This window comes from Castor canadensis, chromosome 2 (genome assembly GCF_047511655.1).
Source record: "Castor canadensis chromosome 2, mCasCan1.hap1v2, whole genome shotgun sequence".
Classification (NCBI taxonomy): Eukaryota; Metazoa; Chordata; class Mammalia; order Rodentia; family Castoridae; genus Castor; species Castor canadensis.
Window position 1 is genome coordinate 86,502,229 of NC_133387.1, and position 243,793 is coordinate 86,746,021.

At 38.7% G+C, this 243,793-nt stretch overlaps 1 protein-coding gene and 1 long non-coding RNA gene across 3 annotated transcripts; both read right to left on the reverse strand.

The window, feature by feature from the left end:
* Window positions 1-65,880: 65,880 nt before the first annotated feature.
* LOC141417368 (uncharacterized) lies at window positions 65,881-107,680 on the reverse strand. The gene is made up of 3 exons (XR_012441911.1): window positions 107,497-107,680; window positions 69,007-69,096; window positions 65,881-68,329 (listed from the first exon to the last, which is right to left on the reverse strand). It is a non-coding gene; the product is annotated as an uncharacterized lncRNA (long non-coding RNA).
* Window positions 107,681-124,638: 16,958 nt separating this feature from the next.
* Window positions 124,639-241,081, reverse strand: Hibadh (3-hydroxyisobutyrate dehydrogenase). Of its 2 annotated transcripts, XM_020180034.2 has the most exons (8): window positions 240,813-241,081; window positions 214,755-214,915; window positions 203,895-204,004; window positions 201,030-201,151; window positions 136,917-137,050; window positions 134,768-134,844; window positions 127,403-127,559; window positions 124,639-125,519 (listed from the first exon to the last, which is right to left on the reverse strand). In XM_020180034.2, exons 1-8 carry the CDS (start codon window positions 240,901-240,903, stop codon window positions 125,361-125,363), a joined length of 1,011 nt encoding a protein of 336 aa, XP_020035623.1. In that variant the 5' UTR covers window positions 240,904-241,081; the 3' UTR covers window positions 124,639-125,360. The 2 variants fall into 2 exon arrangements, with proteins under 2 accessions (XP_020035623.1, XP_073921290.1); XM_074065189.1 differs by lacking the exon at window positions 214,755-214,915 and having other exon boundaries at window positions 240,813-240,945.
* Window positions 241,082-243,793: the final 2,712 nt, after the last annotated feature.

Consider the following 243,793-nt stretch of genomic DNA (forward strand, 5'->3'; position numbering starts at 1 on the left):
AACTCCCTGTATAGCTATCCTTATCTCAACCAGCAAAAACCCTTGTTCCTTCCTATTATTGCTTATACTCTCTCTACAACAAAATTAGAGATAAGGGCAAAATAGTTTCTGCTGGGTATTGAGGGGGTGAGGGCAGGGGGGAGAAATGAACCAAGCCTTGTATGCACATATGAATAATAAAAGAAAAATAAATAAATAAATAAATAAAATAAAAACAATGATGTAAATGTGAAAAGAAATGGTAACATAAAAACAACATTTTTGGTGACTTTTTCTCAAAGGCCTAAAAGTCATTAGTCATTTCTTGCGTTTGTTTTCATATGTACAACTGTGGGATTTACTAATCTCAGAGCTATAATGCTTTTTATAAGTGTAAGTGGAAGCTGTTCCTACGTTTGATTTGTTAGTCTTCTCTTTTGTTGTTAATTTATTAGTTTGTCCTCTTTATTTTATAAAATCCAAATCTTGAAAAACAACCTTGACAATCTAGATCCATGTACACTTTGAAACTTAAGAAATGGTTAAATGTGTTTCATTTGTATTTTTATTATGCATTTGACTTACAAAGTGTACAAGCATGGAAATTGCCTGTCAGTTTTACTACTGAAAGCTCCAGCTTCTCCTATTAAAGATTTTTTTTTATCGTCCCTCACTTTCTTCCAAGAAAAGAGGGGAGGGAGGTCTTCAGTAGAAAAGGACTCTTCGTGGACTTCCAACCCTTTAATCTGGATTATAGTCGGATGTGAAGTCAGGAAATAATATATCAGAACAGGAATCAGTTGTGCTCCCTCCCAAGTCTATTTTCAAGCACTTTCCATTTTAAATATAGCAATAAAATATCAGCCTCAAAATGTCTGATAAGGATAAAAGCAATAGATCCAAATCCAATCTAAATCTGACACTGCCAAGGCAGGAATTCACATTGGTGAGTCAGGGCTCATTTATGGGGCCATAAATGGGTGGGCCAGCTATAATTTGGGCATTAAACTTGTAAAATATATTGATGATATGGAAGAGCCAAATAAATAATTTACTACAAGAAAATTGGAAATCTTTACGTGGTACTTAATTGACCAGTTGGTCTCCCGAATTCTCGAAGGTCCTCGTTTTGCATTTGTATTTTACACAGGCTGGATTTTTCTTCTCCTAACTTGAGTTTAATTTCCCTCTGCAGTGAGTGATCACAAGTGAGTGCTTTTCTGAAAACACACACAGTTTCTGTTTAAAATTCTGCCGATCTATTACATGCTTTTGACAATTTCATTTACCTTTTAGGAGGATAAATACACCCTACTCTCTGTTTCAGGATTAGTCAATTTTCTTCTCAGTCCCCAAAAGCTTTTTAAGTATCACAGGACACAAAATGGGAGAGGCATCAATGAGATGTTTTTAGAAAATTACTTAATCCTTTTGTCTGGTATATTGTGAATGTGCTGAATAGGAAGAAAAATTATATTAGAAAATTCTAGATGCCTGCCACCCATCTATGAGATACTAGGTATGGTTGGGAAGAGAAAGAGAAGGAACACAGAGATACTTAAGCCAAGGCAGTGTGAGTCATATACCCAGGAAAACTAGCAGATTGCTTGGACAGATTTTAGATGTATTTACTCTAAGAGTAATAGCATTTCATGTGTATAGCAATTTTGTCTCAAAGGTTTTCATGTCTTTTATCTTTTCAACCTTTTGATAGTCCCCACAGTAAATAGGACAGGTATTACAATGGCCAGCTTTACTAGCTGAAAAAACTGGGAAGTTGGGACTTGCTCAAAGTCATTTAAAACATTAAGTAGGCTGGAGCTTGGAGACCAGACCTTCAGAATCTAATGTGAAGGGTCACTCCGTGGTCACTCAATAGAAAGGCAGGATCAAGCAAGCTACAACAATAGAGTGACATTGGCTTGTGTAGTGGAAACCTAGAGGGGATGGGCTTCAGACTTGGTTCCATCTAGGTTTTAATTCCATTTCTCTCTGGTTCTTTCTGCTCTATGCTCTTCTAGAAGCTGACTTTGGTTTCAGGCCCCCTTTCTTCATGAGGGCAAAATGTTGGTCAGAGCAACTGAGGCAGGCATGTTCCCTGGTAAGCTCCCATAGGTGGGAGAATCTTATTTCCCTATTGTTATTTCTTTAAAAACAAGGTAAAACTTTTTCTAGAAACTTCCAGCAACTTTTCCTTTCTCCAGAGTTGGGGCACATGACATCCTCAGTGAATGACTCACGAGGACCATGGCTAATCAAAGCTAACTCTGAGTCACATGGGATATTTAGAGGAGCATATACCAGAAGAAAAGTCACAAATAGGTGATGTGAGGACAAGTAACAGAATCCTCTATAGTTACTTGTATAATTTTGGTAGGCAACAAGTTTGAGAAAACCCACATGGCACGGAATAAGGTGGCAAAAAGAAACTTTTAAGGTTTGATCAGAGGAACTTTCTAAACAACTAAATTCTGGTTGTTCCTCTCATACGCATTTTCTTATCCTATTTCCTCAGAAACATCTCTGCTCTCCCTCATGGCTGCAGTTTAATCATGTCTAGACCCTGGAGTTCTTACAGGCACGATGGCTTGACGCACCTTTAGGAAACCCAGGGGTTCAGCAGAAGCACTCACTTCCTCAGAGACGCCCAACTTCATTCTATCCTAGACTCCATTTCTAAAGGGAGAGAGGTTAGTCATATAGAATCCTACGCAATTGTAAGAGGCAACTGCATTGTTTTCTCAAAAGCAAGGTTTGGCAGTCCACAATATTTGCAAATGTAAAGGTTAGTTTACCAGCAATGTGTTTTTCTTATATCAAACTACTGTCCCAGCTACTTCCTCACCGAAAAGAGTAGGACTAGGTTTACATAGCTAACACAATTCTGTTTTCTGTTTGACCTTATCAAACAGTAATACTAGGAAGCCTTTAGATTTTTGTCTGGAGCATCTCTGGTGTTCTAAATACGCAAAGCCTTCTTGGTAGCAGGTGCATGTTGGCTGCTAAACTTGACCTGACAGTACACAGTGGGGCCTGATGAACTAGACCCCACGATACAGGGACTGTGCCCTTAGAGGCAGTGGTAAAATAGTGCTCACTGGAGATGCCCAGGATGGGGAGATACTTTTAATAACATGATGTGGTTTTTTGTTTGTTTGTTTGTTTGTTTTTGTAGTACCAGTGCTTGAACTCAGGGCCTATACCTTGAGCCCTTTTTGTGTTATGTATTTTTGAGATAGGGTCTCATGAACTATTTGCCTGGGCTGGCTTTGAACTGCAATCCTTCTGATCGCTGCCTCCTGAGTAGTTAGGATTAGAGGTGTGAGCCACCAGTGCCCAGGTACACGACGTGTTTTTAAGCAGAATATTCATTTAGGCAATGGCATCAAGCCTAGGTAGGTTAAAAAAAAAAAGCAAGGAGCACAACTCCAAACCCCAAACACTGTGGCTTTTTAAATGAGATTTATGACTTAGTAATTCACCTATGCCTAGCAGGTCTGGTGACATAATTTGCAGTCCTGTGCAAAATGAAAATGTGAACTCCTTCTTGGAAAATTACTAAGAATTTTAAGACAGTGACAGCAGAACACTAAATCACAAACAGAGCCCTTTAAAGTAGGGGGCCCTGTGCAAGGGCTTAGGCCTCACACTCAAGAAGCCAAATTTGATGAGCTATTTCTTAGCTCTAAACAGTGGCTTTCTCTCAAAGAGCTCAGAATATTTAACACTAAGTTGTTTGATATTCATTTAGGGAGAAATGGCCCAAACAATGTATGTACATATGAATAAATGAATAAAGAAAAAAAGAATTCATTTAATTAAAGGGGCAGAGCCTAAAGCCAGATTTAAGAGAGGCTGAAATTACATAAATAAAATGCTTTAATAGTTTTCTGCTCTGGAGTCAGCCTGGCTTGACTGTGATTTAATCTCCAAATAGCCTTAGGTGAGTCACTGAAGCCTCAGGCATCGTCTTGTTTTCCATAAAGTGACAATAATTCTGGTGCCTACCTTATTGGGCTGCTGTAGGGATGAAATGCAGCATTGAGTACACGGTGCTAAGCATAATGCCTGGCTCATAGTAATTGCTCAATAAAAATTAGCAATTAGCCTAGTAATTATTAACAGTTCCCAGAAAGAAGGGTTGGCTGAGGACTGAGAATTCTCCAAGGATATGTTGAGGTTAAGGATGTGTTAAGGATATCAAGTCTTTTCCTACCAGGATAGCACTAGAAAATTTTAAATGCTTTTTTTTTTCTGATAGATGTTTTTTTTTTCTCTGATAATATTCTCTCTCTCTCTCTCTCTCTCTCTCTCTCTCGATAACTATCACCATTATAGTCATGTGAGGTAAGCTGCTTATCTTCCTTACAAATTACAGCAGTCTTAGAAAACATGATTTTGGGAAGCCACAGGCCATCATGAAATGTTAACAGTAATTTTTTTCTATATGGTGGGGCAACAGGTGACTTTTATTTTATTACTTGTACTTTCCAAAATTTCTGTCCTGACCACATATTACCTTTTATTATCTCTTTTATAGCAAAAGTAAACAATAAAAACAAATCCAAAGATGTAGTAATAAATAGAATAAGCCTGTAATATTTTGGTCCATATGATTTACTAGAACCGAAGTTACATGTTGAACTAATTGTTTGACAGGCTGCAAATGAGCTCCTTAGGCCTATTACCTTCTTAGTCTTTCTATAATCAGGTTCACAGTTGGCTGGTAGTGAAGCACTGTAGTGCAGGGTGGAACAGAGTGGCTCCACAAAACTTTGGGTCTGTGAGGCCTGCAGTCAAGTCCACATGGCCTGATTGGCCTGTGACTCTGAACATTCACAGCTTTGTCCCTCCATGTGGTATCTTTAAATGGGAAAAGTAATGTCTTCCTAAATAGGTGTCACGAGAAATAGAGTAATTAGAGTAATTAGCAGAGCCACAGGCACACAGTAAGTGTTCAACAAATGCACACCATTGTTGCTAGAAAGTCCAGCTTAATAACTCCATTTCCTTCAGTGACAGCACTGAGTGTGAAGACCACAAGGGCCTTATTTCATCCTCTTCTACACTCCCCCTGAGAAAGTGATATCAAGGGAAAAGGTTCACTGTGGCCACATGTCATTGGGTCTCATGGAGGCTGGGATGGGACAGACCACTTCTCAGAGAAGAGGCCCTGTATAACTGGGTGTGTGCACTTCTCTCTCTCCATCCCTAAGTCTGTCCATGATCTACCTGTTCTCTGTCTCTCTCATATACCATACAGTCTCCTATCTCAAGCATGTGTAGGAGAGGAAAAATAGCTTTTCCTTCTACCCATCTTATGTGCATTGAGTGGAGTTTCTGTAACAAAAGACAAATTCAATAGAAAAACATGTAAATTTTACATCACATAGCACCAATTATTATGAAATAAAAACCCCAAGTAGGGATTAACTCTGGTGTTTTCACATTATCTTTGATAAAGAGTAGGGAGTGATGGGGAAATATGGCAGGACAAAGAGACTTTGAGCTACATGTAAGAAACTGGTAGGAACTTAGCAAGGCCTGCTCTTCAGAGGTCTCTTAGCAACCCTGTGTCTTCAGAGGAGAGGAAGCTCCTTTCCCCTGGTACAGGGAGGCCATCTTTCCCATGAGAGCACCTTTTCCACTAGGATCTGTTTCAGGGGAAGGTCAGAAAGCCCTTCCTGAACATATTGTTTTTCAAACTTCTACTCCAAATATGTCGGGGTGCCATTTTGGGGTCAGCGTGAGCTGAACTCCATCATGTGCAGGATGGAGGGTATACACTAGTTGATTAGTCTCAACTCATTTTTACTTTACAATTCATGGTTGTCACCACAGATATGTTTAAAACAAGTAACTGAAAGAAGATTGGTGGCAATTAATTAAATTAAATTAAATAAGAATCTGTATTAAATGCAAACCTATTACTTTTAAACACATTTATGATTGGAATTAAGCATTAGAAAACAGAGGTCCTGCCAAGCCTGCTGGAATCAACAGACTAATCAACAGTAATGGGCTAGGACTTAGCTCAGTGGCAGAGCTCTTAACTAGTATGTATAAGGCTCTGGGTTCAATCACCAACACTGCAAAAAACTAACAAACGAACAACAACCGTGAATAAGGCAGAGATCCAGGGCTGCTGCACCAGGAAGCCAGAATCCGCAAAGCAGCTTTTCTGTCATGTAGATGGGCTGCCCCTACCAATCTTAAACTCAACGCTGCCCACCAAATTGGCAAAAAATTGTCAACTCTAATGCTAAGAAGGGGAAACAGACATTCTCCTCATCTCCTAGTACAGGGTGAGTAAACTATTATGATGATTAATCTTGATTTCAACTTGATTGGACTGAGCAATCAAAAGGCTGGAAAAAGAATGTCCCTTTTTGTGTCCCTATTGAAGAGGTATAAAACTTTCCAGAAGCCCCCTGGTCTTCTCTACTCTAAAATTTTTCCTCATGTGGCGCATTGCCTAAATCATATCATGTGCCTATTTCAAACTCTATGATTAGTAGGGAGAATGGATTTACACAGTTGGCTTGGGGCTTGGGAGAGACTTGGCTTCCTCTGAAGCATAGGCCTTCCCAATATCAGATGTGAGTTCAAATAACAAGGGAGTTTTTTTTTTTTTTTTAATTTTTGCTGTCTTAACTGCCAATAGAATCTGTCATTCTCTTTAAGGCTAGGCTTTCCAACGTTTTCCTTAGCACAGCATGCATGGAAAAGTCTAATATTTGCATGGCACCCTCAGGTAAATTAGAGGGGTTGGGGAGTTGCAATATAGTGCATGCTGAAAATATGCACTACTTTTTCTTTATGTTATCTATTTCTGGCAAGAAAAAATAAAATACAAAGTACTAAAAGTATATTAAGCATTGAATTTGTATAAAATCTACAAATAAAGCCATTTCAAGTTTTAAGATGAGAAACCTGATCTGGCTTCTATCAACTTGCACTTTTCTACTTCAGGTGTTATGTTTGGAACAGCTATGCTAACTCCTGATCAAGACTTTTCTTTTAATGATGATCTCCTCAAATTCCTCCTAGTCACAAGAGAAAAACTTTATTCTTAATGTAGATGATAAAAATGATTTAGACCATTTTTTACAACCATTAAACATTTTCTACACTTGCAAATCTGTGAAGAAATTAATGGATCTTCCTTTTCTTTCACTGGAAATTTGTTTTATTAATGAAATTGGATTTTGGACTCATTTGAAGTTTTATATAGCAAATGCGTTGCTTTTATACACTTCTCCAGGTCTTCACCTAGTATCTCTTTGTCTCTCTGTCTCTCTCTCAGCTTTAGTAAACATAATCAGGAATTCAGGAGCCTGTTCTTTTACTCCTGGGTCATTACTTCCACTAAGGCAAAGCTGTTAGATGGAACTGGGGCTCAAACCTCCTCAGAAAGTTTGTCTAGGTCCTATTTCTGCAAGGCTAGCAGGAATCTCCCCTCCTACTCCCTCCAGGTAGCCCCCTTTCATTCCAAATTTCCCATTAAGTAAAGACTCAGCCCATCATTATTCTTGAGGTTGCTATAAAATTTCCCACTGTAATCAGCACACCATTTTGAATCATTTTCAGGTTAATTTACATGGATTAATCAAAATAAAGTCAAAACAATCAACTGAACCTCTCGCAAGCTTTTTCACAAGCTCTTGTCCTCCTGACCTAACTGGGGGCAACTGGAGATGCAGAAAGGACAAAAGGTAGACAAACATGCATAAAGTTGGGGTCAGGTATGCCGGGCACTTGGATGGAGATGCACAACAGCCTCATTACTTCTTTTCTCTTTTATTCTTTTCTTTTACTTTGCTTCTTTTCTTCTCTATTCTCTAAGGCCTTACTTCTTTACTATTCTTTAAAACCTTGCTTCTTTTCTATTCTTTAAAGTCTCTTTCCTTAGACCCGCACTGTCCCATGTTCCCTTTAATCTCTCTTAAAGTCTTGGCCCTCAGACTTGCACTGTCCCATGTTCTCTCTTAAAGTCTCAGTCCTTAGACTTGCAGACACACAACAGCCAGCAGCAGCAGCAGCAGCAGCCTCATTCTCACAAGCAGCCCACCAATCCAAACCCATCAATCCAATCTCATCAATCCCCCTCAATCAATCCTCAGGAAGGAGGTGGAGCATCAGTTCTCAGGAAGGGGTGTGACATTATAACTAGAGAAACCTGCCTTCCTACTTCTTTCTCTGAACGTAAACAACTTAGGAAAAGTAGCTGTGCTGCATTTTGCCTTCTCCCCCTTCTGCAGCTGGGGCCACCCCAAACTCAGCCTGTAGATTGTTGAGTACAACTTTGCTTATGTCAACTTCTCATAGGCTTGTCATAATCTGCTCCCCACATGAACCTGTTGCAAAAGTTGGAATTTAGGGGCCCTAAAAAGAATAGAATTAAGACCAGGTTATAAAGTTAAGAAAAAGTCAGCAAGGCACTGGTAGCTCATGCCTGTAATCCTAGCTACTCAGGCAGAGCAGGAGGATTGCAGTTCAAAACTGGCCTGGGCAAGTAGTTCTCAAGACCCTATCTCGAAAATACCCTTCACAAAAATAGGGCTGGTGGAGTGGCTCAAGGTGTAGGCCCTGAGTTCAAGCCCTAGTACAGCAAAAAAATAAAAATAAAAAAAAAGCCTTTATCTTTACTCCTAAAATCTAAAATCCCGAGTAGCTCTAAACAGAGACAGGGAAGGCCCCATCAAACAGGACACCTACCATCCCTTGATCTGAAAGTTCTTCCCTCGTTAATATTCTTCCTTTTTGCTCTGAATAGCCTCTGGCTATTATCCTATTCAGATTTCTACTTGGACATCTTCTTTTTTGAGGAGTTGTGTTAGTTGGATTTTTTTTGTCACTGTGACAAATGCATGAGAGAAACAATTTAAAGGAGGGCAGGTTTATTTTGGCTCACAGTTTCAGAGGTTTTAAGCCAAGGCTGATTGGATTCATAGCTTTAGGCCTGAAATCAGGTAGAATATCATGATAGTAGTAGCATGTAGCAGAAGCTGCTTACCTCATGGTAGCCAGGAAGCTGAGATAGTAACAGGAAGAGACCAGAGTCAAGACATGCCCTTAAAAAGCACACCCATAGAGACCACTTCCTCTGATTAGGCCCCACCATCAGCAGTTCTATCACCCTCCAAGATCCTATTCAAATTTTGAATCCACCAAGGGATTAAACCATTCATTAGGTGACAGCCTTCATGATCTAATCATCTCTGGAAAATCTACTCACAGACACCCAGAGGTGTGCTTTACTAATCTCCTAGACATCTCTCAATCCAACCAAGTAACCATCACAGGAGGCTTTCCTGATTCCCACTCCTCCCAAATTGGGTTGACTGTCCCCCTGCTCAGCTCTCTGGGGTTATTCTGTACTTGCACATTCAACCTGGTCTCCATCCTCCCCCGGACTGCAGGTCTTGCAGGCAGTGACCTTGCCTCATCCTTCATTGGCTCCTAGGCCTCCCTAGCAAAGGGACAGATCACTGATGCTGGATAAATATTTAGTGAGTGAATGAACAGGACCCTATTAATGTAGATACTACTTTTTTGGTTTGTGTACTTTTTCATCTCTATAAAAGAGATAACCTGACTTTCTCAAGTTGGTGAACATAATTAGAGCATTTTCCCCCTGACTTCTCCTCTTTAAATAGGTGGAACCGTGAAAAAAAAAAAAAAAAACACAAAATACTTCAAAAAATGATCTGGTCTAGAGCATCCCTCCGTATTATTAGCAACTCCCAAGAATTCTATGAGGTGCTTCCTACAGAGCTCCCCTTCCCTCACTGATGTTTCCCCAAGTCTACTGGCCCAGAAAGGAAAAGAAAATCTAAGAGGGAAAAAAAAGGTGTGTTGCCTGGCTGGCTTTTCTACCCCAGGTTCCTGCCAGGCCTTTGCTTCTACAATTTCCCAGAGATCAAGCCAGTGGTGGCTTCCTGCCCCCTGCTAAGTTGGGCCTGGAGGTTGATGGTTTTACTGTTCTCCAGTAAGCATGCAGATTAGCAGCTGCCTGTTCAGTAGCTTGAGGCCTCCCCTAAATTGAGAGAGTTGGGGCTGCACATTCCACAAGCTGTTGGAAATGTCTCTGTCTTTGGTTCATTATTCTGAGAAGGTTATTGTGACTCTGGGCTAGACAACAAATACAGCAATGGTTTGGATGTCTTTTGTTTCATGCAGACCATAAAAAGCAGCCTGGCTTCCCTGCCCACACTTGGTTTGAGCAAATGGACCCTCCACTCTGCAGCCCAACTCTAGCTCTTGCCTGCCCTCATTAAGTTACCTACAATGGGGAATCTTGTCTATCATGTTTCATTTTATAGCACCATGGAGCACCCTCAGCTGTGCTTCCCACCCACTCGCCTGGAGACCCTGACTCAGGAAGCTCACGGGTTGGTGATTCTTAGACACAGTTTAATGCAGCATCCTGGCCTCTATTAAATAGCTGTAACTGAATTTTGTGGGAGCCTTTTCTTTTCCACCTTTGTTCGAGGTAATTTTAGGGAACATGAGGGAGTCTACATCTCCCGCTGGGTATAAGCAAGAGCTGGGTACCAGAGACAGAGCAGTTGATGGGGTAGCTGAGTCTTTTTTCATTCTGATTAAGCCTCTGGGGACTCATAGTCCAAACATGGACAACTGGATTACAAATGAGTTCTCAGGATCCAAAAACTCTGCCTGCAAGTGCAATGAGGTTAATGGTCTTGGAGTCATTTTTACTTGCATCTCACTTTTACAGCTGTGAATCCTTACATAAACTTATATACAAGCTCCTGGTTGGCCAGGGATGCTAGGGAACCATGCAGGGATAGCAAAGCATTATCAGGAAAGACAGTGACCTGCAGAAAGACTATCAGGCTGTCTTGACTTCTCTCAACTAGCACAGGTTGCCATGGGGAGGAAGACCAGGCATTTCAGCCCCATCTCAGCCAGTTAAAGTGCCTGGGCAGTGCGAGGGGTATGGCTCATGTGGTAGAACATCTGCTTAGCAAGAGCTAGGCCCTGAGTTCAAACCCCAGCATCCAGACCACCAGGGTAGGTGTTACACCTCTTCTCTTTCTCTTCTGACGTACCACCAGCAGGCACAGCTCTGTTGCTTAAAAAAATAAAAATTCTAAACAGTGGACATTTATTTAGTGAGGGAAAGGCCCTTTTACAGATTTTGTACACAATTATTCATTCAATTCCACCCAAATGGTGAAAGTCAATATAAACCAACATATACTAACAGCTAAGCATAAGGGATATATGACTTCCCTAATAGTACCAAAGAAAGTGATAAAATGCCAGACATTTGATTAAAAGAAATTCAGATAAGGAAGACCTGTTGCTGTTTTTAGTGGTAGTGGGTTTTGATGGCATGTGTTTTATTTCTCTAGTGAAAAGGAGGTGTGTTCCAGTGGTCTAAAAGAGCCCTCTGAGCACATTTCACACTCTGCACATGGCAGCTGGGGATTCATATGCGAAGAGTTCATTTGCTCAGGTTGGAAAGGTAGGAGGTAATTGTATTAAATGAAGGCCACAGGTAGCTGTTGCCCTCTGGGCCAGGAGGCAGCAGTGGGCTACAGAGTAGTGTTGAGTTGGTAGGGGTCAGGAAACAATACCGTTTATGAAGTCAAAGAGGACTATGTGGAAATGTTCACCACCCAGCAAGGAGCCTGTATCTAGGCCCTGGAGGATTGAGGAGCCTTGATAGAGACAGGGAATGAGGTAGGCCTTTTGAAGCCAAAGTACTGGAAACTATCTGGGCAAAGTTGCTGAGGGCTGACGATTCACAAACCAGCTGGTCAGTGGGTAAGCTGGAGGCAGTCAGCCCCTATGGGGGCCCCCTGCCTTGGAATATGGTAGTATGGGATAAGATGTCCAGTTGCCCCTGCTGTGCATGTAATACCAGATGGAGATTGTGTGGGTCAGTCCCTTCTGCATGAATATCAGCTGGCATGTGCTCAGGTCAGGGTTTATCAGTGGCATCAGTGGTGGGGGATGAGGAAAGGGTCTTTCTCGTATATACGTTTTGCTTATTATACTCCCTTGGCTGTTTCTACATGGAGTGACACAGGAATCGGGAACATGCTATTGGATCCTGGGCAATTTCTGTAGTCTCTCTGAGCTCCAGCTTGCTCACGGCTGAGGAAGGAGGGTGAATGCCTCCTACAGATTGGACTTCACGTTGAAGGCCTGGACCCTTGGTTGCTGACTATCCCAATCCACAACCTCCCAGTGTGATTTCTTATCCTTGCACTCCTTCTCAGATACCACCACTCTTCCTATCACTGGCTTTCTTATGAAACTGGAATATCTGTCCCATTTAAAAGGTGATCAATTGCAAAACAAAGGTATGCATTAGGGAGTCAGGCCCACAAAGCAGTCCCCAAAGTTGTTGGAGTTTTCACATTGGAAAATGAGCATTTGATCCCTTTCAGTGAAAGAAAAAAACCACATTAAACCTTGTGACCAAGAACACTTATGATCCATTTGATCTCAACACTCAAAACCCATTGAAGTGACATTTAATTTCCACAGCACCCTGAGGTTTTGCTAACACCAGTGGGGGACATAGTTCAGAGACTGTGTCTCATCTTTACCTGAGCTTTTTTTTTTCAGTTTGTTGATAAATGAGTTTTCATTTCCCTTCTTCCTTTGTCTATTGACTGTAACCTTGAAATTTGATTTGCTAGCAACCAAGCAACCTGATTTTCAACTCCACTAGAAAAGATGTGAAGGGGGCTGCAGCCTCAAAATAAGCCAGCTTCTCACCCTAGGGCAGAGGGGAGATCTCCAGGCAGCTGCTGCAGGTGCAACGCAAAGTGAGCGGGTGGTGGGCGGGGTCTCCAGTCCCTAACTGGGATTATCCTGCTGTTCTTTGGGCAAATTCCCAATGCAAAAAGGTGATATCTGCTCTGCAGAGCTGTGGTGTTCTGCGCGCAGGACTCTGTGGCAGCAGTGTTGAGTCGTTTGGTGAAAAAGCTGGACAGAGTGGTGCTCAGTGCTTCCAGGAAGAACACAAGCCAGCTCTCTGCACACTTCAGTGGTGAGCTAATAGAAAAGCCTTTGAAGAGGCAAGTAAGGTACTTATTAACTTTTCATAGAGGATGGATTTTTTGTCTTAGTGCTAAAAAGCATATTGTATTTTCTATTGTCATTTCTATTTTTCTATAATAATTATCAGCTCCTTCCCCATCATTTCTTCTTTCTTGTATTCCTATCTATAGTTCTTCCATCTGGAAATCCTTTGACAAAATCCTTAGGCAAAGCTTGCCCTGATACCCTGTTTGTGTTGCTCTTCATCTCTCTGCCCCCACTTCCTGTACCTCAATGACTAGCTTCTCGATAAGGGAGCACGGTCCTAGAGTGAACTTGAATTTCTGTCATTTACCATAAAGTCATCAAATCTTTCTATGCCTCAGAGATAATAACCTTTACTTGATGGAAAGGGTGTTTAAGTGGCAAATTACCGAACATTCAGGGGACATTGATCCCAGCAATAAAGCATATGTGCAGACACCTAGACACAGGGATCTAGCAGTATGGTAGGGTTAGCCTTGCTGAGGCTTTGGCTTCTTCTCCCAGCACCATTTTGCCCTTCGTCCTGAGCCAACTACATCTTTGGGGTGGCCAGGAAATGGAGATAGTGACTTGAAAACTGACTTAGGGTCTGGCTTCTGTGATCTCAGTTAAGGTGGCTTTCATTCTACTAAGAGGTTTTCACCCATGAAAGTTCTAGTCTTTCATGGTGAGATAGATTTAGTGTTCTGCACTGGCTGGCATGGATTTTGGATGCTAGGTACACATCCAATAGCTAGAGATCATGGCTTGCATGAGAACATAGGGCCAACTTTACTTCCCTTGACATTCTGGGATATATCATACCAGGTAGAGGAGCTGGGATGTCATCATCAGACATCCCAGAGCTGAAGCTCTGAGGCTGAAATTTTAAAACTTGTCCAGAGAGGTCCAGTTATGTCACCTTGGGTTCCCTTGTAGGGAAGATTGCAGAGGTCAGCCAGGACTCACTCTTGTTGGGGAGCTTCTTCCAGAAACTTAAAGCAGTAATTCACAAACTTGTGCACTCTGGAGTCCCTTTGGGAGCTTACTAGAGTGCAGACTGCAGGCCACAGCCCATCACATTTTTGCAGGGAACCTGAGTTTTTGCACTGCTGACAAGTGTCCAGGTGATGCAGACACTTCTAGTCTAGGGATCACACTTTGAGAACCACTGAACTAGGAGATGAATGATGGGATGTACTCTGCAGCAGAGAGAAACGGGTAACAACCTAGACTTGGTGGCTTCCTCCCTATACTTGAAGGGAGTTCACGCTCAACCTGTCCGTGTCTGGGGTCAGTCATCCATGCAAAGAACCCCATTTTCCCTGTAGGTTGGAGCTCTCTGTGGATTGTGGTTGGATTTGTAGTTTATCAACTTAGGAAGTGCTCAAGATTTTTCTCTGATGACTGTTTATAATGTGCAGGTGAAGACACAAGCTCCCAGAGGCTTCCTCTCTACATTGGGGTGTTTAACGGTGGAGCACAAGGAAGTCCCAAACACAGTGTGGAGCCTACAGTGGCTCTGGAGAACTTTTACCTCATGGGCACTTGTAAATCTAACAGGATTTCCTACTGGTGTGAATGCCCTGGGTAAATGCTCATTAAACTGTCAGCCAGCAGAAAGGTGTTGCTCCTGGGTAGAGGGTCACAACATCCTCGGCAGTAGGAAACCTCCTTAGGCCACCAGGCTCCTCTCCTGCTCCAATTCCCCCACTCCCAACCTCACTCTCCCCAGATTCAAACCCTCTTTCCAAAGTCCTTCAAAGAATTTTACCACTCTCCTCCAACTCCACCAGGAAATTATTCTTTTTCTCTAATCCAAAATATATGTTCATTTAAAACCTACTATTTCCTCCTGTTGGAGAAGATTTTTTTCTATGGAATTTGAGCCTGGTTAGCCTCTGTCCATGGTAGAACAGATCTACATATATTATACTTCAGGTTGTATATAATATCACTCCTGAGTTATTTTTTTCTTTTTGTTTCCACATTTAAAAAAATGAACACTTAGGAGGCTGGGGATATATAGCTCAGTGATAGAGTGCTTGCCTAATATGTGCAAGACCCTGGGTTTGTTCCCCAGGACCACTGCAAGAAAAAGAAAGGAAGGAAGGAAGGAAGGAAGAAAGGAAAGAAGGAAGAAAGGAAGGGAGGGAGGGAGGGAGGAAGGGAGGGAGGAAGAAACATTTTGTTTTACTCCATTAACGCTTGCAACTAGCTCAGTGACACACACGCTTTAAAAAAAACTTAATGACATCTGGAGTCTCTTCACATTAATATTAACACAACATTTATAAAGATATACCATAAATTAATCCATTCTCTTTTTATAATCTCTTGACTGTGTCCAGGTCTATATTTCTGGACAGTGTTGTGAGTACATCTTTGATTATATTGCCAAATACAGTACTTCCTAAAAGTGGAGTTGCTGGGCAAAAGATTTGGGGGGTTTTGTTTTATTGTTTTGCAGTACTATAGATTGACTCTAGAGTCTCGTGTATGTTAAGTGAGCACTCTACCACTGAACCACTTTTAAAATTTCGAGACGGGGTCTCGTCCAGGCTGGCCTTAAACTTGCTGTTCTTCCATCTCAGCTTCCCACGTAGCTGGGATTACAGATGTGGCCACCATGCTTGGCTAGATTTGGGGGGGGTGTGTTTGTGGTATTGGGGATTCTACTCAAGGCCTCACACTTGAGCCATGCTCCCAGTCCTTTTGCTTTCTCAGTTTGTTTTTTAGGTGGGGCCTCACACTTTGCTTGGGCTGGCCTCAGACCAAGAAGCTCCTACTTCTGCCTCTGAAATAGTTGGGATCTTAGGACTATACCATCCTGCCTAGCTTATTTTTGTGACAGGGTCTCACTAATTTTTCCCAGGCTTGCCTCAAACTGCAATCCTCCTTATCTCTGCCTCCCAAGTAGCTGGGATTACGCACTTGTGCCACCAAACCTGGATAAAATTGTATTTTTAACTTTGGCAGGTTATGTTGTAGAGGTTGTACCGATTTTCATTGCTTTCAACAATGTTTAAGAGTGCCAGTGTTTTCCTATATGCCAATCTCTATTAGTGTCTTTTTTTGGGGGGGATAGGAAGGTAACAGCAGTTTGAAATCAGGGCTTTGAGTTTGCAAGGCAGGTGCTCTAACACTTGAACCACACCTCCAGCCTTTATTGCTCTGGTTATTTTGGAGACAGAGTCTTACTTTTTACCCAGGCTGGCTGGAACAACCATTCTCCTATTTTAGGCTTCCCTCCATTGATGACAGGGACGCACCACCATGAGATGGGGTCTCATGAACTTTTCTTGCTCAGGCTGGCCTGGAACTGCAATCCTCCCCATCTCAGCCTCCCAAATAGCGTGGAATGCACACCACTGTGTCCAACTATTGATTGAGATGGACACTTTTGCAAGCTTTTTGTTCAGGCTGGCCTGAGCTTCCAGATTTCAGGCTTCCAAGTAGCTAGGATTATAGGTGTGAGCCACTGGCACCTGGCTTAATATATATATATAAAATTAAAAGTTCTTCCTTATTTTTTATAGAACTTTTGTGGTTTATAGTTTTGTGGTATCTTTTTAATATTCAGTTAGGTGTAAGGAAAGTGGTACACACTTGTAATCCCAGCACTCAGGAGGCTGAGACAGGAGAATCACAAGTTCAGGGCCAGCCTAAGCAATGTAGTAAAACCCTGTCTTTTAAAAAAGAATCACTAAATTATACTTTTGTCCTTATACATGTTCATCTTTGTTTTAGATACTGTCTGTCTTGAATTTTGCTTTAACTGATATCAGTGTCATGATTCCTGCTCTTTTGCTTGCATTTAATTTCCATGTCCTTGTGGGTTCTACCTGCAACTTTTGTAAGTAATTTTATAATTTTGGTATAGATGTATTTCTTAATGTATTACATGGAAGACTTACCATTTTTATCCAATTCAAGTCTTTGTCTTTTAAATAAGAGAGTTTTCTCATTTACATTTACTGATAAACTATTTTATTATTCATTCTATCTTATTTTCTGATTTGTATTTTATTCTATTTTTACCTTTTGCTACATAGCTTAGGTTCTCTCACTTATGTTTTATGCTGGGTGAAGGTACTTGCCTTCTAATTTTTAGGATTGACATTCTGGTTTTGTTATTCTAATAATACCCCCCAACAACTTTTTATCATATATTGAAAATTCTTCTGATTTCCCAACTTCAAACCATGTATTTCAGCACTCTTCTGTGAAAATGAGGTAAATTAGCAAAACTTCTCCCCTCCACTACCCTTCCTACCCTTCCTATCCCCCCACCCTGGTTAATACTCCATCACAACCATTAGTTCTGGTCTTCATGGTGCTTATTGTAATGTGTAATCATGCGATTTATATACTGACTTACTTGCTTGTTCTTCTGTTTCTTGCTGGATTATAAAAGACCTGAGGCCGTTGGTATGCTTTTGTGTGATCAGGAAGAGGTGACAACCACAGAATAAGAGCAACAGTTACAGAAAACCTTTCAGATCATCTCTCACTTAATGCTCTCACTTTGCAAGTGAAGAAACAAACTCCAGAGGCAGAAGCACTGACTCTGCATCATAGAGCTAGGGAGTGATGGGTGCTGGGCCAGGACTTGGACCACTTCACCCAACTTTGTTCTGAGATTTTAGGGACCCACAAAAGACATCACACCAAATTTACAACACCAAGGGAGGGTTCACACTTGCCAGGAATCACTATGGACAATATTTTTTAGAGAATTCTATTGCTAATCCTAAGTATATTTTAAATAGCATGGTATTTGAAAATAGCTTCGGTAAAATGTGCAATTTAAAAGAATCATCATTTCATATGTCTATAACATTTTGCAGATATATTCTGAATTCCTTGACCTTGATGGAGGAAACCCGAGAAGGAGAAAACTCCCCACTGTAAGTTGGGAACCAAGATTTCAATAAGTGACATATTGAGTCACTTAGAATGGCAAACATTGATTCCAGAAAAGAATTTCTGTTTCCTGGCAACCAGCTCAGTACTCCCTGAAGGGCACTTTGAAGGAAAGTTCAATCAATGGAAGGGTCAAATGTTTTCTTTTTCAAACGTCCATTTTGCATGTAATGACTTCTCGGTGCCGCCTTTACTAGGTGTTCTACTATTGTTCGGTCCTTCAGTGGAAACGCGTGTGCTGAGGTTGAGAAATTACTTCAACTGAGTGTATTGGCATTTCTTAGAGCATATGAGTTCAAAGAAAATTATTACAGGTAAAAGTTCCATCCGTTAAAACACCAGTGTATGGATTACATAGTGATATATATGATTAGAGACATCCAAGAAAAGCTCAGTACAGATCGTTCCAATCCCAAGGCCAGCCTCTACAATGGGTTGGTAAATCTTTCTCCTGACCCCAGAGCCACCTGCTTGGCCCTAATTATATTTTCTATCTGACTGAATTCTCTCCAGTAGAAATAAATGGGGTAGTGAGAGGGTGCTGGAGTCAGTGAAGCTTGCTTTGAACCTGGGCTTCTATATAACTTTGAGAAAGGTACACAATATGGCCAGACCTTGATTCCTTTGGATGTAGACAAAGTGCAACAATATTATTTTAGAACTTGGATGTGATATTTCAGTAGGATTACATGCAGACATCTGCATGTACTTAAGTTTTTGCCTGATCACAACACATTACTAGTTGTCAAAGTCTGGCATGGAAACCTAGACCAGAATACTAACCAATGCTGTATCTTCATTTGTGTTCAGTTAGAAACTTAGTTTATTTTCTGTGTCAGCTTTCAAAACTATATTGAGCACATATAACTCAGAAAAAAAATGGAGTCATCCATATGCAAGGCGATAAATCTCAAGTTCTATGAGTTGCTGATCAGCTCTGTGCATGAGTGGCTCCCACGAGGGGCACTGCGCTACCCTGGGTAGGGGAGAGGGAAGGTACATGGAGTCTTGGTACTCTGGAGGACTCTCTGATATGAGATGTTTCCTTAAATTCCCAGTTGTTATACTGCAGATAAGCATTTCCTACCCATGCTCATTATTGCTTTTTGTAGTAAAGTAATGAGTTAGAGGGTATAGGTAGTCTTTTGTAAGACAGGCCAATGAGGAGTCACCCCAAGTAAAAGCAGTGAGCTGCCATGTCTCCCTCCCTTCTTCAACAAATATGCTATTGATTACTTATAGTGTACTAAACTATGTGAGTGCCACATGGTAGACATACCATTGGTGAGTCAGATCCATCCTGTTCAGTGGGAGAGCTGAAAATAAGTAGGAAAGACTGTGAAGCTAAGCCAAGTTAACCTGGCCTCCATTTCCTCATGTAGAAAAAGGGAGGTCTGGGCCAGGTGATTACCCAAGAGCCCTTTTACTTCTCGGATTCATATTTATAAGCTCCTAAAGAAAGAAAAGATGAAGAGATATGATAGGAAACATAAGCTTTTAAATGATTTTACATCCTAATTTTCTCTCTAAAAAGATTTAGGTTGGGCCAAGAACGATGGCTTCATGCAAGAAGCCAATTTTAGTTCAATGATTAGGAGTCATTGTGGAAGTAGCTCAAGATCTTCTATTTGTTCCTTCTTTCCCCCTTTGTTCCTTCTGGCTGCTGTAGACTTTTCCCTTCTCTGTGGCCACTGGTCCCTCCATGTTTACTTCCTTTGTCAACCACTTTTGTTTGATCCTTAGCATTGTCCATCACGTTCTCACGTGTCCATTGGTCTGTCATTGTTTCAGTAGGAGCTCCACAGCTTCAATCAATCTATTGCTATTTCTTCTTCCTTCCTCATATGACTCTAGCCATAAATGGGTGGTATTAGCATTGAGAGGTTTTCCCCATCCACCTCGAACTCCCCACCCTAAAAAACAATTTCAGTTTTGAAAGCTGAACAAGATAGTGCAGGAAACACTGTTGTGCTAAATAAGAAAACTAGGATTTTGCTTATTAAAGAAATGAGGGCCCAGAGTGGTGGGGTTTGTGTGTAATCCCACATAGCTCATGGTCTATGGTTTATATTGTTATAATTAGCAGGTAACACAAAGACTGTAAAACATGCGGAAGAGAAAATTCAACTGGCAATGTGTTAAGCTCTAAACCTTCCAATATATATTTTTTAATCAGCATTTTGTAATTAAAAGCATAAGGTAAGGAACTATGGTTGAGGAAACAGAGAAGTAAATTTCCAGAGTGACAATGAAGGGAAGTCCCAGTTTGACAGTTAACAGGTCTAAGAAGCAACCAGCCTAGATGGTAGAAAGAGGACAAAAGAGTCCAATGTTGATGTCTTAAGAAAAAGATATTAGCAGCTGATAGGCAATCTAGTATATTTGAACATACTGAGAGGAAATTTTATAGTTCTGTCAAATGATTTAGGGTTCAATTACTTATACAAATGAGAAAACAAAGCAATAATCATCTCCAGGAAAAAACAAAAAATTATACAGAAAAGGAAATGGAATTTTGTCTCCTACAATGGCTTAACTATGAAGAAATTTACTTATTTATCATAATACTGTATTGCGAGACTGAGCAGGAGGTCAAGTGTTCGATGTGGATGGGGAGGGGAAGAATAGAAGAAAATATAACCACTATCTTCCACAATTGGGAATCAATAAATACTATTTAAAACTGAAAAGTTAAAAAAAAAAGCAGTAGAAATATATTGCTTAGAACTCTGGGGGTAAAACCAAAAAGAAATACCTACAAGTTGAAAGCTTTTGAAAAGCAGGATTAAGAGTGGGGAAGAGTAGGGCAGGGACTGTAGCTTTAGGTTATAAGTTGTATAAACCTTGACTTTTTAAGCTATGTGTGCATTATATTTTGATACAGGTGAAAATAAAATCAACAAGAGGAATTTATACTTTCATTATGAACCTCAAAGGAAGGATCTTGAAGTAAAATGTGTTTATCTTTTAATCTGTGTACAGAGGAATATTTGATAAAGGATGAATGACTGAGAGCTGTTATGAACTTTAGAGCTCAGAATATATCACTGACAGCTGATGGAGTAATGAGAAGTCCTACATCAGAAAAATGAGTTCAGGAAGCCCAGAAAAGATATGCAATTGTGTACCCTACTACAATGGAGCTCTGGGGTTTCTGCTCAGTTTAACCTATTACACAGAGTAAGGCTGGCAAAATTGCTCATTTCCATAGAGCTGACTCCACAGATTTAAAAAGTCGTGAATGGGAAATAAATATGCTGCTCTTAATAAATGTCTAGTTAAGGTATAGTTAATATAGTTAAATGTGAAAGTGTATAAATGATATATTTTAATAGCATTCAGAGCACATTTCAGGATTGAGATAAATGCAAACTTTAAAAAAAGCATAACATCCTCTAAACACATTGCCTTATCATAGTAAATGATAAATTACTAAAGAAAAATGTTATTCTGCTATGCTTTGAAGATTAAGTAGAATATGAGTGAAATTAACATTGTGTGTAAGTGAAGCTGTGACTATATCATGTCAGAGTGGTAATAAAATTGCAAAGGGGAGAGAATGAGAGTTTTTTATTTCACAGAAATGGAAGTAGTTTTCATTTTAATTGTTTTTCTTTAAATGGATTGTTTCTGTAATATACTATATCCTTTCCAGTTCACAGATGTTCAGGAGGGATAAAAGAGTTATAAAATATTCTAATGTGAGCTTTTAAAATAGCTTTTCTGGAACAGAAAAAAGAACAGCCTAAAGAATTCAGAATTTTTAGAGTACAATAAAGTGCTCATATTGCAATTTAGTGATTCGCATTTCGTGATATGGAAAAACAAATGGCCTTTTAACATTTATGCCTCTGCTGGCCTTTTCGTCAAATAAATCAGTTTCATTTATGATTTTCTTTTTTTAGAGAAAGTAAGTATCTTTATAATTCATTTTCTTTCTCTTTCTCCTTTGTCTCTTCTTCCCTAGCAGTTCTTCATCCCTGACATTAGAAAAGTCCACCTTTTCTCCGTTATGTAAATATGGCTCTGGACCTTGCTTGAGCTGACCTGGATGGATGGACTTGTGTTGTGGCACAAGGTACCAGGCCCCCCAGCTGTGCCTCTGTCACTGGCCAGAGTTCCTGTCCCCTAAGTTCTCCATCCAGGAGTTACTCAGAAACTCAGCTGCCAGCGACAGAACCAGGGCTGCTTCACAATCCATGCATGCTATACTTGTGATTCTTGACTCCTCCCCTTCTTCATCATTTTCTCCAGAAAGCTATGCTTCCAGAAGCTTTCTAAAGCTCCTTGTATCTTTTGTGCTATGTGTACAAATGCTACTGTTTATCCCCATGGCCTGCTTTGGGGGGGCTTTTTATTTTCACCATTATAATTGTTTTTTCCTTCCTGGGTATATGGTGTCGGGGCCTAATAGATACACCCTGAGGGCTCTGAGGCAGGAACAACTGCCTATGTGAGGTAGAATTCTGTTGGAGGCTAGCATTGGAATTAAATGCCACTTTACTTACTTATTTATTCAACAACAACAAAGCAACAAGTATTTACTGAGCTCCTACTATGTGGTAGGTACTATGCTTGGTTTATAACATTGAACAAGAGAGACAGGGCAAGTTCAAACTTGCAATTTGGTGAGCAAAATATACTTGAAACAAAACCACTGGGATAAGTTCATTTCTGAATCTATTAACTTGAAGTATCCTAAGCACTAGGAGAAAGAAGTTTACAGGTATACATGTGAATAGAACTGGGGCTTCTGTGCTAAGGTTCTTTGGGTTTTTTTGGGTTTTATTTTTTTTTGTGGTACTGGGGCTTGAACTCAGGGCCTTCACCTTGAGTCACTCCATCAGCCCTATTGTTGTGAAGGGTTTTTTAAGACAGGGTCTCACAGAACTGTTTCCCCGGGCTGGCTTCGAACAGTGATCCTCCTGATCTCTGCCTCCTGGGTAGCTAGGATTACAGGCGTGAGCCACTGCTGCCCTGCCTAGTTTTTTGTTTTTGTTGTTGTTATTGCTGTTACAAATACTTGAGAGAAACAGTTTAAAGGAAGAAGGATTTATTTTGGTTCACGGTTTCAGAGGTTTTGGTCCTTGGTTAGCTGATTCCACTGGTTTGGGATAAGGCAAAATATCATGGTCACAGGAACATGTGGTAGTCAGGAAGCAGAAAGACAGTCAGGAAGGGGCCAGGACAAGCTGTATCTTCCAAGACATGTCCCCATGACCAACTGCCTCCAATCAGACTTTGCCTAAAATGGCCCATTCACTATGAACACATCAGTGGATTAGTGCATTGATGAGGTTAGCCCCTTCATGATCCAATTATCTCGCAATGATTGGACTAGCTGGGAACCAAGCTTCCAACACATGAACCTTTTGGGGGACACTTTGTATACAAATCACACAGCATCTTACCTAATTGTGGGGGCTAGGGAAAGTCTCCTTGAGGAAGTTACATTTAAATGTAGAGGTAAAGAGTAAGAGTCAGCCATTGGAAGAGCAGAACATTCCCCACAGAAGCAGCTTCAGGAGGGGAGGCTCTGGGGAAGGCGAGAGTAGAGCATTTGAGAAACTGAGAGCAGGGGGATGAGGCAGGAACACAGACAAGGAGAAGTTTCAAGGATGATGCTGCCACTGGGAGAAAGGACCTGATAATGTAGGACTGGCACATGAAAGGCACAGGGGCTAAATGGAAACATGGTGGCACTGGATTTGCACATTGACAAGACTGATGTTGGTTAGAATGGACTGGGGGGGCTCTACTCCAATTTTCTCCATATCTGAGGTAAGATGGCACTCCAGGGGGCATCAAGTGTATCCTGTGGCTTCCTGTGGCCCTGCACTCAGTCTTTTTTTTTTTTTTTTTCATTTTTCTTTTATTATTCATATGTGCATACAAGGCTTGGTTCATTTCTCCCCCCTGCCCCCACCCCCTCCCTTACCACCCACTCCACCTCCTCCCGCTCCCCCCCTCAATACCCAGCAGAAACTATTTTGCCCTTATCTCTAATTTTGTTGTAGAGAGAGTATAAGCAATAATAGGAAGGAACAAGGGGTTTTGCTGGTTGAGATAAGGATAGCTATACAGGGCATTGACTCACGTTGATTTCCTGTGCGTGGGTGTTGCACTCAGTCTTGATGAAGTGTACTCACCTCACAGGAATACAGCTCTTAGAAGGCGCTCTAGATTTTTCTTTGGCCATGTCTCTCATTCTTCAATATTCAGTCCATACCTGTTTCTTTCCTTCTTCTTTTTTTTTTTTTAATGGTGGCATTGGGATTTGAACTCAGGACTTCACACTTGCTAGGCAAGCACTCTTACTGCTTGAGCCACCCCACCAGCCCCTCCATGTCTGTTTCAATTTCACTTCTGCTTTCCTAAAGAGCCTGACCCTCCAACACCTCTGGTGGTGGAAGAGGAAACACTGAAGTAGAAAGACACCGAAGAGCTTATCCTTGCTAAGTGTGAGGGTCTATCATCAAAAAAGTAAAGCAACATTTGAGGTAGGGGAATGTGTGTAATTTTGAGTGGAAAATCCAGTTATTAACTACATTTAAAATATTATCAACAAGAAAAAGACCAATGCTAGAATGGGCCATTAACGGAAAACACAAATCCCAGAGTTTCCATTTTCCCCCACTGGAAAATTGTATTTTCTTTGGTTTTGAAATTCCATCAGTCAAGCAAGGTTAGGATGACCCTGTTCTCCTATCCTCCCTTCTACAACCAAATAAAAACATACTCTCTGGGGGAGACAACATCATTTGGTGATATTTTATATTGGCTATTTAGAGAAATAAGGTATGTACAGTTTTCAGCCTCAGAATATTTTCTAACTTTTTCCTTGTAACTCAGCCTGTGGTTTCACTGGACAAAAATGCTTTATTGAGAGTAAGCAAATTCTTTCCTCATTCCCTCCTTTCCTTCCTTCGTTCCTTCCTTTTTCTATACACTTTCCTCTTATCCTCCTTCCATCAAAAAATTTTGTTGACGACATTCAAAGCTCTAACTTTACCTTAAAGTTAAATTGGTGTGGGATAAAGAATTTTGAGCATAATCCTAGCATTGTTGTGCTTATGGGTCCCTATTTACAGGTAACCCAATTCTGCCTGGCCAAGTCAGATAGAATCTTGGACACAAATCCTGTCTAGCACACTTATTTTGATTCACCTGGGTCTTCCCTATATGTGTACTTTCTTTGTCAATGTATGAGGAAAGGTCAAGTGTTTGAGGGGGGTCTCTATTCTTCCCTGAAAAAAGAAAAGGTGACAATACAGCTGTACATGTAGACCTCAAGGAAAACCTATGCACCCCACTGGAGCTGAACAACACCACAGAGTGGAGCTACAGAGAATGAGGCATGTACCCACACGTAAATGACAAAAGGACACTTGCTGGAGAGAAGGTGGGAGGCAGCAGGACCTTGAAGAAATTCAATTACCTGACCCTTGACAGTGTTGGACCAGGGCAATGGTGCCTCCCTCACCAGAGAAGTAGAGGGACCCAAGACATCGTGTACCTCCCTCTAGCTCTGTGCATTAGCACATCTGGCCACCCATTATGTACTCAGCAAACATTTACTGAGCACCTGTTCAGACATGACATTTTGATGATCTCACATCGCTTCATTCCTCAAGGAGCGTAAAGTCTAGTGGGAAGGAAATAAATAGACCTCCAAATCCAACTCATGACAGGTATATAAAGAAGATTCACTGACAGAGGGGCATCTGGAGACATGGGGAGAGAAAAAAGAATGAATTCTGGTTGACTTTGAGATTCAAATAGGAGAACTCTATCTATGCCTAGTCACGTGATGAGATCATGAAGTATGAGACATTTGAGGTGTCTCATAGCCATGTAAAGGAAACAATGTTTATGAAATTTAATCTCAAAAATCAGGTGGGACTGTTACATTATAAATAGTTACTTTAGCTGGATTCAGTGGCAAATGCCCATATCCTCAGCTACTTAAGAGGCTGGGGAAAGAGGATTGCAAGTTCAAGGCCAGCCTGGGCTACATAGCAAGTTTGCGACTAGCCTGGAGAACTTAGCAAGACCCTGTCTCAAAATAAAATTTTAAAAAGAGCTGGGGGTATAGCTCAGTGTTAGAGTACTTGCCTAATATGCATGGGGCCCTGGCTTCAATCCCCCGTAGTGCAAAAAAGACTAAACAAGTGCTTTATAAAAAGATTCTTAAAGTAACAAAGTGTGTCTTATGCTAATATAGCAATAAAATAGAAGATGGAGACTTTTCGAAACATTAATGTATCAGTGTGAAAATGATTCAACTTACAACCATGTCATTGTACATTAATTCAAAAACATTTCTGCTGCATAAGCCAGAATGTATCTGTAATTATGATCATAAATGCAAACTTGTTCACTTGAATGTACCCAACAAACTGAGAACAGGTAGAAGTGCAGGAAGTGGAGCATGCATTCATTGGCCAAGAGGAACCCACTGCAGGATTCTTGGTGCAAGGCCATTGGCATGGTTTCTGAACAAGTTCTCACCTGGCTGCATGTTAAGATCATACGGGAGCTTTTCAATGATCCCAGAGCCTGAGCCACACCATCTGAATCCCTAAGCGTAAGAGTCAGGCCCAGGGTGTTTTAATGCTCCTTAGATTATTCAGATATGAGGCCAAGACTGAGCAACGAGTGCTCTGGAGCAATGCTTCTCAAGCTTTAATGTGCGTGGTACCCCACAGGTCTTGTTTAATGCTGATTCTGATTCAATAGGTAGCCTGAGACTCTTCATTTCTAATAGGCTCCCCAGGTGGGGTTGAAGTAGATGGTCCACAGACCACAGGTAGAAATGACATCTGGGGAAACCTCTAATTTGGAGTCTGGACTTGGTTTCCCCAGAACTCCCCATCCTGGAGTACACTAGAGTTACGTAATAGTGGAAACTCCAATGCCATTGGTCCTGTTTAAGTCAGTTTTCCCAGGTGACAGCACCTCTACTCTACCATGAAAAGAGACCTAATAAATGTCAAAAAAAGAACTATGTCCGGTAGTCTTTTGAAAGTTCTTAGGTGTGTCTCCCATGGACTCACATTTGCAGTTAACCACCACATTACCATTTTTCCCTTTTCTTTTGATAAGCTTTTGTTAGTTTTATTGACACCCCCGCCCTTTGCCCCAAGTCTAGGTAAGACACCATCCTGTCTTTACAGTCATTGTCCCAACAATTCTGCGTGACTCCAAGTGTTGGATATTGACTTCTCTAACAAGTTCTTTTTCAGAAGGGTTCCCATTTCCACAGTAAAACGGCATCCAGAGGGACCCCCTTCCCCAGGATGACAGCCCTGTCTAAATTGCTGCTCATTTTCAAGTAGGAACCATAGCATGGCAAGCTTTGTTTTCTTGCTAGAAAGAGCAGGACAGGTCTGAGAGAAAAAAGAGCATGTGGAGACAGGAGGAAGAATTCTCTGAAGGAGTCAGTGCAAGGAACACTGAGTCATGGCCTCCACCAATGGGAATGTTGCCTGTGAGCCCTGACTGGTGAGCCATCTAGGCAGGGAGAGCTGGACTCCCCAGCAGTGTGTTGGTGGAGAGACTGATGACCTTCCAAGGTGGCCTTCACAGATTGGGCATCTGTCCTTCAACAGGCCTGCTGTGACTGTGTGATGGTGGGGTATGATGGGGATGAGGCTTGTCAGCAGAGCTCTCTGGCTAGGAAGCACCAATCTCACTGTGATCCCTTCCCATCATTTTTCAAGATCTGTTTTTTTCCGTCTGTATTCACTTCATTCCCATCATATGTGTGCCTGATGCATACAGCGATGTGACATTTGTCTACACCCTATGCTACTGTTAAGCACATAATTATCTTTCTTCTGGCAAATGTACATTTATTGTTGTTGTGTCATTTGAGGAGTTACTAGGCAGCCAAAATGGTCCTCATAAAGATTTTAAATGTTCTTCAAGAAATTCTGGCACAGTGTCTATCAACTTACTACAGTACAAAATAGTAAGTTCCAGGGAAATTTAAATGAGGCCAAGATTTCCAAACCATTCTGCTGATATCTATACCAGATGAACCTATAACATTGTATATTTCACTCTTGTATGTGCGTTTCTACTGTTTTATAAGCACAACGCTCTTGAATAAATATCTTCTGCTTTCTGGGAGGAATGGAGAAGCCATGTTGTTCACACCCTCAGAAGTTTGTCTATGGAGACAAGGAGATTAAGCAACACCACATCCAATTATATAAACAGTTAGGATCAAAAAAGCAGAGAAGTGCCTTATTGCAAATCACAACCTCCACACTGTTAATGTGTGAAAACTCTAACTTCCCAAACATACAAATGAAGTTAATGGTGGGCCCTTCCATTTATAAAGCTTTTATTAAATAATGGATTCCTATAATGCGTTCACGTAAAGGCAGTGTTCAGAACTTAATCTGCTACACAACACAAAGCCTCTCATTTTGCAGGAAACGTTCCAATTATTTTTAATCATAAAGTCTGGATTTAATTGCTTTTCAAGGAGAAAAAAAACCCATGTTTTTATATTTGCAATCAAAGTATATAGAGTAAAGCCCCAAATCATCTTTGGAGCCAAAATAATTGAGTCTTGGAGAGCAAACACAGTGCACAAGCCCTTGGCAGAGCTGCAGAGGCAAGAACTGCAAAGACCATGGTTTAGGTCACAGCCAGGAGCCATCTTGAGCACACAGGCCCACCATTGCTGAGGCTTCCTGTACAATGACTAGAGAGTCCTGGTCCACTCTGTGCAACATCTATTGTTCTCAGACCTGGTAGATTCATCCCACAGGCCTAACTGGGTTATGAAGAAAGCATTTCTGGACTGGAAGGCTCTTGGAAGCCCATATAGATCAACCCTTTCATTTATTCTGAATGAAAAGACAAATGATCATAACACAAAGACAGGTTAGAGCTGAGACTAGAGTCTAGTGCTCTTGGCTTCTCGTTCAAAACTCTTTCTGTGCATGTTACCATAATTTTTCAGTCCTTTAGCACTCTATGTAGTTCACCCTCCAATTAGTCTGTTCGTTGCTAAAGGATGACTGTTGTCAAACTCGGAGCATGAGCTTCTATAGCCAGAGCTGGCCTCCATCTGCCGGTCGACATACACACTCCAGGCTTCTACATGCTCAGCTATCCCAAGCCCAGCTCCCCACTTTCAAAAGCCTCACTCCTAGCAGGGTCCCAACCTGCTCTAGTTCTCTCCTGTTAGAAACCTTAAGACCCATCCTCTTTGGCTCCTCAAACCCAGTCACAGTGGGGCATTCATGCTGTCTTGATTTTCTCCAAAAAATGAACAATAGCTTGGCTCCCCATGGCTCCCAATCACAGCCGTGATCCAAGAACTGCCAGCTCCCTCAGTGAAATTGGGAACTTTGTGGACCCCACGAGAGACCTAATTTATTACCTCTCCCAGAGAAAGCAGACTGGGGCAATAATCGTCAAAGTAATATTTACCCCTTAATAACTGCCTATTTTTATACCGGTGTTAGAGGATAATAGCAGTGTTATTTACTCCTCTGCCAAAAAGAACTGAAGGATGTGAAATGTAGCAGTCAATAAAGCTGAGCAGTCAGATAAATAACATTCACATTATTTCCTGACAAATCCTTCTGCAACCCAGGGATATAAATAACCCTAAGAATGCAGTTCCTGAATTACAAGTTTACCGATGTGTAAAATGTAATTTTAAAAAGGTCTTCGAGCCCTAGAAGCATTGTATTATATAACTATATACCCGGACAGGACAGGCAGCCCCCATGACTGTGCACACACACATGCATGTGAGCCATCTGGGACGCACGTTCACTCTCAGACAGACTTAGTACCATGTGTGCACGTTGATGGGTGCATTTCTTCACTCCTCCTCTAAGCTCATTGCTCTTTCTCGGTCTCCTCCTCTTATGCTCGTGTTGGAGTTCATTGAAGGCTCCATTCCAGAGCCATGCTCTCTGCTCTGGCACCTTCTTCTGAGATTCCACCCATTCCCATGGCTGACTCTCAATATCTCTCCACCCTCCATCTCTCCTGAGCGTCACCGTCCATAGCAACATGTTTGACAGTCCCTCCTGGATGTATAATAGTCATCTCAGTCACAATTCGGCCACAATATTATAGCTCTATGCCTCTCCCAACCTGCTTCCCACTCCCCTATCCCTGCCATCTTCCCCAAATCAGCAATGCTACCACCTTCCATGTAATCATTCAGTGAAAATGCCTAGCTTCTTTTTAGTCCCTCTCTGATATTAACCTCCCCCTATCCTACATCTAAGCCACAAGTCGGTCCTGCAAACCCCTCCTTGGAAACATGGAAGGAGTTTATCCATCCATCTTTCTATCTCTACCTTAGTTAATACCAGGACATAAAGACCCTATAAAAACGTTGCTATTATCAGTTCCATTTTCCAGACAGGGAAACTGAGACAAGAGAAATCAAGTGACTTGCTTGAGGTCACAGGTTAGAAGTGGTTGAGAATGTTTGATTCTGCACTGGTGTCCTATACTACCACCTTACCCTGCAACCCCCGTAGTCATAGTGGCTGGATGCAGGAAAAGTGTTCCTAGCCTGCAGTATACAATGTGTGCAGACAGTGGAGGCAGGAACATGTACGACGTTGGTCACACCTCAAGATCCTTTTAAAAATTTATTTGAAGCAAAATATATTCAAGAACATCTGTACAATAGCATCAGAACAATAGAGTTAATTAGAAAATAGGAGGAAGAAAAGGAAAAAGAAACATGCAAATCACAAGGGACAAAGGTTGAACACCAGCTTTGACTCAGAGCTTCCCTGGACCTTTCATTGAGAAGAAAGTCCACAATTCCTTAGAAGACAAACAGTCCCAAAACTAAGTTCTACATACGCATCTCACATGTGAGATGTCTGTAATATGGACCACTACATGACCAAATGGAGAGTGCCCTGGACAAACATCCTGAACTTTTCTGAAAGTGTCCACATTATTTTTTCTTTCCCTCTTTTTTTCTTTCTTTCTACTTTGCTCCTTCTCAGTTAGCCAGTACATTTTGGCTTAGCCCCAGCAATCCCTCAAAGTTCTTGCTGACTTTTCACCTTCCTTCCAATTAGGTTGAAGAGCGTGGCTGGTCCTCTGAGGTCACTGTGTCCATCTCTCCAGCAGAAAGCCCTGGGGCCATTTACCCTGGTGTTGAAACCCTAACCACTGAGAAAGAAGCTTGCATTTCACAGAGAAGACTTGATATAGGCAAGGTAGCCAACTCATTGGGTTTTTAACATTTGTGTGGTAATAGAGAGTTTGGAAGGCCAGAGAGATTAGCTTCTCTTTTAAAAATCACTTACCCAAACAAATAACCCAGACTCTCCAGCACAGGGCCTGACAGATGGTGGCACTCAGGAAGTATTAGTTATTACATTAGTGGCTTAAGAGTAGTATTCAGAATTCCTTGTGGGGAATTCTCATAAGGTGTTCTCCTTAGTAGTTTTAATAGTTTGGACACAGATTAGGTGTTTATTGAATTGTGGAAATTCTGTAAAAGACAAATTGGAAGAACATTTCCAGGAGACAATTTTTTTTTTGGTATGTGTGGGTAGTCTAATAACGGTCCTAAGCCCCAGTGTAAGTATTTGTGATTTTTCTCTGAAGCAGTGAGAAATATGCAAAAATTTCATGAACAAAGATATTGTTTACAGAATGAACTTATTACTGAAAATAAGAAGTAGAGGTTGAATTTACAGAATGAAGGATCAAAGATGGAAAAACTCTGAATAATGCCATGTTGATTGCTCCTCAGCTTGTTTTCTTTGTGTTCTCATGTACCTTATCTTGTCAGTGTCCATAACAACACCTATAGGTATACCATGCGTCTATTTTTCCCTCCTTACTCAACTGTTTATTTTTTTTATTTTTTAGGCAGCACTAGGATTTGAACTCAGCGTTTGCTAGGCAGGTGCTCTACCACTTGAGCCCAGATACTTACATTTTTATGTCAGAAATCCTTGTTCTGATGACAGCTACTTTTGACTTCTTGGAAGCCTTCAGAGAAGTCAGGGAAAGGTATGTATGTGTGTGTCTGTCTGTCTGACTGAGACAGAAAGCCAAGCAGACAGGAGTGAGTTAGGTAGTTACGGACATATGATGATTATTCCCATCTCCACCTGGAGTTCATAAAAATCATGGCAGGTAGAATGGAAAGAAAGGCCTTACAGTGAGCAGTTTGGGAAAAGCAAGGAAGGAAACAGAAAGATGCTGTAAGAAAACAATGTGACCCAGCTGACTTGTAGGTTGAGCTAGTAAAATTTGGAACTCTACTAGTTATAAATATCTTAGTCTTTTAAAAATCCAAATACTGCTGAAATAGTCTTAATATAGCACAAATATTCTGGAAACTTCAGGCAGTTGCAGTCTGTATCACTTGGCACTTTATCCGGTCTCTTCTGCAAATTTCTGAGAATAAAAAGAACTGGTTGGAAAAATCCTAACCTCTCCATCGGTTTGTAATCAGTGATATAGTAAGTGCAGGGAGTAGGTGGTTGTGGGCAGAGAACATTATTTTATACATCTTGTGGGAGAGTTGAGAGGATCCTGTTTAAAAAGGCTGCCTCAATAAATGATTTACCAGGGCAGCCAGAGATCAAAGAAATTGCTCAGAAATTGCATCTCAGGGCACCTAAAATTCAACATTTATGGAAGTCCCCAGAACCCCAAACCTTTTATGACTTTTATATTAGCTAACCACTAAATTTTCAAAGCAGTGTGACTGCCATGGGTTTTAATAAGAGCTGCATGGCTCAGTCCCTTTAATAAACATGAGGGTGATGCTGCTGAGAGACATTTTGAAAATATGGCACATGTCAAGGAAGATATAATGCAGTGGTATGTTTAAATTCTGATGAGAAAACAATTGTCACAAAACAAACTCCACATATCTTGTAACAAAATGATAGGAATTCTGCCTTGGACGTAGCACCTTAGCTGGAGTCTACAAGTCGGAGCACAGGCAAGAGGTTAAACTGCTCCAGAGACTGGAAACTGAACTTAGAGCCTCTACAGTGGGCTGGGCACTGGATTTATCCTGATCACTAGTTGCCAAGTGTAAAAGTTCCCCAGCGCCTCTAGGGTTTTAGAGTTTCCCTTGAATGAGTTGGTGTCCCTCTTTCCAGACAAGCCCAGTCTGAAAATGGAGAACAAGAAACACGTAAGATAATGTTTCTTAAAGTGTGTTCCAGAAACCCTTTGAGGGTTGGTTTGAGAGTTGGTCTCTGAGTCCTGTTCACGTCGTATGTCAAAACTGTTTTCACGGGCTGGGGTGTGCCTCAATGGCAGAGAAGTTCCTAGCAAGTGCAAGGTCATGAGTTCAATCCTCAACAACTATTTTCATAATAATATCAAGATTTTTTTTTCATTCTTATTCTCATGTGACCTACCACCAAGACCTCCCTGTTGAACACAGCTCAGATTTCAGAATCATGAGTGAATAAAAATAACTGTTGTCTCAAGTCCTTGAGTTTTGGGGTGGTTTGACTCACAGCATAGATAATTGGAGTAGGCATGTCTGAGACATGTTGGTGCTGGTGGCATTGGTGATCTTGCTTGGGATTCCTCTAATTTTCCTCAGCCATCTGGAGTCTGGGTATGGATGTCAGAAGGGAGAATAGGTGAAGGACAACTGAGGGACAGAAGTCAGAATGCTGATTTCTTGACATACTGATAGCTTGAATCAGAACATGTCTTGTTTGTCCATTGTATAATATGTAGCTAATTGGTAGCAGGACTCACTCAAAGGAATAATGATTCCTGAGGCTTGCGGAAACTGAAAAACATTTCATGATCAGGGTAGGGTGTGAATCATCTAGACTTCTGGCTGCAGGGAGATGTCCACTGGCCTGGGAACACCCATGAACCACCTCATAAGCCACCATCCATCAGCTTTCCAGAAAGAAAGACTGACACGGGATTCCCCCTTTTTGTTCAATGAGCCAGCTTTTTGAATAGTCACTTTCTCTGCCTTATCACCTTGACTCTTGACTTAGTTGGCCAGTCTTGGGGTGAGCACCCAGACCCTAATTTTCAGTAACACAGTAACTTAGAGAAAATTCATGATGATGATGGTGATAAAGATGCTAACAATTGCATGGTGAGGATGGAGCTTCCACAGGGACTTCTGAGACCTGACCCAAGAGAAACGACTGTTGGGAGAGCGGGTTGTAATGGCGTCAGAAGACCTGGTCTAAGTCCTGACTTCATAAATCTTGGAGAGGTCATATGTTTCTCCTGAAGTTCTTTCTTAACTGCTAATTGGGGTGATTATACTTCCTGCTCATCCCCCTTGCAGAATTTTCATGACAGTCAAGTGACAGGATGGGAAAGTGCTATGTAAAGGGGCAGAGTATAAAAATATATGAGATTGTTGTTAGAAAGAAGTTACAAGGAAAAACCAGAGTAAGTGATTCAACTTTTTTGCAGATTTTTGTGTTGGCTTGTAGGAGTTGCAGATCTTACTATATGTGCCACACCAGCTGGAGATGGGCTGTGGCTCAGCAAATGCATGTAGGCTCTGTTTCCTGATGTTGGGAGGGTGTGACTTTTTCTATTCTGTTTACCACCACCATGTATAAACCAGCTTGTATTTCCTAGATGCTCAATACTGTGCTAAGAATTGGGGATGTAGCTGAAGAGAAACAACCTCTTCCTTTTTATCTGTCTATTGTAAGCAGAAGAATGCCCTGACTCCAAGGTGAACAACCCCTAATCCCTGGACTCTGTGAGTATATTGGGCTATGTGGCAAAGGGGAGTTAAGTTTGCAGGTGGAATTATGGTTGCTGTCAGCTGACCTTGAGACGGGGAAATCATCCTGGCTATCTGGGTGGGCCCAGTGTATTTACAAACATCCTAAAATCAGAAGAGGGAGTGCTGGCTTTGAAGATGGAGGAAGGGGTCACAGCAATTTGTTATGACAGGAATAGAAAATTAAAATATTACCTGAGATCCTAGATAAGCTACCTTCATGGGAAGACTGGGCCAAGGAATAGGAAGGTTTGACCTATGATGTCAATCGAATTCTGTGATTTGTCCCTCAAAGACAACCAGCAGGCAACCAGTAAGGCCTAAAATTTTCCCATGGTGAAGCCGCATTTGTTTACACAAGAAGAAGTATCAGTGCCAATGGTAACCTGTGTACAACTTTCCATCGACTTATTTGGTCTATGCTTGTCTTCTCAGTAGAATATGAGCTTTGTCAGGTTCACAGCTAGAGCTTCAATGCTTAGAATAATTTCTGCATCCAAGTAAGTAAGTGCTCAATAAGTTTTTAATTAACAAATTAACTTATTCACAATTTTTTTCCAGTAACACTGGAAAATAAGTTAATGGCGAACAGATATTTTATCTCCTTTGCTAGCTGCAATATTTCTGTGCATACAAAAGTACTTGGCACTCAATAAACACATATTGAATGGACAAATGAATGAGTCAAAGTATGAAACACAAAACCCTGGCTCTTGAGAAGTTAGTTGTCCAGTGGACTTGGGTCTTCAGACTTGTCAACCTTATACCCAACCTGAACTGGCTTCCCCTCTCCTTACATTTTCCATGAGGGGCAATGGTTTGTCAAGTCAGTGTATTACAGGGAACATGAAGGAGATACATGGAGAAGGGCTGGGTAAGTAACATAGGGTTCCTAAGTTGATGACATTTTTTTTGAGGTGATCTAAGGATTCATCTCTACCAATTTGCTTCTAGTTTTATTATTTTCTTGTACATACATGTATTTGTAATTTGACTACATTCCCTGCTCACTGTCACTGTCAAGAAGGAAGCAATCAGTCCCCCTCACCCCTCGGCTCTGCTCCAGCCCCGCTCAGACATAGCCACTGTTAATAGTTTGGTCCACATTCCCCTTCAACTATCTGAATAGATGCCTCATCTTCAGAACTGCTTAAACAAAATAGGCCTAGACTTTGATATGATCCAAAATTGCTAAAAGAACAGTTTAAAAACACACACTAAAAATACTAGGAAAGACAACAGAAATTTCTAGATGGGAAAATTATTTTTAAAATTGTTATGATTTATACAGTAGTTGCTTTTCTCATACCCTATGTTTTTATTCATTTATATTTTTCATATCTTGAAATTACTAGGGGCCCCAAGTCTACTTGCCTGGAAATTAAGAAATGTCTTTTTTTTTTTTTTGTCATATGTGCATACAATGTTTGGGTCATTTCTCTCCCCTTCCCCCGTCCCCTCCCTCTCCTCCCCATCCCCTCGATACTCGACAGAAATTATTTTGCCCTTATCTCTAATTTTGTTGAAGAGAGAGTATAAGCAATAATAGGAAGGAACAAGGGTTTTTGCTGGTTGAGATAAGGATAGCTATACAGGGAGTTGACTCGCATTGATTTCCTGTGCGTGGGTGTTACCTTCTAGGTTAATTCTTTTTGATCTAACCTTTTCTCTAGTTCCTGGTCCCCTTCTCCTATTTGCCTCAGTTGCTTTAAAGTATCTGCTTTAGTTTCTCTGTGTGAGGGCAACAAATGCTAGCTAGTTTTTTAGGTGTCTTACCTATCCTCACCCCTCCCTTGTGTGCTCTCGCTTTTATCATGTGCTCAAAGTCCAATCCCCTTGTTGTGTTTGCCCTTGATCTAATGTCCACATATGAGGGAGAACATACGATTTTTGGTCTTTTGGGCCAGGCTAACCTCACTCAGAATGATGTTCTCCAATTCTATCCATTTACCAGCGAATGATAACATTCATTCTTCTTCATGGCTGCATAAAATTCCATTGTGTATAGATACCACATTTTCTTAATCCATTTGTCAGTGGTGGGGCATCTTGGCTGTTTCCATAACTTGGCTATTGTGAATAGTGCCACAATAAACATGGGTGTGCAGGTGCCTCTGGAGTAACCTGTGTCACAGTCTTTTGGGTATATCCCCAAGAGTGGTATTGCTGGATCAAATGGTAGATCAATGTCTACCTTTTTAAGTAGCCTCCAAATTTTTTTCCAGAGTGGTTGTACTAGTCTACATTCCCACCAACAGTGTAAGAGGGTTCCTTTTTCCCCGCATCCTCGCCAACACCTGTTGTTGGTGGTGTTGCTGATGATGGCTATTCTAACAGGGGTGAGGTGGAATCTTAGCGTGGTTTTAATTTGCATTTCCTTTATTGCTAGAGATGGTGAGCATTTTTTCATATGTTTTTTTGCCATTTGAATTTCAAGAAATGTCTTTATTATCATCAACAATGATAAACAACAATAAAAAATAATCTTTTCTACATTGATATTTTTTCGAAAAGTTGAATAAAGTACTTTGGAAAGCTTTGTGTTGGTAATGCTGTAAGATGGTTAAATCACTATCATCCTAAAAATTCTCACTCATGATTGACATTGGACCTTTCTGGAAGGAAGAGGTCATCAAATCAGGGCTGAAACCCAGTCTCTGATCTGATGGCTGTCTTTGAACATCTCTCACTCTTCTATTCCCTCCTAATCTTTTGTTGCCCAACATCTAAAGGCTAGGTTTATACTATAATGATATTTAATGTTTGTATATCTCTTTATAGTTTACAAAGCAATGTCCTACTTATATTATTTTATTTGGTCTTTGAACTTCCTAAGAAATGTGTGCTATTGCTATTGTGGTGACTATTTGCTCCAGTTTCTCAGGTGTTCGTATGGCCAATATAAGGTGTTAAAATGGGCCTCTGAATTGTCACCTAAGATGGGGAATGGGCTTTCCTGAGTGGGGGTTGCACGTGAGCATCTATCATCTCTATTGCACTCTACTACAAGTTCTAGTTGGACTCAGAGATTCACGTGACTCTAAGGGCAGAACTCTTATTTTGCCTAACAGGATGCAGAAGACCCCACATCATGTTCACCATCTCTCTCTTCCCCTGGCCTGCCGTCTCACTGCCCATGCCACCCTTGATGCAGGCCATAAAGGTAGAGTATAGGAACTGACACTCCGGGACCTGCCAAGACTATGTGGCATTTAACAGAAGGTCTGGAAAACTGGGAATCCTAAAAGTGGGTCCTCTCTGCTCTTCTGGAAGGTGAGTCAGACCTTGGGGGTCTGACCCATTAGATCCATTTATGTGTTTGGAAGCAGTCTTGTGTGGAAAGCCCTTCCATGAATAAATACAAGAAGGAGGGAGGAAGGGGGAGCTGAGTACGAATCCCACCTCTGCTACCTAATAGATAGAAGTCACCTACCTTCTGAGACTCTGTCGTCATGCAGGTCAAATGGAGGTAGCAGTATCACACAATGTAGAAAAGGTTGTGAAAGCACTTTAGAAACCATACAGCACCAAGAACATCTGTTCAGTTGTTGTTGTAGCTGGCTTGTTTTCCAGATGGAAATCTCTGCCCATAAAAATCTTTTACAGTAAAGGGACCTTGGTACAAACACACATGGCTCATCTCCACTATTTCATCATTCATGTGCTGATTAAATCACTCATCAGTGAATTCTTCTCTTCTCCTTTTCTCTCTGCTCACTTGATTCCTTTCCTGGATGATGTATCTTAATACTGAGCTTTAGTCCACTCTCCCAAGTAGCCCAGTCTGAGGAGAAATTCAGAGAGACCCATTTAATGGATAAGAAAGTAGCTATAGGATGAAAATGAAGGATCCCTTTCTATTCCTCCCAACAGATAAGTTGGAGTTTATCAAAATTAAAAATATTTGGGCATCAAGGGACATTATTAAGGAAATGAAAAGATAACATATATAAATATTTTAAAAACTTGGAAATCACATATAAGATAAGAATCTAGTATCCAGATTATACAAAGAACTTTTAAAAAATCAACAACAAGAAGACAAACAACACTATAAAAAGTAGACAAAGAACTTGAATAGACATTTCTTCAAAGAAGAGACACAAGTGGACAAGAAGTGCATGCAAGGTGCTCAGTGGGGTAGTCATTAAGTAAATGCAAATCAAAACCACAAGAGGTTACTTCATACTCACTTGGATGGCTATTTAAGAAAGAAAAAGGAAAGTAGCACTTGTTGAGTAGGGTGTGCAGAAGTCGGGATCCTTACACACTGATGGTGAGAATGTAAATGAGTCAGATAATATGGAAAAGAATCGCCACATGACCCAGCAATTTTACCCCTGGATGCATCCTCAAAAGAATCTAAATAAACACATGTACACACATTTTCATGATGGCACTATTCACAATAGACACAAGGTGTGAATGATGAAAATGTCCATTTGAGATAAACGAATGAAGACGCGGTGGTATACGCATACAAAAGAGAATTATTTTTTCATGTGTTTTTTGGCCATTTGAATTTCTCCTTTTGAGAAAGTTCTGTTTAGTTCACTTGCCCATTTCTTTATTGGTTCATTAGTTTTGGGAGAATTTAGTTTTTTAAGTTCCCTATATATTCTGGTTATCAGTCCTTTGTCTGATGTATAGTTGGCAAATATTTTCTCCCACTCTGTAGGTGTTCTCTTCAGTTTAGAGACCACCATCTCTAGCAATAAAGGAAATGCAAATTAAAACCACGCTAAGATTCCACCTCACCCCTGTTAGAACAGCCATCATTAGCAACACCACCAACAACAGGTGTTAGCGAGGATGCGGGGAAAAAGGAACCCTCTTACACTGTTGGTGGGAATGTAAACTAGTACAACCACTCTGGAAAAAAATTTGGAGGCTACTTAAAAAGCTAGACATCGATCTACCATTTGATCCAGCAATACCACTCTTGGGGATATACCCAAAAGACTGTGACACAGATTACTCCTGCACACCCATGTTTATTGCGGCACTATTCACAATAGCCAAGTTATGGAAACAGCCAAGATGCCCCACCACTGACAAATGGATTAAGAAAATGTGGTATCTATACACAATGGAATTTTATGCAGCCATGAAGAAGAATGAAATGTTATCATTCGCTGGTAAATGGATGGAATTGGAGAACATCATTCTGAGTGAGGTTAGCCTGGCCCAAAAGACCAAAAATCATATGTTCTCCCTCATATGTGGACATTAGATCAAGGGCAAACACAACAAGGGGATTGGACTTTGAGCACATGATAAAAGCGAGAGCACACAAGGGAGGGGTGAGGATAGGTAAGACACCTAAAAAATTAGCTAGCATTTGTTGCCCTTAACGCAGAGAAACTAACGCAGATACCTTAAAAGCAACTGAGGCCAATAGGAAAAGGGGAACAGGTGCTAGAGAAAAGGTGAGATCAAAAAGAATTAACCTAGAAGGTAACACCCACGCACAGGAAATCAATGTGAGTCAATGCCCTGTATAGCTATCCTTATCTCAACCAGCAAAAACCCTTGTTCCTTCCTATTATTGCTTATACTCTCTCTACAACAAAATTAGAAATAAGGGCAAAATAGTTTCTGCTGGGTATTGAGGGGGTGGGGGGAAGAGGGAGGGGGTGGAGTGGGTGGTAAGGGAGGGGGTGGGGGCAGGGGGGAGAAATGACCCAAGCCTTGTATGCACATATGAATAATAAAATAAATAAATAAATAAATAAATAAAAATTATTTTAGGCAACTCTTAAAAAAAAAAAAAGAATTATTCAGCGATAAAAAGGAGCGAAGTACTGACACGTTACAACCCAGATGAAGCTTGAAAACATTGCACTAAGTGAGAGGGGTCGGCCACTAACAGCTCCCATACTGTATGATTCCATTCAGTGCTATCCTATGGATAAATCCAGAACAGAAAGTAGATTGCTGGTTGCTAGGGGATAGAGGGAGAGGGGAGTGGAAATGACCATGACTGGTTTCAGGTTTACTTTTGGGATGAAGAAAATGTTTTAGAACTAGAGAAGTGGTGTGTGTACATTTTGAATGTACTGAATGGTTCACTTTAATATAAACATGGTTGTTTTTATGTTATGCGAATTTCACTTCAGCTGAAACACACACACAGCCATACCCCAAAGTGACAATAGAATTGTGTCTTTCCAGAAAGACACCCAGCAGTGGAGGGGTCTGCTTGAAATAAACCTGAGCCATCCAGGCAACTAGGCTGCTAATGAGCACCTCTTCTCCCTGGGAGCCATGTTCCTCCTCCCCTCCATTCATTAGGCTGCAACCTGCTACTTGTCAGGCAGCATTAGTTGTGCGGATATCCAGGGGACTGGCACCCTCGCTCTTCCTGATTCCTTATTTATTATGTTAATGAGAACATGACCAACAATCTGAGGCAGAAACTCCAAGATGGATGGATATTTGGGCTGTGTTCCATGGCAGGTGGTCTGCACAGGGTGCTGTAGGCAGACCCCCTACCAAGAGGTCCGGTTTCAAATCCACTTTGGCCACACACTTGCTCTGAATTCTTGAGAAAGTCACTTATTCTGAAACTGAGTTTCCTCATCATAAAATGGAACTAAATGACATTTTCCTTAATTAATTTCCACCTCCAGAAACCAACTGCTTTGTAACACCTCACTTCCAACCACACAGTTGGAGCCCTGCCATCTCTCCCTTGGTAAAAGCAGTGGCCTCCTCACTGGTCTCCCTGCCCAACCTGTTGTCACACTGCCCCACTTAAGTCATACTGGGTCATCCCTCTGTTCAGACCCTCCAGAAGTCTTATCTTACTCAGGATAAAAGCCCTCCCTGACCTTGAAGAGAACTCATCTCTTACCACCTGCCTGCTCTCGGTCCAATGGTCTTCTGCCTCAGGGCCTTTGTACTTGCTATGCTTTCAAAAGGTAACAAAACTTACAATTTTCACTATGAAGAAAACTGCCATGAGCCCCAAAGGACAGATGTGATATGGCCTCATTCCATCAACTGTAACAGAACAGCTCTTCCAGTGAGCAGGTCCCCAATGGGTGTGAGTTGAAGGAGCTGGGGTATTTCACAGCTGGTATGAGATTTTGTGGACATATCAGACTGACTTTATTTGCTACCACAAAATGAAATTAGGAATGGAAGTAATTTGGTTCAATGAAAATTATTTTTAAAAAATGTTTAAACACAAAGTCAGAGGGAAAAAAAGGCCAAATCCCACAGAGGTCAGGATTGTAGGAAGGTTCTTCTTAAAGCCTTATAAATAGAAGGTAATTTCTAAAATGTCAAGGGTTTCTCGGCTCAATTAAAATTATTTGTAGCACAAGTGGTTGAGACCAGGGGGTGCTTTAAGCCAGGGAAATGCAGTAACAAGAGTAATGAGCAAAGGTTAGTGTTGTTCCAGAGAAGTCTTATTTAAATGCTGGGGACTTTCCATCATGTCAGACGCCAGAAAAGGCCAGTAATAAAGGCAGTAGAGCTGCCGTCCTTCAGATTCCTTTCCTCCTGCCTCCTTTTAGAAATATGAAACAGCCACAAGCCATCTTGCAATAGAAACAACTTCATTTCTCAAACCCATTTAGAAGAATGAACCATAACTCAGAGAATCCAAACTTAGGACAGGTTGGAGAATGGCTGGGGTTGCTGCAGCCCTGAGCTAAGCACATATCACTTCTTTCTAAATGTGTTTTGGACTCTGTGGCTGTCATCTACTAAAGGATAAATTTTGCAAATATTATGAACTTACCCATTTGGGAAGCAAAAACAAATATCTGATAGACACAGCTTTTGTCATAGACAAATAGATCTTTACATAGCGAGCCCAGCAGTGTTCAGGCACAACCTCGCCCTGTCCAATGAGGTGTCAGTTTAAGCTACAGGCGTTATCATTTACTGTCAACATAGACTGTCATCACTTACGGCTATAATCAGAAAAATTACTGATGATTGATACTGATGGCAATAATGATTACTCTTGCAATAAGCTTAATTAAAATAATGAACTGCTATTGTATGTGACGTACTTGTGGCTGGGGTGGCTGGAGCAAGATAATGTACTTGCCCCATAAGGAAGTCAGCAGTCAGTATGGTGTTCATATTTCATGCCTGACACAACTGGGGAGCTCCAGAGGTACTGTCTGTAATTCCTGAGGGCCTCTCCTTCTCTCTCAGGCCCACACTTTCTCATTCCTCGTACATATGAAATTGCTAGACTGATGACAGAGGTCTGTGTGTTACTGGGCTTGCTGCAAATGTGGCCCAGTGGATAACGGGGATATCTCTTCCTGGTCCACCTTCCTAAAATCTGTGGGGATGGCAATTTCAGCTAGGTACTCTCCCCACTTTTTCCAGATCAGAGGCAAGGAGAACACTAGAGAGAAACACCTCTGAGCTCCTGGCACACCAGCTCAGAAATTTGACTCTACCTTGCCCTATAATGCCAGATCATTTTCTTCCCCAGAGCTTCTTGCTGCTTTTCCTCTGTCTCTTCAGCACCTGGGGTGTATGGGAGACAGGAGGGGAGAGAATAAAAACCTCTGAGGGATTTTAGAACCACCCAGAAGGCCAGCTTCCAACCCAGTCCTACGTCCAGTTCACATAATTGGTGAGGGCCTTAAAAACACAAACAGCCCTCTTCCACCCGGGAAGATCAAAGGAACATTTACCCACTCACTTAACTCAGAAAAATAAAACACCCAGCGCAAATTGTGGGCTTTTAACTATCTTATGGGACCAAAAACCTAATCAGAGTGCAGAGGACTATAAACATCTAGGAAGGAAAGCAGACAGTCATTAAAATTTGATTATGAGCCTGGCAGCTCTGATCGGGCCTTATGGGCTCATAGAAGAAAAGCTGAGGACTGGCAGGCCACCTTCCCTGCAGAGGGGGCTGGGGAGAGGGAGCAGAATGAGCATATTTAAGCGTATGGAACCCTGCAGGCCACTCCGAGTCACCCTTTCTAGATCGGCCTCAGCAAGTATAAAACATTCATCCTCTGCCAGTCACAGGGAAATGCACGCTCCTGTGGCACATCATAGCAGTGTCTCTGGCTACTGAAAACTGAATTGTTTTCATTCCGTCACTCATTCCTTGAACAGATATTTATTGAGCATTTGCTTTGTGCCATGTTCTGTTTTGAGTGCTGAGGACAAGGCTGAGAACAGATGGAGAGCCTCATCTCAGTAGGGCTCATATTCTAGGAGATAGAGGCACGGGGCACACACAGGAGCATGGCAGTGGTGAACGTTAGAGAAAAACCCAGGTGGAGAGGAAGACAGGATGCCCAGAAGGGACCTCACTGAGAAGGGAATACTGGAGTGAAGAACTAAGGAAGTGCTTCTTAGAAAAACTAGGATTGAAATCAGGGGGAAATTTCAGGACAAGATTTTTTTTACCAAAGGAAAAGGGGCTGGGCTGGCTTTCCTGGAGTGCCACTCTGTGACAGGCACAATGTGGCTGTTTTTCCTGTGTTGGCTTCTTAATAGTGCCTTCTGTGAAATGTCACCAGATTGCAACAAGGTCTTATTTATCCAGGCCTGTGTTTTAGGGTGTCTGTCACTCCAACACTAAAGTCCTCTCCAGAGTCTAAATGACTCAAAAAAACTCAGTCTTAGATAAAGGTCTTTCTCCCCCCAGTACTTGGGTTTGAACCTAGGGCCTCCTGCATGCTGGGCAAATGCTCTACCACTGAACTACTCCCAGCCTTTTTATTTTTTATTCTGAGATAAGATCTCAGTATATACTCCAGGCTGGCCTCAAACTCGCAATTCTCCTACCTCAGTCTCCTGAGTGCTGGGATTGTAGTTGTAAGCCACCATATCTGGCCAGATTAAGGTCTTTCCCATAGTAAAACAGAAACATGTTTCCTGGGCCCATCTCTAGTCGGTTGGTCATTCTGTTAAGTGCATTACCTCTGACACTATCAGCAGTTTGGAACTTCACGGTTTCTATGAAGAGATCTGATGCTTTCTTTAGAAAGCCTTCCGCAACCTTGCAGGAGAATTCTGATACCCATCATAACATCACAGGCCTCAAGTCACCTGCTTAGGCCCATCTCCTGTGCTGCATTGCCTCAAACCAAATGGTCCAGACCCCTCTCCATTCTGTGTGTCTATTCCAAACAGGATCTGCCCTCTTACCCTGCCTGTACTCTCCTCCTAGTCTCTGCTCCTCACTTTTAAGAAGCAAAGTTTTGCTTATCCTTTAGGGCTCAGCTCCAATACCTTCTCTTTAACTAAATCTTTCCCAGCATTCCTCTCAACCGCTTCAAAACAGGCTTCAGGAAGTACATTCTCACAGCTTCTGGATTACACTTCTGCCTTGAACCTCAGCTCACGCATCCATCCACAACCATTTTTTGAGCATTTACTGTGTTCCAGGCATTCCTCTAGACCTTGGGAGGGAGATGGGAACCAATTTGGCAAAAGCTCTGCCTTTGCTGAGCTTACATTCTAGATAGAAAGTAGAAAATCAAATAAATCACCCAGTATCTGTCAGATGGTCGTGGCGTCAGGCTGTACACCAGGATATGGGAATCGGGATGAGCTAGGCTGGATCTCTGCTTTCAAGGACCTTTTGGTCATGGAAGGTGGGGGAATGGGGAAGCATGATTTGGGTGGGGGAAAACAGGAAGAAAGGGCACTCACATACCATGCCTAAGTGGAGAAGTCACAGAGAAGTCAGTGAGAAGGCTTGGGGAAGATTGCGGTTTTGAAACTTCTGAGCTAAGCTTCAGGAGAAGCTTTTGAGAGAGTCAGGACTTTCGCAAAGTACAGGCATTTGAGGGAGGCCCAGTCTCAGAGAAAAGACCTAGATGGTTTCTGGAACTGCTTAGATGAACTCTCCTTCCCAGTTTACCTCATGTCAGAATAATCTTCTTTGCTTCAGTGTCACTTGACAGACAGTGGGGAAGACAGGACTGGAAGCACCAAGGTGACATCTTGCCTGATTCATGTTTTGCTACTTCCTGAATTCCTGTGCTCCTCAGATGGGACTTCCTTTTGAAGTTGGAGCTAAGGAAACACCTCCAAACTTAGTAGGATTGCCTCAGCTGCATAGAAAGACAAATTTCCATAATCCCACAAATTACTGGCTGAATATTTGTTTTCCTACAAAATATCCTGTGTTGAAACCTAACCCCCAATGTGGTGATATTAAGAGGGAGGGCTTTGAGGAGATGATTAGGTCAGGAGGATAGAGCTGTCATGAATGGAATTAGTGTCCTTATGAGGGGCTGAAGAGACCATATGACAACACAAGAAGAGGCCACTTAGGAGCCAGTAAGCAAGCCCAAAATCTGCTTTGATCATGGACATCCCTCCAAAACTGTGAGAAATAACTTTCTGGTGTTAGCCAGTCCATTTATGGTATTTTATTATGGCAGCTCCAATAGACTAACACCACCCTTGAGGAACCATCCAGTCTAACTCCCGAAGCAAGAGGTAAGCCAGAATATATGTAAAATAAAAAGCCAAAAATCACTCCAAGAACTCAACATTAAATTGACATAAAGATCCTGTGGGTCCACACTTGCCATCTGTTTTCCGTGGCTGGTGTGAGCTCTCACACGCCTCCCTGACGCAGCAGAGCAGTGTATTGACTTTCATTTCCTTGAAAGAGTTAATCTTTGCAAACGAGGTTCCAGATGGGAGGTTTAAACTGGGGATCTTCTCAGTCTCATCTTTGAAATATGGATTTGCCAGGAGAACAGGAGCTAAGCATTTCTGTGTAATGTTGTTTCATTGATCCTGCAGGCCAACGGGACGTGGCTTCAGACGATACCTAAAAATTAGTTTTAAAACTTTCCCATCTTTTAATATTTTATAACCTGTCAGAAGATCAATGATGGACTCTGCCCCCTTTCAAAGCTTGGTTTCACAGGAGCTGATGCTTAAACCAAAGCGAGATTCTTTGCTCTCCTTTACAAAAAGCACCAGGCAAGTTCAGAGTGAATGATGACTTCAGGGAAATTCTTGGATTTGTGAAAATTTAGAGATGAGTTGAATAGTTTTGACCTGCCAAGTCCACAGCCTGGGTTTCTCTCTCTCCCCTACAACAGCCAGAGAATGGCTTCCCTAAACCCTGGGAAAGATGAGAGGTCCAGAGGTCAGGACTGTGGGAACCAAGTCATAATGTGAATTTGTCAGATATCTTGATACATTTCTTCAAGCTCAGTAAATCACAGCTTTCTCCAAATTCTGTTCTATACCCAAGCATATGTAGTACAATCTTTCAGGTTTAAAAAACTTTTTTTTGCTTTTTTTTTTTTCATAGTAGAGGAGGATTTAAAAGGAAAAGGGAAAGATTAAGAAATATGCCAAAGTAATTTTTATTTTCTTCTTTGTCTTTTCTGTATTTTGTAAAATTCCTCTTATGAACATGTGCTGACTAAGAAAACTAAAGATTTTTAAAAAATAAGAACTTACATATAAGTCACAAACAATATTAAGACTCTATAGTGAAATAAAATAGAATTATTAATTGCAGTGCTAATTTAACAATAAAAATTCCAACTGCCATAGCTGCATGAACCAATAACTTTTTTTTTTCCTGCAGTACCAGGGCTTGAACTCAGGGCCTCATGCTTGCCAGGTAGGCACTCTATCATTTGAGCCATTCCACCAGCCCAACTAATTATTTCTGAGTGACCACATTCATCTCAGTGAACTACAGTCTCTTCTATGAAAATAGGCATATTAGCCATTCATATTCAAGAAGTGGGGGGAAAGAGAAAGAGAGAAGAGTGGAGAGGAGAAAAGGATAAACCCTAGGTCAGGAAAAAAGGGGATAAGAAGAGAGGGAGATGAACAGTCAGAAAATGTAAGTGGATTGAGCCAGATGACTGGTGACCTGATAAAGTGTTGGGCTTCACGCTGGGACATTCCAGCTTGCCTCACACCCATGTTTATTGCAGTGAGCACAGCACCTCTCACCCTGGTAATATCTATGGCATAACTGCACAGTATTCTTTAAATGGAAGTAAAACACTCACTATCTTTATTATGCTAACATTTAATAACCTCAAGAGGCTGAGGAAAGATACCAACAAGTGAGTACCTGTGGTATGTTGGCTGCAGCTCCCAGAACAGGACTACCAATTACCTGCCTTCCACTGTGCTTTCTAACAAACTGTAGCCTGGAAACCAACATCCTGCAGTCCAGTCACCCGCTGGGCTCCCCAGATCTCACAGCGGCTAAAAAGCTAGGGGTGTGTTTAGCCTGGAGCCAAGGGAAAGGAAAGTACTCAGCAGGAGTCACCTTGAACTTGAATTTACCTAACAGATTAACAAAGAACACCTCAGTTTTTGTTTCCTTACTATCTGCCTGGCAGGTTTTGAGAACTCAAGTTATTTCTTCCTTATTGCATTCGCCAGACTTGCCAAGTGCTTGAAATGCATCACTAGACAAATTAACCCAGTTGTTGGTTTGGTTTTTTTTCCCACCAAATGGAAGGAACTATATGACATTTTACTTTGGATAGTGAGAAAGCGCTAACAGAGATGCCATAATGTAGTCTTTAATCTCAAATATACTTCTCACACTGTGAGACCTTGGACAGTTAACTTAGTTCTCAGTATCTTAGTTTCCTAACCTCTAAAATACAAGAGATAAGAGTAATACCTCCCTCGGAGTGGTGCAAGAATTCCCCATAGCAATGAATGGAAAGTGTTTAGAACAGTGGTTTAGAGCAATGCCGGGCATGTGTTGAGCACACTTTGTTCATTATGGTTACTTTAATCATCTACACATATTTCTGAGTTCCTATTTGGTACCAAGAAATATGCTGAGCTTCAGAGATAGAAAAGGGAGGATGTCTTTGGAGCTTATATTCCGTGGAATAATAAAATCATAACAAAGTACCAACAAGAATGGTAGGTAATATTTCTTGGGAGTGTGATATACATAGTCTTATTTGATCTTCACAATACTAAAAGGTGGGTAGAAGTATTATTTGGACAGAGAGAAGTCCATAGTCTCAAAGGGATTAAACAACCTGCTCACACAACACAGCTGGTAAGTGGCACTGCCAGGGCTGGAATAAGCCAACATGGCTCCCAAGTTCTCAGTCTTAACTATGTCCTTAGTGGAATTTTCAAATGACAACAGTGGTTTCAGGGTATCCACCTTGTCTTTCCACATTATTCTTAAATAATCATTGCCTGTCTTCCATCATTTCCTTTATGTCAGGTACTGAGTTTTTTGATAGTCGCTCATTCAATGTGATAAAATTCTGTCACCCAGTGTAACATATTTTAACTTCTGGTTAGAGGAACTACTCAGCATCGGAAAGAAACACTTAACATTGCACATGGCCTTCATGCTGGGAGACAAGCACACATTTCCAGGCCTACCCTGAGCCAATCACTGGCAAATGGTTTAATTGGTTAATCATATAAATTACAATCACTTAATCATTTTAAGCACCACCAGCCAATTAGCTCAGAGTTATGAGCTCTGAAGTAACAGTTATGCAAATGTTTGTTCCACTGCAGGCTATTAACAGCCATATTTTCTCTATCAAGATGACAGAGACTGATGGGTGGGGGAAGAAAAGGAAAGTGAGCATTTGTTTAGTTTAAACTTCTTTCCTGTTGGGTTATATGAAGCATTCAGTGGAGAGAAGCACCACACATGGTGATTTCTTTATCTTACTCAGTGCGAGGGGATCAAAGGCCCCCGAGGGAAATACAAGAAGAACCACTAAGAAACTACCGCTTCAAGATTGTGCAGAATAATGAGCTGGGCATGGTGGTAATCCTAGCTAGTTGAGGCGAGATCAGGAGAATCACAATTCAAGACCAGCCTGGGCAAAAAAGTTCATGAGACCACCATCTCAACCAATATCAGGACATGGTGGCACATACCTGTCATCCCAGCTATTCAGGAAGCACAAATAGGAAGAACTCAGCCCAGGATGCCTAGCAAACATAGGTCCTGAGTTCAAATCCCAGCATCACCACAAAAAAAAGAGACCGAGCAGGATCTGAATGGAGGGTTCTGGCCTCGCTGACTACCTGGTGGACTCAGTCATGTTGCAGATGAGAAAACTGAGGACAAAAATGGGGCAGGACTTCTGCTGCTGCCTTTTCTCTACTATGCAATAGAGTATCTACCTGTCATGCAGGAGAAATGGATTGAATTCAGACGGAGCAACACCATCCATGCTAATAATTACTCCATAACAACAATGAAAACTGTAGAGCAGCTCTTGAACACAGGGTAAGGCGTCAGCAGGGATCCAGAAACCCTGAAGAATACATGAACCATTGGTAACATTCTCCGTCTATCCAGGCCTGCATGAAATAGCTGTTCAGCAAACACTTGTGAATGAACGAAAGGTTAGTGACCACCGTGAACCTAAGAACCAGGGTCATAAAAGAGCCCTAATCTGTTTAATACAGTTGAGCTCTGCAAACACACACATGCTGGCAGGCATAAGGCAACTGGCCCCTGGAGTGCAGCCTCTGCCTGCCTGCATCAACCATGGCTCCTGGGGTGGTAGAACTTTCTGTTGGATGTTCAGCAGAGGAGACTGGCTCATTTACTAGCAGTCACTTAGGATGTTTGCTAGTGCTGTGTTGGGGAGGAACATGCAGAATTTCAAAGATAGAATTAATTTTGTCAGGAATGTGATTCCCAGTCACTTCGTGACTATGGCATTGCAGTCTTTCTTCAAGGATCCACCTTGGCTGGGTAGTTTAATGTAGGTTTGGGGTTGGAATAACCTTCTCCCTGTTTCCCAAATGGAAACATGTCCACACAGCAAATTGGTCACGGATTTTCATCCATCTATTTCATAATACATGTTGGGCTTTATTTATGTGCCAGATGTCATGCAAGGAACTGGGAGAACAGCACTGACCAGTGTAAAACTTGTCATAGCGTGACCCCAGTGTCTTGGAATGCAGAGAGGAGAGAGAGATCCTTGCAGTCCCGAGGAACTTCCCAAAGGAGGTAGAGTTTGATCTAATGACAAAATAGACAAGAGATGAAGTTAGAGAATTTCAAGGAGAAAATCTATGTGACGCCACATATACAGCATATCTTAATAATCCATATCGTTAGTAGAGTTGTTTTTTTTTTTTTAAGGCTTGCTATTTTCCAATTTGGGAGTTTTTATTGCTTCATGGAAGTAGCTAGTCTTGTGCTATCTTGTTTAAATATGGCTTGAGGTGCCTTGCCTACAGGCTGGGGGCAGAAAAGGTTTCACTGAGCTAATGACCTTGCCTGTCTCCTGTGCTCTAGCTTTTACTTCTTCAAGCAGGGAAAATGACATTGACCTAATCTACTACTGTTGTAAGAAAAAACTGATTTTAAAAAAAAAGAGAGAGAGAGAGAAATACACAGCAAAATATTTCAGAGAGTGTGGAACTGCAAGGAGCAAATTAAAAAAAAAAAAAGCCTAACAATGAGTATGAGACACAAAACAAGGGGTAGAAATAGAAAATCGGAACAAAATCATATAAAGAGGTTTAAAGATTTTTCTTCCTTCTGCATTTACAACACTGATATTGACTTTAGATTTTTTTTTTCTTGCACTTAATTACTCAAAAGCCAGCCCTACACTCTCTAAAATCATTTTACAGGTCAGACAGTAGCCAGAGTCCACGTTCCGAAGGACAAAACAGCTGACCACTCCCTGTTTGATGACTTCAGTTATCACACTTACTCAGCTTGTGCTTTATTTATTTGCCTTCATACATTGGAAATCATTCTCCTTATCTCTGGGGATTCCCCCTACCTTCCTTCCAAAATAGGTTCCTAACTTCCTGTGGGGGCTGGCAGGACTTCTTGGGAGACAAGGCTCTTAAGAGATCTTATGATGTTAAAACAGCAAGTGCGAGACTGAGTCAGACCCTACCTAGCACCCACTTCCTCCTGTCATTTGTGACTTAGGGTTTTCCCTGTGATGCACTCTAAGTCCAGTTGGATTTACGTAACAGAACAGTTTGTACCTTAGTTTGAGTTTCCCTGGAACTAGACCCAGAAGCAAGGATTTAAGTGGAAATAATTATTTTGTGAAGAGCAGGGAACACCAGCAGGGAAGAGGAAGTGAGACTGGAAGACAGCCAATGAAAGGCACAGAGTCAGCCAGCTGCCACAGTGGGCCACCAGAGAGGAATCTGGGACCTGGTGGTAGGACATGCTTCCTAATTAGTTCACCAGTGGGGCAAGTGAAATGGGGTGTTTAGATACCAACTCTTGTCAGTCTTTGGTTGAAGGCTGCTGGTTGTTAATTCCAGGCAGAGAGCTCTCTGTAGTTCCAAAAAGGGGTCCTTGGGCTCAGAGACAGTGGTACTGGCCATCAGAAGTCATCCATGGTCTTGGGAGCACACTACAATGTGTGTCCCAGAGAGATGGGTGGGAGAGGCAAGGCTCTGCTACAGTTTGCATGGTGATAACTGTAATTTCTTGCCCAAGTGTACAAGTGGGAAGGTGCTTCAGGGACACAGAAGTGGGCTCTGACCGAGACTGCCTCTTTCCTCTAGCAGCTATAACAGGGTCAAGGTCATTTGGACTCACTGTTGGAAATGTGTCTCTGAGCACTGCCATGTCATGGCTTAAGAATCTGAAAGGGCCCAGGACTGCAGATTTATTTTAATATAATTATAAGCTTATTAAAGCCTGACCATGAATGTACGCCCTAGGATCAGAAGATGGTACCGAACAGCCCTTATTTCTTCCCTGCAATCGTTTACCAGAGGAAGCTGGCCTCTCCTTGGTGGTTTCAGTCCTTTTTGCTGATGATAGTATAGACTTGACCATGTGTCTTAGTCCTGACCAATACTACCTGAGGGAGAGTAAGGGGTGGGGAATCTGGAAAAGGTTTTCTTGCTTATAAATAGATACCTTGATGAGAATGTCCCTCTTCTTTTGTTAGACATCTTAGTGTCTGCCTCCAAAGTTTAGGACTTCTGTACCTACTTTCCCATCATGTGGGGCAATCACCAAACCCTTGGGCTCTGAGCCTGTGATTTACCAATCCAGGTAGTAGTCCACCCTCAGACTTCTCATTCTTTCAGTTCAAGACACTTGTGTTCCTTGTGCCTAAATATACAATGGTGACTAACCCAACTGATTGGTAGAGAGAAACTCTATTTTCTGTTAGAGCAGTTGAGGGTGAGTGAGCGTGCGTGGATAAAGTAAGTCTGGAGGGCTAGTCCCAAATCTTGTGTTTTAACAGTCTCAGTCCACCGGTGCTGTCATAACAGGATATCACAGACTAGGTGTCTTAAACAACGAATTTGTTTTGTCACTGTTCTGGAGGCTGGGAGTTCAAATCAAGGTGTCAGCAGAATTGGTTTCTGGTATGAACTGGCCAGAAACCTGCAAGGCCTTCCCTCTGTGCATATGAAAAGCATGTCCTTCTTGCATGAGGAAGTTGTCATGAGGAAAGCACTTGTGTGATTGAGGAGAATGGAGATATAGTATTTTTAATACTATACAACAAAATGATAAACTTGTGCTTTCCAAATGGCCAATGTGTGAAGTTTCAAAATTATGTGTGGATAAATGATTTCATCAAGGTGAAAGAATTATCAGTACATTTTAATGGAACAGAGCATGAAAAGTTAGCTCATTGCAACTAACAATTTAAAAGTGTTACTTGTCATATTTTGTTGTAGTATCAAAGATGAATATCTATTATTATTTTAGAAGCTATTAATATTTGTGTGAGACCAGATTTTCTTTATAGCCTTCAACCAAAACAACATATTGCAACAAATTCAATGTAGAAGAAAACAGGAAAAATGAGCTGGACTTCTGTTTATTCAGACATCAGAAACTTGCAAAAATAAAAATTAATGTTATGTCTATTATTAAGTTTTTGTTGAAGGAATTATTGTGATTTCTCATAAAAATATTTATGTTTGAAGTATAATAGGTTTATTATTTATATGAATTACTAAATGAATATTTATTTTTTCAATTTTAAGATATAATATAGAAAATATTGATAAATGTAACCTACATAAAAATTTTGTCATTCTCATAGCTTTTAAGCAATCAAAGAAAGCTTGAAACCAAAAAATTTGAGAACGACTTGACAGAAATTAAGCAAAACTACCTGAATAAATAGCTGTGTTGGGTTCTCAGGTGCAAACATCAGAAAGCCCTCTAGTTAGCCAGAGTCAGTAGAAAAGTAATTCAATTAAGGGGATGAGGGAGCTCCCCTAAACTAGATGTCTTCTCCAGCACTGTTGTGAAAAAATGTTTCAGCCTTCTTACCAAGCTTGCTTCCAAATCAGAGCTGCCTCTGATTTGCATAGGGCTCACAGCTGCAGCTGCAGGGAAGACGCAAATCAAGTTGTCATGGGTACCCCTTTGTTTTTGACAAAGCCACCAAAAACATACGATGGAGTAAAGACAGTCTCTTCAACAAATGTTGCTGGGAAAAATGATTACTTGCCTGCAAAAAAACCTGAAACTAGGTCCATGTTTATCACCCTGTACTAGTATCAACTCAAAATGGATCAAGGACCTTAATATCAGACACAAAACTCTGAAATTAGTATAGGAAAGAGCAGGGAATACTCTGGAAGCAATAAGTATAGGCAAGGACTTCCCCAATAGAGCCCCAGCAGCTCAGCAACTAAGAGAAAGGATGGATAAATGGGACTACATAAGACTAAAAAGCTTCTGCACAACAAAAGAAATGGTCTCTAAACTGAAGAGACCACCCTCAGAGTGGGAGAAATATTTGCCAGCTACACATCAGACAAAGGACTGATAACCAGAATACACAGGGAACTTAAGAAACTAAACTCTCCTCAAATCAATAAACCAATAAAGAAATGGGCAACTGAACCAAACAGAACTTTTTCAAAAGAAGAAATTCAAATGGCAAAAAAACACATGAAAAAATGCTCACCATCTCTGGCCATAAAGGAAATGCAAATCAAAACCACACTAAGATTCTACCTCACCCCTGTTAGAATAGCTACCATCAAAAACACCACCAACAACAGGTGTTGGCGAGGATGTGGGGAAAAAAGGAACCCTCATACACTGCTGGTGGGAATGCAAGCTGGTGCAACCACTCTGGAAAACAATATGGAGGCTTCTTAAAAATCTAAACATAGATCTACCATACAATCCAGCAATCCCACTCCTGGGGATATACCTGAAGGAATGCAACACAGATTACTCCAGAGGCACCTACACACCCATGTTTATTGCCAAGTTACGGAAACAGCCAAGATGTCCCACTACTGACGAATGGTTTAAGAAAATGTGGTACTTACAACAATGGAGTTTTACTCAGCCATGAAGAAGAATGAAATCTTATCATTCTCAAGTAAATGGATGGAACTCGAGAACATCATTCTGAGTGAGGTTGGCCAGGCTCAGAAGACCAAAACTCATATATTCTCCCTCATATGCAGACTTTAGGTCTACAGCAATGTTGTTGGACTTGGGTCACATGCTAAGAGGAGAGCACACACGGGAGGAATAAGGAAAGGTAGGAAACCCAAAACTTGAAAGTATTTGATGTCCCCACTGCAGAGGAGCTAATACAGTAACTTTAAAGTGACAGAGGTCAATATGGGAAGGTGACCAGGAAGTAGTGAAGAGGTCTGGTAGAAATGAATCAATTCGGGTTGTAATACACTTGTGCATGGAAGCAACGCAAGGAATGTCTCTGTACAGCTATCCTTATCTCAACCAGCAAAAACGCTATGTCTTTCTTACTATTGCTTATGTCTTCTCTTCAACAAAATTGGAGAAAAGGACAGAACAGGTTCTGCCTGGAAGCAAGGGAGGTAGGGGAGGAAAGGGAAGGGATGGGGGGCAGGGGGAAGAGATGGCCCAAATAATGTATGCACATATGAATAAATGAATAAAGAAAAAGAAGTTGTGATGGGCACCTTGAGAAGGTGGGACTCAATGCTTTACACTTCTCAAATACTAGGAAGGTCATGGAAAAGATGCTGAGTGACCACAAACATCCACTATGGTAATTATGAACTCTCATTTTCTTCAGGTCAAAACCAAGGGTGAGGTCAGAGTTATACGTGAAGGAGCCATAATTCTAATCTGATGCTAGATTCCACTTGGCAACAAACACATGTGAGATGATTTATCTTGCCTGTCAACTTGACTGGACTGAGAGACACCTAGAAAATTGGTAAAGCACACTTCTAGGTGTGTCTGTGGGGATTTGTCCAGAGAATACTGGAGTGTGGGTCAGTGAACTGAGTGGAGAAAACCTTCCCTGAATGTAGGCAGCACCATCCAGTAGGCTGAGGGCCCGGATGGAATAAAAAGCAGAAGGGGAACTCACATGTGCACATGCTCAACTCTTCTTGAGCAGGTGTATTTTGCAGCTGCTATCGCCTGTGGACACCAGATTCCTTTGAACGTGGACTTGCACCAACAATTCTGCAGAAGACTTCAGGCCTTCAGCCTCAGACTAGGGCTGTATTGGTCCCCTTGTGCTGAGGCTCCAACTTCTTGGACTGAGCAGTTACTGGCTTCTCCGGGCTGTAGATGGCCATTGTGGGACTATTCAACCTCCGATGGAATAAGTCAACCTAGTAAGTCCCTTCTCACACACATTCTACTGGTTCTGCTCCTCTGGAGAGCCCTAATACTACTTGGATTGGGAAGCTGAAGCAGAAGGATCATTGAGTTCAAGCCCAGCCTGAGCTATACAGTAAGACTCTGTCTTTAAGAAAAAATATTATGTGGAATCCAGAAATGTCTTTCAGCTCCAAGACATTTTCACCATGGTTTGTCTCACAAAGGTCTCAGGGATCCCAGGACTCAAGAACAATTAAGAATATTAAAAAAAAATAGACTTGTTATTGTTTTCCTGTGATAACAGAGAACACATTCATTAGAGAAGATTTGAAAGCTCTGGAAAAGCACAAAATTAAAATAACCTCCCATTACCCATCATGCAGTGGAACTTGCCATTCACATTTTGATATATTTTCCCCATGTGATATTAAAGTCCCTTTTTTAAGCAAAAATGAGCTTGTGCTATACATGGTATTTTTTTTTAACATTTGAAGCACATGTATTAGGATCATTTTATATGTTATTAGATAGCAATTTTTAATATTTAACATTCTTAACTTAGAGGCTATGTAATATTCCACTGGAGGAAAGTAATTTATGATACATGATACATTGCTCTAAAAATGTATCCTGTAATACCTCCACTTCAATGACCCTCAGCTCCTAAAACTAAAGATGCTGTCTTTAGTTTTAGATGCTGACTTTGCTAAGTCAGTTTTAAATAAAAAGTGTTATTTATTTTCTTAAATAAATACTGTTATATAATAATGTTTGGTGTATTTATTTTAGTACTTAAGGTTATCGTCAGATTCCAAAGTCTGAAATATAATTGTTATAGGAAAGATTTTAAGAATTATTATTGTACTGGAGGTACATTGTGACATTTATAAAAGTTCTTACAATATATAATAGCTGAATTCACCCCCTCCATTATTCTCCTTTATCCCCTCTCATTCCATTACTAGAATAGTTTCAACAGGTCTCATTTTTCTATTTGCATATATGTGTACACAGTATTTTCACGAAACTCACCCTCCCACACCCTTTCCTCACATCCTCTCTTCTCCCTCAAAGTCAGTTTTTATACCTTGTTGCTTTTTTTTTTCTTTTCTTTTCCCTCTTCTTTTCTTTTTCAAGACAAGGTCTCACTATGCAGCCAAGGCTGGCCTTGAACTCACTATGTAGTCCAGGCTGGCCTCAACCTGAAAATTCTCCATCAGCCTTCAAAGTGCTGGTATTACCTGTGTATGCCACCACACACAACTTACCTTTGTTTTTTGGGGTTTTTTTTAATAAAGCTAACCCCTTCTTTATTATATTGACAGTGCCTAGCATGTAAAGATAATAAAAAGAAACCTTGATAAGTGATGTACTTTCAACACAAAAAATGTACATGTTATACTCATGTGTCATGTTTCAGAGTCCCAGGATGCAGAAGGTAATATGAAAAAAGGAAAGGCCATTTTAAAGACAATTTCTCCTGTCTTGTGACTGTCAGCAGTTACAGAAGGAACACCCTGAGATGGTACAACTGAGATCGGTCACCTGTGTATTCTGCAGGACACAAAGAGAAACAGGCAGTGAATCTTAATCAGAGCTATAAAACTAAGAAATGTTAAAAGTGTGAAAGAGCCATTATAAACTCCTGATTTAGACTTTTACACAATTGAAATGTGGCATTGCTCCCAAAAAGGATAGTGACTGAAACTCAGGTCTTTGTTCATTCTTACAGGTGGGATGGACAGAGGAAAAGAAGACAAATGAGGAAGGACAAATGAACAGAAAAATGTGATCTTTTAATTTTTAGCAAAAAGGAGTTAAATTTCTGGCACCTGTGAGTGAAAACATGTTACCGTTGGTTCAAAGAGAAATTGTTACTGCTTGTTTATGATGGACCTATAACACACCTGTCTTGGATTCTAATATTCCTCTAGTGCCTACAATACTTGACACATGGTAGGCTCTCAATGAATGAATGAAAGAGACTTCCTTGTCTTTCTCGGATACCCTAACCACTCTGCATTCTTGGACAGCCCCAATACTGTACTAAATTTGTGCCTCTGCCTATAAACCACTCTGTTCAAGGCAACTAAGTTAGCTCCCACTCACTGTAACGGGGACGGGAGGGTCAGGGTCAGATGGCACAGAACCTGCCCTGGAGGAACTCTTGCCAGACCAGTGTATGGTGCTAGTGCTTCTCAGATTCCGCTTCAGTGGGTCTGGGCCAGGGCCTGAGACTGCATTACTTTTTCTCTTCCTTCTCCTTCGCCTCCTCATTATTCTTCACATAAAGTCTTGCACTTTTGCCTGGAGCTGACATCGGACCCATGATCCTCCTACCTCTGCCTAGGTCCTAGCTGGATTACAGGCATGAACCACCATATCGAGCCCTGAGATTATGCATTTCTAACAAGTTTCCTATCATGCCGAGGCTGCAGGCCGGAAGTACTTGGTGGAACAAAGCGTTGTGGTCCTTCGGATGGCTCTACCAACAAATCATAGGCAGATTCCCTTACCAGACATGGACAGCTGTGGTCTTATTATCCCCAGAGGTGTTTGACGCTCAAAGTACACACTTCCTAGTACAGGTGACCTGAGGGCAGTCAGGGCTACTCAAAAGCTCTGAGAAGTGTGGGAGAGACATAGAGGGAGATGCTGCTGGAAGGGAGACATTTATGAACCTTATATACCTGCACTGTAATGGAGCCAGGGCCTCTTGGCTGCAGGCAGTTGGGCACATTCTCATTGTCACATCTAGTTGAGATATTTCATACATCTGCAGGGCAATCATTTAAAATTTAAGTTCTTTTCCGCTAAAAACTATTCAAAGAGGATGTGAAACTTGACAAAATGCTAAGGCTTTTCTTTTTCCTTTCACATCACAAATGTGCTTCCTCAGCAACCAACAACTTTAAAATGATCTGTCAGACTTTGCATAATTAAATCTGTCTCCACGACAGCGAATCATTGCAGGAACAGTTAGACAGCACTAATAGAACATAGATTATGCAAGGGAGAATTTCTTGGTTGTAAATTTCTGTTATATCAGCTAAATACACCAGCGAATAAAAGTGGAGGGAAATAAAGTCTCAATTTAGACTCACTAAAAGAACATTTCCAGGGCTCCAACTGGGGTGACCCTTGCTCACAAGGAGCTTATAGTCTTATGAAGACCAAAAGATCCAACAACATAAACAGAATTCACCAGTGGTATTTCCAGAGAATCATCCATATAATGATAAGATATTACAGATTGACTATAATAAAGGTATTTTCAGGGAGTCATGTTTTAAAAAAAAGCTTTTCAAGTCCTTTGGTTTTGTTTTGTTTTGGTTTGGTTTTGCAGTGTTGGGGGGCATCAAACACAGGGCTCCATGCATGTTTCATAAGCACTTTTATTATTGAGCTCTGCCCCTCCAAGTCCTCTTTCTTAATACTCACTCAGTCACCCACCAGCACAGATTCTTTAGGTTTTTTTGTTTGTTTGATTAATTGATTTTGTTTTGTTTTGTTTTTGGTGGCACTGGAGTTTGAACTCTGGGCCTCACTGCTTGCTAGGCAGGCGCTCTACTACTTGAGTCATACCAGCAGCCCTTTGTTATGATAGGTTTCTTTCCAGATAGGGTCTCAAGAACTGTTTGTGCCCTGGCTGTCTTCAAACCTCAATCCTCCTGATCTCTGCTTCCTGAGTGGCTAGGATTACAGGCATGAGCCACTGGTGCTTGGCTACCCTTGGAACTGTTCTCCCTCTAAAGACTCCAAACTCAGATATAACTCCCCATCATATCCCTATTACCCCTAATTCCCCAGATGCCACTCTCATGAAACATCACCAGGACCTACTATCTTTTTACACTAATGTGGCAATTCAGAATTCAGAGGAACACAGACTCTGAAGCTTGACTGACTTCACACAACCTTGGTCAAGTCACCTAATTACAGTATGCCTCAGTTTCCTCACCTAAAATATGGAGATCATAATGGGACTGGTCCATGAGGTTGTTCCTCAGATTAAATGGTCAGGTAAAGAATGAAATGCACTGGCAACAGGGGCTGGCTCCTAGGTACCATCAGGTGTTTGCTGTCATGGTGATCCCTGCTCCTTATTCTCACAGCTCATTTCAGCATTATGGTTCCCCTTGCCTCCTGACTGATGACCAATGGCTGTCTCTCAACCACACCTGCCTTCACAATGCACAGCCTTGGACAGCTCCACCCTCACTGCCAGGATGCCAAGAGTTATCAGAGACAGAGGGACCTTTCTTGGAGTGTTGGTCAGGCTACTATGAGCCCATTCTTGGGAACCATCCTTAACGTACAGAGACAGGCTGCCAGCCCTTATGAGCCCTTCTCTTCTGGTTGTTGCTGACTGGCTAGAAGTAGACCCTGGTCCATCTTTCTTTCTCCCAGGAATTTGACCTATGGAACAGCAATTTTGACTTAAGCCTTGTTAGTGGCAGAATGTTAGAGACATGCTCTCTGGCCTCTTAATGTGGGTCGTTGGCACTGATCAGTCTCCCTCTCTTCTTTGGGCTTCTGTTGAGATACCCCCATGTATTTCCAACAAATTCCTCCTTTCTCACCTCCTGGCCAGAGTGTGTTTCTGCCTTCACAAATAAAAGGAACCCCACCAGAGACTGTCGAGAAACAGCCACGATGAGGTCTTCCACTAAGCAGTCCATGTAGACTCAGATGGCCCATCATGGCAGCTTGTCAACTCATCTTGTCTGGGTTCTCCAAGAAGCAACAGGTTTTGATGCACTTCCTCCTTCCTTCCCGGCTTAGAGGGTGATGTGTACCTGCCTTTTGACAGGGCTGAGGCCTCTGTGGTGAAAGAGGCCAATTCCAACCTAATTTCAATGACTCCACTGCTTCCTGCTGCCCCAGCACTCAGTGGCTCCCTTCCTGCTGTTCCTCGAGTCATACTCCTCAAAGGAGAAAAGAATATACTTCCTGGGTACCACATGACTCAAATATTGCAGTCAAGACTTTTGGAGGTTTTCTGGTAGTCCTGGGGTTTGAACTCAGTGCCTTAAACTTGCTAGACAGATGCTCTACCACTTGAGCTACATTCCAACCTTTGTTTGCTTTAGTTATTTTTTGGATACAATCTCTAGTTTCTGCCTGGGGCCTCCAGAGTAGCTGAGATTACAGGCATGAGCCACCACAAACAGCAAGAATTTTTAATGAGTGAAAACTACAAGTACTATAATAGTACACATTATTGGAGCATTGAAAATATGCCAGGCACTGTCCTGTGCACTTTTCATATATGTCTCATCTGACTCTCACACCTCCCCTGTGAACCACAGTCTACTGTTGCCAATCTACAGATGAAGAGATTAAACTATGGCAAGACTAAGGAATTTTCCCTAGGAGTTATGATGGACCTGAGATCCATAGAGATTAAGCTCTTCATAACAGGGTATTGGATTTTATTTAAGAAACATACATACATGTTTTGATTTAACTTAAATAGTTCTTTACATATGGCTAATAATGAGTTTGATTTTTTTTAGTGGAAGTATGGCCAGAATTTTTAAATGAAGACAAAAATTAAACAGCTGCTGTCCCTTGGCTTACAATCATTTATTTCTATAGTAATAGCCTTTAAGGAAAAAAAAAGCGGGACTGTGGGAGGGTAATTGACAGCATTTTATGATCTGCATGAAGGCCAACAATTGTCTAATCTAGCCATGACATATGCTAATATTGATTAAATTTAACGTTCAGATTTTTCAGTAAATGAAAAAACTTCCATCTATTCAAATCAGTGTAAGAGGGACCATTTATGGAATTCTCACTGTTTGTAATTGACTGTGGGTAGAGCAGACACTGTGTAATGCAGTTACCCTCTGTGATGATTTTCTGCTTTCCTAAATGAATTACAAGTTACAGTGGTGCTCCCAGGAGCACTCTCTCCCACCCCAGTCTGTATGGTGGATGGCAGAACTACCAGGTGAGCACCAGCCAAGCCAAGATGGGGCCGGCTGTGCCCCTACTGCCATAACCACCTTGGCTACAGAAAGAAATTGACTGTGCTCAATTAAGCCAAAATGAGACTGTCACTCACTGGGGTGGAGACTGAGAATTGCCTTATCTAGTCCTCAATAGCAATTTGGGTTTTGGGAAGTTATTTTACAGTTGTAATTACAAAGGGAAATGAAGTCTGCTTTTGCCATGTTACCAGGTGTTCTTCCTTCCATTACAACCCTGATGAAGAGTCCCCTAGAGCAAATGCACTGGCTGCTCTGCTAACTGGTTTTATTACACAAATATAGGGCTGAAATAAACACAATTTAATTGAGGCAGCATCTTAAGAATTGGGGAGGTGGCCGCCTGTCTCTATGTCCCTACATAAACATTTTGGTGAGTGACATAAACTACGTTTATTAAGTCAACAAAATCCTTTCAAGCTAAGTACATCACATTTCTAATCTAGACATTTAATTTTAAAATTGTATTTTGTGAAATAGGATAAACACATTACATGAGCCAGTCTCTTCTCGGGACTTGTTTCAAGTCCCACAGAATCACTGGGGACAACTGATGACAAACTCCAGGTCCTGAGCTGGCATGGGTAAGCAGAATTTTCCATAGGCTCTGCTTCAAATCTAGGGCTGGACCTCAGGATACATCCCTTGGCTGCACTTCACTCTTCCCTTCTGATAAATAGTGTTTTCTTTCATTTGTAGTGAGGGGTGTTGGGAGAGCTGCCCTAGAAAACCAGAGCAGAGTCTTGGATTCCTAGAATGTTGAACGGGACTTGACTAGTCATCCTGTCTAGCCCCCTCTTTGACAGTGGAGGGAATCAAGAGCCAGGGATGAAGAGTGACTGTCCAGAGCCACACAGTCACTTTGTTGCAGGACTAGAGAGGGAAGTAGGACTCCGAATCACAGGCCAGGAGTCTCTCCAGGACAATCTTAATGTTGAGTGGAATCCAATACAAAAATCACAACCTCTTCCTTAAATTTATCACATAGTGAGTCACATACATTTAGTCTCTAGCTCAGGCAAGTGTTCATTGATGATCAAGTGATCAGGTCATTTCCTCTTGAAATGGGCACCATTGCCAGGTCCATGTTAAATAGGACACACCAATGGTATGACAGTTATTAAGCATGTGCCATCTGTCAAGTGCTGCCCCAATCAGCTACTTAACAAATGCAATTCCCATTCTCCCCAAATAAATGAGAGGAGTGGGATCCTTTCATACCTTTCTGCCTCAAACATTTCCTCTAAAGTTCAGACACAACAATGAAGCTAACCAATGAATCTCTGTCTCCCAAATAGTTTAGAAACTCTGCACCTCTGGTGGCCTGAGTAGGAAACCACTTGCAGGGAGTTGGGTTGGTGCGCTGAGAGCTAACCTTCTGACCCTTGCCATAAACAAATAGTAAAGTTGTCTTTTGCTAGTCAGTATTAAACTCCCTCTTGCTGCTCTAAAAACCATTTGGAATTGGTCCAACTTACATATCTGTAGGCTGTTTAAGAAACAGATTAAGAGGTCAACAGAGAAAATGAGACATCTCCAGATGGTTGTCTAAATGGACAATGGTAAGAAGAAAGGAGTGGGGGAAAGTTAGTAGTGGTGAAACAAAAAGGAGCAAAATCAAGATCACAGTGCCAGAAAAGCCTAGAGTCACCAGAGGAGGGAGCCTGGGATAATAAGGACTTATTAAATGGAGAGTTGCAGAAAACCCAAGTCCATGAGATTAAACTATATTAGACAGTGTTTCTTCAACTTTCAAGAGCACCTTAATTAGCTGGGGATCTTATCCAAATGCAGATTAAGTCTATGATGGGACCTGAGTTGTTTTTCTGGCAAGCTTTCAGGTAATGCTGGTGTCTCCTTGGGCCACATTTATCAGTGTATTACTAAGGTTTAAAGGTGGTTTGAGTTGGTCCTCCAAGAGTTCATGTGTTGGAAACTTCATCCTTGGTGTGGCAGTGTTGAGAGGGGGTAGAACCTTTAAGAGGTGGGGTTTAGAACAAGGTAATTAGGTCATGGGGGCACTGCCCTTGGAAAGAATTGATGCTGGTCTTGTGAAGTGAGTTGGTTGTTATCAAGAGAGTGAGTTATTTAAAAGAGCAAGTCTTACTCCCAAATCTCTCTCTAGCTGCTTATCCTGCCATGTAATTTCTTCCACACACATAACCACCAGGACACCATCCACCATGACACCATCCACCATGAAGATCCCACCAGAAGCTGTCACCATGGTCTTAGATCTTCAAAACTGGGAGCTACATAAACCACTTCTCTGTTTTTTAAGTGCTCAGCTTCAGGTCTTTTGTTACAGCAATGAAGAACAGAATAATACACGTATTTACTAGTTCATGGGAACAGCAAGACAACTGTAAGCATGGATTTCAGGATCCAGAAGCTCAACTTCATTCTCTTGGACCCAATTTCTTTCCACTTTTCTGCACTGCTGGCTACAGCTGAAAGATGCTTCAGCCAGTGCTCATAAAACAGCTTCTAGTTGCAATAAACATAACTTACCTCTTCATTCTCCTCTAGAACATGAGAGCAGGCCAAGCAAAGCTCAGGAAATGTACTCACATTTGACCAGCTGAAGTTGCAGGCCTACCCATGAACTGGTCACTGGTCAGGGGAATGGAATAGGAGAAATATGCTTAAGGCCATCAGGTCCACTCCTGGAGGTGGTCAAGGGAAGAGGCTGCCCAGAAGAATAAGGGCTTGAAAGGCAGTAAGTGGCTCCCAGATATAAAACTAGGTAGTGTAGGGGAAAAGGGCACACAGGAGAATGGACTCGGGGTAGAAATCAACCTCTGGTTACAGAGTTGGTGAAGGGTGTGGGTTCCATATTCTTCGTCAGTCTTGGGTCCTTCCATGCCTTGAAGCTTTTACCCTCTGTTGGCAAGGTCATATCAAGAACTTCAAACTCTAGAAGGTGCGTGCCAAGGTTACTTTCCACCCCACCCTCACCCCACTTAGAAACTACTCATTCAAAAAGGGGAGACAGAGATAGGGTCATTGTGTTCTTGAACAAAGTCTGCTTTCCAGTCTCCTACTTCTATGCAATGGACTTCTTTCCTCACCTCTACCATTTCCACTGTACTGCTATAAGACCCCATGTGTTCTTTGGGAAACCCAGTCAAATGTTCCTATCCTGTGTTTCCATTTCTAAGGTCACATCTACCTACTGTGATAAAATTTGATATGTGTGCCCAACAGTGAAAGGTGTGCCTTTTCCCAGAGGGACCATGCTTATATATTTTTTTACAACTCTCCTCTTGGGTCTCAGTGTTAGATCAAAGAACTGAGCCCAGTAGTGGGATTTTTAGGGATCATGTCCCACCTCTGTGGGACATGGAGGGAAAGCCCCTCAGGCCACAGCATGCTGGTAGTCAGGTATCCTCAACCAGAGGATCTAGCCCAAGACTGGAGAGAAAGTGAACTTCCAGTTTAAGGGCCATTTCCCACAGGAGTATTCTCTAATTGCAGCACAAACACTCCATAATATAAAAAAGCATGCTGCTTACACACCTACTTAGAACTTATTTCACTTCACCTTGCTGCCATTTGTGTCACTCTCCAATGTACATGATGACAACCATGGCACAGTGCGGGTATTGAATAAACGTGTATAGGGTGAGGAGCTGAGCCCACCACGGGGAGGTTGGATAATTTGATGAGAAAGAAGAGATTCTTGGGCAAACTAAAAACTTCATTTGGGGACCAAACACCTTAACAAGTAACCCCTTGCACCTCGAGTCACACTATCCTTGATAAGTATGGATTTTTTCCCACAAAATTGTGCTGGGTTACATTATTGACACATGAACTGAGATGAATATGAAGAGGTTTGCTTAATAACATACTGTAGTGGAAATCTGAAAAGCCGCAGCAGATTTAAATTCTAACTCTTGTTCTAACTTTTTTTTAAATTTTATTTTGGGGGGGTTGGGGCTTGAACGCAAGGCTTCACACTTGCAAATCGATATTCTACTGCTTGAGCCACATTCCCAGTCCATTTTGCTCTGGTTATTTTGGAATCTCACAATTCCAAATAATCTCACAATTATTTTGGGGTCTCACGAAGTATTTGCCTGGACCGACCTCAAACCACGATCCTCCCAATCTCAGCCTCTCAAGTAGCAAGGCTTATAAGTGTAAGTGACTGGTGCCTAACTTGTTCTAACTTTTTATGAAATTATCAAAACGCACATGAATCAAGTTTTTATGCACTGTATGATGGGTGGATGAGGCTGTCCATTCTACCATTTCTTCCTTTGCATTCTCAGGCATGGTTTGATAGTATAAGAACTCTGTAACATTAACACATTCAATAAAAAGTAAGTATAAAGGGGGAAAAAAGAGGAACTGAGTGGTTAGGATGGGCACAGGCCCCGAACCAAAATTCTTGCAATTCAGAATTTGACTTGAGTTTAATCTTTAACTGAATGTCTATTGAGGTATTGAGAGTCTTTCCCCTATTTTCTGTCTAGAGATTTGACAATTCTGGACCTTCCATATAAATCATAAAAACATGTGGTCTTTTGTGGACTAGTTTCTTTCATATGTCATGATATTTTTCAAGATTCATATATTTTGTAGCATTTTCTATTGCTGAATAATACTTCATTGCATGGATACATCACAGTATATTTGTTCATCAGTTGGGGGACATTTGAGTTCTTTCTAATTTTGGCTTTTATAAACAATGCTGTTATGAAATTCATTTCAGCCCTGTAAGTAGACTAACATTTTCATTTTTCTCAGATACATGTTAGGAGAGGAATTGTTAGAGCATATAGCAACTCTGTCTAATCATTTCTAGAACTTCCAGACTGTTTTCCAAAGTAGGTGCACCATTTTGTATTCCCACCAGTGTGCAGAAGAGTTCTGATTTCTCCACTCCACCACTAACCAGTATCTGTTTTTGATACTAACAATCCTTTGAGTATAATTCATTGTGGTTTACCTTTGTATTTCCCTAACAGTTAATGACATTGAGCATGTTTTCATATGTTTGTCAGTCATTTGTATACCTTCTTAGGAGAAATGAATATTCAAGCCCATTGTTTGAATATTAAGCTTTCTTATTATGGGATTGTAATAAATCCCTTATCAGAGGTATGATTTGTCAAATTTTCTCTTCACTTTCTTGATGGCCTTTTGAAGCACAGTAGTTTTTCATTTGGATGATGTCCAGTTTATCTACTTTTCCTTTTGTCAAGTGTGCTTTGATGTCACATGAAAGAAACTTGTGCCTAATCCACAGTCACAAAGATTTACCCCTATGTTTTCTTTTAAGGATCTTGTCATTTTTCTCTTACATTTAGTTCTTTGATCCATTTTGAATTAAGTTTTGCATATGCTGTGAGGTAGGGGGTCCAGCTACATGGGACATCCATTTGTCCCAGCACCATTTGTTGAAGAGACTATTCTTTTCCCCATGAAATTGTTTTGGCACATTTGCCAAAACTCAGCTGGCCATAGATGCAAGGGAATATTTCTGGTTCCATGATTTTGCTCACTGTTCTATATTTCTGTCCTTATGAAAATACCCCACTGTCTTGATTACTATAGCTTTGTAGTAAGTTTTGAAATTGAGATGCATGGGTCTTCCAACTTTGTTCTTCATTTTCAAAAAAAAAAATGTTTGGTTATTCTGGGCTCCTTGCATTTGTATACAGATTTGAGAATCTGCTTATCAATTTATGCAAAAAAAGTCAGGTGAGACTTTGAAAAAGATTGTGTTGAATCTGCAGATCAATTTGGTATATGGCCTTGTTAACAACATTGTATCTTTCAAGCCATGAGTATATGATGTCTTTCCCTTTATTTAGGTCTCCTTCAATTTCTTTCAGCATTGTTTTGTAGTTCTCAGAGTATGAGTTTTATACCTATTTTGTTAAATTTATTCCCATTTTATTATTTTTACTGAAGACAATTGTTTTCGTAACATTATTTTTGTTTGTTCTTTGCTACCATACAGAAACACAATTGATTTTTGTGTATTGATCTTGTATTCTGCCACCTTGGTGAATGCATTTATTATTTCTAGTAGTTTCATGACTCAATTTCTTAGATTTCCCATACAGAAGATCATGTCACCTGCAAATAGAGATAGCTTTAAGTCTTCATCACCAATACACATACCTTTTATTTCATTTTCCTGTCAAATTCCTCCAGACAGACCCTTCAGTACAATGTTGAATAGAAGTGACAAGTGTAGGTGTCCTTGGCTTGTTCCTGATTTTAAGGGGAAAACACTCAGTCTTTTTCACCATTAGTAATCATGTTTATCATGAGTTTTTCATAGATTATTTTTTTAAATCAGATTGAGAATGTTACCTTCTGTTTCTAATTTGTTGAGTGTTTTGTCATGAAGGGATGCTGAATTTTGTCAAAACCTTTTTCCCATATCTGTTGAGATGATCTTGTGACTTTTGTCCTTAGTGTATGCATATCATATATTATTCTAGTTGATTTTTGGATGTTAAACCATCCCGGAATTCCCAGGATAACTCCCACTTAAGCATAGAGCATATTCATTTTTCTATATTGCTAAAACTTTGTCAAGGATTTTTATGTCCATGTTCAAAGAGGTATTGGTCTGTAGCTTTTTTTTCTTTTCTTCTGATATCTTTTTTTTTTTAGTATTCTTGTTTACTGAATGAATTATAGCACATTCATACAATGGACTACTTTATTGGAATCAGAAATGAAGTATTGCTGTATACAATTATGTGGATAAACTCACAGACATAATGTTGAGCAAAAGAACTCACCAAAAGCAGTATGTCCTAGGGGCTGGGGAAGTAGCTCAGTGGTTAAGTGTTTGCTTAGCATGCACAAGGCTCTGGGTTCGATCCCTGGTACTGAAAAAAGAAAGGGTATGTACTGTATGATTCTATTGGCGTCAAATTCAAAAACAGGCAAGATCGATTGACATGTAAACATTAGGAGAGTGGTCTCTTTATGATATTGGGTACTTATAGCGAGTATATGAGGACCTCTGGGAACTTGGTAACATTCTTTTTATCCAATGGTAAAGGGCTACACAGGCGAGTTTACTTTATGAAAATCCACTGAGTTGCCACATTGCAGTGTGTGCCCTTTTTTGAATGTTATACCTGAACAAACTGTTAAAATGAAAGATTTTGAGGAAATATATCAATGATCAAATAGTGGATAGCAGGTTTATGTACATGATATACGTCTCAATGTAATACAGTGGCTTTTTCTTTGCATTAAATATATTCCTTGTTTTCTTTATATTGCAAGAATAAAAATTTCATTAATAGGGTAATAGCACAGTTTAACTTTTTCTTCGCTCTGGACTGTAGATACCATGGCAAATAATACCGTCTGAGTTCCCAAGGGCTATAAGATTTAAAAATCTGCCCTTCCCCCATCAGCCCTATAACACAGAATGCAATGCTCATACAATGAAATGCCACAAGTCCTCTCAGGAATTCATTGTAAAAGGGGCTCACTGTACTTTGCAAAGCAATTTGGAATCCCTCATGATGAAAGGCTCTATATAAAGAAGGTAATATAATGGACTTGGCTTTCAACTTCTTTCATTTAAGCTGTAACAGAAACATGAATCTACTATATTAGCACCATAAACCACTAGGTGCTATATAAATGCTAAATAGAAATATTCTGGGTGAAGTAAATTGCAAATGTAGCCGCGTATTAGCTAAGTGCTTTACAAGTATTATGCAAATGTTGATTAATAAAGCATTTATAATCAATTAAAATAATAATAATAATAATGCCATAGTCTTCTATATTTTTCCAGGTCTCTAGGCACCACTATGTCAGTTATTTGGGGGTGAGTCTGCCACCTGACTTCCAAACCTAAATGCAAACTTACAGAAGGAGATGTGTATTTGGAAGGAAACAGTCTTCTCTCTTGGTTGATACCAAACAAAAACTCCAAAGAAAATGAACTCAGATCCTCCTGCTTGTTAGGCAGGTGCTCTAACACTTGAACCCTACACCCCTATTAGTTTGTTTTTCAGATAGGGTCTTGCTAACTATTTTTGTCTAGGCTGGTCTCTAGTTTCTATAGAAGCTATCATCAAAACCTTTTTAAAATATATCCTTGAGTCCAGATTTACAGAGAAATATATTTATGGAGAAGTATATTAAATGTATTTGCTTTGCATGTATGTCAGCTGAAGTACTCAACTTGATGGGTGAAAAATGGCATTTCAGTTCTAGCCTTTCATTTATGGTGCCTCACATAGCCTTACTGAGGTGGGACAGACCACAGGGTTCTTGCTAGAAGTCAATTTTCTTATGCAAAATAATGTAAATCACAAATCCTGTTGCAGAAAGGCATAGATTTCACTCTGGTTTGGTACACATTTGAAAATTGGGGGAAGAGAGGCCACCAGCCTAGACAGGATGCTAAAGAGAAGACAGTGACAGCTGCTTACTGTCCCACTAAAGGTGGGGCCATGCCTACCTGAAATAGGAAGGGTGTAGTTCTATGCACCTGAAAGGACCTCCAGTGAAATGTGCAGGCTCTGCACCTCATGGTAAACACAAGAGGAATCCTAGTCTTTTCTCTCTTCCTATTGGTTGCAACATCACAGATCTATTGCAAGAAATAGCATATTCTGTGCAAGAAGATTACTGTCTTAAGAGAAGTCCACCGGGTTACAATGCTCTTGCCTCTTTGGAACACTTGGGTCAAGGAGACCTTAATATGAAACTCCAGATAGAAAAGAAATAAAAGCCCCAGGACCCTCTCCAGCTCTCTTCTTATTCCCCTCTGCCCTCCAATGGAGGCCCTCCCAGCCTGCTATCACTGTTCTACTCTAGTGGAATGAAGGTCCATGAGATGAGGTCATTGTTAGACCCACAGAATCTTCAGTGAAGCTTCATGAAAAAGATGGGACATGAACCCATCTTTTACTTGTTTGGTAGGCTTTGTATAGGAGATGTATCTCCCAGGGTTCTGTGCAGGAAAGGTGTGGGGGAGAAACACTCCTGGCACATCAAGCAGAAACGGATGAAAGACAGGGCATTGGGTATCTACACAAAACCATCGAAGAGGCCAGAGGAATAAGTCAGTCTCTAGGATGAGTAATTGGCTTCAAGGTCACACTTCAACAATACAGAAACTGAGTTGCTACCCCACTGGCTGCACTCCACACCCAGCTGCTGCAAGCATCCTTACTTGTTAGCACTTGCTTGCTGGGCAGCACCATTGCAGGAAGATGGCTTTGCTTCCCTTTCCCTTTGGATCTGCAGGCAAGGGCATCTCACTGCAGAACCTAAACCACATCCAGAACCATAAGCCATCAAACCTTCCAGCTCCTTCCATATAGCTTTGAGCCTTCCAGAAAGATCTGATTGGATCTGACATAGAGAATTGGGGGAGAGACAACATTTGGGAACACTCTGAGCAAAGTTGAAACTAATGCAAATTAGAGAATGACTTCTGAAAGTGGAAAGAGACAGTCCAGCTGCAGAGTTGGCCTTGAATGCACAAATGCTGGGCATGTAATCAAGTCTCCTAAGAGTGCAGTGGTCTTTCTTGGGGTGGTTTGAGATGCAACCCTTTATTTCTTTCCTATTTTTGTAGCTAAGAAACATATGTTGATTAGAAAACTATGAGAAAAGTCACATTAAATCAAAAAGAAGAAGAAAATTCACCTATAATTCCACCATCCAGAGATAAGCATGTTAGTGAATCTCCTTCCATACTTTCTAGGAGTGTGTGTGTGTGTGTGTGTGTGTGTGTGTGTGTGTGTGTGTGTGTTTATGATATCATCATTTTAAACTTTTTTCTTTACTGATGAGCAACTTTCCACATGAATAAATGCCAATACAGTGCCATTATCAATGGTGATAGTCACATTCTTGATGGCACTCTATAATAGAGGTATCTCATACTTTACTTAAATTATTTAAAGTCTTCCTTTTGTTGAGCATGCCAGTATTTTAGATAATATCAGTGGAGTGAATTTAAAACACCATATTGCAGGTAGTTTAAGGACAACTGTTGGTGAGATGGGAGGCTGCAGCAAAATTCAGTGTGTTAGAGCTGGAAGGCACTCGGAGGTCACTGGTTCCCCTTACTCACTTAACAGATGGGACAGTCAAAGCCATGGTGCACTCCCTTTATCCCAATCTATCCAGTCCATATTTCTTTATCCTGTCCTAAGCCACTTGTACAACTTTATTAAGTCTTATCTAAACAGCAACTCTTAGAAAATATGAGTTAGAGAACAAGGACAACAAAAATCTGAGTTGTAACAATTCAATCCACTCCATTCCATTTCATCCCATCCCATTCCATTTCCCCTGGCATTTATTGAGAGACTTCTCTGTAGCTAATACAGTGCTACGGAAGAGGGAGTTACAATAGCCTGGTACAGACAGACTCTGCCCTCAATGCAATAACTATCTTATGAAGTTGTTGAGAAGAAACCTTTCAGTCACTTTGAAGTAACTGCTTATCCTTCAGGTGGGAGTGACCCTGGGTCCCAGACAATTTCTCCTGCAATTTCTCACCTCCTAGGTTTTGGTTGTGAAAAAAGCAGAAAATAGAGAAAGAACTTCATATAGTTTTATATCTTCTAGTACAAGAACATTTAAAACATGATCTCTAATATTTTGGTCTAGACATCACCATCTTTTCATTTTTTAATAAAGCAAAAGGCAGTTATCCCTTGTGGTTTGTAGTGAGAGTTCATTATCAGAGGAGCACTTGGCTTTTAAATGGTATAAACACTGAAATCCTCTTCTCTTGTCATTTCCTAGTTAAGATTTCCTCATCTTACCCTCTCTCCACTTATCAATCACACATTGCATGCTTCAAAGTGTTCACTTAATAATTCCACTTTTTCCAAGAAAGTAGCTAGGTCTTAATATGCCACAGATTTCCTATTATAATTCCATTGCTTTAAAAATATCTTGACAGAGTATTATCTGCCAATAAAGAAACCATGCAGGCCAAAAGCCCTTGCACAAAACTCTCCCAAATGGAGCTGGACTGCAATCCAGGAAGCTACATCCACACACTTCCTGGGACTCCAAAACCCAGATATCAATGGGTCCAGCTCAAAAGCAAACAAGACCTCAGCCTGCACTCCCTCCACACTTGGCTCAGACCTTCTAAGATCCCAGCTGCCTGTGCTGGGAGCTGTTTGGGGATTGTGAATTCCAAGCATGGTTTCAGATCTGGTCACTTTGCTCTTGTTGTTCTTGTAGTTCTTCTGCTTGATCATTTGTATCTTTAATTTTGGGGAGGGCAGGGTAATAACTCCTCAGCAGATGGTTGCAATTGGCCCCCAGGGGTGAGCCTGGGAGGGAAGTTGAAGACTCCCCAAAGTTCTAGGACTCTGTGACTCACCCTTCTTGACCCCAGGCCAGCAGTGAGGGGGCTAATTGCTTCCAACCTGTTCTTTGGTGAGTAATAAATGTCAGTTGATCTTTCCTCACATGGAATGGATGATATCCATATAGGAGAACATGAAAAATAGTATGTGTTGAAAATGTATTCACGGGAGCCAAGTTCATGTGTGCTTAGAATTAAGTTGTGGCTTCCAGTCCATTTGTCATTTTTTTTATGTTCAAGTTTTAGCAACAGGATGTTTTCAAATAGTTTACATTTCTCTTGGGACATCTTCCCTAACCAAATGTCATACTAGCATTAGTTGGGAGTTATTTGGACTTGCTCAACTCTTCTTGTGTCCAATAACAAGATTCAGCCATTTCTGCAAGCGGAATCCCGTATTAAAGATAATGGACTTTCCTTGCCTGTCCATAAGGAGAAAATTATTCGATCAGTGGGAATTTTACAGAGTACATTACTAAATCTTTGGACGCTAAACACTTCGGTTACTTGGAATGCACACATGTTAGAAGCAAACTGCAACTGACATTCAAATGCATATTTGATGAAAATGTTAAGACTGATACTTATTTTTCATATTAATATCTTTTTATGTAATGTCTAGTGTTCTGTAAGGCAATTATATTTTATTAGGCCTTCTTATGGTACTCCAAAATACCTTTCTTTTCTATGACAGGAAAGTAGATCTTCATTGTAGAAAATTTGGAAAATACAGAAAAGCAAGGAAAAATGTAAAGTACCTAAGAAACTTCAAAACTGGGATTCTTCATTTTTTCAAAAAGGTAGTCAACAATGAAGATTATTTAAAATCTTGTGAAATTTTACATTTTTTCATAAGTTAAATATTTCCAGTATAAACCCTGACTTCATTTTTCTGACAGGAACCTGCTCTAGATTCAGATTCTTGATGCCACACTCAAGTAAAGCTTAGTTCTAGATAATACCTTTTCAGTTAAGTGGACAAGGAGATATGGGCAAGAGAAGTTTAGTCTGGTTCATCTCAGTAGAGTCATGGATAAGCCACTATTTCCTTGGTAATGTCATAGTCTGTGATTAAAATGAAGGTTAGAGTCAGGCATGGAGTTGAAGGGATCTCCAGCAGTAGTCAGAGGATATATTCAACAAGTTAGAGAATGAATGAGCAAACCTGCCTACAAGGGGGTCTGAGGAGTAAGAAGTTTGAGTTTGCTGCTTCCAGCAAAATGCTGTTTCTGAAATGAAGGGCTACAGGGGAGCAAATAGTCAGGAGGCAGCTAGTGATGGCCGCCAGGGAGAGACAATCCAAGACCACCAGAACAAATGTGGGAACTAACCCAGAGCCTGTGACCTGGCATCCCAAGAACTTGGAACTACAGAAGAGTTACTATGCCTACTTTTTCATATAAACCTGAAACTGAGTCAACAAGACAGTGTGTCTTAAAATTGTCCAACACAAGTAATGAAGGATAAAGTAATTTTCAAAGAGGGTCCATGGAATTTTTATTGAACCAAATCATGTAATTTATTTGTGGCAAATTTACCTCCTATCTCCAGCAGACTTTTGAGAGCCAAGTCTTCTGGAAGGAAATTCTTTCCAGATGCAACCCTCCTAAGATCCAAGAAATGTTTGTTCTAGAACCAGGCAAATTGCTTAACTGAAAAATCCACCCAGGCTAACAAACATCAGGGAGGGAAAAACCTATATATTCAGTTCAACAGATGTTTCATTGGCGTAACTTAGTTCTGTAGACTTGTGTATACATATGACTTTAATCTACCACGGCATCATTCATTTAATACATCTTGAAGCTAAAATTCTAATACAAAATTTCTTCTTAAGCTTAAATATTTCCATTCCAGTGTGGAAGTAAAGATGTTCTTCAGCTAATATGTATAATCTTGAACCAACTCTAAGCTGAGAATTTACTAATTCCTAACCACCTTCTCATACTTCACCTGTTCCTCCTATTTGTCACCTCTGGTCCTTCACTCTAGCCTGTAGATTGCATGAAGTTTAGAAGCATAAAGGAAATATTCTTTGGAACAACAGCTGTCACAACAAGGTTTTGTTTTACTGCAGCCTTGCCCTTCCTTGCTCTTTTCTGCAAGAGAGTGGCTAATTGCCCAGAGTTCCTAAGGTCTGGGTTTAAAACTCCACTAACTCTATGCTGTGCCTGTTATTGGATGTGAGAACTCCACTTGGCAGAGGGGCAGAAGGTTGTTTTGATGGCAGGACACATTAATTTGAAACCAATGCTGCACAGAATGAAGGAAATGCAACTTCTGTCCTCGTGGGAGAAGCCACTTAGGCAAGAAAATACGTAAGAGGATTGTGATCATATTCAGAACTCTGAGGTTTGTGTCTAGGGATCCTTCTTCTTTAACTCTTGTAGTTTCATGTTTACACAAAAATTCTAACGGAAGAAAAAAAAGGATCATGGTTCTCTGTACAAGCGTTTTACATTTTTTAAATGTACCCATGTCCTACTGGGGGAATGCAAGCCACAATTTGAACTTGTTCAATATTTAATCTTATTTTATGAAATAATGGTGTCTAGCACATGGCAGGTCACCTAGAAATGTCCTATTTCATTCCCTCCTCCCTCTTTTGCTTGTATCTGTTGCTCCTGGTTCTTGGTAGGAGTCATTCTGAAAAGAATTCAGAATGACAGCATGTCTGCCCTAGAGTCTGTCAGAGCTAGGTGAATTCTCCCAGTTCCCACCATTTTCTGTGTGCATCATGTCTCTTAGTTGTGGTGCAAAGAACCCATGTTCAAGCCATTTGCTCTTTCCTCATCTGCCACAACTAATTCAGCAAACAGAGCATCAGTCTTATTGGAGGAGAGGACACAAGAATAACTTTAATAATAATACCATGTACCAGGGACTGGAATGGTAATAGTAAAATAATAATAATAACCATTGCTGGTATAGCTAATAGTTATGGAGCACTTATGAGAAACACTGTGCTAAATGTTTTCACCTACTGTATGTGATTATGAACTGAATGAGCACAAGAAAGTCAGCTTTAACCTAGAAACATCTTTTCACCATCAAGCAGTCTGTCAGAAATTGGAAAATATCAGATAGCTATCTGTCTGGGTCATTTTCAATAATTCAAACAGTCCTAATTTCAGGTCTGCTAAAGTCTAATCCAGACTAAAACAAAACCTCAGGCTTTTTAAACTATTTAAACTTTTTAAACTATTCAGGTTGTTTAAATCTATCTGAATCCCCAATGGCTTCCCAGCCACCATCTGTAATCCCCATGAAGACCAGCTATAGTCTCCCTTTCTTTGAGCTGACAACCTTTCAACTAACCTTCGCTGACTAGAAGAAGATGGGCTATAATTTGTCTTGGTAGAGCTTTGGAGAAATAAGACACTTTGGTGGCTGCAGCGTCCACAGTTGCCACCACCCAGTTGCTCTGGCAGTCATCAGTTGTTCTTTCCACCTTTATCCCTTGAAGAGCTCATGTGCTGTGGTCTTGTGATCTTTAACTAGCATCTTTATTTGTGTGAAGCAGGGTTATGGCTGATGTTTCAAGTAGGCACCAAGAGAATGGGAAGGGACTTTTTCAGGAGGGTACTTTGTGGAGCCCTCATCCTCCATTGTAAGAGAGGTTTCTGCCTTCTCACATCCCGTGAGATGGGGCTACTTAATAAATTTGGTAAGAGTTCAGTGAATCTCTTGCTTTCTGGTGCATAGTCTGATGGGTCATGACTATGGGATCTCTTAGGCTTCTCTATGCAAATGCTGAGGGATGTGTCTTGTTCCAATCTTTCAAATGTGGGGTTCTTTCCCCCCTCTGTTTCCTTTGGGAGGTTCAGTCAAATAGTGAGGCAGCATGGTGAGTCTATTGGATTGAGTCCCCACAACAGCCTTTGAGAGAGATACCAGGGTTACTGCCTTACTCATGAGGAAGTATGATAGCATTACATAGTTAGTAATGCTATCACAGGATTGATACCCAGACTGGGGGCTGGGGGTACAGCTTGGTGGTAGAGCACTTGCTTAGAATGCACAAGGCCCTGGGTTCCATCCCCAGCACCAAAACCAAAACCAAACAAAACCCCAGGTTGGTGTGATTTCCACCACACCCAAACAGAAAAAACAGCAAAACTGTCACAGCATCTGCAGAGCTGAGGGGTGTCCCTGCCTCTGATGGCTGGGCTCCCAGCTGCCTGGAGTGGGAGATGGTGGGAATGGGTCCAAGGAGTAGGATCAGGCTAGACCATGGAGGGTCTTGAATGCAGGACATGCAAGTAAAATGGAGGACATGCATGTAAAAATGGTAGGGAAGAGCTGGACACCAGTGGCTCACACCTGTAATTCCAGTTACTCAGGAGACATACATCAGGAGGATCGTGGTTTAAAGCAGATGGGGCAAATAGTTCGGAGACCCTATCTTGAAAATAACCATCAAAAAAAGGGCTAGTGGAGTGGCTCAAGTGGTAGAGCACTTGCCTAGCAAGAGTGAGGCCCTAAGTTCAAACCCCAGAATCACCAAAAAGAAAAAAGAAAGAAAAAAAGAAATGGTAAGGAAGGCCAGGCACCTGTAATCCTAGCAGCTTGAGAGACTGAGATTGGGAGGAATACAGTTCGAGGCCAGCCTGGGCAAACAGTTTGCAATACTCCATCTCCAAAATACCCAGCGCAAAATGCACTGGAGGTGTGGCTTAAGTGGTAAGCACCTGTGTTCAAATCCCAGTCCCATCAAAAAAAAAAAAAATTGGTGGGGAAGGATGGACTCTGCCAGAGATAACTGGGAGTTAGTCAAATTTTCAGTAGGTCAGCGACTCCCTCGAATCTGCTTCAAAGATTGTCCAGGTGGTAGGGTGGAGGTGGGTGAGAGGGGAGCAGGGTTGCAGGTTAGAGGCATTGTGTGAGTGGAGGTGGTGAGTTTGCCTAGGCAGCCAGGCAATGCTGTGGAAATGGGGGGAGAAGAGGGTCCAGGAGAAAAATTAGTGACTGCAATACCCACTATTCTCTACACACATGGGGTAAATGAGACAGGGACAGGTAACAAGTGTGGGTGCTGACATTGTGGGTGCTATCCACAGTGGCCTGGGTTAAAGCAGACCTAAAGGTCTCCCCAAGTCCAGTCCAGCCGGCACACATGACGAGAGAGGTGCTGAGCTTGCAAAAGCAGGCTATGTGCTCAGCAAAACTCATTCCTGCAGTGGCCAGCACTGGACATGTGTTTTTAATGGATTCCCAGGCTGCTAACAGTTAACGTTGTTAATGACCTGTAGAAAGCCCAGATCCCTGGATAAGGGCTACCTGCAAATCTAGGTTATTATTTTAAAGTACACAAAGAAAGCCTCAGCAGTTCTTTTCTTGTTGTTTAAAAATGTAGATTCTGGGGTCTTAATATGTGTGTGTGTGTGTGTGTGTGTGTGTGTGTGTGTGTGTGTGTGTGTGTTAGGTAATGCCTCCATATAGGACAGACCAGTTTCCCTGCCTGAGTCAGGTGACCTTGCTGAGGTTAGGGAACTTCTCGTCAAAGCTAAAGTTTTGCACTGTAAGTCAAATTTTACCTCTAAATTAGTTCCACTAAACAGCATCCACTAATCAACACCCTGTTCAGTCATGGCTGGGATAAGGTGACACGCAAAGGTCTGACTTGGGCTCCCAGACCAATCCCTTAAGATCCTTCACGCCTGCCCCCTTTTTGCCCTTTCAGCCTCATCCCTGACTACTCCAGGCCTTCTGGATTGCAGTTCACCCTACAGCTGTCTTCATATCCTGGGACCATGAAACATTTCCTTCAAGTGCAACCCCAAGTGCACTCCCCTTCCTCACCTGACCCAGGCTTGCCCTTGGTGCTCAGCGCAGGTGACACCACTTCCTGGAATTCCTCTCTCACTTGCTGTTCCGTCTTTCCCTCTGCACTCACAAAGCCATGTCACAGCCTTTCACATTGCATTTTAAAGACATTTTCTCTTTGCGTATAAAAGTCACTATCACTTGTACAAAATTTAGAGAAAGTCTTAAAGACTCGGTGGTATAAGCACTGTTAACATTTTGATAACTTTCTCCACAGCATTTTTCCACACATCTATTTGTACACTTTTATATAAGAAAAAAATAAATGCTGCAAAAAAAGACAAGGAGAAATATTGACTGAGAAAAACTCAAGGCACTTACAATTTCTAGGTGACTGGTAACTTTAAAAAACAACTTAGTGTTTACAAATCAAATTTCATAGCAAAACGATGTCCTGGAAATGAGTGCTTAAATAACTCTGTTTAAATGGCATGTATTCTTACTGTTTTATCATGTCCTAAAAGTTCTTTGGAAATGCACTTTTACTTCTTAATCCTGTTTTATGACTCTCATTACACCGCAATCCCTGCTTACTTTTTGGTGCCCCTACCAGACTGCAAGCTCAGTTCAGGCAGGGCCTGTGATTTTATCATTTTATGCTCAATGCCCAACACAGCCTGAGTGGTGAGTGTATAATAAACTGACTGAATGAAAGATTACCTCACTCCTCCAGAATTTTTTACTCAATCAACTGCTGACTCTTCGTTATCTACTGTTGAGGTATCCAGGACTACTCCAGAGCCCACAGACCTAGGATGCTGGCTGCACCATCCAGAGGTCCCTCAAGAATGAAGGGCCACTTTTAGCCATGGGGACTGCTGTGGCAGAAAGCCCTTGGAGATTATGTCACCTAGAGGGAGCTGCTTTGGCTAAGATCACCTCCTTCCCTGGTGGCCTGCATCCCTTGGCTGGTCCAAGAGGTGTAAAGGCCTGATGAGCTGATGGGGGAACAACTCTGAAAAATCCTGCTTCAGAACTCCCCTTAGCATCTCCTTTGGTTGCCACAGAGATCACATCCCACGTGAACCTCTGCTCTGCCAGTCCTGCTCCCTTCTCCCTTTTTCAGGTGTCATCTTAAGAGCATGCCCCAATAATGCTTCTGCAACTTCATCTTTGCCTCAGAACCAGCTTCCTGAGGAGTCCGACCTACAGCAATGGGGGTCCAGATGATGCTCTGACACAACACTAACTGGCAGTACTGTGTGCACTTCCAGGTTGCAGATTGTGAGCACCTTCAACAGTGACCACTTCACACACTCTTCATCGTGCTGGGCCTCACTACAGTCCCTAGAGGCTGGAACTCCCCAAGCATGTCCCTCAATGAGAGGACAATAAGAATGGGGAGGGACAATGAGACAAATTCTAAGGAACCTCAGCTGTGTTCCTGATAGCTACTGGGATGATAAATACCTGGGTTCTGAGTTTCAAGCCCTTGACACTGAGAGAAGGAAATGCTGCAGGTGGGGCAGGGAGATAATTTTATGGAAAACTGGTTTGATGTCAGAATGGGCTAGAGTGCTACATTTGAGGGATCAGAATCTTCAAGGAGAAATGTCCTATAGACAGCAGATGAGGTCGAGCCAGGTCTGTGTACAGAAAGGTTTGGAAATATACACTGAGGCACTATGGATTCATATGGGGGTAATGGGAGAAGCTGGGAGGAAAAGGAGAGTCTCAGAGATTTTTTTTCTTTTTAAATTTAGACATAGAAGAATAGAGAATCCACCAAAAGATGGCCAGACTTGAACAGCAATATCAGCTCTTCTCTGCGTCTCTAGTTTCCCAGCTAACCTTGCAAATTTTTGGATTTGCCAGCCTTCATGAGCCAATTCCTTAAGATCTCCTGATAGACAGAAAGATGGATGATGATGATGATGGACAGATAGACAGATGACAGATATTGCTGACTCTCTATACTCACCAATAGAATGTATGGGAATACGCATCTATATATGCACACACATACCACATACTATGTATGTTCTATTTCTCTGGAGAACCCTGACTAATACACATTTTTATTAAAATCTGATTACTACATATACTTGATTAGAGAAAGAAAAAAGAGATGTTAAAAAGGAAAGAGAAGTCAAATGTGTCACAAAAGACTCAGTAAGATGCAGTGTCTCCAGAGGTAAAAAGAAGAAAGTTTTGATAGTAATGTCCTTCTGTGGGCTTTGTTCTGGCTCTACGTTGACTTTCTTTCTTTCCTTCCTTCCTTCTTTCTTTCTTTCCTCCCTCTTTCTTTCTCTCTTCTCTTTTTCTGTTTTTCTCTTTCTATCTCCCTTCCTTCCTTCCCTCCTTCCTTCCTTTCTCTCTCTCTCTTTCCCTCCCTCCCTCCCTCCTTCCTGCCTTCCTTCCTGCCTTCCATCCTCTCTTCCTCCTCCTCCTCCTTCTTCTCTCTCTCTCTCTCTCCGTCTCTCTGTCTGTCTCTCTCTCCCCCTCCCCCGGGGTAATTTGTTCATCAAGCCACATTTGTGTAGACATACAGTGCATACTTCAAACCACACTTTATACAGACGTCTTCCCCCACCACAAGGAAATCACAAAGTGCTTGCTGATTAAGTCAGGAACGTGGTCAGTTCCATGAGTGAGATAAGTCATTGTTCCTGTAGAATGGCTCTGTTTAATAGTAGAACGCTATTATCATTCACAGGATATGTTCTTCTATAATACATAGTCTTTTCAAAATTTACACTCAGCATACTTATAAGTTACTTGTAACACTAATCTGTAGTCCACACCTTTCCCATAGGAAATACAAATACTTGACTCAAGTGGTGCAACTCTTGTATGACCAAAGAGGGCTGATAAACAGGCAATAAGAATGGATAAGTAACAAGGTGACAGGCCATTGGTGGGGCTTTATGGAAAAGTTTTCTACATTTTCTATCCCTTGATACAGGTCCTACAGAGGAAACAAAAGCCATGTAAGCAGCATAGAAAACTTCAAGGAACAGTGATTGATATATTCAGGGAATAAGAAAAATAAAATACTAGAAAAAAGAAATATCCAGATAATAAGACAACATTCCTGGAAATTAAATACATGATAACAGACATTTTAAATGTAATAGAGGAATTAGAAGGTAATTAACTCTCTCAGAAAATAGAATAAGTAGGCAAAGAAATAGAGAAAAAAAGTAGAAAATAAATTCAGGAGATCTAATTTTTTTAAGATAAGACAGAAAAAATGGAGTAGGGAATTATCAAAGAAATCATGAAAAAAAATTTACTGAAGAAAGTGAGTTCTCAGATTGAATGACCTTAAAGGCTCATCATAATGAATGGAAATGAATAATAGCAAAGCATAGTCATCATATTTCAGAGTTGTGAGAATACAGAAAAGATCTAAATGGAGAAAGAGAGAGAGGAGAGAGAGAGAGTGAGCGACAGAGAGAGAGAGAACAAGTTCAGTATGGTATCAGACCTGTCCATAGCAATACCAGTCAGATGACAATGAACTAATGCCTTTGAGGTCCTAAGGGAAAGTACAGTCCTAACTAGAATGTTTTTTTGGGTTTTTTTTTTTTTTTTTTTTTTGCAGTACTGGGGCTTGAACTCGGGGCCTATACCTTAAGCCACTCCAGCAGCCCTTTTTTGTGAAGGGTTTATTCGAGATAAGGTCATGCAAACTATTCGCCCAGGCTGGCTTCAAATTGTGATCCTCCTGATTTCTGCTTCCTGAGTCGCTAAGCTTACAGGTGTGAGCCACCTGGCTCCCAGCCCAAACTAGAATCTTATACCCAGCTGAGCATTCATCCAAGTATGATGGTGGGGTGAGGGAGGGGAGTCTCAAACTATACCTTTTATGTATCATTTTTCAAGAAGTTACTAGAGGTTATGCTCCACCCAAACAGGTTTGTTATTAAAGACAGGAAAGACATGAGATTAACAACAAAGAAACAAAACCCAGAGGATTTTACAGAGAAAAGAGGGGAAAGAATTCCAAGGCTGATGGGGTGGAGGAATATGAGAGAGCTGTATTTTGATCTTTTGTAGCAGGAAGTTGGTGGGTAATGTTTATAACTGAAAAATTAAGAAGTAGCAGTATACTGTTATTTAGAAATATGAAGGTAAGTTACAGGAGGAACAACTAAAGAGGTGAAAGGAATTTCCTTTGGGAAGCAGGAATTGGGGCAGGCGATTAAGTGGGAAAAAGATTGCTGTTTTTCTTTATAAGTCTTGTAGCAGTATTTGACTTTTAAACTAAACACATTTATTGCCTTTATATAAATTAAATTTAAATAGGCAAAAAATCTATTAATATGCCAGAAATAATTTGTAAATTGTGGGTAAAAACAGTCCCTTTACCCAGACAATTAGAAGGGATCTTTCTGGAGAAAGTGCATGTCCCTCTGGTTTGTCCTTTTCCCTCTGCAAATGGGTTTTAAGCAAATTCTTGGGAGTCCATCAATCTGCCAATTAGAAGAAAATGCAGAAGGAACAGCAGGAAATCAGGACTGCAAGGAAACAGTTACCATCCCATAAAATTATTGCCTTTACCAAATTAGAATAAACCTGTCAAGACAATGTTTAACTATCTTTATGTAAAAATCAAAATGGTCTGACTTCATCTGTCAAACAGATTCTTCTAAGCTTGTCTGTAACAAAGTGTTCCCGGAGCACGAACTCATATATTTCAAGCTGCATTTGCAGTCGGGGCAAATGGAGTCCCCAGCCCATGAAACCAGAGCACCTGCCTCTTCCAGGGTGGCCTCCAGCATGGTATAGAATAACTTCTTATTTAGCTGGCCTGGCAGTTGGAGTAAGCAGGATGGCTTTTTCTCCCACAGGGAAACCATGAGGTAACATATCATTGTGCCTACATTACTGATCAGTAACATGAATTATAAAATCCAGCTCCTCCATTCGGATGGAAGGCAATTTTCTGTGGCTTCTCACATTTGCTAGAACTTTACAAATATGGGTCCCCCAAACCACCAGATGAGAAAAATTGGTACAATACTAATTATTCTTATGTGCTACCTCGTCCTTTAGACCAAGCATCTGAGATCACTTTAAAGTGAGAGAGCAGAATGGAAAGTGTGATTTATAGAGTCAAAGGGACCAACGCTAAAGCTGTAGGAAGTAGGGAATGGTCACTAAGGATTCTGGGAAGAGAAGGTAGGCTGAGTCAGATGCAGAGGACACTTGCAGCCCCTGGCAGGGATAGGGGAAAAAAGCACCCACATGTCACAACTTCACTGTTGTAGTTCAGGAGTTCATCACAAAGGGAACATCAGAACTGAAGAGAGGCAAACACTAACAAAAGTCAAAGGGCTTGGAAATCCCTCTGCTTGACCATTTCTGAAAACAGCTTATTGAGGTATAATCACATAGTATACAACTCACCCACTTAAAGTGTAAAATTCAAAGGTTTTCAGTCTAGAGTTGTACAATCACCACCACAACCAATTTTAGAACATTTTCATCACTCTCCCTAAAACTCCACACCCCTTAGCAAACAATCCCCAAACCCCTTTTCTCTTACACACACAATGCGCCCCCCCACACACACACATACGCAGACCCCTTAACAAAGCTGAGGACCTGATTCAGTGGGCATATAAAGGGAGTTTAATTCTGAGTTTAGTCCATAGCACAGTTGCATTGAAGGTGATTGGAGAGCTTGACAGGCTGAAAAAAGGCTGACCTTTCCAAGCACTTCCCCTAACTGGCCTGAAATGCTCACTGAATCAGGTGCTCAGTTTGCTAAGGGGGCTTCCTTAATAATTTCTCTTCAACTTTGTTTCTATGCTTCATAATACATGGTTAACAACTGTTTTATTTAAATTCCAAAATATAAAGAAAAGGATCAACAGAGAACTCTTGAACGTCAGTGTTCACAGATCCCAATAGTTGGAGTTGAATAAAAGCAGGTTAGATTACTCAAAGGACTAAGTGATCAAGCTAAGAGACCCTGAAGACACATGTCCACTCTAGAGGTGTAACCTCTAAACAGATGTGAGGATGAGTATTGGCAAATACTCACAAAACAGTGGGAAATTCTCTGACAAATTCTTTTTTTTTAATTATTGTGCTGGAGGTACATTGTGACATTTACAAAAGTTTTTCAGTATATCATACTTGTACTGAGTGCTGGCGGCTCACACCTGTAATCCCAGTTGCTCAGGAGGCAGACATCAGGAGGATCTCAGCTCAAAGCCAGCCTGGGCAAATAGTTCACAAAACCCTATCTCAAAAAAATCTATCACAAAAAAGGCCTGGTGGAGTGACTCAAGGTATAGACCCTGATTTTTAATCCCAGTACTGCAAAAAAAAAAAATCATCATTGAATTCACCCCCTCCATCATTCTCCTTCCCCCCCCCCCCGCCCCTCCATTCCTGGAATAATTTCAATAGGTCTCATTTTTCCATTTACATACACATATACACAATATTAGCACCATATTCACCCTCCTCCACTCTCTCCCCCACATCCTCCTTCCTCCTACTGGTACCAACATCCCAGGCAGGACCTATTCTGCCCTCCTGTTCTCCTTTTGACAAATTCTTTACTCTATTCCAAAACAGTGAATTGGTCAATACAGCATCTACTGTTAGACAGGTTTAGAGCCCAACATCTAACAGGTACTCAACAAATAAATGGATATACAAGGGAATGAAGCTTCCAGATCATCTGCATTTGCTCCCCACTTAGGTAAGACTCTGAAGTCATCCTCATCTTAGGAATCAGTTACACATTATTCCTTAGGATGGGTTATCTCCTGGGATGATTACCAAAAAGTTATTCTTTAGATTGCTATTCAGTCATTCATCTAACACACATTTCCTGAGGGCCTACTATATACAAGGTCCAATAGTAGATATGATGGGGGATTTTAAAAATATCACATGTATAAACATACAAAGAAAAAGACATATCAAAATAAAGGATAAAAAAGCAGATGACTTCAAATAATAAATCTACTTTGCAAAAAAAATTAAAATAAAAAAAGAACAAAATCCATACCAAAATGTTAGCAGTAGCAAGACCATTCACCCTATTTTTTCCTTCTCTCTGCTTATTTGCATTTTATAGTGTCCATGTCTTGCATCCATTTGAAATGGTTTTAAAAACCTTCATGATGAATCTTGCCCTTGGGGAGCATGGAGGACAGCAGGAAGGGAAGGAAAGGGAAGCGAAGGGAAGGGAAGGGAAGGGAAGGGAAGGGGACAAGACAACCCAAAGAATGACAACTCTGATACAAATGTAGACTGTGATCATTTCCCTATCAGGTTTAAATATTGTCAGGGTTGAGAGGAAATGGAGATGACCCTGTGCTCAGGAACCATGTCACAGAGGTGCCATCTTTGAAGGACAGGAGAATTTTTCCAGGTAGCAGGGTGCTGGGATTTAAATGTGTCCCCCAAGCTCATGTGTTGGAAATTTTATCCCCAATTCGACCATATTGGGAGTTGGGACCTTTAAGAGGTGATCAGGTCATAAGGACTTGGATTAACATGGTTGTCATGGGAGGGGGTTTATTGTAAAGTGAGTTCAGCCCTCTCTTGCTCTCTCTCACCATGTGACATGCTCTGCCATGTTATGACACAGCAAGATGGCGCTCAGTAGATATGGCCTCTCCATCCTGGACTTCCAGCCTCCAAAACTGTGAAGCAACTGAATTACTATTTGTTATATATTACTCAGTCTGTGGTATTCTGTTATAACAGCATATTGTGGACAAAGACACAGAGTCTCAGGGATGGGGAAGCCTGGAGGCTCATACTCCAGAAGCACAATGCAGGGGGCCAAGAAGGACGGGAAGGGCATCCCATGATGTCATCATACCATAGGCAAGAGAACAGAGAAAAGAGCTGGAAGGCCCAGTGCTCAGATAGACCACAGAGGACTGGAGACTAAAGGGAGGGAGGGTACCTGGGCACATACCTGGAACAGCCTCATCAGCTGTCACTGGCTTTCCAAGTCACCTGTCATTTACATGTCTAAAGCAGTTTTGAATCATTTATCAGTTTCTCAAATGTGTCACCTATTCTTATATGTGTTGTTTTTCATATGAATTGTCTCCTGAAACATCCCTCCGACTCACACACCACATTGTCAAGTATTATCAAGACAGTGTCTCTTGGTTAAAAAACCTTTGTCTTGTCATCACTTTTTTTTTTAATTGTTGTGCTGGGGATACATTATGGCATTTAGAAAATTTCTTACAATATATCAAATATATCATACTTGAATTCACCCCTTCCATCATTCTCCTTTATCCCCCTTGTCATCATTTCTTATAAGCAGGTGCCTAAAATGCTGTCCTCTATCTAGCCTCAACTGCCTTGGCCAGCTACTGTGCTGTCCTTCCCCTGGCATTGGCAATGAATGAATGAGTGAGTGAATGAATGGATTTATGAGAAAATGAAACGCCAGAACAAATTTGGTGTTTAGAAAAATATTGCCAGGGGTAATGTCATGTTTAGGAGTTAATCTCCAGTGACGATCAGAATAATTAGCAAATTGGATTTATGTTCACATCTCTGTTCTTAAGAGAAACTACTTAAGTACGCCTGCCTACTTTGGTTGGAGCTCTTTTTATAAATTAGAGTTTACAAAATATGTAATATTGTTCAACCAAACATGTAATAATGATAAAATAGAAATGCAAATTTTAAATGCTTTTATTTACCAGTAGTCATCAATAGCAGTGAGCTAGAAATGCAAACAGAAGCATAGTTCCTGAACCTACTTCTTTTCCATAGTAGGAAGAGCCCTTAAGGGGCAGTGGCAGGCTTTCAAAGGTGATTTTCCAAGAGGTGTAGATGTAGTACATCTACAAAACAATTGGGCAATGTCAGTGATATGTTTTGTGGTACATTGTGTCCTCAGAAGGGCATTGTTCTCTACAGTGAAAAATGTCCCAAGTGAACTAAAAATAGCTGCAAATTTTTTGCCACTCCTCTCATGGAGAGGTGGAATCTACTTCCTTTCACTTGAATCTGAACTGGTCCTATGACTTGTTTAATAAAATATAGCAGAGGTGACACTGTGTAACTGCTAAGGCTGAGTCTTGTAGTATCTTCAGTTTCTTGTTTCATGGGCTGGAAACACCTGGTTTTGGAATCCAGCCCACTGAACTGCTCTAGTCAACACTCCAGTTCAGTTTCCAGACAATAGCTGGCACCAAATGCCAGTCATGTTGTTAAGCCATACAAGTGGGGCCTCCAGCCCACTGCAGCTCCAGCCAGCATCACATGGAGCAGAAGAACCATTTGGATGAGCCCAGCCAACCCATAGGATTGTGAGATATAACAAATGGCTATTGTTATTTTAAGTCACTATTTTTTGGGGTGGTTTATTATGTAGCAATAGATAATTGAAACAGTCCCTGATTCAAAATTCTTCATACCTCTAGTCACAGAAAGTGAGACCAATTCAAAATTCTTCATACCTCTAGTCACAGAAAGTGGGACAGCAAAAAGCCTTTCTGCTTCTCAAGCAATTCCCAAAAGAAGCAGCTTATTTGGTGGTGGAAGAATTAATAAGAACAATTCAGTAAAATAAGTGAGACAAACTGTGCTAAGTCAGCAGCATCAATGGCTAAGTGTACAAAACCTTGTCATGCCATTAAGGTAAGCAATTCAATTACTACAAGAAGTACAAAGTGAAATAATAAACCTGCAGTGTGATGAGAGGCATATAAAATCAGTGGCTGTAAAGAGCATGGGGGAATCAATAAAGTTTATGAAAATGAAATCAGTTGAGCATGAATATAGGTAACAAATGTGTGACATGTTCTGTATCTAAGAAATTAGATGAGGTCTGAGACCACATTCAGACTAGAGAGTTAAAAATTCCCACCTAGGCCTGGGGGGGTGTAGCTCAGTGGTAGAGTGCATGCTTAGCTTGTGTGAGACCCTTGGTTTGATCCCCAGCATCACAAAAACAAATAAATAAAAAACATACATTGCTTAATTTCTTTTAGTTATATCCAGGACTGTTGGGTTTATTCTGATTTTTTTTAGGTTCTACTTTTGCCTATGTGTCTGTCACCTACCCCTCTGCCTTCTACCCAGTAGATTCCTAATAAATCAAGGTCCTGCTACCATCACTGATGAGAAGCCTTCCTTTGTTTTTCCTCACTATCTTCTAAAGACACATTTTAATAAGTTGTTATAATAACACTTCACCATTTTTCAGTTCTGTCTACCTGAGATAATTGGGGTAAGAACTAAATTTATTCGGTTTGCCTTGCCCCCTGAAGGGTAAGATATGGTTGCGGGCAGGTAGAAAAGGGTACACAGTGGGCGTTCAAAGTATTTGGATGGATAAATGAATGAACAAATGGATGGGTGGATGAAAAGAAGAGTCAATGGGTGTGTGTGTGTACGTCACTTAAACCATGACCCATAGACTATCCTAAGACCTGGAAAAATAGGAGGGGAAGAGGTAAGTGGAGGCTTGAGTACTCCACTGGAGAAAGGATTAAACATGGTAATACTGTTGGAAGGAGAGGTCAGAAAACCTGCCTTGAGGATTTCATGTTTATTTGGGGTGGATTTAGAGCCACTGTTCTAGACTATAGAAAGGCTAAAACTGCTCCTTAGTATAGCCAATGGAAAAGTTACTTGCAAAATCAAGTTTGATTGGCTCTCCAGTGCTTACTGGTTGGTTGTTGGCGGCAATATCTAATGTCCCCAAAAGAGGTAATTGGGACTGAGAATAAAATAATGGGGTTTGAAGCTCTACCACTGGGGCAACAGCAGGAAAGCATCATGGTGACAGACAGCACCAGACACAGAGGCTGGAAGACAGTGTTTCTCCACCCTGTGCTCCATTCCTTAGTGACTAGGATCTGATTGATTTGAGGAGAGATTCCTTGGTAGGTTCTAAAATCATCCTAGATGAGTCTAATGGACAGTCAGGATTAGAAGCCATGCATTGCTCTAAAAGCTTAAATTGTGATCCAGACACAATGACAAGGACCACAATGTGTACAGGACACACTGACAACAGAATAAAAACATTGTCTGCCTATGAAGAGAGCCACATTGTATGTACATTAATTGAGCTGACATTTATGGAGTGCCTATGATGTGCCAGGCCCCACGCCTGGGCCTGAGATACAGTGATGTGCAGCTCTCAAACAGTTTATAAGTCTACTTTAGGGTATTAGACATTAAATAATAAACACACGTATAATAACAAATTATTGTAAGTGCTGTGGAGGGAAGGCCAAGATGCCGTGATCCAGAAAACATCCAGTTTGCATGGAGCAGTGGCAGAAAGAGAAAGCAGGAAACAAATACTATTCAGGTTGAGAGCTAAGAATAGAATTCAATGGTACATGCACTTGAGGAACTGGAGTTAATATTTAATCACATGAAGTTTGCTGATATTTTACATTCAAAACAGCAGTTTGTATGGGTTAAGCTAACCTAAGTGTGTATTCCAGGCAGAAGCAGGGACAGAAGGTATTAGGGTGTCTACTTCATCAGAGCAGGGATGGATGGCCGCAAGATTCAGAACAACTACAGCAAAGGGAAGAAAACTTGCAACCCCATGATATAAAAGTAGCACTGGAATTTTAGCAGTATCCTTTTGATGATGATGATTATTATTATTATTGGTGACTCTGGGGATTGAACTGAATGCCTCACTTGCTACCACTTGAGCCATTCCCCCAGCTCATCCTTTTGATTTTAAATGCCAATGCTTGTTCTCAACTCACTGACTGGATGATTGAAGCCAACCCTGAACTTTTATTCTCTTCCTTCCCTCTAAAATAAGAGGTGGAAAAGAGGATGCTGTGTGAGTTTGGGTTTTGGATGTTGTATGGTCTTAAAGAGAATCAGTGAGTACTGCCACCATGTGACTGCACAGCATTGGGTGTGAAGTGTGCTCATGGTCTAGCTACTAGGACAGCAAAACAAGCCATCCCAAATGAAGGGGTGTAGAACAGCAACCACTTGTGCTCATGGATTCCAGAGGTCAAGTACTGGAAAGGGCACATGCAGATTATTTTCTGTGGTTCTACTATGTCTGGGGCCTCATCTGGGAGGATCTAGACTGAGAGGGGCTGGGATGGTTGGAACTGGAGGACTCGCCTCCCAGATGGGTTCCTCGTTCAATATCTATTGCCTAGGTTGGGATATATAGAAAGCTGATTCAACGGGGACCAGGGCCTGAAGCACCACACATGGCCTGAGCCTCTGATGGCCTGGACACTCATTTCTGAGAGGAATGGCCCCAAGAAGGTAACTGTGCAGAGTGAGTGTTCTGAGACCACCCAAAATTGCATGGCCTTTTCTGACCTAATTTCAGAAGTCACATCCCATCCCTTCTGCTCTACAGGTAGAAGCACTCTCCAGCTTGCTCAGACCCAGAGGGATGTGTGGGACAAACACATCTCAATGAGAAGACTGTTAAGGTGGGATGGAAGAATAATTACATCCATCTTTGAAATGATTGGAGAAAGACTAACTTCCATGAGGCAGCCAGGTAAGTTTTGCACAGGATGGTTGTGTGTCTATACAAAGTAAAGTTGGGGAAGAGGGCACCCCTGTCACTAGAAGGCAGTGACTCCAGAAAAAGATATATTCCAAACCCAACCCTTCTCTTGTCAGAGTGTGCAGCAAAATGCTGGGTGTCCCTGAGAGGACGGACACACATACTAAGTTTAGAGACAGAGGTCATCTGTGGGCAGAATTAGAATTTTGAAGAGCATATTAAAAGAAAACAGTCTTCCAAAGACACCAAAAGACTGTTCTCAGAGCACTTGCATAAGCAGTATCTGAGACGTGGTGGCCTGAGCACATGTCCAGACTGAGACGTTGTAGACTGGAGACGGCAGCCCAGAGGGAGGGAAACAGTAGGACAAATGCCTTAATCTTTCACAACTCCTGACATTCAGTCTCCTGCCAGTGCCTCCCGTTGGCCAAACCAAATCAGAGTCATTGGGTGGGAAGTCAGCGATGTGTTCCTTAGAGGCCAGCCTCTAGAGGCACAAAGCAGGGTGAAGGAGGTGGAGGGTGACTCTGAAACACAGCCCCATCTGAAAGAGCCCAGGACCTGCAGATTCCTAGACCAGGCACGCGTGACCCAAGGACTGCAGTCACGATTCTGTGGCCACAATGAGCAAAATTGAGGCCTGCCTTTTTTTCTATTTTGCATCACTGAGGCTTATTTCTGTTTGTGCACACTAAAGTTACAGTGGCACTCTGAAGATATTCTAATTGGTGGACAAGTCTAGCAATTAAAGTTTCTTCTTCTTTTTGTTAGTTTGCATTTTGGTACATTGTGACATGTACCAAAGTTCTTACAATGTATCATTGTTGACATAGGAGAGGGAGAGGATAAAAGAAGGAAGTAAGAAGGTGAATAAAGGGGTAAGGGAGAGTAATAGAAAGGGTTGGACAGAAGTAAAGCACACCCACAGTGGGCATACATGGAGACACCCCTGTGAACATCAACTTAAATGTTAATAATGAAAAACAGGACTGTAAAATAAGTACAGTTGTGGGGGGAATGCCAGTGAGAGGGGGGAGGGTGAAGGAAAGAGATTAAGGTGACAGTATATGGTAAATGGACTTCATATACCTATATGAAACAGAATTAAGAAACCTTTTGCATTGTTTTAAGTGGGGTGGGGAGGGGGCTTAGGGGGAGAGACGATGGGGGTAATGTAAGTAATGTACAATATAAGTCTAATCAGAATTGTCACTATGACTCCCCCCATATAATTAATATATCCTAATAAAATTATATTAAAAAGAAGGTAAATATGGTTGATGTACTCTCTATGCAAAAATGAATACAGAATTTTTAAACCTATTGAAACCATCATAAGAAGGGGACTAAGATAGAAGAAAAATTGAGATGAACCAAATTGGGTTATAATACATATATACATGGAAATATCAAAAGAAAACTCCCTGTGTAGTTATCTTAAACAAACAAAAATGTCATTTTTTTTTTCTTTTACAAAATAGGAGAACAGGAGGGCAGAACAGGTCCTGCCTGGAGGGGCTGGTACCAATGGGAGTGGGGAGAGGGCAGGGAAGGGTTGTGGGAGGGTGAATATGGTGCAAATACTGTGTACACATTTGTGAAAAGGGAAAAATGATACCTGCTGAAATTATTCCAGGAATAGGGGGAGGGGAAGATAAAGGAGAATGGTGGAGGGGGTGAATTCAAGTATGGTATATTTGATATATTGTAAGAACTTTTGTAAATGCCACGATGTACCCCCACCCAGTACAATAATAAAAAAGAGTTGGAAAAAATATATCATAATTGAAATCACTCCCTCCATCATTCTCCTTTATCCCCCCTCTCCCCATTCTTGCAATAGTTTCAACAGGTCTTATTTTTTCTACACATCCACTCTCCTACACCCTATCCCTACATTCTCCCCCCTCCCACTGGAACCCCCAGACAGGAACTGTTTTACCTTCCTGCTCTCCGTTTTTGAAAAAAAGACATTTTTGTTTGTATAAGATAGCTATACAGGGAGTTTTCCTTGTGACATTTCTATGTATATACATATACACACATATTAAATATGTATATATATTCATATAATGTCTATCTACCTAGGTAGATAGACATTATAACACAAATTGGTTCACCTCCTCAATTTTTCTCCTGCAATTTGAGTTTCTGTGTCCTGTGTCCCTCATGTGGGCAGAGCAGCATGGGGTTGAAATGGAGGCTCTGGAATCAGTCTAGGTTCAGTCCTGGTTCTGTCGTGTGTTAGTCTTGTGGCCATAGTTGAGCTATTTAACTTCTCTGCACTTTTGGTTCCCTCATTCAGAGATCAGAGATGATGATTCTGCCCTGAGGCTGAAAAAGATCGGGGATGTGCAGCGAGGGTCTGATAAATGCTGTTACTGGGTAGGTACGACAGGAGCTTTTAGAGGGTGGTTTATATGTGGAAAGCTCTAGATTTCCTCATTACAGTGGGAAGTTGCTTAAAACATACTTTTAAATGCTATTTTAATACCACGCCTCTTAGTCATGCTTTTTCTGCCCAGTACTCTTCAGATGAACAAAAACTTTAATAGTCAAAATTCAAAACATGTATGTTCTTTGACTCAGCAACTCTAATACTAGGGTTTGTTTAAAAAAAAAAAAAAGTAACTTTTTTTTCTTTTGGCGGTACTGGGGTTTGAATTCAGGGCCTCACACTTGCAGGTACTCTACAACTTGGGTCACTCCACCAGCCCTTTTTTTGTGTTGAGTATTTTTGAGATGGAGTCTCGCAAACTATTTTACCCAAATGGCCTCAAACCGTGACCCTCCTGATCTCTACCTCCTGAGAAGCTAGGCTTACAGGCATGAGCCACCAGCACCTGACTTTAAGAGCTGTTTTAGATTCCCAGGAAAGCCCCCCACAGGGGGGCATAGCTCCCCCATTACTGACATATTCCTTACAATCGATGAACCTATGTTGACACACCATTATCACCCAAAGCACATAGTCTGTCAGGTCTCACTCTTGGTGTTGTACATTGTATAGGTTTGGGCACAGGTATAACATGTATCCAACATCACAGTATCACACAGAATCCTTCACACTGTCTCACAAAGCCTCTGCACTCCAGCTTTTCTTCCTCCCCCACCCCAGAAACACATTCCTGGCAACCTCTGATTTTTTCACTGTCTCCATAGTTTTGTCAGTCCCAGAAAGTCATGTAGTGTGGAGCCTTTTCAGATTGGCTCCTTTCACTTGGTAATAGGCATTTAAGTTTCCTCCATGTCTTTCTTTAGCTTGACAGAACTCTTCCTTTTCCATAGCCTGGATGTACTACAGTTTATTTATCAACTGGCCTTCTGAAGAAAGCTGGGTTGTTCCCAAGTTTTGGCAATTATGAATGAAACTGCTGTAAACATCTGCGTGCAGACTTTTGCATGGACATAAATTTTCAGCTCCTTTGAAAATAACCAAGGGGCACGTTTACTACGTTGTATGGTAAGAGTAAGTTTAGTAGTATGATAGCACACACCTGTAATACCAGCACTCAGGAGGCTGAGGCAGGAAGATAACGAGTTCAAGGCCAGCCTGGGCTACATAGTGAGACCCTGTCTCAAAAACAAAAAGTACATTTAGTTTTCTAAAAGGCTGCCAAACTGTCTTTTTAAGTGGCTGTGCCGTTTTTCATTTCTACCAGTAATGAACGAGTGCTCCTATTGCTCTGCATCCTTGCCAGCATTTGGTGCTGTCAGTGTTCTGGGTTTTGGACACTCCAATAGGTGAATAGTGCCATCTCGTTGTAATTTGAATCTCCCTGGTGACAGTTAGTGTTGAGCATCTTTGCCTGTGCTGAGCTGCCCTCTGTTTGTCATCTTTAGTGAGGTGTCTGTTAAGGTCTTTGACCCACTTTTTGGTCAGGTTGTTCATTTTTGTACTGTTGAGTTTTAGGGTTCTCTGTGCATTTTGGATTAACAGTCCTTTATCAGATAGGCCTTTTGCAAATATTTTCTCTTGGTTTGTGGCTTGTCTTTAATTCTCTTGACACTGTCTTTTGCAGAGTGGAAACTCAATGAAATCCATTAAAATGCTTTCTTTCGTGGATCATGCCTTTGGTGTTTTACCTAAAAAGTCATCGCTAGACCCAAGGCCATCTAGGTTTTCTCCTGTTATCCTTCAGAAGTCTTATGACCTCGGGTTTTATAATGCTGTGAGGTTAACACACAGATGAGCATGATGTACTCAAGGAAGTATGCACAAGGATATTCTCTGCAGTGTGTTTATAATTTCAAAAGATAAGGAACAACTCAATTGCCCATCAATAGGGGACAGGTAAAATTATGGCATAAAGAATGAAGCAGATTGATACACGCTTTCCGTGGCTTAAACAGCAACAAAGCCAAAGTTAAAAATCCAAGACTCCATTTCTTGACCCCCAAAGTCCTGCTTTTTAATATAGTGACATGTTCCACAGTCTAACCAATGCCAGGTAATGGATAAAAATCTACTTACAATGCCAGTGTGAGAGCAGGGACCACTGCCCCTCACTGTTCCTTTGCTCTTCCCCTGGAGTAGAGCTGTGGTCCGGGGTGACCACCCTCAAGTGAGATGCAGCCCCGCCTCAACAGACTGGCAGTCAACAAACTGACAGGGAACTGTGAAGGTGATCGAACCTGCTCCTAGAGGTGGCAATGACTGCCAATCAGACCTTGTATCCTCCCTGACCCAGGGACACCATGCTCCTCCCTGGGCAGGTCCAACATGGGTACTATCCTTGTATACAACTCTGCTCAGGCTTCTCCCAGCAGGGAGACCACCTGCCTTCAGCAATCTCTAATGAGATTTACCAAGATGAAACCACTGCCCCCAGGATGCCTGGAGTCTTCACAAATCTTTGCTTTGAAATCCCTGGAGAGAAAGGAAAGCGGCCTCAAATTCTTCCTTGCTCACCTTTGCAGGGCTTCCCCTCCAGTCTCTGCTCCCCCCCAAGCCCACCCAGAGGAAAGGCATGATTTATAGTCCCTCTAATTAACAGTTTGTTTTTATTTTCAATATTTGGTGGTTGATTTAGCTTAAGGTCCCTGGGGAACTTAAAGTGCCTGGATTGAATAAGAGCAACTGGAAGGTGGAGGAAGTTTCAACAGAGTTTCTTCTCTCTCTCTCTCTCTCTCTCTCTCTCTCTCTCTCTCTCCCTTTAATTGGTAGCAGCACATGCTGTAACAAGGTGAGTCTAATTCCATTCTGCTGCGAGAGGAGGACAGTTTATCTTTATTATCCTTCCAAGACTATCTAGCAAATTGGCAGGGTTGTTTTATTTGAAGATCATGAAAAGCAGAAAAGTCCCAGTTTCTTCCCAATTTTGAAGAATCGTCAAGTCAGGTAAGGACACAGATGTGACCCTTTCACCAACACTTTGCCTTGTTCCTGAGCGCACCTTGGCTACCGGTGCACACTTCATCCAGTCCAGCATGGTCTGGTCATCCTGTCCCCAGCAACCTCTACTCACCCTGGCTCAGCTCTGGGCAGCAGCACCTGCCTCCTTCTCCCATCTGGTCACTCACTCTGGGCCCACACGTGCTAGGCCAGGTGGACAGGGGTCTGCTTCACATCAGCTGGACCTTCATCCCTGGACCAGTCCACTGCCCACCTTCAAGGGCTTCCTCAAGCCCTTCTGAATACTACCATCCTACACTGCTGACCTAATTCTCCAGATATGACCACAGCAGCATGGATGGTGAGCTTTAGGTTGTCACAGGCACAAGATGATTCACTAGATATCCCCAGTACTTTTTTTTTTTTTTTTTTGGCTGTACTGGGGCTTCAACTCAGCTTGGTAGCACTTTAGCACTTAAGCCACTCTGCCAGCGACTCCAGTACTCTTCATGTGGCCAATCAAAAAGCAACTAGATACAGCCTTAATGGAGGGCAACTTGGTAACATGAATCCAAAAACCTTAATATTTTGTGGGTCCTCTGACCCAGCAATCATATTTCTAGGCAAGGATCCTCAGGAAAAATCATGTAGGCGGGCATATTCATTAGGTCATTAGGAGTTTTTATTACCCCCCAAAATTGGAAATAATCCAAATGCCCAACAATAAGAAAATGGCTAAATAAATTATAGATCAGCTATTCTACAGTCATTAAAATGTTATAGAATAATATTGGACAACAGAGAAGGATATTCAGGTTACATTGTTAAGTTAAAAAAAAAAAGACTTCAAATTAATGGCAAATTTTACTTTTAATCATCTATCTCCAGCTCAGAAAAGCTAAAAAAAAGAAACAGACAAGTCCTAAAATTAGAAGGCAGGGCTCTTTTGATGATAATAGTCCCTTTTCAACACATTAGATGGAAAAAATTTAAATATGCAAAGGAAAGGAGAGCTTGGCCAGATGTAACCACACTGAACATTTTGATGGGTTCTTCCTATGACTTTCCTATGTGCCACGTGTGCATGGTGTGAGAGCACATATGAAGTGTTGTACATGCCTTTGGCTTTTCCTAGTCATTGCCCTAGAGACTGCAGCTTACATTCTTGAATTAGTAAGCCTAATTTATATTGTACTTTCACTCTCTTACAATAACGTGTTAGGACACTAATTTATTTAATTCGCCTCCTTCCCCCTATTCTGACCTTATGTGATGTTGGTGCTACACATTTAATTCTATAGATACTAAAAACTCCACAAAGCACTATCACACTTTATACTTATTTATATTCGGACATACTTATACTTTCTATTGTTCTTCAATCCCTTCCATAGCTCCAATTTCTGTCTTTAATCATTCTCCTTCTATGTGAAGAACATGTTTTAGTATTTCCTTTAGTGCAGATCTCCTGGTAATGAATTCATACAGTTTTGCCTAAAAATGTGCTTATTTCACCTTCATTCTTGTGTGTGTGTGTGTGTGTGTGTGTGTGTGTGTGTGTGGTACTGGGATTTGGACTCAGGGCTTCACACTTGCTAGGCAGGTGTTCTACTAGTTCAGCCATGCCTCCAGCCCTTTTTGCTTATTTTTAAGGTAGAGTCTTGCTTTTTTGCCCAGGCCAGCCTGGACTGATATCCTCCTATTTTACACCTCTCTCTGTAGCTAGGATGACAGGAGCATACCACCATATCCAGCTCTTTCCCTTAAGATGGAGTCTTGTGAACTTTTTCCCAGCTGGCCTCCTGATCTCAGCCTCCCATGTAGCTTGAGATGACATGCATATGCCACTGGCACCTGGCTTCACCTTCATTCTTGTAGGGTATTTTCATTGAGTAGAGAATTCTAAGTAAGCAATGATTTTCTCTCAGCTCTTTGAAAATGCTTTGAGTAGTTGTGCTCTGCTATGGTAGGTCTGGTTTTTCTTTTATTAGTCCTTCTTGAAAATTGTAGTGCTTCTTGAGTCTGTGGCTCAAGGCCTTTCATCAATTTTTGAAAATTCTCACCTCTTATCACTTCAAATAGTTTCTGCCCACTCTTTCTCTTTATTTTGGGGCTACAATTACACATTATGTGAGGCCTCCTCTGACTTTTCCTTCATTGAAAATATCATCTCAGTCAGGTCAATGGCTTAAACTAGCTACTTGGGATGCAGAAATGGGAGAAATGGAGGTTCATGTTCAGCTCGGGAGAAAAATTAGCGAGACCCCATCTTAACCAACAAAAATTGCTAGGGATGGCAGCATGTGCCTAGCTACGGGAAAAGTGTAACTAGGAGGATCATGATTCAGATGGCCCAGGAATAAACTCGAGCCCCTCTATGAAAAACAGCTAAAGCATAAAGGGTTGGGGGCATGGCTCAAGCAGTAGAGTGTCTGCCTAGCAAGTCCAAGGCCCTGAGTTCAAAGTCCACTATTGCAAAAAGAAACATATGTATAATGAAAGATATATATTTCTATAGTGTTTTTCCATGACCTGTCTTGCAGTTCATTAATTTTCTATTCAGCTGTCTAATCTTCTATTAAACCCACTCAATGAGTTTTTATTTTTCTTAACAGAAATTTTCAAGTCTATGGGTTTTTGGGGGTTTTTTTGGTGGTAGTGGGGTTTGAACTCGGGGCCTTGGGCTTATTAGGCAAGTACTCTACCCCTTGAGCTACATTTGATTTTTCTCTACCAAAAGTCTTAGTGGTATCTTTTATACCTTTGGGTATATCAGGCATGGTTATTTTATTAGAGTCTGTGTTAAAAATTTCCACTGTCTGGTCCCCTGGGGCTCTATTGTTTCTGTTGGTTTTTATTTGTGGTCGTTTGGGGTTTTTACCTTTTGTCTGGAAAAAAATTGATTGGATCAAGTACCAAGTATGAATAGTAGTAAAAATAATTGAAGCTTAGGCTGATGTTACTATTTCTTCAGAAAGGATTGATCTTTGCTTCTGGATGACAGCTAGGAACATTCTCATGCTGTATAGTTCAGGCTGCCCTCGAACTCTTGATCCTCCTGCCTTGGCCTCTCTGGTCCTGGGATTACAAACATGCACCACGATATGTGACTTCTGCCATCTCTTCTAAACTGGCAGAAGTGGTCCTAAATGTACCGGGTTTCCATTGCCCTGGGTTCTACCTTCTTCCAAATCTGACATTCTTGTCTGATTTATTAGATTTCTAATGCCATCAAGAAGTTTCTTAAAAACTATTTTGTAAGATTTTGTCCAGATTTTCCAATTGTCCTCAACAGGTAGGATGTCCAAATTTCCTAGTCTGTCACTACTGAAAGCGGAAATCTGTCATCTATTCTGAAATTCAGGGCTTTGTTTTGTTTTTGTCTGTTCCCTGTTTGTTTTGTGGTACTGGGGTTTGAATTCAGTGCTTCCCTGGGAAGCACACTATCACTTGAGCCACTCTTGTCATTGAAAATCAGTTTTTAAAGGGTTCCTATCATTTTTTTGTTACCCTTGTTATTAAATAATTGCCTCTGTTTCTTATCATTGAGCTAGTTGTTCTGAATCAAAAGAATTACCAAACTGCAGAAAATTTTGTCTGCAGGATGGTTTTAGCTCGAGGATTCTTTCTCCAATGGTTCACTCACTTTACTGGTCAGGAACTGACATATGGCATGCCTAGAAAATTGGGGACCCAAAAGAGAGCGACTCCCGATGTCTCCCTGAGTGCAGACTACCCACTGTCTTCCTCCCTGAAGGCTAATGCTGTCCAAGGGATGGAAGCCCGAGGTGGGCCAGGTCTGTTGTCCTAATTCTAGTGCACTGGGTCTGTGAGGAAGGAAAATGTGGTCTACAAGTCCAAAGCCCTGGGAAGCAAAGCTATTAATAATTAATATCAGTATTTATTAATCACTTAATAATTTTAGTAAAGCTATTACTATCTAATGTGGATAATTAAAATGGATATTTCATCTGCCTTTTGTCCTCATCTCTTTTGTATTGGTGAAAGCTATAGCTATGGGCCCCTTTTCTGTCAGTGACTCATGTAATTTTGTTGCTAGCACCGAATCTCTCAGCTACCAGGAAGAGGATTTAATGTTTCTTTTTCAAAGGTCAAGCCCATCACAGTTATTATTTTCCTGTTTGAGCTGATTTTAAGAACAACCTTTGGAAGGAGAAAAGTGGAAGACGGCATTGTGTAAAGGTGCTTCTCTCTGCAGAGCTCTGATGAATGGAAGTGGATGATATGACGGGCAGCCATATCAATACTTCTGTGTCCTGCTCCTTGGGGGATGCAGCTTGGCGGGATCTGGTTTTTAAGGAAGCATTAAAGGCAAAGGGTTTTAAGGCACTATAACGCCTATGTGAGTTAGTGACATTTGGACACCTGGTTGACATGAGTGCCACAGAACTTTTAGAGTGCTGAAGTTTCTAAGTCTGACCAGAGGACTCCATCCTAGCCCTGTCACATGCCCTCCCTCTTTCTGGCTCCATCCCTTACAGGTTGGCTAGGTGGCCTAATTTCTAGGAAGGCCCAGGGATTGGGTTAGACAGGGACCATACCCAAACTCTTGTGGCAGGGTCCAGCAACTTGTTTTACAAGCCCTCCGGTGGTAATGATACACACCCAAACACAGTACCATTGCCTTAGAATGCCTTGCTCTGGCTTTTTTCATCCCTGGAAGAAATTATTTTGCCTCACAGCCTGAACTCACCTACCAGAACCCCAAGGTGTCAGGGTTTCCAGTGAACTAGCACACCTTTTGGGTGAATTACTCTTTCAATGTGACTTTGACCCCATCCAATGACATTCTCTAAGCCCCCAAACTAAAGGATCAAGAAACATGTCTCATGCCTCCCATGAGAAGACAGGAAATTCACACTTGAATATTTGTGCAAACCCCTCTTTAGGTACACATGTTTTCCTGACCTGAAATCTCATGACCAAACTTCTCCTGCATGTTTTTATGAGAAATAGCCTGTAACCCTTGAGTAAATACTAAGACTTCAAGTTTTTCTTTAAATTTTTGAATTATAAATACCCTGACTTAAACAAATCAATATAATAGTACTTTTTAGAAGAAAAATTATTTAAAGGCTTCTGCTCCTGGGCTATCGACATGTGCCACAAGATACCCTCCTAGGGTAACAGGGCCACTACAGCACATCTAAGGCTCTGTTGGCATCAAGCCCAGTTCATGGTTTTTCTAGAGTGTTCTGTGCCCTCTTCTTCGGCCCCTTCTGGTGTGCCTCCTTAAGAGAGCATGAGCACACTTCATTTCCTCCCCACCAAGAACCTCTGATTTAATGTCAGTGGAACAACAGCAGAGTAAAGACGTATGGACCACGTATTGTGGACTGTCACTTGAAATTGTGCTCAATTTTTATTGGAACTATCTTAATTTGATATGCCATTATTTGTGCGGTGTAGGTCTGTGAACACAGAGAATGGAAATTCTTGAAGTGCTAAGGACCCATGGCCTCAGTTGACTGCACAACAACTTTTCAAGGGCAGCAGCAGGTGACTGTCAAGTGCATCTGGATTTGAGCCACTGATTTCTCTGCCTCGGGACGGGGTTTGTTGTCAAAGACAGCTAAGGAACACTGGGGCTCACCAGCCTGTCCTTTGAGGCCTCCTTCTCCTCCAAATGGCACCACAGATAGTAAGGGGAGGCTCCTGCCTTCTCCACAAGCAGTATGATGTCATTGGCTTCCTGGGTATCTGAGAAGCAACTGGCAGTCCTGGGCCTGCCCCTCCTGGGCCTGTCTGCTCTGGCCACTGCCTAGAATGGAAGACTTTAGTCAGTCTCCTGCTGGTGGCACTCTCAAATTGCCACTTGCCAGGAATATATCTGTCAAGAAGGTGATTAGAAAAATAGAACCTTCTCAAGAGAAAGAGCAGTTATTAACACAGCCACAGTAGAGGCCTGATGCTTATTTATACAGCCACAGAGAGGGGCACGACTCAGGCTTCTTTCCAAAGCTCATCCAGAATGAGCTTCACCACTCTGGACCCTGCACAGACCCTGTTCTCTTGGTGCCAACTGGGGCCAGTGCTGGGCTCTAGTGCCTGTTCCCTGCCACCCTACACACCCACTTCTTCCAGAGCTGATGACTAGCCAAAGCTGGCCACCTTTTGGTCATTTTGCTGCTCATTAGCACCTCCTCCTAAAGGGGACCGGTTAGGAGGAAGAGGTGAAAGTCAAACCCAGTCATTTTCTTGACATTAGCAGCTCTTATAAAAGTCTTGATGGACAAAGAAGTTAATGCAGTGGCTAAGCCTGGAGCCTCTAGTGTCCCTGTCCAGTGGTGGCACAGGATCTGCCACCTACTGAGCACCTACTGAAAGTACCAGAGCAGAGACTAAGGATTAGGGGGGTGCTTATGAGGTCATGCGCACTTCAGAGACATGGGTACAGTTGCGCTTCTAAATAAGTCCCTTGTTTTCTTATTTTACAAATACAGGAGCTGAGGCTGGATGAGGCAGGTGATGTCACACAAACCACAGCTGATCAGCCCACCAGGATTGTGATTCTGACAGAAACCCAGAAATCCAGAGACTCTGACAGAGTCCAGGTTCTATATGCCTTGCTATATCCCCCTCTACTCTTCTACTATGCCACGCTCAATGTGAGGTTTTCAAGTCCCACTGTCATGTGACTTACAAACAGTAGGGGAGAAATGGTGTGTGAATCACAGTTACTGTGAGGAGGATGAGACCCATTCTATCAGGGGGGATGAGGAGGGGTCTTGAAGGAGGCAAGATCAGAGATGTGCTCAGAAAGGGGGCGTGTTTGGGTAGATAGAAATCAGAGAAGACTCTAGGCAGGATGGGAAAACATGGGCAGTGAGCAGAAGGAGTGACAGGGCCAGTGCTCCTGGGCAAAGAAGCTGTTAGGAATGACAGGAGAGTGTAGTATGGGGTAAGGGATTATGGAAGACATGACCACCCATAGTGCAGTCTGAACACAAATGCCAGGCTGGAGAACATGTGTTTCTGTCACAGCCTCAGTGGGATAGGTCAGAGGGGACACAGTGGATGTAGATAGATAAGCAGGAGGGAAAAACTGGGAGGAAAAGAAGGACGAGCACAGAGACAGTGTGCAAAGCACATCATCCTCACTTAGGGCAGTATAGTGAGCTCTAGGAAGTGCCTGGAAAGCCAGGCTGTAGGCTTCCATGATGGTATCTTGTTGTAGCATCAAAGGCTTAGTCATTGGTCCCCAAATGGCTGATATATCAGTACTGGGAGGTATAATTTTTCTAGAAATACTCAAATCCCTGGAAATCTTAAGATTTCAAATCTTTCAGTAATAATATTTAAAGGTGATATTTTTCTCTAACAATTTCTTTCAGTCTCCATAAACTCAGCTATGTCATTAGGCTCTTTGAAGGATGCTCTGTCTTCTAAGACTAACCCAGAATATTTTAGCTAATTAGACTTTCTCTCCCAGGCTCCCACATACATAGTTTTGTTTCTCACTACAAGTCCCTAAAATTAACTAACCCGTGAAATATTTTTTAAAATCAATATTTAAAGGTGGCCTATGGTAGTGAATGCATGTATGCTAAGTATTCAGGAGGCTGAGGCAGGAGAATTGTGAGTTCAAGGCCAGCCTGGGCTATGTGGCAAGGCCCTATCTCACAAAAACAAAGATGAGAGATAGATAGATAGGTAGGTAGATAGATTATAGATAGAGATATCGTTGTTCAGTTCACCTTTCCCTCTTTCTTGTCCTTGAAGAGATCTGGCAGTAAATGAACTTAGATACCTTTCAATTTCTTTGCCTCAAACTGCCACATGTTGAACAGGTAAGAGCTTTTTGCCAAGTGACATTCGGGATTTTATGCTGTAGTTCCTACAAGCTGTGATTAGATTTATGGGTGGTCGGAAGCCCACCTCACACCATTTCTCAGCCTCCTCCCTACTGAGGAGTGGCCTTCATGAAGAACACTTGCATGTATCCCCTAGCTGATCCAACAGTCTACTTCTGGGCTGGCCAGTCTACTGGGTGGAAGAGAGAAAATCCTGGAATAGGACCAATCAGATTCCAGTTCTTAAGAATTTGGTATGGGAAACAAGGAAGAAATCAATGTGAGCTGAAGCCAAAAGGAGCTGATGATGGAAACAGCTGTTGGAGGGGCCTTTATGGGGCATGTGGAAGCCAGCACTATGAGACAGCAGAATCCCTGAGGGGTGATCAGGGGAGAGAATGGAGCAGGTCTAGGGGACAGAGTTGGCATAAGGGAGCCAGACCCTAGTGCCACCTTGGGTCTGGCTTCAGGACTCCAGTGCAGGTCCTTGTACGTCCTTTCAGCAAATCTCTATGTCTCTAAGTCACTTCTTGTCATTGTTATGTTTTTTTTCCAAAGGATTTCCCTCCAAACCAAAAACCTGCCAAGGACCCTAAAACACTGGTTTCTCCTAACAGCACTAGCTAAGTGAGCTCAGAACTGAGCATGAAAGGGAACCAAGCAGGGATCGCATTATACTGCAGAGTCTGGGCCTGCAGGTCTAGGCCAAGATTCTGCATCTCTATGAAGCCCCCAGATGGCACTCTGCTTGTCCCCAGACCACAAAAGCAAGAGGGTAAGTGTCACATGAGCATATCTATGGTTCAACTAGGGAAAAGAAAAAAGACCCAAGCCACAAAAACAAAGTTTACAACCTGTCCAAAAGACAGGCAGTAAAGAAAAGAAACAAATCATACTTCCAAGCTCTTCTTTCCACAGCATTCAGAAAGAGAATGGATGGAGATGCTCAAACTGACCTCACCCAGGGCCTCTGAAGTTTTAAGACCCTGTGATATCTTGTTTGTTATGGGTTTTTTAATAAATGTGTTCTCTTATATCAATAAATTTACCCAGAGAGGTTTTTGGTGTTATTGTTCATTGGTTTGTTTGTTTTTTTTCCTAAACAGATTGGTTTTGAATAATTTCTGTATCTCTAACAAGAAACTTATATTGCACTAGCTGGCAATATGACGGAAGCAGGCTTCTTAACATGAAGCTTCCACACATACACTTCCCATCGCTGCTGATATGTGTGGGTGGTTTCTGATGCATATTTTGCTATTAAAATGAGAAGGCAGACTCTTGACTAGGGGCAAGTATTAATGTCATTTTCCTTGCATATATTTTCCCAGTCTAACTGCAAGATAGACCAAACTGCACACCCTCTTCAAACACTGGGAAAACTCCTGTGGACTAGAAATAACAGTGAGATGGGGAATAAAGGAAAGACAAAGGGCACGTACTACTGAAACACAAAAACCAATTTCATTTAATGAAATCAAAAGTATAATATAATAATGTAAGCTCTAAAAAACATCCAGTAGATCAAATACCAGTGATCTTAAAGTAAAAAAAAAATATATATATATATATATATACGCTTTGCTTCAGTTGTATCTTCTAGGGCAAACTTCTCTTGGGCAATGGCTCTTTGAGTACAGTATATAATTCGCTAGCATTTACTGCCTGTGATAAATTAGGAGTACTCACCAAGCACTTTACTGCCTCAGCCAGGGTGAGCACAGCTTTCCTAACTGTAAATTACTTTAGCAACTACTTGGGACAGAAGGAAGTGAAACCAAAGATCCAAGCTTACAGGACCATTTCTTATTCTTCCTCTCCCTGGTGCTTATCTGTAGGGGACACTTGGTTAAATGCAAAATTTATCACATCCTCCCATCCCTCTTTTGGGTACACTTCAAAGCCAGATGCGGGTATGAAAAAGATGTGAATACAACTCACCATGATGTTAAAACCCAAGTGCTTATTAGAGGGTGAAACACCATATTTTATGTAATCTCTTTTTTGTTTTCCTTGGAGTGCTTAGGTTCAAACCTAGGGCCTTGCACATGTTAGGCAACCACTCTACCACTGAACTACATCCTAGCCCTTGGTTTTTTGACACAGGATTTTTACTATATAGCTCAGGCTGGCCTTGGAACTTGTAATCTTGCTGCCTCTGCCTCTGTAATAAGTTATTCAAATACCTCCCTTGGTCTTAACAATCTACTTCTTCCCTATTCAACCAACTTCTTGATCAGTCATGAACAGAATCTTTAAGGGAAAATACTTTAAAATTTAAAAAACCTTTAAACTCCAGTAAGATAATGAAAACTATGCCAACTATGTAAACCAAGTCATTTACATCTGGAACATAAAATAGTTTTAGAGATGTCACATTGGTCATACTTTCTGAATCTGAAATCGATACACATTATGCAAAACCCAGGCTTCTTCAGGGGACAACAGGATATGACATTTTAAAATGGAACTCACTTTGAGCACGTATGTCCATGCCTCCAGTGCTTTACATATACCCTTTCATTTCATTTCATTTTGCCAACAGGTCTGTGAATCACTTGAGAAAACCAAGCTTCAAAGCCAGTCATGCCTGTATTCCCATCACCTGGAGCCGAGGCAGGAAGATGAGAGTTCAAGGGCAGCCTGAGCTGCACAGAGAGACTCTGTCAAAGAAAAGAGGGAAGGGAAGAGAAAGAATTGGGAGGGGAGGGGAAGAAAAGAAAGGAGAGGGGAGGGGAGAGGGGAGGGGAGGAGAGGAGAAGGAGAAAGCCAGCTTCAGAACTTTTGCTATTTATTGGCAATGCTGGTATTCAAACATAAATCTGCTATATTTCAAAGCCCCTATTCTTTCCTTGTCTCTCTCTCTAATCATTTCTCCTTCCCCTCTCTCTCCTCATCTCCTCCTGGCTTCACAAAGTAGTTCTATTTGACTTCCTATGTCTTTATTATTCTAGGACAATGTTTGGTTGCCAATACAAAACCATTCATATTCCCATCTAGTAAACAGGAGAGCAATAGATGGCTACAAGTGAGGATAGGTAGATACTTTTCACAGCTGAGCCATGCCACCGCTGTCAATTTAAACAGATACAGAGAACATGCCAGAATCCCTGGAGTCCTGTGGTGTTCTGTGGAGGCTCTTCCCATCTCACTGCCACCTCTAGAACCAAACTTGTTCACCAGCTGCCTGTAGGCCTGATAGCTAGAAAGACCCTGATAAGGAGACCAAGCCTGGAAAAGTCACTGTCAACATTATGTTTTTTGTTTTTTGGTCTTTTTTTTTTTTGGTAGTACTTCAATTTAAACTCAGGACCTCATGCTTGCTAGGCAGGCATTCTACCACTTGAGCCATTCCACGAGTCCTACTGCCAACACTATTAAACAAGCTAAAATGAGGAACACACTAGGAAGTATTTCTATGTTTAATGATAAACAAATGTTTATTTCTTTAATCAACTGGCAAATTGCCCTCCAGAAAGGTTTTTGTCAATCTACCTTCCCATCAGCAGTGTACCAACTGTGTCCTTAGTTGCAAGCATTTGTCAAGCAATCTCCAACTTGCTTTAGAGTAAGGTCTATTTGGCAGTTCCAGAATTTCTAAACGTAAAGACTCAGGGGAAACAATCTCATTGGGTTAAGGTAGAATGTGCTTTGAAACCACATTTTCATAGTTCTTCACATAAGATTGAGAAAAATATCCATTTTCCTCATCAAAGAATGGGGGATGTGTTCAGGAGACAGGACTTAAGGGTACTATTTGCCTCCCTGGGCTGACTACTCACACCCTAGTTGTGAGGTTGTGAGGCAGAATAGCTAGGGTAAGGTGACAGGGAAATTAGAAAACATACCAAAAGGTCAGTAGGTTTAGGAACTGAGAAAGAAACAATAAGGCTGAAAATTCACTAGAACAGAGAGAATTCAAATCAACTGCTCAAGAATATATAGATCCTCATTCCTTCCATTACCCTCCCTTCTCTGTTAAGAGTTAAATGAGATACAATGCTCTGAAATGAATAATTAGGTTTTTTGGTAAATGTGTCACCAGGAAGAATAACTAAAAAAGGGCCATGAAGAGCAAATGCCAATGTCAGGAGACACTTTGATTGTAAGGGCAACCTAGACCCTTTGTCTCCAGGCTTGAGTTGTAACATCAAAGTGAAACTAGAGTTTTGGGTCCAAACTCCTGAGATTCCACATGTCAGGTCCTTCCACTTGTCCCTATAGGGCAGATAAAGAGCCATGGTGAAGGCAGAGCAAGGAGATCTATTACACAATACAGGACATACCATGGAAAGAGGCAGAGTGAACACTTCAGCCCATCTTCAGCTATCTTTGAGGTGCAGATATGAGCTTCAGCTTTAAGTAGACAAAGAACTAGGGGCAGAAGTCAAAAGGTATGCATAGTTAAACAGTCCCAGTCCCAGGTGTGTTCCAGTGGTTGAGTGGGGCCTGCTTGACCATTATCTCAGTCCTTGTTCTTTGAGGGTTCCAGAGAAGCTGTTCTCGCTGTCACACTTGAGGGAAGCAATCTAGTTCCCAAGACATGATTACTCCTGCTCCGGAGTTCAGCCTCATTGTCATACACAATTGTTCTCATTTGGAGGAGTGATCTGTCCTGCAAGGCTCTGCTATTCCTTAGGGATAGTTTCAGTCACTTGTCATAAAGATGTTATTAGTCATTCCTGTCCTTCCTTGATTCCAAGGTGGCTGAAGGGCAAAGGAAGACAGGTACAAAATGGAAACAGAGATGCCATACCTCCCTCCTGCTTTTAGTTATCATGGGGCCTAGTACGGAGTCAGTATATTTCAGCAAATACAGATTAAGCATCTCTTACAAAAGCAGGATAATTAGGACATTGTGAGGTGACCATTGCTGTCACAGAATATAAATAGCCCTGGAATGAAGACCACCCATTGAGCCCCCTGCTCCCACCTTCTGACATCCTTGTCAGAAAGAACTGCTCACGTATGGCTCCTTCCTTGCACCTTGCTTTGTCTTCCTAAGCTAAATAAATCTCTGTTGGCCTGCTACCTTGTGTGCCTCCTTCATAGATGACTTCAAAATTCATTTTGTCGTTGTTCAAAGTTCCTGGGGTGGGGTCCTGGTAGGCTTGGAAAATCAAGTAGAAAATTCCCTTCTTCTGTTGGGGATATCTCCTCTTTTCCAAATACTCTCTCAGTGACACTGGATTCCATTCAGCGAGATGGATCTTCCAAGATCTCACCTCACACCTTTTCCGGGGATTCCTCTTCTGTCAAGTTTGGGAGAGCTAGGCTTCTCCTTGTCACTAGCTCTACCACATCCAACAGCCCTGGAGAAGAAAAATCTCCCAGACTCCGAGACCCTCTTGCTAAGTGACCAGAAATTCTGTGAGGCCGAAGATGGCTGACTGAAGTCTGTTTTTACCAAATTTGCTTTTCATCAACTGGCTTCTTAGTTAATAGCTCATAATAAGCATCATTTGTTTAGTGAGCATCACTATGTGGAAGATACATGCATATAGTACACTGCACATAGCCTTTTAACTACCCCATGGGTACCTCTTATTATCACTACTATTTTCAGATGAGAAAACTGATACTGAGAGAAACTAAGTCACTTGCCTGAGGTCCACACTAGGAAATAATACATAGTACATAGCTGGGGTTAAAACTCAGGCCTGACCTCTTCACTGCTCAACTTTTATTTACTTATCTATTTATTTGTTTTGATGCTGGGAATGAACCCAGTACTTCACATGTGCTCCACTCTGTACCTAGCCTGACCTTTTTTTTTTGTGCTAGAGATTGAACTCAGGGCCTTGCACAAGTGCTCAACCACTTGACCCAAGTCCCCACCCAGTCCTTTGGTTTTAGTTGGTTTTTCAGATAGGGTCTCACACTTTTGTCTCAGGCAGCCTCTGGCCAAAAATCTCCTGGTTCTGCTTCCTGAGTAGCTGATACCATAGGCATGCACTGCCACACTGGCGCCTGGCCTGACTTTTAATTCTGCCTCGATGTTTCCACATTGAAAAAGGTGAGAGGTGAGTAGGGTAACCAAGGATGAGTTTCAGCATTATTTTTAGGAGTCTCATGGCAAGTCTGGAAAATAAAGGAGGGTTTGTTTTAAAACATAATTCACACATATATATTAATCCAGGAAAACAAGACCTAAAGCAAAGCCTTTCTCTTGCTGCAGTGGTCTCTGCATCTTCTGAGTCTGCTTAGCACAGTGAATTTTAACAGGCTGCAACTCCAGGCAATGAGTCTACCTGCCAGCATTCAGATGCAGTCCCTTCGACAGTAGGAACATTTATTGAGCATCTGCTATAGGTGAGACTGTGCTAGTGGTAGATGGATGTTTAGAGGGACTTTGATGCTCAGAATTGGCTATGGGCCCCTAACATGAGAGGCATATCTCTAACTTAAGGACAGCTTCCAAACACTAGGACCAGGCTTCCTAAGAATGGGCAATGCTGCCTTATCTCCTTTCTCAGTCCCCTTTCTCTCCCATCCTTCCTCTCCAGAGCTGCTGAACCTGAGTAACGGGAGCTTTGTCATTGGCTGTGTTTCTGCAAGTGAATTACTAATAAAACTGGGAATGTTTATGCAGGAAAACTGGGATCTCATTCATTTGTTTATTCATTCATTCATTCATTCATTCATTCATCCAACAAACGCAGTAGTTAGCAAGTCCACAACTGTATATCAGGCCCTGTACTATATAGATGCTCCTGACACTTCAGTGGCAAAACCATGGCCTGTGCCCTCAGAGAGCTCACATCTGGATGCCTGCTCAGGCAGTGGCCTTGCTGCTCTGCCTCACGCCATTCTCTGGTAATATGCAGGGGCTGCCTTGAGCCAAGACAACTCTTGAGAAGGTAGATAGGCTGGAGCCTTTAGTAAGTGCCCCTCCAGAGGGCAGCTCCCAGGCAAGGGGCCCATAAGGAAGTTGAGACAGATGGGGAAAGATGAGATCTCCCCATTAGGAATTCATGGCATAGGGACTGCAAGCCCAACCCCATCAAGGCCTCATCCTCGTGCTCCCTTGAGGGATAGAGTGTTGTCAACACCCTTTCTTCCTAGAGATGGGCTGTGGTGGTGCCTGGTTCTCAAATGGACTTTACAAAAAAGCTCTCTGTAGCAGTCTTCACAGGCAGGCAACCTGAAAGGCCTCCTCTTCCTCCTAATCGAATCCATCTGAAGAAGCGGAGAGCACAGCCTCCCTTTACACCCCCATCCATCTGAATTACCTGGACAGGACTTGAGTCCTGCTCAGGTCAGTGTGACATTGTCCCCAGCCTATCTTCTAACACTTCCCAGAGCTGTGTTGGTTTCTGCACAGTGGAAAGTATCCAAGGTGACATTTATAGGAGTGTGCTGATTGGATTCACTTCTAGGAAGCAGGGTCAAGCTGAGGTCCTTGGCCTTGAAAAGACAGGGTACAAAAGCCAAAAGTTGTTATTGAACCCCCAGTTCTAACTGAGCACGTTAGTATGACTAGCATTTACAGTACTGGCAACATCTTGCATCAGGAGGGTGCGCGGCTGCAAACTGGGCAAGGCAGCAAGGCATGGTCCTCCAGCACCTTGCTGCACTTTTGGCAGATCAGAGTCCAACACTTCAGCTAGCGTTTCATTTTATGTACAAATTGTTTTTTCCCAAAGTTACTCTTTGGCTCTGCTGAGCTCCTCTGGTGTTTTCTATTTAGTGATCAGAATAAGCAAGGGTTTTCTTTTCTCCAAAATTTAAGGAGAGGAGATTTTCTCATTACTGACAAGAAGATTAAATTATTCTGAAAATCAAAAAAATTAAAGTGCAGCTGGGCACCATTGGTGGCTCACACTTGTAATCCTAGCTATATGTGAGGCTGAGATCAGGAAGGTTGAGGTTTAAGGCCAGCTCTGGCAAATAGTTCTCAAGACCTCATCTCCAAAAATAACCAAAGCAAAATGGTTTGGAGGTGTGGCTCTAGCAGTAGAGTGCCTGCTTTGCAAGTGTGAAGCCCTGAGTTCAAACCCCAGTACCACCAAAATAATTTAAAAAATAAAAAAATTAATCTCACTGTTCCCTCTGGAAATACTGATCTTGCTATCTCTCAGGCAAAGTGCTGCTACCTGACAGAGATTTCATGAACCCACTAAACTGGCCAAACTCCTTTTTCTGCCATTCCCATGTCTCTTTGCCTTAGGTTCTGGAAGGTAGGGTCTGTGAGGGCAGAGGCTGTCTGCTCTGTGCACCACAGGACCCTGGACTAGAGCACAGTGTGGCTCCAAGGATAAACACCTATGGATAAATATTGGTGGTCTGTTCAAATTCAGATGAATCCTCCTTTAGTTTTTGAACACTGGAGAATGGAAGGAAAACCTTGTTTATAATTTTATCATAACCTACTTCCTTCACCATTTAGTGACAGCAAAGCAAGTCTGAGGACATCATTTTCCCATTAGCAAGGACAGCAAAGGTTTATTTTATATATAATATTCTTTCACTATCCTACAAAGCAATTACCTAAGATTTCTAGCTAAAGAAAAAATAAAAAATAATGATATTCTTTTCCACCACAGAATCAGCATTGCTCATTAAGTTTGAAAAAGTGACTGGGGCATGCTGATTCCTATGCAAATCAGTCCTGATGAGCCCTTAACTAATCTGTTTACAAACCAGACCTGCTAGACAGGCCTCAGTGATTTTTCTATCAAAGCAAAGCACTGCTCTTTCTGGGCATCTGGCTGTCCCTGAATGGGTAGTTTAAACATAGACTCCTTCCTTCAAAGTAAGATCAAAGGCTGTAGTACTCCCAAATGAGCGCATTATTCCCACTTACTACCTTCTTGTTTGCAATTTGTGTTTATTAACAGCACTGTCTCAATTTTACTTTGTGAATTACTAGTTTCTGAAAACAGTATGGCAGTTTTATAGACCACAGTATACATTTGTGGAGATTATGTAGCATATAATACACAGAATGGCCCATCAGATAGGACATTAGGCAAAGAAAATTCTCCGCAAAGATGACAATACCTGACCATGCAGAATTCATTTATGATTTTTTTTTTTTTTTAAAGGAAACCATCTGGTGTAACAGGGCTAACACAAGAAAACATTCCTCAACTCTGAAGAGCTGGAGATTTGATAACGTTTTGCCTGCCTTGGGAAGAATTTTCTTTGAAGTTTTCGTTTTGTTTTTTTCTGACAAGGGTTAAGTATGTAAAGCTGTACTACAGATGAGTACATCCATCTAGTTCTAGAAGCACAACCAGGTATTTTCAGACAAAACAAGCCGATGGTTTAAAAAGACCAAAATTCCACTGTGTGACTAACGTCACTCACTTCATCCTTCTCTCATGGTCCCTCAGCAATGGCTTCTCTGTGTTTGGACATAGGTCTCTTCCCTTCCTGGTCCTAATACTGAGATTAGAACCCTGTCCTTCACTCCCACCTTCCAATTTGTCTGAGCAGTATGAAGCTGCCAAGAAAATTGCATCTTTTAAGATTTGTGGTGACACAGGATACAAGCTTCAGGGTGTCACTGACCTATAAAAGAAGCTAGATGAAACTGCTATGAGTAGAGTGTGATGTAGGGAACACCTAGCCTCGGAAGGGGCAGCTCTTAACGTCACTAAAATGGTCCAGCTAGAAATTAAATGGGATGGCCAGGAAAGGCTATAATCAGAGATCAAGTCACTGTTCAAAGTCCCATCAGTTTTTATAGTTTTTTTGATACTGAAGCAAGTGTAAATTCATGAGGATAAAAACACATTTGTCAGACCCTGTGGTCAGACTCCTACCAATCCAAAGTGAATGGGACAAAAGTGGGAGGCTGGACAACAGGGAAAGCAAACCCATTGTAAATCTTCTCTTTAACGTTTCTTCCTGCTTATCACCTTCTAAGTGTCCTTGATGGCTCAGTTCTGCTGTGGCAACTTTGGGGAAAAAAAAAAAAACACTATGTATTAAATCCAAGTTAAAAAAAGAAAAAAGTGTTCCTGCCTGTATAAACAGACTCAGAAAGTATGCTCCAGAAGCTGGAGAACTGAGATTTAGACTATAGAGTCACAAACTCAAGCATTTTAACTTGGAGATGGGATGACTCCTAGAACTCACAGGAGGAAAATGGTCTGAGCAGGAGCGCGTTAGGCCATAACCGTGGAGAGACATGGTGTGCGTGAGCATTTACGCTCCATCTGGAAGACAGCAGCTGCACAGAGTATACACATGGTCTCTCCTTCCCTGCCAGTTTGCTTTATCTTTCATTCTAGGGTAGTAGCCTATCTCCTGACTCTCTTATTTACCTGAACTGTGTGCATGTCTTCCGCTAAAATATGGACTTTTTTTCCTCTGAGACAAAGGGTCATTTCTAGGCAAAAGGAAAAAGCCAAATAAATGAGTTAGGAATTAACTCGTAGAGCATACTTACATTAGCACAAATAAGCTCTCAGGTCTCCCTGGCCATCTTGGCTCATTAAAGGAACTAAACTAAACCAAGCAAGGAGAATGAATCATGTTTGGCACTTATAGAGAGCAGGCCTGGGGTCAGGGTTAAGGTCATTAAGAGGAGTCAGAGAGAGAGACAGGGAGAGACAGAGAGAGATGGGGCAGATAGATTAAAGCTTCATTTGTTTGCTCTTTGGATCTCTGAGATTGGAGCTCTAAGGTGAAATTTCTGGAAAAGGTCTCAAATAGTCTAAAATTACCAAAGAATACTTCAAATTCTATCCATAAATAGGTTAGAAATGAAATTCAAGAGGCACAAAACAAATGTAAAAGAATAGTGAGTTGCTATCATCTGAACTCTGCTCACAGGGCTGAGAAGCCCCATCTGGAAGGGAATTAACTCTTTCAGGGCACAAGGCTATCTCTTAATGAAGTTGGGAGGGGGTATTTCACTTCTAAAAAGCCCTGACCATTCATTTTTACAAGGAAAGTGAGCCACAATCAAATCCAATTTCATATGACTGAAAGGGAAATTGTGAAAGATTTTTAATTTTCTGACTTGACAACTTCATCTTGAAGTTTTCGACTCTGAAATACTGCTTAGTATTGAAACAATATTTGTTCTAACCTCCAATAATCCAGACTCTAAAGCATTTTAGGCATTTATCATTTTTAATGACTATGGCAAATGCCAAATTTTGTCCTTTTGAAGATGAAATGCTACACTCAAAAAGTCATAGGATTTGCATATACAGCCAAGGCTGAGCAACACACCCCAAACCTGCCCTTTGATTTTATGAGTGTAGCTGTGAGGAAGGTTTCCATGGCCTCCCCCTCTGCCAATGTCATTATTTCACAGAGAAGCCTGCCAAAATGCAGCTCTAGCTGAGCTTATGTGTCAGGTTTATTCAAGTGGTTGATGCTAGAGCGCTCTCTTGCTTTCTCTTTACCAGGCATGACGGACTATCATTAATAAAAATGTATTGATCTCTGAATCTATTCCTGGCTATTAAAAAAAAAACTCTAATAAATGAGATGGCTATATGAGTCATAAATAATACCTAACAAGACAGAGTTCAAAAATTGTCAGGAAAACATGTCTCACGTTTTCTTAAAGCCTTAACTAAGGAGAATCAGAATTTTAGAGCTAAAACAAACCTTTGAGATCGGTGCAATGCTCTCATTGTGAAGACAGGGAAATGCACGCACAATATTGCATTGCTCAGCACTGACCCAGGGCTAGAACTCAAGTCTCAGGTCCCCCAGCATGGGGACAGCTCTTACAAAAGCACTCCTTGCAGGCTGGTTGCAAGTGCTTCTGTTTTACGATCTTTTCCAAAAGAGTCTAATTCTGCTCTCAGTGAAGAAGTCTTCATCCTTTTTGGTATTCCTGAATTATTAAATGATGAATATAATGAAATAGTAAAAGGATGTCTTCAATCTGCCGCCAACAAGAGACGATTCTACGTGTACGTGGTTCGACAGACATGCTAGTTTATGGGTCTGACACCTTGCATGGAACGTTACAAATCCCTATGATGTCCTTAAACTCTCTCTTCAATTGAACTGAAAGATGGCGAAAAACCCCACTCGGGCGGATGACTCCCCATTGGCTGGCCATTTGAGAATGCTCAGGGGTGCAGTTACTGCAGCTGAGGCTGGTAGTAACTAGAGCTGTTTTCCTCTGCAGCAGCATTCTGACAGTAGCCTGGGTAGGATTTATGCACATGGATAAATTTGCCTCATTCTCAGCTCAGATTCGCCTTTTCCCCCCATACAATGTAGGCAGACCATGCACATTTCTGATTATTAGAAAACCAGTCAAAATCAAAATCTAGGAGGACCAGTCCATTTGGTATTCACTTAAATTTGGACTCAGATTATAATGGTGTCAGATAGCAAAGGGTCTCTCCAACCCTTGAGTAAGTCAACCCTGTGCTATTGTGAGATTCGCCTTATGCCTAAAGGTCTCCATAGCATGTGTTAAAGGATTACATTAGGAGCCAGGTGTAGTGGTTGACATCTGTAATCCTGACTACTTGGGAGACAGAGATTGGGAGGATTGAAGTTCCAGGCCAGCCCAGGCAAAGAGTTGGAGAGACCCCATCTCAATAGCTAGGCATGGTGGTACATGCCTGCCACCCAGCTATGTGGGAAGCATAAATAGGAGAATTGTGATCTGGGCTGGCCCAGGCAAAATTGTGAGATCCTATGTGAAATATAACTACAGCAAAAAGGGCAAGGGACAGAGCTCCTGCCAAGCAAGAGCAAAGCCCTAAGTTCAAACCCCAGTTATTCCCTGCCCCCCAAAAAAAGATTACATTAGGAATTACTGTGTTCCATGAGGCAACTAGGTACAGGCTTTGAGTGCATGCAAGTTGATAATTAAAGTACACAAAAGTTGGACTAAGCTTGCTAACCAAAAGTGCATAAAAGCATATTTTTCCCCTAGAACTTTTTTTTTTTTTTTTGGTGGTACTAGGGATTGAATTTAGGCTCTTAAGTTTGCTAGGCAAAGGCTCTATACTTGAGCCAAACCCAGTCTTTTATGTTTTTAGTTTATTTTTCAGATAAAGTCTCACATTTTTGCCTGGGGCTGGCCTCAGACAGGAAGCCTCCTACCTCTGCCTCCCAAATAACTGGGATAACAGCATGGATGGGCCACCATGCTCAGCCTTCCCCCAGAAGTTCAGTTTATTATTATTATTATTATTATAAATTTTTATTATGATATATTCATTATGGGGGGGACTCATAGTGACAATTCCAATTAGACTTATATTATACATTATCTACATTGCCTCCACCATGCCACCCCCTCAGCCCCCTCCACCCCACTTAAGGTTCAGTTTTAACAGCATAAGCTGTTAAAGAAAACTTTGTAAGAGATCCACATTCAGCAAGACTTTTTGAGCAGCTGTAACAAACTGCAAAGCAAAGTGAACTTAACTTGCTAAGCAAAAGTCATTAGACAAAGTTCATGCAGCTAGTAAGACAAGTGCAGTGCTGCAGCTTTTATGCATTCAAACATTCAGACATTGAGCTCTTCCTCAATGCAAGTGTATTCAAAGCTGATCCATATGACACATCGTGTGCCCTCAAAGAGCTCACATCCTTGTTTGAAAGATGAACAAAAAGCAGCAAGTACAATGCACTGGGCATGTTCTACATTGAGAGAGATCAACCAGGAGCTATGAACACAGGGGAAATGGTTCAGCCTCAAGTAGCTAAGGAAAGTTTTTTAGAAGGTATGGTGCCTGAGCCAATTGGCCAGGAGGGGAGGTGAAGAGCATCTCAGGTTTGGGAAATGGCAAGTACTGTGGATGAAAACAGGAGGCAGAGAGAGCATGAAGGAAGTGGATGGAGCACCTGTGCTTAAGAGTTTAGATTGCATCTGAGGCTAAAAGATTTTAAGTAGGAAATGACTGGATGAGATTTCTATCTTAGAAATACCTCTAGAAGCAAAGGGAAGATGAGTTGGGGAAGAATCAGATTGGTAGTCAAGAAGCAGCTATGAATCTAAAGACAGAAAAGTTAGTGATTACCTATTTCTAGAGGGGTTGGGGGGTGAGAGAGAGAGAAGGAGTGATTGCAAATGGGCCCAAGGGATTTTATGGGGGTGATGGAAATATTCTAAAACTGGTGTTAGTGGTATAACTCTAAATTTACTAAAGCCACTTGATTGTGTAAAAGTAGAAAATTTTATTGTATGCTAATTATACTCCAATAAAGCTACTCAGCCATAAAGAAGAATGAAATTATATTGTTTGCAGGTAAATGGATGGAACTGGAGATCATCATGTTTAGTGAAGGAAGCCAGGCTCAAAAGGACAAAGGTTGCATGTTTTCCCTTATATGTGGAAGCTAGACTATAAGACAGATGCATACATAAATACTATACGATCTTACACACACATTTTTTCTGTTTCTCTTAGACAGTGGCTCTGTCTAAGGGGACTACAGCAAGGTGAGAGAGGAAAAGAGAACAAGAGAGTAATATTGAAACACAATGCATCTGGGTATAGACAGTATAACAAAATGCACTGCACTGAAAGCTGTTGAATAATAGGGAAGCAGGGCAATAAAGAGTAAAGAATAGAGGAGGTTAATCTGATTAAAGTGTGATATATACATGTATAGAATACCAAGGCCAAACCCCCTTGAACAATGAATATGCACTTTAAAAAATGAAGAACAGGAAGGTAAAACAGGTCCTGTCCGGAGGAGGGTACCAGTGTATGTGTGTAGGTAAACAGAGAGGGTGAAGGAGAGCGAATATGGTCAATGTACTTTGTATACACGTATGAAAATTGACAATGAAGCCTGTTGGGGAGGGAGAATGAGGAAGAATAAGATACATGTAAGCACATATGTAAATGAAACCTCCCTGTAAAACTAGTATTACTAATAAATAAAAATATTAATTTCCAGTCCAGTTTCGATAGGAGCCAGCAAGGCCCTATAGTAGGCATTTGTTTTAGAATTGGCTGTGGAGAGTGGGTAGAGGAGAGGGGAAGTTAAGAAGTGGTTCCTGGGACACTCAGTGGAACAGGGACCAGGAGAAGTAGATCTGTTAGGGAAGATGGGGACCTTGGGTTTTGATCTGTAGGTATGAGGTCCCTATAAGACCCTGGAGTGAAGTTTCCTGAATTCTGCATTATCAACATTTTGGGCAGGATAAGTCATGTGTGGGTACTGTCTTTTATTACAGAATGTTTAGCAGTTTCCTGGGTTTCTATCTATTAAATTCTAAGAGTCTGACAACCAAAAATGTCTCAACATCACTGTAGTTTCCTGGGATCAAAACTTGGCCCTAGTGGTAGAATGCCTGCTTTGCAAGCACAAAGCCCTGAGTTCAAACCCCAGTCCCACAAAAAACAAAACAAAAAACACAACTTGTCCCAGTTGAGAACTATTTATCAAGAAAAAAAGATTATAATGTGATTTTTCCCTAGTTTAAAAAACATACACACACTTATTACTTAAAATTGTACAGTCCAGTGGTTTTACAATATATCCAACCAAGCTATCCAATCATTACTACTAATTCCAGAACATTTTAAATACCCCAAAAGAAACTCCATACCTACCAGCGGTTACTCTCCATTTCCCTTCCTCTTTTCTGGGCAACTACTCTACCACAAACTCTATAGATTTGCCTTTTCTGACATTTCATGAGTAAAATCATAGACTATGAGGCCTTTTGTGTCTAGCATCTTTCAGTTGGCATGTTGTCAAGATTCTTCCACATTGTAGCATGCTTCAGTACTTGGTTCATTTTTATGGTCAAATAATCTCCCACTCTGTGGATTTATCAGTTTGCTTATCTACACATCAGTTAAGGGATATATGGATTGTTTCCATTGTCCCCCACTACGAATAATGCTCTGAACATTTCTGTACAAGTTGTGTGGACATACATTTTAAATTTTGGGGGAAGTATAAGGAGTAGTATTGCTGGATTATGTGCTAACTCCAGATTTAACCACTGGAGGAACTGCCAAACTATTTTTCCAAGTAGTGGCACCATTTTATACTCCCAGCAGCAATGTCTGAAGGTTCTAATATCCCCAGTGCTCACCATCACTTGATTGTCCTAAACCCGTATCTTTTGACTCAAGTTTCCAAGCAAGCATTTAATATTAGCCTACACTGTTTATGACAACTTCATGGACAAGAAAACTACTGGTGGGAGGACGACTTTCACAAGGTCATACTTAGAGGTCAATAATAGTCCTTTTCAGATCCAATATTTATTATTCTGTTGATAAACTGTAAAATGATAATTCTATTTTGTATTTCATGTAAGCAGCTAGCAGTCTGACATGTTATCTGTTTTTGCTGGCTTTTTAGTTTTTAGAGATCCACCCATGTGTATACTCTTCCTCTTTCAACTACTCAAGGTATCACTTAGCAAGTGTCTTCTCTCTGTATCATTACTTTTCTCTTTATTAGATTGTTCCATTCCCATTGTACAATCTTACAGTATTTCCAATCTTAAGGATAGTCAGCAAAACTGACCATCCTATATAGTCCTTGCCAGTGTCTATCCTATTTGTCTATTTTCTTTTGGAGCAGACTCCTGAAGAGTTGTTTCAGTACTCCTCACTTCTAACTCTTCTCCTCCCACCCTTCCATTCTTAAATCACCCTATCATTCCCAACTCTTCAAAAAGTCACTAACGACTATTAATTTGCCAGAATCCAGATAATTTTCAGTCCTTATACTACTCAACTTACAAGTAGCTTTTGACTTTTTATTGCTGTTCAATATCTTTGCTTGTTATAGATCTATTTAGGTGATCTATATCCTCTTGGTTCAGTTTTGGTTAGTGATGTATCTAGAAATTTACCCATTTCTTGTAGATTTTCTGATTTGTTTGCATATAAGTTTTCAAAGTAATCCCCAATGATTGCCTGGATTTCCTTGGTATTTGTTATGAACTTCCCTTTTACATTTCTAATTTTATTAATTTGGGCCTTTTTCCCTTCTCATTTTAGTCAGATTTGCTAGGCACTCATCAATCTTATTTCTTTTCAAAGAACCAACTTTTTGCTTTGATGCTTTTTTTTCTGTCTCTGTATTGTTGATTTTGTTCCTTGTTTTTATTCTGTCTCTCCTGCTGGTTTTGGGTTTAGCTTGTTCTTGTTTCTCTAGGAGTCTGAAATGCAGCTTTGAGACAATACGTGCATTTTTAAATTTGAGACAATATATGCATTTATTATATACTTTCCCCTTAGCACTGCCTTTGCTGTGTTCCATAGATTCTGCTTTTTCATTAAATTCCAGGAACTTTTTGATTTCCTCTCATTTCTTTGATGACCCATTAATCATGGAGCAATGTATTGTTCAGTCTCCAAGTGCTTGAGTATTTTCTGCTTTCTTTTGTTGTTGAGTTCTAGTTTTATTCTGTTATGGTCAGACAGTATGCAGGGGGTTATTTCAATTTTCTTAAATTTGTTAAGACTTGCTTTGTGTCCTAAAATATGATCATTTTGGAGAAAGTTCCATGGGCTGCTGAGAAGAATATATATTCAGGTTATAACATATATGTGTGTATGTGTGTGTGTGTGAATATATATGTATGTGTGTGTATATATACGTCATAATGAAACTCCCTGTATAGCTATCTTAAACAAAAATGTCTTTTTTCAGAGGACAGGAAGGTACCAGTGGGAGGGGGTAGGATTTAAGGAAAGGGTGTAGAAGGGTGAATATGGTGGAACTATTAATTACTCATGTATGAAAAATTGAAAAATGGTATCTAAGAATGATGGAGGGGGTGAACTTAACTAAGATATATTGTAAGCACTTTTGTAAATGTCACAGTGTACCCCCAGTATAATAATATAATAAAAAATAAAAATTAAAGAGACTGCTCTGAAATAAATGATTTATGAATTTATAGATGTAAAAAAATGTAAGTAGCTTTTGAAACACTTTTTGTTTGACTTCCAGGACCCTGCTTCCCCAACACCACGATACTGGTCACTCCTCGGTCTCATCTGCTTGTTCTGTCTCATTTTCCCACCACTAAAAGTCAGAGCAACACAGGGCTTGGTCTTTGGGCCCTAATTCTTCTCTACTTAGATGTCTACCAAATACCTCTAATAAACTCCTGGTTTTTTCCTCTTAAATCTTCCAATATTCCCCAAATCCCTAGTAAGTAGCAATCCCTGTCTTCTACTTTCTCAGGCTACTAACCTTGGAGTCATACTCCATTCTTCCTTTTCTTTCTGACCTCATTAGTGTTTTTTTTTAATGTTCAGAATCTGACCACTTCTCACCTCCCCATTCTGGACAACCACCACCTTTCATCTGGATGATAATTGCTTCTCAACTGGAACTCGTCTCTGCTCCCCCATCCCCATGCCCCTACAGGCTATTCTCCATGCAGCAGTGTGATCCCTTTAAAAAGTAGCTGGTATCACATTCCCCTGAACAAATCCTTCAGACTGACTGTAATAGATTGTCTACAGAATGGCCACCATAATGCCTCTCTGTGTCCATATTCTTGTGTAGCGCCTTTCTATACTGACTCTGGACTTGGCTGCGTGGTTTGATTTGGCCAACAGGGCAATATAAATATGAAGCAAGCAGAAGACTGGAAAGTGCTGTTCACTATGGCTGGTCATATGTTGCAGCAGGGAACACTTCTGCCACGTGAACAGACTCAGTCTAGCCTCCTGGACAATAAATGACCACATGGAAAGAAGCCTCAACTATTTCAGCTGAGTGACACATCTTCTAGCTCAAGATGCATCAGCCCAGTCCAGAAAAATAAGACAGTCAACCTAGAGATCTTGAAAAATAATAACTTTGTTATTTTAAACCACTAAATATTGGGGTGGTTTGTTACCCAGCAAAAGAGAACTGGTAGACTACTCATTTCATTCAGAATAAAAGCCCTATCCCTCCTACCTACAAAGCCTCACAAAATCAGGTTCCCCTTGTCCTATTCCACTTCACTTATAGCCTATTACTCTCATATCCAGCACTATCCTACCTTGGAGCTTCTGTATTTTGTTCTCTATGCCTGAAATGCTCCTTCCTCAGATATCTGCATGGCTTCTTCCCTGACTTCTTTCTTATCTCTGCTCAAATATCACCTTATTCAAGAGAACTTGTCTTATTGCCCTAACAAATATCCCTGGCACTTCCTACCCATGCCCCTTACCCTGCTTTATATTTTTTTGTCCTTACTGTCACTGGACATATACATTAACCACTTATCTCTTATTTGTAACCCTTCCCCACACACTCACAAGATACCAGTTTATGCTCCAAAAGAGCAGGAACTCTTTGTTGTTCATCACTGTATCTCTGGCACAAGAATAGTGCCTGGAATTTTTTTTTTTTCTATCACCAGGAAAATGCTAAAATAGCGCTCTTGCCAATTTGGTGTCTAGGTCTATCATCTGAACTGTTTCTTGGGGGTTGAGGGGGAAAAGTGGCAACTGTGTTCCATATTAGGGCATGTTACACTTAATGTAGGCTGAATTCCTATAGCACCTATGACCTAGGAAACACTCCCACAAACATCTCCTAAGTATTCAGATGGGGCAGTAAGATGTTGGCTTGGTGCTGGCCAGCTCCAAATTCTGTTCCTTTTGACCTCTTGCCCTGCCCCTTTCTTCTCATCCTTTCCCCATTAGTCTGTAATACCAGTTTATTTACAAAGAAACAAAAACTCCAAGAAAATATTATCAGCATAAAAATTTATTTGAATTCAAAATAATGTGGTTATATTTAGAATAATGTAATAATTATCTAAAGGAAATATCATCATTGGCTCTGAAAGTCTAAAGATGTTATACTTTTGAAGTCAGAAAATAGGTAGCAATAATGTACAAGGAAGCAAAAAGTATAGGAACAAGTCTGCTAAATACCGAGACACTGTAACAGAGTTCAAACTATAAAACATGCAAAAACAAGCTCCATCAGCTCCCCAGAAAATAAGTCCGTGGACTTAAGAACACAAATATACCACCACTTTGTTAACTGAACAAACTTTCTGCAGGATACCAGTAGTAATTTACTATACTTCTCTAGTTCCTCTCCATATCCAATTTCTTTTCTTTAACATGGGTTTCCTTCTGTTGACAAAATATTTGGTTTATTTGCAAAGTGATTACACTCCTGATTGAAGTATTCAAGGATTTAGTTGAAGATGCTCAGGGATCAAACTTTTTAAAAAGGTCAACTCAGCTAGTTAGCAGAAACCATCAGTGGCTTGCAGGGAAAAAAAAAATTCAGGTAATAAGTTTGCTAAAAAGATGAGAAGAAGCAGTTAAAAATGGGTGAAAAATCATAGGGATTACTGTAATGTAGATAATCAAAAACAGCCAAATGACCTTTGATTAAACTCATTTAAGTTCCAAGACAGAGTTTGGTTCCTAACAGTGTCCATAGCCAAAGGGCACTCAGAAGGTCTCCTCCTCTCGAAGAAACTGGAACACCGCTGAGAAGTCTTTCTTTGAGTAGCCCTTTGCACACATCATCCTGTAGATCTGATGGGCCAGGCTGCCCAGAAGGACTGGGCTCTTTGTGCTGGTAGCAGAGTCTTGTGCCAATCCCAGATCCTAAAGCAAATAAGGGCAGGAGGAAACACATTGAGACTGGCCCACTTTACAACTGTGCTTCCTAATGCTATACATATACAAAGAAGGACAGCGAAGAGAGAGGGAGAGATTTTTTTTTTGTCCTTTTGATGCTAGGGATCAAACTGCAGGCTTTGAGCATGTGAAAATGCTATCACTGAGCCTCACAGCCTTTATATATTGTTATAAGTGCTTTCATATAGCTGCAAAACTGTTCTAAACAAGCCTTGGTTTCTGGGTGCCTCCTCTACTTTCCCATCCTCTATAAGACCTATGTGTTTTGGTTTTGGATAGGAATTATTACAAAGGGAAATGTATTGTCAATCTGTGGAAATCTGTAAGATTGCCATCAAGTACAAAGTAATTTCTAATGTGAAGGGAAATAAAACTTCAAAACAGGAAACACAGTTTCAAATATTACACCATCCAATAATATTTGAAGTGTGCTGAAGATGAATACAACGATGAATAAGAATGCCACAGCCCACACAAACTCTTGTCTACTGAGGAGGAAAGACAATGAACAAGCATATTTATACAATTTGATAGAAATGCCATCATGGGAATCAATGAAGCACAGTCCCGGGTACTCAGTAGAGCTTTGCAGAGGAAGAGATGACTAACCACAGGTCTAAAAGACGATTAGTTGTCAGCTAGGTAAAAGTGCGGCTGGGGAGGTGGCGGGCAAGGAAGAATGATCCTGGCAGAGGGAAAAGCAAATGGGGAAGTTTACAAGAGAGAAGAGGCAGAAATGAGTTTAAAATGGCTGAAGCAGAGAGAGGTGTGGGAAAGCAAAAATGAGTCTGGTGATGTAAGCAAAGGCTAGATCATCAAAGGCCCTGTTAGGTTGCAGAGATGGACTTTAATCTATAAGTAACTGGAAACCATTAAAGGAACTCAATAGGAAAAGTGACATGATCAGGTTTTTACATTTTGCTATGGTGTGGGAAATGGACTAGAAATCAGGATGAAAGCAAGGCAACCAGCTAAGGAGTCTGGTGGTATCTAAATAATGTGCAGCCAATGCACTGGTAGATGAAGAAAAGGGAACTGGATGAATTCAAGGCATACTCAAGAGGTAGAATGGACAAGTACTATGGGAAATGAGAGAGAGTAAACCAACTATGGAGTCCAGATATGTGTGTTATTACCTTTGTAATCTGAAAAAGTCAACTAGGAGGAATGAGCTCTATACAGAAATCTTAAAGTCTGCTGGTCTAGAAAGTATTTTCTAAGGTTGACTTACAAAAGAAATGAAGCCAATGATTTGCTTTTCAAATGACTTAATTTACACAATAGTCCATATATACACTTAAAGCAGGAAGATGTATTTGGAAATCATGGCAAAAATCCCCTTTTCTTGTGGGTGTATATATGCAACCCTAATGTATTATTAATACTCTGGTAACTACTACTGCTTACCAACTCTAAGGAGTTGGTAAATTAACATAAATTTGTGATGAAGAACAAATTTTACCAGTTTATATTATAAGCAATTCCAAACCCAAAATAAAAATCCTGGCCCATTCTTTTAATTCAAAAGCCCAGGAATAAAATAAACAAGATAAAGATTTTTATCTATGTTTTTACTCATTTCTAGTGGGAAAGGGAAAGTGAGTCACTATTCTAGTAATTTTGCCTTCTAGAATAGACATCTGCTTTGTCTATGACTACAAGGGAGGGGAAAAAGGAAAAGGAGAGAGAGAGAAAGAGAGAGAGAGAGAGAAAGAGAAAGAGAGAGAGAGAGAGAGAGAGAGAGAGAGAGAGAGAGAGAGAGAGAGAGAGAGAGAAGGGAGGGAGAGACTGAGAAATTAGAGCACTGATCATTTTCCCCCTCCCTTGGTTAGGTTCTGCACTGACCATACCTTAGCCATGAGTGTTGCTCCAAATCCTCCCTCATAGTTATTAGCTGAAGGAACTCCATCCATCACTCCTGGTACAGGATTATAAGTATCACTTGACCAACACCGTCCTGAGCTCATATTTAGGATTTTAGCCAATAGTTTTGGGTCAAGCCCTAGCCTGTCAAAGGTTAAAGAAAAGAAGTGTTAAATGTCAAAATGTACAAGTCACACATGACTTATTTACATATGAGGATATTCCATCTTCTCTCATTTATTATAGCGTTCTAAAATCAAAGCAAATTGATGTAAGAGTGAAGAATCTAATTTTGAATTATAGGGCATTAAAAGCTACTAATGAATCATTTCTGAGCCAGGACATTGTGCATTTACAGAAAATTTTCTGAACTATTCTACTTTTAAGAAGAAATAATATATAATTGCATAAGCATATGGTTGGTTTGTCACACTCACAGGTTTTGCAGTCTTTTAGCCATTACTGCTTTTATGTGTCACTTATGAACTCTAAACCAAGAGGATAACCTAAATTCTAATTCTTTACACACAAATGATATATTTCGGAAAGAAATACTGACAGGTAAACAATACATCATGGGAGGCTGTGTGGATGCATTTATATGTATGTTTATTCCTTTGGCTTTTATTGGCTTTTATGAGAATAAATGCAAGAGATGAACCATGAGCAGTAAAATGTGTTTAAGAGAAGTTATCATTATAAAAGACATTTCTGGCTGCAAACTTTTCCTTATTTATTAAATCTTCACTAGACAACCTTGCTTATGAAGAAAGTCTGCCCAGAGTGACATATGCTATCTATTCAGAGACATACATTATAGTTCTGGGTCAACTGCTGATAAGGTTACTGATCCTGATAAAACAAAGCTTGCCCAAGCAGAAACATCATTTGTTCTATCACTAGGCTGATGGCATAAACGACTGTACAATGTGGACCCTACAAAAAAGAGCATCAAAATGCTCTGTTACTTTGTAATGATCTTAACAAAGTTTGGGAAGCAAAGTTTTACTAAGTATCACTGAATCAAGTTTCAAATAAAACTTTATATTCAGCAATTTACTAGTTTCTCTCATGCAAAGGGTCATTATTAAAAACAACTGTCATAAAAACTCTCAGCTTTGTCTTAAAACAAATCTCTTCTAGAAAATAAAAAAAGATTTAAGAGACACTTTTGTAAATTTAAACACATTGCATTTTGGCTTGCTTAAGTTGATGTTTACATTGTGTGTCTGAAATTTTTGTCTGTACATCTCAAAATCTGAATTTGAAGACCACTGCTAGCATTTTTCTGATGGCAGAGTGGGGGCAAAAAAGCTAACAGCCAGATACGTATGAAATTACCATACTATACAACTGATATGTAATCAGGCTCTCAATGGGTAGCAGTGATTCATGGAATGCTATGTGGCATACCTCATATCTGAATTCATATCATTGCCCATGTTATAATGATGGGTTTTTACTAAGGATTAAAACAGACATAGAAGATCCCATCTAACTCAGCTATCATACATTCTGGTCAATCACAGATTGCCAGAGAGAAACCCAACAATTTCATTCATTCCTTTATAAAGATCCAAGTCTGTTTTATGTGAAGTTTTGGATGCTTCACATGGATACTTTCTCCTTTTACATAAAATCAACTTTTAAGTATAATGTTGTAGCATGTGACTTAAGAAACAGCAAAGCCAATGTGTTCCCAGAATAACTGTGAAGAGTAAAATCACAAGTTAACAGTTACCTAATTGCTGTATCTGCAAATATATATTCTTTAAGCACAAATGTTTGAGAACATACATGTCTAATATGCTCCATAAAGATAGATTTACTTTTTTTTTTTTTTAAGGGACTGGGGTTTGAATTCAGTGCTTCATACTGGTAAAGCAGGTGCTCTACCATTTGAGCAGCCCTCCAGTCCATTTTACTTTGGTTATTTTAGAGATGGGTCTCACAAACTATTTGCTGGGGCTGGCCTTGAACCACAATCTTCCTGGTCTCAAGTCTTGGAAGTAATTATGATTATAGGCACTGGCGCCTGGCCAAGAGAGAATACTTTTTAAAGACATTATTAAACATTTTTAATAATGTTTTTATTTTTAAAAACATTGCCTTTCCTGTCTATTTGAAATATACTTTAAGGTTTCCTAACTTAGGTTTTCTCTTAAAATTATTTACCACATTTAAAGCATCAGCATTATTCCCCTCTTAATAATCTACCAGGCTGTACTGGGCAGTACATCACAAGATTCTTCACTGCTAAGGAAATCTGTACTCTGTAATACCCACCAAAATGACAAGAAGCTTAGTTTCCTAACTTTCTAAAACCCTCCATTTTTCTTGACCATTCAAGGGAAAATACTGGCACTGATTCATGGATACCTATTTCAGTGCACATATTCCTATTTATAAAGAAGTATCCTAAGGGACACACACACACACACACACACAGAGTCAGGTGGCAGTTGTTCCCTGTTTGCTTTTCAAACCTGACGCTTTCCACTGGTGCAGATCAGGAGATGGCTACTCCCTCCCACTTCTCCTCCCTGCCCCCAACTCTGCAGCAAAGTGTATCATTAAAAAGAGCAAGTAAGAAGTGTTTTGCATTTCATCTTTTTGAGGATTCTTTCCCTGGCACATACATAACTGACAGTTAAAATTAGACATGATATTAAAATCAGTTACTGAAGTCCTCTGTCTTCCACTGTGCCCAAGGCTTGTAATGGTCTGAAACTAGCTAGAATACACAGTAATTGTCATTCAGAGTCTATCCTAGAACGTCATGCTTCACTGGAGAAGACTGAGTTTCCATTTGAAATCAACAAATTAATCCAAGACAGGTATCTGAAAGGGCAAGTTTAATAGGAAGCAGCTACTGGGCTCTCAACCATGATAAAATGTTATTGCTGTTTCCCTGTAAATTGGCTGGGAACATATGATACTTTCTGCATAAGAGCCCCATTGCTGTTCAGGAGATATACAGCTCAACCCATCAAAAGGATGACAGTCTGTCAGTCCCCATAATAACTTGCCACTGGATGTGGTTCGAGAGTGTGCACTTACATGCAATGTGGCTTTACAATTGCTGGAATGTTCTCTGATATAAACAGAGAATTAATTCATTTCTCTGACCGAATATAAAACGCAACTCAAATAAACATCACTATGTCAAATCTACTCACCTCTAAAACACAAGAATGTTAAATGACTTTTGGGAGAAGTAAAAAAAGGTAAACTTTCAAAAAAAAATAAAAAGAATCAAAACTCTTACCTTCACTGTAACCAAGATATTACTAAAGGGCCAAAAAAGTTTGCTTGTTTTACATTATCTGTGAGTATCTACATTGTTTGGTTTTATGTAAGACCAACAACAAAAATTATGATACCAAACTAGGATGTTTGTATCATAAAAACAGATCTGGAAAGAAAAATAAAGCTGGGTCAATCTTAATCATCCACTTATTCACCAATGATTACTTGCATCTGCTATGCGCAACTGCTATTCAGGAGCCAAAGGGACAACAAAAAGGAGGCTGTGCCTGCCTATCAGGAGAGGGTGAGTTAAGACACATACCTACGTAACATGTGACTAGGCAGAAGGGTTGCATCCTATCCACTCACGCATCCCCTCCCTCATTTAGTCAAGTCTGCATTGAGAGCCTGCTATCTGCCAGGTATGTTCTTAAGATTCAGTCATGAGTAACAGAGCCATTCCCCCTCCTGGAGCTTACTTTCTAGATGGGAAGATAAGCAATCAGTGCGTGTGAGTTTACACATATAAACATATGGCAGCTAGTGAGAAGTGTTAAGAAAGAAAGAATGTTCAAATGCAAATCAATTCAAAGATCACCACAGCGACAGATATCAATAACTACCACACAATGAATACCTATTGCGACAGATATCAATAACTACCACACAATGAATACCTATTATGTGCCAGGAACTGTTTTAAAACATTTACATAGACTAACTCAATCTTCACAACAATCCAGTGAATAGATACTATAATCATTTACAGGAGTTTAAACTCAGGGCCCTGTGCTTGTTATGCAGACACTCTATCTCTTGAGTCACACCCCACAACCCTTTTTGCTTTAGGTTATTTTTCAGGTAAGGTCTGGAGTTTTTGCCTAGGATCAGCCTCAGACCATTGATCCTCCTACTCATGCCCTCCACACAGCTGAGATTATAGCCTGGAACACCATGGCCAGCTTGTTTCTTGAGATGAGTTCTTGTTAATTTTTTGCCTAGGCTGACCTTTAATAGCAATCCTTTCCATCTCCACCTCCCAAACAGCTGGGATTACAGGTGTGCTATTATCATCCTATATATGTGAAAAACAGAAGCCTCTGCACAACTGGGATGCAGGACTAGGAAGACACCCACACTAACCAGCTTGAGTCTCATAGGGTCATGTGGAAGATGACATGACAATAAGCCAGTATGATGGCATTTTATCAGTTTATTAAGAAAACTGGTCAAAATTTTATTACAAACCTTTCAACATTTGTTTTATTTACTAGGGTATACAAATAAGGAATTTCAGTCACCACATAAAAGAAAAGGCAATATTTAGGTGCAATGACCAAGAAATTAAAATTATGCTTGTAGGGAAATTCTTATCATGAACAGTTCAACTGCTTTAGGCTTCTTTTGATGTAAGAAGACAATATGGTGGTTACTGGAAGGGTTTGAGATCTACACGACAGTGCAAATAAATTTGTTAAACCACCAATATTTAAAAAAAAAAAAAAAACTCCCAGTGAAGCAAAAATAAAACAACAAAACTCACATTAACAATGTTCTTTCTCTGTGATGCACAGGAACAAAACCTGTGTAATACAAGTAGGGCACTTTCATGGCCATAAAACAACTTCGGAGACCTAACTAAGAGCCCAATTAGAAAGTAGAAATGTCTAATAAAAAAAGAACCTCAAAATGTATAGTATGCCAATATTTTTTAGTCTTTACTTTTTTTTTTTTTACAACATTTTAAAATTTCACTAACATTCATAAAGACTCACTGTAAAAGAGCATAGGGTCAATACAAATTTTAAACTGTAAGGTTTTATTCTTCTATTAAAAAAAGAGAAAAACCCACTAATTTATGAGAATGAAATTAATCAGAAATGATCACTTCATAGGATCAGGTAACTCAATTTGTAAATGTTGACATTAATACACTAAAAAAAATTCACTTCAGAGTGAACAGAATATAAATGTGGCTGAACCACTTTGATGCTACACTGTTTTGTGGGAATTTACTACTTGGGAATTTATGCTTGCTGGTGCCAATTTTCTCTTTCACCTTGCAAAGCTCAATAAATCGTGGCCACTCTCTATACTCTATTAGAGAGCAATCCTATCACTTTACACCATGTCTGTAAACCATAGAGAAAAGACAATAGCAGAAGCACTCAGTTTTGGGGCTTTCAAAACCCTGAGAATCTTTATAAGATAAAATGGTAAAGCCCTAATGTTATGAAACTAAGTAATTTATTAGTACATCTGAAACTCTAGAAACTTATAAATTATTTTGACAGTTAAATGAGTTTCTGCCTTGTGTTCAGATACTATTTATATATGTATGTATGTATATATATATATATAGAGAGAGAGAGAGAGAGAGAGAGATATCAATATATGTGAAAACATATTTATAATATGTATATATAAGTACATATTTAGAGTTCTGGAAAAATTAACAATTAAAAGTTTCATATCAAGTATTTTTGTCATGGTGGATCACGGCCAAAAATAAGGGAAACTGTTGCTGCTTCTGTTCTTAATGTCTCTATTTGGAATTGTATCACTTTTCATTTTCTCATTTTCTCCTTAAAAACAAGCCCACTGTAGTAGCCAATAGTCTTCATTTCATTATGTGTATTTTATTCAATTGACATTCCTACTATTCTTTATTATCTGGTGTTTGGAGAACTTCCATAAGCACTTACCCTAGACAAAGCTTCATTTTAGAAGAGCAAATGATCATCTAATCAGAGCTCTGACAGGAAAATTATTCAAGGAATGCCAGAAGATGCATCACTGTGCCTAAGGAGCATCTTGATCCAATGATGCTCAAGGAGTAAAGAATAAACTGGCGAAGATAAGGGGGAAATTTTAGTATAGGATAATCTAGGTTCACCTAGGCTTTTACTTTTTATGAAAATGAAAACAAAATTATAAAGATGCACACTAATCCTGTTGTCAACACCAATTAACTTTATATATAATTTGGTTTGCAGAAATTTACATTTTCCTCTACCATGCAATTAATCTACAGAATGGATATGAAAACAAGTTATAGTAACAAGTTTTCTAATTACGACAAGTGACCCAGAGCCTAAAACTGGTCACAATATAGATACTCTGTATATACTAAACTCCCTATACACTATCGGTTTTATTAAGGCTTAGTATAGATATGCCTTACCATCTTATAGACATTCAAGTTTAAAATGTAAATGGTAAAGGATATTGATAAACCAATTAGCGCTGATGCAAAGCAAATTCCTCTTTTATCTCAATTACAACATGACAACTTAATAGGTCAAGATAGTTTAACATCTGAGACAAGGGCAATTCAATAAAACAACAGCATCTTGATATGGTAATTAAGAGGAAATGTGAATCCATTTACTATGTTTTTAAAAATATCTTAAGTACTTCAGCATTTTTTATTGCTTTTATCAAAAGTTGTGATATGAACCACTACTCTGCTTTGTGATATATTTGATAAGCAGTTTGGGAATGTGAAGAAGACATTGGAGCAAAGCAATCTTGTTCATTAAGCAATTTCTAAAATAAGAAATGTATACGTATTATATTCATGAAATAAAAAAACACTCAAAATTAATTAAGTGATTAATTACATGTAGTATTCTCAACCCAAAAGATTAAAGGCTAAAATTAAGACTAACTTTAAACATTCTAAAGGATGATCATTTGTAGGAAAAACGTAACTCCTGATTCACTTTAAAGAAAAGAATGAATGAGGTTTTATTTTAAAGGTATATCCTAATGTAAAGTAACCAAACCACAGGCAAGTTAAGTGTTTCTTGCATTTCAACATATTAGAAGAAATAGGACTTCCATATAAAAAGGTTAATATAACTTCAAATGCATTGTGCAATACATTTTATGGCTATGGCAAAGAGTATTCATATTCTCCAGGGTCCTACTGCTTGTCCAATAAACAAAGACTATTAAAGTTCAATAATGAAGTACTTTTTTCCAAAAAGTCTGTGGATCAACTCATTTATCTCTCAGGAACATCGTTTTTTAGCATCAGAAAATAAAGTAGGAAAGCCAATAAAAATTGTTAGCATATGAAAATATACTATTCGACAAACCTGATTCCAAGATTCATAGCTTCTGCGGTCCCAATCATACTAATAGCTAACAGCATGTTGTTGCAGATCTTTGCAGCCTAAAAACAAATTAAGTACATATTAAATGCTTTTCTTTTCAAGTTATAACTCATAGGAAATTTTTCTTCACTCAATTTCATAGGCTTCTTTCTAAAAGAAAGTAAGGAAGAAAATGTGGTACCACATACCTTCCTCTGAGCTGAATACACTGTCCACAGTGGACTGGGGGTGGAGGGGTCTCTGACACTGGGTAATAAACCTGTTATGACCAAGCTCCTACTATGACCACTATAGGAATACTGATCCATACAGCATAACTACTCTTTAGGGGATGGTACTTACATTCTACTGAGAAATAGGAATAATATGCTACATAAAAATCAACAAATGAACAAACAAAAACAATGAAGGGGTTAAAATGTATGGTAGAGAGGGCAGAAGTTCACAGAAACAAGACCACTAAAGATGGGAATACAGAAGAGGTAGAACTGGAAATCATCTCTCAAGGCCAAGAAAGAGAAAGGAGGAGAAAAGGGTAAAAGGTAAAATATACAAGACAGATTAAACATGTAACAGCATAGAATGGTCCTGGGATTAGTCAAAAAAAAATTACTTAAATGCATTTTTTAAATTTAATTTAATTGTTTTTACATTTACTTATAGGTGTATTCATTATTTGGGCCACCCCCAACTCCCACCTCTGGGCAGAACCTGTTCCACCCTCTTGTTCTTTGATTTTGTAGAAGAAAAAACATAAAAAATAATAAGAAAAACATGGCGCTTTTGCTAGTTTGAGATAAAGATAGCTACAAGGAAGATTCCTTGTGTTGTTTCCATGCCTATGTGTATTGCAACCCACATTGGTTTATCTCTACCAGACCTCTTCGCTACTTCCTAGTCTTCTTCCCATAGTGGCTTCTGCCAGTTTAAGATTACTATATTCTTTCCTATACAGTAAGCATATCAACCACATTCAACTTTTTGGTTTTCTTCCCTTTCCCTATCCCTCCCATGCACAGTCCCCCCTTAGTGTGCAACCCATGTCCAATAATATTACTGCATTTGTTTTAGGTCTATAATCCACATATGAGGGAGAACGTGCGATTTTTGGCCTTCTGAGCCTGGCTAACTTGGCTTAAGATGATGTTCTCCAGTTCCATCCATTTATCTATGAATGACAAAATTTCATTCTTCTTTGTGGCTGAATAAAATTCCATTGTTTATAAGTACCACATTTTCTTAATCCACTCATCAGTAGTGGGGCATCCTGGCTGTTTCCATAGCTTGGCTATTGTGAATAGTGTTGCAATAAACATGCGTGTACAGGTGCCTTTGTAGTAACCTGAGTCACAGTCCTGCAGGCATATCCCTAGGAGTGGTATTGCTGGATCATATGGCAGATCTATTTTTAGTTTTGTAGGAAACCTCCATATTGTTTTCCATAGTGGTTGTACTAGCTTACATTCCCACCAGCAGTGTATGAAGGTTCCTTTTTCCTTCCTGTTTTTCTAACAGGACTGAGGTGGAAGCTTAAGTGAGGTTTTGATTTGCATTTCCTTTATGGCCAGGGATGGTGAGCATTTTTTCATGTGTTTTTTAGCCATTTGGACTTCTTCCTTTAAAAATGCATTGGTTTTAAGGAGTGTTGAGAAATTTGATAGCTAAGGCTGTGTGAAGTGGGACAGAGTTAAAATGTGACATTGTAAAAAATATGGAAGTACCATGATAATACAAACAAGTTGATGAGGTTAGCTTAGGTTATAGTATTGGGCAGTGATAAATTTAGCATCTAGAAACCCATTAGGTCCTCTGAGCAATAAACTAGGTATTAAATAATGAACAATTAGACCATGTAGTATATAAAACGGACAAAATGGTCAACAATGGGAGTCACTGACGCAAAACTCAAAAGAGCTTGAAGAATGACTAAACAAGAGTACTTTTCAAGTACGCTGACGGATATCAGCTTAAGCCCACAGGAAGGATGGAAAACCAATTTATTCCAAATTATTTTAAGAAAATCTAACAAAGAACCCATGGATTAAAAGAGGAGTTAGTATGTGGTTAGGAAAGAGAAAGGAACATTAGAAAATCTTATATCAAGTCAAGGTTATTAATGGGACAATGTTACCTGCCCAGTCCCAACAGCTCCACAATACACCACATTGGCGCCCATGCATCCCAGCAACTCTTGGGCAGCAGCAAATTCATCTTCGACTCCTCCCACCATAAATGTGAGGTTCCCAGACCGAGCAGCTCCTACACCTGAATCATTTGAAAGTAAAGAGATAGAAGCAAAAGGATGTGTTTCTTAAAATGTTAAATACCAAAATGAGAGAAAATCTCAAAATCAAATGAAAACTCTTGCCTCCAAAATGTACCTATGGCAGGCATGTAAAAGATACTCTAAATCATCATAGGAATATTTTGATAATGAAATATCATGCAGCAAGTTAATCACAAACCAAAAAGGACATATAGATATAGTCATACTCTCATTCTCAAGTCATCTTGTACATTTTGCACAACCGTGGCATAATATACAAGGGAATTTGAAGTATGAATTTTATCCTGATTGATCTGTTCTAAGAAATTTTTTCTGTAATAAGACATATAAGAAAAAGGTTTACCCGGGTCCTGATTAGCACAGCAGCTGCCAAGTCTGGATTTGTGGTCTGTGGCCTCCTTGCTCCCTCTCCCAATCCTATCAATAGGGGAGAGCTGCAAGGAAAGAGAACTGGCTCCTTGACCCACAAACAAGTAGGCATTTCAGGTGGTAAAATTCTTTTCTAAGGGAAAAAACCTTTTGCTTATTTAGACTGATTATTCTCATGTGCACTTTCCAATATTATTTGATATTTCTTTTCCTTCCTGCTATACATCTTTTGGGCAATTCATTCCTAGTGATATGAGCAGGAAAAAGAATTAAACTTTAACACTGGTTTGACTCCTTCTCAGTAGCTTTTAACAAAGGCTTAATACATCTTCACTGATTGAAATGAACAGAAACATCTAACACAGAAAACTTGGCCTAGGCTTGTCTTAAAAGGGGGCCTCATTTGTTTAAATTTTAATAACTATAAAATAGAGTAAATATTATTGTTGTTTTTAATACTGAGAGAAATCTTAAACCATAATTTTCAAGTTAAGTTTTATTGTTCAAAAATAGGAAAGTATATGGATAAACTATACTTTCCCTTTATAACTTAATTTACAGTACACAAAAAAAAAAAAAAAAAGAAAAAGAAACTAATTGTACTAAGTATCCATCCTGGCCACTAGACTATATACATCTACAAGTAACTGCCTGGTTTTGAATCAAATTTATTCAAAGAATAAATATTAAGATTTTTTTTTTACACATTAAAAATAGTACCAAGTGAAGGGTTTTCCTATTTCATGCAAATTTTGAGTATTTGGCTACTGCCAAATCAAGTAGCTTTTTTTTTTTTAACCAATTACTAAAGCCAAAGAATCAGCATTATTTTAGTCAAACAATCTTAGAAGACTGAGTGCCACATATTATGAAAGCCTAAAGTGCTCACACATGTAATTAAATTACATTATTTCACAGTATCTTCAGACTGATTTTGGAGTGGATTATGAACAAAAACCCAATTGTAAAAAAATGTTTCCAATTAGCCAACCTCTGTTATTTGAATATTCTGATAATGTAGACATTTAAGTGACTGTCATTTTGCTAGTTTCTAGTTTACTTCACCCAAGATAGTGAACGATTAAAGTTTTACAATTACTTTGCTCAAATTCTTTAGCCATTTTTATTCAAACCACATAAATACCCTTTCTCCTAATCCTGTTGATCTGACCTAGAGAAATTAAGTAGACAATTTAAGTCAAAGCTTACAAACAAATCCAGTACAATCCATCATAGGTCAATAGCTTTGTATCTAGATTACAAACTGCTAAATAGCTTCAGAGAGTCATTTATTAAAGGAAAATTAATGCTGACAATGGTTCTCAGCTGGTTAATCTTTTGACAGGTGCACTTTCTCACTTGTTCAAATACGTATTTCAAGAGGAAGAAATAAGTTACTTAAGCAAGAGAAGACCTCAAAAGAAAGAATAATTTGTCTTTATTTATTTACTTATTCATTCATTCATGCATTTAGCAGTACTGGGGTTTGAACTCAGGACTTCATGTTTGCTAGGCAGGCCTTCTATCACTTGAGCACTCCACCAGCCCAATCATTGGTCTTTAAATTTAGAAATCCATGGTAGTTCCACTCTTTCCTCCTCTCAATGTGTTGTTGTAATTATTTCCAACTTTATCATATCCTACCTTCCAATGTAAAGGTCTGACAAACTGAGTAATTCTAAAGCTTTCGGCATTCTTGGGACTAAATCCTTATCTTCCCATCAACACTATCAAGCTAGTCCCAAGTGCACAAACAGAACTAAGACCTAAGTAATCCTAAAAGAAATGTAGCCATTTTGAACTTAGGAAAGACTATCTAAAAAACCATGTAACACACCCTATATATTCCAGAAGACACTGGATAGGCTTTTATATCTAGCAATAATAAACAATAATTACCTTGCCATGCTACTTTAATTCAAGTCCATTTCCAAAATAGGGAAACATGGAATGTACACTCAGGTAGCTTCTAAAATACTAGGAGAATTTACAGGTGGAGCATTCCTAACCCCAAAAGTCTAAAATCTGAAATGTTCTAAAGTCCAAAACTTTTTGAACATCAACATGACATTACAAATAGAAAACTCCCTATCTGTCTCATGTGACAGGAAGCATACAGGTGTACTAAAAATCCTATATAAAGTTACTTTCAGGTATATACAAGGCACATGTAAAACATAAAGGAATTCTGTGTTTAGACTTAGGCCTCAACCCAAGATATCTCATTACATACATGCAAATACTCAAAAAAAAAAAAAATCCCAAATCTCAAACACTGGTCTCAAGTATTTCAGATAAGGGACACTCACCTATATTTTAGTTTATATTGTAATGGTTTTATATACAAAACCAAAATATACTGGCTTAATTCCATTATAGTATTTATCACACTTTATTAAAATCTTTGATTTTTTTTCTCATCTGATTCCTCCTACAAGGTCAGCATTGGGACCTTGTTTATGTCACAATCCCCATTACCTGGCACAGTGGATGATCTATTCAATAGATGATTGTCTGGAAAATAAATTAATAAGCATGGTACAAAGAGTAAAGGATCTGAAGATATAGTGTCTGGTTTTTCAGAGTGTTACTTGTTGGCTGTGTGGTTATAAACAAATTACTTAAATTCTAGTCTCTGTGTATAAAATGGGAAAAGCATTAAAAACTTATTCATAGAGTGGTTGTAAATATGTGAACATACATATAAGAATAAAATGCCATTTAAATATAAGGGTTTTCTATTTGATGACTTGGGTTCATGCAGTGGGAGTGTCCTACTTGGTAATCTAAGCCACTTGTTTGTCTCCTAGGATAATTTTAGCCTTGTTTGATAATATTAGCTGGTTTGGGCTGAATCCATAAGCAACAGAAGCTGGCTGGCCTAGGTGAAGAAGAACTACAGAGAGGTTCACAGTTAGTGATGCTAAAATTACATCGCTGTGAAGACCTCTTGCAAAATCTCTCAAGGACGGTGGTATGCAGGAGAGAAAAGAAACCTGCATTTATTTATCCATTCAACACAATTAACTGGGCAACTACTAATTATCAGGCTCTGTGGTTAGTTATCCTATGGAGGCTGAATCACATGTGCCCCTATCCCTAAGAAATTATACAGTGTGATATGGCCACTTTTCTCCTTGTCCATTGCTACCACACCGGTCTGAGCCACTGCCACCTCTCACCTGGACTACTACAATAGCCTACTATTGTAGGCTACTTGACCTCCTTTCACTCTTGCATCTACAGTCTATCCTGCATATAGCAGTCTCTTAAAACAAATCTGCTTCAGGTTTCTCCTCTACTCACAACCTTCCAAAGGCTTCCCACCACTCAGAATAAAATCCAAAGTCTTATAAAGCCTGAAAGGGCAATTTCACATGGCCTGTGACTTTCTTTCCTCTTGTTTTAGACCATTCTTTCCATCATCCACTGTTTTTCAGCTATCTTGGCCTAACCCTGTTCCCAAAATAGGTCAAGCATATCCCATCTCCAAGCCTTGGACTTGCTAGGCCTTTTGCCTGGAATGTTCTTCACTCAGTTATTTATGACTTTTATCTTTCATTTAGGATTCTGTTCAAAATTCACCTCTTCAGAAAGGCCTTCCCAAGACTACTCCATCCAACAGTTCAGAATAGCACCTTATTGTACTGTGTGTGGTGGCACCTATAATCCCAGCACTTAGGAGGCTAAAGCAGGAGGACTGATATTTGAGGCCAGCCTGGACTTCACAAATACCAAAAAAGAAAAAAAAAAAGTCCTCTATCATTCTCCATCTTTTCCTTGCTTTACTTGTAGCATTTACTACCCTCTATTATTTTAATACTCTTATTTATTTCTGGTCTGCATTCTCCCTATGCACATTATTAGCTCCATGAAGGCAGAGAGAGCTGGCTCATTAACCCCATACCCACACATTCTGATACATAAGAGATGCTCAGTAAATTGACTATTTGTTCAAAGAGAGAGAGAGTGGGAGGTGCTATGATTTGACTGTGTCCTCCAAAGGCAAGTTGGAAACTTCATCCCAAAGATAATAGTGTTGAATAGTGGGGCTTTCTGAGAGGTGATGAGAACACAAGTGCTCTGCCATCATGAACAGACTAATGCCACTGTCAAGGAAGTGGAATCCTACTAAGAGCGCAAGTTTAGCCTGTTCCATGCACTCTCGCACTCACACTCTTTTCATTTCTCTCTCAGCCTCTTTCCCCTTCCGTCATTCAATGCAACAAGAAGCTGGCCTCTCCGCCTTAACTTCCCAACTTTGAGAGCCATTAAAAAGAAATCTCTGCTCTTTATAAATTATCCAGTGTCAGACATTCCATCAGCAGCACAAAATGGCCTAAGACAAGAGGCAGAAAATGGTAGAAAGATCAAGGAAATGAACAACTGCAGCACTGAGTGACAAGTGCTCTCAGAGTTATGCACAAGATGCCAAGAATTCCAATGCACTTCCATCATTCTAGCAAGTCATTAAATGCCAGTTACCCTAAGTTTTTTCCATCTATGAAGTGAAGTGGTTAGACATAATAATCACTGAATTACTTTTAAGCTTTCGAAATTCTATGATACTCTGGAGTTTTCAAATTCACATGTCTATATTCAAACACTCAAAACCAAAGTATGAGCAAATAATACATACATAGCTCTAAATTAGAAGAAAAAGGGAATTACAAATGACTACATTATATTTAACAAACCATTTAGGTTTAACTCACGGTTGCCTTTAATTTTAATGTTTTATGTAATACTTTTTGATGCTGTCTAGAGATTCTTTTCCATGATCCTAGAATCAGAAAACTTGAACTCTATTTGTACAAACAAATGAAAAGGCACATGCCCACATAATTCAAAATGGGCAGGTTTTCAAAACGAGAGACAACTATCCCTAGTCTTAGTAGTATGTTTTGATTTCAATCAACCTTATTGTGGAGAAGGATTTTGTGTGTGTGTGTGTGTGTGTGTGTGTGTGTGTGTGTGTGTGTGTGTGTGTGTGTGTGTGTGTGTGTGTGTGTGTGTGTGTTTGCAATACTGGGGATTGAACTCAGGGCCTCCAGAAATCACTCTACCACTTAAAGCCATTGTTTTTGCCCAGAGTGGCCTCAGATCGTAATCTTCCTACCTTCACCTCCCAAGTCTATGGAATATCCAAAATATAAAGTCATGTAGATATAAAACACTGTCTTTGCCACCCAAAGTTCTAAATTTTAATTAAGGAAGAGATGTATAGACAGAAGTGCCAAAAGCATATACCAACTATTCAATAAATGAGGGCAATCACCATCAAATCTGATTCTTTCTTTCCTTTCCATTTTCCAATCTCCATTACTGAAAGAACAGTTAAAAGAATAATGAATTCTCCAAAAGAAAAAGGGTGAAAAAGGAAACAAGAAATTGTTCTTAGAGAGTAATAGTCTTGCTACAACTGTAGGTAAGCTTGTGAAAACTTTGTTAAGAATACAGGTATTATGAATCCACTTGGAAACCTAGTTCAGAGCAGTATGAACAAACATGAACTGAGCGAGTTATCTGGTATGTTTTGTACATGGACACTGTATTCTGCCTGATTTCTAAAGGTACACAGTGTCCTGCCTCTCTTCACAAGAGATCTGAGTTTGCTCATTAGAACAAAACAACTAGAAAAGAGAAAATCAAGAATAAGGAAAAGTTCAAGGGACCTACTGCATAATATGATGACTACAATTAATAACAATATATTGTATTTCTGCAAATTGCTAGGTTTTAAGTGGTTTCATCATTGAAAACATGTATGTGAGGAAACACATGTTCATTTGATTCAGCCATTCCACAAAATATACGTTATTTCAGAATACCATGTTGTACATGATAAATACATATAATTTTATTTGTCATTAAAAACATTAAAAATAAACTTGAAAAAAGAAAAGCAGAAAATGGGAACTAAAAACAAGTACAAAAATGAAACCATCAGATTTCACAATAAAATTCAAAAGTATCTTCAAAATAACAGCAAATCCTATTTGGGAGAGGAATAAAGTGCCTTTAAGAAAATATTGTTCCTTGAACTAGGTTACGTATTGCTAAAGTTTACATATTTTTAAAATATTCATTTAGTACTTTGTGCAGGAGATACTAAGGAGTAATGTTCTTTACATTTTCACATTAAAAAATGTGATTTTTTTTTCAAAGTGAATTGAGTTAAAACTTAGTTCTTATCTTTTTCTGATTGATCTTAGTCTCACAATTATAATAAAGATCCACATAAATCACCTCATTCTAATATTTATACTGATCTGTCTCCCCAAATTTGGGCAATTTTAGCTAAGAACCAAAATAGACTGAAGTGTCATATGAACATAACCAGGAGGTGAAGACACCATTCATTATTACTCAACATTCCTTATAGTCACAGCCCCACATATTTTATCCCATTAAATTACTTTCTGAAGAACTTGAAATGTTTATGTTTCAACAAGATAACTACAAAACTCACTATATCTTCCCTTTTGTCTTGAGTTGTAGGAAGCAATGAACTTTCTCTTCTCCTTAAATAATTTGATTTTTTCATCTTTATTTTTCTTGTCAATGAAAATTATTTCTCTGGTTTCTTTGTTTACTCCCTGCAACAGAAATTGCCTTGCTATGTATTCTAAAAACTACTTGCAGTGGCTAGCATATACAATGATTTTTCATACATCTATGCCTTTCTTGGCTGTTCCCTTATATGTAATTCCCTTCCCTTCTTTGCTTGGCTAACTCCTGTTTATCTTTCAAGACTCTACTCACATCAACTCTGTGTTTTAAGATCCTCGTAAGCATGAGCTGTTTGAATCTTAGTATCCAACCTACAGCGTATGTCTGACAAATGTTAATTTTCTTCTTAGAAGATGGGCAGAGTTGAAATCAAGGATTAATAAAATGACCAATAATACTAATAAAGATTAATGAAGACTTAATGCTTTCTAGCTTATCAAAAAAGCTCAACTTTTTTGAAAACTAATGACAGGAAATATCAGAATTCTCACCACAAAAAACTAAGAATGTGCCAGGCACTGATGGATCATGCCTATAATCCTAGCTAATCAGGAGGCAGAGATCAGGAGAATTACAGTTCAAAGCCAGCTTGGGCAAATAGTTCTCGAGACCCTATCTCAAAAAAAAACTCTCACAAAAAAGAGCTGGTGGACTGGCTCAAGGTGTAGGCCCTGAGTTCAAACCCCAGTACCACAAAAAATGTGAGGTAATGCATATGCTAATTAGCTCCATCTAGCTAACCACAATATATACGTATTCCAAAACAACATGTTGTACGTAACAAATACCTACCATTTTTATTTGTCAATTATATCTAAAAATAAAATGTCAATTTGAGTTGCATGTAGTATTAGCTAACACCACGTGTCTATTAACATTTTCATTTATTGTTGCATAAACAAGCATGAGCATAGGTGCACATGTATGGGGGCATTATTATAAAGAGTTAAAAAAAAAGTGAGATTTAAATCAAGACCAGAGCTGAAATCACCGTTCAAGGCAACACCACTTAGACAAGTCTTAATACTTTTAATCTTGATTTCTCTTCCTGAAAGGGGATAAAAGCACTTGTCATATGCTGAAGTTCCAGTCAAAGAATACTTCAAAAAGATATTTATATAGTTATTGTATAAATATTATAAAATTTAAAATGTAACAATAAGTCAATCTACTCAGTCTAAATATGTCAATGTCTTTAGACTAACAATAGCAAAGAGCTGAAATTTGGAATTTAGCCTTATTGAAAAGCTGAACCAAAGGATTTTGATAGAAAATCAATGGTGCAAGTACTGATAATCTAGACTAGCCACTTGCAAATCACAAATAAGACCATTTTTGATAATATGCCTATTAGAAAGAAGACTTCAAATTCAGAGTGGGGAGAGATAGAAGGCTAAAACATACAATCAAATTCTATTTGGCTTCAATATTGTAAAAAAAAAAAAACCTTGCTGTCAAAGCACTCTCATTGATATATGGCAAAACATAGTAAATCACTTAATTTACTCAAAAGAACTTAAATGTTTTAACCAGTCTGCCATCAAAAGAGATCAAGAAGAGGACCAATGGGACTTGGGCTGCAATGTGAGCCGTCTTTAAAATGCAATTGTTCTAATCATTTTCTACAGATGCAGCCTCACAAGGGGCTGCTGTCACAGGGACCATTTACGACTTGTTATGGTGTCTCTATTGTTTACCAGCGACATTCGCTGAAAAAAGGCGACAGCTGGGACAGAAAGCTGCTACTCAAGGAACAATATAATCCCGTGAAAGTAATCAACAAATTTAAGGGTGTTAATTAACTTTACACTTTATCATGTTCAATTAGTTGTCCTTTCTAGAAAAGATTGCCGTGCACAATCAGTTTAGAGCGTGCCATGTTTGATTTGTAAGTGATCACTGTTTCTGTTTCAGAGTCCATGTCAGATGTTCTCTTGGGTTTTGGTGACACAGATGAATGGCTCTGCACATGTTAGGGGTGATCTGGTTTAACATAAGCCAGCATAACATAACCCCTTGTTAACACTTACTTCTGGCACTATCCAAGCTAGAAAAAGAAAAGCAAAAACATTGAGAGTACTATTCTGAAGTCAGATAAATAAAGTTTGGTTTTGTTTTCCTGAAATAATAAACACAAATACATGGAGAATTAAGCAATTTTTCATCATTATTTTTCAAAGTAAGACTTCTGTTTCAGGGGCATGTTTGGGATCATTTCCTCCCAGCAAGACCTTGAAGCTCTGCTGCTTATGCACAAAGCACCACTGTATCCCCAGACTTTCCATAACGCAGATAGCCTTTTCCATAGCAGTTGAATAAATGCTAGGGATGTTAAGTACTTGCTCATATTAAATTCTAGAATGTGGCTTTTTAAGTTCAGAAACTATATTTTATAAATGCAGGAAATGTGCAAGGAAGTGTACTAATCTATGAATGCAATTTGCTCTCTCTCTTACCTTTAATGCACCTGTTCCCAACTTAGTACTAGGACAAGGAAAAGCTCATGATGGAGCAACAATATATTTAATGTTGCATTTTAATGAAAGTCACTGCAGTTCCTCTGAATTAATAAATAGAACAATGTATCAAAAATATTTCAAAGGCATTGATGAAGTGAACAAAACCCAAAACTGAGGTTTGGCAGGGGGTATGTATCTTTAAGAAAACAAAAGCAATGGACATGCATCTATCTCTTTTAAAAAGTCTACATAGGATTTTAAAACATCTTCATAAGCTATATACCTTGCTGTTCTAGATGAGCTATTTTCTGCACAATAAACAAATTAAATGCATATAAATAAGTACAACTGGTTAGCTGGTTATAGCATGCACAAGGACAAAGCTAAACTTCTTCAGAACAGAAAAGTTGTTAACTCTGAAAGCTAATAATGTCCTAAGTTAAATATTAAAGAAGGAAATTATAGGCTATATGTGAAACAGCTGAAACCACAATACATGCAGCAGAAAACATTTGTTTTCTGCAGAAGATCTGCAGGGAGAAGAGAAGCGGTCGATAGATCCTTAAATTGGAAGCAATAGCCGTTCTTCTATCCCAAGTTGGCAGCTGCTACATTTGCAGACCTGGTTCATTATTTACCCATAATGACCATCAAGCTGCAGTCAAAGTCAGATCACAACAACTGTCAGCAGCTCTTTTAATTAGCCTTGTTTGAATTCAGATAAATATCACAATAGCCTTGCTTATGCTGAAAGAGCAACAGAATGCTCTGCATGGAGCTAGGCTGGCTTGAGAAGGACCAGTGCAGTACAGAAGCTCAGACAGAAATGCAGAGTGGGACTTAAAGGATGGGATAAATCATGAAATGGTTTGCTTTCATTTTGGAAATCATTTTAAAAAACAAATCGCTGACATTTGCCCACATCAAGATGGTGCCCAATACTGGATTGCAATGAAACTCTAGGTTTTGAAAGCCAAGAATCTGGAGCCGAAGGAGAATTAAAAATGCCTTCGGAGAATATGATTTTTAAAACTATCTTGGGGGCAAGGGGAATAGCTCAGAGGAGTAGAGCTCTTGTCTAGCACCACAAAAATGAAATTCCATCTTATTGTTAATATAGTTTTCAGATTTAAAAATCATTTTTAAAAGTCAAATAAGTCTTTTATTAAGTAGTTTGCAACCTCAATATACTTCTTTTTCACCTTCAGGAGTTGCATAATTTGGGACATTTTCTGTGATAGGTGATGGATATTTTCCTATAAAGTTTATATACATCATACACATTCTTTTCAGCATTAACAATTGCAAAGCAAAAATGGCTAATAACCAAAATTTGAATGATCCAATTACTGCATATTCCATATCCTTCCTCAGCTTGCTAAGAAAAATAAGCACCTGCCCTCTATTTTATAGAAAACGGATTGTTTGAATGAGCTCTGTTATAACTTTGAAGGTAGGGGAAAAGAAGTAACCACTGACAAACAAAAGAAGGTAGAGTAAGAAGGAATTAGCAAAAGGTAAGATGATAGCCTAAAAGCAATAGGAAGAACTAGGGATAGCAAGAAACTAAAGACTAAGAGAATGCTGAGCTAATAAGATAGATTTAGCTACCCAGGAACTACCATGTCCGAATCTACACGGAAATCCCTTGAGAACGTGAACTCCACATTTTGGGGTGGAAGGCATGTAAGTTGTTTGTAGTTCACTCTGACATTCTTGCTAGCCCTTCAGCCATCGTATCTCTTTTTGCAATCATTTCTGATAGTGCCTGACATAATCTTAAAGAAGGGTGGCCAACCAGATTTGCAAGAGATAGTGGTTTCTTTATTGAGCAGAAAAACATTCCTATGGCAAGGAATAAAAAATTACTGTATTTTTGTCAACTTCAAATGCTAAAACCCTGGAATGAAACTTTTATAGAATGCTGTGGAACCATGTATGTGATGAAGGCAACTATTTACTGAACCCTTCATCTGGCTTTGTGAGGATTAATCATAGCAGAAAGGTATATTTCTTGTCTTTTCTTAAAAAGTAAAGAGGAATCTCTACTCCCATTTCCTGTGTGGGGAACAGGAAATCCTTCTTTCTCTCACCCCCCTGCCCCGTTCTTCTCCTAATAAACTTTACTGTTACTTTTACTAAAAAAAAAAAAAAAAAAAAACGGTAAAGAATAAGCCATATGTATCAACTTATCACAGATGATAGCCTTTCCCCTCCTCACCTATTAATGCAAACTTCCTCTTAACCACACACACACACAACCAATAGCTACAACTTGTTTGGTACACTAAGTGCAAAGAATTGTCAGTCTGTCACTTCCAAGTCTACAGTCAAAATTTTACTATCTATTGGCTGTTTTCTTACCACTGGCCCTCAGAAGCACAATAAATTCAGAGTGTTCTAAAACATTTTGTCCTCCATCCTCAAACACACCCCAAATTGGTTCTTCAGGCATGCCCACTCTGTTTAGACATCACCACTACCCATGTATACTAGAAGTTCTATGGCAGCATTTCCCAAGGTTAGTACCTCAGATTGCTAGTTCCACAGGAATTGATGGGTATTTACACTGATGTAAATCTGCAGCTATGTTTTGTTTCTGACCTGTAAGATTTCCCATCCTCCTCCTCCTAATAGCAAATCTTGCCCCTCTAGCTAAAGGGTTGTACTCACAGGCAGTAAGAGTACCTACTCGATCTTCACTGCAACAGTGTCTAGTCCTTAGGCACCAAGACAGTCCAACAAACCCAACAGAATTCTGTCCTGGATAGCTAAACTAAGGTCGCTGAAGGTTCACAGGAAGGGTATGCAGTAAAAGATAATGGGGTTGAAATGCAAAATGCAGCAGAAACAGTACCAAGACCTCAATTCTAGTTCCTGAAGCCTTGTTTTCATTCTGTGAGCTATTCCAGTAACTTCCTAACACACACACACACACACACACACACACACACACACACGTGCATGCACGCGTTCTTCAAATTAATTAAAGGTCTTTGATCAAATATATCCTGGATTAAACAAAAAGATATGTAAGAATTTAAGGGCTTACTTTAATATGCAAATATACACCCTGAATAATTCCAAGGGGAGATGGAGGATGCACTCTCTCTCTTAGTTTTCACTAAGTTTCTTTTTCAAGGCATCTCCTTAGAATATGCTTTCTCAGGGGCTATGCTTTGTGAAATGCTTCTTTAGGGTCATTTGCCTTCTTTCTCACCTTTCCATATCCAAATACTAATTTTTATTGATTCTGGTATGAAATTTTACTTTTAGTTAATATTTTCTCAATGGATCATTTTCTGTCCCTTTATGTTTAAACTTTTGGCACTGTGTTTTTTCTTTTTTAGATGTGTAGGTCTATCCCTCATAAGGAACAGAAAGTGGTATTTTTAAAATGCAATCTGACGAAAAATCAATTTCATTTTATACTGTGATTAGACTTATTCCTAACACATTATTTTGTATTTACTATTCACTGTCACTTTTTTTTGAACTTTTTTTTTCCTTCTCTGCTGCCTTCTGTTGGATTGATAAAAGTTTTCTAAGTTCTTTCCCCTCCCCCCGTGGGGCTTTAGAAGTCATAGGTTACTATTCTATTATTCTAATAATCCTTAAAAATTTAAAACTTGTAGAGCTGAAGGAGTGGCTCAAGCGGTAAGAGCACTTGCCTAGCAAACATGAGGCCTTGAGTTCAAACCCCAGCTCTGCCCAAAATAAAACTTAAAACTTATATAGTTAACTCTATGTGTTTTTAATAATTTCTGAAGTTTTCTTGATATTTCTATTTACTTCAACATGATGGAAACTGTAGCATGCTTTAGGCCAGGGAATACCTTTTTAACTCTTACCCCCATATACACATGTAAGTCAAATCTTCCTGTCCAGAATTTTGGTTTTTATCTTATTTTTTAAACATACACAAAACAGGTTTTTTAAATAGCTGGAAAAATGTATGACTTTTTCTTAAATTCTATTTTGCTTCCTGGAATAACTTTTCTTCTAACTGAAATATATGATTTAGTTAATTTGTTAGGTCAGGTTATTTTGCTGATCATTTTTCTTTTTTTATGAGCTCAGAATTTTGGTTTTCAGGCTCATTTTGAATGGAGTTGCTTTTTGCTTAATTCCCATTTTCTATCCCCCATTCTGGCCACCTGTACTCACATGGAGTACCTTTACTTCCTTCTTATCCAGGAATAGAACTCTCAGCCAATTCTGCCCTGTTCTGGACCAGAGCTCAGCTACCTGATGGTGTTAGTGTCACTTAATCCACTGTATTTCCACTCTGTTTCTGACCCATGGAGACATTTATCTCATAGCACATTGTTCTTGTTTTCTCATATTCTATTACTTTTATGTACTTAGAACAGAGTACATATAACAAAACATGAATTTACCATCTTGGTGAATTTTATTTTTCTCCAATTTCTACCTTTACCGATCTGGTTTGGTTCTGCTCATCTTTCACCTAAAATAATGCAGTAACTTACCTGGTCTTCCTGTGCCTACATACTTCCTTGAACCCAATGCTCAGCAATGCCAGAAAGACTACTGAACTTTCTTCTCTCCCTGAAATTTCCCTTATCTCTACTTTATATTTAGAGATTCCTTAGAAGGGCATATAAGGTCCTTCAAGGCCTGGTCTCACCTCACCTTTCTAGACTCATTTCATGGCCTCTGACACCCAACACTTGACATGTTGACCAAACTAGATTGTTCCTTCTTTACCCCATCTGTCTTCTCTTCATATATGCTGCATCTATCTCAGGCTCTGCTCTGGCACCCATCTCAGGCTCTGCTTAGCTGGCAAAATTCCACTCATTCTTTAAAGTTCTGCTTAAGTGTCATTTTCAGCTGCCCTCTCCACAACCCCTCCAAAAACTTTAGTAAGCTCATTTGTACCCCATTCTCACATACTTTATTTATATTTCCTTTATGGATCCCATCACATTCTATTATAGTTGTTTCCCTCATCGCTTTCCCTGGACCATGAGCTCTTTGCTTAATAACCATTTAATAAATTGATAGTAAGAAACTGTCAGATAAAAGAGAGGTGGAAGAGAATATAGAAAATGATAACTCAGAGAGATAATGAACAGCATTTTATAAAAATATTTTTCTTGGTTTGTTATATAAAGAACTGAAGAGCCACAGAAATCTGTATGATCCTATTTATAAAATGCTAATAGGACTTCAGGTCACTGTAATGGCAGAAAGCCATTATAGTACTTTAAAAGATAAAATAGAGGTCAAAAGGCTAATCCTAGGATTAAAAGGAATAAATCTTGGTGACAAAAAAAAAAAAACCTTTTACCTACAAAAATTTAAAATGTATACATATATATGTGTGTATATATATGTATTTTATATATACACATAAATAAAATACTTTTATCAAAGAAAAATGATAAGGTAAACCATATTTCATAAAACAATGAATTGGATTCTGACAGACTCCCTGTTAGGTTTCAACCCCTCCCCCCTAAAAAAAACCCTGAATCAATTACCATGCCAGGAAGTTCAGACATATGGGCTGGGGGCATATCTAAAGTGGTTCAGTGCCTGCCTAGCAAATTTGAGGCCCTGAGTTCAAACCCCAGTACCTCCAAAAAAAAAAAAAAAAGTTCAGACATGTAAGAAAAGTATCCAATAAGGCAAAATCTTGACACATGACTTATGCAGTATTTGCCAAAGTAAAATATAAATGCACCCTTATAAAAATCATGTCTATCTACTCAAGTAAATATATACATATGTATGCGTGTGAATGTGTCTTCAAAGCTTAACCTGGTAGAGAGGGTCACATGTTCAAGGGTAGTAAACTATAATTCTTTTCTTGCCCCTTTTTAAAGTGGCTGTACTAAATTAACATCTTCAAATGTATTCTGAAAATGGAGCTTAAACATAATCATGAATTAGAGAATGTAGAGAGGGTTTAATTTATTAGAAAAAACATTCCACTATTTCCATAAGCTGTAATATTTTGGAGGGAAAAAAAGCCCATTGATAAATTACTAATCCTAAAACTTGGTTTTCTCACTTGTTAAATGAGTTCAATGATAACTACTTCACCAGACTGTGAAAGATTAAATAAGCAATGCTTGATACACAATAGTCATTCTCTGTCCTCTAGCAAAGTTGAGCACATCTTCATAGAGGCCACTGTATTTGTTCTTCCATAAATGGCTATATTTCTCTATTTTTCTCCTGGTTTCTTTGGGTTGTCTTCTTGTTCATTTACAATTGTTTTTATGCTTAGTTTCTGTTACACATCTTGAAAATTTTTCCGTCTATTGTCTTTTAACTTTGCATCTTGTCACACAAAATGAGTATGTATGTTTTAAATTACTGGATTTTTTTCTTTATAACTTTTGATTCTATTTCTTGCTGCAGAAGGTTTTCTTCAGCTAAGATTATGAAATGTTTTATAATATTTTTCTCTGGTCTTTTTAAAGATTTGTTTTGTTAATACAGTTCTTTAATATATCTGCTATTTACTTTTGTGCATAGTGTTAAGTAGTGATTATCCCCTCCCCCCCATGCCGAACTACTTGAATGGTCAACTGTCCTAACACATTTCATTAAATAAATCACCATTTCACCACTGATCTGATGGCCTTACTCAGATACTAAGTCCCCACACATCATGGGTCTGTTTGGGATTCAATTCTGACCCTCAATCTAGTGTGTGCTTTTCAGCAAATACTATGCTGGTTTGTTTTGTTTTTGTTATGTGTGTGGTACTGGGGCTTGAACTCTTGAACTCAGGGCCTACACCTTGAGACACTCCACCAACCCTTTTTTTTTTTTTTGTGAAGGGGTTTTTTCGAGATAGGGTCTCTGGAACTACTTGTCTGGGCTGGCTTCGAACCTCAATCCTCCTGATCTGTGCCTCCTCAGTAGCTAGGATTACAGACAGGCGTGAGTCACCAGTGTCCCTGGCACCATGCTATTCTCATCACTGTAATTTTACACCATGGTCTGCTAGCTAGAGTCCTCACTGCCTTATTAAACACAATGTTTTGGTGATTTTCATTGATTTATTCTTCCAGATAAGCTTAAGGGTTTTTTTTTTTTCCTTCTTCATGCTTTTTGTTGTTTTTTGTTTTTGTTTATTTTTAAGTAGGCATTTATATATTTTCTCAAGAGAATGGACTTTTTTGTTTTGAGACAGGAACTTGCTTTGTAGCCCAGGCTGGGCTTGAACTCTTGATCCTTTGCCTTGGCCTCCTAAGTGCTGGAATTATAGACATGCGTGACCATGCCTAGCCACAAATGGATTTTTATATGCTTTCTCAAGCAGCTAAATGGTATCTCTCCATTTATCCAGCTCTTACTTCACCTCCATAAAGTTCTATTATCTTCCTCATAAGTCTTGCAAATATTCACTAATATTATCTTAGAGCACAGAATTTGGAATAATAATTTTTAGGTGTTATATATTTGTGTATTGTCTTAGTTCATTTTGTGCTGCTCTAACAGAATACCAGACTGGGGAATTTATAAAGGACAGAAATTTATTTTTTCACAGCTCTAGAGTCTGGGAAGTCTAAGATCAAGGCACCAGCAAGTTCACTGGTCTGGTGAGGGTTTCACATTGTTACTGCATCTCTTCCAGAGGGGAAGAATACTGTCTTCACATGCCAAAAGGCAGAGAGGGACAAACTTTCTCCATCTAGTCCTTTTATAAGGTCACTAATTCAAAAGGGGAGGATACCTCGTTACCCAATCACCTGTTAAAGGCACCATCTCTCATTACCAATGCTTTGACCATTAAGGTTCAACACCTGAATTGTGAATGGAGCACATTCAATCCATAGCACCTATAAATAAGAATTCTATTATTATTTGAAGTTCACATAAACACAAAGTTTGCCTCTTAATACTTTTTTTAAAGTGCTGGTATTGAACTCAGGGCCTGTGCCTGGTAAGCACACATTCACCATTTGTTCCTTTGCTCTTCGTTTTGATTAGTATTCATGTAGTATGCATTTTTCAATTTTTAATCTACTAACATTTAAAGTGGGTTTCTTACAAACCCACTTTAAACTCTTGGAACTCTTTTTAAAAGTCCAATCTGATAGTAATTTGCCTTTTAATTGGTGTGTTTCGGCCACTTAATATAAATAGCTATAGTCTTAGATTTTAGCATTTTATTTCTTCTTCTATTTGGCCACTCTATTTTTAGACTGTTTGTCCTCTCCTGCACTGTAGTATTCCTTTCTTTTGTATTTGAATATTAATTTTCCATTTTAATTTACCCATTGATCTTTATTCAGTTTTTCTCTCTTATGTGTAGTATTACTATATATAAACTTAACCTTTTGCTATCTGTTTAGAATTAATACTTACCATTTCAGTAGAATGTAGAAAAAATTACAACTACTTTATATCACTAGTTTTATGGTGTAGTTGTCATCTGTATTACATTTATATACATAGAAAATTCCACCAATGTTTTATTTTTTTAATCATAAAATGATCATATTTATCCAGCTGTTTGCCATCTCTTTTTCTTCTTCTTCTTTTCTCTTTTTTGAGACAGGGCTTTGCTAGGTAGCCCAGGCCAGCCTCAAAGTCATAATCCTTCTGCCTCAGCATCCCAAGTGCTAGAACTACAGGCATGAACCACCATGTCCACCTTAGATGTTTACAATTTCTGTTGTTCTTTCTTCATTCCTAAAGTTGCACAGTTCTGCAATATCATTACCATTTTTTGCTGAAACAGGACAGTTGCTAATGAATTTTCTGTTTCAATTTAGCCACGAATATCTCTACTTTGACTTCATTCCTGAAGAAAGTTTTTGCCATATATAAATTTTGGTTTCAGTACTTCAAAAATGCTTCACTGCCTTTTGATCCCCATGTTTTCTCTGGTCATTCCAATCACTGTTCCTCTGTAAAGCATTACTTTTCTCTGGCTGATATTCTCATTTTCTCTTATTCTCTCTCTCCCTGTCTCTATCTCTCTAAGACATGGTCTCACTACATATAGCCCAGGCTGGCCTGAAACTTGTGATCCTCCTGCCTCAACCTGTCGAGTGCTGGGATTACAGTTGTGCATGACCACATTTGGCTTTTTTTTTTTTAAACATCTTTCTTTCCTCTCTCTTGTTCAGACTAGGTAATTTTTTCCTATGTAATTTCTATCTTCAGATTCACTGACTCTTTCCTTTGTCTTATCTATTCTACTTTTGAACACAGGACAGTGATTTTCTTCAAATTTCTAATTGTACTTTTCAGCTATAAAATTTTCATTTCATTCTTTTTAAAAGGTTTTCTTTCTCAATACTAGCCCTTCTTTCTTACTTTTTGGAGCATGGTTCTAATAGCTGTCCTAAAGCACTGCCTGAGGGGGGGGAGAGAGAGGGGGAGGAGTGGGTGGTAAGGGAGGGGGTGGGGGCAGGGGGGAGAAATGAACCAAGCCTTGTATGCACATATGAATAATAAAAGAAAAATGAAAAAAAAAATAAAGCACTGCCTGATATGAAACATCTGGACAATCTTGGGATTGGTGTCCTGATTGTCTTTTCCCTAAGAATTTATCAGACTTTCTTCTTTCTTTTTGTGTCAAGTCAGTTTTTATAGTATCATGGACATATGGAATATAATACACTATGATTCTGTGAAGAATACTGTGTCTTGGTATATGTGTATATGTCTTATCAAACAATCTACCACATTAGAGTCAGGCTGCACATTTCAACCTGTTTTCATAGGCTGTAATTTCAGTATAGGTTCAGTATTCAAAACCTTTGCAAGGCTATCTGACTCTGTTCCACAAATGGTCAGTCAGAAGCCAGTCTGATATTCGAGAGATGGCATTATTTCATAGCTAAGTTTGCAGAACTGTTTAGGGTCAGATTCGTACTGACTCAGGGATAGACCCAGAAGTTCACATACAACATTTCTTGGAAGTCCTTCTTATCTGTTTACTATCTCCTACCTTCTAACACCCTAGTATCACACCTCCAGTCCCCCTTTGATCCTATGACTAGGAAGTCCTGTTTTTCCTGCAACTGTGTCTGTCCTCAGACCAAGCAACAGGAAAATAAAGAGCGAAAACTGCAACATGGATTCATTTGTTCAGATTATAGTCCTCTGCTGCAAGAGAAGGACTCCTCCCTCAGAGTTTAAGTATCTGGTCAGCCACCATGGCCACCAGAAAACTGCAGCTTCAAGAGTGAGGCTCTCATCACAGGGATGGGGAGGGAGAATTTCCCCCTTTGTCGTCTCAGAACCTATTCCTGCACTTGAGCTAGAAATTTTCCCTCTCCTGGAATTCTTTTTGTTTGTATCCCGTGGGCAGCCCCAGGATTCCTGCTGCCTTTGAGTCCAGGCTGGGAAATACAAAAGATGGTGGTGGTTTAAAAGGACTCAGGGAACTTGTTGCCAGAGCTTTTGCACTTGAAGGTCTGTTTTTCTAGTCTAATCTATTTGCTGACATTTACTTTTCAGAGTCTTCAATAGCTCCTCTGTGCATTCTGTCCAAGATTTTTAGTCATGTTCAATAAGAAATGGCAGAGTGTACTTACTCCATCTCAACCAGAACTAGAACCTAGCATTTTTTTTGAAGGGCAGGGTAGTACTGGGCTTTGAACTCATGGCCTTATGCTTGCTACGCAGGAGCTCTAGTAATTGAGCCATGACCACAGCCCTTTTTGCTTACTTATTTGAATAGGGTCTCACATTTTTGCCCACGCTGGCCATCCTCTTATTTTTGCCTCCCTTGTAACTGAGATGCTAGGTATGTATCACCACACCCAATTAATCAGTTGAGATGGGGCCTTACTAACTTTTTGCCTGGGCTAGCCTCAAACCAAACTGCAATACTCCCTATCTTTGCCTCCAGAGTAGTTGAGATTCTAGCCATTATTCTTGAAGGAAAGTTTTGGTGTTTGTGAATTCTAGGTTGACAGTTACCTGTCCGTATTTTGACAATATTGTTCCTCTCTCTTCTGTCTTAAATTATTTTTTTTGTTAGTTGTTATCATTGTTGTTTGTGAAGTCTGTTATTTATATAAAATACCATGTATTGTGTGAACCCTAGATGAATATTTACATGGTATTTATAAAACATTTTCTATGGTATTCCAGAAAGGCAATACTATAGTAAAAGAAAATAAATCAGTATTTACTTAGGGCTGGGGAAGGAGCCAGCTACAAAGAAGCCAAAGGGAACCAGCTACAAAGAAGCCAAAGGGAACTTCCTGTGGGACAGAAATATTTTATATCTTAACTGTGATGATAATTATATACTATAAATTGTCTGAATCCATCAATCTCCACATTTAAAAATGGGTACGTTTTACTATATGCTACAATAATGCTGGGAGTGGGGCAGAGACGCTGGTACTAGTCTGTTGTTCTTGTTGCAGGTGCTTTAAACATACTTCTCTGTTTTCTTTTTACAATTTTACTACCATATACTTGGTAAGATTTCTTTTTAGCTTCTACTTAATATATATTGTGCTTCCTGTTTCTGTGGATTTACTTCAATTCTGGAAAATTCTCAAACACCATGTTGACCACGGCACATTTCATATGAAACTGCAACTAGGTACATGTTTAACTTTTTCTTTCTAGTCATGTATCCATGCCTCTTATTCTTTCTTTCCTATTTTCTGTCTCTAATTCTTTCTGTATTGCACTTAGATTATTTCTTTAGTCTCTCTTCCTATTAACTATCTCTTTAGCTCATCAATTTAATTCATCTATTGAGTTTATTTTTAATTTCAATATTTTTTCTAAATATGGCCAGTCATTTGATGTTTTCTAGTCCCTTATTCATCATTTTCAATTCTACTGTTTATTTCTGTAAATGTTTCATTTATAGTCATTTCAGGATCTGTATCAGGAATTTCAGTATCTATAGCTAACAGGGATTGAACCTCTTCCTATTGGCTTATCTGGTGCCTTGTCTTCTTATATCTCTGGAAATTTGTTTTTAACTTGAGCTTATTTTTACTATACTTAATATTGTGAATTTTGAAAGTCCTAAATTGAGGATTATTTTCTTCAGAAAGGATTTTTATTCCTTCTGTGAGTGACAAGCCCTACTAACCCTACTTAGAAGCCCTTAAATTTAATTCATTGGGTTGGATATTTTCCCAATCGGGTGAGTAATTTAAATTTGAACTCTATATCCACAAGTTCAGAGCTACTGTTACAAAGACGGGGTGTTTTGGCCTTTTTACAGAAGGTGGGGCAGGAAATGACTTCCTCACTTTGTGTGAGTACATGGCCCAGGTTCCTCATGATTTTTTACCCATGAATATTAATTCCCAAAGACTGATTTCCAGAATCAAAATTTGCCTCCAGGGCAGCCAGAGCTTCTGGGTTTATCTCTCATTCTTATTTCAAGTTACTACTCAATTGGTTGGGCACTGAAAATTTCCCTTATCTTCTGAGAAATCTGAAACACATTAAAAGTATGTTTAGGGCTAGGGCACAGCTCAACGGTACAGCACACACCTAGCTTGCGTGAGGCCCTGGGTTTGACTCTCAGCACCACAAAAAAAAAAAAGTTTATGGTAATTTATCCAGTACATGATTGTTTTATGGCAGCAGGGTATTTTAATATATCCAGTTTAACATACTTCCAGAAGCAGTACATGGTTATGTGAAGAAACAAAATCAAAATTCCCTAGAGTATCAAAAGATTGATTTTCCTCTTTATGCTAGTATACTTTAAATTTTTCTGATAATAAAACAGGTTTTAACTTTACCACTAGCACTGTATTAGTCTAGAAATTTACAAAAGGATATTGCTTTTATGCCATGTACTTTTACAAGTAAAATCAAGAAATTTTACCCAATTAGATATAGTAGTCAATCAAGTTAATGAAGACCTTCTGTGAAAGTAATCTAAAAAACAACATAAGGTACTTGTGATCTCTAGATCAATTTTATGCCTTACTTTTTGTTGTTTTAAAATCTCATAAAAATATTTATCTACAATCAAGTATGTATCTTCTATATACATGGAACATACTCTTGATTCTTCAGATTATAAAAAAATAACTAAAGCCCAATTCTTGCTCAAATTATGTTTTGTGATCCAGACAAGAGTTACTGTACTATAAAATGAATTTGTATACAATGAAAATTAATTACCATTAAAACATAAAAGGTCCAAAATTCAAATGAAAGAAACATCACATTTGGGGCAAGAAACTATAAGAGTAGACACATCAATAAAAAAGATCAGATTGGGCTGGGGTATGGCTCAAGTGGTAAAGCACCTGCCTTAGCAGAGGTGAGGCCCTGAGTTCAAACCCCAGTTTCATGTTCCTCTCCTCAAAAAAATAAGATTATGGGCTGGGGATGTACCTCAGTGGTAGAGCACTTTCCTTGGATTTGCAAGCCCAGAGTTCCATTCCCAACACAAGAAAATAATAAACAAAAACAAAAAAAATCAGATTCAAGTGGGCCATGAAAGATAAAGTATTATGAAGTGCTGCCAGGGAATGACTTGGGGCAGAGAAAGAAATTACCAGTAAACTTGAAACAAAACTCTAGTAACACTTTCAATCCTCTTCAAATATCATATACCCTTTTCCAACTCCAAACCTTGAAAACTCTTCTGGCAATGTCGTCACCCAAACCCACAATACCTAGTAAACATTTACCAATTCTTCAGGAAAGCAACTGGTCTGGAAGCCAGAAATGTTAAATGTGACCCTAACTTATCAACTTGTCATGGGACTTTTTATACTCAATTATGCTCATTATCAATCCATACTATAATTCAGCATTCTTTTCCACACCCATCTCACTAACTGAAATGTCAGTTCTTGAGAGCAAGGACTATGACTTATCCTAGCAAAGTTCCTGATATTCACATTATTCTAAAAACAGGAGTGGAAATAAGTACCGAGAAAGAGAAAAACCTATAAATTTCCTTGGATGCACTGAAGGAACTTTGGCACACAATGAAGAACCATGTTATGTCACTGGCTGATGGGAGAGGAATACAGCATACTCTAAGGCCTCCAAGGCACTACATTGTCCAATACAATAGCTGGCTGTTGAAATATGTGATTCTTAAAAATAAGGCTAGTTCAAGTTCAGATGTGCTTCATGTGTACACACCAGATTTCATAGTATAAAAGAAAGGCTATAAAACATTCCAGTAATTTTCAAATTCATCACATTTTAGAATAACATTTAGATATGCCAGATTAAATAAACTATATTATTAAAATTATGTTTGTGTTTCTTAGTTTTTATGACTACCACAAAATAAAAAATTATTTATGTGGCTTGCATTATACTTCTATTGAGAAGTACTACTCTCAGAATTTGAACCAAAAAAAATTAGTAAGACACTACAAATAAGAAAGCAAAAGGAAGGACCAGTTTTATAGAGAAGATGAGAATGACTTTAAAAATGAGTTTGATTTAAGGGGCCAATAGAAGTATAAGTCTGAAAATCAGAAAAGTCTGTGATAGAAATGCAGATAGAAATACAGAGACAAGCCAGTTGAAATTTCGAAAGTATAGGTAAATTCCCCACAGGAAAATTTAAATCCCACAGCTTAGAAAAAGGAAGTAAACACATTTCCTCAAAGGATAGGAAGGACTGGCTTCCTGGCTGACCTCTCCTGCTGGATCTTAAAATTCTTGTTATACAAAAACATGATACTAATAGTGTGATTTAGGGATATTAGGGGTTGAATATATTTGGGGTCAAAATGTACTAGAAAATATTGTTTCCAATAAAAAGTATATCCCAAGTTTCAAAGAGGTAACTGTTTGATTTCAAAAAGCCTGCAACTTAGTTTCTATCATAACAAAGCGTGTGTGTGTATGTGTAAGTTACAGACATACAAAACTTTTAAAAAATTACTGTTTTTCTAGGAAAGAAAAGAATTGGTTATGCATGCTTCCTTTTCTAGTAATATAGAAATAGCATTAGAAAAAAGGTTGAAAACTAAAGTTTGAATTCAATCCTCTACTTTCTTTTTCTTTTTTACTAAGACATAAGAAACTTGGAGCTGTTACAAGCAAAAGTTATTTTAACTAAACTCTCAATTTCCTCAAAATAAAGCTATGTAAATTTCAAAGTATAAAACATATTTTCCTCTCATGAGACAGAACAGAGAAGTATTTGTGTTCCCAGTGCTTTTAGAAAGCAGTAATAGAGACGGGCAAGTTGACTACTATTCTCATGTGATCAGAAAGAAACCAATTTATAAGACAAAGGTCTATAAGACCTTTTTATGGAAAAAGAGTTCCAAGGAAATATATCCTACAACATTCCCTAATATCACAAACCTTAGCATTATAAAATTATTTAAATTTTCCCAGAATGAAATTATAAAACCAGAAACCCTGCCAAATAGGTTTTTGTATTGAAAATTGTAGCACTTGTATTTTCCAAGAATCTCTGTACTTGAAGGATTTACAATCCATTTTCCCGTACTAAGAAGAAAACACTGGGGCCAAGTAACTATTGGGTGGGTGGAATGGCAAATGCCCTACATGTCATGCTTGTTAACAGAAAGGGTCACCTCCACCCACAGAGGCTTTCACAGGAAGTGACATCTATGGTAAGCTTGCAAGTCTTACTGATAAAAAAAAAATGAGGAAAAGATTCAAATCCTAATAAAAGAAAGCATAAATGAGAACCAAAGACTTGAGTAAAGGAGGTACATTTTAAGAAATCAGTATTAAAAAAAAAAAGAAATCAGTGGTCCAGTTAAGGCATGTGGAGGCACAAACAGAAATGTGAGGTGGATCCAGGCCGAAAGGCCTTGAATAGCAGGCTGAGAAGACTGGACTGGATTGTGTAAGCATGAGGAACCAGAGGTCTTTGAACAATATACTGGACGTGTAACTTGGGCAGACTGAGGCCAACCTTAGAACAGTGAGATATCAGATAGAGCAGCAAAGCGACCGCGTAACCACAGGGGTGGTGAAGGCAGTAAGAAGCAGAGGAAGTCTGCACAGCAATGTGCTGATGTGCCTGCTTTCTAAGCAAGAATGCACAGGGCTGGTTTTCAAGAAAGGGAAACACACATGCTTATGTTCAGCTTTTTTCCCTGTGATTAGGAGGCCTCCTCTTGGGCAGCCAGCCCAGACTTTAAAGAAGAAAACATTCATTTTTTTTTTTTTTTATCACAGGAGTAGGGAAATCTGCCTTTTCCTGAACAGATTCTGGGCTGGACAAGCTGAAGAGAGCCATCTGCTCTCAACAACAATAGCAGCAGCACCCTTGCTTACAGCATACCATCTTCCCTTTGCTGGTTGGCTCAGTCCAAGTTGCCCAGCCTGGGATTCCTTTAACACATGCAGTAAATGTCACATTCTCCTACTCACTGAATCAAGGCTAGAATGCTTGAGGAAAAAAAATCTAGTCACTGACTAAATAAAGTCTGACTTACATTAAATTGGGAGAGGAATTCAAAGGAGGGAGGAAAGAAAGCAGGTGAGACTGAACAGAGAACAGGAATGAGCAAGAGAAACCAAGAATGAAGCATGAAGACTCAAGGGGAAGAAAAAGGAACTGATCAGCAATTACAACTATGTTCACTCAAGTGTAACTTGTACTTACAATGAAACTTCACTTTTAAAGAACTTTTGGCCCATGAAAGGGTGGAGGTGGTAACAAAGTTAATTACATCTCATAATTAGTAACTAAGATCAGATAACAAATCCTTTGGCAATATAATATTCTAATGATGGAGGACCAACATCTGAGAAGTATAAGTTTATTAGCATAACCACATATGCAAAGTACATAGAACCATTTCCACAGCTAACTTGTCATTGAATGATTAAATATGAATTCATAATTAGAAAAATCCACACTGTAATTTATTGGCTTTCCTGACTGTTCTGGTTCATTAAAAGTTGATTACTAAACAGTGACCTCTAGTGGCCCATAATTTTCTAGTGCTGTATTATTTCTCAAGGAGACAGCATAGATTTGAAGAACCTATTTACCCAAAATAAGGCAATAACTTTTCCCTGTACAGAGAAGTATTCTTTTCCCTATATTTCCCTCCTTAAAATATAATTTAAGTAACAATATAAAGTGCTAAAAAGCTCTCCTGTTTCTGCCCAAGTATCACACATTCATTAACAAATCCCGAAGGAGCACCTCCCCATGAGACCCTGGGCTGAGTGTTTAAGGTACTTTATGAGTACTTAGAAACTGACTTCACGAATTCTTTACTAACTAATCAAAAATTAAACCAACCTTAATACAATTATATTCACTGCCTAATACATGAAACATAATAAAAAACATTCTTTAAAACTCAAGAGATACAAGTAATTTCTGATTCAGTGCTTACTGATCAGTAACTGTGAAAACAACAAAAACAAAAAAAAACCTCTGGAGCCTGGGGGCGGGGTGTACTTAGTGGTACAGCAAATGAACATACAACATGCACAAGACCCTGGTTCAATCCCCAGCAGTCAAATAAAAAGGCCTGCTTGTGTCTTAATTTTTTTTTAAAGAAGAGGGTTTTTTGTTTGTTTGTTTGTTTGTTTTTAATAACAATGACCCTTCTGAAGAGATCTACTTCTAGCTCACACCTATAATCCTAACTACTTGGGAGGCTAAGATCAGGAGGATTGCAGTTTGAGGCCAGCACAGACAAACAGTTCTGGAGACCACATCTTCAAAATAACCAGAGCAAAATGGACTGGAGGTATGGCTCATGCAATAGAGCGCCTGCTTTGCAAGCGCAAAACCCTGAGTTCAAACTCCAGTTCTACTAAAACAAAAAAAGAAAAGAAACCTACTTCTACTTCTATATTACACAGGAGAACCTTCCATCTCTCCCATTTCTTTTCATCATATCTCCCTTAAAATGAATACCTATCTTTTATAAGTATTCATATACTTAACTCAGACCAAAATTAAACCCAATTACAAATCTCTCAGCACATCTGCTTTTATGATTTTCAACCCATTATTAAAATAAGGTTACAAAAACTTTAACAACATGAAGAAAAGACTTTGAGGATGTTACGAAAAGAACACATTATCCTCTCACCCTCTTAAACCAGTCCAGCTATTGAATCTAGTTCCTAAAAGTAATGGCAATACTGCAGCATCCTTTGAGAATGTGACTAATCAAATGTAAGATAAAAACAAAAGAAACATTATATACTTCCCTCTTGTGCCACTGCTGCAGAACACAAAGGCGTGCTGCAGTGCCAGTTGTTTTCCACGATGATTTAATATAGTAGCTGGATAACGAGTTGTATCTTCTGAAACAACTGAATCACCATTTAATGCTATTATCAACAGTTCATGACCCACCAGCAAGAAATGTCAACCTGATTAATCTAAATACTGCTGACCTCAAAAAACCCTGAAACACCTTACTCCCCACAACAGAATATTGTTAGTAACATCTACTGTTCTTTAGTATGAAGATATATAAACCAAATCACTGAATTTAAAAACAGTATTTTAGAGTTCAATATGCTAATCTTGCTAAGTGAGAGTTAGCAGAGTTCTCTATAAAGGGCTGATGACATTAAACATAAACATATGTTACAACTAAGAGAAACATTTTTGAAGGTGCATGATTTTGTAAGTCCATATATCATTTAAAATATTTTCTTAGCATTGTAAATTAGCATTATGATAAGATATCATTTTGGTTATAAGGTCCAATATTAAACTCTTCTTATGCATAAGTTTCAAAAATAACCAGATTAGATCAGAAAGGTCTAAAAACACAGATTTTGGGATTTCCTATTTTCTTCCATGACAACAGGTGTAAAAGAGTACTGATAGGAAATATGTCATTTTCTTACTGCTATTGGAGTCCATCCTCTTGCAGTTCAGCTTGCTTTTGTTTTACACAATGAACCATTTTTGATGGGATGTGAATCTGAAAGCCTGGTATTTCAGAACAGATCATTTAATGCTGCCATTTTAAGACTCCTATGAGGTCATAGAAAAGCACACATCCTACCATTAGGTTTCAGAAAAGCCAGTTAGAGTACAAATTGGACTGCTGATTTTTACTGAAAACAGAAACAAATTTTCTCACTACAATAAACTAGATTTCAGTTTCTGTAAAGAGCAAACTCAACTTCGACTTCCTTGCACCTCACTTAAAGAGGTTGGGACTCTTAAGAAAAGCATCCCAGCCAGGCGCTGGTTACTCACAACTGTAAACCTACCTACTTGGGAGGATCACGGTTCAAGGCCAGTCTGGGCAAATAGCTCTTGAGACCCTATCTCGAAAAAACCCAACACAAAAAAGGGCTGGTGGCATAGCTCAAGTGATAGAGTACCTGCCTAGCAAGCATGAGCCCCTAAGTTCAAACCCCAGTACCAACAATTGAATGCCAAACTATTTTTGTTTAAATCAGGCTCTACATGGGTACTAAAAAAAGATTTAACCTGAAACTACTAATAAGGAAACTGGACAAATCCAGAATGAGGAATATTCTTTAAGATAACTGATCTAGAATCCAAAAATGTCATTATCATAGTTTTTAAAGGGAAGGTAAAATAACTGCCGTAGATGAAATATGGGTGAAGAAATATGACAACTGAAGGTAATGCATGAACCTTTATTAGATACTGGACCAAAGAAAATTTAAAAAGCCCAGTTACCTGGGGGTACAAATGAGAAAATTTGAATATAAGCTATATAGTAGATGCTACTGCATGAATGTCAAAAATTTCTTGGGTGTGTTAGTAGCCTTAGAGTTATAAAGAAGCATGTTCCTCTTCTTAGAAAATATATACTCAAAGTATTTAGGGGTAAACAGTTCTGCTAAAAAGCAAAAACTATGTATGTGTAGAGACAAAGGGGAAAGAGCACATAAACTGAAATTAAAAATAGAACAAATACTTAGATAGCAGAGCACTGATCTACACTTGTAAAGTCTATATGTGCAATATTCAGAAATGTTTCCCAAATTCTATTTTTACTGTGTCTTCTAAAAGAACAGGAAGTAAGGGAGGAAAAATTCAGACCCAAAGATCAATGGAAGTTAAGCAGTTATCTCTTGACTTACAAATTAAAATACTTTCTTGAAACATCTGAGTTGAATTCCTCTCTCTCTCTCTCTCTCTCTCTCTCTTTCTTTCATGGACACAGGTTCTGGCTATATAGCCCAGCCTGGCTTCAAACTCTTGTCCTACTGCCTCAGACTGTGGAGTACTGGGATTACAGTCATGTGTAAAATGGAAAGTCAGTCTCTAAGGGGAGTTTGGTTGGGTTTTTGTTGTTGTTTCTTTCTTTCTTTTAGCAATGCTTGGTATTAAATCCAGTACCTCTTACATACTAGGCAAATGCTATCTATCTTCTCTGGGTCAAATTTCTATGAGTAGAATAATTATTCATTAATTTATATTCTTACTTTGCTTAGTTAACATGTATCTCCACTTTACCAACCAGATTTGCATACATGTTTTCTAGTAGTTCTGAATATGCCCTGCTAATCACTTCCTAACCGAATGACCTACCACAGTAATGGTGTTTGTTCTAGGGTACCTACCAGAGCATTATACATAGAAATGACCTAGCTGAGTTCCCTTTTAGGGTACTCTTACAAAGAAAAACTCAACTATCATAAAAGAAGCTAGATATCTTCATCATAATAAAATTTGACTCATATTAGTAAGAAAAGCAGAATTCACAGACTGGCTCTATAATATACTGCTATGCAAATTCATAATGCTTACTCCCATACTAAAACCGTACTGCATATATATTTCACATACGTTTTCAAGCTACAAACGAATCTGCTGGAATAACCATATTCCTACAAGTTAGGATATATGGAAAAGAGATGTAGGACCAAATTTAAATGTCAAGAAAACAAACATGCTTTCCTGATATACATATGTACATATATACACATATGTATATATTTGAGTCAGGATTTCACTATGTAACCCAGGATGGCCTCAAACTCACAATCCTTCTGCCTCAGCTTCAAGAGCTAGGATTACAGGCATGGCCCACCACATCCAGCTTCCCCTGATTTTAATTAAAGAAATGCAACCAATTACAGCAAGACCATAATAGACATTGCTCATTACGCCCTGTCTCATTTCATAGATGAGAAAAAGTACACAGTATATAGTTGAACCCAAATATTTTAAGCATCAGTAATGAGTAAAAAGAACAGAAGCTTGGCTTTCTACGGATCCACTCCACTTTTGAAACAAAGCTTAGCCACTTAGAAATTAGGAAAAAAATCCCAATTCCCAGTAAACAAAAATTATTCAGATAACTAGGATTGTCTATATAAAGTTTCTAAGAAAATTTTTCTAATGATGACATCTATAATAATTAGGTAGTGAGCTCTTCAAAATAAGACTTAGTTTCTAATATGATCATAAAACACAGGAAATGATGACTTATTAGGTATGTTTTGTGCTCTTTTTCTTTTTTGTGGGGGAGTGGTTGCTGGATTTTGAGCTCGGGGTTTTGTGCTTGCTAGGCAGGCACTTTACCACTTGGGTTATGCCTCCAGCCCTGTCATTTTTTCTAAAAAAATTCATTCACTCATCTATCTATTCCATCCAAGTCAGGGTACAGGCATGAGAATACAGCAATCAGCAAAACCAAACAAATTCTGGCTCTAGTGGAGCTTACTATTCTAGTAGAGGGGGCATCCATCCCAACTCCGTATTAGGAAATATGGTACTCAATTTTAATCCCCAACTTTATGTTAAATAAAGTACATTGATTTGAGAGAAGAGGTGCTTGTTTTCTCTCCTTGGATATAATTATCAGCATTTTAGAACAGGGACCCAAAAACCCTAATTGCTTTAACTTAGGATTTCAGAATCTCTTTTAAAGAGAGTTATCTTTTGACTATCTCAGTTGGTAAGGTAACTGTTGTTTCTTTATTCCCCTTGAATCAACATTGTATGCTTTTCCAAGTCCATAATCCTTTCCTACAACTTGGTTATACAATAAGCTCTAACAAGCAACAATTTTTTTTTCTTTATAATTTGGCAGTAAAACTACTTGAACTGATGTGACACTCTATCATCTTCCTTTATTCTGTTTAGAATCTTCATAGATTTCACTGAAGAAATAATCGACTGCTCTAGATTCTGCTAGGAACGGTACATAATATATAGTAAATACACATACTTTCTATAATTTCAAAACAAAACTCATGACTCCATAGAGTTTCAAGGGATTTGGACCTATGGGATTTTTTTTTTTTCCCAGTTTATGAACAGGAACCTAATTTTAGTATTAGAATTATTATAATAATTTCCTTCCAATTACTGAATGCTTATGATATGCCAGGTGCTGGGGTTTGTATACATTATTTTCATTTAATTGAGCACTGGGGAATGAATCTTTAAGGCCCAGATATCTTAAAGTATGTGAACCTTAATCTAGGCTGTTCCCACCTCAAATCCACTCAGTTTCCCAGAGTGAGGAGTTGGAGCAGCTGCTCCCTGGATCCATCTATGGCTTTTCACTTCTCCTTAGCCAGAGGTAGCATATACATGTGTGTCAAAACATAAACTGCAGAGTCAACCACACGTTTCTTTAAATTAGCTCCTCCTCCACAAATGACTACAAGAAGTCCCTTAACATTATGAGTCCATTTCTGCCTCAGTTAAATGGTGATAATAGGACATAACTCAGAGTAGTGATGAGGACTAAATAAAAACAATGTCTGTAAACCCCAGCAATTTTGTAGAAGTGCCTAGCTTAGGATTTATTATGTAATTGCAATTTATTAAATGTTAGTTTCTTTAATCTGTATTTACAGAAGGCATGCAATGACATTTACTTCCTATATTACAGCTTTTATTTCACAAAACTTTTTTCACAGAAATATGATAATAGTCACATGATACAAGGTTTTCAAAGGAACCTCATTTTGACTTAAAGGGATGCTTTATCAGCTACTGAATGTCACAGATACACTATTTTCATACAGAATTTTAGAGCTGAGAGATTAAAGGGAACTAAATATATTGACCAGTTATTGCAGGCCAGGTGTATTTACCTCACTAAATCCTTTCAATGAGCCTGAGGGGTAGTTACTGTTGTCCTGATTTTTAAAGTATAGGAAAAAAACTCAGGTTAAATAACTTGGCTAGTGTCACAAAACTAGTACAGAATCAGGTATCTTCATCAAAAGCCAGGAGGAAACACTCATAATGCAGCCTAATACTCTTACAACACATAAACAAACATTTTCTACCTTCCTTCTCCAGAGAAAACAGCTTAATACCTTACTATTATAGAATAACATTATAATAAGCGTATTATGTATTTAAATTTTTTAACATAATTGAATATCATAGTTTTATAACCTGCTTTTACAACTTAATAAAAACATTGCAAAATCTTTTCATGTCAAGTATTTATCTACATCACTTTGATTCATATCATGTAATTTAATCAGTTCCCTCTTATTGGACATTTGGTTTATTTCTAAGTTACTACTATTTTAAAGCAATGGTTTTAAAACTTTTTATACGCTCAAATTATCATTGAAGACCTCAAGCTTTTGCTTATGCAGATTATAACTGATCTGATATTTGTAATATTAGAAATTAAAACAAATTTTAGAATATTTAATTTTAAATGACAATTATCAACCCATTATGTTAACATTTTTACTACAAAAATAAGAAGAGTTAAAGCTAACAAAAAAAGAAAAAGAGAAAAGAAAAACTTAGTGAAAAGAGTAGCATAGTTTTACAACTGCAAATCTCTTTAGTTCTGTCTTCATGGAAAACAGCTGGCTATTCCTAGCAGATTAAATGCAGAAGCAGATATATGTTGTTATTGGTTGAGGTATACTTTGTATCTTAATTCAGATATAATTCTGTAACATCATATAATGTTTATTAGGAAAATATTAGGTAAGTTGAGTTATATAGAGCTCCCAAATTCCAAATACACAATCTGAGAATCTCACGTTTGCTAGCACCACCAATCCAAGCTCAGTTAAGATGTTAAGTATTTCATAGGCCTAATTTTTACTTAAAATAACCACTTCTGTGGTTGGCAACAAATACTGTCAACTTTTTTTCTTTGCAGTAAAAGACTCATCTTGTTCTTTTCTATAAAATGTTTTGTCAGCATTCTTTCAAATAAAAACAATGTTCCCCCAAAAGAACCAGACAGTTTAGCTGGCAATTCAATCATGTATGTACTTTTTCTGCAACCACAGAATCAACTGTAGCAGGAAAGCTTTATGTATACTTTTTATTTCATCAAATAGAATTTTAAAAAGAAATGTACTCAAAATCAAGACTTAATAAAAATTAATGATTTTTATTACTTCATCAAGGACATTCTCTTTCTTTGGGGTGGGGGGACACTAGGGTTTGAACTGAGAAATTCACAGTTGCAAAGCAGTTGCTCTGCCATTTGAGCCACACCTCCAGTCCATTTTGCTCTGGTTATTTTGGAAATGGGGGTCTCGTGAACTATTTGCCTTCACTGGTCTTGAACCACAACCCTCCTGATTTTAGCCTCCCAAATGGCTAAGATTATAGGTTTGAGATGCCAGCGCTCAGCGAGGACATTCTTTTTTTTTTTTAATTCATTTATTCACATGTGCATACATTGTTTGGCTCTTTTCTTAAGTGAAATTGTATATGTATAGCTGTTAAGAACACAATGTAGCCTTCCTGATTCATGCTAAGAAGCAACAGTTTACTCACTGTTCTTTTTGCACCATGAATATTACTATATTATCAGGAAAATAATTTTGACTTCCCTCTAGACAGCAACAGATAGCACATCTATCCAGTGTTCTAAGCCAGGTATGATGGCTCGCACCTGTAATCCCTGCTACTTGGGAGGCAGAGTCAGGAGGATCCAGATTCAAGGCCAGCCTGAGCAAAAAGTTAGTAAGACTGTATATCAAAAATCAAGCTGGGAATGATGGTACATACCTGTAATCTCTGCTACTCAAGAGGTGGAAGTAGGAGGATCGAGGTCTAGGCTGAATTGCGTAAAAGTGGGAGACCCTATCTGGAAAACTAAAACAAAAAAAGCCAGTTGTGTAGCTCAAGAGGAGCACAGTACTGCAAAAAGAAAGAAAGAAAGAAAGAAAAAACAACCAGTCTTCTTAATGCTAAAAGTGTATTTTCATAGCTAACTCTTTAAACACATTGTTGATTTGTGGAGATAAATTTTTAGAAGTATAATTACTAAGTAAATTAGATCTATATTATTTTTTAGGCTTTTGATACATGCTGCCAAATGTTTTTCTGAATTGTTTGAAACAATTTATATCCCCAAAGCTGTCTGGGGGGGCTAAAAATATCCCTGTACCTTTGCTAAGAAAAGACTTTTGTACCTTTACTAATGTGGCTAGGCATGGCGGAAGTGGAGACAGGAGAACTGCAGTTTGAGGCCATCCCAGTTGAAAAGTTACTGAGATTCTATGTCAAAGAATAAGCCAGGCATGATAGTGCACACTCCATGGAAAGCACAGGTACAAGGACTGTGGTGTGAGGCCAGCCTGGGAAATGGGAGGGTGGGAAGACACAGGATGGGACAGGGACAGAAGACCCTATCTAAAAGATAATGAAAGCAAAAAGGGCCAGAGGCATGGCTCAAGAGGTATAGCACCTACCTAGCAAGCATGAAGCCCTTAGTTCAACTTCAGTACCACCAAAAAAGAAAAGAAAAATCTATTTACGCAGTTTCCTCCCTTAGAAATAAAAGTCACATTATCTAGTTACCTGATTTTTTTAGAAGAGAAATGTGTAATATGGCAAAATTCTCAAATTCAAGAACACAGACGTAAAATTTATTAATAGCAAGCCCAAGACTGACCTTATTCTATGCTTATTCTAATCTGAGAAGATAGGTGGTTTAATTCTTTTACATAAATGCAGTGAACCTAGACATGGGGACAGGGGTGGTGACCTGAACAAACAGACTTCATTCATATTGGTTCATTCACTTTGCAATTTACTCTTTAAACATGTTTTCTCCTATGAACAATAAATCCAAGATAAATTATTAAATTATCACTATTTCCTATTGCAAACATTAAAAGAAATATTCATTTCCCTCCAACCAATGGTCCTCATGGGCTCCCAGGAAGGCTGGCAACTTGGTTTCAATGTTTTAAGAATCTTTCAAAAGCCCAGAATGACTGCAATCTACAGCAAATATGGGGGTGGGGATGGGGAACTGTGTTCTTTGAAAAGGAGGGGAATCGCTCTGGGGGGTATTAGCTTTGTGGCTGTAATAGTGACCACCTCTACTTCCCTGGGACAGATTTCTCCAGCTTAACAACTCTCACTGGTGACTTGTGACATTTTCCTGCTAGTCCCTGCAGGTCCAGTACCCTGACAGGCCATTATGAAAAGCCTCTCTAACAGGACCACTGGCTGTCAGAAGCCACCAGCTGGCCTGCCACAGCCCTGCAGTCGCCAGGGTCCAGCTGCCAGTCTGGGCGGTGCTGTCCATGCTGAGCAACGTGCCACCCAGCTGCTGTGTGGTCACGTCCATCTGGAGCTCTCTAGCTAGACAAATCTCTATGCCTGTCAGATCTCTTCAGCAAGCCTTGTTATGCAAATTCAATTACTCAAGTGTGCCCTATTACCGCTGGCTAACTGCTTCTAGAACTGATCTCACACTGACAGTCAGTTCACATTTTTTGCTCACCAAAAAGTACCTCATTTATTCTTGCTTCGCTATCCCCTTGTATCATTAAAGCTGAACAGCGAAAAGTCCATGGTATTCTAACCTCTCTGCAGTGGGCTCCTGTTCTCCACAAAGGGCTCAGAGGAAAATTAATTACAAAGAAAACACATGAAATGGTGTTCAAGCTGCAGATTCCCTATACTTGGCAGAGATGATTTTACTACCAGAAATATGAAACTTAAATCTTAATGACTGAAAAGAAAATCTGGTATAACAAGTTATCTTGGTCAAAAAAGTGAATTATTAGGAGAAAAATGCTGTAATATTACTTTTACTAATACTCAGTTTTACATATAAAAGGAAAGAGAAGATAGGAAATTTCACCAGGTAAAGTTCATGTTGATGGCTCATTGCCTTGTCTAAATTTCCCCCACCTCTTGCCTTCTCCTAAGTCAGGACACCCACACTCAAACATTTACACCCCCACATACACTACCTGCATCCTCTTCCCTTCTCCCTACAATTAGGTTTCTTTATCTTTCAATTATTTACTTTTACCAACCAGTGATTTGAAGACTATTTGGGATATAAATATTTAAAGGCATTAAATATTTCTAATCCATTCAAAAGATAACTGAGAAAAGATTCCACCATGGTGAAGCTTTAAAGAGTCTCACCCAAGAAATGTCCTTATAAAATCAGACATTTTAATCAACTGAGAAGGTAAGAGAAAAAGATGACTGTATCAGTAGCTGTACTTTCAAATTAGCAATGATATAGATGCCAACAGCAATTTAGCTAAAATAGGTGTTAGAGAGCAACACACAGGTATTTAGATCCCAATCCCCAAGGAATGTTGCTAGTACAGGAATGTTTAAGATCTTTACTCTGAAAATAACAACTCACTGTTGATTGCAAAACTGAAAGAATAAAAACATTGCTGGCCAGGCATAAGTCAAATTTAAGCATATTTCAGATTTAAAGCCTAGGGACAAGGGCAGTTGGTGGGGGGTTTTTTGTTGGTTTTGATTGGTTGGTTTGCTTCATTTTCTAAGTGAACTTGGAAAATGGGTAAGGAAAGAGGGCCAGCATAAACACATCACAAGAAATTTTTGGTAAGACAGTATTACAGACTCAGGCCTGTAATTCTAGCTACTTAGAAGACTGAGATCAGGAAGATTCCAATTCTAGGCCAGTGTGGGCAAATAGAGACCCATCTCCAAAAATAACCGTAGCAAAATGGACTGGAGGCATGGCTTAAGCAGTAGAGACCTTGCTTTGCAAGCTTGAAGCCCTGAGTTCAAACCCCAGTCCCATCAGACGGAAAAAAAAAAAAAAGTAGAAATGGCAATCAGGTGATGTAAGTATATCGAAAAGGTATAGTTTTATCTAATAAACTGATGTTATCAGCATGCTGTTTCTACTTATAAATTCACATTAACATGGGCTGGTGGAGTGGTTCAAGTGGTAGAGTGCTTGCCTAGCAAACTTGACACCGTGAATCAACCACCAAACAAACAAACAAAAAAATTCAGATTAACAAAACAGGGTAAGTAAAGTATATTTCTGTTAATTTAAAAATCACAAAAATGCATATACCTTGATTGAGAGAAACTTAGTATTTTTTAAATTGTTTTAATTTCTATGATGAGTAAGTCTTTTCTCCCAACTCTTTACAAAGAGGAAAATAACTAGGATTCATTCTTAAACTATTCTATTTTCTCAAATTCTTATTGACTTAAATAAGAACTTCATTCTTACCCTTAATAATTCCAATGCTTTTAATAAAAATAGGAGTGATTAACACTGTTGAGCACACACTGCAGATTAGGCACCTTTCTCATAAGAACAATCCTAATTGTAGGTGTTATTATAATGTCCACTTTACAGATGAAAAAACAGGGGCAGAGATGTTAAGCAACTTGCTCAAGATCAAATGTTTAGCATTCAGTAGAGAAACTGACTAATCACCACTGCCTCCAAAATATTGTAGAAGGAGAAAACCAAAAATCAACCACTTGGTATAAGATAACCACTAAAAACACAATCTAGAAAAATACTCCTCTGCCTATAAAATGAAGATGTAGGTTCTTTGAGCAATTTTTCTCTGTGGTAAGGAAACGTGTATATGGCCCAAGTCATAAAACTACTAAGCAACCTGAACTTAAATCCTAATCCAAATCCTATGATATACCAAACTGCCTCTTCTCAAAACTCTAGAAGTCTTGTTTTGTGAACTATGGCTACAGTTCTGATTTGTGTTACAATATTCCCAAAAAATATAGTAGTAATGTGTGCCTTTCCCTGTAGACATTTAGGTAAAGTCAATCTTAAAGTTAAGGTTTTGGTGAGAAAAAAGGGAAGGACAAAAATTTCATTTGATTTTTACAAAAAACACAGGCCTTAAAAATGGCATTACAGAAAAGAATATGCTCTCTTACAGAGATTTGATTATTATATTTTTATAATATAGTTAAATTATAAATTAAATCATTAAGAGTTTTCATCTTATCAATTATTTTACTTAAGCCTCAAAATAATCCATGCATGCAGGCTCAGTGCTAACATTCCTATCACTTTTATTTAAACTCAGGAAAGTTGTCCAGAAGTCACACAATAGGTAGTGAAAACAAGGGAACTAGGATCTGTCTCCAGATTCTTAATATAGGTAATCATTTCACTGTATCCAATTCACTTCTTCACTGTCATTAAATACTTTGCTGCCCATTTTTAAATCAGAATTTACTGCCTATATAAAATCTGTCCACTTGGCAAAGCAAAAATAGCAGTCTCCTAATTTCCAAACCATCTGAATAGTTTCTGCTTGATTCTTTCAGAAGCAGTCAAAACCATAAAGGTTTCCCATATGGAACTAAATCAGCAAAAAATAAGCATTGTACTCAATAGACCTCTGGTTTGCAGATTTTAAAAGCAACATCTGCTATTACTTAACCACCACCCATCTGATCCCATTACAGCTTTGCCTTCATCTACACCTCAATTGTATAACATTCTGAAGGTATCTGTTCCTCCCTTCATAGCCCCAGATAAGACCTCACTTAATACTGTAAACCAGAAATATCATTTTCTTCAAAGTGGAGTCATAATAATTAGCAACTGGTATTAGAAAAGCAATCACATTTAAGATGATACAACAGATATGGTTAAGTAAGACTACATGTCCTGCCTTTCAATAAGGCACTGTTAGCTTCAATCCTTGAATGTCTCCCTCAAAGAAGAGAGAAATTTAACATTTTTCAGGAAAAATGTTAACCTGCAAGAGAATAATCTTTAATTTTTCTTTTTATAAGGAACTAATACCTTCATATTTTGGTATCAAATGGTCTAACTGAAGTCTTAAAATTTTAAATTTAAGCTTAGCTTTCAGCTTTTCTAAATGGAAGTAATATGCAAAATCAATCAACTAAGTTAGTGCAATCAAAATTATCATTTTAAAACTCACAAATCCCAAGTCTCTCCTTGGAAGTAAAAGAGCAGGTGGGGAAGACCTGAGTCCCCTTGGCTCACTTTGATAATCACCAAATCCATTTCAAGTTAAGACTACCGCAGCTAGAGACACAGGCACCTTCATTATTTAGTTTTCCATCTGTAAGCATTCTAACACACATAACAGAAGATGGTATTTTCTAAAAACACAACTAAATCTGTTCTCTTGAAACTGAGTATAACAATTTATTTGTTAACCTAAGTAAGAAAGGCATCTGCCTCACCTACTACATTAGGACACCCTGAGGCCCTTAAAAGTCCATTCACCTCTCCCCAGCACCCAGGAGAGTACATGATAAACCAGAGGTGCGTGGCCTAGATATGGTTTGTGTATGTCCTCCAGGGTTCACATATTGAAACTTAAACTTAATTCAACTATGGTTACTAGAAGTGGTGCTTTGGGGAGGTGATTAGGACTGAAGGTCATCAGGTTACAGCCCTCATTAAATCTGGCAACTTTATAAGAGGGAAAGAAAACAGAAGACATATGCATCCTTGCTGTGTCTTGCCATATGACGTCCCACACCACCTTGGAACTCTGTCAGCAAAAAGGTCATCACCAGACATGGACCTCCAATCTTGGACCGCCAGAACCGTGAATCAAAATAAACCTCTTTTCTTTATAAACTTACCCAGCCTCATATATTTCTAAAATAACAGAAAACAGACTAATACAGTACTTGAGAAATGTCTGCTGGGTGGAAAGATATTTAAGAATAAAGAATAGAAATCTGATGAGAAGAGGCTAATTTTCAGGTCAAGAAACAAAAAAAATAAAGATGTGAAGAAGTGGAGGTCAGGATAAAAACAATAAAACAAAATACTGAGACCAACTTGGATATTTTTAATCCAAAATGCAGCACTTCCATTCAACCTAAGAGTTGTTCTTGAATTTTTATAGACTGACATCTTGTAATACCAAAATCTAAGGTACTTGCAAGAAAACAAACAAAAAAATCATACAACCCCTTCAAAACTCCTATATTTCAAAAAGTTCCATAAGCAAATTCAATAATGGACAAACTGGCAGAAAATAATTTCAACATTTATATTTTCTCACTCATTAAAATGTAACTTCCATCAGGTGCATGTGTGTGTGCAGGCACTTCTGTTCAATGCTGTGTTCCCAGGCCTACAATGCTTCATACATGGTAGATACTCAATAAATATTTGTTGAGTGAATGAATAAGCACCTGACTCTCAAACACATCAATTAAAAAAAGTCAATGCTAGCACACCACCTGACACACTATAAGTACAGAACAAATACCTGTAGATAAATTAACCTAATAAAAACATAAACAAAGGAAGAGAAATAAGTAATCACTCAAATAAATTTAAAAAGCAGCAATAGCCAAGCACAGAAGCTCAAGCCTATAATCTTAGCTATTCGGAAGGTGGAGACCAAGAGGATCACAATTCAAGGCGGAGTGGGGTTGTGTGTGAGATCCCATCTCAACCAATAGCTGGGCAGGATGGTGTGTGCCTGTCACCTCAGCTACACGGGAAGTATAAATAGGGGATCACAGTCCAGGCAGGACCAAGCATAAAGCAAGACCATTCCTTAAAAAAAACAAATGCAAAAAGGGCTGGCAAAGTGGCTCAAGGGATAGAGTGCCTACCTAGAAAGTATGAGTCCCTAAGTTCAACCCCAGTACAGCACCTCCCCCACAAAAAGGGCAGCAATAATTATTCTTAAAATATTCAACTGAACTTACAATTTGAAAAAAAAAAACCAAGATGAAAATCATACCACACAATTTTTTACCTATCAAACCACAAGAAAATGTAAAAATAGAGTTTAGTTTATACTGCTACAACAAATTAAATGAGACTGTGTCATTTATAAAGAATGAAACTTTATTTCTCATCCAGGTATGGTGGTGCACACTTGTAAGCCCAGTTACACTGGGAGACAAAGATAGGAGGATCTTGGTTCCAAGGCCAGGCAGGCAAAAAGTTAGCAAGACCCCATGTTAACCAAAAGCCAGGCTGGTATAATCCCAGCTCTGTGGAAGGCATAGGTAGGAGGAACTCAGTCTGAGGCCTGCCTGGGGCTAAAAACATGAGAACATATCTCAAAAATAACAAAACCACAAAAGGGCTGGGGGCATGCTTCAAGTGGTACAATACCTACTGACAAGAACAAGGCCTTCAGTTCAAACTCCGTACTACAATGAAAAAAAGCAACAACAACAACAAAAATACCTTATTTCTCAGAGTACTAGAGGCTGGGAAGTTCAAGATCAAGACACTAGCAGGTCTTTCCTCTCCTGAGTCTGATCTCTGCTTCCAAGATGGTACCTTTAACACTGTGTCTTCCAGAGGAGGACATGTGTTCTGAACATGGCAGAAAGGAGAAAAGCAAAAAGAGACCAAAGGACCAAACTCCCTGGGCCAAGCACTTTTATACCTGTATCAACCAATTTACTAGGGTAGAACCCTTATGACCTAAATATACTCCAAAAGGGCCCATCACTCAACTCTGTTGCATTGGGTATTAAATTCCTAACACATAAATTTTGAACACATTCAGGCCTTATCACTCTCCTATACTGTTGGTTAATATATAAACTCTAGTGAAAAAACTAGCAACATCTAACAAAATTGAAAATAAGCATTTTTTTTTCTAAAGGCAGGGTCTTGCTCCATAGCCCAAACTTGCTATGCACCCAAGGCTGGCCTTGAATTTTCAATAGTCCTGCCTCAGCCTCCTGAGTGCTGGGATAACAAAGATTTGCATGGCCCAAACACACATGCTATCTGACTTAGCAATTCCATTTCTTAGAATTTCCCTACTGGTAAGTTTCCACATACACAAAAAGATCTCTGCTCAAGAATATTCAAAGTAACCTCTTTGTAACTATAAAAGTCTGTCCATATAATAAAATACTTTGTAGTAACTGAAAGCATAAAGCAAATCTACTATATACTAAAAGATATATTAAATGGAATGCATACTTTTTAAAGAAAGTACACAAATGCCTACACATGCAATAAAATATTTTTTAAATATTAAGACGATCTTTAATTACGGTACACAAAAGCTTTAACAATAGGGAGGTAAGGAGCCTTCATTTCAAGAGAAGGAAAAAATAAAAATATTTTATATAAATAAAGGCAAAAAATAAAAATAAAGTCAAGAATAAAAGAAGGAAATTTAAATGAAAAATACTAAGAAAATCTGATGGCTAGGAGTCCATATTTATAATTTACGTCTCTATTTCCAAAAAGGATTTTGAAATACGTATTATAAAAATACCTGGACTATAAGCATGAAGAGGAAAGAACACAGGTCTCTCATGTTTACCATTAGATTCCCAGGGCCTGATTAATAGTAAGAACTAAATAAACATTTTAAAAGTAAAAATACAAGTGAAGTGGAAATGATATAGAAAAAGGAAAGGCCAGGAAAAATGATAATTATCACTGTATTACAAAAATGCACCCTGGCCTTCTAATGGCCCCAGTAAAAAGACAAACTTGATGCCAGGAGTCAAGAATCTTCCTTCAGGTGCAGGGGTAACAGCACTGTGGGAGGTACTGCCAGAATCTTCCAAACTGAACTCTCCTCATCTACATTTCAAGTGTTGTAACCACAGTCAAATACATGAGTGAACTCCAGACACCAGAGAGTACCTACGAGGACTTTGATCAAAGGTTACCACTTACCTTCAACACAAGTAAAAAGAGGAGTTTAAGACTAGAAGCTGTTACTACTCTTCCTTATGTCACTCTTAACTATTGAAGATAGGGATACATAAAAGGTAGTACATAAAATATAAAGGAACTTGTAGAGGAAGTTTCAGATTCAAGAACAACCATCAATTTCTGATTACCTATATTAAGGTGAGGAAATATTAATGCAAATAACTGAAATGTGAGGATAGTAATTTGCAAATCACCCCTACAAACTTGATTCAGGCTATATATTTGCTCTCAATTGTATCAGAGAATATCTAAATGTGAATAACCCAAGAAGGAAGAAAATTCTGTCTTCAAATGAAAGGTAATTTGATTAAGAGTCTCTTCCCTAGTTTTAGCAATAAGTTCGTTGGGAAAATTCAATCAAGCAGAAATTTATTTCAATCCAATAAGCTAGGTAGTGGCTACCATCTTTCAGCACCAGAGTAGATAAACCACAGATTGCATAAAAGCTATTAGAAGTACACAATTGTCTAAAAATTTTAGTCACATGAACCAGAATTAAACTAACAAGCACATGACCAAAAAGGGAAATACCACCTAGAAAATAAGAAATATACACAAAGAAATATCTTTTAGGAATAAAACAAATAGCTATACTATGAGTAGAAGACATGAAAGATTTGCTGCTAGACTAATCTTTCTGTAACCGAAGAGAATTGTGTAACTTCTCTGCTTCATTCTTCTTTTATAAAAAAAGACAATTCATTATCTACACATTTCTTCCTAGAAGCTCTGAAGAAAACATTTGACTATTTCTACCACTGATATTATTTTAGACCAAACTGACCATCATTTGATTTTTTTTCCTAAGTCATCTTTTTTAAGAGAGGAAAAAAAAATCACATGCATCAATGAGGACACATTATCATTATTACTATTATTATTAATAATAACATTATTATTATTAATGAGACGTACACGTCAATGAAAGTGATCTGATGGGTTGGTTTGTTTAATAATTTAAATACTGTGATTACATTTTTAGGAAACTGAAGGAAACAGTAATCTTTCCAGATCAAACTTCCAACAAGCCCAGTTTTAGTACATTTATCATACCTAGCAAAAACCACCAGAGGACAATTCCATCTGCTACAACAAAACAGAGAAAAAGATAAAGGTCTCCAAACACTTAATAGCACTTTCCCAAAAAAGGGCCATAAACCTAACACCACTAAAAGAGAAATGCAATCTGCACTTTGCAGACCTAGACAGGAATTGCTTCAATACTATCTTTTTCCCTCTTCCTCACCATAAAAACTATCCACCCCTTGTTGTGATGTATAGATCTACATCCCAAGATTCTTAGGAGATTAGGAACCTACAAATACTAACAAAGACAGGAAACAAGGACTTCTTTCCCACAGAAGCTTTACCACCATTTCACTTCAATAATTATGTATTGAGTGGACACTGAAAAGAAAGTAAAAAGCATGACCCCCAACCCAGCACAACCAAGATAAAGTGGTTACATCTCAAACCAGACATAGTAACATAATCATCTCTGTCAAACAAAGGTTAAAAGCTGAACACCTTAAAGAGGACATGTGATTGATTCCATTCATCCTTGGTGATCATCACTCAAAGGGAATAACTGAAGAGCCCTTCAGAAAGCAAACCCTGTATCAAAGAGGTGTACACATAGGAGGTATTTACCAACAATAGTCTACCAGAGATGTCTTGGGTCCAAACAAAAAAGTTTGTTAATTAATTAGACACAATTTCTTTGTGTCTAATTTGAAGAAAAATTAAAAGGGAAGAACACTGATTTAAGAAATTTCACTAGAAAACAGAAAAAAGTAAATACAATTAGATAAAATTTCATTCTAAACTTTACTTTGAATACTTTATATTTAAATTTTCATTAATTAAAAAAAACACAAATAAAATTAAATTGCAGTTCCTCAATAGATTTGTTCATTTTTAAGGAAAGCTTTATCTTTCTCTCCAAAAAGATGTGCATGGGAAATTCGAAATAGGAAATTCTAAGTTTCTTCTATGCTAAAATTTTGTTTTGATGGTTGGGAAGAAGACCAAATGAAGATGAACTTAAAGTCACAAGACAGCTCATTTCTATAATACTTTTTGCAACACTCATTCCCAAGTTGTAACCCTTGTTATAACCACATGACATATACCACAGATTAAAATAATTGTCAACAGTTCTTTAGGAGTTTATTTTGATGTTCAACTGTATTGCAAAGATACTTAGGGGTGCTCAGATCCAACATCGAAATTACAATTTTCAGCAGTTGTTTTTTTTTTTAAACTTCTCATCCACATGATTAATAATGCATACAAATTCCGTCCTTTAAATAAAAACAGAATTATTTTAGGTTCCTTGTTTTTCTTCACCCTTATTACTATAGTGCCTATATTATCAGTCCTTCATGAAAACACTATCTTATGTTCACATTAGCCTATTTTCAAGGGTATCACAATTCACCCTTTGAAAGGTGTAACCACTATCTTCAGACAACACATAACTTAAAACTGATGCATAGAAAAGATCAACAATTGCTTTTTCTTTTTTTAACTGATGAAGATTACCTTTATATTGTGTATTCTGGTTAGAAAAGATAACATCACTGAAGCCAGGCAAAACTAAACTTAACCTTAGTCCTTCCATAATCAGATGATTTAAGGGTCTAATCCAACCAACAGGAAAAAAGTAAACAAAAATAAGATGTGGCTGAACCCTACTTCTCACCATTATCTATTGGAATCTTACCTGAGTAAAGGTTGTTTTTTTTTTTTTTTAAGTTATTACTCATCTTTTCCTTTCACAGTAATCCATCTAACAAGAATTTTGGAAAATCAGTATATAACAAGAAGGAAATCTTTGGAATAAGGAAGAGTTGAAAGGAGCTGCATATATTATATCCAGAACAACTTGGAGAATAGAGCTAGAAATCTGAGTCATGAAACCAGAACATATCAGGCTATCTAAATACTTGCAATCCTTACTCTTAGAATATGCAGAATAGGAGTTGGGCATAGTTGAGTTTGTTTTCTAAATAGCACTAGTAATTTGCAGTTCTAGCACATTTGATCATCCCAAAATTCAGAGAAATATGGGCAAAGCAGTATGTCATAAACATCATACTTTCTTATAGCCTTCAATGAAATCTGTTGTATAGTTAAGACATGAGAAGTAGAGTTGGATGGTTGGTTTTAATATAAACTGAGTTAAGTTAGAAAGTATCTTTCACTGCATTCTCTGCAAAATAAAACTATTAAAACACATACCTCACATACTCTGAAAGGTCCTCTGTTAAAAACTGTTGGTATAGATTTCTTTTAATAATACTACTGAAGGATTGCAAGATAGGTTAAAAATATTGATGAGATGAAAATCATCAAATTCCTAATATTATAAGTCTTTCAGTAAAATATAAAATGATAGTGGCCCTGCAAATTAGAACTGAATGGTATGCTTTAGTCATAAGTCTTAAAGATGAACATTGTCAGCTTTTAAAAAAATTGGTAGTACAAGAATTTGAACTAAGGGCTTCTTCACACTTGCTAGGCAGGCGTTCTACCACATGAGCCAAGTCTCCAGCCCATCATAAACATTTTTAAAAGTGTATCACTGACCAGGTACATACACTGAAATTCTCACTGATATTTTGTAAAGGCCAGTTTTTTTGTAGCTAAAAAGTTATTAGCATAAGTAAGTAATTTGGAAAATAAAAGTTTAAAAGTGAAAGTTAAGGTAGAAAACATGTGAATCATAGTCATATACTATATATGTCATATACACAGGTAAATAAGATACTCTGGTTTAATACTCTAGTTCCTAAAAGACCTACAAAAACATTATTTGAGAAGTTTAAAATTTATTTTTACTTTTAGTTCTACCTCTTTTTCCCCCACTTATTCCTCTAGTTGACTAGATTCAACCACTTAAAACCAAAAATAAAACTGCTTTAAATTATCTAATTGGACTTTTTAAAGTTAGCTAATAATTCTTTTCAATTTTGACAGGATCAATATTGGGGGGAGTGTCATTGAATGTGATATCAATGGAACATGAAAAAGTTGAATTTGTTTTTAAATAGAATAACCCAAAGACTTTCCTTATTCTAACAACCAAAAGAAATTCCAAAGTTAAAAGCACTAGTCTTACCTTAATATTTGGAAATCCTTTACTTCTGCCTGCAAAATCAGGCAAATTCTTACAGTAATTGCACTGTCATGTCATTCCTTCCAAAGCAAACCTCAACTTCCTCACTAAAAACTGAAGAGAATCTGTATTTCATGGTGATGTATGGAAGATTAAATGTTTTAAAATACATAATAAACTATCCAGCGTGACAGACAGCCTAAGACACAAACAGTAAATATTAGAATTGCTATCTTCTACAAAATTCTGTATCAAGAAACTTTTTAAGGTGATTAAAATAAAGATATTTTTTCAATATGACTGCTGATAGAGTTATATGCATCTTTTGTTTTGTATTTTCCCTCCAAGGGAGGAGCAGTGGGTAAAAACTAAAAGAGAAAAACAATCCAACATTGTTGCTTTTACTTTCATTCTCTTATTTTTTAAAAAATAAATGACTTTTTGTTACCTTTTTTCAAGAAATGCAAATTTTTCCTTTAGTCTTTAAAGCTATGTCTAGAATTAAGCACATATACAATATCAAAAGTACATTTAAAAGTGGCTGTCTTTGTTGCTGAACATATTACAGTTAAAGGTCGAAGTCTCTTAAAAAATCATTACCACCAGCAATTCTCTTAACAATTATGAATTCTCTTAACAATTCTCATAACAATTATGAATTATTTTACACCACTGAATGGTTTCATTTGGTCAATTTTATTTGCAAACATACTTTATCATTATTTACTCTCATTCCTACTATGTTTTTCATTGGGAAAAACCCACTGAAGTTTCTACATTCCAATCACTTCTCCAGGATCCATTCCAACACCCACCCACCCAAAGAGATACCCAGCATTGTTTATTTGGAGTTGAAAACAATACACTTCCCACAGTCAGTTAATTTACATCTACATCAGATACAGCTAGGTCTGAGAAGCAGTGTATGTCTCTTTAACCCCTCTTTCATCTCCAGAGCAAACACCATCACCCCTTTTAATTTAAATTACTCTTTTTAATTTAAAAATTCCTGGATGTTTTATTACTTTGGCAGCTTTACTTTTTCTCTGGACTGACTAAAAAGGTAAGTTTAAACAGTTTTTGTCAGGTTAATGTCTTCTTTTTTTTTTACACGTTATCTGACAACCAGAATCCACAGTGATACAACTGCAACTATTATGTTGCTTTTTACCACACTAACTCATATTGGCACAATGTCATTGTTTTGGGTAAATTAAATATAGAAAAAACAGAAGTGTTACTTTGCATACTGTTAAACTGGTTGATTTCTAATCATAGTTATCAGCAGTTAGTTAGTAACTATGTACTCCAAAAAGATATAAAATGATTTAATGCTTGGTTTATTGTTTTCATTCCTTAAAAAAAAAATCGTATATTACATATGCAGATACAGTAAGTCATTAATTCTTTGCCTGAATATTTTTAGAAAATTACTGAAAATAATTAGCTATAAAAATCTAATATTAAGAATTCTATAAAGTCTCAATGCCATCTTTTTTAGAGAACTACATTAACCCTTTGCTTTTATTTTAAATTTCAGATATCTGAAAAAGAATTTAATAAAATTTGTAATTAAAGCCATCTCAAAGCCCAACAGTCTAACTTGTGAACCAACAAATTTCAGAGTTAAATGTCTTTATCTAAAATCAAATTAAGTTAAACATATTCCATATATGCTAACTGACAAAATGAAAAGATATTTCAAATTTTAAAACACTACCATGAGACTCCAAAAGTATTAGTAAATAGTTTTAATTCTTTTTTTTTTCTTTATTCATATGTGCATACAATAATTGGGTCATTACTCCCCCCTTCCCCCTGCTCCCTCCTTTCCCCCCAACCCCTTCCCTCTCACCCCCATCCCCTCGCTTCCAAGCAGATACTGTTTTGTCCTTATCTCCAATTTTGTTGAAGAGAGAGTATAAACGTTAATAAGGAGGACCAGGGGATTTTGCTAGTTGAGGTAAGGATAGTTATATAGGGAGATTCCTAGTTTTGCTTCCATGTACATATGTGTTACTTTCTAAATTGATTCTTCTCAAACTAACCTTTTCTCTAGTTTCTAGTCCCCTCCTATTAGCCTCTGTTGCTTTAAAGTATCTGCATTGGTTTTTAACTCTTAACATTTACTTTTTGTATTACCTTCTCTCACCTTCGCATCTTAACTAACCATCATTACCAGCACCCACAACACATATGTACAATAGATCATTTAGGCCAGGGGTGTTTTAGTACATCATCCCCCCTCCTCCACTTAGACAGCCTTGCCTTTTATATCTGTGTGAGGGTTTCTATGGCAACACTCACTCACACCAATACTATTTCCAACTGAAATGAGAGCAGCCAAAATCTAAACACTTCATTACTAACTAGCACATACCCTTCCTAATGACTATTATTTTTTAATGAAAAAAGTAGATTTCTGGAATTTCAGCAAAAATATAGTCACCGTACATTACAGAAATAATGAGAAGAATATAGTCATTGTAGGCAATTATACATATGCATATCATTACATGAAATTTGCATTTGTTTACTCTTACTACCTAAAACCCGTAAGCTGAGCCAAGAACCTCATGAATACTAAATATAATTTTTGCTTATCCAGTTTACTGTATCAAATTTGATTTTTTAAAAATGTTAGCTACGCAGCTCACAAAACTCTGGTGAGAAATTCTAATACAAGCCAAGAAGCAATTCATGGACAGCAGGAGGCAATTCCAGAACACAGGCATGATCTATAAAGAGAAACACTACAGCTTTTTGATGTTAAATAAGCAGAAATATTAGCATACAACAAAGCTGGGAAGCAGCCCCTTGTATCAAGTTTAAAAGTAAAATATTGAGGGTCAAATATCATGACTACCTTTGTCTAGACTACTTTCAAATGTAAAATCGTAATTTTTAAAATAAAAAGGTCTTGTGATACCGAAGGATCTGTATATTTAGTTTTAGTACAATACACATTCCTATCAAGTTATTCAAAATAAGAGAGAAAAGAGGGTTTTTGTTTTGTTGTTATTAAATAGGAACATCAAGGTGGGAGGTCAAACATTTACTTTGAAAACATATACATTTCTTAAATAGGTTGTGCACATTAAGAAGCCTCAGAGAAGAGGCAAGAGGTTACAATGAGTAACATTTCAGAAAGCTTTTTTGATAAATGATCAAAGCTAAACATTAAACATCTCTCTGCATGGTAAATGCACTTTTTAAAAAAAAAAAAAAGTCAAAAGAATGTTCAGTGAACCTTAATTTATTCCAACAACATATCATAGCACCGGGATAGCTGTATTAATTTAATTTCTGCTAGTTTACTAACTTATATTTATAGGCTCATAAAAATAGAACATGGATACCAATTTTAATGAAAAATATCTCACTTTTTATAAAACAGCTCCTTTTTTGCCTTTACATTATCACTTTTTAAAAACAAGCTGATTCCAAAAACTATAGTCTCTCCTAAAAGCCAGTACAGGAAACTCAACAATTTGCTTTCCCAAAAACAGCTTTTAAGACACGAACATGAACTGCCTGATGAGAGTGAGGCTGTGAAAAGGACCCACTTGCACCTTTCAGTCTCTCCTTCTTTTTAAAATTTCCCACACAGTGAAACCTGCTAACAGCATTTTTTTTTTTTTTACAAGAGCCGGGGCGGGGGTGAATGTGTGCACATGGGTGGGTGGATATGTGTGTAATTTGCAGCACTGGGGGATTGTGAAATATTTGTGAGGATTTTTATATGCAGGATTCTCTCACTACCGTTTAAATAAGTAAAGTAAAAAACAAACAAAAACTTCAATGTTCATTTTATTAAAAAAAAAAAAAAAAAAGCAATCCCTGCAAATGTTTCGTTTTAATTTACTTTAGTTTCAACATCAACAAACTAAATACAAATATTTGCAGAATTCAGAAATCTGTGGAGACAGGTAATCGACCTTGCTATGAGATATATTTTTAATCCAACTTCAAAAGCAAAAATCTTCAGAGAAAGTATACATCCTCACAAAGAAAAAAATAATGTATTTTAAACTGCTTTTATTGCAAGCAGGTTTGGATGCAATGCCACCTGGTGGCACAGATAAGCTCTTAACTGGAGTTAGGTTTTTAGAAACTGAGTTATTCCGTGAAATGCCAACCATCTACCTTATTCTATCCTCCTCCCAAACAGGTTATTCATCCAATAGTTGAAAAATATTTTTTATTTAAAATTTTTAGGATTTTAAGCAATTAACTGCACATATGCACATGACAATTTTCTGAGTGTTTAAATATCATCAAAGCAAAAATTTTTCACAAACCAAAATTATACCAAAGCTTTAATTTTTAAAACACAAAATGTTTTGGGGGGGAGAGGATAAGAATGGAATAACCAAATTGCTTTGTAAAATTACACTGTATAATTAATTCCATGGTAAGAATGTTTTTATGGTGTGTTTTGGTGACCTTTTATTACCATCAAGTTCACAATGCTGGTGGGCTGCCTTTTAATCCCTCCGCAGACAAAGGCCCTAAATAAACACAGATCCCTTCCTGGGAAAAAGTCCACTCTGGTTAAATGGTAAGGAAATGAGTAAATCATTAGTAATCTTTAAAGCCAAAGCTATAAACTCAAGTTACCTTAAGTTGAAATGAAAGTGTCCTGCAAGAGTTTCAAAGTTCTGTCACAGATAGAAATCTCAGCTCTTGACTCCAGACTAGGCGCCAGCTGATAAACAAACAATTTAAGTCAAGAGCTGGAGTATTCCCAGCTTTTTCATTTAATGGCTTTGGCCAAGAGTATTTATTGCCTCCAGTTTTATTCTCACTTAGCTCTAAGAGGAAATTTAAACTCATCATTATCTTAAAGCCCCATATGAGTAGCAGTCAGCTTACCTGATGCAGCTCCTTTTATTTTGTTCTACTTTGAGTCTCTAGGAGAAGTGATACAGTAATATGAACTAATTAACTATAGTTTTATGTTGACTTTTTAACAGGCTAAATAAATTTTGTTCACTATACTTTATATTCCCACTTGGGGTAGTAACAATTCCAAAAAGTTTAACTTTACAGTTCTCAGTACAAACCAGCAGTTAAAATGGAAAAGGACAAAGTCATCTCTCTGCCTCAGCACACGCTCAGGCTCCTCTCGCACCCTGTTCACTAGCAGTTGAATATCACATAAGTAACTTTTCTGTATCAAATGTAGACTCTTCCTGCTAACTTCAGTGTATGCAGTGTTGATGGTGTATTTCCAGTGGAGTGCAAGGTTTAAGATGTAAATGAAACCCTGTTGAGTTTGTGTACTAGGAAGAATATAAAAGCTCAGCCCAATTAAAGGCCATAAGATATCATCAAATATTGCTAAATATTGTTTTTAAAAATTTGCTATTAAACATTACAGATCTCAAAATCAGAATTATGTGATTGTTCTTATTTCTTTCTCAAAATTATCACTTTTTAGAAAAATCTCTTTACCCAATATTTTATATCAAAATAATTCTTTAATCGCCTGACCATCTGCAGACATTTAACAATTACAGTAAATAAACTTTTTCCTTCAGAGGCTTATCTAAAGAAAGAATACTGCAAGAAAAATTTATAGCCTAAGGTAAAGGGTTAATGAAATGTCATTACTGCAAAGAAAAATTCTTTTCCTCCCATTTCTTAATTTTTCAGAAAGTTTTACAAACCTGTCTTGGCTAGAAAAGCCAATTAATTATTTCAGTGTCTGCCAAGACCTTTTCTATTCTTTTAATATGTGGACGTAGCATATTAAAAATGCTGGCCACTTGAGAACATGTATTACTTTCACACATAAGAAGAATTAAGACGTTAATTCTTAATGAATTAATTAATGATGTTAATTAACCACAAAATTACTTATATGCCTGGACTCATAGTAAGTTTTATTTTGAAAAACTCCCCTAAGAATAATGTTCCCTTAGCGATTACAATGGATAAACAATTATGGTAACTTCAGCTAGCAGCTTATAACACAATAAAAAAAGAAGTCAGGTACTACTCTTCTAATTCGTACTCTTCTTAAGGAAAAAAAAAAAAACTCCATCTCTCATATGCCTGTGGGAACTTGAGATAAATACAAAACAACACCTTTAGGTCAGGTTAAAATCCCTTCAATGTAAGAAAAAGAGGGTGTCTGGGCCATACCTGCCTTGGCCCTGAAGGAAGGGTAACTGTCATGAAATTTGCATGTAAATTTTAAAATGCTTACAACTAGCACAGACTGTGTGAAGTATGCCTGTAATCCCAGCACTAGAGAGGCTGAGGTAGTTGGAGGCCAATATGGACTACATATCCGGGCTAGCCTGAGCTACATAGCAAGAGCCGATATACCAAAAAAAAAAAAAAAAAAAAAAAAAGAGTTCACAACTAGAACACTCAAAGGAATGCAAAACAAAACAGAATTGTATGGTAAATATACTTTAAAAAGTCAGACATCCAGAAAACTGCAAATAAGTCTGATAATGATTTGCGTTTGACCATGATAACAAGACCCTTGTCAAATTCTCAATTCCATCTCTTTCTCCCACATCACCCCTAATGCTATTCAGGGATCACGAGTTAAACAAACTAAAGACATATAGTATATAAAGTATAATGGAACTACACACTGCTTCAGACTCAATAATGTTAAAGAAAAGTAACAGTATCATATTTATGTGTTAAATTTGCTTTGCCTTTATATAAATATGGCCAGGCAGTCCTAAGTCATGTGACCAGACCCAATGTGTCTGATCCAACTTACATTCTGAATGGCAATTAAAGGATTACTCCAGGCAGGACCCCTGACTTATGTCATTTTCAGCAGCGCCATGTGAAGAGAACATAGGTAGTGTCCCTCTATCATAGGGCAGAGCCTGGAAAGAGCAACATTTGCAATGGGAACTTGACTGGAAATTACAAAGCAGTTAAAATTTGACCTTCAGATTTGGAGATGAAGGAACTGCAAATTGAGATAGTAAACCTGTAGGAAAATAAAGTAAGTTGTTGTAGTAATAATAACTTTTTTTTTTTTTTGGCAGTACTGGGGTTTGAACTAGGGCCTCACACTTGCAAGGTAGGCACACTACCACTTCAGCCACTCCAGCAACACTGTTTTGCATTGGGCATTTTCAAGATAGGGTCCTGCAAACTCTTGGCCCACACTGGCTTTGAACCACAGTTCTCCTGTTTACAACCTCCCATGTAGCTAGGATTACAGGCATTGAGCTATCAGTGCCCAGCTGGTAATAATAACTATTACTAACAGTAAATAATGAAAGCAGTAATGAAAATACTAAGTAAAGAAATCACTTGTACCTTGTCTAATTCTTCTATCATTTTCTTAGGAGACAAACTATTATAGCTGCCTGAACTATGCTATCCTGAGCAATGAATCCGCATTTTTTCATTGTGTTCAGAACTTAGTAACTACTTACACAGGCATGCCTGTCTGTGGACAACTGGTGATGGAGTATTAGCACGCCAATGATTATAAAAAGAAATTTTTATGGGCAGCTCTTCTTCAGGACTAGTATCAAGTAAAACCATGAACTTTATTTACCAGACATTTCTGAACTATCTGTGCAGAAAAAAATTTTAAGCAAAAGATAACCTCCATACACAAGAAGGATACTTAATATAGGCTTTTAAGTAAAGTTACGGAGAAATACAAATAGCTAACATAATTGATTCAATTTTGTATACTGATACTAATGACTCTTAAGGACATTGATTTGGCCACCAAAGTTAAGGCATATTTTAACTATGTGAGTTATTAAAACCTTAATACCAAATTAGACCATGGAGAATCTTCATCCTTAAATTTATTGATTGATTGATTGATTGTAAGAATGAGGTTTGAATTCAAGGTTTAGCGCTTGCAAAGTAGGTGCTCTACTGCTTGAGCACATTTCTGGTCCATTTTGCTCTGGTATTTTGGAGATGAGAACCTCCCAGGTAGCTAAGATAACTGACTTAGGCCACCAGTGCCCAGCTATACTTAGTATTTCTGAAGACAGAGTAACTCAAGTCTTTTGTGCAAAAGTCAATGCTACAAAGTATTTTATATTTTATAATAAATAACAGGAGTTGCCAATTAAAAGTAACTTTAAAAAGCATCATAACAGTAACATAACTCTTGAAAGGGAGGGACCCATGGACCAATTTATTTAAAAATAATAAGATATTATTTTAACAGCTTTATTTGTTGAAGTATAATTGATATATCAAAACCCACACATATTTAATTTATAAAATCTGATGAGTTTGAAAACAGACCTACAACTATGAAATACCACCACAGTCAAGGTAATAAACATTCCATTGCTTCAAAAGTTTCTTAATCCTCCTGCTTGGTTGTTTTGCAGAAAGAATGCTGAATACAAGATCTACCCTCTTAACAAGTTTTTGTTTTTTGTGTTTTGAAACAGGATCTCACTGTGTAGCCCACACTGACCTCAAACTGAAGATCCTCCTGCCTCAGCCTCTAGGTTCCCTTAATAGGGTTTTAAGTACAGAAGCACTAAGGGTTTAACAAAAGGTATCTAAAACTCATTCATCTTGCAAAACAAAAATAAATTCTTACTGAAGAATAAACATCACATACAACACTACTGGGCAATCACACAGCTTGTGAAAACATCAAAAAAGAACTGTTGTGACAGTCCTTCCCTCTCAACACATTATAAACCAAGGCAAATTCAGTTCTATGAAAGTTGATGAAAGAATTTGCTTTGGGACAGAAATAGCAATGGTTCAGCCCAAAGCCAAGTAAAACTGCCACATTATAAACTTCTCTAAGAAGACGTTTCAATAGACATACCAACAGACCCTTAATTGTAATAGTGTTAGGTTGCCAAGATAGAAATAATTTCTGTTTTTTGTGGTTCTTTTTACCATAAATTAGATACAGATCTAGTGGAAAACAGTAGGTATTCAGTTCAGTGAGCAGTAAAAGCCAAGACTACACACTTAATTTTAAAAACAATAATGGAGTCTATATGAAACTTTCATTGAGATTTAGCAAGCAAGCCTAGCACTTTAAAGGAAGCTCCTTAATAGGTTTTCTGTTTACTACTCAAAGTCTAAGAATACCTACCTCAAATTACAAAAACAGAACACAGCCAAGTAAAGTATAAAATTTGGTTTCTGGTAGGGGAACTGTTATACACACATACTAAGTTTAATTATTTAATTTTGACATTAATTCCTAACTGGAACAATACAATTTAGTGAATCAATGAGGCTTGCCAGCACAGAAAGCCTGAGGCAAACTACAAGTGCCACTTCAGAGTCACTTCAACTTAAGCTCTCTGTGCAAACCTAGACATATTAGGCAACCAGTGAGCTTATCTGCAATTATTCAAGCACAGTTAAGTGCTATAATGATACCCTTGGAACACACAGAACAGAACAGGCACTTGGTCATTAGTAACAAACAATAGTGTTAAATTTGCTTTCATTATAGACAAGATGATCAAACTGGAACCAACTCTAGCAGCATATCTGTTTCCCACACACAAAGAAGTACATATATACAAAGTGGCATTTGACATTAAATGAGGATTACAAATTTCATGAAGATGTTGTTTGCATAAAATAAGAAGTTAGGCATCACACTTAAAGGAGACCAATCTCACTGGCTAATAGACATAAAGTCCAGTTAGCTTTACTTTGATAACTAAAGTGTTAAGTAAAGGCTAGTGTGAGACATATGGGGGAGTCCACAAAGGTTTTTCAATTAAAAACCTCCAAGTAAAATTACCACCTAAATCCTGGAGATAGATACAGCAATAAAAGTTCCACAAACCAGCTTGCTCATGCCTCAGCTCATACAGAGTAGCTCCTTCACTGACACTATTCCCCAGACCTTTATATTCACATTCTGCATAAATGTCATTTCCCCAGAAAGGGCATCCATCCACCATATGTAAAAAGCCCTCTTATCATTTGTCTCCATCTCCTTAACTACTTCTCTGCCTTTTTTCTAAGGCACTAATTACTAAAATTATTTTTGTTTACTCTCTGTATTCCTACTAAACATAAGTGCCAAGAGGTAATGCCCTAACTCCAGTGCCTAGAGCACAGCTAGGAATATGAAAGTATTCAGTGTTTATTATATGAAACGGAGAATGAGACATGTCCTTTGTAGTCAAGGTGCTGTCAACACAATAGAGAGTAAGAGTGTGTAAACAGAAAATAGCATATAATCTTGCAAAAATTAAATAAATACATAAACTTTAGGTGCAAGAATGTTTCATCAAAGAAAGAAATGTAGACTTGATTTTTAGACTTACCTTTTCTTTCTAAAAGCTCCGGGCTTTCTCTAACATCCAAGAGGACTTCTTTTAATTTCATTAATAAAAATATAAGAAAAAAAATAAAAATAAAAGTGGTAAAAGATTTACAGAACCTACCACTTCCCTTACTTCTTTGTTTAAAGAATATTTACAGGAGACTGAGGCAGGAAGTTCACGAGTTCCAGACCAGCCTGGTTTCATAGCGAGTTCAAGGCCCCAGCTACATAGTGAGACCCTTTCTCAAAAATAAATAAAAATAAAGAATTTTACTAAAAAACTCTCAAATTCAAGTTCAAATTCCACTGGTTCCCCTGGATATTACAAGAATCATCTATGAGGTTTCCAGTTGATCTTTAACACACACCTTCTATTTCCAGCCCTAAATCTCCTGTTGCTAGAGAATCAGCTGTATGTTAAAACCATTGTTACTCTCTCTTTAAGTATCCATAAAACGGATTATAAGATAAAAACCAAAACAAGTACTAACAGCCAACTCAGATAGGATGAAGAGAATATTTCTCGATATTGGTAACAATACTGCTATAGACCAATCTGTTAATGAGGAGTTCCCTTTCTGGCTATTAAAAATACTGGGAATACTACTGTTGTATTGCATTATTGTGCATTTTGCAACCATTTACAAATTATTAGTATGTTTCCCTAAATTCTAAGCTTTTCATGTGGGGACCTCCTCTCTAAGCTATTCTGAATACTACACAGTTTACGAGTAACGAGTAACTGTAGAAAGGCCCAAAGTATTTAGCATTAATCTTGAATTTTAAAAATAGAAAAAGGGCTGAGGGTATGGCTCAGTGGTAGAGAGTTTGTTTAGCATGGACCAGACCCTGGGTTTGATTGCCAGCACAGCAAAAAATAAAGTAGAAAAAAATTTTGATTCTATAAGCCATATTTTATTAAATGCCCACTAGGAGTATACTAGAGATTTAAAATGATATAAAGTTGAATAAAACATAGTGTTTGTGCTCTTCAGCATCTAGTAGACAAAACAGGCACAAACATAATGCAGTGATCCCTGAAATAGCATAAATACTGTACTATGGGAACACAGAAGAAGGGCATGGAAAACAGCCTCACTGTTGCTACACAAAACAATCTTTTCATCCCTCTGCATTCAGGTATAATCCTTATCAACTCCAAAGTGCTTACCTCTCATAACAGAGCCTATGCCAGTTAAATGTGGTGGGGATTTGTCAAGATGGCATTTACTTTTTCTTCCTCTGAAGGTTTATTTTTTTAAAAAACATCAGCCAGGCAATCTCAAACCACTCAAAACTGGGTCTATATCAATCTACCTCCAAAACAAACTCCTCCTATAGCCAGTTAATAGGACTAGTCTGATCTCTTCTGAGTTCTCCAGATTCTACAATAATGTTTTCTCTACCATTTCTTCCCAAGTCTTCCCAAGTGACTCTAGAACAGAAATGTTAAGCCTCTTTCAAGTTAGAAACTAACTTCTGAGGGCTGGAAAATACTGCAATGCCCCTATGGTCTCACTACATGCAAGTGCCTATCAGCTAGCAAAATAGTAGATGAGAAAAGCCTCCAAGAGTAGATGAAATCATTGCAAATGGAGTTATCAGAAGGTGAATGATTGCTATGGAAAAGAGAGGAAGCTACCATAACATGAAAGTGAAGGTCTGTTAGAGTGTGGGAAGAGCCTGAGACTGAGTTGGAAAAACAAGATTCTAGTTAACCCTCTTTCAACCTCAGTTTTTCCATCTATAAAATAAGACTCAAACTAAATTACTGTGAAGGTCCCTTTCTAACAATAGAACTCAACTGTAAGAGCACAAGAGATACTTAAAAGCTAAACTTAGTACTTAACGTCAGCAATCCATGAAAAAACTGCAACAACTTTTACCTATATTTCACAAACTACTTTTCTAGATCTTATTAAACATGGGTATCTCCTACTAGCTTGCTAAGGAGCTACTTACGTAACATATGGTTAAACATGCTTCTTGGTAATCAGAAATAAAGAGACACAAATCAAAGAACTGTTTTCAGCAAACAACTCTATTCTGAATACAACTCTCCAGATTGTTAGCAAATCTTAGACTAGAATCCTAATGTTCCAACTAAACTGGGCATGTCTATCACTATATAACACTCACCCCAAAACTTGATTTGCCCACAATCTTGTAGGTAAGCAATTTAGACTGGGGCTAGTTGGCCAGTTCATTATTGGTCAGGTCTGAAGTCACCAAAACAGCTGCAGTCACCTGGCAGCTTGATGGAAATAATTCAAATGTACATCACAGAAGAAAGAATAAAGTGTGATATATTTATGTAGGAGAATGCCACAGAGCCATTAAAATTAATGAACTACATGTAATAATCATGGAATGGCAAGACATTAATGTACTGCACACAGACATCCAGCCAAAGGGGTGAGTACAAGCTAACATTCAACCTACATTCAGTTTACCAAACCATAAACCCTAATGGGCTACAAATAGCTAGAAAAAGGAGTGCCTTTTCTTTGTATAAAGATGCCTTCAGAGCTGGGCATGGTGGTACACTCCTATAATCCCAGCACTTGGGAGGAGGCAGGAAGATCGTAAGTTCAAGGTCAGCCGTGGCTACACAAGTAAGACTCTGTCTCAAAAGAAAAGAAAAATTGTGCCTTCGACCCAACTGGGGTGTTGGGAATTGTTTCAGTGCAGAAGGGATTTGCTCTAATTCTCACAGAAGTACTGAGTAAACATCTATCAACACCACGTAGGATGAAATTCAGGAACAGAGCATGAAGTAAAAAAGCAAGTCACAGAATACGCTCATGATTTCACTTTCAGATGTTCCAACTCATGGAAAATAAACTACTGTTTGAAGATTAAAGGCATATGGAGCTAAACTATAAAAAAAACATGAGACTTGAAATGAAAATTCAGAATACTGGTTACCTCTAATCAGGAAGAAAACAGGACCAGGGGAAGCAACATGCCTGAGGTGACAGACAGGACAGACATGATACTCTGAGACATCATCATACAGCCAACACATGCATTTAAATGTCACACTGTACCCATAAATATGTACGATTCCTATGTGACAATTAAAAATAATATGCTTAAAATACACATTTATACTCTATACACACACACACACACACACATAAATAAAATTCGAAATAATCTCCCTATATAATATAGTTCTTGCTGGCTTCAAATTCACAAATCTCCTGCCACAGTCTCTCAACTGCTGGGATTATTATAGGCACATACTACCACCTCCAGCAAAATATGCATTCTTTTAAAAGAACTTTAAGAGTAATAAATAGTAAGTCTCTGTTTCTTAAACTGAATGATACATATCAGCTCAATATAAACTTATACTTCATGCCTTTTATATACCTTATAAATATTTGTATGTATATTCAGAATTTAATAAAAATAACTGGGAAAAAACTTACACTTGAGAGGGAGAAGAGAATTAATGGTTATAAATATAATGTAATATGGGCTTCGATAAAGATGTGTACAGTTTGGCAGCTTCAAAAAGAAGCACCAAAAAAGGTTAAAGTATGCCAAAATACTTTATAAAGTAACATCTATAACATACACTGACAACTGTACAAGTATAAAATAGTTTATTCACAAACTTCTCTTTAAAATGCTAGCCACAGTAAGTATACTTTAGCCCCATTCCTATTTGTATAATATTACTGTATTTATATGTGAAGTCTGAAATAAGAAATAAAAGGGCTGTGCAAAAACAAATAAAAAGGAAGAAAAATTTTAAGATTTTGTTCAAATGATCCCAAATATTCCTTATCTCAAGACTGATGAATATAGAACTTTTATAGCTGTGGGTCCATATTGGATACTGAAGCTATTCTTTTCCCATATCCCTCTTAATTTTTTTGATTGAAATATATGATTTTTAAACAAACCTATTTAACATATGGGAATTTTTTTGTGGTACGAGAACTTGAACTCAGGGCCTCGCTTGCTAGGCAGACATTCTACTACTTGACCTATGCTTCCCCGTCCTGTTTGCTTTGGTTATTTTTGAGATAGGGTCTCACTTTATGAGTATTTACTGTGGCTAGCATTTTAAAGAGAAGACAAAAGAGAACAACTGTTGGCAAGGATATGGAGAAAGGGAAACCCTACACGCCACTGCTGGGAACAAAGTCAGCAAAGCTATTATGGAAAACAGAATAGAAAAATAGAATGACCATATGATCCAGAAACCACACTAATGCATATATATTCAAAGGAAGTGAGATAAGTCTCTTGAAAAAACATTTTCAGTATTTACTGCAGTACTATTTGCAACAGCCAACAAACAGAAACAACCTAAGTGTCCATCAACTAATGAATGAATTTTTAAAAAGTGGGACATATGCACAATGGAATACTAATTAGCCATTAAAAGGACGAAATCTTGTCATTCATGACAATATGGAATTATGTTAAGTGAAATAAGTCAGGCATGAAAAGACAAATGCTGTATGATCTCTTAATTCAAAAAAGTTGGTCTCATAGAATTTGAAAGAAAAAGCTGGGCAAGTAAGGGCAAGATAGGGAGGGCAAAAGGTTGGACAATAGGTATTAAGTCATAATTAATAGGAAAGTTCTGGTGTTCTACTGTACAGTAGGGTGACTACAAATAATAATAATGTATCATACATTTCAAAAAAGCTAGAAAAAAGGATTTGAATATTTTTATCTCAAACAAATAATAAACGTTTGAGAAGATAGATATGTTTACCCAGATTTGGACATTACATGGTACCCCACAAATGTCTAACTTTCATGTGTTAATTTTAAAGTTTTTAAATTTTAAAACATCTACAATAAGATCATATGTACCATAGCAGTTTTTAATTCAAGTGCAGATTCAAAGAAAGAATTGCTCAGTTTATTAAGTCCATCTTATTAAAAGCCCACCAACACCAAGCTTACTAGTATTTTGTAATTAAAGTGCTTAAGCTACATTTCACGTCTTTATAACTAAAGCTTATTTAACCAATTCAATATAATAAGAACTAACAATTATTTATTCCTTTACCCATATTCAAAAATGGTCTGAATTTCTTATTTAAAAATAAGATCACTAAGTTCTTTGTGAGAAAAAATAGGAACTGATTTAAATTATTCTATCTTACTTTTTAATTCTAACAGTCACAATCAAGTTTAATACAATGGGAATGAAATCCTTATTCTGTTGTATACTGCTACATATATATGTATATATGTGTATGTGTATATATATATATATGTAGAGAGACAGAGAGAGAGAGAGAGAGAGAGAGAGAGAAAGAGAGAAAGAGAGAGGGAGGGAGAGGGAAGTTTTGATTATATAGTAATTTGGGGAAATTTGGAAATTACAGAAAATCATATCTGTAACCCTACCATTCCCAAATACCTAGACCCTGTTATTATTTGACAGAATAAAAAGTTTTAGAATTTCATTAGTGGGTCTCCTCATCTTTCCTATGGCTTGTAACTACATTAAGTAGTGAATTACATTTATAGATTTTTCTAATATTAGGCCACCTCTGTATATACGGGATAAACCAAAGTTGGTTTGCACCATTTGATCTCTCTTATGCATGGTTGGATTTGGTTTGCGAATATACTTTTTAAAAAGTTTCTACTACTATATTCATGCCTGAAAATATACAACATATAATTTCTCTCCTATTATTTCTTTCTGGTTTCAGTAATCAGTTACAGGTTTTGTACAATAAACTGGGAAGTATTTCTCATTTTCTATTGTCTGGAAAAGCACATATGAACTCTTGATGATTTTTTTTTTTTTTTGTGGAACTGGAGATTGAACTCAGGGCATTGCGGTGCTCTACCACTTGAACCACACCTCCAGTCCATTTTGCTCTGGCTATTTTTGGAGCTGGGTCTCATAAACTATTTGCCTGGGCTGGCCTCAAACCTCGATCCTTCCAATTCCAGCCTCCCACGTAGGTAGGATTACAAGCGTGAGCCACTGGCCATCGGCTTAATGCTCTTCTTGAATTTTGCTAGCAATTGTAGAACTATCTGGGCCTAATGTTTCCCTGTGGAATGATTTTTTTTTTTAATCACTTCTTCAGTTTCTTTAAGTTACAGGATCAGTCAAGCTAATTATTTTTCTTGAATTAGTTCTTAAAAGCAAATGTCTAGAACCTGATCTTTCTCTATCACAATAGTTGGACCAAAAATTCATAGCTTTTCAAAGCTGTAACATCCTTTCACATGAATTTAGAACCAGCCATGTATCTTGACAGAGTACTAAATATCATGCCAATTTTGGTTTGTTTTTATTTTTAATGAGAAATTAAAAATCCTTTAACAGGTCTAAAAATAACTAATAGCATAAAACCATGGTTACTTGCGACAAACATTATTAAGTGTGTATATATTTTAGCTACCACTTACCACCAGAAACAGGGGCATCCATGAAAACCGCTCCCATTTTCTCAACTTCTTTTGACAATTCTTTTGAAACTGCAGGATCAATAGTACTGGAATCTATTAATAATGAGCCTTTCTTCACTTTTCTAGGTAAATAAAAATATTTAAAGTTTATAACTTTGAATAAACGTTTCATATAACTACCTACAGAACATACAGAATCAGCTAAAAGTTGCGAGACATCAAGGAGGTCACTGGTTTAGTACTAAATACATTATTAGTTAGAACTGGTTCAAAAATCTCATGTTTACTTCCAGATCAATTATATTTCAAAGTAAACCCATATTCTTCCAAACAGATCAAAAAAATCTAATACACTCCATCATATAAATTCTGGTTACATGTAAAGTACACACTAACCAGACTAATACAGGTAAAGCTACAATGTAAGCAACTTAAAACACCTATTAACTTTAAAGGGGTATTTTATTTAATAGAATTTAAATTTTGGTATGTAAAGTCACTGAATCTTAAAAAATTTATCCTTAACAAGTTATACTGCAAATTTCACATATCTACATCATTTCCACTATATAGAATAAACATAAGCAACTGAAATCTAGCCATTGCTTCAGGATAGTATATCTTTTTATAATTGAAAACTTTTTAAAACACAAAATAAAATATCAAACAGGTAGAAAGAAAAATACAGGAATGAATCTGGAAATTTCACAAAGTTTTTATTCTTTGTGGTAAATTAAAATACATATTTGGAGAAAAGGGGCATGCAGTCTTTCTAAGTATCATATTTTACATAAATATTTAAATGGCAGTGAGGAATACGTACTTACATACTTTCTTTATTATCTGTTAGGTAATGCCTACTTTGAAAGGTTAAGAACTCTGACCTAAATTATAATTTATGAAAAGAACAATGGCAGGCTGGTGGAATGGTGTAAGTGGTAGAGAGCCTGCCTAGCAAATGCAAGGCCCTGAGTTCAAACCGCAGTACTAACCCACAGGACACAGAATCATGACTGGAGAATCAGAACTCAATAAATATTAAAGGAGAGTATAGAAAAAAAAATCATTGATAAAACTCCTAAAAAAGAAAAATAGGAGGTGTGACTTAAATGGTAAAGCATCTGTTTTGCAAGCAAGAAGCCCTGAGTTCAAACCCCAGTCCCATCAAGTAAGTAAATAAATATGAAAAAAAAGTAAAATATTCCTACAGGAAAAAAATAGCACAAAAATGATTTAAGCAACAATTCTAAACATATGAATTATTCAGTTCAAATGCAATGCTTGGGTATATTCCATGGAAGAAACACAGCAAACTACTACATCATATTATCTCAGTATGTAGCTTTCACTTTAACCTAAAAAATAAGAAGTTTTTCAGTCTTCCATGATTTGGGAGGATTTGTTTGTTCAGGGAGGAACTGGGGGTTTTTTAACTCAGGACTTCAAGCTTGCTAAGCAGGTCTCTATCTCTTAGGCCACACCTCCAGTCCATTTTTCTATGATTACTTTGAAGATGGGGGTCTCTTGAACTGTTTGCCTGGATTGGCCTTGAATGGGATCCTCCCAATCTCAGCCTCCCAAGTAGCTAGGATTATAGGCGTGAGCAAATCAGCACCTAGAGATTTTGGTATTTTTTTAAGATTTTAAATTTTAAAACAAACGGGAAATCTCCTTAATAATTTCATACACACTGGGTGTGGGGAAATGATCCTGACCCAGAAGAAAATAAAGAATTATCCAAGAGAGACAAATTATGTTTCAACATAACGTCAAACTCCTTCAAAGCATTCTGGACAAAATTGGTCTGGTAGTTGGCCACCATCCTCCAAAGTAAAGGATATTAATAAATGTAGGGTGTGTCTCCACACAAGTTTTCAGTAACTTTTCCTTGAGAGGTAAAGCAGGGCCATGACAAAAATAGACTAGGTAATGAGTCAGCCAGGATACCTCAGGACCACACGCACTGTGGGCCTGCCAGCTCTATCCAAAATGGATGCCTTTCAACCATCCTAGAAATCTAAACATTTACCTTATCAGTTTTCTGCCTAATGTCCAAGTGTCTTTTGCTTCCAACTTAGTTTTCCAAAGCAATTCAATTTAAAAAAAAAAGGACTTTCATATGTAACAGTTTCCTGAAATTAAACTTTTCTTTTTGCCCTTTATGTGTCTATAGGGCCTACTAGTTTGTACTAGCTCTTTGCTAAAATTCAGTAAATAAGGTAGGAATAGGAACTATAAGACCAGAAGAGGGAAATCAACCCTATCATCCTAACATAGCCAGGAGGATTTGGCAGTAAGCAGTAATTAACCAAAAGGGTCAGAGTCAGGAAAGATAGGCAGTGGCTAAGAACCTCTGAACTAAATTATATTTTATTTAAAGAGCTACTGCTAACCTTTAATTCCAACTTCCCAGAGTTCTTACTACAGATGTACTAACCCAGAGGACACACAATAACTTTTCATTATATAATAAAATGTTAAATAACAAGTGCTCTTTCCAACATTTGGTTTTATTTTTCATAGAAAGTTTTTTCTAAATTTCTATAAGCTATAAGAAAATTACACTTTTAATAGTGATACAGTTTAACATGCAAGCTTTAAAATTCTCTTAAACATATTACCAATGAAAGGGTAAGTTAAATGAAAGAGTTAAAGGAAAGAAGCAAAGAAACACCCTTATTCCCAAAAGTCACATACTTGACTTCTGTGAAAAAATAAACCCTTTACAATGAGAAAGAAATCACACTGTTCACCTTATGAAATAGGAAAACAGTGTAGAAAGGTTTAGCAAACACAATTGTAATTTCCTAATAGTTCTAACAAAGTATCATAACAAGAAAATATCTATAGTTCAGAAATACATACTTCAGAATTCCATTTGCTCCCGAATAAACTTCTACTGTATTGATACTGGTGGGCAGCATTGTAATAATTCTGTCAGCCTTTTCGGCTACATCTGCTGGGGAAGATACTACCTTTAAAAAAAAAATTGCAAAGGCACATTATTTAAATGAAAATGTAAGTAGTTTCCAGAGCATAAGTAGGAACCACTTTTTAAATGCATACTTATAACAGCGACACTACATAAAAACCAATCTGTGTTTACAAATGACAAAAAAAGTAAAAAAGCTTACTATCTAAAACAGAGTCTATTTCTTGTACACAAACAGTTTCTGTGGAATCAAATCTACTGTTTATATACAAAAGTGTGAAGGGAATTGATGGGTTAAGGGCAAAACCCAACAGTCTTGGGAATAGATGCATTGCTCGGGGGTTCTTCTAAACAGGATTCTTAAACAGTAGACAGTAATCTCACTTTATTCACAGATTTATTACACAGAGCTTTGATCAAGCACAACCCAAACTAATAAATTCTAAAAATCAAAAGAAATTTCAAAATAATTTTTAATTCCCATATATGTATTATGAAGCTCAGCTGACACAGAGAAGCAGTCAGTCAGTCCTGCATTATTGTCTATAGTGTTTAAATCCTGTGTGATCTGCTAAGTGTTTCCCTGCCCTTAATTTTGTGAAAATATGCCTAACAAGCAAATGATGCCCCAAAGCAAGGTAAAAGTGAATATGCTTAATTGAAGTGATAAAGTGAAAATCTGACATTTATTGAAAAGTGGTGTGTTTTTAGCGAAGTTGGGTGGCGTTAAGGAAAAAAATGAACCAAGCTTCCACAGTACAGCACCTAACTCTGCATCCTGAGCACTGAGGGTTTTTCCTGGGTATCTGGGAACTGTCTCCTTGGAACCATGTTCCTGTAGATACATACCAAGGTTCTACTCTATATGCTTTGACAAGAAAAATATACTAATACAACAGAGCTAAGCCCAACTATAGGATTCACTAGTGACTCAATGAATAACAAAATCCCTAGCAAAATCTCATGCCAATCACCACCATCCTCCAGTTTCTGTTTTCGGGCCAAAGGAAAAAAAATATATCACACAGTTTCATGAAAAAGGTCAAGAAAAGGACATGAGCACTTACTGCCATGACTGAGAGTTGACCACCAGGAACACTGGCAGAGTTACCCAAACTCATGTGGAAACTATATACACAAGACAGACACATAAATAGGTGTCAAGGCACCCTCTCAACCCTCATTTCTGCTTTAAAATGACCACAAACATACTGTAAAGTTGCTCTGCCATTCTCTGTTACGTGTGGGTGCACACATGCATACATGCACTCTTCCTCACCTTCTCCCCACGCCCTCAGCTCACACTTTCCCTCAAACATACATGTTGATACACCTGGCCAGCTAGATGGCAACCAAAGAGGTAAGAAGAGATCAGGAGCTCACTCTGACTCAAATTCTCCTTCAGTAGAAGGAATCAACATCCCTGCTTCCCAAGTTTCTCTAATGCCTTTTCTCTATTTAAAAAAAAGACAAAGGACTATCTGATAGGTATCTGAAGACCTCTCTCCAGAAAGATTTACATATACAAAAATCCTACATACATTATATTTGTGGAAACTGACATATTTCTTTCTAGAAAACATGAAATGATGAGTAGGCCTCTTAGAAATGGGAATGTCTTTTGCTTTTCATGTGGTGGAAGTTTACAGAACATTTTCTTTTTTATCTTTTATGTGTGTCTGATGTGTGTGTGAAAGAATGGAAAACCAAACATAGTGTATAATCTAAATATTATGAGCTAGAAGTAATTACATTTCAAACTTCCATTAGAGATTATCAGCTTTGGGCTGGTAAAGTGGCTCAAGTGGTACAGCACCTGCCAAACAAGAGTGAGACCCTGAGTTCAAACCTAGGTAAAACCAAAAAAGCAAAAAAAGAAAGAGATTATCAGCTTCTAAATCAAACTTAATAAAACATTTTTGCAAATAATTCTCTAAAATTTCATACAATTTGGGCTGGGGATGTAGCTCAAGTAGTAGAGCACCTGCCTAACAAGCACAAAGCCCTGAATTCAAACCCAGAATTGACAAAAAAGAAAAAATTATGAATTAAAATTTCATAAATCAAGTATCCTAGAACTTTGTGTATTAATAGAATAGGGAATATATTAAATATCTCAGCCCCTAGAACAAAAAATATCCTCTTTTCCAGTATCTCAATCTAAAGATTTGCCACAAATAATTCCAAAAATGTAAAATCCCTCAAGTCACAAATATTTAAACTACATTAAAACTTTTCCTAAACACAAATAAATACTGAGATTTAAAAAGAAGCAACAATTTCCTGGTAACAGTTCAAGTTTACTTAAGAGAAACCCAGCTCAAGGTTGGATGTAGTTATGTTCATCTGTAATCCCAGCACTGAAGAGACTGAGGTAGGAGGATCATGGGTTTGAAGCTAGCCTGGGCTGCACAGCAAATTGCCAGTGTAGGCTACACAGTAAGACCCAGTCTCTGGGGCGGAGGGAGGGAAGACAAGAAGAGAGGGACAGAGAGGGAGGGAGAGAGGGAGGAAGCAGGGAAGGAGAAAGCACAGCTCAGTCAGTTCAGTACAATGAAGAGATAAGAAGGTTGTAAGAGTCATAACTCTCTATTACATGACTATCTCAAGAACATAGGTTCCTGTGCCCCATTTGTTCACCACACGTAAATGAAGTAAATACAATACAAAATGATATCACACATTTCAATGACCTTTCTTTCTACAGTAGTTCCATCTCTAGATTTCCCAGGGATATCAGTAAGCCTTAAAGTTTGAGTCAATTTCAAGCTTCCTTTTAAGAATTGGGAGTTCTCTTCCACTGAAAGAAATTCAGTTTCATATAGATAACCTCTGAGAGATCCCCTGAAGGGTACCAACAATTAGCTCACAGATCTAAGAGTGCTTCACACTTCCAAGTGTCTCATGCCTATGAACAGGCAGTACCAATTCATCCAACTGCCAAATACATGGGGTGGTCCACCAACCCCCTGCATCCCTAGCATCTGCTTCTTAGGATGCTTGGTTTGCCAGAGTACTGCTAACCCCTCAATTATACAGTAAAGTACTGTCAAAGCTCACAGCCCCAGAAAAAACACACACTGATAGTGATAGATGGAATGTCGCCACTACCTTGGCCACAACTACTCTCTATCTAGTGACTACATATATTTGGTACAGTATAGTAAATCTCTAATTTGTACCACAAACGCATGTTTTCTAAACAAATAAAGACATTTAAATAATCTCACCATCAATGTAATGACTTCAAAAACTCTGAAATAACTAACCAACAAAATTTGGCCACAACTCAAAATCAACCTCACTGCCAATCTGACTACAGCCACAAAAGCCTTTAGCAGCCAAACTAATTAGAGTCCCTTTAATTACATATGCTAATTGAGTGAATAAGCAAAGACAGCATGGATCAAAAAAAGGAACACTAATTTGAGGAAGTCAGAGACCCAGGCTTACTTGCAGCTTAGCCACAAAATCATATGTGATTTTGTGCAAATCACTTAACCTCTCTGATAATAACTTCCCAGTATTTGGTATAATAGTGATTTGGAGCCAGGCATCAGTGGCTCATGCCTGTAATCCTAGCTATTTGGAAAGCTGAGATCAGGAGGATCACGGTTCAAGGCCAGCCCAAGTAAATAGTTCATAAGACCCCACTTCCAAAATAACCAGATCAAAATAGACTAGAGGTGTGGCTCAAGAGATAGAATGCCCACTTCGTGAGTGCCTGCTTTGCAAGAGTGAAGTCCTGAATTCCTGAATTCAAACCCCAGTCCCACCAAAATAAAAAAGTAGTGATTTAAATTATCATTAAGGGTTTCTATTTCCAAAGTAGGAAGGAAGCTTAGAAATATTTTTAATATTTAGTAACCTTAAATTGTAGGTAGGTTAGTCCCCTGTGAAAAGGAGCTGATGGTACTAGAAGCATCTGCAGTGACTCCGTACAAAAGCACAGACTTCCAGGATTCACATTAGGCAGGCCTTCCACCTCTACAACTATGTACAGTCACTGGCCAGGCTGATTGGATCTTAACTCTGCTCTGACTGCTGAGGCTGTCCAGACATATCTCCTTCTAATTCTATCTGTGCCATTCTTATAATACTATGAATTAAAATGACTCTACTTTTCTATTATCTCAACTTTGACTACAGGAGATTGGTTCCCACGTTTAAGCCAGTTTCTCTAGATTTAACTTGGATTCATCCATATGCTAGTGTACATCATCAGCAAGTGTGTAATTGAAAGAGTAGGGGACTGGAAACGGTTAAGGCAAAATCTGCTATGCTGGAGGGCGAAAGACAAGAAGGGCCAAAAGTAATCTGAAGGAACTATACCTTGTTTTTACATATCCATTAGAAAGAGACAACTGTTGCCTAGGAACTTTCTTTTTTTTTTTTTTTTTATGTGATGTGTATTTCTTTTTTTTTTTCATTTTTCTTTTATTATTCATATGTGCATACAAGGCTTGGTTCATTTCTCCCCCCTGCCCCCACCCCCTCCCTTACCACCCACTCCACCCCCTCCCGCTCCCCCCCCCCCTCAATACCCAGCAGAAACTATTTTGCCCTTATCTCTAATTTTGTTGTAGAGAGAGTATAAGCAATAATAGGAAGGAACAAGGGGTTTTGCTGGTTGAGATAAGGATAGCTATACAGGGCATTGACTCACATTGATTTCCTGTGCGTGGGTGTTACCTTCTAGGTTAATTCTTTTTGATCTAACCTTTTCTCTAGTTCCTGGTCCCCTTTTCCTTTCTATGAAGAGAAAAATCTTGCTATCTCTTCTAGACAAAAGTCACTGAAGTCAAGTTCAGCACTGTTTCCAAGTAAACCAGGTAGGTAAGAGAAACTTGCAAAAAAAAAAAGACCTTGTTAAACTTGACACGCTTATGTTTTTAATCATTCAAAGTAGAAAAGCACACTATTACTTGAAAATTACACTGTACATGAAAAACTGACAAAAACAGTTTATGCCTACATCTTGAAACATTTGGTCAACAGTGATGGGGACCACTCAGCAAGAGGCTTTTAAAGTCCTCATTTAACAAGACCTGAGTGGATACCAGAATAGATCCTAACAGATTTACTTAACTAAACATGCTCAGTCTTTCAAACCAGGAACAACAAAATGGTTTCAAGTTTTCAGAGAGAAAACGAAAGAAGATTTAATTAAGCCTAGTTCAACTAGAAATGATACATAGGTCCCAGGATCTTTGGCACAGATCAGAACATCTTCAAAGAAAATCCTAGACAAGGAAAATGAAGCACAGGTTACAAAGAGAAACAGTATCTTCCATAAAATAAAAATGGGAGAGAAATAAAACCTTAAGCAGGGTTACTGTCAAGTCACCTTTATCTCCTAGTTTGGTTTTAATTTTTATCACCATTCTTTCATTTAAAAATACGTCAACAATTCTCTTTCAAAGCACTTTGGACTCATTGACTCAGCCATGACAGCAGTGTGTTTATACATGCAGTGTTGGGGAAAACTTGAGTGTAAAAAAATTTGGTATAGATACAGCCACCACCACCATGGTACTAGTAGGAACAGCAACAGTAGTACTATTTTCTCCCTTGCAAGTACTAACCAAGCCCAACCCTGCTTAGCTTCCAAGATCAGATGAGATCGAGGGTGTTTGAGGTGGGATGGCTGCAGACAGTAATAGTACTTTCTATGTGCCAGGGTTTCTGGGACTAAGAGAGGGGTATTATTATTATCTATACGTTATAAGATGAGAAAATTTAAAAAGAAGTTAAGTAATCTGTTTGAAGACAAACAGCTAAGCATGTGGCAGAATTGAAATCTGGGCCTAGGCAGTCTGGTTCCAGAGTTTATGTTTTTAAACCACTACATTCATAATTTTTTGATTCCTTACTTCTAATGTATAAAGACCTGATGATTATCACCAGTTATATTCTTTAAAAAGACGCTAAAAGTTGAAATGATGCATTGAGGTCAAATCTAAAATTCTAACAGAAACAAGGACATAATAAAGGGATACTGAATTAGGAAAACCAAAATTTTTATGGCCATAAATTAACAAATTAAACCAATTATAAATGCCTTATCAGAATAGGTTAATATTTAAAGACATAAATAACTGATTAAATAGTCATGTAAAGCATATTAAAGATGTTGAAATTTATTTCCTTAATATACATGTAGTACTTTTTGAAGATCTTTAGAACCAGCTGGTTGTTATTTGAACTAGATATATCTATTTTGGAACTTTTTGTTCCCTGCAAATTTCCCACTGAGAGCACAGTCAACATTGGAAGTCAAGTAGGCTGCCTTTATGCAATCTTTTGGGGGTGGGGAGAACCATGTGTTTTCTTTGGCTTTTACCTTATTGGTTTCACTTAAATAGTAACATGGGAAGGAGAATGAGTGGGGGGAGGTGGACACCTGTCATTAAAATGTACATGTCAACTCAAATATATCCTGGCTTTTATTAACCTTTATTCCCTCAGGACACTGTTGTGCATGAAGTTTAAAAGTTTTCACATGCATTTTTCCATCTCATTCTAAGTCTTGTCTTTGCCCCATCGTAGAATGAAATTTTTCTTTTATCCAACACTTTTCTTTTTTTTTGGTGATCATGCCTGCTAGGCAGTTGCTCTACCACTTGAGCCACTCTGCCAGCCCTGTCCCTGTGTGTGTGTGTGTGTGTGTGTGTGTGTGTGTGTGTGTGTGTGTTGTGTTGTGTTGTGTTGTGTATTTTCAAGACAGGGTTTTGTGAACTATTTGCCTGGGCTAGCCTCAAACCGCAATCCTCCTGGTCTCTGCTTCCTGAGTGGTATGAGTCACTGGCACATGGCTTATCCAATACTTTTTAAGACTGTAACTATGAAATAATAACACTTGACATTTTAATATATCAGAACTTATCAGGGGTGGGGGCAGGGGGGAGAAATGACCCAAGCCTTGTATGCACATATGAATAATAAAACAATAAAAAAAAAAAAAACAGAAAATCAAAACCAACAACCAAAAAAAGAAAATGATTTTATGGAGAGCAAAAAAAAAATCACTTACTTTTATCTAAAGGAGTATTATTATACCATAATCATATGCCTACATTCTGTTCATTGATTTTACAAGTAGGAAAATGGCAAGGGTTTTTGTTCCTGTAGTGAATGTAGACATTTATGAAATATCCCTACAAGTTCCTACCACCCATGTATTTAGTAGGGCATTATACCTGATTGCAATAATGAACTGACTCATTCAAAAAATGTTAAATGTAGTTTGCTTTAATAAATCTTGCAATTAAATTTAACACTTCAGAAATATTTTCATTATAGCTGATTGAATAAAATAACCACTCATGGTATGCATTCATTAAAAAACCCTCATTCTTCAATGTAAAGTAAAATATATTTCCTTATTTAAAAAACATTTATAAGGGCCTTATTTTATCTGTGTTAGAAAAAAAGTATAGTGATTATTACCAAAAAAAAAAAGAACTTATCAATCCAAATTAGTATTACTTTTTAAACTAGTGCTCTTAGGAAATCACACTGTTCAAATGACATTGCTACCATTTAAAACATTTCTTAAGCTGCCAACATAAATCATTTATCAACAAGTATTTGCATTTTAAGAGCTGGGGCTTGGGCCAAGTGGTAGAGTGATTGCCTATCAAGCATGAGTTCAAACCCCAGTAACACAAAAAAAAAAAAAAAAAAAAAAACTTGCCCAAGATTGCACAGACACTAAGCGGTGAAGGCAGATTCCAAACCCAGGAAATCATTTTATAGAGTCCTAGTACTTGCTGTATTAGTTTCCCATGGCTTCAGCAACAAATTGCCACAAATGCAGAAGCTTAATACAACAAGGAAAACAACCCCAGAAATGTATTCCCTCACAGCTCTGGAGGGTGCAAGTCTGAAATCAAGGTGTCAGGAGGGCCATGCTTTCACCCAAGGCTCTAAGAGAGGCTCCTTCTTCCCCTCTTCTAACTTCTAATGGCTTGCTGTAGCATTATCTAAAATCTACCTGCATTTTCACGTGGCTTTCCTCTCTGTATCTCAGTCTTCTCCCTCCCTGTCTCTTAGAAAGACACTTGAGGTTGGAGTTAGAGCCCACCCTAAATTCAGGAGAATACCATATTCAGGAGGTAAGTAAGATCTTGAACTTACTTACCTTTTTAAAAACCCTGTTTCCAAAAAGGTCACATTCATAGGTACTAGGAGTTAGGACTTGGAAATTTTTTTTTTTTAGAATTCAATAGTAGTAGGTATTTCATATGAAAATTTCATATAACTGTAGGCACAATTATTTTTTAGCAAACTCAAACTCACCCCCCTCTATTATATTTCCTTAAGCTCCTCCTTATCCCTCCCCGATTTGTCTGTGGTACTAGGGTTTGAACTCAGGACTTCATGCTTGCTAGGCTGGCTCTATGCCACTTGAGCCATACCTCCACCCTTTCTCACTCTGGTTATTTTGGAGATATGGTCTCACTATTTGACTAGTTTAGGCTTCCCACTGTCACTCGCCAAGCCAGGCTTTTTTCCCATTGATATAGAGTCTCACCAACTTTTTTTTGTCCAGGCTGGCCTTGAACCTTGATCCTCCTGACCTCAGTCTTCCCAAATAGCTAGGGTTATAGGCATAAGCCACTGGCACCTGCCTCCCTCCCTTTTAAAAACAATATTTGGTTGGTTTCTTTGTGCTAGCTCCATTCATATATAAATAACATATCTCATCCTCTTCACTCCCTACCCTCTCCATTTCCCCTCTGTCTTCCATTGAACAACCCCCTCCAGTGTTCCTTTTGCACTCAAGTCCCATTATTATTCATATTTTTTTTATCATTTTAGACCTAGATTACACATATGAATGAAAAAACACAGTACTTGGCTTCTTGAATTTGGCTTATTTCATTCAGTATTTTCTTGCAAACAGTATGTCATTCTTCTTTATGGCTAACGGTTGTGTGTGTATGTGTGTGTTACATTTACTTTATCCACTCATTGGTTATTAGGTACTTAGGCTGATTCCACCACTTGGCTATTGTGAATAATACTGTGATAAACATGGGTATGCTGGTATCCCTCTTGGATGTTGATTTATACTTTTTGGTTATATGCCAAGAGTACTACAGCAGGGTCATAAGGTAGGTCCATTTTTAGCTTTTCAATTAACATTCACAGTGACTTCCAAGGTGGCTGGACCAATTTACATTCCCACCACAACAGGGTATGAGGGCTTCACACCCCCCCAAACACACACACATACATCCTCATCAACATTTGTTACTGTTTGTTTTCTTTCTTTCTTTCTTTCTTTTTTGTGATACTGGGTTTTGAACTCAAGAATGCACACTTGCTAGGTAGGTGCTCTTCCACTTGAGCTACTCCACCAGCCCTTTTTTGTGTTATTTTCTGAATAGGGTCTCAAGAACCATTTGCCTGGACTGACTGTGAACCACGATCCTCCTGATCTCTGCCTTGTGCGTAGCTAGAATTACCACCAGTGTCTGTCAGTTTTGTTTTCTTGATGATAGGCATTCTGACTGGTTGAGATGGAATTTCAATGTAATTTTGATATGCATTTCCTTTATGACTAAGGATACTGAACATTTCTTCAGGTGTTTATTAGCCATTTGTATTTCTTCTTCTGAGAAGTATCTGTTTAATTCATTTGCCCATTTATTAATTGGATTATTTGCTCGTTTGATGTTTAATGTTGGAAATACTTTTTCTTTTTGTACATGCTAAGCTTTCGCTCTATCACTAAGGTATATCCCCAACCCATTTGTTCCAATGACTTTATATTGAGATATAATTTACATACCCTACAATCTTCCCATTTGAAGCAGATAATCTGATGGTTTTAATTATATTCACAGGTATGTGCAATCAACACCAGTCAATTTTTTAACTGTTTCAAGAAGCAAATATCCACGAATTATTACTCCTCTATCTCCTTCCCAGGTTGAAGAAGCTAGTGTACCTATTGTCTCTACAGATTTACTTATTCCGGACTTTCATTTAAGTGGAAATTCATAGTACACAGTCTTTTGTAACTGACTTCTTTTAGTTAGTGCATTTTTAGGTTCACCTCTGGTAAGCAAATACCAGGATTTTTTCATTTCTTTTGATTATTAAATAACATTCCATTGTATAGATAAACATATTTTGTTTATCTACTCATTCACTGATGTACATCCGAGTCATTTCTATTTTTTGGCTACTATGAATAATGCTATTAAATACAAGTTTCTGTATGGATACATGTTTTCACTTCTCTTAAATATATACCTAAAAGCATAACTGTTAGGTTATATCAGAACTCTATGCTTAATTATTTGAGGAACCGTCAGACTTTTCCAAAGTGACTGTGCCATTTTACAATTTTCCAGCAATTTATGAGAGTTCCAATTTCTCAACATCGCGATAAAAAAACCAAAATTTTTATTTGTTTAATTCTGGTCATTTTAGTGTAAATCATGTCATCTTAGTGTCAATCATGGTTTTGACTGTACTTTTCTGGTGACTAATGATGTTGAGCATCTTTTTTTGCTGTTTTGTTTTTGGCGGTACTAGGGTTTGAACTCAGGTCTCACACTTGCTAGGCAGGTGCTCTACCACTTGAGTCACTCCACCAGGCCTTTTTGTGTTGGGTATTTTTGAGAAAGGGTCTCAACAACTATCTGCCAGGGACTGGCTCGGAACCTTGATCCTCCTGATCTCTGACTCCTGAGTAGCTAAGAGTACAGGTGTGAGCCATTGGTACCCAGCCATGTTCTCACATTTCTAAATATGCAAATCTAAAGAAAAGACCTTACCTGTTCACCTGCCTCTTGAAACTCTTTGCATGCATCAGGAAACACATCATAAATAACGAGTGGATAGCCATGTTTCATGAGATTTTTTGCCATTGGATTCCCCATGTTGCCCAGTCCAATGAATCCAACTGGAGTCTTAGAAGCCATTGACCTAGAACACACTGATTTCAATACATTACTTTCAATAGGGACAGACAACATTTTTTATTACAAACATTCTTTCAATGTGTGAGTCAACTGTTATTCAGATGCTATTAATTTGTAAAATTTTTGAGGGCTAGTTTTTTGTTTTGGTTTTATTTGAGTAGTGGGTCTGGGGTTTGAATTCAGGGCTTCACACTTGCAAAGTAGGCACTTTACTGCTTGAGCCACACCTCCAGTACATTTTGCTCAGGTTATTTTGGAGATGAGGTTTTTGAAGGATTTACCTAGGCTGGTCTCAATCTGCAATCCTCCCAATCCCAAGTAGCGAGGATCACAGGTATGAGCCACTAGCACCCGGCAAGTGCTACTTTTAAACTAATAACCTAATCACATTTAAAGATATCAACAATGTGCAAACAAACTAAATTCTATTTATTAGTTCTTCAGAAAGTATTCATAAAATTTTAAGCAATCTCTCCTGTTTGCTACTTCTATAATATCCCTTTACCAATTTAAACAATAAACTCTATAAGGTTATCATTTATAAACACAATTAAGATAAGTTACCTATTACACAAAATATTTTAGATTCTTTACACTTATGTTATGTTCTTTAATAATGTGCAAGGAAGGCCCTGGGTTCAACTCCAACATGAAAGAAAAGGGGGAAGAGATTCCAAGATGGCAGCTAGAGGGAGGAAGCAGAAAGCGTGCTTCCTAAAATGAAATCTTGGAGAGAGGCTGGAGACACACCTTGCAGGCAAGGCCACTGAGAAGAGGCAAAACTTTGACCCTTCCACACCTCCAGCCTGCACAGAGCATCTCCACTTCACGTTAAACACAGAAATGAGGAGGGCTCCCGGGGCTGCCAGACACACATGCCCAGATGGTTTGGGAAGATGCAGACAAGGTAAGCTAAGTGGTATGCAGTACTCCCACAGACAACCCTGGGCCAGATCAGCATAGCCCCCTGGACAGACCGGACCCCACCCAGGCAAAAAAGAGAAACTGAGTAATAAGCAATAACAATAAAGACACATAGCAAAGAGGTGGGGCCCCCTGAGCTCCGAAGAGGGGGGGAGGGGAATCCCTTGCAGAACTGTAAATAAACAAGCCAGGCCTGGCCGGAGAGGGCGGGAGCAGTGGCATGGGCCCAGCAACCACAAGCGGGAAAGCTTGTGAGAGTGGCAGAGGGAGGAAAATTCCACAGGAGAGGCGGGAGACCCACTTCCCACGTGAGCTGTAAACAAACACGCTGAGCAGCAGGAGCAGCAGCACATGCCCAGCAATCAGGAGCAGAAAAGCTTATAAAAGCAGCGGTGGGAGGAGAACTCCACAGGAAAGGGGGGAAGACCCACTTCCCACATGAGCAGGCAGGCCTGAGAAAGCGGGTGCAGTGTCACCCCCCCCAGTGTGCTTGGAAAGGGGAAAGCTTGTAGCAGCGGCTTGCTCACAGAACTCTGAGTAAACAAAGCCTGCCTGGCCAGGTGAGTGCTAAGCTCACCCCAGAGATCTGCATAAATAACGCCTCCAGCTACAGCAGGCTGACAGCAGCAGGCAGGCAAGCAACAGCCACAGAGAGCCATTCACAGACCTGTCTCCAGACTCTATTCTTTCTCTCTCCCTACCTTTGAAGAGAAAACAAACAAACTACACCTGCATGCTGAAAAACTTACTGAAACTGTATTGCATTTGAACTTGGGGACACTTTGTTGGGGTTTTTTTTTTGTTGTTTTTGTTGTTTTGTGCGGTTTTGTACTGAGGCAACATCTCCAGGATTGGAGGCTGAGGGAAAACACCAAAATTATTAAGAACGAAACTTTATTGCATTTGAACTTGGAGATTTTTTTATTTTTTTTTATTTTATTCATATATATTTTTTTCATTTACTTATTTTTTGTTTTTATTCTTATTTTTATTCTTTGTATTTTTTATTTTCAATCTTCTCTCTGTTGCTCGAATGCCTTTTCAGCTAATGGTTGATTAGTACACTGTCTCTCCCTGTTTTCATCTTTGAAACTTTTCTTGTTTGTTTCTTTGTTTTGTTTTATTTCTACTTCTTCATTTGTTTTTCCCCTTTCCTTTAACTTCTTTGCTTTCCATCTCCTACCACCCTTCCAATGTAAATATCACTAGTGTTATTATTACAAGCAAGAAAATACCTAACCGCACACAGTACAGGGACAATAACAACACCCAGGGCAATGACGGGAAGACAGAAAAAACAGGGAAACCAGTTTCCCCACAGCAAAAAATTAGTACAGGAACCAGAGGGAAATGAAGAAAACAGACACTCAGATCCAGACTCCAACAAAATGAAGATAAACTATGCCAAAGAACCCAATGAAGCCCACAAGAATAATCTAAAAGAAGAAATACTACAGGTAATCAAGGAGAATTTTATAGAGATGATACTGGATATGGTCAATCAAAATGTACAGGAGACACTCAAGAAATTCCAAGACAATAAAAATAGAGAATTTGAAAAAGCAAAAGAAGAAATAAAGGAAACCATAGAAGCACTGTATAAACACCAAAGTGAAACAAGGAACATGATTAATAAAGAGATAAATGAACTCAGGACAAAAATAGACAACATTAAAGAGGAAACGACCCAGGATATGGAAAACCGCAGAAAAAAGAACAAAACAGAATTGCAAAACAAAATAGAAGGCCAATCCACCATAAGAGAACAAACAGAAGACAGAATCTCAGAACTCGAAGATGAAATGGTAATTAAAGGAAAAACCGAAGAACTATCAATTAAACAACTCAAGACCTGTGAAAAGAAAATGCAAGAACTCACCAACTCCATCAAAAGACCAAACATGAGAATCATGGGCATTGAAGGAGAAGAGGTGCAAGCGAAGGGAATGTGCAATATATTCAACAAAATAATACCAGAAAATTTCCCAAATCTAGAGAAAGATAATCCCATACAGATGCAAGAGGCCTCCAAAACACCAAACATACCAGATCAAAATAGAACCACACCACGACATATCATCATTAAAACAACAAGTTCAGAAACTAGGGAAAGAATATTGAAGGCTGTAAGAGAGAAAAAACAAATAACATACAAAGGTAAACCCATCAAAATCACAGCAGACTTCTCAGTAGAAACATTAAAAGCAAGAAGAGCATGGGGCGAGATCTTCCGGGCACTGAATGAAAATAGCTTCAACCCCAGTATACTCTACCCAGCAAAACTATCATTCAAACTAGATAGAGCAATAAAAGTCTTCCATGACAAGCAGAAACTAAAACAATATGTGACCACAAAGCCACCACTACAAAAGATTCTGCAAGGGATTCTGCACACAGAAAGTGAAACCCAACATAACCATGAAAGGACAGGCAGCACCAAACTACAGGAAAAGAAAAAGGAAGAAAGTAGAGAGTAACCTCAAATTAGGTACACACAATCAAACCTTCAAACAACTAAGACAATTGAATAGGAATCACCACATACCTATCAGTACTAACACTTAATATTATTGGACTTAATTCACCCATCAAAAGGCACCGTTTGACGAAACAGATTAAAAAGGAAGATCAAACAATTTGCTGCTTACAGGAGACCCATATCACTGACAGAAATAAGCATAGGCTTAGGATGAAAGGCTGGAAGATTTACCAAGCCAATGGCCCCTGAAAACAGGCAGGAGTAGCAATACTTATCTCAGACAAAGTAGACTTCAACCTACATTGATCAAACGAGATAAAGAAGGACATTCCATACTAATAAAAGGGGAAATAGACCAAAAGGAAATAATAATTATCAACCTATATGCACCCAATGTCAACGCACCCAATTTCATCAAACATACCCTGAAAGACCTAAAAGCATATATTAACTCCAACACAGTGGTTGTGGGAGACTTTAACACCCCATTATCATCAATAGATAGGTCAAACAAACAAAAAATCAATAAAGAAATTCAAGATCTAAAATATACAACAGAGCAAATGGACCTACTTGATGTCTACAGAACATTTCATCCAACTTCTACACAATATACGTTCTTCTCAGCAGCCCATGGAACCTTCTCCAAAATAGATCATATCCTAGGGCACAAAGCAAGCCTCAGCAAATATAAGAAAATAGAAATTATACCAGGCATACTATCTGATCACAATGCAATAAAACTAGGACTCAACAACAAAAGTAAAGACAAAAATCATGCAAACAGCTGGAAACTGAATAACTCATTGCTTAATGAACAATGGGTCATTGATGAAATAAAAGAGGAAATTAAAGAGTTCTTGGAAGTCAATGAAAATGAAAACACAACCTACTGGAACCTATGAGACACAGCAAAGGCAGTCCTGAGAGGAAAGTTTATAGCCATGAGTGCATATATTAAAAAGACTGAAAGATCCCAAATCAATGACCTAATGATACATCTCAAACTCCTACAAAAATAAGAACAAGCAAATCCCAAAACAAATAGAAGGAGAGAAACAATAAAAATAAGAGCTGAAATCAATGAAATAGAAACCAAAAAAACCATACAAAGAATTAATGAAACAAAAAGTTGGTTCTTTGAAAAAATAAACAAGATCGACAGACCCCTGGCAAACCTGACTAAAATGAGGAGAGAAAAAACCCAAATTAGTAGAATCAGGAATGCAAAAGGAGAGATAACAACAAACACCATGGAAGTCCAGGAAATCATCAGAGACTACTTTGAGAACCTATATTCAAATAAATTTGAAAATCTAAAAGAAATGGACAGATTTCTAGATACATATGATCATCCAAAACTGAACCAAGAGGAAATTAATCACCTGAATAGACCTATAACACAAAATGAAATTGAAGCAGCAATCAAGAGTCTCCCCAAAAAGAAAAGTCCAGGACCTGATGGATTCTCTGCTGAATTCTATCAGACCTTTAAAGAAGAACTGATACCAACCCTCCTTAAACTGTTCCATGAAATAGAAAGGGAAGGAAAACTGCCAAACACATTTTATGAAGCCACTATTACACTTATCCCAAAACCAGGCAAAGACACCTCCAAAAAAGGAGAACTATAGGCCAATCTCCTTAATGAACAGTGATGCAAAGATCCTTAACAAAATAATGGCAAACCGAATTCAAGAACACATCAAAAAGATTATTCACCACGACCAAGTTGGCTTCATCCCAGGAATGCAGGGGTGGTTCAACATATGAAAATCAATAAACCACATTAACAGAAGCAAAGACAAAAACCACTTGATCATCTCAATTTTTTTGCAGAAAAAGCCTTTGATAAGATCCAACACCATTTCATGATAAAAGCTCTAAGAAAACTAGGAATAGAAGGAAAGTACCTCAACATTATAAAAGCTATATGTGACAAACCTACAGACAGCATTATACTTAACGGAGAAAAACTGAAACCATTCCCTCTAAAATCAGGAACTAGACAAGGATGCCCACTATCTCCACTCCTATTCAACATAGTACTGGAATTCATAGCCAGAGCAATTAGGCAAGAAGAAGGAATAAAAGGAATACAAATAGGTAAAGAAACTGTCAAAATATCCCTATTTGCAGACGACATGATCCTATACCATAAAGACCCAAAAACCTCTACTCAGAAGCTCTTAGACACCATCAATAGCTACAGCAAGGTAGCAGGATATAAAATCAACACATAGAAAAATCATTAGCAATTCTATACACTAATAATGAACAAACTGAAAAATATATGAAAACAATTCCATTTACAATAGCCTCAAAAAAAAAAATCAAATACCTAGGTGTAAACCTAACAAAAGATGTGAAAGACCTCTACAAGGAAAACTATACACTTCTGAAGAAAGAGACTGAGGAAAACTATAGAACGTGAAGAGATTTCCCATGCTCATGGATTGGTAAAATCAACGTAATAAAAATGTCTATACTCCTAAAAGTAATCTACATGTTTAATGCAATTCCCATCAAAATTCCAATAACATTCATTAAAAAGATTGAAAAATCTACTGTTAAATTTATATGGAAACACAAGAGGCCAAGGCAACACTCAGTCAAAAGAACAATGCAGGAGGTATCACAATACCTGACTTCAAACTATATTACAAAGCATTAACAATAAAAACAGCATGGTACTGGCACAAAAACAGACATGAAGACCGGTGGAACAGAATAGAGGACCCAGATATGAAGCCACACAACTATAACCAACTTGTCTTTGACAAAGGAGCTAAAAATATACAATGGAGAAAGGGCAGCCTCTTCAACAAAAACTGCTGGGAAAAACTGGTTAGCACTCTGCAAAAAACTGAAACGAGACCCATGTATATCACCCTATACCAATATTAACTCAAAATGGATGAAGGATCTTAATATCAGACTACAAACTCTAAAGTTGATACAGGAAAGAGTAGGAAATACTCTGGAATTAGTAGATATAGTAAGAACTTTCTCAATGGAACCCCAACAGCACAGCAACTAAGAGATAGCATAGATAAATGGGACTTCATAAAACTAAAAAGCTTCTGCTCAACAAAAGAAATGGTTTCTAAATTGAAGAGAATACCCACAGAGTGGGAGAAAATATTTGCCAGCTACACATCAGACAAAGGACTGATAACCAGAATATATAGGGAACTTAAAAAACTAAATTCTCCCAAAACTAATGAACCAATAAAGAAATGGGCAAGTGAACTAAACAGAACTTTCTCAAAAGAAGAAATTCAAATGGCCAGAAAACACATGAAAAAATGCTCACCATCTCTAGCAATAAAGGAAATGCAAATTAAAACCACACTAAGATTCCACCTCACCCCTGTTAGAACAGCCATCATTAGCAACACCACCACCAACAGGTGTTGGCGAGGATACGGGGAAAAAAGGAACCCTCTTACACTGTTGGTGGGAATGTAAACTAGTACAACCACTCTGGAAAAAAATTTGGAGGCTACTTAAAAAGCTGGACATCGATCTACCATTTGATCCAACAATACCACTCTTGGGGATATACCCAAAAGACTGTGACACAGGTTACTCCAGAGGCACCTGCACACCCATGTTTATTGCGGCACTATTCACAATAGCCAAGTTATGGAAACAGCCAAGATGCCCCACTACTGATGAATGGATCAAGAAAATGTGGTATCTATACACAATGGAATTTTATGCAGCCATGAAGAAGAACAAAATGTTATCATTCGCTGGTAAATGGATGGAATTGGAGAACATCATTCTGAGTGAGGTTAGCCTGGCCCAAAAGACCAAAAATCCTATGTTCTCCCTCATATGTGGACATTAGATCAAGGGCAAACACAACAAGGGGATTGAATATTGATCACAAGATAACAGCAAGAGCCCACAAGAGAGACATGAGGATAGGTAAGACACCTAAAAAATTAGCTAGCATTTGTTGCCCTCAACACAGAGAAACTAAAGCAGATACCTTAAAAGCAACGGAGGGCAACAGAAGGGGACCAGGAACTAGAGAAAAGGTTAGATCAAAAAGAATTAACCTACAAGGTAACACACATGCACAGGAAATTAATGTGAGTCAACTCCCTGTATAGCTATCCTTATCTCAACTAGCAAAAACCCTTGTTCCTTCCTATTATTGGTTATACTCTTTGTTCAACAAAATTAGAGATAAGGGCAAAATAGTTTCTGCCAGGTATGGAGGGGGTTGGGGGGAGAGGGAAGGGGCAGGATGGGTGGTAAGGGAGGGGGTGGGTCAGGGGGGAGAAATGACGAAAGCATTGTATGCAAATATGAATAATTAAAAAAAAAGAAAGAAAGAAAGAAAAGGGGAAGGTAGGGACTGGGCTCTTGAAAAGCTCACAGTCTGGAGAAGGAGGAAAGAGAACTACTCCACTTGTCCTTTCATTTGTTGGCTTTATTCTTTTTTTTCAAGGACTCCAGTTTTAAAACTGAGTAGTACCAACAACTAATCAAAGTTATCCTGTTAAGTTTCAGATCCTCTCAAGTGACTCCTATTCTTCCTTGAACTTAATCTGAATACAATGAGATTTCTGAAAAGCAAATTATTTAAAGCTCTAATGTTTAAGAAATACAGGTCTTATAGAATTAGAAGAATATTAACTTGGGGGGAGGGTACTGGGGTTTAAATTCAGGGCCTCACGCATGCTATACAAGCACTCTCCCACTTGAACCACTCAACCAGCCAATACCTTTTAATTTGATGACTGACTCTACCACTTTGGCTAAATATGGATGTCAGTCCTGTGCAATGTCCCATTACTAGTACTCAGTTTAACACAACTGGTGTAACAGGAGCCCTTTGTTTAACTTTCTGGTCCATGGAGTTCAGTGACAGACAAATGACACCTAACTGAAGTTTTATTTTGAAATTAAACAGAATGAGAAGAGAACTCTAATGCTTATAAGCAAATTAACAAAAATAGCCTGAGAGAAAATGTAGCACTATTGTAACAAACTACTGTTGGGATTGGAACGGTGTAATTTAATAATCTAAAAACATAAGAAACTAGGAAAAGGATATTTTAAAGGCAGTTAATGTAACAAGAAACGACTATAGTTCAAACATGTAACAAGTATGACACTGGTAAGGTAGAACCACAATTCAACAAGTATTAAGCAACAACCATTTATATATACCATGGAAGACACAAATGAGACTGGCCCTCAACAATCTTAAAATCCAAGAGAACATAACTTATGTAACCAAACACTAATACAATACGGTTAAGGGTAAAATATAAAACAAACAATGCTGATATAGAAGGAGATTATGATTTGGGAACTTAAGGTACCACTTGACCTGGGTATTGTAGGATAAGTAGATTTCAAATGGATAGGAAATAGGAAGGAAAAGAACTCCATATAGAATATTCAAGGAACTAGGAAAGCCAAGAAGAAATGAGTAATAGTTAATGTTTATTACATTACTAAACACTTTATAACAGTCATATATTATCATTAAGTCCATCTGTCAGCTGAGAACACTGACACTTAGCAATTTTAAGTAAACTGCCTAAGACTTTTAAAAATTGTAATACCAATGTTCAAACCCAGCCAGTCTGACTACATTCTTCACTTGAAACCACTATATGACATTGCCCCACCACTTTTTTTTTTTTTCCCATGCTTGAGAGGCAGGCACTCTACCACTTGAGCCACTCCACCAGCACCCCTCCACTCTTCAAACAACATGTCCAAAGAAACAAAACAACAGAACAGGAGAGTAAGGCTGGAAGAAATAATGTGACCTTAATGTGGAAGGCCAGGACATGCTAAACAATTTTAATGTATTCCATAGGCAAAAGGGAGTTATTGAAAGATTGGGCAAAGAAATTATTATGTTTTAGAAACAGAAATGAGGCAACAGTGAACAGCAGATGAACTAGAAGAAGAAAAAGCCTGTATGCAAGACAACAGAAAAGTGACAGTAATAGTCTAGATCTTAATTCAGGCTGCTGTAACAAATATACCATAGTCTGAGTGACTTAAACAGAAATTTATTTCTCCCAATTCTGGACATAAGGAAATCCAAAGTGAAGGTAATCAAGGTGCCAGTAGCTTCAGTGTTTGCAAAGGCCCACTTCCTGGTTTACAGATGGCCATTTTTTCATTGTATTCTCACATGGCAGAGAGAGGACAAGCTCTCAAGTTTCTTGTGATAAGGACACTGATCCTATTCATGAGAGCTCTGCCTATGACCTAATCCCCAAAGGTCTCGCCTCCTCATATTAAGGATTAGGATCATCACTTTGAGGATTAGGATTTCAACGTATGAATTTTGAAGGAAGAAAAACACTTAGTCCATAAACGAAGCCAGTTAAAGGGTGGAAATCACGGAAAAAGGAAAGTATGAAAATAATTCAACATGGAAATGAATGCAATGGAAATAAGCTTTATTTGTAGTTTCTGCCTTGTTTGACCACGTATCTATTCAGAAATGAGTGCCATGAAAGAAAGAACTCTTCAGCATGGTATCTATATTAATACCTCAGAAACAAACCTTTATAGAAACAACTATACCAACCACTAGAATACTCCAGTCATTGTTCCCATCTTGAGTATTAAACTCCTAAAAAAGAGAAAGAGTTAAGGAGAGAGAGAAATCAAAGTCTGAAAAGAATGTAACAGCTTAGATTGTGAGCTAAAATAAGAAAAAGGCATAAAATGACAGTAACAGAAGGATGATAGCAATTACCTAGGTGGAGAAATCAAGAAGTTGACCCTGTTTTAAATAGGGTAACCATGAGCTGTCAATAAGATTTCCAACAGGGGCTAGAGATGTGCCTCAAGTGGTAGAGCACATACCTAGCAAGCCTGAAGTTCTGAGTTCAAACTCTAGTACCACCAAAAAAAAAAAAAGTCCAACAGACTATTAGAAATATTATGCCCAAGGTGTCAGGGATAGGAGGAGAAAAAAAAGATACGTATTTTACTAATCATCTGATTTAAAGAGTTGAAATGGTCAGAGCTGACAAAATCACCACTTGATAATAAAGAGATTAATGCCCAAAGACTGAACTTTTCTGAAGCCCAAAGGAATGAATACATTTATAAGTTAATTTAAAAGACAAACTAACCCTGAAATTACATAGAATTACAAGATAAAGGCATATAAAATTATAACTGTAGTCCTATATTCCAAAAGTACAAACATCAAAGATATTTTTCAAAATCCAAATTGGATGTGTTGAGATTAACAGCACAACAAACACCACCAAAGAAAAAGATCGATAAATAACCTTAATGACAGAGCAATAGGAACTATCCAAAACAGAGAGAAAAACATAATTTTAAAAATGAAAATGAGCTACAAGACAGCTCCAGCCTGCTAAATACAAATGTAATTAGTCTTCAAATGAGAGAAGTGGAGACAAAAAAAAGTAAAACTATGAAAAACTAATGGTCAAAAATTTTCCAAATTTGATGAAAACTATAAACCCCATTCCTCCAAGCTCAATGAACCCAAAAACAACAAACAGGAAAACACACCAAGACTCATGATAACCAAAATGTTTGAAAGCAGCCTGCAAAAAAACATAATAATTATACACAGAGGAACAAAGATGAGGATGAAGACAGATTTCTAATCAGAAACAATGCAACTAAGACGGTGCAGCAACATCTTTAAAATGCTAAAAGAAAAAATAACTGTGATGCTTGAAATCTATGCCCAGTGAAAGTATACAAATATCAGTATTTACATATGTAAAAAGGCATGAGGACATTTTTTTTTGGGGGGGTGGGGGGATGGCATTGGAAATGGATGTTCACTATCCTGATCGTGGTGATAATTTCACAGGTATATACGCATCAAAACCTACCAAACTATATACTTTAAATATGTGCAGTTTATTGTATGTCACCCACATTGTAATAACCAACATCAAATTTATAGAAAAAAATAGTTTTCTATTTAAAAAATATTAAAGTAATAAATCAATCAAATGTAATGTGTGAAGTTTAAATGGATACTGATTTGGAAAAAAATCCATAAAGGATACTCTTAAGATTATAAAATTTTGACTATGAACTGTATACTAGATGATACCATGGAATTATTGCTAATTGTTTTAGTGAGGTAATGGTAGTTTGGTTATACAGAACATCCTTTTCTTATAATAATCATACTAAATGAAACATTAGGATTAAAGTGTTATGATGCCTGCAATTTACTTTCAAATGATCCAAGTGAGGGATGTATATATATGGAAATAAATGTGGCAAGATGTTAACTGTTGCCTCTAAGCAAAGAGCACATGAATGTTCATTATATTATTCATTAAATATTTTCCCCTTGAAAATTTTCATAATAAAAGAGGAAAAAACTAGCATACTTACATGGAAAAAATGTTACAAATGGATGACAAAATACAAATAATTAGAAAAATACAGAATTCCAAGATGGCGGCTAGAGGGAGGAAGCAGAAAGCGACCCTCCTATAGTGAAATCTTGGAGAGACGCTGGAGACACACTTTGCAGGCATAATCACTGAGAAAAGGCATAACTTTGACCCCTCCACACCTCCAGCCGGCGCAGAGAATCTCCACTTCACGTTAAACGGAGAACCGAGGAGGCCCCCCGGGGGCCGCCAGTGGCCGGCGCCCATACGGCTTGGGAAGACGCGGACCAGGTGAGCTTCGCGGTACCGCGGTTCCCCCACAGACAAGCCTGGGCCAGAGCAGCATAGCCCCCTGGACAGACTGACCTCCACCCGGGAAAAAAAGAGAAACTGAGTACTAAGCAGTAAGAACAGTTAAGACACGCTGGAAAGAGGGTGGGGCGCCCTGAGCGCTGAAGATTGGGGGAAGGGAATCCTTCCCGGGACTGTAAATAAACGAGCCGGGCAGGCCGGAGAGGCTCTGGCGGGAGCGGGGCGCGCCAGCAACCAGGAGCGGGGACGCCTGTGAGAGGAGGGAAGACCCACTTCCCACGTGAACTGTAAATAAACACGCAGGCCTGACAACGCGGGGCAGTGTCGCCTTTCCCAGTGCTTGGAAAGGGAAAAGCCTGTAGCAGAGGCCCCCCTCCCCCGCACAGGAGAACTCTGAGCAAACAAAGCCTGTGGGACCAGGTGAGTGCTAAGCTCACCCCAGAGATCTGCATAAATAACGCTGCCAGCTCCAGGCTGAGAGCAGCAGGCAGGCAAGCCACAGTTGCAGATACCACTCTCAGAACTGCCTCCAGACGCTTTTTTTTCTTTTTCTCCCTACCTTTGATGAGAGAACAACCGAATTACACCTGCAAGCCGAAAAACTTACTGAAACTGTATTGCATTTGAACTGGGGACACTTGGTGGGGCTTTTTTTTTTTTTCTTCTGTGTGTGTGTGAGTGTAGTTTTGTTCTACTTTATGCATCCCCTTTGATGAGACAACTACAGAACAACATCTGAGGCACCAACTCCAGGACTGGAGATTGAGACGGACATCCAAATTATTAAGACTGAAATTGCATTGCATATAAACTTGGAAGTTTTTTGGTTTTTTGGGTTTTTTTGTTTTTTTTAATTTTCTATTTTCCATTTTACTTTAATTCATTTTTATAAATAGATATTACTCTCATATACTTATTTTTTATTTTTTTTATCTTTGATTTTCAATCCGCTCTCTGTCACTCTATTGTCTGTTCAGCTTACTGTCGATTAGTACACTAACACTCCCTGTTTATACCTTTGAAACTCTCTTGTCTGATACCTTGTTCTGCTTTCTCCCTCTTGTCTGTATATTTGTTTTCCCCTTTTCTTTAACTTCTTGCTTTCCATCTCAGCTCACTCTTCCATTCTCAATATTACCATTGTTATTATTACAAGCTAGAAAATACTTAATTACACACAGTACAGGGACAGTAACAACACCAAGGACAATGACAGGAAGACAGAAAAAACAAGGAAACCAGTTTCCCCACAGCAAAAAATTAGTACAGGAACCAGAGGGGAATGAAGAGAACAGAAACTCAGAGCCAGACTCCAACAAAATGAAGATAAACTATGCCAAAGGACCCAATGAAGCCTACAAGAATAATTTAAAAGAAGACATACTACAAGTACTCAATGAGAATTTTATAGAGATGATACTGGATAGGGTCAACCAAAATGTACAGGAGACACTCAAGAAATTCCAAGACAATAAAAATAGAGAATTTGAAAAAGCAAAAGAAGAAATAAAGGAAACCATAGAAGCACTGTATAAACACCAAAATGAAAGAGAGAACACAATGAATAAATGGATAAATGAACTCAGGACAAAAATAGACAACAATAAAGAAGAAAACAGCCAGGATATGGAAAACCTCAGAAAAAAGAACGAAACAGAACTGCATAACAAAACGGAAGGCCAATCCAGCAGAATAGAACAAACAGAAGACAGAATCTCAGAACTTGAAGATGAAATGGTAATTAAAGGAAAAACTGAAGAACTACTAATTAAACAACTCAAGACCTGTGAAAAGAAAATGCAAGAACTCACAGACTCCATCAAAAGACCAAACTTGAGAATCATGGGCATCGAAGAAGGAGAAGAGGTGCAAGCGAAGGGAATGCGTAATATATTCAACAAAATAATAACGGAAAATTTCCCAAATCTAGAGAAAGATATTCCCATACAAATGCAAGAGGCCTCCAGGACACCAAACAGACCAGATCAAAATAGAACTACTCCACGACATATCATCACTAAAACAACAAGTTCAGAAACTAAGGAAAGAATATTGAAGGCTGCAAGAGAGAAAAAACAAGTAACATACAAAGGTAAACCCATCAAAATCACAGCAGACTTCTCAACAGAAACATTAAAAGCAAGAAGAGCGTGGGGTGAGATCTTCCGGGCACTGAATGAAAATAACTTCAACCCCAGGATACTCTACCCAGCAAAGCTATCATTCAAAATAGATGGAGCAATAAAAGTCTTCCATGATAAGCAGAAACTAAAACAATATGTGACCACAAAGCCACCATTACAAAAGATTCTGCAAGGGATCCTGCACACAGAAAGTGACACCCAACTTAACCATGAAAAGGCAGGCAGCACCAAACCACAGGATAAGAAAAAGCAAGACAGTAGAGAGTAACATCAAGTTAGGTACACACAATCAAACCTTCAAACAACTAAGATAACTAAATGGCAGGAATCACCACATACCTATCAGTACTAACACTTAATGTTAATGGACTTAATTCACCCATCAAAAGACACCGTTTGACAAAATGGATTAAAAAAGAAGATCCAACAATTTGTTGCTTACAGGAGACTCATCTCACCGACAGAAATAAGCATATGCTTAGGATGAAAGGCTGGAAGAAGATTTACCAAGCCAATGGCCCCCGAAAACAAGCAGGAGTAGCAATACTTATCTCTGACAAAGTAGACTTCAAACCTACATTGATCAAACGAGATAAAGAAGGACATTCCATACTAATAAAAGGGGAAATAGACCAAAAGGAAATAATAATCATCAATCTGTACGCACCCAATGTCAACGCACCCAATTTCATCAAACATACCCTGAAAGACCTAAAAGCATATATAAACGCCAACACAGTGGTTGTGGGAGACTTTAACACTCCATTATCATCAATAGATAGGTCATCCAAACAAAAACTCAATAAAGAAATCCAAGATCTAAAATATGCAATAGATCAAGTGGACCTAGTAGATGTCTACAGAACATTTCATCCAACCTCTACACAATATACATTCTTCTCAGCAGCCCATGGAACCTTCTCCAAAATAGATCATATCCTAGGGCACAAAGCAAGCCTCAGCAAATATAAGAAAATAGAAATAATACCATGCATACTATCTGACCACAATGCAGTAAAAGTAGAACTCAACAACAAAAGTAAAGACAAAAAACATGCAAACAGCTGGAAACTAAGTAACTCATTACTTAATGAAGAATGGATCATCGATGCAATAAAAGAGGAAATTAAAAAGTTCCTAGAAGTCAATGAAAATGAAAACACAACCTACCAGAACCTATGGGACACAGCTAAGGCAGTCTTGAGAGGAAAGTTTATAGCCATGAGTGCATATATTAAAAAGATTGAAAGATCCCAAATCAATGACCTAATGATACATCTCAAACTCCTAGAAAAACAAGAACAAGCAAATCCCAAAACAAATAGAAGGAGAGAAATAATAAAAATAAGAGCTGAAATCAACAAAATAGAAACCAAAAAAACCATACAAAGAATTAATGAAACAAAAAGTTGGTTCTTTGAAAAAATAAACAAGATCGATAGACCCCTGGCAAACCTGACTAAAATGAGGAGAGAAAAAACCCAAATTAGTAGAATCAGGAATGCAAAAGGAGAGATAACAACAAACACCATGGAAGTCCAGGAAATCATCAGAGACTACTTTGAGAACCTATATTCAAATAAATTTGAAAATCTAAAAGAAATGGACAGATTTCTACATACATATGATCATCCAAAACTGAACCAAGAGGAAATTAATCACCTGAATAGACCTATAACACAAAATGAAATTGAAGCAGCAATCAAGAGTCTCCCCAAAAAGAAAAGTCCAGGACCTGATGGATTCTCTGCTGAATTCTATCAGACCTTTAAAGAAGAACTGATACCAACCCTCCTTAAACTGTTCCATGAAATAGAAAGGGAAGGAAAACTGCCAAACACATTTTATGAAGCCACTATTACACTTATCCCAAAACCAGGCAAAGACACCTCCAAAAAGGAGAACTATAGGCCAATCTCCTTAATGAACATTGATGCAAAGATCCTCAACAAAATAATGGCAATTCGAATTCAGCAACACATCAAAAAGATTATTCACCACGACCAGGTAGGCTTCATCCCAGGGATGCAGGGGTGGTTCAACATACGAAAATCAATAAACGTAATAAACCACATTAACAGAAGCAAAGACAAAAACCACTTGATCATCTCAATAGATGCAGAAAAAGCCTTTGATAAGATCCAACATCATTTCATGATAAAAGCTCTAAGAAAACTAGGAATAGAAGGAAAGTTCCTCAACATTATAAAAGCTATATATGACAAACCTACAGCCAGCATTATACTTAATGGAGAAAAATTAAAACCATTCCCTCTAAAATCAGGAACCAGACAAGGATGCCCACTATCTCCACTCCTATTCAACATAGTACTGGAATTCCTAGCCAGAGCAATTAGGCAAGAAGAAGGAATAAAAGGAATACAAATAGGTAAAGAAACTGTCAAAATATCCCTATTTGCAGACGACATGATCCTATACCTTAAAGACCCAAAAAACTCTACTCAGAAGCTTCTAGACATCATCAATAGCTATAGCAAGGTAGCAGGATATAAAATCAACATAGAAAAATCATTAGCATTTCTATACACTAACAATGAGCAAACGGAAAAAGAATGTATGAAAACAATTCCATTTACAATAGCCTCAAAAAAAATCAAATACCTAGGTGTAAACCTAACAAAAGATGTGAAAGACCTCTACAAGGAAAACTATACACTTCTGAAGAGAGAGATTGAGGAAGACTATAGAAAGTGGAGAGATCTCCCATGCTCATGGATTGGTAGAATCAACATAGTAAAAATGTCTATACTCCCAAAAGTAATCTACATGTTTAATGCAATTCCCATCAAAATTCCAATGACATTCATCAAAGAGATTGAAAAATCTACTGTTAAATTTATATGGAAACACAAGAGGCCACGAATAGCCAAGGCAATACTCAGTCAAAAGAACAATGCAGGAGGTATCACAATACCTGACTTCAAACTATATTACAAAGCAATAATAATAAAAACAGCATGGTACTGGCACAAAAACAGACATGAAGACCAGTGGAACAGAATAGAGGATCCAGATATGAAGCCACACAACTATAAGCAACTTATCTTTGACAAAGGAGCTAAAAATATACGATGGAGAAATAGCAGCCTCTTCAACAAAAACTGCTGGGAAAACTGGTTAGCAGTCTGCAAAAAACTGAAACTAGATCCATGTATATCACCCTATACCAAGATTAACTCAAAATGGATCAAGGATCTGAATATCAGACCCCAAACTCTTAAGTTGATACAAGAAAGAGTAGGAAATACTCTGGAGTTAGTAGGTATAGGTAAGAACTTTCTCAATGAAACCCCAGCAGCACAGCAACTAAGAGATAGCATAGATAAATGGGACCTCATAAAACTAAAAAGCTTCTGTTCATCAAAAGAAATGGTCTCTAAACTGAAGAGAACATCCACAGAGTGGGAGAAAATATTTGCCAACTATACATCAGACAAAGGACTGATAACCAGAATATACAGGGAACTTAAAAAACTAAATTCTCCCAAAACTAATGAACCAATAAAGAAATGGGCAGGTGAACTAAACAGAACTTTCTCAAAAGAAGAAATTCAAATGGCCAGAAAACACATGAAAAAATGCTCACCGTCTCTAGCAATAAAGGAAATGCAAATTAAAAACTAAGATTCCACCTCACCCCTGTTAGAATAGCCATCATCAGCAACACCACCAACAACAGGTGTTGGCGAGGATGCGGGGAAAAAGGAACCCTCTTACACTGTTGGTGGGAATGTAAACTAGTACAACCACTCTGGAAAAAAATTTGGAGGCTACTTAAAAAGCTGGACATCGATCTACCATTTGATCCAGCAATACCACTCTTGGGGATATACCCAAAAGACTGTTACTCCAGAGGCACCTGCACATCCATGTTTATTGCGGCACTATTCACAATAGCCAAGTTATGGAAACAGCCAAGATGCCCCAGCACTGACGAATGGATTAAGAAAATGTGGTATCTATACACAATGGAATTTTATGCAGCCATGAAGAAGAACGAAATGTTATCATTCGCTGGTAAATGGATGGAATTGGAGAACATCATTCTGAGTGAGGTTAGCCTGGCTCAAAAGACCAAAAATCGTATGTTCTCCCTCATATGTGGACATTAGATCAAGGGCAAACACAACAAGGGGATTGGACTATGAGCACATGATAAAAGCGAGAGCACACAAGGGAGGGGTGAGGATAGGTAAGACACCTAAAAAACTAGCTAGCATTTGTTGCCCTTAATGCAGAGAAACTAAAGCAGATACCTTAAAGCAACTGAGGCCAATAGGAAAAGGAGACCAGGAACTAGAGAAAAGGTTAGATTAAAAAGAATTAACCTAGAAGGTAACACCCACGCACAGGAAATCAATGTGAGTCAATGCCCTGTATAGCTATCCTTATCTCAACCAGCAAAACCCCTTGTTCCTTCCTATTATTGCTTATACTCTCTCTACAACAAAATTAGAGATAAGGGCAAAATAGTTTCTGCTGGGTATTGAGGGGGGGAGCGGGAGGGGGTGGAGTGGGTGGTAAGGGAGGGGGTGGGGGCAGGGGGGAGAAATAAACCAAGCCTTGTATGCACATATGAATAATAAAAGAAAAATGAAAAAAAAAAATAAAAGTCCATTCTTCCAAGATAAAAAAATAAATAAATATATTAAAAAAAAAAAATACAACATGATAAAAATAGGGCTATTTTATAGGCAAATTACTTTAAAATTTTGAAGAAAAATATGAATACAATTTTTAAATAAGCAAAAATCATGAAATGACAATTAACAGAAAATATATAAATGACACCTCCCCAAAAAAACTTTGAAAATGTATTCAATGTCATAATTAGATAAATGCAAAACAAAGCAATGTGATGGTAATTTTCACCTATCAAATGGACAATTTCTTCCTTGTACAAAAACTCCTATCAGCAAGAAAGGACTGATGAAAGCAGGTTGGGTTGCGGGTGGCTGGCAGGTCCACCCTCCTGCAGCAATGACAGGTCAGCTCTGCAGAAGGGGAGCAAAGGAAGAGCCCAAGAGGAGAGTCCCATAAGGTTGCCAACTAAGCCTGCTCCTGCAAAAGTGGAAATGAAGCCAAAAACACACAGCAGGAGAGGATAAATCTTCACACAAAGGAAGTACAAACAAAAGGGAAAAGAGGAGCAAAAGGAAAACAGGCTCCAGTGGCTAACCAAGAAACTAAAGTTTTACCTGCAGAAAACAGAGAAACTAAAAATGAGGGAAATGCCGCCTATAAAGAATATCTGACTAATCATACACCATTGTCTTATCAGTGTTCCGTCTCCATACTTGTGCAATCCAGAGGAATATTTTTATCAGCTATTTTGTAAATGCTCTAGTAGCTCTAGAAATATTTTTAAAATGTGTAAGTGCAAATGTGTAAAAAAATGTTTTCAAGAAGTAAAATCATTCCCTGGTTGTTTATGCTTTGGTACACCAGAAAGTAGTGGGATATTGAATTGTGGAGGCTTTGACTGTGTGGAGTGTTGTTTTAACATTCTTTTGGTAGAGGGTAAGTTTTATATTCTACAACATAAAGCATTCTAAATGGCAACTTGGAGTCACAGTCATTCATACTGTCTAAAAATTTTTAAATACTAGTCCCTTGTTGCTTTCTAGTAGAACTATTTCCTACAGAAAACCACTCCTTGATCTTTTGCTGTCAGAATTGTGTGTGTTCTCTAACACCTTTGGTTGTGACAGTCCAATTTTCCTAATTTGTTAACGTGAAAGATGGAAAACTTGAGTATGTGGTGTATGTGATGTAAAACTGTGAATTAGTGTAACGTTAAGTAACAGATGATCAGCATTTGAAGATACTGGTACATGCTTCCAACTTTGAAACTGGAATAACTTTAAAAAAGAAACACAATACATGGTTTTAGATTTTCAGCTCATGCATTAAGAATTATGTACAAATTGAAATGTCTATGTACCGCTCCTAAACACAATAAAATCTCAATTATGAAAGAAAAATGAAAATACCAGAATGATGAAAACATGTATTCTCATACACTGCAGAACTGATTCACCTTTTGGATGATAATTTGAAAAAACTATCTACATTGGAATTTTAGTTTAAAACTTACATATGAAAACTCTTAACTCAGCAGTTCTAGATTTACAAGCCCAAAAACCTCTGCCACAACTACTCTACTTATTTGGTCAAGTTTGAAAGTATCTCTAGACAATATGTGAACATATGGGTGTGGCTATGTTCCAATACAATTTCACTTATAAAAAAGCAGGTGCCCAACTATGAGCCATATTTTGCAGATCCCCTATGTACTACCTGAACAACACCAGAATTTTTTTTATTATAGTACTGTTTATTACAGTAGAAAAATCACAAACAACTAAATATATATATATATATATAAAATAGGGCATTTAATTCATGGTAAAATATGCATTAGTAGGGCACTGGGTAATTGATACTAAGTCACTGCAATGAAATATGCAGATATCTAAAAGGATAGGCAAAAATCTGCAGAATTAGTTACTGAGTGAAAAAAGGTAAGATATATAACATTATACATAATACACAGAATATGGGGAGAAAAAATATATACATACTTATTTTTCTGATTTGCTATATGGATACATAAGAAACAGGAGTTATATCTGAAAAGTTGGGATAATGGGCCAGATTCAAAGAAAAAAATTCTTCTTATTTCACAATGTTTTGAGGTTTTACCATATGCATGCAACTTTATAACTACTTTTATGAGAAAATGAGATAAATGAGTTGGCATGCAATGAGTGTTTAATAAGTGTTATGTGGATGAATAACTACTAACTAGAGGGCTTTCATCAAATGGACATATGGGGATAAAAGCCAGTTCTGAAGCAATTAGAGTAACAATGTTGATAAAGTGGATCCAGCAAAAAACGCAGCAACCACTATACACTGCAGGTTGACTCTCCATATCCTCTCCTCCCTGATTCAAGATCAGGTTCCAAACTGTCTAAACCAATATACATGGTAATGCCATTTCTGCCAATTATCTGTTTCAAAGGCTGCCAGCCCTAAGTCAAAGATCTGGAAGTGCTGTAGAAAATCTGAAAATGTAATAAAGAACGAACAAGAGATTAATGAAAGTATCATATGTAATCATCAAACTTCTGTAGCTCTCAGTATCACTACCTCAGTGGCAGTCAGGGGGAAAGTACAGACCACAGGCAATGGATATTAGAATTTGAACAGATTGAGAAAAATGTTAGGATACTACCAAAGACATCAGTGAAATTTATGATTCTAAATAAGTTTGAGGCTAGACACAGACAAAACCTAAAGAAAAGAAGGAAGAAGAAATGAAATGAAGACAGTGTATTAGGGAAAACAACAGGAGGTCAAAGGACCAAGTGTAATGATGAAATTTAACAGCATGTCAATGTGCAAAACAAGAGTCACAGAATGGGCTGGGAGTATGGCTCAAGTAGTAGCACCTGCCTAGCAAGCACAATGCCCTAGGTTCAAACTCTAGTACCATCAAAAAAAAAAAAAAATTCACAGACAGAGTAATATCAAACAGAAGACTAGTTCTTGTGAAATCTTGTCAGGAGAGAAATTATGAGCGATAAGACCCTAGAGCAGCTAAAACACAGTAATGCTGTCTCTTGCTGAGGCTGAGGAGATTCAGAATAATGAGGCCATGTTGGATGGGTCAATATGAACATCAATCAAGATGAAGTTTTCAATAATGGGCTCAATTTTCTTTATTTCATCTTTGTTTGCAGCAAACTTAGAGAAAGGGTATTAGTATTACTAATTGAACTAATGCCAAAACAAAAGAGGTTATTTATTAATAGTGATAAAGTTTAAAACATTCTCTGAGTTTAAAAGATCCAGACCACTTCTTAGATGTATGACCTTGAAGGAAAAGGTTATTTAACTTCTCTACATACTAAGTTGTATCAAGAATACCTACTTGAGAAGGTTATTGTAAAGATTACTGGGGATAATGCTCTACAATGCCTAGCACATGATTGTCAATACACATTAGCTATTTTTATTAACAATGGTCAAAAAGTAGTACCATGGGCTAAGTCCTATGCTAAATGGCCCTTTTGGTTAGAAGAACCAGAGGTAAAGGTATGGATGCTTTTAGGAAAAGAGAGCTTTTAGTGAAGATGAAGTATCAGAAGGAGCTTTTGACAAATAGAAAAGAATTTGTACCCAAAGAGACAGAAATCCAAGGAAGAATCATGAAATTATTACCCTAAAAGAGTTTCAAACCTAAAAAAAATGCATCATCCTTTAAGTAATTCCTAAAATTACTTAAATGAAGTAGTGTGTGGAAATAGCAAAGCTAGACCACAGATAAAACCAAGCTAAGGGAGAAAAAAAAAAATCAGTCAACATGATACAAAGGTGGTATTGGTTGGGTGGTAAAGACACTAGCTAGAAAATTTGGTAATATTACTTTCTAAGTACACAGGTGCAAATTTACAGATTATGGTTTCTCAAATGTAACATGAGCAAAGTTATCCATACCTTGGTAACCTGACATGCTACCAAGAATCAGTCTACCATTTAAAAATAGTAATAGGGTCCAAAGAGTTTTTTTTTTTCTCCTTATCAAAGTAACACATGTTCATTGTACAAAATTGGAAGGTATTAGAAATACAAAGTCAAAAGGGACAAACCTTATTGTGCATAGCCATTCTAGTCTTCTGACACATTTTCAATTACACATGAGATTATACTGTACAGTAGTATCCCCTTTATCCAAGGGGGATAGGTTCTAGACCCTCAGTGGGTATCTGAAACCCTATACATGTAGTTTTTCTTATATACATACCTACAATAAAAAGTAATCTATAATGTAGGCAGTGAGAGATTAACAACAAAAACTAATTATGAAGTAGAATGATTCTACTGTATACTTTTTAAAAGTTGTATGAATGTGATCATTGTCTCTCCCAAATATCTTTTCACTTATTTTCAGACTCTGGTTAACAGTAACTAGAACTGCAGAACAGGGAACTTCAAATAAGGGAGTACTACTATATACATGTTGGGTCCTACTCTATCATACAGTATTATGTCAAGAACACTATTTGTTTAAATGCTAAAAATTATTAAACTAAGAGTGGTAACTTACTCTAGAAAGACCTTAATGGTCTGGGTCAAGTTATTTTAGTAATAAATATTGTAATTTTGCAAGTTAACATACAACTTTCATTACAGAACCAGATGCAACTTTTCAGAAGTTCATGTGCCACCCTATAAGCTAATGTAAATGTGAAAAAAATCATTATACATTTATGTCAGAATTATGCTGCTTTGAAAGTAGATTTCATATATACACAAAGGACCAATGATAAAAAAAATTAGCATTTCCATTGCCATATATGATGCTGGTTAATTTTCTCATCCCAGCTTTGGTTAGGTGGTTACTTTAAGATGTCCTGATAGTTATTTTTCCATCTACATGTTGACGAGTCACAAGAAGTATAAAGGGCCTCCATCTGTAGATCTTTTTCCTCTGTACAAAAAAAAACCCTAAAACTAAATTTAACTTTTAAATGGGCAATATAATAGTAATATGTATACAGTTTACAGTTTAATAGTTCTCTTTTTTTCTATTTCTTTCGTGTTACATTATATTAAGATAGTGCTACTAGCTGGCAACTTACAGGTCTCTTTAAAAAAAAAAAAAAGTAATAATTATATGGATCCTTACATTACCATCCATACGATACAAACATCTTAAACACATTGTGGAGGCAAAACTCCCACAGAATTCAGAATACCAAATAATGTTACTATCTGAACATGGTTCTTTTTCTTAATATCCCTAGAATCCAAACTTACACGTAGAGTTTTTCCTATTCTTTAAAACTTGAAACTCAGAAGTTAACACTTCTGTGGTAAATTAATATAAACAGAAGTGTTTAAAACATTTCCAGAGGGTAAAAAACAACTGCTTAAGGGTTTTAGACTTGTCATCACCAAAGAACCATTTTAAATGTTTTGTAACTCTTCTAATAAAACACCTTACGAACTAAAATACAAGCTCATATGCCAAAGTAGTGTAACCAGCATTGTGAGTTAGGCCCATTCAGTTGTCAGAGGAAAGTATTACAGTCGTAGGCCTCAGATTCTTCCACCATGAATTCTAAGAACTTTCATAACTCTAAAAGGTACATCAAGGATTCATTAAAGTATCATTAGAACACCTTGTAAAACCACTAAACAGCAAATACATCTTCCTCAGATAATCAAATCTGAAAGAATTGTACATTCATGTGAAAACTCCCTGCTCCCTGTAGTATTGTTAAAAAAAAAGTGATAAATCAGGTTTGTTTTTTTTTTTTAAACATCTCTGAAGTGGGAGGCGTTTTTTTTTTTAGCTCAAATAATTCTGTGAGTTTGTATCTTGTTATTATGATTCTGAATCAGACCCCTGTTGTCTTTCATCCCATACAGCTTGGCATTCTCAATAGCCAAAAAGAAAATTCATAGGTTTTCCTGAGGGAAAAGACTGGGTTTGTTCAGAATTCAATATTCCAACCTATATATATATATATATTTTTTTTAAAGACTGGGAAAAGTTAATGCCAAGGTTTTTGTTGTTATTATTTGTTTTCACGGCTGGGGATGAACCCAGAGTTTTGTGCATGGTATACAAATCCTCTACCACCAACCTTCACTCATACCCAAACCCAATACCAAGGTTTTTTGGTTAATACTGAAAAAGATCCTGCTAAACAGTGCCTTGTTACAACAAATTTTTATATAAGCACAATGGCAGTGTCCCCCCAAATCAACCAAATTTTCAACTGAAGAGGAACCATGGTGTCCTAGAAAATGCAAGAATTAAGAAGCAGCAAGGACGGCTTTCTACACCCTGCTGGGGATATCCTACTTCACTTATTCAAGGAGCCTCAAGTTTCTCGTGTGAAAAATGAAAGACTGAATTGGTTCTCTGTGATTCTTCCTAACTCTAAAAGCTGCTTCTTCCTAAGTCCCTAGTTAGCTTAGAACTTACAATGGTATTGCGGGGAAGGGGAAGGACAACGTAGATTCTGGCCTCATTTTTTGAGGACGTTGAAGTGTTGCAGTTAATACTTTGACAGAGCCGTTTTCATGCAGCATGGAACAGAACGGGGGTGAGCACGCCCTGACGGTCAAGGGTGACAAACTCCGCTGGAATGCTAGGATGTGGTCATCACACCGATGAAGGCGGTCAGACACAAATCGGACCCTGATGTCCGACGGCGCGCCCACTTACCGTGCAGCCTCAGGAGCTGGAAGGCCGGGGGTCACCTAGGTCGTGCAAGGTCACCCTCCAAATTTTCCTCGGAGCCTTAATTCCAAAGAAACACGCCCCGGACTTAGCATTCCTTCCCTCACCCCAAGTTCTCCCCCACTCCTTCCTAAGTCCCCAAAAGGACGCTGAACCCCAAAAATCTGGAACCGAGTAACGGGAAGCGGCAGGAAGGAAGTACAGTCCCACAAGCGGCCGCCGCAGAGGAGACGAGGCCTTCAAGACCTGCTAAAACTTGGGGGTTTAACCCCAACCCCGTCGCAGGACCTCCTGTGAAAAGACCTCCTGGGCTGGCTGGTCGCAAGAAGCGGGAGACCGGAGGAGGGACGCGGGGAAAAAGCGCGAGGTCCTTACCGGCTGCAAGGCTGGCCGCTACCCACCGCGGCCGGTGGCTCCAGTACCACAGGCCGGAGGCGGCTCCTCGGAGCTGCAAGGAGGCTGCCATGCTGCCCCCGCTCCGCCTCCCCGCCGTGACCTCCGCCGCCTCCCGCCTGCCCCTCAGACTGCGAGTGTACGCAGCGGGACGGGCGGGGCCTGCCGCGGCGTGGGGGCGCTCGCGCACGCGCTCTCGCGACTCTGGGCGGGCTCCCGTCCTCGAGAGTCGGAGCGCGAAGCCGAGAGGCGTGTCCCGGCGGCGCAGACACTGTCAATCCCCTTACAGACAGGCGAATGAGCCAATCAGAACTCCAGCGCCCTGGGTTGGGGGGGGTTGTTTGTGTTTTGGGGTTTTTTTTGTTCCCGCCCCCTTCTCCCCGGTTCTCCCCCACGCCGCCCCAGCCCCTTCTAAGTTAACTACTTGCGGGCTGGAATCTCCCTGTTTGCCAAACCGCAAAGGACAGGTGGGAGGCTGTGACTGTCGCTCGCCGCCGCCTCCCCAAAGCGCACAACCCCACAACTGCCCTTCATTGGGCTGTCACTGCGTGTTTCCTCTAGCAGTCAAGGACAAACTTTGGCAGCAGCTGCTGCAGCTTTTAGACAAAAGTCGAAATTCCCAGTCTTTGCAAGTCTTGTCCATACGCGGACCTCCTAATGTTAGGATTTGTATTTTTAGTGTCCGTTTGTTGAAAAACAATCCCAGAAATCTGCCATGTATGTAATAACTTTTAAATTGATTTGATTATTTAACTCAGCAGTTTCTTTTTTGTCTTTGTCTTTTTTGTGGTGGGATCGAACCCAAGGCCTCGCGCTTGCTAGGCAAGCAGTCTACCACAGAGCTACATCCCAGCCCCCAACAGTTTCATAACAAATTTGAAAAATAGTAGTAAAATAATTTGATAAGGTTATTCTCTTTGAAGAGTATAACTTCTAGGAACTTGCTCTTTATATTCTAATACATATTTGAAGTTTGAAAATTCTACGGCCTGAACCCATTTGGTAACCAAAAACTAAAGATAAATTAAAATCCAGAACTTAGGTGTATGTATGCATGTGTGTTAGAGAAACAAAAATACCTAACTTACTCATTCTTTGCATGTCTAATGTACACGTTTGAATTTCTGCTCCTTGGGGATAATAATTGTAGGGTTTCCTATATCCATAGATGGGTTGGGAGCCATGAATATGAAAGACGTGTAGCCATCAGAGAAAAGTAGCACAGGAAGAATGAGAGCAAGATGTAGTTAGGACAATAGAAAACCCAGAGTGTCCACCCCCAGTACCCCAAATTGTCTTCACTCAACTTTTTAATCTAAGAATCAAGGAATTTGACTTTGACACACACACACACACACACACACACACACACACACACACACACACACACATACACACATACACACACTTTTTTTTTTTTTAACTTTTCTTAGTTTCCCATGGAGTTGGAAGCTGCTAAAAGGAAAACAAAGATATTGGATAATTTCCAAGCAGGCTCTCTCATGTTTCTGGACTTGCAAGTAGTGTTTCCTGGAACTAGTACAGAGTACAAGGACTAATCTGTAACTGCTAGGAAAACAATTCCCTTCATTATTTGTCTCTCCACCATAACCCTCTACCCCACAGCAACTGAAAAGAGAAGGAAAGGCAGGAGCAAAAGCACATTTTAGGTATTGGACAGGCTCCTAGATTTGGGGCCCAATCCCTAATAGGACTGTTAATTGGCTTCTGGAGCATTTCATGTTTCTCTCTTTGGTTTCTTTAGGTTTTAGCTGGAGTAGACTTACTTCAACCAATGCAACCCAACATGTTTCTATGTTTAACTGCTGAAGGGCAGGTTGCCTGCCAAGTGTTTCAACCCCCATAGCAGAGCTGTTTATGACACAAGACAACATTAGCCAGTACTCTTGAAATTTTATACCCAATCAGATTCTTTTGTCATTTTTATTGAGAGCTACTATTTGTTTCTCTAGGTTGTTTATGGGACTCTTCTCATGAAAATGAGTATTTCTTTACAAAAAGCTGCCTCCTGTGAACAACAGCCTCCTACAAGTAGAAGAGGCAAAGCTAAAGTCAAATGCGAGGTCTTTGTGTTCTTATTTTGGTTTGATTTGCTCGTGACTTTGAAAAGAGAGAGGAAGGTGATTCTTCTTGAGCAGGAGACATCATAATATTTCTATATCCTTGTATCATATAGACTATTGTCTCCTCTCAGAAACCATGTATTAATTCATAAAATTAAGGGATTTCCTTAGAAGATTTCTCATAAGCATGATTTTTTTTTTATAATTCTTACTATTTGAAGGTGCTTGCAGCTAGCTTTCTTTATTTGGTTACCTTCCTGATAACTTTGTTGGAAAGAAACTGCGATTCATTCTATGTCTTTGCCATGCATTTTTATTCAAAATTATGTTTCAAAATTTATGGTTGTCCTTGACTTCTACTTCCGGAATGATAGAGTAGGTGTGTTTTTCCCTATCTCTTCTATTAAATACAACCAACCAAAAGCTCTGGACATAATACAAATGCTCCTGAATTTCAGTGGGGGCTATATATAATAAGCCTATCCTAAGCTGAAAATAATGTTAAATCAAATATATTTCATCTACCTGACCTATAGAACAGTGGCAGCCTACTGCTGTCCAGCATCTCAAAAGAGGATCATACCACATATTGCTAGCCCAGGAGAAGATACAACTTCAAAATTTCTGCTGAATGTGTATCACTTTCTTACCATGATAAAGTTGAGCTATCGTAAGTCAAACCATCATAAATTGGAGACCACCTTATACAAAACAAACATAAGAAGACCCTGAAAGGTGGAGAGAAGACATACTGCGAGGACTGTAGAACCCAAAGAGGAACATGGTGGTAAGTTCCCTGGGTTTTTACATAGCCTAATGTATCCCAAACTGATTGTTGGAGAAGCTAAAAATCAAAAAACTGAAAATTCCAATAGGCAT

Bases quoted from the DNA above. Each gene is read 5' to 3' on its own strand.
- Hibadh (XM_020180034.2), bottom strand. From the start codon at position 240,903: ATGGCAGCCTCCTTGCAGCTCCGAGGAGCCGCCTCCGGCCTGTGGTAC. The intron at 214,916-240,812 runs GTAAGGACCTCG...TATTGAAATCAG, and splicing joins AGCGGCCAGCCTTGCAGCCG to TGTGTTCTAGGTCAATGGCT. The intron at 201,152-203,894 runs GTATGTATTTCT...TTATTTACCTAG, and splicing joins GGAGCAAATGGAATTCTGAA to AAAAGTGAAGAAAGGCTCAT.